Source organism: Nuphar pumila, chromosome 15, assembly GCF_984573655.1.
Source record: "Nuphar pumila chromosome 15, dmNupPumi1.hap1.1, whole genome shotgun sequence".
NCBI classification, from domain to species: Eukaryota; Viridiplantae; Streptophyta; class Magnoliopsida; order Nymphaeales; family Nymphaeaceae; genus Nuphar; species Nuphar pumila.
In genome coordinates, this window is record NC_143263.1 from 47625828 (window position 1) to 47914185 (window position 288358).

At 39.1% G+C, this 288358-nt stretch overlaps 4 protein-coding genes across 5 annotated transcripts; 2 read left to right on the forward strand and 2 right to left on the reverse strand.

The window, feature by feature from the left end:
- The first annotated feature begins 12129 nt into the window (after nt 1–12129).
- On the forward strand, nt 12130–14295 carry LOC149815357 (low temperature-induced protein lt101.2-like). Its single transcript, XM_089989015.1, has 3 exons — nt 12130–13376; nt 13519–13628; nt 13779–14295. The coding sequence occupies exons 2-3, from the start codon at nt 13530–13532 to the stop codon at nt 13908–13910; spliced, it is 231 nt and encodes a 76-aa protein (XP_089845141.1). The 5' UTR covers nt 12130–13376; nt 13519–13529; the 3' UTR covers nt 13911–14295.
- Nucleotides 12153–12641, forward strand: LOC149815358 (uncharacterized). Its single transcript, XM_089990531.1, has one exon. The coding sequence runs from the start codon at nt 12153–12155 to the stop codon at nt 12639–12641; it is 489 nt and encodes a 162-aa protein (XP_089846657.1).
- A 3213-nt stretch (nt 14296–17508) lies between the features above and the next one.
- On the reverse strand, nt 17509–199354 carry ISA1 (isoamylase 1). 2 transcript variants are annotated; one of them, XM_089989407.1, is made up of 19 exons: nt 199138–199354; nt 197632–198077; nt 197269–197451; nt 196972–197064; nt 188972–189124; nt 163838–163929; nt 114721–114862; nt 114518–114625; nt 114219–114304; nt 105384–105455; nt 105182–105308; nt 66829–66915; nt 65762–65854; nt 62795–62953; nt 19850–19933; nt 18669–18749; nt 18482–18564; nt 18263–18380; nt 17509–18025 (listed from the first exon to the last, which is right to left on the reverse strand). In XM_089989407.1, exons 2-19 carry the CDS (start codon nt 198052–198054, stop codon nt 17762–17764), a joined length of 2448 nt encoding a protein of 815 aa, XP_089845533.1. In that variant the 5' UTR covers nt 198055–198077; nt 199138–199354; the 3' UTR covers nt 17509–17761. The 2 variants fall into 2 exon arrangements, with proteins under 2 accessions (XP_089845533.1, XP_089845532.1); XM_089989406.1 differs by lacking the exon at nt 199138–199354 and adding an exon at nt 198940–199062.
- A 26124-nt stretch (nt 199355–225478) lies between these two features.
- Nucleotides 225479–226033, reverse strand: LOC149815360 (uncharacterized). The gene has a single exon (XM_089990532.1). The coding sequence runs from the start codon at nt 226031–226033 to the stop codon at nt 225479–225481; it is 555 nt and encodes a 184-aa protein (XP_089846658.1).
- Nucleotides 226034–288358: the final 62325 nt, after the last annotated feature.

Genomic DNA, 288358 nt, shown 5'->3' on the forward strand with positions numbered 1-288358 from the left:
AACTAGTAAAAAAGGTTCGACATGCTGAACTTGAACAATAAGTAAACGATTCTGCTCAACTGTATAAGCTCGTTAGGCAGTAAAAATATATATTTTAGATATATGTTACATGTATTTTTGCAATCTTATTTCTTGCAACGCTAAAACAATGTATTTTTCCTTATAAAGAAGCTAACTAGAACTCAGCTAGTTTAACTTGGGTTGATTATGAGCTCAAACTTGGCTTGGTTGGCTGAGCCATTTACAGACCCTAATCGTGGGAAAGGAACCCTTAGGACAATACTGTAATATATTTAAGTTTTTTTATGTTTCTTGCACGATTCTTCAAATGCGATCTACATGGTTTTTTTTTTAAGGGTTATGCAGACCCCCACCAGTTAAATAACCCTGCCGTTGGGTTTTGAACTTGCAACGTCCAACTTGGCAAAACAAGGTGACAAGTTAAGCTCCCGTTGGTAAATGTCATCTATATGTTTGGTTAAGTAGAAATCATTTCTTAGATCATGTTATTTTTATGTGTAAGTAAGCATGAATACAAAAAATCAACAGCCTACAATATACCAAATTTTTAGCCCTCGTAAAATCGCATTTGTATGTTAAAAAAATAGGATCCAAAAGTAAATTCCTAATATTTTAACTATCCTAAACATGGGTTTAAATTTGGTAAAAAAAAAAACACCCACTGGGTTCCTTACCCACGAGGGTACCGAATACAGAATTACACGTGAAATAACCAAACTGGGTGGTTTTGGATGCTTTATGATCTTTAAAATGGGTTCGGGAACTATGCACTCCTCGACTGAACATTTGCAAATTTGGGTCTCACAATATCCAAACCAGATCTGAACTGCTGCTATGAGAGGGGTCAGACTTCAGTGGTTTTGGACTGGATCCGAGAATATGAACCGTTTACAGGGTATAGCTCTTTCGTGCACTTTAGGGCACATTTGTGTGTCAAGGAAAATGGGTATTTTCCGTGGAAATGCATCGACAGGCGTGCATTTTCGTGGGGCCCACCGTGACAACACAAACAGCAGAAACCACCATTTCTGAGGAAAACCCTCGGCGGGTGTGCCAAAATACACGCTATAGGTGGGTTTTCCGCAGAAACGGTTCCCATGGGGTGGTCTAATTCTATTTTCGTGATAGGCGTTTCCACAGAAAGGGGTGCCGCAGCAAACCCCCTTCTATAACATGCAAACGCCCCCTTACTCTCTGTGGTGGGGGCACAACCGAGGAATTTTTCTGGGATGGACCAAGACCAACATAATTGGATCGAATTCAAAAGCACCCATCTACCACTTCTGAATCACTACCTACAAACAGATCAAATATAGTTGGATATCCTATCTGAATCATAATTCAGATCATTAAAGCAATATTCTAATGTGCTTTTAAATCAGATTTGGATTTGTTTACTTGGATTATTTTTGGGTTTGGATCGGTTTTGATAGATTTTTTAGGTCAAAACTAATTTGGATTCAGATCTAAATCCTATCTAATTGCATTCTTTTTTACATGTAAAAAGCTTATCTTAATCTTTTTTACCGGATTCAGTTTTATCGTAAGTATTTTGGATTCGAGTTCAACCTTACCTGATCAAATCTGGATTTGGATGTGAAACTATTGTTTCTACTTTGAATTTGGATTTGGATCTGAAATGATACAGCTCGTATCAATTTCTCAAATGAGTGTTTGAATGAACTTCCTTTATCCAGAAATGCAATTTTTCTTGTTTCTTTTGTATCAAGCTGGGGGCTTGAGACCCCCCTCCTTTGTTTTATAAAGTAACAGCATCGTTAAGGGCAACCACTTATCCAGATATATGAATAAACTGGGATAATACATTTGGAATATCCCAAATCATTCCATCTGATTGAGTGGGTTGCTCACAAACAGAAGTTGAGGTTAGCCAAGTTTGTCAAAAAGCCGCACCTGTTTAGTCTGCCATGCTTAGTGTCGCTTTCCTAACAGCATAAAACTCTGTGGGCACCCCCTCCCTCTCAACCTTCATGGAGCTTCCAGTTGTGCCTTTGGGGAACCCACATGGGAGATAAGTATAAAATACCTAAGTAGGGTTGCAAATGGGTTGGATCCAGAAAGAGGAATTTGCAAAATTTGACAGTCCAGAATCCAAATTGGATCCACATCTCAATGTATATTTTTTGAGATCCGAAACCCACCCATTTACATCGAGTCAGATCGGGTGCAATATGATTGCGCAAAATTTATGCATTAAGCACCTGATCACCCTCCCTCAGGCCTTGGGCCCCACAACTCACAGGCCTGTCCCCAAGATGAAGGGTGATCAGGAGCTTAATGCACAAATATTTGTGCAATCATGTTGGGCCTGATCTTTTCAGGTTTGCATCCCTGTACAGACGGGCGCCAGGCAACTCTCTCAGTAGTGACTTGACAAAAAGAGCACCTTATAGAATGATCAGAGAAGATCAAGTGATTACTACCGTCAACTTTGCTGTTAAAAGTGATGCAGAATTATGATTTTATCTTCAATATTATATTTTTAAAAAAAATGCTCCTAAAAAAGAGGGAAAGAGTTTTTAAAAGGTTAACCAGTAAATTAACTCTCTCAACTCATCTTGGATACGTGATAACCTAGGTTAAAATGAATGTGTTTTTTTTTTTATTAACAATGCAAAAATTCAGGTGTTTTTTTTTTTTTAATTTTCAAAACATAGGTGCATTTTTTATTAATGCCCCAACTTTAGGCACCTTTTTGAAAATTTCCTTTTTTTTTTCTCTCTCTCTCTCCTATCTTGACTTCATGCGCGCTCCTATTGTCACTTCTTTCTTGCATTTTTTTTTTTGGATTTATAACCCCAAAAAACAAACTCCGCCTGTGTATAACTGTTTAGTTATACACTGTCGGTCCCAAGCCCGGATAAAGGAGGAGGGTTGCGGTAGGCCTGTGACAGCCAGCATAAAAACTTTGTCATATCTTATGAAAATGAACCAATATGAGAATTTCGTTGGGGCGTTCCCTACTGAGCGACGCGCTGTACTCTCTAGGCCCGGAGGCAGTGATAAATGGGCAAGGGTTGCTAGGTCGTCGCCCAGAAGCGACGCGTCACACCGGCGCCCGGGTGTGGTGTCAAATAGGCAAGGGTTCCCTCACTTTGTTGGACGGGTGGGGGTAAAGAAGTTAGTCCAAGACCATAAAATTAGGTTAGCCACTTGGAACATAGGGTCTTTAACTGGTAAGTTGGTAGAGTTAGTAGATGTTATGTGTAGGAGAAAGATTGATATTTTATGTCTTCAAGAGACCAAATGGGTAGGTGAGAAAGCTAAAGTGATAGAACCTTGGGGATATAAGATTTGGTATACAGGAATAAATAGAAAAAGGAATGGAGTAGGGATTGTTATGAGTCGTCAGTTTATAGATAATGTAGTTGAGGTCCGTAGGAAGGGTGATAGAATTTTACTTATTAAATTAGTATTAGGTACGGATATTATTAATATTATTAGTGTTTATGCACCTCAAGTAGGTTTAGATGATTCCATTAAGCATCAATTTTGGGAAGATTTAGATGGAGTAGTACAAGGGATATCTTATGGAGAAAAGCTTTTCATCGGCGGTGACCTTAATGGACATGTAGGCATTAGTAGGGATGGATTTGAGAGTATCCATGGAGGCTATGGTATAGGAGAAAGAAATGAAAGTGGAGAAAGGATTTTAGATTTTTGTTTGTCCTATGATATGATCTTAGCAAACACTTGGTTTAGGAAGAGGGAGTCTCACTTAGTAACATTTAAAAGTGGGGTTAATACGAGTCAGATAGATTTTTTCCTACTTAGAAAGAGAGATAGGGGTTGTTGCATCGATTGTAAGGTTATACCGGGAGAAAGTGTAGCTACACAACATAGAGTCTTAATTTTAGATCTTAGAATTAGACAATGCCGCAAAAGAGATAGACATAGGATAGATCCTAGAATTAAGTGGTGGGCACTGAAAGGAGCTAAACAAGGAATATTTGTAGAGCAGGTAGTTAAAGAAGTTGATTGGTGTCTCGAGGAGGATTCAGAATCAATGTGGAATAAGATAGCGGGTGGCATGAGGAAAGTGGCTAAGGAGGTATTGGGTGAGTCTAAAGGCGGTGCACCACTAGGTAAGGATACATCATGGTGGAACGAGGATGTCAAATTAGCTATTAAGGTTAAAAGAGAGTGTTATAGAAATCTAAGTAAGAGTCGTGATAATGAGAATTTGGAGAAGTATATGATAGCAAAGAAGGAAGCTAAAAAAGTTGTTCGAAACGCGAGGGCTAAGGTATATAAGGAGGTTTATGACAAGTTGGATACCAAAGAAGGCGAGAAGGATATTTATTGGCTTGCAAAGATGAGAGATAGGAAATCGAAGGATTTGGGTATGGTTAGATGTATCAAAGATGAAACACAAAGGGTTTTAGTCAAAGATGAGGAGATTAAGGAGAGATGGAAAGATTATTTTGATAAGCTTTTTAATGATAGTCATGCTCAAGATCTTGGAGACTTCTCCATTCCTTTTCATGAGATAAATCGTGACTTCATGCGCAAGATTCAAAAGAAAGAAATTGCAGAAGCTTTGAAGAAAATGAAATCAAGAAGGGCAGTTGGCCCAGATGGTATACCTATCGAGGCTTGGAAATGCTTGGGAGAGAAAGGTTTAGAATGGTTGACAAATCTTTTTAACTTGATTTGGCGAACTAATAAGATGCCTAATGAGTGGAGGAAGAGTACTTTGGTGCCTTTATATAAGAATAAGGGTGATATACAAGATTGCACAAACTATCGTGGTATAAAACTCATGAGTCATACTATGAAACTTTGGGAGAGGGTGATTGAGTCTAGGTTGAGGAAGGTTGTCATGATATCGGAGAATCAGTTTGGTTTTATGCCTGGAAGATCAACTATGGAAGCTATACATCTTCTTAGACAACTTATTGAAAGATATAGAGAGAGGAACAAAGATTTGCATATGGTTTTTATTGATTTAGAGAAGGCTTACGATAGAGTACCTAGGGACGTTCTCTGGTGGACAATGATGAAGAAAGGTGTTTCTCTCAAGTACATTAGTATAATTAAAGATATGTATGAAGGAGTAGTAACCAATGTCCGCACTTGTGGAGGGGTGACAACCAATTTTCCGATAACGGTTGGGTTACATCAAGGATCTGCTTTAAGCCCTTTCCTATTTGCGATAGTGATGGATGAGCTTACGAGATCAATTCAAGAAAATGTACCGTGGTGTATGTTGTTTGCTGATGATATTGTTTTGATTGATGAGTCTAGAGCTGGGGTTAATGCTAAGTTAGAATTATGGAGACAGACATTGGAAGCTAGAGGTTTTAAGTTGAGTAAGAGTAAGACTGAATATATGGAATGTCGGTTTAGTAAGCAACGAAGTAGTGATGGGAGTGTAGTGAAGCTTGGTGAGCAAGAAATACCGGTGAATGATTATTTCAAATATTTGGGATCCATCATTCAAAAGTATGGAGAAATTGATGGAGATGTAAATCATAGGATAAAGGTTGGGTGGATGAAATGGAAAAGTGCAACTGGAGTGCTGTGCGATCGTAGAATGCCATTGCGGTTGAAGGGAAAGTTTTATAGGACGACTATTAGACCCGCTTTACTATATGGTACGAAATGTTGGGCTGCCAAGAGACATCATATTCAAAAAATGAGTGTAGCTGAGATGCGGATGCTTAGATGGATGTGCGGAAATACAATAAAAGATAAGATTCGGAACGAGGAGATACGTAAGAAGGTAGGTGTTGCACCCATTGAAAATAAGATGCGAGAGAATCGTTTACGGTGGTTTGGACATATTCAGCGAAGGCCTAATGATGCTCCAGTTAGAAGGTTGGAGAAATGGGAAAATATATTAGTTAAAAGAGGTCGGGGTAGGCCTAAGAAGACTTGGATGGAGATGATAGGAAAGGATATGAATGCTTTGAACCTCACCGAGGACATGGCATTGGATAGAAATGATTGGAGGAAAAGGATTCATGTGGAAGACCCAAAATGAATTTCTTTTTTGGTTCATATCGCTGACCCCAATTGTTTTGGGATGAAGGCGTAGTTGTTGTTGTTGTTTGTTGTAACCCCAAAAAACAGCACCTGACATCAAGACCTGATCACATAGTTGTGGTCTTTACTTCTGTTTCTCTATGGCAATTTCTTTTCTCTTTTGATGTCATCATATAATGCCTTATTTTTTCAAGCTTTAGGTTTTTCTTTATCTTGCACGTTGCATATTTTTTATTGACATAATTCTAAAATATGCCTTAGGGCCACAACCAATTGAGCCTCTCTTCTTGGTGTGCAAGGGAGGGGCATACTCTATATCCTTTGCTTTTGTGTTTCTTATTGAAATTCATAATATTATTATTCACTTTTTGCAGATTATGACGGGTGAAAAACATTGTTGGTTTTTAGAAGATGAAGAGGTCAGAGATATACAGTAATGGGATGAATGCAACAAACAAGTAATTGGGTTTAGAAAGGCATGCTATAAATAATTTTTTAAACAGCAGAAGAGGCAATTTTATCTTTGGAGACGATTGGAACAACAAGAAAAAGTTACAACTGCACATGAAAATTTTCTTTTATTTATTTTTATATACTTATGTTAATGATGATAGTGCTACTTGTAATCCTGTGAGAAACACTCTTTTGTGCTTTTAATTGTTCATGTAAGATATGTGATTGAGCTGAACTTTTTTGGGGGGTTGTTTTGATTATAAATCAATTGATAAAGTATATAGATTTTACTAATGTATTCCCTTTTTTGTTTTAATTTTTGAAAGGAAACTTAAGAGTCTTGATGTAGACACCAAGTCACCTAATGACTTATAGTCGCTCCATGTCACCAATCTGGTCACAATGCTGCAAGGTTGGGTCAATTTTTTTGGGCGGTTCATTGTTCTATTGCTAGTTAAGCTGCAAAAATGGCTACTCCTCACTTTTACAAAAAACCATGATTTTCGCATCTATAGTACTAAAATCAGAACTATACAACAACAACAACAACAACAACTACGCCTTCATCCCAAAACAATTGGGGTCAGCGATATGAACCAAAAGAGAAAATCATTTTGGGTCTTCCACATGAATCCTTTTCCTCCAATTATTTCTATCCAATGCCATGTCCTCGGTGAGGTTCAAAGTATTCATATCCTTTCCTATCATCTCCATCCAAGTCTTCCTAGGCCTACCCCGACCTCTTTTAACTAATATATTTTTCCATTTCTCCAACCTTTTAACTGGAGCATCATTAGGCCTTCGCCGAATATGTCTAAACCACCGTAAACGATTCTCTCGCATCTTATTTTCAATGGGTGCAACACCTACCTTCTTACGTATCTCCTCGTTCTGAATCTTATCTTTTATTGTATTTTCACACATCCATCTAAGCATCCGCATCTCAGCTACACTCATTTTTTGAATATGATGTCTCTTGGCAGCCCAACATTCCGTACCATATAGTAAAGCGGGTCTAATAATTGTCCTATAAAACTTTTCCTTCAACCGCAATGGCATTCTACGATCGCACAACACTCCAGTTGCACTTTTCCATTTCATCCACCCAACCTTTATCCTATGATTTACATCTCCATCAATTTCTCCATACTTTTGAATGATGGATCCCAAATATTTGAAATAATCATTCACCGATATTTCTTGCTCACCAAACTTAACTACACTCCCATCACTACTTCGTTGCTTTCTAAATCGACATTTCATATATTCAGTTTTACTCTTACTCAACTTAAAACCTCTAGCTTCCAATGTCTGTCTCCATAATTCTAACTTAGCATTAACCCCAGCTCTAGACTCATCAATCAAAACAATATCATCAGCAAACAACATACACCACGGTACATTTTCTAGAATTGATCTCGTAAGCTCATCCATCACTATCGCAAATAGGAAAGGGCTTAAGGCAGATCCTTGATGTAACCCAACCGTTATCGGAAAATTGGTTGTCACCCCTCCACAAGTGCGGACATTGGTTACTACTCCTTCATACATATCTTTAATTATACTAATGTACTTGAGAGAAACACCTTTCTTCATCATTGTCCACCAGAGAACGTCCCTAGGTACTCTATCGTATGTCTTCTCTAAATCAATAAAAACCATATGCAAATCTTTGTTCCTCTCTTTATATCTTTCAATAAGTTGTCTAAGAAGATGTATAGCTTCCATAGTTGATCTGCGAAAATCTCTCAAGTGCAAATTTGGTCAAGTGTTTCAGATTGGTGGTTACGAAAGTCTACTTTTGATGCGAAAATCATGAAAAGTTTACAGAATTCATGGACTTTCACATGCAGTCAATGCTGATCAGTTTATGATTGAACTGTCCAAGTCTACCCTAATTTGGTACACCTACCCTAATTTGGTACACCTGAGTCTTCTTTGTGCAGGACCCATTGTTCCTAAAAAAAGATTTACAGGAGATTTTGCCATGAAATAAGCTTTGTTCATTACAGACTAGACATGAATTCAAGCTCAGCTAGGCTCGCCGCAAAAATGACCTGAGCTTGAACATATTCTGTTTAGTTCGTCCAACTCGTTTACCAGTCATTTTCTTATGATCAAGGTACTGACGGATAACCTTAAAGACATTTTATTATAAAGTGATTTGGCATCCTCAGCGTCCACAATGTTCAGAAGAACCTCATGGTCTTGAAACAATGGACGGTGAAGATGTCAAATCACTTTCTTAAAGTGATTTGACAAATCACCTGATCTGCTCTCAATAATTGCCTTGTCTCACATAACATGTCTATGGGTTCCGGTATATATAGCAAATTATTAATTGATACTTTTGTTTCCCTTACCTTAATTTATAGAGGTGATCTAGGGCTCAAATATTTGTAATCCGTGAATAGTTGGAAACTATGTCACAAATATCAAATGATACGAATTAAGAATGTGGTTTTTACAAGAAGCACAAGCAGACAAATACTTACATGAATATTTAATAGCAAAATATATTTTTATGTTCTAATAATATAATACAGAAATTATTTAGAAAATGTAAATTATGTTAAAATCATGCCTTACGTTGTGTCGTGTCTCCTAAACTTGTGACCCCAAAATGGTTAATGAAGGTTGAGTCACTGGCATAGTGACAAATATCACGAGATTTATGAAAATCTCGTGATAATATCATGAGAAATTGCCTAGAAGTTTAAAACAGGAATTTCTTGCGAGATTTTTAAAGTATCACAAGATTTATGAAAAAAAAAACATAAATACCATGATTTAAACGTGATATTTTTCAATTTCTCGCAAGTTTTTGAAAAACGAGATTTTGCTGAAAAAAACGTTTGTCCCTATGGTCACTGGTTAAATTTTCTTAACCCTTTGGCAATTATCATGGAATTTTTATGTTTTGTCAATTAATCATTCAAACCAGAACTCATTCTCATTGGAAGCTCATAAACTCATTGGCTGAAAAGAAAAACATAGAGATCAATAAAACATTGATGTCACATACAAACACGTTAAGCTCCAAAATAAACGCATGAAAAAGAGTACCTTGTTATAAACGGATCGGGTCTGGATTGGATATTCAACCAGCTAAAGTACCATTTATTTGGATTCTGTAAGGTCTTCCGTATTGGATTGGCTACATGGATGGATCTCGCATGGGGTTTTAATACTGCATTTGGAAGATCCAATTCGGATACATCCAAAATTTCATTAAGAAAAATAGCTAATCGGACCTGGATTTGGTAAAGGCCATCAAAGTAGCCAGATGGCACCTGAAAAACTGACACTTTATTTGTCTTTCTTTCCTTGCACTTTTCTTTTTCTGTTAGTTTCCGAACTCACCTCTAATTTTCTACACATGACATCAAGGATTATCCGAGGGCTGGGTCTTACCTGACCCGACCCAATGCTGACCCAATAACATCAGGGTCTGGACCTGCTTAGTAAGTCCAAATTAGATATTCAGGTTGGACATGTAAGGCCGGCTAATAGATGTTCTTGCCTGATTTGGAAGCTTTTATCCAGACATGAATCTAACATGAGGCACAAGTAAAATTCAACAAATCTACTTGTAAAAATATTAGCAAATCAGAGGTTTTACCGGTATGGTTATTATCAACTGGACCCGGACTGATCTGGTGGTACATAAGCCATGTCCAAATTATAAGCTGAGCTCTGGCCAAATACAGTAGTACCTCAACGTTGGACCTGGAATTGGATCTATTGGGTCCAACCACATTCCTATTTTCACAGCCCTAAATGCACACAAAGGGGAAATGCTAACTGTTAGGTGTAAGAAGGGAGGGAAGAGAGAATTCAAATATGAAACATAGGCTGTTTTTCTTTTTTTGAAAAAGGTTGCACTTGATGACGTGGAATAGTCCCATATTGATGGTGTTTGAGTTTGTTATGGGCTTTATAACCCACATGTAAACTCTTACACTTGTTGCTGAGAACACGAGGTTTTACTGGTATGGTTATTATCAACTCTTACACATGTAAACTCTTACACTTGGTCTTGTTTTGTAACCATTCGTGGGTCATAAAAGCGTGATTAGGGCTGGGATTACTCAGATGCTAGACGCACAGAATTCTGAAGAAAGGCTCTGCGGATTTTTCTTTCTCTGTTGTTGTTTCTCTCTCTCCTGAGTTTTCATTGAAGGGATTTTTCTGTAACTTCGGTTCATAGAGGTTGTCTTCGAAGGACGATTCATCGAAGTGCACCGATTCTGATCGTCAAGGTTATTATATCCTGGGAGAAGGACATCGGACCCTGTTTGCATTGTATGTGGGGGTGAATCTTCTCTAAGGGAAGTATTTTCGTACGCCTTATCCTTTTGCATAATTTTAACATGCTTTTGTTGTTTATATTATGTTTTATGCAAATGTTTGTTCATTTGAATATGTTTGGATTTTAGTATATGGTGAAACCCGACATGTTTGCTCCATGTTATTGTTTCGTCTGTTAATCATGATGTCAATACTGTTATATTTTTTGATTTATATCATGATGATAATTATGAAACTGCGTGATCCGAAAAACGATCCAACACTATCACCTTGGAATGATGTGTATTGATAAAACAATATCTCGTTATTAGGTCTTTGAATATTGTTGCAAGAAACATGGATATCCAAGAAATGTGTGAGATTGAGGAACATGAAAGGGGGATGGAGGCGGGGATGAAGATTAAAATCAAAATCCATGCGAGGATGGACTTACGCTTTCCCCCAACCTGCCTTATCCCCAATCCCTATTAGTAAAATAACTAAAATACCTTTAGCGATGGAAGTGGACCGGAGAGAAACGTGCCCCCCCCCCCCACCTAGTCCTCTTTAAACCGGGGATAGAGGAAATAAAATGGGGATGAAGGTTAAAATCAAAACCCGTGTGAGGGATGAAGGGTAGAATTTTGAGATTGTACCCTCACCTCTGCCCTGGTTCACTGCCATCTATAAAGATAACCATCTCATTTGCCAAAACCCTAACGAGGCATTTGTTTAGTGCCCCTTTTTTGGGGGCTAAACTAATCATCTGTTAAATGCAATTTTTTTTTCTTATCAACATGAGTTCACAACTTCCTTATGAGAGCCCACAAGGGCTCTTTCACTGATCCGATCGGGGCAACTTGGGAATGTCACCAAAGACACCACGAGTTCGAACGGGTATCATCTCTTGCCGCATGGTCAAATCTAAGCGTACTTTTTGGTGGGCAAGGTTTTTTACCAACTGGAGGCTAACAAATGTGTGGTCTGTGATGGAAGTTTTTTTTCCTTAGATTATAAAAAAAAACAAAAACGTCTCATCACGAGAAAGCACTTTCCCTCTTTCATATTTCTTTCAAAGAAAAGTGGCTCCTTGTCATTCCACCACTCCTAGTTTGAGAAAAGAGGGCATGAATTTTAAAATAAAAATCACGGGGCTATGCCTTTGGAAAAAAAGAAAAATTATTGGCAGTGTTTTTGAAGACTTGTTTTACAAACTAAAATACGGCAAGTTATCATTATCCCAAAGTTTTTAACGCGGCGGTCTGGTGTGCAGTGCCTATAAAACCCCTTATTTTTTATCCACTGATGTCAGTGTAGACTGGATTTCATCATTACCCTTTTTCATAACCCCAGAGGCTTTAGGGTTTATCAGAAACCCAATGGAGACGGTGGGTTTTTCTTCCTCTTCCTCTGCAACCCCAGCATCACCGCCACCACCATCATCCACATCTCTCCCTTCTCCTCCTATCCCTCCCTCACCCCCTCTGCAGAAGGAGAAGGATGCCCAGAAGAGGAAACCACCAACCCCACAAGAACTCGTGGCCATGTATGAGGCAGAGGGTCTGGACACCAAAGAAGCCTCTTTGAAGGTAATTCAAGATCTTCAGATCATTCTGTACAGAGTTACAGGGTCGGGAAGGAACAAGAGGGACAAATTCATGGTGGAGACGGCGAGGAAGCTCGATAGCGTCAACACCCGCCTCGTCATTCTGGAGATGAAGGTCCACTCGAAGCCCGGGTTCCCGGAGACGCTGGCGATCGGGGTCGCTGCCGGAGGCGTGCTGCGGGGAATCACCAGTGCCGCTCCTCATGTCGTCACAGCGTTTTCTCAGATGTGGTCCAGTGTTAGAAACTCTACCAGAACCTGATTTTTCTCTATTTTTCCTCGCCCCCCACCCGACCTCTCTTTCAAGAATTTTGTTATCTTTTTATGGGCAGTTGTTATTTATGAGAATTATGAGCTATGCCATATATAAAATTCGCATCTATGTGTTTTCCATTTTGTTTAGTTGGTGTTAGGTTTTTGTGGTTATTGACAAAAAAAAAATTGTTGGTGTTACTTTACTTTGTTTTATGGCGAGGTGGATGGGAATTTTGGGGTATTATGTTGTGGTTTGTAGCTTATAGCTCAATCTATGGAGGGGTCTTAAACTTGGTGTACTTGCTTAATTGAACCCATGCTGTAAAAAACAAGCTGTTGGTGAAGGTATGGAAATGGTTATGTTCTTCATCTTATCTTTGGCATTTAATTCTATTCTGTGGGGGTTTGCTTTATTCACTTATAGAGCATGATATTGCCCACTCACTATTGTTTGTCCACTTTCTGTAATGCGGGTGCATATGTGACACAGGGATTAGGCCAACTGGGTGCCGCACGCCTCGACGCGATTCGGGTGCGGGTGCGACACCGGTGCGGTCAAGCCGACCCTGGGTGTGGTCAACGCAACCAGGGACCCTAAAAAAAAATCGATGAAAAGGGCTGAGAAAAAAAAACGATGAAAAGAGCTGAGCGGAGAATTAGGGCAAATTGACCCCTACGCCTCCGACGCTCCTTCTACCCGACCTCTCTTCTCCTCCTGCGACCGCATCCGTAAGTCTGCAAGGTATGCTTCTCTCTCAATCTCTCTCAATTTTTCCTTAAATCTCTCTCTGGGTTCTGTGCAAGTCGGCAATCCGGCAGCTTGTCGGGCCGGGCTGGCCTTTAAATAAGTGACTCTTCCTCCCCTCTGGGTTTCCTTGGTTCAGAAGGACAAAGGATGGTTCCAGAAAGAAGGCTGAGGGCTCTCACTTTCCTCGAGGTCCTGATCGCCTTCTTGATCCCGCCGTTGGCTGTCTTCATCAGGCATGGATGCAGGGTAACACCCCACAAATTTTTTTCCTGAAAATTTCGGAATTTTCCCCCCAATTTTTTGAGTGTCTTCTTCGGAATATTTTTGCCATTTTTTCTTAAGAATCTGTCCCATTAATTCCTATCTTTTTCTATCGGTGAATATTTGTGAATGCAGGTGGAATTCTGGATCTGTTTGCTGTTGACGATATTGGGTTACATTCCTGGGATGGTTTACGCGATCTATGCGATCGTGGTCATTGATCGCGATCGATATCGAAATGATTATTATCAGCCTATGGTGGCTTAGTCACGTTTGCATTTGTATATGTTTTTATTCAATTAATTGTGGAGTCTATGTTTTGAACTTTTGATGGGGCACATTGATAGTGTGTTTGAACTTTTGGTGTTTTTGTCATTTTGATGGTTTGATTAGAACCCTCTTCTCTTTGCTTTTGGGGTTTGTTCTGTCATTGTTAGTGAGTGAATAAATTTATCGTTATATGTGTTAGAGCATGTATGTATGTCTAGCTGCGTGTGTTTTTGTGTAAATGTGTTCATTTCCAATTTAATAGGTATGATTATGTAGATGGTCTTTTGTTAAGGGTAGGAGGGGATAGTGCTGATGTGAAGACAAAAGAACAGAATTGTAGATTGTTAATTTGATTTATTGCATGCATGATGAATTGATGATACGATAATTGTTTTTTATTTCATTAGTGTTACTGTTAACTGTTAAAAATTATATATATATATATATATATACACCCTCCCGTGCCCCGCGCCCAACTTTTTTAAAGTGCCTTATCGCCACACCCGGATCCGCACCTATGTGACATAGCTGAAAAGTTGGGTTTTCAGGCATTTTATACCTGACAAGTCACTAAGCAAAAGGGCACTCCATTGCTGTTGCTGTTGGTCTTTTTACAAAAACTTGACAATGTGGAACGAGATTTATTATGTAATCAATGTTTCTTTTGTGGTAAGATATGTCTCTGTATGGCTATTCTGTGTTGGTGAAATCAAAGGCATATTTCACTTAAGGATCGAAATGCTTCTTGTGACATACGTTCTGCAGGAAAGTAAAGTCTAAGTGTAGGCTATAACTCAAGGAAGCACGCTCATCATGGAGAGGATTTCCCATGTTTCTTATGAAATTCCATGTTTGTAATCAGAAATTTGGTTCCTCTTGGGTTTAATCAAGCTAACATTCAGCATTTGTTTTAAGGTTGTTTGAGTGAATGTAATGTTAAAGCTAGCTGGTGTTAAGCAAATACAGAATCCATCCGATGTTAAAACCTCCTGGATTAAATTCAATGGATTTATGTACCGGTGGATGGAACAGTGAAGGATTACTTGCTTGGATTTTGCTTATATGTAGGTAAAAAAAAATCCTTTTTAATTGCCCCTTTTCTCAACCTCTGCTTGATGTTTTTTTTCCTTGGAAGAATACTTGATACAACTTGATTCACGGTAATCAGATGCTGTGTGATCAAATGTTTATGTGTCTGTGATTAGTGCAAATCAATCTCTGAATAAGTTCCTTTTGTCTGTCCAACTTCTGCTCATTCTTCAATTCCAGTTATTTATAAGAAAATTTCCAGCTGTCTTGGTCTTATAAGAGAGAAACTGGGATTTTTTTTGATAGGCGAGAGACTGGGATTAATGCAAGGAAGGTATGAAGAATTAAAAGGGCTGTTTACTGAAGTGAAGCTAAAGTGTTCGAACCCGATGTTCAGAAGTAGGGTCTTGAATCATTACTTGATGTCGCTCATGCATTTGGTTCTCAAGTATTCTATATTTCAGTCCCCTGATCTGGGATTCATCCATCTCTAGCCAGCAGTGTGACCTCAGACATGTCCATGAAGAGTTCTTTTGGTTACAAGCAAACCACCAAATGCTGCTGGATATCTGGACTCAAGACTTGTTATAGGTCACTTGGATTGGTTCATTGAGTTTCCTGGTATTGTTTGAGAAAGTTGAAACCAAATCCCAGAGGAACCAGGGGTTTTCAAAACTGAAGTACAAGATTGTATTCTAATAGTGGAGGAGAATGTGGAAGGTGTTGGAGTCTTTCAATAGGGAAAGTGATTTTTTTCGTTTGCAAGAGTTTGGGTATCTGCTCATTAAGAGGCTGATGTTCTTTTGTCCCATAGTTGATTGTTGATGAGGGTGTTCAGATGGAAGATGGACTTTGCTAAAATCCTAGTGGTCATTCCATAATTTTATTTAAGACGACTAGATTTGTTTGGCTGAGAGCTTCCATCTAGTGCCCAACTGGATGAAGCTGTTATGCCATTTCTGAATTTTACCCGCAGATATGTTGTGGCTCTGCTTCTTTGTGTCCGTTCGATTAGATTCAGACCTATTCAGGCTTTATTTTTTTGGGAAACCAATTCGATTCAGAAACCGATTCTGACAACATTGCTTCTTGTCACGTCTACATTTCTGGTTTCCATGTTTTCTTTCACTATTCAAGAAAGGCAACGATGCTTATCTATCGTTTGCCTCTCTGAAATTATGTTCACCAAGTACATTAGAGTCTGGTTTTGGATAATCAGTTCCTTGATTTTATTTGCGGATTAAAATTTACATTTTGTAGCGCACCTCAGGTTGCCCAGTCGTTAGTACTGCACTTGGTAAGATGGTGGGACGTCATCTTGCCCAAGGTAAATCCCTTGGGATCATACTAGTGGCTTGCTTAGTGGGTATCCTTTGCAGGCAGGAGCATTTACCCAGGTTTCAATCGAGCAACCCTGTTTCTAGGTAGGTTTGTCATCATCCAAAAAAATAGTGAGCCTTTGTATAATCAGATTAGGATACTAGTAAACATGAAAAGTTTGGAATTTTACTTATTTGGTTGATTAGGCATAATCTTCTGCATATACAAGATTAAGATTGAAACATGACTCCTTTAAACTGACAATTTTCCGTCCATATTCTGATGACAATTTTTGAAGCATTGCTTAAAAGAAGGATATTTGTTGCCATGGGTTTATCTTGAAATGTGTACTTCAGAGGTCTTTTGTTTTGTTCAAACGTGGAAATCGAGATTTTACGTGCAATATTTTCTGCGTTTAATAAGGTTCCAAAGCAAGAGATGGAGTACGTGCAGCCTCCATGCTCCTGAGTTAATTTCTCATGTGCTTCTGTTGCCTTGTGAGTCCCTCCTCACCCTTGCTAAAACTTGCTCATGATAGGGACTAGGGACATCCTAGACAGGTTGAATTCCTGTTAGCGCTCAAGGTGCCCTGCAGAGTAGATCCAGTGATCGAGCCAGCGTACTTAGTAAAGTACCGCTGGTTCAACAAAACGCAGAAAATCACTACTTTACTGGTGGTTTTCTGTGTTTCATGGCGACTTTCTGTGATTTCGAGTTTTACACAAAAAATCGCCATGCACATAGCAATTTTTTGTGTTTTGTCGGCTTGCTCAGCCATTGGCAAAATCTTGGACCCCCTTTTTGATGATGAGAAAATCACCCAAGATTGAGCGATGACTTTGTCTGGAAAGCTGCTTGGAAAGTACAATAAAGCTCTAGGCCCCTATGGCTTAAGAGAAAACCGAGTGGTTACTCTGTAAACTTTATCTTCTTGGGCATCTCAGAGGTACGGGCCAGGAAAAATAACTGATTTTACCAATCTGAGTTTGATTTAAATCACGTAGATGACTTTGCCTGTGTAAGACATCCCATCAACTTTTATCCTTGAAGGAGCAACCAATTGAGCCCCACAAGGCCTCCGGTCATCTGATTGGAGCAACTTGTAAATGAACGTCACAAGTTCAAAACCCTCAGGTGGCATCCCTTGCTGCAAGGTCCAAGCTGAGTGTACTCCCCAGTGGGCAGGGGGACCTCGGGTGGGGGTGGATCCCTTGGATTATCCAAAAAAAATTGTCCAAAGCCAATATTGAAACTGAAATAACTCGCATTGAAATACCATTTCCTCGATCGGTCGTTCCTCAAACCAACAACGATTGAGCCTTTACAAACACAAATATTTGAAACTGCATTTTCTTTTTCTTATTTTTCCCTCTTATTTTCTCTGTTTTTTGTGAAGTATGAAATATGACAACGTTGCTTTTGAATACATAATTTATTTACGCTCATTGAATGCAGACTTGCAACTACATGGTAAAGAATGATGACGACCTTTGGTGGAATCAACCATTACTATCAGGCACCAACAAGAGGATGATGGAAGAGTAACTGAGCATTGGATAGATATTACCATCAATGAAGTGAGAATATTGTTGGATGGCAACTGCTCTATCTGGTAGATCTTCTGTGAGGAAATCATACGGTGCAGGCTTGCTGGTGTCAACGAGTGGCTGCCACCGGTAGCCTGGCCGGTCAGGGAGCGAAATGATGACTGGTAGATGGCTTGTGTTGAAGGCAATATATATCTCTCCTTTTTCTTTATCAATCTGTTCAACAAAGAATTAGCATCGATATTCCCAGCCAATGTAATTTGCTAGATTTAAGCCACTCTTTTTGTTTCAAAGCAGTAAATAGGCCGAAGAGCCATGAAATGGTTTTCAGAGCTCCAGATTGAACAAAACCAAACATATATATTTTTTTGTCTTTCAACCAAATAATTTTCAGTTTTTTCCAACGACATATTGATGAAAACTAACGAGACAATAGAAGTCTAGTCGACTTACTAATGAAAATGCCACCAATCGACTTGATTCAGACCAGTCAGGATTCCCAGGTGAGTGACCATGCCACTGAAGGCGCTCCGCTGTAGGAAAATCATCTAGTCCAAGGGATTCACATTCCCTTACATGCAAAATCAGGTCCCTTAGAATAATTAGAAATGATATTTAATTACTAAAAGATAAAATAATCAAAGTTTTCTTTTTCAATATTCGGTTGCATACCGGCGGAACTTTGTCATAAGGCAACAGAATCTGAAGAAATCAGCTGAATCAGTCTCCTTCTTATCCCATCGGAAATAGTTGATCTGTAGAATGATGAGCTTCATTATAATGTTTCTGAATAATGAACAGGAAGATGTGGATTCCCTTTGCCAAAAAGAAACAGAGCTAGCTCAGAGTAGAAGCTTACGAAATTGTCATGGCAGTATGTATTATTGTTCCCGCCTTTTGTGTGTCCATACTCGTCACCCATATATATCATTGGAACTCCCTAATCAAGATAACGTACAAACTTACCGACAGAACCAGATATAAAATTAAAGATTGTTAGAACACATCTACCACCTTGCAGATGGAAGTTCTAAAAGTCTAGTTCACAATCATTACTTCATTACCAATATACCAATTTAAGTAGGGCCAAACCTTCCTAATATTCGAATGTATTTTTACAAAAAGGACCTCATGACCAAAAAATAACTTGGACAGTATAACAGTATTGACGAGAATTTGTCCTGAGACCTACGTTGTAAGGTTGATGAGAAGCCACGTTACTTCAGTCACTTGAGGTCTTACAACCAAGCACGTTCAAGTTAGGAATAGGAGTACGGTGTACACGTGAGCCAGGGAGAGGCCAAATGCAGGTTGTTAATGGTTGTCTTGCTAACTAAGCGAATGAACTTGAGTTTGTCCATTCAATCTCTAGCTCATGCCAAGTCAACCCTGAACCTTTCGTTAGCACACTGAAGGTACATAAACTTTGTGGTTTTGGCCTCCCTCATGCCAAACCAGTACAAATACCACCACAGGAACACCATCTTTTATGTTACCTTAAAACAGTAAAAGTAAACTTTATACATCTTATTTTCTTTGATGAGCTAGTGTGTATAGGTATTACAAATGTTCTCATTGCATATTATTAATGTATTTTAACATTCAATGGGCTCTTAATGGCTTACTGGGCTTTTATCGAGCCTGCTGTCAGGTTTGAGCTCAGGTTGTTTATTAAATAACAAGATCAAACTGAAACATTTTTGAGCTGATGCTTGTTATAAACCCATTCTAGTTTGTCCCTATCATTATACAGATAACTCAGATGTCAAGATACATTTAAATGTCACAATTTCATTTCTTTAATTTTTAAGCAAATTGTATAGAAATGTAGATATAAGCAGAAAAGTGCATTTGTCAAATTGTATAGAAATGTAGATATAAACAGAAAAGTGCATTTGTAACAGTGAGACTAAGCAGATGCCTTGATTTTTTTTTTTCTGAACTTGTATTTTATCAAATAACAGATTGGAAAATTTAAGCACTTTGCTTCCAACCAGTGTAAGAATGAAAAAGGCAACATTATGAGAAAGCAGTTCTTACTTGTGAAACCATGAGACAAAGGAAGAAGTTCCTCATTTGCCGCTTCCTCAATTTCTTCACATTCTGGCCTACAAATTCTCCTTCCTACAAAGTTAGACCAAAAGACTTAGTGGCTGCATAAACTATAACAAACAAAACAACAATGCCGCAACAAGGGAGCTTTCACAGAATGGTCTCAAAGCATTCCACACTTGTGGATGCAAACGGATCGGATCCAGATCAGCTAAATACATAGGAAAGTCAGGTTTGAATCAGGATGGAACAGCTAAAATTCATAACAGTTCCATATTGGATCCGGTCAGTTTGCATCCCTGTCCACACACGCACATAGAGAGAAAGAGACGAAAATAGGTTGAAGAAACACTCAACCAGGAATGAGGAAAAATTCATTTTGGCTGTGTTTAGGCTGGGTAACTAGACTAGTACATACAAACCACCTCATTGAAAACAAGGCAATGAATATGACAACAAACCTTATTGGAAACAAGGCAATGAGTATGATAACAAAAGAAAAATTATTTGTCGAACCGAGACATTTAAGTCTGTATCCTAAGCTAAGAAAGGAAGACAAAAAAGTGGCTAGGATTGAGGCACCAGAAGAGACTAAGGACAACTCACAAGATTCATCCATTGAAATTGCTAAGTCATTGTCATAATTGGTAGAAGCTTTTTAACCTCTTCTTAAAAGAGCAACTTCTACAACGGGAGTGGCGGTCTTATCCTTCTCTAACCCCAATAAGTTTTCTTGACTTCTTGATTTCGGTGCATCATTTCATATGACCCTAAAGATTGATACCTTATCTGAATATCATACCAACTCAAATGCAGCTGATGATTTCACCGGCGATGGTACATCTCTTGAAATTAAAGGAATAAAAAATTTTGAAAAAGATTTTCAAAACTCAAAAAAGATTTAAATTCCAAAAATTAAATATATTCTCAAATTGAATTTAAATCTCTTATTTGTTTCTCAAATAACTCCTTCTCATTAAATGGTTGTTGGGTGTAGGATCGTCACTCAAAGAATCTGATTGGGGAAGGCCATAGAGAAGGCCTCTACTACATAAACATTTTTGAGATACCCAAGAATATATTTTTTTATAATGTTCAAAAATTAGATTTAGACTTATGACATAGAAGATTAGGACATCCCCATGTATCTAAAGTTTCATATTTTCTAAATTTGAAAATTTTTTATAACAATGATAAATTTACTTGTGATGATTATATTCTTGGTAAAATAAAAAAATTACCATTTTATGAAAGAACTTGTCTCTACTAGACCACTTGAGTTAGTTCATTTGGATGTTTGGAGCCCGACATCAATTATGTCAAAAGGTGAATATGCATATTATGTAGTTTTTGTGGATGACTTCACTAGATATACTTGAATCTACTTCCTTAAACATAAATATGAAGTTTTCTTGCATGTGTTTCAATAAAAGAGGAGAATGCTTGAAACTCTCAAGCATGAACTTTACAAAAGGGGAACACCCCTATTTATACAAGCAAAAAGAACCACATGGGGGGGCTCCCAAAGGAGTCATTGGGGAGCTCCCAACGACTCTATTGGGAGGCCCCCAATGTGATATGACACTTGAATAAAAAAAATAAATCAAAAGAGACAAATCAAGTTGGAGGCTATGTCACATGGGTGCGGGTGCGGGTGCGACACGGGTGCGGCACAATTTTAAAATTTTTGGACACGGGGACTCGGCAAAAAAAAAATATATATATATATATATAATTTTATTTTATTTTATTTTTAAAATGCCACAGGTGTCTGTGCACAGTCACAGACTGTGACTGTGCACAGGCACAACACTGTGCACTATGCACAGGCACAGCACTGTGCACAGTCACAGACTGTGCACAGTGCACACTGCAAAGACTGTGCACTGTGCACAGTCACAGACTGTGCACAGTCTGTGACTGTGCACACTGCAAAGACTGCACAGTCACAGTGCCTTTTTTATATATATTTTTTTAAATAAAAAATATAAAAAATTAGTTTTTTAGGGACATTTTTGGACTCGGTCAAAGTTGACCGAGTCCAAAATGTGGACGGACTCGGCCTGGACTCGTTGACCGAGTCCGACTCGGCGTTGACCGAGTCCGGGCCGAGTCCGAAGCCGCACCCGAGTCCGCACCCGTGTCGGGGCGTGTCGACTCGGGTGCGGCACCTCCTTAGCCGAGTCCGTGTGACATAGGTTGGAGGTCTCCTATTTCTTTCAGATCTTCTTTGATTAAGATTGGGAACAGACTCACTATATTGATCAATAGCACTTCGGAAAGTATGTCGATTTCTATGAGAATAGGTTATTGGGTCACTTGAAATTCTGCCTTCTTAGATATTGGGTGAGTTAAGTTCATCAATATCTACTATATTTTTTCCATCATGATTTGATGATACTTCATCATCACTATCCCTATCATCATTACTAGACAATAAGTCAAATAAGAAAGAATAATCAGTATTTTCCTGGGAAAAAACATTTCTTTCAAATCCGCTCTCATTTTCTAAGAAAGTCACATTTCTTGAGACATATAACTTATTATTTCTAGAGTCATAACATCGAAACCCTTTTTGAGTTTCAGAATATCAAAGAAAGGCGCAGAGAATAGCCTTAGGAGAGACTTTGTCATTCTTATCAGTAAGTATAAAACACTTACACCCAAAGACTCGTAACCTATTATAACCAGGTTCCATCTTATGTAAAACTTCAAAAGGAGAGATCTTTCCCAATTTCCTAGAAGGTAAGCGATTTATGAGATATACTGAAGCAAGGGCTTCTTCGGCCCAAAATTTTTTAGGAATATTTTGGGATATAAAAAGGGTTCTAGTGGTCTCAATGATGTGTCTATGTTTCCTTTTGGCCAACCCATTTTGTTGAGGGGTCTTGAGACAAGACCTTTGGTGAACAATACCACTATCCTCAAGATAATTTTTGAATTCATTGGAGAAATATTCTCCTCCAGAATCACTTCTAAATATCTTTATGTTGTTGAATTGATTCATGATCATTACATGAAAGGATTTGAAGCACGAAAAAACTTCATGCTTATACTTGAGAAAATGAATCCATGAATATCTAGAAAAGTTATCCATAAAGATTACATAGTAAGAAAAACCTCCTTTTGAAACAACTGGTGCAGGTCTCCAAACATCTGAATGAACAATTTTGAAAGGTTTAGCAGAGAACATAGTTCTTTGCTCAAAAGGTAAACTTCGCATTTTCCCAAGAATATAATCATTACAAGAAAAAGAACTTTTACAAAGATCTTTTGCAAAATGTAAATAAGACAACTTGGTGATGTTAGGATGACCAAGTCTTTTGTGCCACACATTTATATCTTTGTGTCGGGCAACATTACAAAAAGTTTTTGGAATTTGAAGAGAGTCCATATAGTATAAGTTTCCCTTTCTAAATCCTTCCCCAATCAATTTTCCAGACCGACGATCCTGTATTGAACATTTATCAAAAAAATTTAGAATAAAAAAATCTTGAGTTTCAAAATTTCCTATGCCTTTAATTTCAAGAGAGGTTCCATCCGCAGTGGAAACAAAAAATGGAGAAATATTTTTTGAATAATCGGAAAGAGAATATATGTTTGAGGACTTATGAAAAGATGCACCAGAGTCTAAAAGCCAAGAAACTTTACCTGGAGGGGAAGAGGTAGATACAGCGACATCGGAGGTAGCTCCCTTGAGGAGAGGTTGAAGAGCTTCCACTATTTGATTTAGTGAAAGAGATCTACTTGAAGATGTTTCCTCCTTTTGCGGTATACTGGTGGTGGCCATGGCTAGAAGTCCTTTCCATTTAAGGCATATAGGTTTGATATGCCCCGGTTCTTTACAAAAATGGCAAAAAAATTTGCTTTAGTCCTTCTTTCCTCCTTGCCCACTATTTCCTCCTTGATTTTGTGATTTGAAATGAGGAGGACGATAGGCTTTTACATTGTTTCAGGGTCTTGATATGGCATTGACCCCATCATTTTCTTCATGATTAGAAGGAACGACAAGTACATTTGATCATTGTTTACTTATACCCATACAGGTCTCTTCACCACATAATTTGGTGAAAACATCATCAAGAGAGGGGGGAGTAAAAGAGGATAAAAGAGACGATATTATTTGCTCAAATTTGGGCGTTAGCCTATTCAAAAAGTTGAAGAATCAGTCTTCTTCAAGTTGCTTGTGACAGAGTTCAATTGCTTCCCCACTCCATTTTGGTTCGAGAATAGCAAACTCATCCCAAATAGAAGAAATGTCGGCGAAATATTCTCTAATAGTCATATCGCCTTATTGAAGAGTAAGGGCCTTCTTTTGAATATAGTATTTGTGGAAAAGATCCCTTGATGTATACATTTTTTCAAGATAATGCCATGCTTCCGAAGCTTTTTTGAACTTAATAATATTGGCATTAATCTTGGTTTCAACCGATGAAAAAATCCAAGAAAGAATCTTAAAATTCTTCATTTCCCATTCGTCATGTTTCTTGGAATAATCCTCAAGTGCTTTTGTTCTTTCATCTCCTTCAAGAATCTTGATTTCTCCGTCTTTAACAATAGTAATTTTCGGTTCGGGTTCCGGGATTGTGCCTTGCACATAACCCCATAAACCCTTCCCTTTTATGTGAGCCTCCATGTTCCCGGCCCAAACATGATAGTTGGAGCCATTTAGTTTAAAGCCAAGAGCAAAGGAGGACTCTTTTTTCGCCCATTAGAGAGTAAAGATAGATGAAGAAATACGTACCAAAAGGATATCTTTAAGTCTTACTTATACAAGATTCTTCTAAAATATTTGAGAAACAAGATCCACCACTTCAATCATCAAAACACTGAAGGCACGCTTTTTGAGGCACTCAAAAAACGAAGAATCTCACGATCCTCTATCACCAACCAAGCTCTGATACCATATGAAAATGTTTACGAAGAGACAATACGTAGACAAGCACAAATACTTTACAAAAGATGTGCACGAAAGCACTCATACAACACTTGAACAACTACGCACAAATGCGTAAAAATAGCAAACATGCACTAAGGCATGTGTTTCAATAAAAGAGGAAAATGCTTGAGACTCTCAAGCATGAACTTTACAAAGGGGGAACACCCCTATTTATACAAGCAAAATGAACCACATGGGGAGGCTCCCAAAGGAGTCGTTAGGGAGCCCCCAACGGTCACATTTATGACCGTTGGGGGCCCCCAACGACTCTATTGGGAGGCCCCCAATGTGATATGACACTTGAATAAAAAAAAAGGAAAAAATAAAAGAAATAGAAAATAAAAATGAAGAAGAAATTACAAGCATTATTCCAAGTGGAATATGCATAAAAGATAAAATTACAGAAATACCCTTTTGGGTATTATGGACAAATAAATAAATAAATATATATATATATATATATATATATATATATATATATATATATATATATATATACTTACAATGTTGTTTTGCAATTACATTTTAACAATTACACATCAAAGATCATGCCCACACACATCACAACAAAATGGCCCAGCTGAAAGGAAACACAGGCACATTGTAGAAACTATGAGAACATTACGTATTGCTAGTCATGTGCCTAAATTTTTTTGGAGTAAAGCAGCTTTAACTGCAGTGCATCTTATTAAATGAATGCCATCATTATTACAAAATATCTTTCCTGTTGAAAAACTTTTTAAACAAACTCCCAATAACTCTAGATTGGGATTTTTTTTTTTGCAAATGTTTTGTTTTAACTAACAAAAATTATAAATTTTCGCTTAGGGCCATTATTATGTATTTTTTGGATATGTTGATAACCAAAAAGGTTATAGATGTTATGATCCTAAAAATAATGAGAAGTTATATGTTTCAAGAAATATAGCATTTTTAGAAAAGAAAAACTTATTTGATAGTGAAAAATATAAGTAACTAAGTACTCTTTTTTGCTTGACTTTGTTTCAAAGCATGATATTAATGATTGTGATTGCGAGTTTGATATTGATAATGATAATGTTGTTGTAAATGATAAAGAGCAATCTCATACTGACAAAAACTACTTGCAGTATTCTAGACGTAGTGTTCCTAGACCTTCATGTGCACCTGACAAATATTTTGATATTGAAACACAACATGAAGTGCAATCAAGAAAAACATCTAGAACCTCTAAGCAACCAGAAATTTTTGTATCATATGACTCTTTTTCACCAAATACAAGGCATGTATCACACTAATTTATTCCTTTATAGAACCTTCCACCTATACCAAGCCAAAGTCATCTCCGAGTGGGAAGAAGCCAAGAGGGTAGAGTTAGATGCCTTAGAAAAAGATCATACTTGGACACTCTAAGAAAATAAGAAACCTATATGTTGTAGGTGGGTGTACAAGGTGAAAACCAAGAGTGTTGAGATTCTAGAAAGGTATAAAGTTGTATTAGTTGCTAAGGGTTATTCTCAAGAATATGGCATTGATTATGAGAAAACATTTGCTCACGTCGTTAGGATGACCACTATTAAGAATTTAAGACCATGGTTGCCAGTTGAGGAAGCGGGAGCGGGAAGCGATACGGGAAGCGGGAGCGGGAAGTGAGGCACTTTCAAAATTTTAGGAAGCGGGGAAGCGTGGGACCACTTAGGACCAATTCGGGAAGCGTCTCGGAAGCGACCTAGGAAGCGTCTCAGAAGCGAGGGGGAATAAAAAAAAATACAAAAAGTTTTGAAAAAACAGGGGAAGCGAGGGGGAAGCGTGATGGGAAGCGCGCTTCCCATTAAAGGGAAGCGCGTCCCCCATTAAAGGGAAACACGTCCCCCATTAAAGGGAAGCGCGCTTCCCAAAAAAGGGGGACGCTTCCCCCCATGCTTCGGAAGCGCGACGTTTCACGCTTCCCCTTTTAGCCAGGCGCTTCCGGTAACCCTGATTAAGACACTAGTAGTTATAGCTTCTATTAAAAATTGGCTCATATACTAGATGGATGTCAAGAACACATTCCTTAATGAAAGTTTAGTTGAAAAAGTTTGCATGGAGGCACCTCCTGGTATGACCATTCCTAAGGAAAAACTCTTTGTTTAAATAAAGAACTTTATGGACTAAAACAAGCACCGAAAGCAAGGTATGATAGATTTAGTAAAATTATGTTTGATATTGGTTTTAGATGTTGTTTGACTAACACAACTTTATTTGTTAAGAAAACTAATGCAAGTATTGTTGTCCTCTTATATGTGGATAACATGATCATCACCGAAGGAGATAGATAAGAAATTTCAAATATTAAAAATTTGCTTAAAAATAATTTTAAAATGATTTATTTGGGCTTCTTAAGATACTTTTCAGGGATTGAAGTTGCCTATTCCCCTAGAGGATATTTATTGTCTCAGTCTAAATTTGCTTTTAATATTGTTTTTAGGTCTAAAATCACAGATGATAAGAGAGTAGATACTCCGGAGGTTGTAAATGTCAAGATGCGAATAGACGATGGAAAACTTCTTGATGATCTGACTCCCTATAGACAACTTGTGAGAGCACTCTCTAAACTTTTTATTACTAGACCTGATATAGCACACGTTGTACATACAGCTAGTCAATTCCAACACGCTCTCACTTCCGTTCACATAAGAGTCGTCTTATGAATTATTAGATATATTAAAACTTTCATCACTAGAGGCCTCTTCTTGTCTTCTTCGTCAACATTAGATTTACTTGCTTATACTGATGCTGACTAGGGAGATGATCCCAACAACTGACACTCAACTATGAGTTTTGTGTATTTTTAGGTGACTCCTTGATTTCGTAGAGATATAAGAAGCAACAAAAGATTTTTTTGTCACCTACAAAAGTTGAATACCGAGTCATTGTCACGAACTGAAGCATATGCCTTGATGTGCCACTTATAGGCAAGAGAACACTTACAAAATATGACCTCTTATGGGTCAACACATGAAAATACAAGAATGAGCCACTAGGTGTTGAGAACATATATAAAATTAATGGATATTATTGGAGAATATTCCCTTAAAGAAGTGTTATAAATGAGAGGGGGCAGACCCCATTATATACAAGAGGGAGCTCATAAAGAGCCGTTGGGACCTACCCAACAGTTACAAATCTAGTCGTTGGGTAGGGTCCAACGACTCTTGGTTAATTCCCAAAAAGCCCATGAAGGTTGAGAATTATTACATTAAAAAGAATAAAATAAAAACAAAAAAATGAAAATAAAAAACACTTAATTATGTTATACATGAGAAAAAACCAAAATACCCCTAAACTACGAATATACAAAAATGCATATGTAAACATACATATACATATATGTTTACATTTAACAGCCATGACTACTACCACAATGGAAGTAGTCTAGCTAAGATGATAGATAGCAAATATGAGCATTCAAATTGCAGGAGCTTCAAAAATATGTTGTAACAATAAAAGTGTGATTTACATTGCCAACAATCATACGTTTCATGAGCACACTAAACATATAAAGATGGATTGTCACTATGTATGGAAGGAGTACCTATAAGGCGACATTGATCTGTCGTATGTTACATCAGAGTACTAATTAGCAGACTTCTTCACCAAGCCTCTCCATGCTCTTAGATTTCACTTCTTTTTAGGCAAACTTTTGGTTATTATACTATAAGTTTGAGGAAGAGTGATAAAATGTACATATATAATGTATATATTATATATGAGTAATGCTACAGTTGTAACGCCCCAAAATTTCAAACTTGCGAACCTTTCAAAAAACACGCAAGAGACTAGAAAAAATCTCTTTCCTCCAAAGTTTGTTTATAAAATCAGTGGAAGACTATTCTTTTGTTAAATTCAAAAAGGCAAGCTGACAACTTTGGGCACGTTAGCTAAAAGAACCAAAACTCACAATATTCGGATATCCAAAGGAAAATCCGTTACAAACCCAAAACGTCCAGGACGCGAGCTAAGAGCAGGAAGAAGAAGTCTTGAAGTCATCTTGTCATCGCGTCATCGCTCGTGGTGTACCTAATCATCACCTGTACCCATAGAATGGGTTAGTTTCGCGAAAAACTAGGTGCACAAGAGAAACTACAGGAAACTGAATTAAGTACATTTAATTCAGTATACTAAGCAATTTAAAGCAGATATGCAGTTAAGTAGGTAAGTAGTGCAAGCGAGTAAGCAATGCAAACGGGTAAGTAGTGCAAACGAGTAAACAGTGCAAACGGGTAAGTAGTGCAAACGAGTAAGCAGTGCAAACGGGTAAGTAGTGCAAGCGAGTAAGCAGTGCAACTGTCAAAACGTAGTAAGACAATTCATTTGATCGTAAGCTATGAACTACTACGCAACAAGCTTGTTCTCGTTCCTAGAACGAGATCTCTATATCTAATCATTATCAGGTCATCGTTTGCCGCTCTCACTACTTTTAACAAACACTTTGTCCTGAACCACCTTAAACTATTCCCATCTTTCAAGGCCTTACGCGGCCAACTGTCACCGGTTATGACTCACTAAGGGGTCATACTTTCTCAGAAAAAGTCACCCTTCCATAGAAGGTCCAAAACATGATCATGATCTAAAATCGCTAAAGATCTGATTCTCACATCAGGGTTCAACATGTAATCATGCTAAAGCAGAAAGCCAAAACTATAGATTCATACGTGGCTATTTCAAACAATCTCAGAAGATTATCACAGCTCACCATAACATTTTATGGTAATCAAAATCACGAGATCAACGTCGGATTGCTAGGACTGGGAAAAACTACGACCTCACCAGGAAAATACTGCCTTAGAGGGTATACCTGGTCTTGGACGACACACTTCCTCACAGGAGCTCACCGTCTTTGCAGCTACCCGTTTGTGGATAGTGTACCTCCTCACAGAGATTCTACCGCTCTAGCCAGATTACCAGGTCTTGGAAATGTATAACCTCACAAGGAATTCTGCCCTAGATGGTATACCTGGTCTTGGACCCTACACTTCCTGTTCACCGTCTTTGCGGCTACCCGTTCTTGGACAGTGTACTACCTCCTCACAGAGATTCTACCACTCTAACCGGTTACCTGATCATGATCATACATACTCCACAGAGAAACCTTTGGGAACCTGATCCTCAACAGATGCCATATGCAATGAAAATCATTGTGATACACGCATCAACACAAATGACCGCTCTTAGGGTCGATAACCACTATTACATTCAACAAGATCAACACTGGATCACCTGGTCTGAGAAATGTATAACCTCACAAGGAATTCTGCCCTAGATGGTAATACATGGTCTTGGACCATGCACTTCCTCACAGGAATTCACCGTCTTTGCGGCTACCCATTCGTGGACAATGTACATCCTCACAGAGATTCTACCGCTCTAGTCGGGTCACCTGGTATTGATCATACACGCCCTCGCAGATAATCCTTTGGAGATCAGGTCCTCAATAGACACCCTACTCAGTGATACCATGCATCAATACAATCGACTGCTCCAAACCATCGACCGCTCTTGGGGTCAGTAGCCACCAATATGGGCACAAGCATGTATATCAGCAATATGCATCGTATCACTTCACATGGTAAAATAAAACACAAGATCACCCATTCTTCCAATAAGGTTTCATGAACCATGAACATATTATCGCATACTCTCAACATTTCTTATCACGTGGCACATCAATCACATCACACAAAAGCATATAATATTACGCATCAAATTATTGCCACAAGGAACATTGCAATCCTCAAATAGGACCTCAAAGCGTGCGTAAACGACACATGAGAACACGCAGATATTGTAATAACCGAAAGAAAATGAACATTTAGGCCTAGGACCCGATATCCAGATCCGTAAGTAATCGATAAAATGGGTGTTAAAGTATGCGTATAATAATAATTTTAGATTTAATAAATAATTAATATTATTTATAAGATAAAAAGAAAAAAATTTCAAGTACTGGATCGGACCCGCAGTGGGACCCACAAGGATCCAACTGTGGATCCGCTGGTTCAGGGCGACCCGGATCCATGCGTATGCTGGATTCGGTGTCGCGGGTTGCAGGGCTTGGACCCGGATCGTGTACATAACTTACAATGAAAATAGAAACAAGAATCGTGCCCTAGGCACGATTCTTGCAGCGTGATTTAGAGGAGAAAGGGGAGGGGTTACGCAGAGCGTAACCGACCCCTTCCGACCTTTCTGGAGGAAGAGAAGGGGGTCGGACCTCGAATAAAAGGGGGAGATCACCCCTTCCATTCGATGTTTTGATTTCCTTTCGTTTGTCTCTCTCTCTCTCTCTCTCTCTCTCTCTCTCTCTCTCAGTGTGCGCACGCCGGAGGGCAGAATGCCATCGTCAGACAGCGTGGGCTACCGGCTGCCATTAAAGGCCACGACGAGCAGCCCTGTCACGAGGAGCGTCAACCGTGGCTCTGTACTCGCGTCTCCAGCCTCCGATCGTCAAAAAAATTGCCGGATAAGGTACGACTCTTCTTGGATTTGAGTGAGGGATCGAACATGGGTTCGATCTCGTGTGTGGGGTTTGAGGTGAGCATCCACAGAACCCTGTCGATGGATGTATTCCCTGTTTTCAAGGGACAAAAGGGGGTTTCAGGTGGTAGTAGCATCTGATTTGGGGAAAGCCTTGGGTCTAACCCTAACACGAAAAATCCTCAAATCAGGCCTATTATAGGGGATGGTCCCAGCTGTGAAGGTCCCCAGTTTCTTGCATGGATACCCCAGATTTGGGGGTTTCCTAGCTGGGAACCGATAAACACAGGTAGGATGAGAAGATGTATTCGAATCTGGAGATTTTTAAAAAAAAATTTATAACCCTATTAGTAGAAGATTGTAGCATATACCATGAGTCTTTCCTCTGTTTTCTCTACCAAATGTTCTATTCTTGGATATAACATGGTAACGATAATTTAAAATCATGAATCCAGTTGATTTTGCGTGTGGATTTAGGTCTTGATACTGTACTTGAATCTGAGTACTTGTAATCTTGAAAATCGAGTACATAAAGATTGTTTGGGGACTTGTAGTTGCTGTTGATAATGGGGTAATTAGGCCTAAGAAATTTACTGCAAAATCTTGACTTGCTATTTCCATAATGGAGCATTGTATTCTGGACTGAATGTTGGATTTCCAGAATTTGAAGTCATATTTTCGGTTTGCATTTGGTTATTGTGATATCAAAGGGATGTCTATGCCTGTAATTTGAAAGGGGAGACAAAGGGATTGTGCGATGATCTGCATATAGGCATAGATGTGTTTAATGATGCAACACCATACGATGTTTTGAATTAGACTTAAAGTCAGTATTGTTCTAACTGACTATGTATATATATATATATATATATATATATATATATATATATATATACCGCTGAATGATGTTAATCTGATTTCCTATTTTCATAAATGGATATACACAATCCTAAACTGTTAAAGCATGAATAGTGTGATACACTTCTGCTAGGTACATGAATTATTAAGGTCCGATAGGATCTTGCATGTGTTACCTAATGTTTTGCTTTAGGATGTCTATTGGCATAAGTTGGTGCTTGAGTGTGGTTTAAGCTCAAAATTGTAAGATGCAACGTGGGATCATTGAAACATAACCTGAAATGTTCAGTTGTGTATAATAGTGTTCATTTTACACTGTTTAGGGAGGATGGACACATAAAAATGAAATTTTATACGTAATGTGTCTTGCTTTATTGTCTCTAGTTGAACATTATACTCCTGTCTAGAGTTCCATGTGTTATTTAAAAGCTTGTGTATTGGATTGCATGGAAACACTTGCACATGGATGGCACATGCACATGGTTGTGATAACTCATGCACATTGTTAAGTGGGTTTGAATGGATGTGCATTTGGAGGCATTGATGACCTCATTGCATAAATTGCAAGTTGAGAGAATTTTTACAGATGATGCAGCGATGGTCTAAATGAACCATCATCGGCCTAGAGAGTCGTGGGATGGTTTTCGTCTCACATATAATTTAACTGCATCACTTAAACCACATAAGTTGGTATGTCACACTACTACATTGTTCTAGTTGTCCTCACGGGCTGGAGTTCCGTAAGGGTTCCCGTAAGGGAGGACGTGGGTTTTCACTTTACTTTTGCATATGGTGTTACAAACTTAAAGAATTGAGGTAAATTAAAAACATAATAAAGAACAGTGTAACATATGTGTTGAAGATTAAGAGGTTTTAAGTTTAAGTTTTCCTAGACTAGAGGTTATTTGTTATTTTTATTTAATGAGGGACTTATATGTAATTTCTTCTTTTTGGCCTCTCTCTATTTAACATAGAGATTAGCCCTAATATCATTAACGAGTTCTCTTATTGTGCAGCCGTCTCTCTCTCTTCCTCTCTCTCTCTCTCTCCCTCTCTCTCTACCTAGGTTTCGTCGCATCACTTCTACCTTCTACATGGTATCAGAGACATTGATCTCGGGAGCGTGATCGATTAATCTACACCAACGCAAAAAAAAATTTGGGAATCAGGTGTGCAGGTTCTTTTTTCTTTTCTCTCTTGTGTAAGATCTGATAACAGATCTGGAGTCTGACCAAGGTCATGACCCAGATCTGTCATCAGATCTAAGGGACACGGTGCGTGTCTTTGGTCTGGTAGCCATAACCCTTGAGCCCAGCCCTTGAGTTTTTGAATATATTTTCTGCTGTGATTTCCTGCTGTTTGGGAGTTGCGGCAATCGCATTTCCTGTGTTGTTGCTTGTGATCGAGATGTGACTGGTTTGTTTAACCGTGCCCTGAAGAACTGAAAGTCTTGTTGGCTGTCGCCTTTATATGTCTGGGAGCAGCAGCTGTCGTGAATTTTTTTTTTGCGTCTGCATATTATTGTTGATCGTGAATCAGGGTGCCGAGTTCTTCTCAAAATCTTAGTTGGTTGTTTTATTTCAGAATATGAATTTCAGCAGTCGTGATTCCCTGCTGTGTCGAGATTTTTTTCATGCGTGCTGTGAAAGAAGCATGTTAGTATCTGTTGTTCATTACTGTCGTAAAAACAACAAGCGTGATTCCCTGTTGTGCTAAAAAAAAATTATCATTCATGTTTGTGGGCTGCTGTTTATTATTGTCGTGGAAATAGCAGGCTTGATTCCTTGCTGTGCTGGAAAAATATTCTTGTTATGGGTTGCTGTTCATTACTGTCGTGGGGTTTTTTATATTGTGTACAACTGCTGGTTGACGTATCGGCTGATGTGTGATTGTAACACACGCTATTCCCTGTGTTGCTTGAAGCCTGTCCAGATTTTATCTCTGCTGAAATAGAATTATATCTTCAGTATGGCTGAAACTTCGAAATGGGATTCCAAAAATAAACATATTAGGGAGTATAAGGCATTTGCCAATCCCTTTTCGTACGACTCTTCTGTAAGGTTGAATGAAACTAACTATGCCATGTGGTCCAGAACTCTTATGATGTCGGTATCTGGACATCGTAGAAAACATATCTTGTTGGAAGACGAACCCACTGAAAAAGTGGGAAAATATGTTACTTGGGATGAAGATAATGACATAGTTATGTCATGGATCATGAATAGTGTTGAACCCCCTATTGCAGATGGTTTAATTTACTATAATACAGCCAAACAAATGTGGGACAATCTTCGAGATATGTACTCACAAGAGACTAATGTGAGTCGTATCCTGCAAGTTGAACATGAGATATATAATTTACAGCAGGGAGATCAGACCTTGGCCCAGTACTATGCCTCTGTCAAAGCTGCGTTTGAAAGACTCAATGCTCACAGACCTCTCTGTTGTTCGAAACAAAAGGATCATCAAGAACAAACTGTGGTTGCTCGGTTTCTTACAGGTCTATCTTCAGAATTCTCTGTTGCAAAAGTCCAAATGTTGACTGGTTCAGATGTACCTACTCTTGCTGATGCATATAATCGTCTGAGTAGACTTGTGATCTCTCTTCCATAATCTCAGCCTGTGACTCAATTATCTGCTCTAGTTGTCTCATCTGGTTATGGGCGTGGAAATATTCAGAATATTAGAGGACGAGGTCGTGGACGAGGTATGGGAGGCAGAGGAAAGCTTCAATGTACATTCTGTGGAAAATCTGGACATTTAGAAGATCGTTGCAGGGATAAGCATGGTAGGCCAACCTCTTCTTCATCCAAGCCATATGCTCCTAAAGCAAATGTTACTACACTAGAGGCAACAAATGTACATGATAATATCTCTGCAAGTGACAGTATCACCCTCAGTCGAGCTGAATATGATGAGTTGATAGCTCTTCGCCCTTTGAGTTCCGCCCCTCCTGTAGCCGGTGTTGCCTACTCAACAGGGAATCATCTTCATCCGAATGACAGTAAGTGGATTATTGACTTTGGTGCATCCAGACACTTGTGTGGAAATTCACTTGTTTTTTCAGATCTAAAGGATATTACTGTTCATCGAGGAGTCTCATTAGGCGATGGGAGTTCCTCACCGGTGGTTGGTCAGGGAAACATTTCTATATCCTCCTCCTTACAGTTGAAAAATGTTCTTCATGCTCCCAACTTTCCTCAAAGTTTACTCTCTATTAGTTGCCTTACAAAAGAATTGAACTGTAGAGTGATATTTGATCCGATGGGTTGTCATTTTCAGGATTTGCTGACGGGGAAGAAGATTGGTGGAGGCTATGAAGAAAATGGAGTCTACTACCTACATCATCCAGTGGGTATTGTTCATGCTGCAGTGGAACACTCATCCAGTCCTGTTCAGTGGCATCGACGTCTTGGTCATCCTTCATTGTCAAAGCTTCGTTCTGTCTTTTCTCAAATTCCTTCCACTACATCATTTCAGTGTGAAGCCTGTCAGTTGGGCAAGCATCATCGAAGTTCGTTCCCTTCGAGTCAGAGTCAGTCTAGTCATAAAGTTTTTAAACTTCTTCATGCAGATGTATGGGGTCCTAGTAAGATTCCTACTAGGACTCAGTGTCGATATTATCTTGTTATTATTGATGAGTTCTCTATGTTGTCATGGGTGTTTTTAATAAAAGAACGATCTGAAGTTCCAAGTATTATCAAATCCTTAATTCTTGAAATAAAAACTCAGTTTGAATCTATTGTCAAGATTGTTCGCACTGATAATGCTCTTGAGTTTAAATCAAAAGTTCTGTTACAATTTTACCAAGATCATGGCATTCAACCCCAAACTTCCTGTGCCTATTCATCTCAACAAAATGGGGTGGCTGAGCGAAAACATCGGCACCTGCTTGATGTTGCCCGGACCATTATGATTCAATCCAATGTTCCTGCATTATATTGGGGTGATGCGATTACCACTGCTTGTTATCTGATCAACCACATGCCTTCATCTTCTGTGGGTGATCAAATACCACTACATATCCTAAAACCTAATATTCCACTCTTCTCTTTCTCACAAAAAATATTTGGATGTGTTTGTTTTGTACACAAACTTAGTCTTGACCGTGATAAATTATTTGCTCAAGCTAAAAAATGCATATTTATAGGTTATCCAAAAAATCAAAAGGGATACCGATGTTATGGTCCTATTTCTCGCCGAGAGTATGTCAGTGCGGATGTATCTTTCTTAGAATCCATTCTATATTTCTCTAGTACCGGTTCCCCGCTGCAGGTTGGTCCAGTTGACTCTTTTCCCTTACCTATACCTCATTTTCCTTTGGAATTTGTGCCCTTGGTACCGAACCAAACTTCATCCTCTTCACGATTTAATAATCCTCCATTGGTATATGTACGTAGAGCTCCAACTCTGCCCGAGCCTCCATCCTCTTCTTCTCCTGAGGTAAGTACTACTGACAATAGTGATCTTCATGATGATGATAACAGGCCTATCGCTCTACGGAAGGGGACACGACAATGTACCTTATATCCCATATCTCATTTTGTCTTCGATGTCAGAATTGGAAATCAGATGAAAACTTTTATTTCAGCCTTATCTGCTGAAACGATTCCTCTGAACTATCAACAGGCAGAGATAGATAATCGCTGGAAGCTGGCTATGCAAGAAGAAATGGATGCTTTAGTGTCTCAGCATACATGGGATTTAGTTGATTCCCTAGTAGATGCTGACATAGTTGGATTCAAATGGGTATATACAATTAAGTACAAATCAGATGGTTCTATTGAAAGGTACAAGGTCAGATTAGTAGCAAAATGATATACTCAGACATATGGTATTGATTTCTTTGAAACCTTTTCTCCTGTTGCACGGATGGGCACCATTCGTCTTGTTCTCTCAGTAGTTGTACATCATAGTTGGAGCTTATGTCAATTAGATGTGAAAAATGCGTTTCTATATAGGGATTTATCCGAGACAGTGTACATGCAACAACCTCGAGGTTTTGAGGTTGAGGGGGAGTGTCAGAAGGTGTGTAGATTGAGAAAGGCGATTTATGGCTTGAAACAAAGTCCGCGTGCATGGTTTCAAAAGTTGTTTGAAGTGATGTCACACTTTGGCTTCAAAAGCTGTTTGAAGTGATGTCACACTTTGGCTTCAACAGGTCAGCGGCAGATCATACACTATTTATCGAGAAAACTAATTCAGGCATAGTTGTTATGGTGGTATATGTGGATGACATCATTCTTACAGGAGACGATGTGAAAGATATTGAAGCCACAAAGGCTCATCTTCAAAAACACTTTGTTACAAAAGACCTTGGTTCACTTAGATATTTTCTGGGTATAGAAGTTGCCAAGAGCCATGAAGGGATGGTTTTGTCTCAACGGAAGTATGTTCTTGACTTATTAAAGGAAACGAGAATGTTGGGAGCTAAACTAGCAAATATTCCCATGGACCATAAAGTTCAGTTATTTGAAGAAGGGTCAAAACCGGTCGATAGCAAAAGCTATCGCTCACTAGTAGGGAAGCTACTGTATTTAACTGTAACCAGGCCGGATATTGCTTTAGCAGTAAGCAAAGTTAGCCAGTTTATGGACAAACCAATTGAGGTACACTGGAATGCAGCTATAATGATTCTCAGGTATTTAAAATCTTCTCCTGGAAAAGGGTTATTGTTCAGGAAAAGTGGAAATCTGGATATAGTGGCCTATTCTGATGCTGACTATGCAGGATCTATAGTGGATAGAAAATCTACCACAGGATTCTGTGTGTTTCTGGGAGACAATCTGATTTCATGGAGAAGTAAGAAGCAAAATGTGGTTTCTAGATCGAGTGTAGAATCAGAATATAGGGCTATGGCCCAAACAGCTGCTGAATTGATGTGGGTTCATACTGTTCTTCATGATCTTCAGGTGAAGGTTTCCTCTCCTATGACCATGATGTGTGATAACAAGGCTGCCACATATATAGCGAACAATCCTGTCTTTCATGAGAGAACAAAGTACATTGAGGTTGATTGTCACTATATAAGAGATATGGTTCAAGCTGGTCATATCTCTACCAAATATCTAAAGTCGGAGGACCAAGTTGCAGATATGTTTACAAAGCCTTTTGCTAGACCAAATTTCTCAAATTGTTGTGACAAACTGAGCATGATTGATATCTATGCTCCAGCTTGAGGGGGAGTGTTGAAGATTAAGAGGTTTTAAGTTTAAGTTTTCCTAGACTAGAGGTTATTTGTTATTTTTGTTTAATGAGGGACTTATATGTAATTTCTTCTTTTTGGCCTCTCTCTATTTAACATAGAGATTAGCCCTAATATCATTAACGAGTTCTCTTATTGTGCAGTCGTCTCTCTCTCTCTCTCTCCCTCTCTCTCTACCTAGGTTTCGGCGCATCACTTTTACCTTCTACAATATGTTCTCAGATATTCCATCTGGAGAATGGAGATCTTAGAGATACGATCGTGGGGAGACTCTGAGGATACAAAAACTTTGCGTGCTGTAATTTTATCCCCTGAACCCGATATTGAGGTTCCTTCTCATGGCCACGGTTTTAAGGAGAGTCCGCCACTTTACCTGGGGGTGATGTGTTCGTCACAACTGTGATTATTTTTTGTACCAAGGAAGTGACACTTGTGAGCGTGGGGTGTCCCTTGTGTCCCCAACATTAGATGTGGAGGTCTAATGTTCCAAAGCTGATTCGGTCGAGGGTTAAGTTGGAACCCAGTAATAAAATACAAATTGTGTGCTAAGCTACCCTGAGAACCTACTTGACCTCGGGGATTGTACCCGTTTGGTGTATCCGCGGGCAATGGTAATTAAGAAGAGGAACTTAAAGTTGCAAGAATTTAATAGGGCATGCATATGAAAAAATGGAACTTAAATGAAAAATAACAAAAGTAATCATGCATTGCACATAATCATGCATTTTCCTGTTATGCACTAGATCATGCATAATTGAATTGTTCTCTAAATCATGATATAATGGTGGGTGTATGTTATTTACTTCCTAAAAAGCATGTTGAAAGATCTTGTTACTTAGTTCTTGTATATGCTCATGCGTTACTGTTTCTTCCTGCTTAGCATATGTAACTGGTTGCATGTATGGTTATTTAAATTTTGCAAATTGTTATATCTGCACTCACTCAAATTATTACATGAAATCTTATCCATGTTCTTTGTCTCACCTGGTTTTTTTAGAAGTAGTTGTGCTCAGAATTTCGGTTCTGACACCCTACTTTGTTGGTTTTTCACAGGAAAATAGTGAACAATGAGGTTTGACTGACTACTGGGAATGGATGAGAGTCATACTTGGGCTTGACAGCTTCAGCAAGGGACAGAGTGGTTCTTTCTTTTGTTTCAATTCTTCTTGCTTTTTCAGTTGAATAAAACATTGTTTCTGAAATTTACTCTTATTCATAAATAAAGAAATTGTTTTGGTTCGCATGGATGATGGTTGTAATTTCATTTGTGGTGTTTGGGATATCCAGTTGGAATTGGAACTGTGAGGACCCCGGGTCTCTGAAAAGTTTTCCGCAACTCTTAAAAAAAACAATATTCCGCATTTTCAAAGGGTATGAATTGGGGTCGTTACAGATATGGCAATCCAACTGATTCTATAGGCGAAGAGTAACTAACTCTATCCGATAGCCAAACAAAACAACTGAATAAGACAAGCACTCGTAACAATGCTCGCAAAACATACAACTACCATCAAATGGCTCAGTCCATCAGCAAGTAATTAAATTAATCGTAAGGCACAAGCTATTGCATTGCAAGCAATTCATAAGCTACACATGAAAAGCAATCATACGGTAGTAGTTATATCACAATATGTAAGCAGCTTACAAGACAAGCGATTACATCAGTCCTAGTTGCCACCAGTTCGTAGATTACGAGTTGTATGCAATCACATCAATCATAAGAAACGCAAGTCAATAAGTACTACATTACAACAAGCACCAAGCAATTCGACCAAGGGGTAAAGCAAGTCACATGCTAATATGTAGCAACTGGCATAATGCTATTATTATAAGCACTTAACTAGTATGAGAAGCTAGTTATTACTCAGTAAAGAACTGCGTAAGCAGTTTAACCAAATAGAGTAACACTTTGACAGGCGTGCATAGTTCAACGAGTAGCATACTAAACTATCGAGCAAGCGAGCAATCAACCAGTGTGAACAAACTTTATGTTTCGATATTACTGACCTGCGGGTACGCGCAGGCAAAGTGTAGAAACAACTGAGACTAGTTCGGGCGTCTGTTATTCTATATATTTTCAATAACCCGAATAGCTAGTTAAGTCCGCTCCTAAAGGGACAGCTTTAGCCGAGAGAGGTAAGCAGTGCCACGGAATGCATCCAACTTCTGCAGAAGTGTTGAGCTAACTATTGTAGCCCCTTTCCCCTAACTCCAATGACTGTGGAGGCCGGATCATTGACCGTGGGGTGGTTGTTAACAACCTGTCCATTGGAGTTTTGTACCGCTCTGTCTTTTCCCTTGACAGACAACAAGAAAAGAATGGGTGCGTTAGGGGTTGCTTAACTAACGACCCATTCTATGTTGTGGTCTTTAAACCACTCGAGCATCTTGCCTGTGAAGGTGAATGTGAGGTCATTTTATGTGATTACAGCATTGTGCATTTAGCACTGTTCGAGGTCGCACGACCGTCTCATCCGATCATCGCAGTACTAGCGTGTAGTGCATGACTACAAGTACTCTAGGATGAAAGGGGTATAGCTCCTCAATAAGAGCTTCATCAGAAGTGTTTCACAAAGATGTAATGCTTCTCAAACTATACTTTGACATTCTTTATCTTTTGAAACAGCCAGCAGCTTGTGCCAACATTTGGCATGCGATTTTCTAGAATCTCATCCGTTATCGGGGTATCTACATGACTCGATAACGACCTCGATAGACGGGATACAGGTTTCTCAACAGAACCCCCGCTAAGAAGTTCACTCAAACCCCAATTCGGGATCACCCGAGATATGCCGAATAGACGAACAAAACCAGTCAATCACATCCCTCCAAATGCTTTGATTTGGGCAGTCTTTGATGCTTTTGCGCAACTCCCTAAATCTCAAGTCTACTATGCAGGAACTACGTACACAAAGAGCCAGGGTCCTTGTAAGGTATCCCTCTCCTTAGACGAGGATGTATCGCTAGCTCCCGACTGAACTCTTATCGCAAGAGGGAGAGTGGTAGATGTCTTGCATCCTCCAGGAGGATGCCTCAAAAGCGTATGCAATGAGCGAAAACCCGAGCGTCATCTGCAATAGCAAGACAGTAACAACATATATGCAAAAGCAAGAGCCTGGGCGCAAAGCACGACTGCAACGTAAAGACTGCAAGCAGGAGTGCAACGTAAACCCTTTACGCAATGCGCGACAAAGTAAAGACTGTAAGTAGGAGTGCAACGCAAAACCTTTGCGCAATGCGCGACGACAAAGTAAAGACTGACAGAAAGTAAAGGACAAGGATCGCGAATCCGCGTCCTTGAGTCAAATGCATACTCCTATAAATATATATATTTAATGGTCATTTTTAGTTTAATTGAACTTAATTCAATTATCCAAGTCTTTCGTGCAATCTTCCCCTACTTTGAGGGGTTGCGGTCCTCGTATGCCAGCGGTGTAGGTAAGCACGAGCTCAAGCCAAGAAGGGCGAGCAGGATCCACCGTTCAACCTGTGATGCTAAAAAGGTTAGCATGCCAAAATATAAATGAGAAGTGGGTCCGGTAAGACCTGCAGCAGTACTGGACCCCGATACGAGGCTAGACAGGGAGCTCAACTCCCCGCAGAATACAGAAGAGCAACAGAGGCAGCAAGGCTTCCTGCCTGCAGGCTGCAGAGGCAAGAACTCTGCACTCTGCTGACCAGGGTGCCAGAGGCAGGGAGGCCTGCTCCCAGACGCCAGAGATGCAGAGGCACTGCACCCTGCCTGCAAGGGTGTAGGAGGCAAGGGCCTCACCCTTGCTGACAAAAAGCCACAGAGGCAGGGGGCTCATGCTCCCTGCCTGCTAGGACAGAAAAGGCAGGGAAGGGAGCAGAGGCTCCTTGCCGAACCTGCCTCAACTGGAAACAGGACAAGGGGCGCAACCCCCTGCTGGAAACGAGACAAGTAGGGGCTCTGCCCCTGCCGGCCACAAGATCAAGGCAGGGGGGCGAAGGCCCTTGCCTGAAAACAAAGGAGATGCAGGGGGCTTCTCCCCCTGCCCAGAATCAAGAAGGCAGGGGGGCTTCGCCCCCTGCTAGGAAACCAAAGAAGGTAGAAGGCTTCGCCCCTGTCGGGGAGCATAAGAAGGCAGGGGGGCTTGCTCCCCGGTAGGGGCGAAGCCCCCTGCCGAAAAACGAAATGACGGCAGGAGGGCCTCGGCCCCTGCCGGGAAACTTAAGAAGGTAGAAGAGTCGAAGCCCCCTGCCGAAGACAAAACAAAGGCAGGGGGCCTCGCCCCCTGCCGGAAAACACAAGGCAGGGGGGCGAAGCCCCCTGCCAGGAACAAGATGGGGGCAGGGGGGCAAAGCCCTCTGCCGGAAAACCACAGGAGGCAGGGGGCAAAACCCTTTGCCGAAAACAGCAAAAGGCAGGGGGCAAAACCCTTTGCCGAAAACAGCAAAAGGCAGGGGGCTTTGTCCCCTGCCGAAAGAACAACGAAGAGGCAGGGGGGCGGAGCCCCCTGCCGGAAAGGTGGGCCGACACAGGGAGCGGCTCTCTGCCAGCAAAACAAGAGGGAAAGGGGGAGCGGAGCCCCCTCTCGACAAGGCGAACAACAGGGGGGCAGAGACCCCTGCCGACAAAAGGAAAGGAAAAGGAGAAGGGGAAACGAAGAAGAAGAGGAGCGTACCTGAAGATCATCGACGGCGGCAGCGTCGTCGTCGGAGGGAGGTCGCATGTGGCGGCGGGTTGACAGGGGTCTCTAGTGAGAGAGAGGGTGCAGAGACGAGTAGGGCGAGAGAGCGAGAGGCGGTGAGGGGAAAGTGAGAGGGGGAGCATCGAGGGAGAGGTGCAGAGAGAGACGGTCAGCGGGAGAGTCGAGGGAGCGTGAGGGTGAGAGAGAAGAGACGCGAGAGCAAAGAGGGGGAAGGGAGGTTTCGAGAACCTCCCCCCCCCCTTGCCTCGCTGTCTTTAAGAGACAACGAGGGAGGCGGTGCCTCAGTTGGGTCCGGATCCGGCCCGAATCCAAAGTCATTAATTTTTTTTTATTTTGAGTTTTACAACGATGCTCTGGGAATACCTACTCCCACGTACTAGAAATCATAGTTGTAGGTTGAATATTCTCAATTAAACCTTACGGATGTACTCAACATAGTTTATTTGATAGGAATCATCCTTTGGATCATGTTTTTTGGACATAAAAATAGGATTTTTCAAGTCATAAAATTTTGATACGTTATGAGCCATTGATTTTTAAAGGTCTTAAAAAACATACATGTATGCTATAATCACATGATCCAAAACTTGTTTTCTACTAAATAATGCTTATAGATCATATCTATAGGGTCTGATCAACAAAAAAAGTTAAAGAAATTTGACAATCTAAAGTTTCTATTACATGAGAGTGGTAATCCGGGATCACCCTTACCATTACCAATTATATATATATATATATATATATATATATATATATATATATATATATATATATATATGTGTGTGTGTGTGTGTGTGTGTTTATATATACATATCTCAATATGTATATATATGTATACATATGTATTTTTGTATATATATTTTTTCTCTTTTTTCTTTTCTTATTTTTCTTTTTCTTTATTTTTTCCTTTTTGTCTTGGTCAACCAAGGGTTCACTAGCCATTGGAGCTAGTCCAACGGCTAGATTTTTAGCTTTTAGACTAGCTCCAACAGCTATAATGGGCTCTCCTTTGAGCCCATTTTGCCCTTGTTCTTGTGTATATAAAGGGGATGAATCCCCTCATTTTTGTAATGCTTTTCAAGCATATTTATAAAATATTATTTTTATATTTAAGAGTCTTCTTTGTGTGTGCCCATTGTGGATTTTGTGAGTGTGCTCTTTGTGGCCCACTTTTGTGCATTTGGAGTTTGTATTGGTGGACATTTGTGTTTTGAAGACTAGTTTCATTACAATATATAGGGTTACAAAGTAGTAAGATGCTAGTCCAACGGGTATCCAACAGCTAGAAATTAAAAAATAAAAAAGGATAAAAAAAGTTTTACAAGACTTTCCCTAATGAGCAGACCCTATTACAAATATGAAATGACTAAAATGCCCCTAAGAGGCATAACCTATTACATGTATAACGTGAATATTATATATATACACACACAAAAGGTGTACTATATGTACATTAACAGAGTTAAAATCTATCCAAAAGAATGTTGTTTGACTTCCACAAAAGGAGATGACAGTATATGAAGCCATCACCTCTTATTTGCAACGAAAGGAAGAAACAATTATGGTTGCATGTGTGGGTGGTGTTAAAATATGATGTATATTTTATATATACATATCTATATATATAGATTACGACACATATACATATATAATATATATATGTCTATGTGTCGTAATCTATATATATATAAATATATATATATATATATATATATATATATATATATATATATATATATATATATATATTTTTGTAAAACCCGATAGGGGTATTTCTGTCATTTCACCTGTACACGCATATCATTGATATGCTTTTTCTTTTCTTTCTTTTTCCTTTATTCTTTTTTGCTTTTTCAGTTTTTCTTTTTAATCATTTGAGAAGGGTCCACATAGAGTCGTTGGACCCCTCCAACGGTCATAAATGTGACCGTTGGAGGGGCTCCAACGACTCTATGGGAGCCCCTCCTTGGGTCCCTTGCTGTGTATAAATAAGGGGCACAGCCCCATGTATTTTCCAAGCTTCTTATGAAGCATTCTATGAAGTGAGATATATTTTTTTCCTCTTTTTGTGCTTAACCACTTTTGTGGTTTATTTTGCCCCTTTGTGGCCTCTTGTGTATGTGCGTGCTTCCGTGCTTTCGCTTGGAGACTTTGCCCTCTTTCATTTGGCACTTCATTACATGGTATCAGAGCCTTGGTTAAGAAGGCTTCATCGGATCCTCCCTTGACAAGTAATACCTCTCCTCTCTCTTGTCTTTATTAATTTGTTTTCTAAATGGCCAACAAAGATGCAAAAATCGATCTCTCATTCAAATTGGATGGGACCAATTACCGCATGTGGGCCGCCGCTATGGAGAATAATCTCAAAGGTAAAAAGCTTTGGGGTTACGTATGTGGAACCATTCCGGAACCACAATTAAAGTTAACTAAATTTGAAGGAAGTGAGGAAAAAGCTTTGAATGAAGAAAAGGAAAAAACTATTCTTGATTATTCTTCTAAAATGGAAGATTGGGAAAGTGAACATGCTAAAATCTTGGCATGGTTCATGAACAATGTCGAATTGAAGATTTGTGCAAACCTTGCAAAATTCAAAAAGGCTAATGAAGCGTGTGTTTTTATGAAAGGCATGTACACTCAAAGAGACCTTGCTAGGCATTTTTTTCTACAAGAGAAGGTAAGAGCTACCAAGCAAGGTGATATGAGTATTAGGGACTACTATAGTGCCTTATCCTCTTTGTGGGATGAACTTGTCCTTCTCGAACCACAATGGGAAGGAAGTGCTATTGCTATGAGACAAGAGCAAATGGAAAAAGAGAGGTTCTTTCAATTTATTCATGGGCTTCGTCCCGAGGCCTCTACCCCTCTAAGCGATATTTTGGCCGATTTATGTCAAGAAGAAACCCGTTTGGCCTTGAAAAGAGACGTTGATGAAGTGCATGCCGTGTCTAGACCCGACAACAATGTTAGATCATATAAACCACCACATTTTTGGAAGAATAATGGTGGTGGAGGAAGAAAAATCATTTGTCATAATTGTAATGAACCAGGTCATATTCGTCCCGATTGTCCTAGATTCAAAAAGAAGGTGGCTTCCGTAGGGGAAACTCCTCCAATCATCAATGAAGATTCAAAGAAGGATGGTGATATAAAAGAGTCCAACACTCATCTAACCGAAACTCTTCAACAATTTATAAAGATGAACGCCTCTACATCATCCTCTTCACCTTCCACTTCCGGTGCCGCCATCTCCTCTTTTCCAGGTATGACTTCTTGGATTCTTGACTCGGGTGCCTCTTTCCATATGACTCCAAATGCATCACTTTTATCAAAACCAAGTCTCAATAAATTTAAATCTTATGTATCCACCGCCGATGGAACATCTTTAAATGTTGAAGGCATTGGAAACCTTGAAAAAACTTATGACCAAAACAAAGAATTTTTTGTTCCCAAGATCCGAATTATTCCAAAACTTAATCTAAATATTTTTTTTCTGTCTCTTAAATTACCGATTTTGAATGTAATGTCTCTTTTTCACCAACCCATTGCTATGTGCAGGATCTCCGGTCCGGGAAGCGGATTGGGCAAGGCCATAGAAGAGGGGACCTTTACTATATGGATTTTTTGTCTTTGCGATCCAAATCATTTTGTAATCATGTTCAATCCAAAGATATTGAGACTTGGCATAAGAGACTTGGACATCCTAGTATCTCCAAGTTGTACCTTTTTCCGTTTTTGGAAAATTTTTGTAATACAAATACATTTACATGCAATGATTGTATTCTTGGGAAAATTCACTCTCTTCCATACTCTCATAGCAATTTTGTGTCAAAAAGACCTTTTGAACTTGTGCATTCGGATGTATGGGGACCGGCACCCGTTATGTCCAAAGGGGGCTTCTCTTACTATGTTTCTTTTATTGATGATTTTACTAGATACACATGGGTTTACATTATCAAGAATAAATCTGATGTCTTCATTAATTTTAAAGAGTTTCACGCTCTTGTTCAAAATCAATTCCAACATAATATAGCCACTTTTAGATCCGACTCAGGAGGAGAGTACATGTCTAAAGATTTTCAAAATTATTTTAAATCAAATAGAATTTTGCACCAACGCTCTTGTCCTAAAACTCCGCAACAAAATGGTCTTGCTGAAAGAAAACATAGACATTTAATCGAAACCACAAGAACTCTTCTTGTGTCTAAAAATGTTCTTAAAAACTTTTGAGCCGAAGCTCTTCTTACCGCAACATATCTTGTGAATCGTATGCCCTCTTCTTCTTTAAAAAATGTTTCGCCCTTTGAAAAACTATTTAAAATTACTCCTGATTTTAATAGACTAAGAATCTTTGGATGCAAATGTTTTGTACTTAGTCTAGGACAAGATAAGTTGTCACCCAAAGCTATTGAATGTGTGTTCATTGGCTATGGTGAGAATAAAAAAGGCTATAGATGCTATGATATTCGAAACAATAAATTATATGTGTCGAGAAATGTAAACTTTATTGAAGATCAAAATGGTTTCGATATCCACACATCTAAAGAAGACATCGATTATTCTTTTCTATTTGACTTAGCTCCTAGGATTGAGTCCCCTGAGGCTATTACTTGTGATAATAGTTGTGATGGAATTTTACATTATAATGATATACCACAACATGATAATACTTCCCAAAATGAAAACCTTAATGATATAAATGTATATACCCGGCGGATAGGAAATGAACATCAACCTGCTATTGACAGATACTCTCAAGACTTCTCTTTAGAAGAATCTATTGATAACAATCCACCTAGAAGATCTTCTCGTACTAGTAGGCCACCACAAAAATTTGTGTCTTATGAATCTTTTTCACCGAATTATAGAGCCTGTCTCATGTTAATACATTCGTATCATGAACCTACCTTATTCAAGGAAGCTAAAGATCACCCACATTGGATTGAAGTTATGAAAATCGAATTAGAAGCTCTCAACAAGGCCCAAACCTGGAGCATTATTCCTCAACCTTTAGGAAAAAAGGCTATTGGGTATAGATGGGTATATAAAGTCAAAACCAAATGTGATGGGTCTCTTGAAAGATACAAAGCTCGTTTGGTGGCAAAAGGCTACGCCCAAGAATATGGGATTGATTATGAAGAAACCTTTGCCCCTGTAGCCAGAATGACTAGTGTAAGAACCCTAATTGCTTTAGCATCCATTAAACAATGGCCGATATATCAACTTGATGTTACATGCGTTTTTAAATGGAACTCTGTGTGAAAAAGTTCTTATGGACCCTCCGCCGGGTCTTGAAATTGGGAAAGGTAATATTCTAAAATTAAACAAAGCTCTTTATGGTTTGAAACAAGCACCAAAAGCTTGGTATGATCTTTTTAGCAAAGTAGTTCTTGATAATGGTTTATCCTCATGTTACACAGATACTGCTTTATTTGTTAAATCTTCTAATGAATACATAACAATTTTGTTATTATATGTTGATGACATGATTATCACAGGTAATGATAAGAAAGGTATTGATCTTATTAAAAATATTCTTAAGAAAAATTTTGATATGTCTGATCTGGGTTTTCTAAGGTATTTCTTAGGAATTGAAGTTGCATACTCCCCCAAGGGGTATATCCTATCTCAGATGAAGCTTGCCTCTGACATTATTGCTAAGTCTGGGTTGACAGATGACAAAAGGGTGGAGACTCCAGAAGTGATCAATGCCAAGATGAGAGCCAATGATGGCACTCCTTTGACAGACCCCACGCCTTATCGTCAATTTATTGGATCCTTAACATATTTATCTATCACCAGGCCTGACATTTCCCATGCAGTTCATAGTGCAAGCCAATTTCAGACTGCTCCTACCACTACTCACATGGCAGCAGTAATGAGGATTATCAGATACTTGAAAAATTCCATAACTAAGGGAGTATTCTTATCCTCTTCTTCACCTCTTACTTTACTTGCGTATACTGACTCTGATTGGGGGGGTAACCCCGATGATCGTATTTCTACCACAGGTTATTGTGTATTTCTTGGGGAGTCACTTATCTCCTGGAGGTGTAAGAAGCAGCGAAAAGTTTCTCTCTCGTCTACTGAAGCAGAATATCGTGCGATGGCCACTACCACAACTGAGATTATATGGTTAAGAAGCTTACTTAAAGATATGGGTATCTCATTCTCAATTCCTTCAAAGCTGTGTTGTGACAACAAGAGCTCCATCTATATTACTAGCAATCACACTTTTCATGAACGAACGAAGCATATTGAGATGGACTGTCATTATGTTCGAGATGAGTTCCTACGTGGCACCATTCAACTCCCATATGTTCCTACCGAATATCAGTTGGCGGACTTCTTCACCAAAGCCTTGCCCTCGCCTCGCTTTTACTTCCTCCTTAGCAAACTCTCGGTGATCTCACCATGTGTTTGTTAAAACATATGTAATAATACATCTATATATATATATATATAAATATAGATGTATATTCACCATAATACCCGATAGGGGTATTATGGTCTTTTCACAAGTACCCAATAGGGGTACTTGTTTTATTTCTTTTATTTCACTGTTTTTTATTTTTTGTTTTTTATTTTTTAAATGTATTTTTGGATACCGAAAAGGGGCCCCACAATGGAGTCGTTGGGGCCCCCAACGACTCTATTGGGAGCCCCTTTGGTCTCCTTTTCTTATAAATAGGGGGAACCCCCCTTGTATGTTGTATTGCTCTTGAGAGCTCCTCTTCAATAATAGTGATATTATTTTCATGTGTGTAGCCTTTTTATAAGGCCCTTCATATATCCCTTAGTGGATTTCCTCTCTTGTGCTTGTTGCACTTGTCCGTGTGGGACATAGTGAATGCTTTAGCATTCTTGGATTCTTCCGCATATTTCATTACATGGTATCAGAGCCAATCGATCTTCTAAGGTAAAATCGTGTATCTCTCTACTTCCTTTTTTCTCTCATACCTCCATTTTGTAGCAATGGAAGTCAAGATCGATCTATCATTCAAGCTCAATGGGAAAAATTACATGATGTGGGCATCCGCAATGGAGAATAATCTCAAAGGCAAGAAGCTTTGGGGTTATGTAATGGGAACCGTTCCGGAACCCCAACTTAAGCTCACAAAGATGAAAGAAGGTCAAGCGAAAGCACTTGAAGGCGATGCTCGTCTCAAGGTTATTGAAGATTATCATCACCAAATAGAAGATTGGGAGAGCAACCATGCAAAAATCCTAGCATGGTTTATGAATAATGTTGAACTTAAGGTATGTGCAAATATTGCAAAATTCCGCCGGGCAAATGAAGCTTGGTTTTTTATGAAGGGTATGTTTACCCAAAAGGATCTTGCAAGAGCTTATTTTTTGCAAGAAAAAGTGAGAACCACAAAACAATGTGACATGAGCATACAAGACTATTATAGTGCTCTAAATCCTTTGTGGGATGAATTGGCTCTATTAGAGCCTAAATGGGTGTCTATGGAGGATGTGGTACTAAGACAAAAACAAATGGAACAAGATAGATTGTTTCAATTTTTATTTGGGCTTCGTCCCGAATTTGAACAAGTTAGATCCTCACTTCTCCATAGATCTACGTTTCCTCCCTTAGAAGAGGTTATTGCCGAGATTACTCAAGAAGAGACTAGGCATAATATGGGTAAAAGCATTGATGAAGTTCTTGCCGTATAGAAACCCGGCAATCATGTCAAAACATACAAACCACCTAATTTTGGTAAGCAAGGGAGTGGTGGAAGAAAAATGATTATATGTCATCATTGTTATGAGCCGGGGCATATTAAACCCGTTTGCCCAAAGCTAAATGGAGCATTCAAGCAAAAGGTGGCTTCCGTTGAAGAATCATCCACCAAAGAAAATGAAGGCAAGAACGGGGATCTCAAAGATACTCTTGGACAAATTTCCTTGGCTCTCCAACAAATTCTAAAGCCTACTTCTTCCACCTCCGGTGCCGCCATTGCCTCATCATCACCTCCCGGTACGTACTCTTGGATTTTAGATTTCGGAGCCTCTTTTCACATGACTCCTCATGAAAATGCATTAACCAATGTGCACACCAATTCAAAAATATCTTGTGTCTCTACGGCCGATGGAACTTTTCTCAAAATAAATGGTGTTGGAACTCTTGATTCTAAAAATGTTCAAAATTTCCTTGTTCCAAAAGTTAGAATAGTTCCAAAATTAAATCTTAACCTCTTTTCCGTTTCTCAAATAGCCGACCATGGATGTGAAATATTTTTCTCATCCCAAGGGTGCTTTGTGTAGGATCTCCGGTCCGGGAAGCGGATTGGGCAAGGCCATAGGAAAGGAGACCTTTATTTTATGGATAACTTAATGCTTCCAAATACCTCATTTTGTACTTATGTCCAAGACAAAAATATTGAAACTTGGCATAAAAGGCTTGGACATCAAGTTACTCTAAAATGTATCTTTTTCCTTTTGGACACAAGTTTTGTAAAGAAAAAGATATCAATTGCAAAGATTGCATTTTTGGAAAAATGAAGTCTACTTCTTTTCCTATTAGAACCTTTGTGACAACAAGACCTTTTGAATTGGTGCATTCCGATGTTTGGGGACCATCTCCGGTTCTATCCAAAGGTGGTTATTCGTATTATGTTACTTTTATTGATGATTATACTAGATATGTATGGATTTATTTTCTTAACTTTAAATCGGAAGTTTTTAACTTCTTTAAAGAATTTCATGCAAAAGTTCAAAAACAATTTCAAAGTCAAATATCCATTCTTAGATCCGATTCGGGTGGAGAGTACTTATCAAATGATTTTCAATCATATCTAAAACAACATGGCATTTGTCATCAAAAATCTTGTCCAAGAACTCCTCAACAAAACGGTCTAGCGGAAAGAAAAAATAGACATATTTTGGAAACCACTAGATCCTTACTCATTTCTAAAAATATTCCTAAAAGTTTTTGGGCCGAAGCCGTGTTAACCTCCACCTATTTAATCAATAGGATGCCATCTTCAAAATTAAACAATATCTCGCCTTATGAAAAGCTTTTTAATATGACACCCGACTACAATCGTCTTCGTATCTTTGGGTGTAAATGTTTTGTTCTTTTACATAAAAGAGATAAATTGTCACCTAAAGCAATAGAATGTGTATTTTTAGGATATGGTGAAAATCAAAAGGGCTATAGATGCTTTGACCATAAAAACAATAAATTATTTGTCTCCAAAGATGTGACCTTTTTAGAAGATGAAAATGGATTTAAAATATTGGAAAAACCAAATGAAATTGATTATATGTTTATCAATGATCTTTTAGAAGATTCAAATGATGACTCTTTGAGTCATCCGGAAGTTTTAGAAAATACTCATGATAGTGATGTATCACCAACTAATGGTGACAATCTCCAAGTATACACTCGGCGTGAGGAAGCCCAACCTACTAGTGCTTTAGAAAAATTCTTGCGGCTTAATGAACCCCTAGAAGAAACCTCTCTTAGGCGTTCTTCTAGAGAATCAATTCCACCTAATAGGTTTGTCTCATATGAAACTCTCTCACCTAACTATAGAGCTTGTCTAATAGCCTTGCATTCTTACTATGAACCTTCCCATTATAATCAAGCAAAAAATATACCTCATTGGGTTGAAGCAATGAAAGTTGAACTAGATGCTTTAAATAAGGCTAAAACTTGGGAAATAGTTCACCTTCCTCCAAATAAGAAAGCTATAGGGTGTCGATGGGTCTACAAAGTCAAAACAAAAAGCGATGGTTCCCTAGAACGTTATAAAGCTAGATTAGTTGCTAAGGGATACTCACAAGAGTATGACATCGATTATGATGAGACTTTTGCTCCTGTGGCTCGCATGACAAGCGTTAGAACCTTAATAGCGGTAGCATCATCTAAGAAATGACCTATATTCCAATTAGATGTTAAAAACGCCTTTCTTAATGGTCAATTGAATGAAGAAGTATATATGGACCCTCCGCCGGGAATTAGCGTTAACCAAGGTCAAACTCTTCGGTTATTAAAAGCTTTATATGGTCTTAAACAAGCCCCTAAGGCTTGGTATGATAGATTTAGTGCTATCATGTTACAATTGGGATTTCGCTCATGTTATACTGACACTGCTCTTTTTGTTAAACGTGCAGGTAATAGTATCATCATCCTTCTGCTTTATGTTGATGATATGATCATCACTGGCAATGATGAAAGTGGTATTCTTAATGTTAAAAATATGTTAAAACATAATTTTGATATGTCTGATATGGGTTTTCTCAGGTACTTTCTTGGCATAGAAGTAGCATACTCTCCTCGAGGGTATATATTGTCACAGATAAAGCTTGCTGCAGACATATGTTCCAAATCTGGGATTTCAGATGACAAAAAGGTGGAGACTCCCGAGGTTATCAATGCTAAACTACGACTGGAGGATGGAGTTCTGCTGGATGATCCTACGCCCTACAGGCAACTCATAGGCTCCCTCACCTATCTGACTATCACCAGGCCGGATATTGCTCATGCTGTGCACTCTGCAAGCCAATTTCAGCATGCTCCTACATCTGTGCATATGAATGCTGTGCTCCGGATCATTCGATACATAAAAAATACTTTGACTAAAGGGCTATTCCTATCCTCACTCTCTTCTTTAGACTTACTGGCTTATACTGATGCTGACTGGGGAGGAAACCCAAATGATCGAATCTCAACTACTGGCTTTTGTGTTTTCCTAGGAGATTCGCTAATTGCTTGGAGGTGCAAGAAACAGCAGAAAGTCTCATTGTCTTCTACTGAAGCAGAATACAGGGCTATGGCAACTACTACAATGGAGCTTGTGTGGCTTCGAAGTCTTCTTCAAGATATGGGAGTCGAAATTACCGGTGCTTCGAAGCTTTCTTGTGACAACAAAAGTGCCATCTATATTGCCAGCAACCACACCTTTCATGAGAGGACTAAACATATTGAAATGGACTGTCATTATGTGCGTGATGAATATCTTCGTGGGACAGTTACACTGCCATATGTCACTTCAGAATATCAACTTGCAGATTTCTTTACCAAAGCCCTGTCTGCTCCTCGCTTCTTGTTCCTTCTTGGCAAACTTTCGGTCATTCCCCCGTAAAGTTTGAGGGGGGTGTTAAAACATATGTAATAATACATCTATATATATAAATATAGATGTATATTCACCATAATACCCGATAGGGGTATTATGGTCTTTTCACAAGTACCCAATAGGGGTACTTGTTTTATTTCTTTTATTTCACTGTTTTTTATTTTTTGTTTTTTATTTTTTAAATGTATTTTTGGATACCGAAAAGGGGCCCCACAATGGAGTCATTGGGGCCCCCAACGGTCACAATTGTGACCGTTGGGGGCTCCCAACGACTCTATTGGGAGCCCCTTTGGTCTCCTTTTCTTATAAATAGGGGGAACCCCTCTTGTATGTTGTATTGCTCTTGAGAGCTCCTCTTCAATAATAGTGATATTATTTTCTTGTGTGTAGCCTTTTTATAAGGCCCTTCATATATCCCTTAGTGGATTTCCTCTCTTGTGCTTGTTGCACTTGTTCGTGTGGGACATAGTGAATGCTTTAGCATTCTTGGATTCTTCCGCATATTTCATTACAGTGTTTGAGGGGGGGTGTTAAAATATGATGTATATTTTATATATACATATCTATATATATAGATTCCGACACATATACATATATATAATATATATATGTTTATGTGTCGTAATCTATATATATATTTATTTTTAACTCCGCCTGTGTATAACTGTTTAGTTATACACTGCCGGTCCCAAGCCCGGATAAAGGAGGAGGGTTGCGGTAGGCCTGTGACAGCCAGCATAAAAACTTTGTCATATCCTATGAAAATGAACCAATATGAGAATTTCGTTGGGGCGTTCCCTACTGAGCGACGCGCTGTACTCTCTAGGCCCGGAGGCAGTGATAAATGGGCAAGGGTTGCTAGGTCGTCGCCCAGAAGCGACGCGTCACACCGGCGCCCGGGTGTGGTGTCAAATAGGCAAGGGTTCCCTCACTTTGTTGGACGGGTGGGGGTAAAGAAGTTAGTCCAAGACCATAAAATTAGGTTAGCCACTTGGAACATAGGGTCTTTAACTGGTAAGTTGGTAGAGTTAGTAGATGTTATGTGTAGGAGAAAGATTAATATTTTATGTCTTCAAGAGACCAAATGGGTAGGTGAGAAAGCTAAAGTGATAGAACCTTGGGAATATAAGATTTGGTATACAGGAATAAATAGGAATAGGAATGGAGTAGGGATTGTTATGAGTCGTCAGTTTATAGATAATGTAGTTGAGGTTCGTAGGAAGGGTGATAGAATTTTACTTATTAAATTAGTATTAGGTACGGATATTATTAATATTATTAGTGTTTATGCACCTCAAGTAGGTTTAGATGATTCCATTAAGCATCAATTTTGGGAAGATTTAGATGGAGTAGTACAAGGGATATCTTATGGAGAAAAGCTTTTCATCGGCGGTGACCTTAATGGACATGTAGGCATTAGTAGGGATGGATTTGAGAGTATACATGGAGGCTATGGTATAGGAGAAAGAAATGAAAGTGGAGAAAGGATTTTAGATTTTTGTTTGTCCTATGATATGATCTTAGCAAACACTTGGTTTAGGAAGAGGGAGTCTCACCTAGTAACATTTAAAAGTGGGGTTAATACGAGTCAGATAGATTTTTTCCTACTTAGAAAGAGAGATAGGGGTTGTTGCATCGATTGTAAGGTTATACCGGGAGAAAGTGTAGCTACACAACATAGAGTCTTAATTTTAGATCTTAGAATTAGACAATGCCTCAAAAGGGATAGACATAAGATAGATCCTAGAATTAAGTGGTGGGCACTGAAAGGAGCTAAACAAGGAATGTTTGTAGAACAAGTAGTTAAGGAAGTTGATTGGTGTCTCGAGGAGGATTCAGAATCAATGTGGAATAAGATAGCGGGTGGCATGAGAAAAGTGGCTAAGGAGGTATTGGGTGAGTCTAAAGGCGGTGCACCACTAGGTAAGGATACATCATGGTGGAACGAGGATGTCAAAGTAGCTATTAAGGTTAAAAGAGAGTGTTATAGAAATCTAAGTAAGAGTCGTGATAATGAGAATTTGGAGAAGTATATGATAGCAAAGAAGGAAGCTAAAAAAGTTGTTCGAAACGCGAGGGCTAAGGTATATAAGGAGGTTTATGACAAGTTGGATACCAAAGAAGGCGAGAAGGATATTTATAGGCTTGCAAAGATGAGAGATAGGAAATCGAAGAATTTGGGTATGGTTACATGTATCAAAGATGAAACACAAAGGGTTTTAGTCAAAGATGAGGAGATTAAGGAGAGATGGAAAGATTATTTTGATAAGCTATTTAATGATAGTCATGCTCAAGATCTTGGAGACATCTCCATTCCTTTTCATGAGATAAATCGTGACTTCATGCGCAAGATTCAAAAGAAAGAAATTGCAGAGGCTTTGAAGAAAATGAAATCAAGAAGGGCAGTTGGCCCAGATGGTATACCTATCGAGGCTTGGAAATGCTTGGGAGAGAAAGGTTTAGAATGGTTGACAAATCTTTTTAACTTGATTTGGCGAACAAATAAGATGCCTAATGAGTGGAGGAAGAGTACTTTGGTGCCTTTATATAAGAATAAGGGTGATATACAAGATTGCACAAACTATCGTGGTATAAAACTCATGAGTCATACTATGAAACTTTGGGAGAGGGTGATTGAGTCTAGGTTGAGGAAGGTTGTCATGATATCGAAGAATCAGTTTGGTTTTATGCCTGGAAGATCAACTATGGAAGCTATACATCTTCTTCGACAACTTATTGAAAGATATAGAGAGAGGAACAAAGATTTGCATATGGTTTTTATTGATTTAGAAAAGGCATACGATAGAGTACCTAGGGACGTTCTTTGGTGGACAATGATGAAGAAAGGTGTTTCTCTCAAGTACATTAGTATAATTAAAGATATGTATGAAGGAGTAGTAACTAATGTCCGCACTTGTGGAGGGGTGACAACCAATTTTCCGATAACGGTTGGGTTACATCAAGGATCCGCTTTAAGCCCTTTCCTATTTGCGATAGTGATGGATGAGCTTACGAGATCAATTCAAGAAAATGTACCGTGGTGTATGTTGTTTGCTGATGATATTGTTTTGATTGATGAGTCTAGAGCTGGGGTTAATGCTAAGTTAGAATTATGGAGACAGACATTGGAAGCTAGAGGTTTTAAGTTGAGTAAGAGTAAGACGGAATATATGGAATGTCAGTTTAGTAAGCAACGAAGTAGTGATGGGAGTGTAGTGAAGCTCGGTGAGCAAGAAATACCGGTGAATGATTATTTCAAATATTTGGGATCCATCATTCAAAAGTATGGAGAAATTGATGGGGATGTAAATCATAGGATAAAGGTTAGGTGGATGAAATGGAAAAGTGCAACTGGAGTGCTGTGCGATCGTAGAATGCCATTGCGGTTGAAGGGAAAGTTTTATAGGACGACTATTAGACCCGCTTTACTATATGGTTCGGAATGTTGGGCTGCCAAGAGACATCATATTCAAAAAATGAGTGTAGCTGAGATGCAGATGCTTAGATGGATGTGTGGAAATACAATAAAAGATAAGATTCGGAACGAGGAGATACGTAAGAAGGTAGGTGTTGCACCCATTGAAAATAAGATGCGAGAGAATCGTTTACGGTGGTTTGGACATATTCGGCGAAGGCCTAATGATGCTCCAGTTAGAAGGTTGGAGAAATGGGAAAATATATTTGTAAGACCCGCAATTTTTCAGAAAATATCTGAATAAAATTCATGAGGCATTTACCGGTAAAAATAGCATTTCTTCTCAGAATGCAAAACGAATCAATTCCTGCGAGCCAGTTATACTTAGGATATTCGTCGAAGCGCGAATATATGCTCAAACACTCGGGAAGCCATAACTTCCTAACTAAACGAAATCAATAGATTCGTACGAGCCAACTTTCTTAGTTACGTCAATACGAAGAAAATGGCGTACTCAGAATTTTTCGGAAAAAATCGCCGGAAACCCGAAATTCTTGCGGGACCCACGGAAATATTGGTGGGACCCACAGAAATATTCCTTAGAAAATATCTGGTGGGACCCACAAAAATATCCCATGGAATATCCAAGTGGGCCCCACACCAAGGAACCTCTTGGAATTAAAAAGAAGCCAAGGGGGTAGTTTAGGCATGGAAAAACCCAAGAGGAGGTGGGCTTGGGCTATAAATAGCCCTCCCCACTCTCTCTCTTCTCATAAAAATCGACCCCCCCTCTCTCTCTTGCCTTCTCTCTCTCTCCTAAACCTCCCCTACCTAGCCTAGCCCACCTGAGCCCACCTGACCTGGTCTGAGCCTGCCTGACCTGGTCCTAACCCACCTGACCTGGGTCCGAACCCACTTGACCTGGTCCAAACCCAGTTGACTTGACTTGAACCTAGTTGGGTTTAAAGTCAAAGTCAAAGTCCCTTTTGGTCCAGATTCCGGTTTGGATTTCTGAACCCAGACTTAGCCTACTTGAGCTGAGTTCGAACCTGCTGAACCCAGTTGACTTGGATTGAACCCTGTTTGGTTCAAACCACTTAGGTTGAGTAGCTTGACCTACTCTACCTCTTTCTCAACTAAGTCAGCTTCATCTGACTTAGTCTGACCTCTCGAAGGAAGGCTCGAAGCCAAAGAAGCAACCCGGAACCGTTTCTTCCACGATTTGAAGTAAGTTCGCTTCGTTGATCCATCTCTCTCAAGTATTTGATTGTTTGTATATAGAATATACTTTCTGAAGTAGTATCTTGCTTTAGTTCTTGGTTGAGCCCTCTAGGACGCTTCGGTGTTCACGCGCTCGCCTCGTAACTATCGTCGGATATATATGTTCGAATGCGCAGTATATGCGTTCTTCAAAAATAGTATCTCACCCTAGTTCTTGGTTGAGCCCTCTAGGACACTTCGGTGTTCACTCGCTCGCCTCGTAACTATCGTTGGATACAGATCTAGGTGTATATCTGCTGATTCTGCCGACGCGTCTTATATCGCACAGGCTATGTAATTTACCTTTGCCGTCGCGTCGTATGATGCCAAGGCTCCCTGTTTTCTGCACTTCCGATTACTGCACTTCCGATTATGCATTTACTTACGCCGTCGCGTCGAACGATGCCAAGGCTCCTGCTTTCTGCAATGTCTTTACTTACGCCGTTGCGTCGAACGATGCCAAGGCTTCTGCTTTGTTATATATGTAGAATATTTCGTTCAGTTACACACCCTGAACAATAGTATATGCATTTCTTTACGCCGCCGCTGTATAAAGCACAGGCTTCTGCTTATACTACATATATAGCGCATAAATGAGCGTTCAAATGGAGATCAAACTCCAAATCGCCCATGCGATTCCTTGACCGCTCCTCGTTCAAGATTCTGCTTGACGAATGAAGCCCCTATTGGAAAGGCTTCGGTTTTTGGCAAAATGCTCTTTACGTAATGACTAAGTCAATTTCGTATGGCCTGGCTATGGCCAAGGGTTCCTGCAACCTTGGTGGATGCAAAGTACGCACAACGGTGCGCATCCATTTCCCGAATTAAGCGTGGCGATTTCCTACCAAAGAGGGGAGATGCCGCTGAAATGGATAAAAGAAACGCACGCTTTCTTCGTAAAAGAGAGGAAGTGCTGCTGAAATTTCTGAAGAAGCTATGAATAGCTCAGAAAGAACGTAGCAGGATACTCTGACATATAACAGAGTGCTACCCAGTTCATGGTTTGCCCTCTACAACGTAGAAGGGTTCGTCACACCACTGCCGGTAGAGCAGGGGAGGTGCTGACGAAATGGTTGGCAGAAGAGCTGCCGGAACCAATGGAACGGCATAATGATGTCCGTTGATGGAACGATGCCAGATCGGCTCGTATCCTTGTGCCTGCAAGGGCACCTTGCTCGTAAGGGCCGCTGAGCCGGAGTAGAGGTTGCGCCTTGGCTAGGTTTGGACTCGTTGCGTGAAAATACGCCGAGTAGCCGATCTATTTAGATCGAGTCATATGCATGCTCATTGAGAACGGTTACACAACCAGACTCGTAAGGGCCGAAGAGCCAGAGTGTGTTGTTTCCACCCAAAGAGGTGTGATGCTCGTGGTGGCCGAAGTGCCAAAGAGCGGTGTTCTGCATGCATATGAATAAGACTTAAGGTCGCACATACCCCGCGGTTGAAGATCGTGTTAGGGGTACCCCCTCAGTAATGACTGTGTTGGGGAAGACTGAATGGGGTCGGGTACATACTCCCGTAGTGCTGAAAGCACGGGCTGCCTAAATGGCATGCAGATTCTGTCCAAGTAATTGTAAGACTGGCAGACCCCTTCAGGAATTATGCTCACTGTGGAATGACAGTGATGGTACAGCCTTGAGTGACATGTATTTTACTTTGGACCTGATAGAGTCCACGATGGCCTCAGTCACTCATGGGTTTTGGGGTCGTGGTTATCCTTAAGATCTAAGGATTGAACCCAACTACTGCAAGTAGAGGATGCATCCGAATATGGGCCTAGTAGGATTCTCCCAGTTGAAACACACTGCCCTACTATGGATAGGGTCAACAGGCCTCTGGGGTATCTAAAATACATAGAATAATCAACCCCCAGAACGTCGCGTTGATGCCCGGACAATAGCTCTACCTGCGTACCAAAGGCGGGAGCGGTTAATTATCAAACAATGCATTAGTTCTAGGTACAGCGATGCTTTGAATGTATGAGTGGATGACGTGTTGAGTCAGTCCTGCATAACCTTTGTGAAGGTGTCATGTTCGGTATACTACTGGACCGACTGGGCAAAGACCCGTGTTGTATCCGCACGACTAAGCGAAGCTCAAAGAGTTGTCCTTAGATGCGTGGGATACGGATGTGCCAAGTATGAAGACTTGAGCTAGACATCACTTTGAGACCCGGAAGAGGTCATGGCTAAGTCGTGGAGACTTATGCGGCTATTCAAATCACAGCCCTGAAAAGGCTTGCTCTAAGTCATGAAGACTCGAGCGGATGTTCAACTCATAGCCCTGAGGAGGCTCCTGCGATATACGCTAAGTCTTGGAGGCTTGAGCGTCGTTATTGCGCATTGCGACCCTGAGTGGTCATTATCGTACTTGAGTTGAATGGTTACATGATTGCATGCTTACCAGACCATCAGTGGTTCTGACCCCGTTTTATGGGGATTTCAGGTGTTGGACCTGCGTGGCGATATGCGGAGCAAGACGGCATCGAGTTCCAGGGTTTCTCTTGACAGAGTTGTACTGCTTCCTTTTTATTGAACCTACACTGCTTTCCTAAGCAGTAGTGTTGTAATAAACATATGTTTTCGATAAAATGGAACACTTTGGTGGTCAATGAGTTGCTTGCCCGCATACCTGCAACGTGCTCGGAGTTTTCTAAAACTGACGACTCATTATCGTCTGATTCCACTGCTAAAAGCTTTTGTAAGTTCCGCTGCAAAGAAAAAAAAAAAAAAAAGAAATTCATGAAAATTTTAACTTAGCTTTGTTTTGGAAATCCGGGGCGTTACAATATTAGTTAAAAGAGGTCGGGGTAGGCCTAGGAAGACTTGGATGGAGATGATAGGAAAAGATATGAATGCTTTGAACCTCACCGAGGACATGGCATTGGATAGAAATGATTGGAGGAAAAGGATTCATGTGGAAGACCCCAAATGAATTTCTTTTTTGGTTCATATCGCTGACCCCAATGGTTTTGGGATGAAGGCGTAGTTGTTGTTGTTGTTGTTGTATATATATTTATTTTTGTAAAACCCGATAGGGGTATTTCTGTCATTTCACCTGTACACGCATATCATTGATATGCTTTTTCTTTTCTTTCTTTTTTCTTTCTTTTTCCTTTATTCTTTTTTCTTTTTTGCTTTTTCAGTTTTTCTTTTTAATCATTTGAGAGGGGTCCACATAGAGTCGTTGGACCCCTCCAACGGTCATAAATATGACCGTTGGAGGGGCTCCAACGACTCTATGGGAGCCCCTCCTTGGGTCCCTTGCTGTGTATAAATAAGGGGCACAGCCCCATGTATTTTCCAAGCTTCTTATGAAGCATTCTATGAAGTGAGATATATTTTTTTCCTCTTTTTGTGCTTAACCACTTTTGTGGTTTATTTTGCCCCTTTGTGGCCTCTTGTGTATGTGCGTGCTTCCGTGCTTTCGCTTGGAGACTTTGCCCTCTTTCATTTGGCACTTCATTACAGGTGGGTGGGTGTAAAACTTCATAGAATATATACATATGCATATGATATGCTCACCTTGAGGGATGGAAACCGTAGGTACAGGCTACAGAAGGCAATAGACCAGCGCAATCAGGTCTCTCATTTCGGGTACAGTTTCTCCATGTAATAAATTGAAAAAATGCATATGATAACCTTAACAAGCCCTTAATGACTATGCTCAGGCTCAAGCACAGCTTGTTTAAGCAAATGAACCCAAATTGAAATTGGACTCCAATTATTTATTAAACAAACAAGCTCAATACAAGATTAAGTTTTCTGTGAGAAGCTAAGCATATTGCCTTAATAGCCACCGGTAAAGCCAGGTAGCACTAAAGAATGCCATTAACATGAGAATTGTCAACGTATAAATTAACAAAAAGGAAGACCCATATGGTTTAAATGCTTCAGCATTAGAATATCAAAAAGAGGAATAACTCTTATATGACACTATTATGGGCACAGGATGAGAACGTACAGCAGCAGTTGAAGTAAATTTAGAAAAATATGGTGTACCTCCCCGCAGTTCCAGCTATTATTGTGATCCTCACCATCATTGTTGTTTTCTCCATTGGCCAGGTTATGCTTATTATTATAAGATACAAGATCAACCAAAGTAAAGCCATCATGTGCACAGATAAAATTGATGCTGTTCCATGGCTTCCTTCCACCCTCCTGAATAAAACAAAAGTTACAAGGAATGCAAAACCTTGATTGAAGAATCTTCATTAAATAACAATGTATTTTACAAATATCTATTAGCAAATTATGATCCCAATACACATGTTATTTAGACTAGGTGAACTCAACGAGCAGGAGGGCTGTTTCACAAGAAATGGCCACATCAAACCCAGCCCATCAAAGGTTATGGGCCCAAATATCAGCCCATGGCCTGTTTGAGGCCCATGAGCCAGTAGGCCAAATTGAGTGGGCATGGGACCATAAATTTTTCAATGTAATTTCAATGGTGTGCAATGGGTTGGCTTGGCCCAACCTGGCTTGAACCGTAAATCAGAGAAACCAGAAACTATGGCGTAGACAAATCCAGTTTACCAGAGGGCTGAGCAAGGCCTAAACCCAGTCCTATTTAGGTTTAAGTTAAAAAATCCATCCTTAGCCTAGCCCAAGCCAAGTGTGTCTGTGACTTGGCTCAACCTATTGCCTGCCCCTAATTTAGAAGGAACAGCCCATGTTATAGAAACAAAGAAGAAACTGCATTTTGTGCTTCAATCTTGGATGAGTTACTTATTAAATGTATTTACTTTTGTGGCAACAGAAGCAATTGTTAATTTTCCTGTCCATGAAATTAAGCAAAATGCAATAGCTATTTTTCCAATCTTAGACTAGTTGCACCATTAACTACATACACTTATAGTTACAAAACACAATAGCTATTTTTCCAATCTTAGACTAGTTGCACCATTAACTACATACACTTATAGTTACAAAACACAATAGCTATTTTTCCTATCAAAGAAATTAAACAAAATCCCTATGCTACTTTCACTACCAAATGAGTTTTGACAGACTTTCTGTAAGGATTTTAGAACCCAAGTTGAACTGCTCAAGGCCTAACCTAATGGAAATCATACAGCTAGTCCTTTCTTTCCTTTTCCATTGCACTCTAGTGATTAATCTTTTCTTTTCCCTTAAAAACTTTCTGGGGAAGCAAATGTATCATGGTATGTACCAACTTGCAAAACACAAAGATCATTTTTTGTATCAATATGGAATAGATGGGAGAGGATCTGGATGTCTAAAATTCATGGATGCAAAATATAGAACAGTTTCCAGGTTTAGAGAAACTTCTTGACAGTCATATAAAACTCTTAAGTGAATTACCTCTACTGAGTATTGGGTGTTTTATTATTTTCCAGGGGTATTTTGGTCATCTAAAAGTTTTTTTTCTTTTTAATTATAGACACGAAGAACTCTCCTTAGATAAGAACTAATAAAATCAGCTCACTGGCATGTAAATAAGATGAACCAAAAATAATATCAATTATTTTGACCATCACTAGGTTTAGACTTGATTTCTGAAAATTTGATCTAATATAGACTGATTTAAAAATAAAAACACCAGGGAATGCACTCAGCTTTGTCCTTGCGGCAAGGAATGCACGCATGTAGGTTTCAAACTTGTGGCATCCCTTCAGCTTGGTGACATTCATGAGTAGCACCTACCCGATGAGCACAGCCCTCACAGGATTCCAAACTTTTGTTATAGTTGGTAAAAATACTGTTGTTAAACATCAAGGTATACTCCCAAAAGATTCATTGAAATAGCAAGGGATTTGCTCTCACAGCTAAAAGAATCCCAATTACTTTTGCTTTTTAAAATTAAAATGATATCAAACTTCTAATTCAACAAACACCCCTTCAGAAATGACATGTTGAACAATTTGCATACAAAACCTCCAATCCAAGATTTTGTAGTGTAAAATCATTTTAGCTGATAACCTTCCCTCAAATCCTTTATCTGAAAGCATTCAGCGCTGTGGCACTAAAGAACTCCTTTGATGTCAGGCTGTCAGCAATTGCCCAAATTTTAAAGCTCATTATTACATAAAGCAATCAGCTCAATGCTTTGATATTGACAATGTTGACACTAAAAACCTATGTTGTGGATGTTTTGAAAGGTTGAATCCCTAGCCTTCCATTAAAGATAAGAAGAAAAAGAATAATACGTAAATAGTTTCAATTCACGAGAGGAAAAGTGATATCCATTTCATGTATCTATATGTTCAGTTATTCACCAAAGGTGCACATGCTTTGGATAAAGAGGCCAGTCTTACACAACAATTGTTAGTCAAACCATATGGAACAGTGAACACATTCAATGAAGCAAGACGGCACTTCTATTATCAGGGGTACTTCTCAATTGCATCTACCTGTTTCATTTGCAGTGTGTTCTGTAGGTCCATAATTTCATAATTGCTATATAATGATGATTTCTGATATTCATGGCCTGATAATAACCTATCTGTACGTTAAATACCTTGTATTTTTGAAGTTCATTTAGACCCTATACCAATCTCATGTGGTCAACAAATACATGTAACCATGAGGACAACTTTCAACCTTTAGTAATTAGGTCATGATTCAAGAAACATGTTTAAACTTTGTCTTCATGCACTTCATATATCTCACTGTTGAACTGCTTATACATGCTTGTTGCGTGCAGTAGATATTGCTTGTAAATTTCTTTCTTATCCTTAGCATTCAAACACATCTTTAGTCTATGTATTCACTTTTTACGTCCTCCTTTTGTCTCTTAACATTTCTTATCTCTTAGAATGTTCACTTTTTCTGGTCATTTGTTTTTATTCCTTCCTCATAAGGCAACTGTTGACAGAATATATGACAGTTCGACAAAAGCTCATAAATGTGTTACCCATCAACCAAGAAATAAAGTTCATGTAGAAATTTCAAATGTCCCAACAATTTCTGTGCAGAAATGACACCTGAAAAGAGCATAATTACCTGGTATAAGTTTGGACTTCCACAAAGACATTGAGCAAAAGCACCTGAGAATCCATCTGTTCCCTTAATGAATTGCCGAACTATATCACGGAACTGAAAATTGATCAGGTAAGGAAGCATCTTAAAGTTAGATTAACGGTCATGCTAATTTTTCATGAAGAAATGGTCGTACTTAGATGTATTAGGTACACTACCATATATTACAGAATAGGTGCATAGTAGTAAGATGACAAGAATAAACTCAATAAAGGCATGGACTTCAACCCATGATTTGCTCAATTCCATGTCAAATTCAAGTGGTCTCATAGAATTGACTCGGCTGATGCTGTTAACTTGAAAGACTGTATTGGAATTTCAAGAGTGCCAAGAGTCCTTGTTACATGAAAATGGCTAATAACATATGTGATGCAGATTTTCTTTTTCAAAGAGTTCTCTATAGCTTATATGTAGATCCTGTGGGACCAAAAATGGAGATTGGAATGATAAAGCACGTTCATAAATAGGTCAACCCAGATGATGAAGACTGCATCCGACTTGGATTGCCAAGATTTCACTGTTGGACACAGCTAGAGTTGATCAAGACTTGGAAGACTAAGACCATGTAAATGAGTTCTGAGAACAGTTTTTCAACACTAACAGAAGGTTTGCTTTGACCAGATAAACTTCATATCTATATCCAGGATAAAGCCTTGATGCAGTGGTGCTAGCTATGATTTCCGTTATTAGGACACACGAAAAGGAAGAAATATGACATGTTCTGCACAAACAGCACACGTGTGCAAGCCAACAACTGCTACAACCAGATGCTAAAGCCATTTTCATGTCAAAGTTGATCAAGTATCAATTTCTTACTCAAGATAACAATTTATTTGATCCACTTATTCAGCATAAGCCTAAAGGGTTTTCAGTACCAACTCTGGGAAAAAAAATTCAAGGTTCCAAAAAATTCCTGGCACTTGAAGGCTAAGAGTAAACTGTTCCAAAGGCCCTTTGAGATAGCTTAACCAGTTATACATGTTCTTTGGAATTTTTTTTCAAAAAAAAGTAATCATAAGCTTGAGACTCACCTGCCCATTCCACTCTGACCAAATACCCCAGTGAGGAAAGCAACCAACCTGGTACAGGCCCCCTGAATCCCAAGCTTCAGCCATAAGCTGTTGAACATGAGAGAATACTTTAGTGTCAAGCACTCTGCAGAACCAACATCTGCCATGGGCCCATGGCCATGGTTGACCCAAACTGAAAGTCCACCAGGGCCTTCATCTGAATGCTAGATTAGTGAGACAGGTATAGGCCTAGGTCTGGCAACCCTAGCCATATCTCTGATAAATGTTGCATTGTCTTCCAGGAGGCATGTCAAATGCTACAAGGGCATGTGAATAGTGAATAGTGAATAGTGCATAGTGGAAAAGGAACACCAAAGAGACTGTTTTACTAAAAATCTAAGTGTCAAAATATGTGAGTTGCATTTTTCTCATTGTAGATATGTTCAAAACAGAAAAGAAAAACTTTTCTTTTCCAAGGCACAAGGGGTATGCTTATAAAACAAAAACACTTGAATTTTAAAAGGATCATCCGATATGGTGCACCTGGTTCTAGGTAAGAAAAGAGTACCGAAAATATTACATTTTGAAGCAACAGAAAAATTTACTCTTGAAAATTATTTTTGCCATCTGCTAAAATGTATGAACAAATAGGGTCTTATAATTGCTGCATGAAAAGGCATCTTGGGATCCTTTTGCCTATAGAAAGCTGCCACTTTGTTACCTAAAAGCAACAACTATTTTAATTCATACCATGTTGGAAGCCTGGTAAGATATCAAGTCGAGTATGGGTGAATAAAAAGCACAGGCACAGCTCGTGAAAACCATGCACTGAGCTCTTTCACTAATAAACAAGCCAAGTATGTCCTCCTTTTAGAAAAGAGGTGATGGGTGAAAACCTATGTCACATGGGTGTGGGTGCGGGTGCGGCGATGCGACACTTTAAAAAAACTTGGGTGCGGGGGTGCAGGAGGGTATATATATATATATATATATTATATATATATATATATATATATATAATTTTTAAGTTTTAATATATATATATATTGTTTATACGATATGTTTATATATGTTAATATACTGATATTTTCTGAAATATTCATGAGAATGAGATTGGGAGAGAGAGAGAGAGGTACACAGTAAGGGGAAAGAGATTGAGTTGAGAGAGAGAGAGAGGTAGGCAAAAACAGAGGAAAAATGGCAGTAACAAAGAAAAAAGGAGAAACTGGAAAGAGATTGAGAGTGTAACGCCCCAAATTTCAAACTTGCGAACCCTTTTCAGAAAAACAGGCAAGAGACTAGAAATATCGCTTTCCTTCAGAGTTTGTTTATGAAATCAGCGGAAGAATTTTCTTTGATAAATCATAAGGCAAGCTGACAACTTTGGGCACGTTAGCTAAAAGAACCAAAACTCACAAGATTCGGATATCCTAAGGGAAATCCGATACAAACCTAAGCGTCCAGGACGCGAGCTAAGAGCAGGAAGAAGAAGTCTTGAAGCCATCTTGCAATCGCGCCATCGCCCGTAGTGTACCTAAAAATCACATGTACCCATAGAATGGGTTAGTTTCGCGAAAAAACTAGTAGGTGCACAAGAGAGACTACAAGGAACTGAATTAAGTACATTTAATTCAGTAGGCTACACAGTTTAAAGCAGATATGCAGTTAAACAGGTAAGCAATGCAAGCAGGTAAATAGTGCAAGCGCGTAAGCAGTGCAAATGCGTAAGCAGTTCAAAGCAAGTAAGCAGTGCAAATGCGTAAGCAGTTCAAAGCAAGTAAGCAGTGCAACTGACAAACGCAGCATACGATCCATTTGATCGTAAGTTGTGAACTACTACGCAACAAGCTTGTCCTCGTTCCTAAAACGAGGTCTCTGCATCTAATCACCATCAGGACATCGTTTGTCACTCACTACTTCTAACCAACGCTTTGTCCTGAACGACCTTAATTTATCCTCATCTCTCAAAGTCTTACACGGCTAACCGTCACCGGTTATGACGCACTAAGGCGTCGTACTTTCTCAGAAAAAGTTCACCCTTCCGTAGAAGGTCTAAAACATGATCACTAACTCAAATCGCTAATGATCTGATTCTCACACCTGAGTCAAGCATGTAATCATGCTAAAACAGAAAGCCGAAACTATGAATTCATAGTTGGCTATCATAGACAATCTCAAAAGATCGTCACAAATCACCATAACTTTTTATGGTAAGCGAAAACACAAGATCCACGTCGGATCGTTCGGTCCGAGAGATATACGACCGGACAAGGAATTACCGCCCTAGAGGGTATACCTGATCTTGGACCCTACACTTCCTCACAGGAGTTCACCGTCTTTGCGGCTACCCGTTCGTGGACAGTGTACATCCTCACAGAGAATCTCTCTGTCTAGCCGGGTCACCCGATCTGGGAAAAGTATAATCTCACAGCGAAACTTTTGGGAAACCGGTCCCCAACATATGCCATATCCAATGAAATCATTGCGATACACGCATCAACACAAATGACCCCTCTCGGGGTCGATAGCCACTAATACGAACAACAAGATCAACGCCTGGATCACTTGGTTTGGGACATGTATAACCTCACAAGGAATTTCGCCCTAGATGGTATACCTGGTCTTGGACCGTACACTTCCTCATAGGAGTTCACCGTCTTTGCGGCTACCCGTTCGTGGACAGTGTACATCCTCACAGAGAATCTACCACTCTAGTCGGGTACCTGGTCTTGATCATACACGCCCTCGCAGATAATCCTTTGGAGATCAAGTGCTCGACAAACACCCTACTCGGTGATACACGCATTTATACAATCGACTGCTCCGAACAGTTTACTACTCTCGATGTCAGTAGCCACAATATGGGCACAAGCATGTATATCAGCAATATGCATCGTATCACTCCACACAGAAGCATATAATCTTACGCATCGTATGATTGCCACAAGGAATATTGCAATCCTCAAATAGGCCCTCAAAGCATGTGTAAACGACACATGAGAACGCGCAGATATGGCAATTCAGTTGATTCTATGGGCGAAGGGTAACTAACTCTACCCGTCAACCAAACAAAACAACTGAATAAGACAAGCACTCATAACAATGCTCGTAAAACATATAATTACCATAAAATGGCTCAGTCCATCGACAAGTAATTAAATTAATTGTAAGGCATAAACCATTACATCACAAGCCATTCATAAGCAATCATACGGCAACAATTATATCACACTATGTAAGCAGCTTATAAGACAAGCGGCCACATCAATCCTAATTGCCACCAGTTCGTAGATTACGAGCTGTATGCAATCACATCAATCATAAGAGATGCAAGCCAACAAGTGCTACGCTACAATAAGCACCAAACAGTTCGACCAAGGGATAAAGCAAGTCACATGCTATTATTATAAGCATTTAACTAGCATGAGAAACTCCTTATTACTCCGCAAAGAACTGCGTAAGCAGTTTAACCAACTAGAGTAACGCCTTGACAGGCGTGCACAGTTCAACGAGTAGCATACTGAACTATCGAGCAAGCAAGCGAATTAGTAGTGCAAGCGAAGCAGTAGTGCAAGTGAATCAGTAGTGCAAGCGAATCAGTAGTGCAAGTGAATCTCACGACCCAAAGAGAGAGAGGCTGGGGGGGAGTCCCCCTACCGACGACAGGGGCGCAACCCCCTGTCGGCCGATCTCTCCCGGAGAAGAAGAAGAGGAGGCGGGAGAAAATAGGGGAGACGAAGAAGAAAAAGAAGCGTACCTGGGGAGTCGCCGGCGGCGACAGCGGCGGCAGCGGAGGGGGGTCGCAAGTGGCGGCAGCAGACGAGCGAGGGAGAGTCGGGAGGCGGTGAGGGAGAGAGACAGCGAGGGGGGGGGGTCGTATTTGAAACCCCCTCCCTTATTTTCTAAAGAAGGCACGAGGGAGGCGGTGCCTCAATTGGGTCCGGGTCGGGTCCGGGTCCTGATCCGACCCGAATCCTAACTTAATAATTTTTTTTCACGGGTTATTACATCCTACCCCCCCTTAAAAGAATTTCGTCCGCGAAATTACCTTGACCTACATTATTAAAAATACAAGTCAGGGTAATTTTCCCCAATGTTTGACCATTCGTAAGCTGAATCTTTGTTCGAGTTCCTTGCCATCCTTGGAATAAATAAGGAATACCCAAGATCAAAATCTTAGGAAGCTCGAAAAGAAGCCAAAAACATCTGTACTACTCATGCGTGACATGAGTAGTTCACAAAAAACTCAACAGTGCTGGTACATAAGCATAGCATGTCAAGCCATTTAGTTTAACAATGCTAAAAACATCTATACAATGAGAAAAATTGTATACTTACAGCGCGATGCAGATGCTCAATGGTCAAGAATCCTTACTTCCCTTAGCTCTGATACCAAGTTGTAACGCCCCAAATTTCAAACTTGCGAACCCTTTTCAGAAAAACAGGCAAGAGACTAGAAATATCTCTTTCCTTCAAAGTTTGTTTATGAAATCAGCGAAAGAATTTTCTTTGATAAATCATAAGGCAAGCTGACAACTTTGGGCACGTTAGCTAAAAGAACCAAAACTCACAAGATTCGGATATCCTAAGGGAAATCCGATACAAACCTAAGCGTCCAGGACGCGAGCTAAGAGCAGGAAGAAGAAGTCTTGAAGCCATCTTGCAATCGCGCCATCGCCCGTAGTATACCTAAAAATCACTTGTACCCATAGAATGGGTTAGTTTCGCGAAAAAACTAGTAGATGCACAAGAGAGACTACAAGGAACTGAATTAAGTACATTTAATTAAGTAGGCTACGCAGTTTAAAGCAGATATGCAGTTAAACAGGTAAGCAATGCAAGCAGGTAAATAGTGCAAGCGCGTAAGCAGTGCAAATGCGTAAGCAGTTCAAAGCAAGTAAGCAGTGCAAATGCGTAAGCAGTTCAAAGCAAGTAAGCACTGCAACTGACAAACGCAGCATACGATCCATTTGATCGTAAGTTGTGAACTACTACGCAACAAGCTTGTCCTCGTTCCTAAAACGAGGTCTCTGCATCTAATCACCATCAGGACATCGTTTGTCACTCACTACTTTTAACCAACGCTTTGTCCTGAACGACCTTAATTTATCCTCATCTCTCAAAGTCTTACGCGGCTAACCGTCACCGGTTATGACGCACTAAGGCGTCGTACTTTCTCAGAAAAAGCTCACCCTTCCGTAGAAGGTCTAAAACATGATCATTAACTCAAATCGCTAATGATCTGATTCTCACACCTGAGTCAAGCATGTAATCATGCTAAAACAGAACAGAAAGCCGAAACTATGAATTCATAGTTGGCTATCACAGACAATCTCAAAAGATCGTCACAACTCACCATAACTTTTTATGGTAAGCGAAAACACAAGATCCATGTCGGATCGTTCGGTCCGAGAGATATACGACCGGACAAGGAATTACCGCCCTAGAGGGTATACCTGATCTTGGACCCTACACTTCCTCACAGGAGTTCACCGTCTTTGCGGCTACCCGTTCGTGGACAGTGTACATCCTCATAGAGAATCTCTCTGTCTAGCCGGGTCACCCGATCTGGGAAAAGTATAACCTCACAGCGAAACCTTTGGGAAACCGGTCCTCAACAGATGCCATATCCAATGAAAATCATTGCGATACACGCATCAACACAAACGACCCCTCTCGGGGTCGATAGCCACTAATACGAACAACAAGATCAACGCCCGGATCACTTGGTCTGGGACATGTATAACCTCATAAGGAATTTCGCCCTAGATGGTATACCTAGTCTTGGACCATACACTTCCTCATAGGAGTTCACCGTCTTTGCGGCTACCCGTTCGTGGACAGTGTACATCCTCACAGAGAATCTACCACTCTAGTCGGGTACCTGGTCTTGATCATACACGCCCTCGCAGATAATCCTTTGGAGATCAGGTGCTCGACAAACACCCTACTCGGTGATACACGCATCTATACAATCGACTGATCCGAACAGTTTACTACTCTCAATGTCAGTAGCCACAATATGGGCACAAGCATGTATATTAGCAATATGCATCTTATCACTCCACGCAGAAGCATATAATCTTACGCATCGTATGATTGCCACAAGGAATATTGCAATCCTCAAATAGGCCCTCAAAGCATGTGTAAACGACACATGAGAACGCGCAGATATGGCAATTCAGTTGATTCTATGGGCGAAGGGTAACTAACTCTACCCATCAACCAAACAAAACATCTCAATAAGACAAGCACTCATAACAATGCTCGTAAAACATATAATTACCATAAAATGGCTCAGTCCATCGACAAGTAATTAAATTAATTGTAAGGCATAAACCATTACATCACAAGCCATTCATAAGCAATCATACGGCAACAATTATATCACACTATGTAAGCAGCTTATAAGACAAGCGACCACATCAATCCTAGTTGCCACCAGTTCGTAGATTACGAGCTGTATGCAATCACATCAATCATAAGAGATGCAAGCCAACAAGTGCTACGCTACAATAAGCACCAAACAGTTCGACCAAGGGATAAAGCAAGTCACATGCTAATATGTAGCAACTGGTATAATGCTATTATTATAAGCATTTAACTAGCATGAGAAACTCCTTATTACTCCGCAAAGAACTGTGTAAGCAGTTTAACCAACTAGAGTAATGCCTTGACAAGCGTGCACAGTTCAACGAGTAGCATACTGAACTATCGAGCAAGCATGCGAATTAGTAGTACAAGCGAAGCAGTAGTGCAAGTGAATCAGTAGTGCAAGCGAATCAGTAGTGTAAGTGAATCTCACGACCCGTGACCAGTGTGAACAGACCTTATGTTTTGATAATTACTGGCCTGCGGGTACGTGCAGACAAAACATAGAAACAACTGAGACTAGTCGGGCGTCTGTTATTCTATGTATTTTCGATAACCCGAATAGCTAGTTGAGTCCGCTCCAAAGGGGATGACATTAGCCGAGAGAGGATTCCCCAGAGGCTGAAAAGCAGTGCCACGGATGCATCCAACTTCTGCAGAAGTGTTGAGCTAACTTGTGTAGCCCCTATCCCCTAACTCCAATGACTGGGGAGGCCGGATCTTTGCCCGTGGGGTGGTTTGTTAACAACCTGTCCATTGGAGTTTTTGTACCGATCTGTCCTGTCCTTTAACAGACAACCAGAAGCGAACGAGTGCGTTAGGGGTTGCTTAACTAACGACCCATTCCATGATGTGGTATTTAAACCACTCGAGCATCTTGCCTGTGAAGGCGAATGTGAGGCCATTTATGTGATTACAACATTTTGCATTTAGCGTTGTTCGAGGTCGCACGACCGTCTCATCCGATCATCGCAGTACTAGACGTGTCATGCACGACTACAAGTACTCTAGAATGAAGGGGGTATAGCTCCTTAATAGAAGCCCCAACAAGAGTGTTTCACAAAGATGTAAAGTTTATCAACTTTAGTCTATCTTTTGAAACAGCAGTACCTTGTGCCAACATTATACATGTGATTATCTCGAATCACATCCGCTATCGGGGTATCTACATGTCTTGCATGACTCGATACCGGCCTCGATAGACGGGATACGGGTTTCTCAACAGAACACCCGCTAAGAAGTTCGCTCGAACCCCCAATTCGGGATCACCCGAGATATGCCAAAAAGGCGAGCAGAACCAGCCAGTCACATCCTTCCAAATGCTTCGATTTGGAGCAGTCTTTGATGCTTTTGCGCAACTCCCTGAAATCTCAAGTCGACTCTGCAGGACTGCACACACGAAAAACCAAGATCCTTGCGAGGTATCCCTCTCCTTAAACGGAGGTGTATCGCCAGCTCCCAACTGAACTCTTGTCGCAAGAGTGAGTGATAGATATCTCTTGCATCCTACACGAGGATGCCTTTAAGGCATACGCAAAGAGCAAGAACCTGCACGTCATCTGCAAAAGCAAGGCAATACCAACACCTATGCAAAAGCAAGAGCCTAGGCCCAACGGCGAAGTAAAGGCGGTAAGCAGAAGTACAACGCAAACCCTCGCACAACGCGCGACGGCAAGTAAAAACTGTAAGCAGGAGTGCAACGCAGAACCTTTGCACGATGCGCAACGGCAAAGTAAAGGAACTGTAAACAGGAGTGCAACACAAAACCTGTGCGCGATGCGCAACGGCAAAGTAAAGGACAAGGATCGTGAAACTGCATCCTTGAGTTAAATGTGTACTCGTATAAATATATATGATATATATATATGCATATATATTTATTTAATTGTCCTTTTTAGTTAATTGAACTCAATTAAATTGTCCAAGTCTTATGTGCAATCTTCCCCTACCTTTGAGAGTTGCAAGCTTGCTGTCGTCCGTGGATGTACGCGATTGGCGGCTCGGGTCGCGGAGCGCGAGCGGGATCCGTCGTACGAGCTGCAAAAGTAACGATCTTAGCAAGCTAATACCAAAATAGAAAGTCAGAGGCACTATCGCCGCCCTGACGTAAGGGAAACAGAGGCAGGGGCATCGTGCGCATGCGCACCTGCTATAAGCGCAAGAAGCAGAAGCAGGGGCTGCGAGCCCCTGCTGACTTGCTGTCAGCGGACTCCGAGGAGGCAGGGGGTTGCACCCCTGCCCTCATAAAGCGAGGGCAAGCAGGGTTGCGCCCCTGCCTGACAAAGTAGAAGAGAGGCAAGGGCAGAGCCCCTGCCTGTCAGCAACGAAGGGGAGGCAGGGGGCTTCGCCCCTGCCAGACGACATACAAAGAGGGAGGCAGGGGGCCTTGCCCCTGCCTACCGAAGAACAACAGAGGCAGGGGCGATGCCCCTGCCTAAAGAGAGAAGAGGCACAGGGAGGGGGGTCGACCCCTCCCCTGAACGATGAGGGCACAGGGAGGGGGATTGACCCCTCCCCTGACCAAAAGAGGAAGCAGGGAGGGTTCGACCCTCCCCTGCTGTCAAAGGGAGCAGGGAGGGGTCGACCCTCCCCTACAGAACAAAGGGAGCAGGGAGGGGTCGACCCTCCCCTGCTGTCAAAAAGGAGCAGAGAGGGGTCGACCCTCCCCTGTTGAACAAAGGGAGCAGGGAGGGGTCGACCCTCCCCTGCTGTCAAAGGGAGCAGGGAGGGGTCGACCCTCCCCTGCTGTCAAAAAGGAGCAGGGAGGGGTTGACCCTCTCCTGCTGAACAGAGGGAACAGAGAGGAGGGGGCGAGCCCCTCCTCTGCCGGAAGAACCACAAAGAGGCAGGGGCTCCGCCCCTACCGAAAAATCCACAAAAAGGCAGTGGGAAAAAGGCCCTGCTGAAAAGATGGGCCGACACAGGGAGCTCCGCTCCCTGCCGGCGAAACAAGAGGGACAGGGGGAGCGGAGCCCCCTGTCGTCACGGCAAGTGACAGGGGGCTGAGCCCCCTGCTGAACCAACAAGTGACAGGGGGCAGAGCCCCCTGCCGGCGAATGGCGACGACAGGGAGCTCTGCCCCCCTGTCAGTCGACCCAAAGAGAGAGAGGCTGGGGGGGGAGTCCCCCTGCCGACGACAGGGGCGCAGCCCCCTGTCGGCCGATCTCTCCCGGAGAAGAAGAAGAGGAGGCAGGAGAAAATAGGGGAGACAAAGAAGAAAAAGAAGTGTACCTGGGGAGTCGCCGGCGGCGGCAGCGGCGGCGTCGGAGGGGGGTCGCAAGTGGCGGCAGCAGATGAGCGAGGGAGAGTCGGGAGGCGGTGAGGGAGAGAGACAGCGAGGGGGGGGGGTTCGTATTTGAAACCCCCTGCCTTATTTTCTAAAGAAGGCACGAGGGAGGCGGTGCCTCAATTGGGTCCGGGTCCGGGTCCGGGTCCGGATCCGGGTCCGGATCCGACCCGAATCCTAACTTAATAATTTTTTTTTCACGGGTTATTACAGAGAGAGAGAGGTAGCCGAGAAGAGAGATTGAGAGACGAGGGGAGAGAGATTGAAGGAGAGAATGCGTACCTGGGTTGGAGATGGAGAGGAGGCGTCACCGAACGGTGGTAGCTCGTAGTCGTCGCCAGCGTCGGGGTCGGCAGACGGGTCACAACGTCGAGGTCGGGAGGAGAGGGCAATTTTTTTTTACCCTAATCCTCCTCTCAGCCCATTTCATCGAGCTCTTTTTTTTAAGTCCAAAATTTGGACATTTATGACCTTGGGTGCATTCAACGCACCCAGGTCGGGTTGACCGCACCGGGTGCCGGACCCACCCGCGCACCCGCGTCGCATCGACGCGGGTGCAGCACCTGGTTGGCCGAATCCCTGTGACATAGGTGAAAACCCATCTTCTTCCTCTATTATCAGTTTAAAGAAAAAAAGAGTTCAACCCAAAACCAAGCTTAGTTGACCAATCCCAAGTTTTGATTAAGCTAGAATCACCCAAGCTTGAACATGACCATTCAGGTTAAGCACGAGCTTGAGCTAGCTTGAGCTTGGTACATCATGCATTAAGCCAAGCAAGAACAACTCAGGATCAGACTTGCTTGGCTGGTATAGCAGTCAAAGAGTTGAGCACGAGACTGTTAGAAGTCGATATGTTGTAACACAGGGGTATTTGTGTCATAACTGTTAAATGTAACATTAAGTTTAGGTGAGGGGTACTTTTGTACTTCATCATATATTCTTATATAAAAGAAAGGACATCCCAAAGGATGAGGGCACGATCCTATTCTCCCATCTTTCTTTCTCTTTTCTCTCTTATTTCCCTTTCTCTATTGCAAAGAGTGCAGGGCATGGATATCAAGGCAATTTCTGTCATGGCATCAAAGCAGGACAGGGGTAAGTCCTCTCAAATCTAAGACTGTTATCCTCTTCTTTCAATCTGCCCTTTTCTTCTATCTATCTTCTTTTCTTTTCTTTTCTTTTCTTATTTTTCTTTCACTTTTTTTTCCTTTCCAATCGTTTCTTTCAATCTATCTTTTCCCTATTCTCTGCTGTTTCAGTTTCTTTTGTTAAAAGCATATAGATCTGATTTGCATGACATCCTTGGGTCGTGATCTGACCTGCGTGACATCCTTGGGTCGTCTCTCTTAAAAAAAGTAGCAATAATAAAAAAAGAAGAAATGAAAATATTCAGCCTGGTTACAGATCATATCAGCATATATGTATTGATCTGATTTCTGTTTAAAAAAAAAATTAAACCCATTTAGTGGGTATTTGTGTATGAACCCTTTTTGTGGTTCTTTTGAGTGTTCATTTGGGTATTTTTAGTGGAACTCTTTGAGTATCCATTGTTGGTGATTTAGTGATCTTTGGAGTTTGTATTCTTATATGGTATCAGAGCTCGGTGATCGAGCTGAAATTGTGTTCGAAACAGAACCTTTTATTTATGTTTATTTATTTATTTTTTATTAGTTTCTTTATTTATTTACTTTTTGTTAGTTTCTTTACTTTTATATGTTATATTTATTAGAAGCAGCAGAAGAAGAAGATATATTTTTTATTAGTTTCTTTCTTTATTTATTTACTTTTTATTAGTTTCTTTATTTATTTACTTTTTATTAGTTTATTTACTTTTATATGTTATATTTATTAGTAGTAGAAGAAGAAGAAGAAGGACATACTTTTTATTAGTTTCTTTATTTATTTATTTACTTTTTATTAGTTTCTTTACTTTTATATGTTATATTTTTTAGTTTCTTTACTTTTATATGTTATATTTATTAGTTTCTTTATTTATTTACTTTTTATATGTTAATCTCATATGTTTTAACTTCTATTAATCAGTTTTTGTTTCATAGTTACTTTTATATGTTATATTTATTAGTTTCTTTATTTATTTACTTTTCATAGGTTAATCTCATATTTTTTAGCACTTATTTGAGCTTTTCTATTGCTTTATAGGACATTATATTTTTCAATTAAATAATTAGTTTTCTAGTTTTGTAATCAGTTTTTTAGTTACTTTTATATGTTAATCTCATATTTTTTAGTACTTATTTGAGATTTTCTATTTCTTATTGGTTGTTACTTCATCAATAAAGCATTTTTATTTATTTGTATTTTTAGATATTTTTTTATCATTTTTTAAAAGTTTTCAAAAAAAAATTTTGAGGCGTATGCTTTACGCCTCGCCTCAGTTTTTGGTGGAGCGCCTCGCTACGCCTCCACGCTTTTCACAACATTGGTAACATGAGCTTCAATTATAAAGCATCTTATATGGGGAAAAGGGTTTTAGGGATTAGTAGATTGGACCAATCCGGAACCTAAACTAATCCTTACCAAAGTAGCAGGTGAGAAAGAGGTACCTCTTACGGAATGAAGAATGAGACATGTCAAGATTATGTTTTGGCTCATTAGTAGCGTCGACATCAAGAAATGTTCAAGTCTTGCAAAATTTAAACATGCAAACAATGCATGAGATTATCTTAAGAGAATGTACTCTCTTAAAGATAACTTACAAGATAATGTACGAAATATGGTTTAAGGGGACAAAAGCATTAGAGAATACTATAATAGTTTGTCCAAATTATGGGAAGAGTTGGCTCTTCTTGAACCAAAGTTGCATTGTCCAGAAGACATAGAACTCCATCAAAATCAAATAGATACAGAGCATTTTTTTCAATTTATTAATAGATTGAGATCGAAGTTTGAATCCACCAAATCCGCTCTTCTTCATCGAGCGAAAGTCTCTTTGATAGAAGATACGATAGAAGAATTAAGTATGGAGAAAAATAGGCTTAAAAAGAGAATCTCAAAGTGTGATGATGGCTCAGTTTTAGCCATATCTAGACTGAGAAACTATATTCGTACCTACAAACCCTCACACTATGGAAAGCCAAATGATGAGAAGGCAATGAGTATCAAAGAAAGAAAGTTATTTGCTACTATTGTCATGAATCGGGAGATGTAAAAACATATTGTCTTAAATTGAAGAAATCCTAGGAGAAGAAGGTTGCCTCTCTTGGACCTCCACAGGAATCAAGTGAACCATCCATTGAAAATATGTCCTTAACACAGTTAGTGGAGGCTCTTCAATCTCTACTCAAAGGAGCATCTTCATCCACTGGAGATGCGGACTCTTTCTTCGGCGTCTCTGATCTCAATAAATTTATTTAGCTTCTTGACTCAGGTGCCTCTTTTCATATAACACCAAATAGTGATATGTTATTCGAATGTCAAAATTCAAATGGGTCAAATGTTTTCACCGCCAATGAAATATCTCTTGAGTAAAAGAAATAAGAAATTTTGAAAACATCTCTCAAAACTCAAAAAAAAATTGTATTCCACAAATTAGATATATTCCTAGGAAGGCCTAATGATGCAAGTTAGAAGGATGGAGAAATGGGAAAATATATTAGTTAAAAGAGGTCGGGGTAGGCCTAGGAAGACATAGATGGAGATGATAGGAAAGGATATGAATGCTTTGAACCTCACCGGGGACATGGCATTGGATAAAAATGATTGAAGGAGAAGGATTCATGTGGAAGACCCAGAATAATTTTCTTTTTTGGTTCATATCGCCGACCCCAATTGTTTTGGGATGAAGGCGTAGTTGTTGTTGTTGTTGTGAAATTAGATATATTCCTAAACTTAACTTAAATATTTTATTTGTTTCTTAATTATCAGACCATAGATATGTTACAACAACGAAGCCGTATATGACATTTCCAGAACTAGATTTTGATGATGAACAAGTGAATCAACTGCATTTCAGCTAAGGCAATGAAGAAAGATGACAAGAATTGAAAAATTCAATAAAGAATCTTTGAAGACAAATGTGCAAATGTAAATTTCATTAAATGTTTTAGATTCTTATAAGAGCCTTACTTAGAGTGCATATTTCAATTGCATTTTATCTAAAAAGTCTTTAGAAAAACTTTTCTAAAAGAACTCATCATGAAAATCGTTTTAGAAAACTCTTTACTTAATTTTTCATGTTTATTAGTCGACCAATAGACTCACTAGTGGACCAACTTTTTTGCGCCAATTTTTCAAAGCAAAAACATCAACTTTCTGATTAGTCGACTAATCGACTCTTAGTCGACCAGACATAATGTTTGATTTCTGAAAAATTTAACAAGAGTCGACTGAAGGTTTTCTTAGTCGACCGGACAGAATGTTTGTTTTCAGAAAAAATTTAGCAGGAGTTGACTTAAAGGTTTTTCAGTCTATTAATGATTTCATCAATCGACTAACTTTTCTTTAGTCGACTAAGTTTCAAACTCCAGATTTTAAAACGGTTCTGTTAAACACAGTAGTCAACTGACGATAACTGTCAGTCTGCTAATATTTGATTTCAGTCGACTAACTATTATTCCAGTCGACTAATATAGTCATTTTTTTATAACTTTTAGAATGTGTCTTTTCATTTTTCAAACGAATTGATCGTTCAAAAGTGACTGTTTTGACACCCTTTCATACCCTCAACGTATGAAATCTTTCAACTATAAATAAAAGTGAATTCTACACTAAAAAACATCGAATTACATTAAATTATAAAGATCGAATTCTTTGCTTTTCACTCTTATTCATTTAAGTATTCGTTTTCTCACTCACTTGATATTTTCACTCCAGTTTTTCACTCAAATTCTTTTGAGAGATAGTGAATTCGTGAGTTGAGTATTTCAATAACCTCAGAAGCCAATTGCATTTCATCTGCATTTATAAGAAAGGCTCGTAGGTCGATTGTAAGTTTGCTTGCTTATATTTTTTGTAAAAGGAAAGGACTCCTTGGTTTAAAGGAGTTGTTTGCTTTCAGTAGGGTTGTTACTGAAAGTGGGACCAAATTTGGTTTGTATGTTCTTGTGGTGACACAAAGTTGATAGTGAAAATCTCAAGCGGGTTTTGCTTGGGGATTGAATGTAGGTCAGGAAGACCGAACTAGGATAAAATCTTGTGTGATTGCTGTGTGAATTTCAAAATTCTACAAAATTCCAAAGACGTTATTTAAAAGCACTATTCACCCCCCCTCTAGTGCTCGTTGCCTCGATCCTACAACACTTTCATTTGGTCCAAAGACGTTATTTAAAAGCACTATTCACCCCCCTCTAGTGCTTGTTGCCTCGATCATACAACACTTTTATTTGGTATCAGAGCAAGGTTTGTTATATCGTGATTTTACCATCTCTAGCATGACAACAACATCGTCTTCTCAGCACAAAGAAGAATGCTCCTCAGTTCGTCCTCCTCTCTTTGACGGAACGAATTATGGCTATTGAAAAGTAAGAATGACAATATTCTTACAAGCTATGGATCTCGAGATTTGGAGAATTGTTTAAAAAAAGTACCAAGCACCATCAACTGATTTCAGCCTATGGACCAATAAAGCAAAGAAGACTGCTTCACTCAACGCCAAAGCTACGAATGCGTTATATTGTGTCGTTGACAAGGTAGAGTTCAATCACATCTCTCAATGTTTTATAGCAAATGAAATTTGGCATACTCTGCTCGTTACTCATGAAGGTACGTCAAAGGTAAAAGAATCTAAGATTGCTTCTTTAGTTTGTAAATTTGAATTGTTTAAAATGAAACAAAATGAGTCTATATCGGACATGGTAACAAGAATGACCGATATTACTAACACTCTAAAATTCCTTGGAAAAGAATATTCGCAAGTGGATTTAGTTAAAAAAATCCTAAGGTGTTTAACTCCTGAATGAGAAAGAAAAATCACAACAATAGAGAAAGCAAATGATTTAAACACCCTTTTTCTTGAAGATTTGGTTGGCAACTTAATGACATATGAAGTCCAACTTCATGATAGACAAGAAGAAGAACCCAAGAAGAAATCTCTTGCTTTCAAGGCCACTTCTGGCTCTGAAGATTCAGAAGAAGATGAAGATATTGCCCTCGTCACTAAGCAATTCAAAAGATTCATCAAAAAGGAAAGATTTCAAAGGAAGGTAAAAAAAAGTGATTCTTCCAATCCTAATGAAGTCAAGTGCTTTCATTGTAAAAAAGCAGGACACATCAAGAAGGATTGTCCTCTTCTCAAAATCAAGACTAAAGACCTATTCAAGAAGAAAAAGGTGTTTCAAGCAAGTTGGGATGAAAGTGATTCCACCCCTGCCGAAGAATCAAATGAAGAAGTCGCCAACATGTGCTTTGTAGCACAAGAAAACTCGGTACACAAAATAAGGAGCAAATGGATCTTGGACAGCGGTTGTTCCAAACATTACTCTAGAAGGCCGGAGTTATTTTTCACCCTCCAAAGTAAGGATGGAGGAACCGTCACCTTTGGTGACAATAACAAGGAAAAATTAATCGGCATTGGTAACATTGGTAATCCAAAATTTTCCTTGATAGAAAATGTTCTTTTAGTAGATGGTTTAATGCATAATTTATTATCCATTAGTCAATTATGTGATAAAGGTTTTCCCGTTTCTTTGGAACATGATTTATGCTTAATTTTTTATTTTCGTTCTAAAAAGATCATTTTTAAAGGTAAAAGAAGGAATAATGTATATGAACTTTATCTAGATGAGTTACCCACTTTTAATGAAAAATGTCTTATCGCTTCAAATGAAATTCAATGGTTATGACACGAGACTTGAACGTGTTAACTTCAAATTAATTTTTAAATTATCCAAGAATGATCTTGTTAGAGCCCTACCTAGAATACCATATAAGAAGGATCTCTTATGTGATGCTTGCCAAATGGGTAAACAAATCAAGAGTTCTTTCAAAGCAAAAGATATAATTTCAACAAAGCGTCCTCTTGAACTTTTACAATTAGATCTATTTGGATCATCTAAAATTCAAAGTTTGAATGGTAGTAAATATGCTTTTGTTATAGTAGATGATTATTCTCGTTTTACTTGGGTGATTTTTCTAAAAAGCAAAAATGATGTTTTTTCTGAATTTTCTAAACTTTATAAAAGAATTACAAATGAAAAATCTACATCTATTATTACCATTCGTAGTGATCATGGTGGTGAATTTGAAAATGAATCTTTTCTAAAGTTTTTTTATTTACATGGTATATCTCACAACTTTGTTTTTCCTAGAGCGGCTCCACAAAACAGAGTTGTTGAAAGAAAGAATAGAACTTTGCAAGAATGTGCTAGAACCATGCTTCAAGATAAAAATTTACCAAAATACTTTTGGGCTGAAGCAATAAATAAACATGTTATGTTTTAAACTGTGTTCTTATTCGACCATTCTTACATAAAACATGTTTTGAATTGTATTATGATCGTATACCAAAGATCTCATATTTCAAATTTTTTTATAGTAAATGCTTCTTGTTAAATACCAAAGATAATCTTGATAAGTTTGATTCAAAATCAGACGAAGCAATATTTCTTGGATATTTTTCCAAAAGTAAAGCTTATCGTGTTTTTAATAAAAGAACATCTTGCATTGAAGAATCTTTACATGTTGCATTTGATGAGAATAATGAGTAGAGTATACCTCTAAGCGAAGAAGAAGAAGTCATACTTCAAGGAGAACCTTTGATAGAGAGCACTTCTCAAGAAAATATTCCTCTTCCACCGGTTTGGAAAGAAGTTCTCAATCATCCACATGAGCATATTATTGGAGAAATAAAGAGTGGTGTCCAAACTAGAAGGCAATTGGAAAAATATATTGCAAATATTGCTTTCATATAAAAAATAGAACCAAAGAATATCAATGAGGCTTGTGATGATGAATTTTGGCTTTTGGCCATGTCTGAAGAACTTAACCAATTTACTAGGAATGATATATGGGATCTAGTTGAAAAACCAAAGGATCATCCGGTAATTGGAACAAGATGGGTCTTCCGAAATAAGCTGGACGAAAATGGCGAAGTCATTCGAAATAAGGCAAGGCTATAGATTTTGATGAAACATATGCACCAATGGCTCGATTAGAGTCAATTCGAATGATGCTTGCTTTTGCTAGCTACATGAATTTTAAGTTATATCAAATTGATGTTAAGAGTGCATTCTTAAATGGATACATCAATGAAGAAGTTTATATAGAGCAACCTCTAGGCTTTGAAAATAAGAAATATCCAAAAAATATCTACAAATTAAAAAGAGCTTTGTACGGACTCAAACAAGCACCAAGAGCATGGTATGAAAGACTATAAAATTTTCTAGAACAATCTGGTTTTTTCATTGGTCGGGTAGACTCGACTTTATTTATTAAAAATCTTAATTCAGATATTCTTATTGTGCAAATTTATGTTGATGACATAATATTTGGTTCTACTAATGATTCTCTTTGTAAAGAATTTGTTAAAGCTATGCAGGAAGAGTTTGAAATGAGCTTGATGGGCGAATTGAACTAATTCCTTGGACTTCAAATAAAGCAAACAGAAGAAGGAATCTTCATCAACCAAGCCAAGTATACAAAAGAACTTCTTAAAAGATTTGCATGAACTCATCGAAATCAAGAAGAAATCCTATGAGCACAACTACCTCTCTTGACAAAGATGAAAATGGTAAAACTGTAGATACTAAGCTTTACAGAGGTATGATTGGATCTCTATTATACTTAACTGCTAGTCGACCTGATATAATGTTTAGTGTTTGTATGTGTGCTAGATTTCAAGCTAATTCGAAGAAATCTCACTTAATTGCAGTAAAACAAATTCTTCAATACTTAAAAGATACTTCTGACTTTGGATTGTTTTACCCAAAATCATCTTTCTTCGATTTAGTTTCATATAGTGATGCAGATTTTGCTGGAAGCAAATATGATCACAAGAGTACTAGTGGAACTTGTCACTTCTTAGGACATTCCTTAGTCTCTTGGTTTAGTAAAAAGCAAAATTCAGTGTCGCTCTCGACAACTGAAGCAAAATATATAGCAACTAGTTTAGCGTGTTCACAAGTTCTATGGATAAAACAAACCTTAAAAGATTTTGGTTTGAATTACTCCACAACAACTATTTATTGTGATAACACTAGTGTTATAAATCTTTCGAAAAATCATGTTCAACACTCAAGAACTAAGCATATTGAAGTGAGACATCATTTCTTACGAGATCATGTATTAAAAGGAGATATTTCTTTGAATTTTATACCCACAAATGCACAACATGCCGATATCTTTACTAAACCACTCAAAAATGAAGATTTTATGAGAATTAGGAGAGAGCTAGGCATTTGCTCATTATTAGATTTATAAATTTATTTTAGAACGTTTTGTTTTTGAAAAAACTCAAAATCGAACTTTTTAGTCGACCGATGAAAATCGATTAGTCGACTGATGGTTGTTTTTAAATTTTTAAAAGGAAGGGACCCGATGAAATGAAATGGGGATCTTCGAAACACGAGCTTTGATTAACAAGAGCAAGTGTCAAGAATGACACTAAAGCATAACCCTTAAAAAGGGTATAACTGGAAACAAAATAAAAATAAAAAATGTATTCTTTATTGATATGAAAAACCAATTGCTTAAGAAGCATTGGAGTAAAATACAAGAGGGGCTGCACCCCTTTATATACACAGCTGAAAGAGGACTCAATAGAGCTGTTGGGCACAGTCCAACAGCTCTATTTAGAGCTGTTGGAATGTGTCAGTCCAACAGCTCTATTAAGAGCTGTTGGACTGTGTCAGTCCAACAGCTCTATTGCTAGTCAAGTCTGGACAGGACTTGACTAGCAACAGTCATTCTAGTTCAAACTGAACTAGATGACATAAAAACAAAAAATAAAAATAAAGGAAAAAAATACAGAAAAGAAAGAAATTAAAAATGTATTTATATATATATAATAATATAATATTATTATATATACATATATGTACAGTTTTACATTTTAACACTCCCCCTCAAACTTACGGTACAATGAGCGAAAGTTTGTCTAAGAGAAAGTGAAATCGGGGAGCAGCGAGAGGCTTTGTAAAGAAGTCTGCTAACTGATATTCTGAAGTGACATATGGCAAATCAATTATCCCGTGTAGATAATCCTCTCTGACGTAGTGACAATCCATTTCGATGTGTTTGGTGCGTTCGTGGAATGTTCTGTTACTGGCAATGTAGATCGCACTTTTGTTGTCACAACACATTTGTGAAGCCTTTGTTGCTTCAACTCCCATGTCAGCAAGCAGTCGTCGGAGCCAAACTACTTCCATGGTCGTGGTTGCCATGGCTCTGTATTCAGCTTCGGTGGATGAGAGAGATACCTTCTGCTGCTTTTTACACCTCCACGAGATTAATGATTCTCCTAAAAAGACACAAAAGCCAGTGGTTGAGTGTCTGTTATTGGGATCACCTCCCCAATCAGCATCAGTATATGCAATTAAATCAAGAGAAGAGGAGGAAGATAAGAAAAGTCCTCGTGAAAGAGAGGACTTGATGTATCTGATAATACGCATGACTGCTCCCATATGAACAGAAGTAGGAGCATGTTGAAATTGACTTGCTGTATGAACAGCATGTGCTATATCTGGTCTGGTAATGGATAGATAGGAAAGTGCCCCGACAAGCTGTCTGTAAGGAGTAGGGTCTGCAAGAAGTTCTCCATCATCAATCTTCATTTTAACATTAACAACTTCTGGAGTGTCAACTTTCTTATCATCAGTAATACCAGACCTGAAAACAATATCAAAAGCAAATTTAGTCTGAGATAATAAATATCCTCTAGGAGAATAAGCAACTTCAATGCCTAAAAAATATCTCAACAAGCCCAAATCAGTCATTTCAAAATGAGATTTAAGAAGTGTTTTGATTGTTGCAACTCCCTGTTTATCGCTTCCGGTGATGATCATATCATCCACATAGAGAAGAAGCACAATGATCCCTGCATCAGAATTCTTAATAAACAAAGCAGTGTCAGTTAAACAGAATTGAAAACCAATATCAATCATAACACGACTAAACCTATCATACCAAGCTTTTGGTGCTTGTTTAAGTCCATAAAGAGCTTTTTCTAAGCGAAGGACTTTACCCTTAGGAATACTTAGACCAGGAGGGGGTTCCATATATACTTCTTCAACTAGCTTTCCATTTAAAAAAGCATTTTTGACATCCATTTGAAAAATAGACCATTTTTTTATAGAAGCTAAGGCAATTAAGGTTCGGACAGTAGTCATACGAGCCACCGGAGCAAAGGTTTCTTCATAATCAATCCCATATTCTTGGGCATAACCTTTGGCTACTAAACGGGCTTTATATCTTTCAAGAGTACCATCACTCTTGGTTTTAATTTTATAAACCCATCGACATCCTATAGTTTTCTTCCCTGAGGAAGATCTTGAATATTCCATGTAGAAGCCTTTTCAAGTGCATCTAATTCAGCTTTCATGGCTTCTATCCATTTGATATCATTTTTTGCTTGAAAATATGTGGATGGTTCTTCATATGAGTGAATTAATGCAATAACTGCCCTATATGTGGGTGAGAAAGACTCGTATGATACAAACTTTTCTGGAGGCCTCGAGATTCGGGATGATTGTCTAGTTGGAATGTTAGAATATTTCTCAAGTGCACATGGAGTATTAGACTCTTGTCGCCTGGAATATTGAATACTAGTATCTCTATGAACTTCTTCATTTTCAACATTAAGATCAATAATTCTGTGATCATCATCAAAGTTACAATCAAGGTCATATTCATCAGATGTTGATGTTAGATCTAGCAAAAAGGAGTACTCAGTGACGTCTTTTAATTTTCTAAAATCAAAGAAGCTCTCCTTTTCAAGAAAGGAAACATTTCTAGACACATATAGTTTATTATTTTTGAAGTCAAAACATCTATAACCTTTCTGGTTTTCAGCATATCCTAAAAAGGCACAGGGAATCGCACGAGGGGAAAGTTTATCATTTTTGTCAGTAAATATGAAACATTTGCACCCAAATATTCTTAATCTAGAGTAGTCTGGAGAAATGTTCATAAGTTTTTCAATGGGAGTGATATTTTGTAACGAAGAAGATGGCATCCTATTAATGAGATAGGTGGCAGTTAAGGCAGCTTCTGCCCAAAAGTCTTTAGGGACTTGATTTGCTATTAATAAAGTTCTAGTGGTTTCTATAATATGGCGATGTTTTCGTTCTGCCAGTCCATTTTGTTGAGGTGTATAAGGACAAGATCTTTGATGTGTGATGCCATGCAATTTAAGATAATTTTGAAAATCTGTGGATAAAAACTCTCCCCCTGAATCTGTGCGAAAAATAGTAATATCATTTTGAAACTTGTTTTTAACCATATTATGAAAAGTTTGAAAGTATGAAAATACTTCAGACTTATGTTTGAGAAAGTACATCCACGTATGTCGGGAGAAATCATCGACAAAAATAACATAGTAAACAAATCCTCCTTTAGAAATTACTGGTGCAGGACCCCAAACATCCGAGTGTATTAATTCAAGTGGTCTTGAAGAGAAAAAGGTTCTGTTCTGAAATGGTAATCTTTTCATTTTGCCGAGAATACAATCTTTACAATCAAATGATTCAGAGTTACAAAATTTCCCTAGATTTGGAAAATGTTGGATTTTGGCTATATGTGGGTGACCAAGTCTCTTATGCCACAGTTCCAACTCTATTTTTTGAATATTATAACAAAAAGCTTTCTTCGGCATTTCCAAAAAATCCATGTAATAGAGCCCTCCTTCTCTATGGCCTTCCCCAATCAGCTTGCCTGACTGGCGATCCTGTACCCAACAACCATGAGAAGAAAAAGAAATATTACACCCATAATCAGAAATTTGAGATACAGATAAAAGATTTAAATTTAATTTGGGAACATGTCTAATTTCTGGAATAAAAAAAATTTTTGTTTTATAATTTTTTTCAAAATTTCCTATTCCTTCTATTTCAAGAGAAGTCCCATCAGCAGTAAAGACCTTTGACACACTTGTTTTATTTTTAACACATTTGGATAGACTTTGATTATTTGGGGTCATATGAAAAGATGCACCAGAATCAAGAAGCCAAGAAATTTTACCTAAATCAGAAAAAGATGAGGCTGCTGCGCCGGTTGAAGCTTCAGATGAGGAAGAGGCACCTTTGATGAGAGGCTGAAGAATCTCCATTAGTTGGGCCAGGGAAACTGGTGCATCCTGATCTTTAGGCTCCGATCCAGCAATTGCAGCTCTTTTTTCTCTCAGTTCCTTAAGTTTGGGACATTGTGGCCTGTAGTGTCCCGGTTCATGATAGTGATGACAAATAACTTTCTTCTTATCATAGTCACCATTTTGTCGGTTAAAGTGAGGAGGCCTATATGATCGAACATGATTCCCTGGTCTAGACACGGCTAAAACGGAATCATCTTCAATTTTTAAAGAACCTTTCCGGAGACGATTTTCTTCCATTGTTAACTCTTCAATAGTTTCAACAATAGAAAGAATTTTTCCCCGGTGAAGTAGGGCCGATTTAGTGGTTTCAAATTCCGGCCTTAATCCAGTGATAAACTGGTAAAAATGTTCAGCATCGAGTTGTTTCTGACGAAGCTCGATGTCTTCGGCACAATGCCACTTTGGTTCTAAAAGGGAAAGTTCTTCCCAAAGTTCGGACAACCCATTGTAATATTCACGAATAGTTTTGTCTCCTTGTGTCATCATTCGAACTTTTTCTTGGAGGTTGCACACGTGTGCAATATCTTTAAGGGAATACATATTCTTAAGGTATTCCCATGCCTTATCGGCATGATCAAATTTGGCAAGACTTGAGCATTTTTTAATGTCAACGCTATTGATAAGCCATGACATTATCTTCGCATGAGATATTCTCCATTCTTTCCATTTCTTCTCGTATGAGGCAATAGCCTTGATTTTCTCTTCTTCCGATAGAGGGACCTCTTTATCTCCCTCCTTTTTAGTAAGAGATAGCTTAGGTTCCGAATCGGAACCATCCACAATCCCCCATAAGCCTTTTCCCCATATATGGTGCTTCATGATTGAAGCCCATGTTACATAGTTCGTATCGCTTAGTTTCATAGGCATGATGGTGACTTTATCATTGTCATCCATCGATTACAAGGAGAGAAAGAATAGGGATAGAAGAGAAACAAGAAGAAAAATGAGAAAGAAAGAAAAAAAAAACAATACAACAAGATGTGAAATCTTCTCCAATAAAGTGATAAAACACTTCTCTTCAAGTGGCGAACACTTTTGCAAACGGGCACGGAAACCGAGGCAGCTTTTCCTCAAGATTTAGTACTTCCGCGGCTCTGATACCATGAAATGAAATGGGGATCTTCGAAACACGAGCTTTGATTAACAAGAGCAAGTGTCAAGAATGACACTAAAGCATAACCCTTAAAAAGGGTATAACTGGAAACAAAATAAAAATAAAAAATGTATTCTTTATTGATATGAAAAACCAATTGCTTAAGAAGCATTGGAGTAAAATACAAGAGGGGCTGCACCCCTTTATATACACAGCTGAAAGAGGACTCAATAGAGCTGTTGGGCACAGTCCAACAGCTCTATTAAGAGCTGTTGGACTGTGTCAGTCCAACAGCTCTATTGCTAGTCAAGTCTGGACAGGACTTGACTAGCAACAGTCATTCTAGTTCAAACTGAACTAGATGACATAAAAACAAAAAATAAAAATAAAGGAAAAAAATACAGAAAAGAAAGAAATTAAAAATGTATTTATATATATATGATAATATAATATTATTATATATACATATATGTACAGTTTTACATTTTAACACCCGATACCCCTTGGTTTTGTTTAAAAGGAAAGTCGTTATTCTTAAAAAAAAAAATGCCCGTGTGTTTGCCCCTCTTTAGAAGCCGAACATACTCCCTCTTCTCTGCAATTCCTGTCCCTCTTCTACAAACCTTAGGAGACTCAAATCTCTTGTCGGTCGCACTCCTCTTCCTCACTGGAACTTTCTTGACCGTGACAAAGTGCTTCCACAGCAGCTCACGATTGCGACGCCTCAGTATACCTCTGCAACACCGGTTATCCTCCACGACGTCGGACGACATCATCTTCTCACCGAACGTCATTCTTGAAGCGTTGGAGAGCCGACATCCACAGCGTCTCCGCCTGTTCCTCTCTGTGACCTCGTCGATCAACCACTCCCTGCGGCATTGCTTCTCCTCGACGGGTTCACTCTTTTTATCTTTGATTCTTGACGACCATGCCTCGTCAGAAAGCCGCCTCCGCACAAGGTTCTCCTTCATCTACACCTACAGGCAAAGGACACCATGGATTTTCTCTTAGCCTACTTAGAAATCCCCTTCTATATGATACATTCGGATCTATTTCTGCCCTTCCCATCTTACCCGATAGAAGTGTTCTTTTTCACGTTTATTCACGATATGATCTTGAGGCATTGTTTACAGGGATTTCACATCTCCATGATGTATCTTCCGATTGTGATTATTATCCATTCTTAATTCATTTGTTTTACACAAATTTGCAAAGCAATCACGATACCGGTTTTATTTCCTCTTTTGTTAGAGACATTGAAATAGAGTTTGATTCCAAACTCCTTGTACAAATCCTCGATGTTCCATCTTCGGGAACTTCATTCAATTCTATTGAACTTAATGATGAAAATATTTTTGAACAAATTCTTCTTCCCGGTACACCTCATTGTCCTCCTTTCAAAAATACCAATCTTCAACCTCGCGCTCGCATTGCCGGATGAATTCTTGCCCATAATGTCCTCCCTAAAACCAGATCCTTTGATTATTTTTCAACAGATCTTTCTACTGCTCTTTATGTCTTATTTGGAAATATTTCTGCGAATTGGGCAAACGTATATTTTACTACGTTGTAGAAACAAAAACCCTTTCTTCCGTATGGATGTCTTCTTACCCGCTTTTTCAAATATTTTAAAGTGCCTTTGACTAATGAAAAATTTGTTTCGCAAAAGGAAATCTTTGATGAAACTGTTTTTAAACACATGAAACTCATGAAAAAGTTGTATCATATACCCGACCCGGGTCCATATAGGTTCTAGTGTACATTGTATTCTGGGTCTAGATATTATACCAGACCCGGATCCATTCTGTATACCAAAACATATAAATGTCTTTAGGTCACGATTTCATTGATTGAAATAGCGACAGCCGCAGCCCCTCTTCTTCTATTCTTCTCTCTTTCTCTCAATACAGGTTCTACTGAGGATTCTAACATGGTATCAGAGCAAAATTGTAAAACACACCTCCATAGTTGTAACGCCCCAAATAATTAACTCAAAAATTTTGGATCAAAGTGAATTTAAAATACCATATATCATACCCTAAAGGATTTCTACGTTAACATGGGTAAATTATAAAGTTTAGCTTACTATCATCCGTCTGGTATAATACACAAAATAATAATGATAATAATGTAATATTAATAAGAGCAAAATGCATTGTAAACTTAGAGTTTGGTTATATGGGCCATAGAGATTATTGATGGCCGGGTTACCTTATTTCTTGCTCATTTTGAATATGCTATTAGTAGCCTCAACTTGATAGCAATGTACTTGAGATTAATGAAACAATAACCTTGATGTGTGTGGAACAAAATCATTTTCACCTACACCTACTCGCATTCATTATGGCAAATAAATAAGTAATGTAAGCAAATGAGGATGCGTGATATTTTAGCTACGTATGAGGTACAGGTAAATGTATTGTGTATGAAATTTTGATTTCAATAATTTTCATAGAATGAACTGGGCACCCTAATTAATGATTAGGTGCAATATGTTGTATATTAATTTTGACATATAACTTGTATCATATGAAGTTGATTGTTGAAAATTTGCATGTTGTTATTACATGTATGCGTGCATAAGGGATCAGCTTGTATATGAGAAAACTCTGATATAAGAACTATAATGTTAGTTCAATTGCTTTTACTTTGGAAATCTATCAAGCATGATCGAGTCTCACAGACTCTTGCCCATCGAACACATGAGATTATGTATCTGGCACTTGTGAATGTCATGACCATAGCTCTAATTAAAAAATGCAGATAAATTAATGCATGAGATTTGATAAATTCTATTGATATGGTGGGTCATGAATTATAAAACATTCGAAATTAAGTTCGCAGTTTCGTAAAACCCTTATAATCCATACGAGCACTTATGAAATGTTAAAGTTGGGATATGCCATGTGGTAGCATAACCCGTGGGGTACGATACGTATACCCTAGCACAAAAACAAAAGCTAAGATAATGCATATACAAGTACTTGGTTCGGGTTTGAACCGAAACGATGAAGAGCTGTATTAGTGCCTATTGCACACTAAGTTAAGAAATGTGCATACACTGAGATCACCCCGAGTGTGGGTTGGGATTTTGGAAATCCCTGGAGGTGCACTAACTCATACACAAAAACAAACAAAAATGAAAGTTATGCACATATAAAATAAATGTGGGATTCTGGGTATACTTGAAAGACGATATATGTTACTGGTTTCCCGGGATACTGGGTGTACTTGAAAACGGTATATGTTACTGGTTTCTTAGGGCTCTGGGTACACCTGAAAGACGGTGTATGTTACTGGACCCATGGTCTACCTTGGAGAGGGTAGATAGTACAAGCTCCGTGGGACAGTTTTGTTTTGTGAGAGCGAGGCGTCTCACCCGGTCTCCAGTCCAGTCCCCAGTCCTCGGAGTTAGGGAGTCAGGACTACCAATGTGTCCTAGGTGGTAGATCCAAGTCTTCTGCAAAAGTTACAGGGTGCATCCTAATTCTAGTTCTAGCCACTAGGGAGTACTCTCTCGGTCGCGAACCGTCCTCTTTGGATATCCGTATGGCTAGTCAGGTTATTAAATAATAGACTCCCGTGTGGTCTCGGTCCGCTACGATGTCGAATGCCTGTGTGTACCCACAGGGTAATTAACAAGAGAAAACATAAAATTAGTGCATTTCTAAAAAATCTTCAAGTAGTTGCATAATGCTTGATGTTGCAATTGTTAGAGTATGCTGTGATTCATGTGGTGCTTAACTCAGAATAGTTTTCCTTTACAAAAAAAATGTGATAGTCTGAATGTGAGTCATAAAATATGATCTGTTGTACATTGATGTCTATACTTTATACAAACTTTACATGAAATGATTTAATTAAGTGAATTATATATCCACATTGGTTCAAAAGTTTGTTACCGCTTATATACAGGTGTAACACATATACTTGTACACATAACACTGAGCGCATTCATATGGATTGTAATACCCGTAGAAAAAAAATGGGCAGTTTTATGCATTATGGGCATAGGATCCATTATTGGGATCCATATAATAATTGTGGGGGAGTTGGGTTTGGACCCACGTTGGAGCCAAATGGACCCAGCCAGTGGATCCGACAGTTCAATGCCGACCCGAATCCACTTGGATCCCTTAATATAGGCTGACCCGGATCCATATTTTTAAACATATGGATCCAGATCGCTCGGATCCAGCGTCGTGGGTCGCGGGACCCGGACCCGATACCTTTTTATTTTAAAAGGGGCTCGATTACAAGAATCATGCCTAGGGCACGATTCTTACAGAGCGTCAAGAAGGCAAGGGGAGGGGGTTACAGAGGAGAGAGAAGGTGGGGTTCGGTTCGACAAAGGGAGAAGGAGGGTGAGGTCTCGCCCTCTCACTTCTCATCCCTCTCTCTCTCTCATCGTTGCCTGTAATTGGCATGCAGTGCTCAGAACACCCCAACAAGGAAGCCTCCCTGCGTGCGACAGAGCCTCCACGCCGGTTCTCTCTGGTACACTCTTCGACCTCTCCTACTCGGCGTGCGATGGTGCTGACAACGTCGGACATCCATCGACACCGGCTCCCTCACAGTGGAGCAATCGATGCCAGCGACCTCCCAACCGCAGCAACCACCCCCTCCAGTCGCCGGAAAAGGTAGGATCCTGTACCTTTTTCTGTAGGTCTTGAATGAAGTCGGTGTGCGATTAGGGTCTGTCAAAGAAAAGGAACTGAGGGTTCGATTGAGTCTTGGCTGCCGGAAAACCAGTCGGCGAATTAAGGGGTTTCGGTAACTGCAACATCCAACGAATAAGAACCACCGAAGTATTTCTTGATCGGTGGGTCTTGGGTCGGCAGGTTGTGTTGGATATCCAAGAAACCCTCGGATCGATCCTCTAATTTGGGGATTTTTGGTATTGAACAAAGAAACCCCATATTTGAGGGGGGGGAGGAGAAAAGGGTTCAATGGCTATTTGTTTTATTCATCCCTACTCTATCTCATGCTTCTATAAATGCAAGATTAGTGATCGGGAACTTCATATTATTTTCGTAAAGATGGCCGGTAAACAAGATGAACGAACCAAACAAGGGTCGTTCGAGCTCAGATTGTTTACAACCACATGGGGATCGCCAATATGCTCAATTTTGGAATCACATTTTGAAGTTTCACCCATACTGAATATTTAATTCTATTTCAACCAAACAAATCAAATTTACCCACTTGAATAGCAGGTTTTATAAACACAGCAGCCACAACAGATATACAATCTTGACAAGCTTCAAGCAGCACATACGATAGCGTATGTGACGATCACGCTTCAGCCAGAACCGACAACCAGCATCTATGCTCAACACAGAATTCCTCGACAATAATAAAAAATTTCATATAAGCATGATATTTTCCAACACATCAGATATTTTCCAACACAGCAAAGAAACAATCTTGTTGTTTCCACGACAAAACTTATGAGAAAAAAAATTTCAAGACATGTCTGATACCAAAACTAATATGCGTCTTTCACAGCAATGAAAAACATCACGACATCATGAAAAAATACCCAACAGGAATCACGGTATCACGAGATGCTGAAATCACGACCGCAGTTGCTGAACCCATATTGGCTTATGCTGGAAATCACGATAGCTCAAAACAGGATGCTCAGAGAAAAATCACGACAGGGACACGATAAACAAATCACAGCAGCAACACATCTCTATCCCAAATAGCGTAAACAAATCTCAGCCGCAGCACATCTCGATCACAAATAGTCACACGGAACGACATCTGTTATCAACTGCCACACCCAGAAATCACGGCAGATGGAACTCAAGAGAAAGGGGGTACGGCTGCCGAACACACACTCCCACGATGCTCCTTAGATCTGATAACAGATCTGGACCAGATCTGTCATCAGATCTCACGTAAAAAAAAACAGTTAATACACACCTGGTTCCAATAAAATTTTGTTGGTGTAGATCGATTGCAGAGGAGATCACGATCTATCACGTTCCTGAGATCGTTGGCTTTGATACCATGTTCAAGAATAGCAGAGATGCACCGAACCCTAGGAGGAGAGAGAAAGAGTAAGGGAGAGAGAGAGAGGAGAGAAAGGGAGAGAGAGGGACGGCTGCTAGAAAAAGAACTCGTTAACTTTTCTTAGGGTTTCTCTCTATTGTTAAATAGAAAGAGGTAAAAAGGTAAAATTACATCTACGCCCAATATAAAAATAGAATTTCAAAAAACCTCTAACATAAAAGGACTTAACTTAAAAACCACCTATATTCAACAGTCTTTTAATTCAAGGACGCGGTTTCGCGATCATTGTCCTTTGCTTTCGCATTTCCTGTTTCTGTTTGCCGTCGCGCTTTGCGCCTAAGCTTTTGCTTTCGTATTTACTACTTACTGTCTTTTAATTCAAGGACGCGGTTTCGCGATCCTTGTCCTTTTCTTTCGTATTTCTTGTTTCTGTTTGCCGTCGCGCTTCGCGCCCAGGCTCTTGCTTTTCGTATTTTTGTCTTTCATTTTTGCTTTGCCACCGACTCTGCGTATTCGGGAGGGATACCTTTTCCACGATTTTTACCTGATATGTTTTGGGAAAACCCTTGATCTGGGATAAGATCAAGTTGTTAGGTGATGGGTTCTTTTGCGAAGCCCATTTACCAAATACCAGTGTCGAGACGTGCATAGCACCCAGACATTGCGTCATCGGATGCGAGATTCGAGAAAATCACATGCCATATGTAGGCAAGTTGTTGATCCTTTTGAAAGATTTAGAATGTTAAGATAACTTTTTAAAAAACATTATATCTTTGCGAAACACACTCCTGAGGCTCCTATCGAGGACCTATATCCCTTTCCTCGTAGTGTACTCTTGAACATGTGAGACATGCTAGTACTATGACGATTAGATAAGATGGTCATATGACCCCGATTAGTGCTTTGTGCACATTGTTGAAAACACATATAAAAAAATGGATGGGATCGCCTTCATAGGCAAGTGTAATGAAGTATGCGGAAGAATCCAAGAATGCCAATGCATTCACTATGTCCAACATGGACAAACGAAACAAGCATAAGAGAGGAAATCCACCAAGGGATATACGAAGGGCCTTATAACAAGGCTACACACATAAAAAGAATATCCCTTTTATTGGAGAGGAGCTCTCTAAAAGCAATACAAGATACAAGGGGGTTCCCCCTATTTATAAGCAAAGGGAGACCAAAGGGGGCTCCCAATAGAGTAGTTGGGAGCCCCCAACTGTCACAATTGTGACCGTTGGGGGCCCCAATGACTCCATTGTGGGGCCCCTTTGGTATCCCAATAAACATTTTAGAAAATAAAAAATAAAAAACAGAAAAATAAAAGAAATAAAACAAGTACCCCTATTGGGTACTTGTGAAAAGACCATAATACCCCTATCGGGTATTATGGTGAATACATCTATATTTATATATATATATATAGATGTATTATTACATATGTCTTAACACCCCCCCTCAAACTTTACGGGGAGATGACCGAAAGTTTGCCAAGAAGGAACAAGAAGCGAGGAGCAGGAAGTGCTTTGGTAAAGAAATCTGTAAGTTGATATTCCGAAGTGACATATGGCAGTGTAACTGTCCCACGAAGATATTCATCACGTACATAGTGACAGTCCATTTCAATATGTTTAGTCCTCTCATGAAAGGTGTGGTTGCTGGCAATATAGATTGCACTTTTGTTGTCGCAACAAAGCTTCGAAGCACCGGTAATTTTGACTCTCATATCTTGAAGAAGACTTCGAAGCCACACAAGCTCCATTGTAGTAGTTGTCATAGCCCTGTATTCTGCTTCAGTAGAAGACAATGAGACTTTCTGTTGTTTCTTGCATCTTCAAACAATTAGCGAATCTCCTAAGAAAACACAAAAGCCATTAGTTGAGACTCGATCATTTGAGTTTCCTCCCCAGTCAGCATCAGTATAAGCGAGTAAATCTAAGGAAGAGAGTGAGGATAGGAATAGCCCTTTAGTCAAAGTATTTTTGATGTATCGAATAATCCGAAGCACAACACTCATATGCACAGATGTAGGGGCATGCTGAAATTGGCTTGCAGAGTGCACAACATGAGCAATATCAGGCCAGGTGATAGTCAGATAGGTGAGGGAGCCAATGAGTTGCCTGTAGGGCGTAGGATCATCCAGCAGAACTCCATCCTCCAGTCGTAGTTTAGCATTGATAACCTCGGGAGTCTCCACCTTTTTGTCATCTGAAATCCCAAATTTGGAACATATGTCTACAGCAAGCTTCATCTGTGACAAAATATACCCTCGAGGAGAGTATGTTACTTCTATACCAAGAAAGTACCTAAGAAAACCCAAATCAGACATATCAAAATTATGTTTTAACATATTTTTAACATTAAGAATACCACTTTCATCATTGCTAGTGATGATCATATCATCAACATAAAGCAGAAGGATGATGATACTATTACCTGCATGTTTAACAAAAAGAGCAGTGTCAGTATAACATGAACGAAATCCCAATTGTAACATGATAGCACTAAATCTATCATACCAAACCTTAGGGGCTTGTTTAAGGCCATATAAAGCTTTTAATAATCGAAGAGTTTGACCTTGGTTAACACTAATTCCCGGCGGAGGGTCCATATATACTTCTTCATTCAACTGACCATTAAGAAAGACATTTTTAACATCTAATTGAAATATAGGCCATTTCTTAGATGATGCTACATTAATTAGAGTTCTAACGCTTGTCATGCGAGCCACGGGGGCAAAAGTCTGCTCATAATCGATGTCATATTCTTGTGAATATCCCTTAGCAACTAATCTAGCTTTATAACGTTTTAGGGAATCATCACTTTTTGTTTTGACTTTGTAGACCCACCGACATCCTATAGCTTTTTTATTTGGAGGAAGTTGAACTATTTCCCAAGTTTTAGACTTATTTAAAGCATCTAGTTCAACTTTCATTGCTTCAACCCAATGAGGAATATTTTTTGCTTGATTATAATGGGAAGGTTCATAGTAAGAATGCAAGGCTATTAGACAAGCTCTATAGTTTGGTGAGAGAGTTTCATATGAGACAAACCTATTAGGTGGAATTGATTCTCTAGAAGATCGCCTAAGGGAGGTTTCTTCTAGGGGTTCATTAAGCCGCAAGAATTTTTCTAAAGCACTAATAGGTTGTGCTTCCTCACGCTGAGTGTATACTTGGAGATTGTCACCATTAGTTGGTGATACATCATTATCATGAGAATCATTATTATGAGTATTTTCTAAAAATTCTGGATGACTCAAAGAGTCATCATTTGAATCTTCTAAAAGATCATTGATAAACATATAATCAATTTCATTTGGTTTTTCCAATATTTCAAATCCATTTTCATCTTCTAAAAAGGTCACATCTTTGGAGACAAATAACTTATTGTTTTTATAGTCAAAGCATCTATAGCCCTTTTGATTTTCACCATATCCTAAAAATACGCATTTTATTGCTTTAGGTGACAATTTATCTCTTTTATGTAAAAGAACAAAGCATTTACACCCAAAAATACGAAGACGATTGTAATCGGGTGTCATATTAAAAAGCTTTTCATAAGGAGAGATATTGTTCAATTTTGAAGATGACATTCTATTGATTAAATAGGTGGAGGTTAACACGGCTTCGGCCCAAAAACTTTTAGGAATATTTTTAGAAATGAGTAATGATCTAGTGGTTTCTAAAATATGTCTATGTTTTCTTTCCGCTAGGCCGTTTTGTTGAGGAGTTCTTGGACAAGATTTTTTATGACAAATGTCATGTTGTTTTAAATATGATTGAAACTCATTTGATAAGTATTCTCCACCCGAATCGGATCTAAGAATGGATATGTGACTTTGAAATTGATTTTGAACTTTTGCATGAAATTCTTTGAAGAAGTTAAAAACTTCTGATTTAAGGTTAAGAAAATAAATCCATACATATCTAGTATAATCATCAATAAAGGTAACATAATATGAATAACCACCTTTGGATAGAACCAGAGATGGTCCCCATACATCGAAATGCACCAATTCAAAAGGTCTTGTCGTCACAAAGGTTCTAACAGAAAAAGGAATAGACTTCATTTTTCCAAAAATGCAATCTTTGCAATTGATATCTTTTTCTTTACAAAACTTGTTTCCAAAAGAAAAAAGATACATTTTAGAGTAACTTGGGTATCCAAGCCTTTTATGCCAAGTTTCAATATTTTTGTCTTGGACATAAGTACAAAATGAGGTATTTGGAAGCATTAAGTTATCCATAAAATAAAGATCTCCCTTCCTATGGCCTTCCCCAATCCGCTTCCCGGACCGAAGATCCTGCACAAAGCACCCTTGGGATGAGAAAGATATTTCACATCCATGGTCGGCAATTTGGGAAACGGAAAAGAGGTTAAGATTTAATTTAGGAACTATTCTAACTTTTGGAACAAGAAAATTTTGAACATTTTTAGAATCGAGAGTTCCAATATCATTTATTTTGAGAAAAGTTCCATCGGTCGTAGAGACACAAGATATTTTTGAATTGGTGTGCACGTTGGTTAATGCATTTTCATGAGAAGTCATGTAAAAAGAAGCTCCGGAATCTAAAATCCAAGAGTACGTACCGGGAGGTGATGATGAGGCAATGGCGGCACCGGAGGTGGAAGAAGTAGCCTTTAGAATTTGTTGGAAAGCCAAGGAAATTTGACCAAGAGTATCTTTGAGATCCCCGTTCTTGCCTTCATCTTCTTAGGTGAAGGATTCCTCAACGGAAGCCACCTTTGGCATGAATGCCCCATTTAGCTTTGGGCAAACGGGTTTAATATGTCCCGGCTCATAACAATGATGACATATAATCATTTTTCTTCCACCACTCCCTTGCTTACCGAAATGAGGTGGCTTGTATGTTTTAACATGATTGTCGGGTTTAGATACAGCAAGAACTTCATCTATGCTTTTACCCATGCTATGCCTAATCTCTTCTTGAGTAATTTCGGCAATAGCCACTTCTAAAGGAGGAAACGTAGATCTATGGAGAAGTGAGGATCTAACTTGTTCAAATTCGGGACAAAGCCCAAATAAAAATTGAAACAATCTATCTTGTTCCATTTGTTTTTGTCTTAGTTCCACATCCTCCGTAGCCACCCATTTAGGCTCTAAAAGAGCCAATTCATCCCACAAAAGATTTAGAGCACTATAATAGTCTTGTATGCTCATGTCGCCTTGTTTTGTGGTTCTCACTTTTTATTGTAAAAAATAAGCTCTTGCAAGATCCTTTTGGGTATACATACCTTTCATAAAAAACCAAACTTCATTTGCCCGACGGAATTTTGCAATATTTGCACATACCTTAAGTTCGACATTATTCATAAACCATGCTAGGATTTTTGCATGGTTGCTCTCCCAATCTTCCATTTAGTGATGATAATCTTCAATGGCCTTGAGACGAGCATCACCTTCAAGTGCTTTCTCTTGATCTTCTTCCATCTTTGTGAGCTTAAGTTGGGGTTCCGGAACGGTTTCCATTACATAACCCCAAAGCTTCTTGCCTTTGAGATTATTCTCCATTGCGGATGCCCACATCATGTAATTCTTCCCATTGAGCTTGAAGGATAGATCGATCTTGACTTCCATTGCTACAAAATGAAGATGTGAAAAAGAAAGGAAGTTGAGAGAGACACAATTTTACCTTAGAAGATCATATGGCTCTGATACCATGTAATGAAGTATGCAGAAGAATCCAAGAATGCCAATGCATTCACTATGTCCAACACGGACAAACGAAACAAGCATAAGAGAGAAAATCCACCAAGGGATATACGAAGGGCCTTATAACAAGGCTACACACATAAAAAGAATATCCCTTTTATTGGAGAGGAGCTCTCTAAAAGCAATACAAGATACAAGGGGGTTCCCCCTATTTATAAGCAAAGGGAGACCAAAGGGGGCTCCCAATAGAGTCGTTGGGAGCCCCAACGATCACAATTGTGACCGTTGGGGGCCCCAACGACTCCATTGTGGGGCCCCTTTGGTATCCTAATAAACATTTTAGAAAATAAAAAAACAAAAAATAAAAAACAGAAAAATAAAAGAAATAAAACAAGTACCCCTATTGGGTACTTGTGAAAAGACCATAATACCCCTATCGGGTATTATGGTGAATACATCTATATTTATATATATATAGATGTATTATTACATATGTCTTAACAGCAAGATGCTCGTTTTGGTCTAATGGACCAGAGCATGAAGAATGAGGTAACGGCTAAGAAACTCCGTCGCGCTCAATTCAACCTGGCTTCGTCAAGAGAGAGGACGAAGGGTACCAACTCCGATAGACAAACCATTTATTGCTTTTTACGGGCAAAAGACCTGTCTTCCCCAGTCATCGGAGGTTAGGGGGGATTGGGGCTACAATAGTTAGCCTAACACTTTTGCAGAAGTTGGATGCATCCCTATCAGGCCTTGGGGACTTACTCTCTCGACCATCGGTCGTCTCCATAGGAATAGGATTCAGTCAGCCAACCGAAGTATCTTAAAATACTTAACATAATGAACGCTCGGCTTGGTCTCGGCTGTTTCGACTCACGTGTCATGTATGTACCCGCATGGCCGGTTAACAAGTAATAACTAAATTGAGCATGCTCACCTTTCAGTTCGTTGTACTTAGCTTGTTTCTCCAGTTTATCTGCTTAGCTTGCTCGTTACTACCTGCTGCATAAATTATTTATGCCTAATTTAGTTCTTTATGTTTTTTGTGCTTACCTACTAGTTTTTCGCAAAACTAACTCATTTCATGGGTACAGGTGACGAATAGGTGCATCACAGGCGATGGCGCGACTGCGAGATGACTTTAGGATCCACTGTTTCTGCTCGTAGTTCTTCTCCTGGACATTTTTTGTTTTTGATACGGTTTCCTTGAAGAAATTCAAATTTTGTACAAACCTGACATTCTCTTTAAATAGAAGAAATGGTTTCCTAAGTATTATTGCAGATCGTCCATGGTAAATCTTTGTTCTCTCGCTAACGTGCTCAAAGTTGTCAAACTTGTCTTTCTTTTTTCTTTTAAAAAAATCGTTTCCGCTGATTTTAAAAAAATAAACTCAGTAAAGAAAAGGAATTTTTCAACTATTTCAAGAAAATTATAAAGTTCAAAATTTTTGGGCGTTACAGAAACTACTAAAAAGAAAGGGACGGTTGGAAGAAAACAAACACTAAATGACAAAAAGGAAACAGTAAAAGGAGTCGACTGAATGCAAGCAATAACAACGAAAACTAAAGAAAAAAAAAACAGAAAACTCCAGGCTGCTGCAATCAACACTGACAGATCATTAAAGAAATGAAAAGGCTGACAAGTAATAAAGAAAACAGAAAAGGAAGACAAAGGTTGTTGCCGACTGTGCGTTAAAGAAAAACTCAGCAAAAGCATAAAGGAAAAGACTGCTGAAAAAGAAAAGCTACAGTAAAGCAAAAAGAAAAGAGAGGTTGCGTTAATTCCAATGTGTTTTGTCCCACTGCACGCAACCCTAGAGAGCTTTTTAAAGGCTTTGGCTGGATCCGGGTATCGAGTCCGGACCCGGACCCGAAACAACGTCTGCGTGTTATTGAGTCTGTGACGCCTGGGATGTTCTGGGCCTCCCCTGCATCACAACCCATGTACAGTTTGAGGGGGAGTTTTAGAAGTTGATATGTTGTAACAGAGGGGTATTTGTGTCATAACTGTTTAATGTAACATTAAGTTTAGGTGAGGGGTATTTTTTCTACTTCAGCATATATTCTTATATAAAAGAAAGGACGTCCCAAAGGATGAGGGCACGATCCTATTCTCCCATCTTTCTAACTTTCTCTTTTCTCTCTTATTTCCTTTTCCCTGTTGCAAAGACTGCAGGGCATGGATCTCAAGGCAATTTATTTCTGTCAAAGACTAGTTGGGCCTATCGTTGTCAGCATACATTTCTACATTATGGAGCTAATTTGGGTGTTGATCCATTCAAAACATTTAGGTTTCTCAAGGATTTGTACTATATTACTACTCTCCTAGATCTAGTATGGCACTGGCTATATCTTGTAATCATGCCCTTATCGTCTTATGTATGAAGGGATTGCTTTCCCGCATGGTAGTAGCCCTTCCATCTCCATGGATGCCCTTGTTATCAAGATGATCTACATATGCTGCATGTTAGTTACTACTACTTTCAGTTCAATTTTCTCATTTCATGCTATTACCAACCTTAATTGTGGTTTAGCTTCATGTTTTGGTTTCATCATCAGGCACACTAGCCAAGATTGAATTCATCCCATTTCACCCTATGTATGCTCATTAACAAACAAAGCTTGTGAAAAAAGGGAAAAGAATGATCAAGTAAATACCTTGACCCCACGAAGGACTGGATCATTGCTAATCATATCAATTAATGGAGGATTGCTTAGAGCAGTGCCAGTTGTCACATAATCAACTTCAGAGAAGATTCCATACACATTAACTGCATCCCATAGACTTCAAAAAGCCCCAAAGACAACTTTAGCAGCAACAAAATGAGATAGCAAAGCACTTAAAGAAGATAAAATAAACCTGGAAGCCCTGGTCATGATAGAAGCAAGATCAAACCGGAACCCGTCAACATGCATCTCCAAAACCCAGTACCTGTTAGACAAGAAGAACAACCAATCAATCCAAGTGAGAAATCCTTCTAACAAAAATTTTGAGATCAACAAATAGAAAGTATGGAGCTGTAAAAAATTAAAATACAACAAATAAGGTAGTTAATGTAGAACAAAGAAGAGGATACTTTTATATGCCTAAATTTGCATTTGCATCATATTTTCATAATTTGCCAATTAGAGTTAAAAACTTGTGGAATAGTCCAAATAACAAAGAATCATTGACAAAGGAGGAATATGTATCACAAATCTAAAGATTATTTAACCGCATAAGATTGTAAAATGACATCAATAATCTTACTAGTTAAAAAGTGACACTAGAAAATTATACATTCTACATTTTGGATAAAGATATGCAACTAATATGTCCACTTTATGTTCATCAAATAAGAATTTGAACCAGAAGCGGATAACAAACATTCAAAGTAATGAATTCTGTTCATGCGGCATGAGAAGAAACACAAATGCATGCAAGTATGCATAACAATCATCAATTAGAATTATTTAAACAAGCCTGCAAGGTTGCAATCAAGTTATGTACAAAAGTGAGCGTACGATAAAAGCGAGCAGCTTTACTGCATTAAATTTTTGTTAAGTCTGATGCTTCCTCATTATATTATGATGCAGAGACTATTTTTCAATTAGCCTTTTACAAAAAAAAAACAAAGAAAACTCTTTGGACCTTCTTCCCAACAATTCCAGAAAGCTAATTGAAATAAGTAAAATGGAATGAGAAGTGCCTGGATCACACTCTGTAGCTATCAATTATTTAGTGCCATGAATGGCAACACAACAGGACTGACCCATGATGTGAGAACAACCTAATGCCAAATCACAGGACACAGCCCAGGGAGAGCATACAAGTAGGATTTTGACATTATCTAGGTGGAACAAACTCATATGGTCACATGGCCCAAGTTGCAGTCAAAAAAGCTATTTGTAATATCGCGTATTTTCACACATAGCCATTTTAAGAGTTTTCAAAAATTTGGCTAAGTATAGAAGAAAAATCCATAGATTCTCGATTTTAAGCCAATGCTTTGGAGTCTGGGCTTGGCCCAGGTCTCATTGTCAAGGCTTAAACGAGCCAATCGAAACGTGAGAAAAAGATTTATTTTTGACCTTTAAATTCAAGCGAAATTCGGGTTATTTTCGAGTGAATTTCGAAAGCAAAATTTGAGTTATATATCGTTGAATGCGTCTCAAAATTCTGAGCGTAACGATATTTTATTTTCCTTGATTCGGACTACGGTTGGCCCGAAAATCACATTTTTTTCAAAAAGTGAGTAGTTTGTAGGTTCGGATCCGAATTTGGATCGGACTGGATCTGATGAATTTGATCCAAATTAATATGGATTTGGACTATATCTAAGACCCATATTAATCTGAATTTGATTCAGCCCAAGACCCATTTGGATTTTTTGAGATAGATTTGGATCTTTGGATCTGAATCCTTTCACCTTTAAATTCATTAGATAGCTTTAAATCGGAGTTATTTAGCGTTAAGAAGTCTTCTATGTTATTAAAATAACCTTTAAAATTTTCTAAATACTTATTACTTAATTAGCAATAATTAATTAATTTCAATTTCGAAATTTGATTTAAGTCTAGGTCTAGGACACTTAAGTAGAGTCCTTAAATCCATATAGAATCACTTAAGAAGTATCATAGTTCAATAAAATAACTTTTGGAAGCTTCTAAGTATTAATTAATTAATTAATTAATTTTATTTAATTCCAAAATTTTAAGTTGGCTTTGGTTTAGGACTCTTAAAAGAGCCCTTAAACACTTATGGAAGCAACTGAGAAGGTTTTGGAAAGTCTATTAAAATGGAACTTTGAAAAGTTAACAAAATAAAAGAGTTTCAAAATTTTGGAAAGTGAGAGAGTTCCAATTAGATATTAGCTCCAGCCCTCTCTAGAAGGGCTGGATGGATAAGAGGGGGTGTCACCCCCTTTTTTCTCTATAAATAGCCTCAAAAAAAGATAGAGAAAGAGAAGAAAAGAGGGAAGAAAGAGGAAGAAGAGGAGAAGGAGATCGTTCTTCTCCAATCATCTGACGTGTCCACCATCGATTTCTAGTTCTCTTTCAATCTACGGTCAAGGTATGGGTCTTTCTTTTGTGTCGGATGAGAAAAAGAGCCTAAATAAGCTTTAGGCAATGTTTTTATAGGGAACCATCAATTCTATCTTGATTTTTCATGGTTTAATCCATGGGAATCAATGTATGAAGGCTTAGATCATGTGGTATTTGTTTTCCTACGATTTTCTGGATGTTTTTATGTTTTCCCCAATATATATATATATATAAGCATGTATACATATGCATATATACGTTTTTGCCTTGAATGGTCACTTTGAACAAGTCTGGACAGTTGTGTTCCATGCTTTTAGCGGGCAGATCTGGCCAAAGTGATGATGGGCAAATCTGGCCAAATTTGAGCGCCTGTCCGTTCTGGATAGATTTGTCCCCTGGACAGGTGTGTATATATGGACAGGTGGACACAGGGCTGTGCTTCTTAAAACTGAACCAGATCTATGGAAATAAAATTGTGCATAATCAGTTAAAATAAGAAAATTGGATTTTTGGGTGATTTTTGGTCTGGGACAGGACGGACAACTGTCCAGTCTCAGCCTGGCCAGTCGGTTGGGACAGGGCAGTCTGCTGTCCAGTCCCAGGCCACTGTCCAGATTTGGGCTGGACCGCTGTTGATGTGAAAAATATTATAATACTCACATACGCACATTATATATATATATATATATATATATATATATATATATATTGGCACCAGCCGATTCAGTCGGCTGGACTGAATCTGAAACAGTCCAGTCCCAGCTGACTGGTCGGCTAGGGCTGCACACTGTCATAACGAAAGGAAAAAAAAATGTTACCTATACTGCACCTATATCATGTTCAACTTGTGAACCTACATCCTGTCTGCGTTGTTTGCATGCATGCATGTGCTTGAGCACATATGCTGCATTTATATTTTAATTTTTCCTCACCAAATTTCCCAGAAGCAGCGTGGATTATGCCATATCCACCAAGCATGGCAAGGGAAAGACAACTATCCTAAACTGGCATTAATGATATTTTTATGACATCACGATGTAACACTAATTTGAATTGAACCTTGATGTAAAGGGCGGTTAATAGGATATTTCCTTGCAAAATAATGCAGATTGCTCTAGGACAGAACTGTTCTGTTGGTAAATTGAAAGCAAATGTCACCACTGAAATGAAAGTTTTTTTGGAACGTAAATCATGCTCTGGCATGCTCCCAATAAAATGGGAGTTGGTTCTATAAGTTATCTACCTACAGCCAGCAATGAAAACTTTCTTATATAAAATATGGGAGCATTATGTGCAACTGCAGGTTGTTGTGGATTATTAGACAAGGGGAAGCCAAATATAATGAACCATGATTATGTGAAAAAGTCAAGATAGTATGAAAAGACCTAGAGCAATCAGTATATGAGCTCCTGAATTCTTTTTATGAGAACATCATCTCCATTGTTTATAGCTTTCCAAGAATGTCATTTAAATGACTCATTTCCATATTCACACATATGCGTGGGCCATATCTCAACCAAAGAAACTCTTTCATCTTAAGAACTCCGTCGGCTGGGCAGGCCTAGTAACCGCGGGCCTAACCAGTCAGTTGGGCAAGTGCTACTGCCAGGCCCAGTTTCCATTTAGTTCTTCAAAAAAAAAATGGGGGACTATTTATATATATATATACATGATAAAAGCCCAGATTTACTCATGTCACCTATGCTGATTTTAACATGTTAAATTGTAAAACCCGGAAATTTTAGTTACAAAATATTTTAAATTATGCAAATTGGGCCTAGATCCAAATTGCAGATCCAGGACCCATAAAGGGGTTTTCCGCATACATTTACCTCATAAATTTGATATGTACGTACAAGTACAATAATTTTTAATTAATTAAATAATTCGGAGAATAATCATTCAATAGGGGTGCGTAGATGGGTATGGGATCCATATACCGGATCCATATACATATATATATATATATATATATTTTATATATATATATTTATATATATATGTATAATCATAAATAAATAATATTAATATTGGTAATAAAATAGAAATATACATATATATATATATGTATATATATTAAGCGAATTCGAGGATCCACAGTTGGATCCAACTTGCGGATCCATTTTGATGGGGGTTAAAATTTTATGTATAATGTGAAATTCAAATTAAATAAAAATTTATTTTTTTTAAAAAAAACTTATCCGAGGATCCACAGTTGGATCCATTCGGATCCAACTTGTGGATCCATATAGATTGGGGCCGGGTTATGGGTCTCGGGTTCGGACCCGAGCCGCGCCCCATGTTACAGCCCTTTTTAAAGAAAAGGGCAACCCGATAAGGGTTGCCCGATATGTTTAAAACAAAAAAAAAGAAAGGGGGGGGGGGGTCTTGGCCGATAAAAGGAAGTGGAGAGAGAGCCCTCTCCACTCGTCTCTCTCTCTCCACTCAGTCTCCCATCTCTCTCCCTTGTCTCTCTCCCATCTCTCTCTCTCTCTCGGTCTGTGTGCGTGCGTCGGAGGCAGAGAGGTCGCCGGCGAACTTCGGCCACCAACAATCACGGCAGCAGTGAAAAGCGTCAGCCACGACTGTCTCTGATCGCCGGAAAAGTCGCCGAGAAACAGGTACGGTGCTTCTAACGAATTCGGGGTGAGGGATCGAACAGGGTTCGATTCCATGTGGGGGTTTGAGGGTAGGATTTGGGGTTTATGTCAACCCTAAACCTAAAACCCCAAATCTATGATTTTGGGGGTTTCGGATTTTTCCTGATGAGGAGTTCGAACACGTGTGTGTGCGTGGGGGGGGGGGGGTTACCGTGAGTAGCAAAACAAAAGTTTTGTTTTTGGGGGTTTTTATCTTTGATATTTCGACTGAATGGTCGCTGGAAATCCACCGTGAGGGGAGGATTTGGGGTTTAGGTGCTTGGGGAGCCCCAAACCGTGAACCTTTGGTAGTAAGGTGGTTGTGCTTTTACATAAATATCGATTTCAAGTATGCCTTGTGTTGTTCGAAATTCCTTTTTGGGGGATTTTCGATTATAATGTAAGATCTGTTGGGATTTCTATGTAACTTTTATTTTCAGCATGATGTTATGCAAAAATCTATATCTCTTGGAAAATTCTGTATCCAAAGGTTTCTCTGTTAGGCTATTGAAAAAGAGAAGAAGGGGAATCCTGGCCATGCCCCAGGCTGGTGCAAGACAATATGAACAACATGTTCCTTGTTGCTTGGTGTATGATTCACATTTTTGTTTTCATTCTTTAACACCAAGGGGCTTTAATATGTATATACCGAATATAGGTTTAATATGAAAAACATTGAATCTGCACATTTGAACTTTGTACTATCTGTTTATCCAATTACTCAATGGGTTGTAAACTCTTAATGCAAAGGTATGACCATCTGTGACCTAATCATGAATAGTGTTAGGTTCAAAAATTGAGTAATCATTTGAAGTATAATTGCTAAGATAAATATCGGTTAGTGTTAATTGCCTACACTATTATGTTATGAACAATTTGTGTTAATTGAATAGTCTTTAATGTTAACAACATGCCTCTATACAGTTGGTGTCAATTGAATACCATGGTGTATGCTGACCAATTAATAGAATTGTATACCCTAGGACATTCTGATTATTATACCCCATTTTCTAGCATACCCTGTTATCCTCTGTAGTTGAACTGTATTGCAATAGTATGGCCTGCTTTCGCCATACTGATTTTTATTGCACCATTATGAGTTTCTTTCACAGCTCCGATTTTCTTGAAACAATAGGAATTGACTTCACTTGATTAAATTAACATTGACTATTGGATTTTGTATTAGGTTACACCAGATTGTTTACTTTTCCCTACTTATGAATATTTGATATAGCTTCTCTTGAATGTCTTGTACCATTAATATGATTGCAAAGTTTGGTTGGTGGGGGTGCATACATGATGTAAATGCATGCAGCCCTGACATATAAATTTCTAGATCCGGTTTATGTGCTTGTGTGTGGATGATAACTCATGCTATGAATGGAAGATTTCATGTATCTACATGATGAGACATGTTTAATTACCATGCATAATTATTCTCATATACTTATCAAACTATGGATGAATGCATGTATGTTAAGTGATTACATGAAAGCACTTACACATGAATGGTCACACATGCCTATGATTGTGGAAGCTTGAATGAAGGTGCATTTGTAATTATGTTGGTATTATTGCATACATTGCAAGTTATGATTTTTGCATACGATGCATCGATGGCCTAAATGGACCATCAACGGCCTGGAGAGCCGTGGGTTTGGTTTTCTTTTACTTATGTTTTTAAGTGCATCACTTGAACCACATAAGATGGTTCGGCACATTTACTACATTGTTCCAGTGGTTTATACGGGCTGGAGTCCCGAATGGGTCCCTGCAAGGGAGGATGCGGGTTTTCACTTTACTTTTGCATATGGTGTTGCAAACTTAAAGAATTAACTTTAATAAAAATATAATGAATAAGAACAGTGTAATATACATTCTGGGATATCTCATCTGGAGTATGAGAATCTTGGATATCCGGTCTGGGGAAGACTGTGAGGATACAAAAACTCTGTGTGCGTGAATTTGGTCTCCTGAACCCGATATTGAGGTTCTTTTTCCTGGCCACGGTTTTAGGGAGAGTCCGTCACTTTACCCGGGAGTGGTGTGTTTTGACATAGCTGTTGTTTATGGTACCAAGAAAGTGGCACTTGTGGGCGTGGGGTGTCCCTTGTGTCCCCGACATTAGATGTGGAGGTCTAATGTTCCGATGGATGGTGTTGTTTCCTAATATCGGTCGAGGGCTAAGTTGGAACCCAGTAATAAAATACAAATTGTGTGTTAAGCTACCCTGGGAACCTACTTGACCTCGGGGTTTGTACCCGTTTGGTGTATCCGCGGGCCACGGTAATTAAAAAGAGGAACTTAAGGATGTGTGCATCTAATAGGGCATGCATATGGAAAGATGAAACTTAAATGAAAGATAATAGAAGAAATCATGCATTGCACATAATCATGCATTTTTCTGTTATGCATTAGATCATGCATGTTTGAATCAGTATCTATATTATGACATGAGTTGGTGGTAGCATAGGATTTACTTATTGAAATCATGTTGCAAGATTTGGAAATTTAGTTCCTGATATATGTGTACTGTTTTACTGTTTTTGACTAGTGAGCATATGCAATTATTGATAGTTATGGATATTTGAATGTTGCAAATTTTATATCTACACTCACTCAAATCACTACATGAAATCTTATCCATGTTCTTTCTCTCACCTGATTTCTTTAGAAGTAGCTGTGCTCAGAATTTCGGTTCTGACACCCTACTTTGTTGGTTTTTCACAGGAAATGGTGAACAGTGAAGTTGAACATGCATCTGGGGATGAATGAGTTATACTTGGGCTTGTCAGCTTCAGTAGAGGACATAGTAGCTCTTTCTTTTGTCTTTTAGTTCTTTTTACTTTCTGCAATTGATTACTTTATTTTTGAGTTGTGTATGAGACTCTTATTGGGTCATTAATAAAAAGAGTTTTAGTTGGTTCTTATGGATGGTGATTGCAAATTTCGTTTGTGGTGGTTGGGTTATCCAATGGAAAGTGGAACTGTGAGGACCCCAGATCTCTGGGAAGGTTTCCGCAACTCTCTTTTAAAAATAAAACAAAATAAAAATATTACGCATTTTTAAAGGGTATGGATTGGGGTCGTTACATAAATATTCAGATTTTTACTTGTTACATGTTTAGATTTTTGACATGACAAATACGCAGATTTATGCACGTTGAATATGCAACTTTATGCATGTTGAAAATTCAGATTTATGTGTCACTCATGTCCAAATTATGTATGTTTATATGTAAATGGACTGTCATGTATACTTTCATGTGACTAATATGCATGTCATGTAAAGTGTACGCATGCATCTATGTAACAATGAGATAGAAAATATTATGTATGCTGCTATGAATGGACTGACCATGTAAGTGTTTTTATTGTTATCACATGAACTATTTTCCGTGCTAATAAGTATGTTAAAAAAAATCGCATTTTTTTCAAGGGTATGAATTGGGGTCGTTACACAATCAAGAGGGCTTGGGCCTCAGGCAAAGTCCTAAAGGATCCAGGCAGGTCATCCAAGCTACTTGGTAAGATGTTCTACTAATCAACATCCAATCACATGTAATTGTACGTTGTTCTAGTATCTTCTTAGCACCTTTCAAGCATGAAGAAATCTGCTAGCATAACAGCGTAAACTACATCCTTTAGATAGCCTTGCTCCTTCACCATGATGCATTGAAGGTGGCAATCTTCTCAAAAGAAAGTTGTTTTGGACAAGGACCAAAGCTGCAGCTAAGATTTTTGTATGTCTGTTATCTGCTAACAGAACTGATATAATTGAGTTACATGGAGAAGATGAGGGCTTATATAACTAGTACGTACAAATTATATATGAAGGAATTGGCTCAGCAGTGCATATTGTTTGAACATTTGCCTTCTTCCAAATATTTTTAGCATGATCACAGAATGTGGATATCAATCTACTGAAGTAGAAGGCAATTTTGAGGTAGTCAATTGAAGGTGTTTACTGTGAAAATGAAACCAAGAGTCACATCACTAGGTAGATAAAAGTAAGACCATAAAAGATATACCTCAGGCAATCCACTATAAATTGGCGCACTACAGGATGGTTGCAATTGAAGGTGTTCCCACAACCAGAATAGTTATAAAATTCACCCTGTATGAAGACTCAATACAAAGTAAGATTCAGCTTGCAGAACTAACAGGATACAAATTAATATAAATGATATGTTATTCTTAAAATATTAGTGTAGATAAGATATGAACCAAATGACTAACACCCATTTCATCCTATAAACATGAAGCATGGTATGCGAACAACGACCTTATCATTAGTACAATGGAAGGATATTAATATCATGGATCTTACCTTTGGTGCAAGCATGTAATAGACATTATTGTCAACACCCCTAAATGATAAAATGGGTCCATTCTCGTTTCCTTCAGCTGTGTGATTGAAAACGACATCCATAAGCACCTGAAGAAGTCAACACACGCAAGAAACAGCTCTATCTCAAAATTGAATAATGAGGCCCCAGAAAGGAGACAATTTCTAAAAAATTCTGCGTTCACCTCAATGCCTCGTTTATGAGCCTCTCTAATAAGCAACTTGAATTCGTTAATTGCATCACGACCACAGTTGTTTATGCCCGAGGAAGAGTATCTTATCATAGGTGAGAAAAAGTTGACAGTTGAGTATCCCCAAAAATTGACCCTGAAGCAAGAATTTAGATTAAAATTTTCAGTGTTAGATAATGGCATCAGCCATGAACCTAATTGTAAGTAGATCAACATAGGCTTCAGTCAACCAAGTAATTGACAGAGAAAATGAGGGAGAATAGTTTAAGACCATCAAATTTTCATATTTAAGAGATCTAAAGAGATTGACCTATATGTGTTAAATTATGTACATTAATCATATTATGTAATATATATATTTTATATATATATGGTAATACATATACATATATTAATATATATGTATATGTATCTACTCAAATATATATATATAAAATATATATTTCTATTTATTTTGTCATAAGGGTAGTTTAGTCTTTTCCCTATTTTTGCGCACATTCACTTTTCGGATGTGACTGTAATTATGTTTCTTTTATTTTTATTTTTCTTTTTGTTCTTTTTATTTCTTTTTTGGATTTGTACCTAAAAGGTACCTTGGGAGGCCCACCAACATAGTCGTTGGGCCCTCTCCAACGGTCACATTTGTGACCGTTGGAGGGGCTCCAACGACTATGGGTGGAGCCCCTCCAAGGCCCCCTTTAGTGATGTTATAAATAGGGGTTCTCCCCTTTGTATTTCTTCATGGCTTTGAGTCAAAGCCCAAGTTCTCAATAAATTGATTCCATTATTTTATGCCTTTGTGCATTTGTGAGTTATTTGTGGGTTGTGCTTTTTGTGCACAAGTGTTCTAAAGTGTTCTTATTGTGCTTTCGTGGTGGGTTCAATATCAAGAATATTAAGGTCTTGATATTAGTATCTTGTTGGAGATACTTTCACATGGTATCAGAGCCTCGTTGGAAGAAAGAAGATCGTGTATCTCGCCTCTTGTGAAGCACCTCGAAAATCGTGCCCTCAAGCTAGTGAAGTTTTTGAGTAAAGCATTTGCTCCGGGCAATATTTTAGAAGCAACTTTTGTCAAGAAAAGGTTGAAAATCCGTTAAGGTACGCTTTATTTTTCATCTTCTCTTCTCCATAATGGGTGAAAAAGACTCCCACTTCTCCCTTGGTTTTAAACTTAGTGGTTCAAACTACCATGTTTGGGCCGGCAACATGGAAGCCCACATCAAAGGGAAAGGTCTTTGGGGTTATGTTCAAGGATCCATATCGGAACCCGAACCCAAGCTTTCTATTATAGAGAAAGGGGAAATCAAAATTCTTGAAGGAGAAGATAGACAAAAGGCCTTAGAAGAATATTCCAAAAGGCATGATGAGTGGGAAATGAAGAACTTCAAAATTTTGTCTTGGATTTTTTCGTCCGTTGAAACCAAGATCAATGCCAACATCATCAAATTTAAAAGGGCCTCCGAAGCTTGGTTATACCTTGAAAAAATGTATACGTCAAGGGACTTGTCTCACAAATACTACCTCCAAAAGAAAGCCTTGACTCTTCAACAAAATGATTTATCTATTCGGGAATATTTTGCCGAATTATCATCTATTTGGGACGAGCTTGCCATGCTCGAACCAAAATGGAGTGGAGAAGCTATTGAGTTAAGGCACAAACAACTTGAGGAAGATCGTTTCTTCAACTTCTTAAATGGTCTTAGACCCGAATTTGAGCAAATTCGGTCCTCCCTTCTATCGGCTTTTACCTCCCCATCTATTGAAGATGTCATCACCAAGCTAAGTGGTGAGGAAACACGTATGGGGATTAGTAAAAATAACCCAAGCATTCTTGCTACACCTTCTCAAAATGACTATGAAGTGGTCAATGCCGTGTCAAGACCCGGTAATAATTTGAAGACCTACAAACCGCCCCATTTCAAAAATCAAGGGCAAAATGATCGATATGGCAAGAGAGATTATAGCAAATTAACTTGCCATTTTTGTAAAGAACCGGGACATATCAAACCAAATTGTCCTAAATGAAAGAAATTCCTCGCCGCGGCTTTAGCATCCCAATCGGAGGAACAGCCTTCAACATCGAATGAACCTCTTTCGCTTCATCAAATTATGGATGCTCTTCAACCTCTTCTCAAAGGAGGCACTTCTGGAGCCGCCATGTCATCTTCTTCCTCTCTTGGTAAGACATCTTGGCTACTTGATTCTGGTGCTTCGTTTCATATGACTCCAAGTCATTGTTTTCTCTCTAATTATTCTGAAAATCGCCTTCCAACTTTTGTCTCAACCGCGGATGGAACCCCTCTTGAAATTAAAGGAATGGGTAATTTTGAAAAACAAGATTTTTTTATCCCAAAAATTCGTTTTATTCCAAAACTAAACTTAAATTTACTTTCCGTTTCTCAACTCTCGGACTATGGTTGCCATATAAAGTTCTCTTCTAATAAATGTTGGATACAGGATCGCCAGTCCGGGAAATTGATTGGGGAAGGCTCTAGGAGAGGAGACCTCTACTATGTTGATTTTCTTAAAATTCCCAAGAATCAATTTTGTAATGTTGCTCAAAACAAAGATATTCATGTATGGCATAAGAGATTGGGTCATCCCAACATTGTTAAAATCTCTTATTTGCCTTTTGTTAAGAATCTTTGTAATGAAAATTTTGTTTGTAATGAATGTATTCTTGGAAAAATGAGAAGTCTTCCTTTTCCTCAAAGATCCATGTTTACAACAAAACCTTTTGAAATCGTTCACTCCGATGTATGGGGTCCAGCTCCGGTGATATCCAAGGGAGGTTTTTCGTACTATGTTATCTTTGTGGATGATTTCACTAGGTTTAGTTGGATATATTTTCTCAAACATAAATATGAAGTTTTTTCAACTTTCAAAACATTTCATATGATGGTTTTAAATCAATTCAATGGAAATTTGAAAATTTTTAGAACCGATTCAGGTGGCGAATACCTGACAATGAATTTAAAAGCTATCTTAAAAACTATGGAATTCTTCATCAAAAATCTTGTCCCAAAACCCCCCAACAAAATGGGTTGGCTGAACGGAAACATAGGCATATTATTGAAACCACACGAACCTTGCTCATTTCTCAAAATATACCGAAAAAACTCTGGGCGGAGGCTGCTCTTACCTCTGTCTATCTCATAAATAGACTTCCATCTAAAAACTTGAACAAGATTTCCCCGTTTGAAAAATTATACGAAAAAGAACCTGATTATAGCAGGTTAAGGGTTTTTGGATGTAAATGTTTTGTCCTTACTGATAAAAATGACAAACTCTCCCCTAAGGCCATTCCTTGTGCCTTTCTTGGTTACTCTGAAACTCATAAAGGTTTTCGCTGTTATGATGTTAAGAGTGATAAACTTTATGTTTCCAGAAATGTAAGCTTCTTGGAAAATGTTAGTGGTTTCGAAAAACTTGAAACTAATGATGAAAATATAGATTATTCTTTTATGTTTGATTTGTTAACTGAAGATGATGATACTAGCGATGATGAAACAAATCTAAATGTTGAATCTCATACTGATCAATCCATTAATGAAGAACCACATAGAGATCCTATAACCTACTCTCATAGAGATAGGAGTACTTTTAGAAGTGCTCTCGAAAGATATGATAGTGAGTCTACCCCTTCAAGTGAAGGAAATCTTCGTAGGACCGAAAGATCAAGAAAACCCCCTTCTAGGTTCATCTCATATGAGTCTTTTTCACCAAAATATAGAGTCTGTCTAAGCGCCATTCACTCATACATAGAACCTAGGGATTTTGAGGAAGCACGTAAATACCCAGAATGGATAGTTGCTATGAACAATGAACTTGAAGCCCTAAAGAAAGCAAGAACCTGGGAGTTTCAAGACCTTCCTAAAGATAAGAAAGCAATAGGGTGTAGATGGGTGTTTAAAGTCAAAACTAAGTGTGATGGGTCTCTTGAGAGATATAAGGCCCGCTTAGTTGCAAAAGGGTATGGTCAAAAATATGGGATTGATTATGAGGAGACTTTTGCCCCCGTTGCTCGGATGGTCACCGTCCGATGTCTTATAACTGTTGCTTCAATAAACAAATGGAACATCTATCAGATGGATGTTAAGAATGTGTTTTTAAACGGAGATCTAAACGAAGAAGTATATATGGATGTTCCTCCTGGAATGGAGTATCCTAAAGGGAAAGTGCTTCGTCTTCGGAAAGCACTGTATGGTTTAAAACAAGCTCCCAAAGCTTGGTATGATAGGTTTAACTCTGTAATGTTAGATAATGGTTTTTCATCATGCTTTACTGATACTGTTTTGTTTGTTAGAAAGTCTAATGCAGGGATTGTTATTCTGTTGCTATATGTGGATGACATGCTTATTACTGGGAGTGATTCTAAAGGGATTAAAAGCATAAAGTCCATATTAAAGGATAAGTTTGAAATGTCTGATTTGGGTTTCTTAACTTATTTTCTGGGTATTGAGGTTGCATACTCTCATAGAGGGTACTTTTTGTCTCAAACTAAGCTTGCATCTGAGATTATTGACAGGTCAGGTATTACAGATGATAAAGTTTGTGAAACTCCTGCTATAGTAGGAGCAAAAATGAAGATTGATGATGGTGTTCCTCTATCCGATCCTACTCCCTATAGGCAACTAGTAGGCTCGTTGATGTATCTAAGTATCACCAGACCCGATATCTCACATGCGGTGCATACGGCAAGCCAATTTCAGCATGCACCAACTTCTGTTCACATGGGTGCTATCTTGCGTGTCGTGAGATACCTAAAGCACACTATTAATAAGGGAGTTTTTTTGTCTTCCTGTTCTGAGTTAAAATTAATTGCTTATACTGACTCTGATTGGGGAGGTGACCCAAATAACCGTCACTCCACCACTGGTTTTTGTGTTTTCTTAGGAGACTCATTGATCTCATGGAGATGCAAGAAGCAGCAAAAGGTATCTCTATCATCAACTGAAGCTGAATATCATGCCATGGCAACTACTACCATGGAAATTGTTTGGATTCATCAGTTGCTGGAAGATATGGGAATCAAAATTGAAGGGCCTACCAAGCTTTGCTGTGACAACAAAAGTGCGATTTATATTGCTAAAAATCACACTTTTCATGAACGGACTAAACATATCGAGATGGACTGTCACTATGTTCGGGAGGCGTATCTCCAAGGAATCATTGACCTTCCATATGTCACGTCCGAGTATCAGTTGGCAGACTTCTTCACTAAAGCCTTGTGTGCTCCGCGCTTCAACTTCCTTCTTAGCAAACTCTCGGTCATCCTGCCCTAAGTTTGAGGGGGGGTGTTAAATTATGTACATTAATCATATTATGTAATATATATATTTTATATATATATGGTAATACATATACATATATTAATATATATGTATATGTATCTACTCAAATATATATATATAAAATATATATTTCTATTTATTTTGTCATAAGGGTAGTTTAGTCTTTTCCCTATTTTTGCGCACATTCACTTTTCGGATGTGACTGTAATTATGTTTCTTTTATTTTTATTTTTATTTTTGTTCTTTTTATTTCTTTTTTGGATTTGTACCTAAAAGGTACCTTGGGGGGCCCACCAACATAGTCGTTGGGCCCTCTCCAACGGTCACATTTGTGACCGTTGGAGGGGCTCCAACGACTATGGGTGGAGCCCCTCCAAGGCCCCCTTTAGTGATGTTATAAATAGGGGTTCTCCCCTTTGTATTTCTTCATGGCTTTGAGTCAAAGCCCAAGTTCTCAATAAATTGATTCCATTATTTTATGCCTTTGTGCATTTGTGAGTTATTTGTGGGTTGTGCTTTTTGTGCACAAGTGTTCTAAAGTGTTCTTATTGTGCTTTCGTGGTGGGTTCAATATCAAGAATATTAAGGTCTTGATATTAGTATCTTGTTGGAGATACTTTGACAATATGATGGTGTGTTTCATAAGAAAGCACTACCTCGAAAAAGGATTTGAGACAATACTACATCATGTAGATGGCATGATAAAATAGCCATTACTGCATCTCCTATACACCAGTCAGGATCATGTGCACCACATTCGCCTGATACAATTTTCAAACCCCTAGATCACATAACTAGAGGGACACCCTCAACTCAGACTTCAGTTCATTGAGATCAAGGGTCTTCATTGGAGTGACAGAAGAAGGAATTTCTCAATCTGCATCTTCACTAAGTATAATTTTTTTCCTATTTTTCTGTACAGAACCACTTCTACCAAAACCCAGTTTAGGTATACAAGAATTTCTCTCTGTCTATGATGTAAGCATTCAAACTTTGAACTTCAGATAGCTGTTAACTCAAAATAAATATCTATATTTTCACAACACAAAAATGTGCCCCTACATCACCAAAGACACTGAACCCAGCACCTTTTTGGGGTGAATTTTTGGAGAAAACATACACATACATGTATTAATTATGAAGATACATATGTGTATAGGAAAGTAAGTAGGTAGGTATGCAGGAAGACACACCCAAGAGTAAGACATTTGAAATTTAATATACAAAAAAGGGGGCCAAAAATATCTGAACATTGAACCACAAAGAGAGAGGATCAAATGCATGAGACTACAAGTAATTTTAGTCTCATAAGGTCAGGCTCAACCTGACACTGGATACGAACTTTGGAGTGTGGCCCAGTTCTAGATCCAGATTCAACTTGGATCTCATATTGGAGTTCTGGATCTGATAAAGAAATAGACCCTATAATACTGGGTCCGGCAAAACGGGTAAAATCTATTGATTCTCTCAAGTGAAAAAAGACATGTCCAGGTTAGACCAGATGCCGACTTGAAGCCAACCATATATTATTAACCAAATCTGACTAGGATACAAATAGACCCAAGTACATCCGTTCCATGTCTGACCCAGACACAGATTTATACCATCCAGATCTGACAATATAGACCTTATCTGGTTCCGGCCTGTGTTGGAACTCCAGCCCATTTGCATCCCTACACAACAAAGACATGAACATTTAATAAACTGAAAGCTGGTGTACACAAAAGTATTAGAATTAGTGTGCTGTTGCAAAGTGATGGACGAAGATAGGATTAGCTGATAAGAATGCCTAGGTAAGATAGATTGAAAGACGCTTGTTAGCCACTTCCTAATGTGATTTAGATATATTCCTTTAATTCATTTTCCTGTAGACTCATATATAATCATGTGTTTGCTATGTATCCTAGTAGCTCTAGATCTTCATACTTAACCCAAAGACCTTTGTATTATATAACTACAAGAATTGTAAGAACTCAAAAAAAAAATGTTTGGATCCGGGCCGGATCCGACCCGGGCAAATCAGTCGGCTGCGTGATTTTAAAAGCACGCAGCGACTGAGGGAGGAGGTTCTCGAAACCTCCTTCCCCCTCTCGTCTCTCGGTCTCTCTCTCCCCCGACCGACTCGCTCGTCTACTGCCGCCACCTACAACCCCCCCCCCCCTCCGACGCCGACGTTGCTGCCGCCGGCGACCTTCAGCTACGCTCTCCCTTTTCTTCTCTTCTTCGTTTCCCCCCCTTTGCGCTCTCGTCTCTTCCTCGATTCCCTCTCGTTCTCCCTCATTTTTTTGTTGCGCAGGGAGAGGTTTCGAGCCGCCTCCCTGCTGCCCTAAATCACAAGGGAGGGGCAAAGCCCCCTCCCTGCGACTCATTTCAGCGAGGGAGGGGCCGAGCCCCTCCCTGCGTTGTGTTTGGTAAGGGAGGGGCCGAGCTCCCCTCGCTGTGCCACTATTAGGAAGGGAGGGGTCGAGCCCCCCTCCCTACTCCTTACTCCCCGTGGGGTCACGGGAGGGGTCAAACCCCCTCCCTGTGCCCACTCTTAGCAGGGGAGGGACCGAGCCCCTCCCTGCTCCCTATATCGGTAGAGGAGGGGCTCCCCCCCCCTCCTCTCTGTTCCCTCTGTCACGGCAGGGGAGGGGCCGAGCCCCTCCTCCCTGCCTCCTGTTACGGCAGAGGAGGGGCTGAGCCCCCTCCTTGCCTCCTGTTACGGCAAGGGAGGGGTCGAGTCCCTCCTCCCTGCTCCCTGCATCCCCTTATGGCAGGGGAGGGGCTAAGCCCCCTCCCTGCTTCGTGTTATGACAGGGGAGGGGCAGAGCCCCCTCCCTGCTCCTTGTTGCGGCAGGGGAGGGGGCCGAGCCCTCTCTGTGCCTCTTTTCTCATTAGGCAGGGTGCCTTCGTTGTTTTTCGGCAGACCGGGGCAAGCCCCCTCGCCTCGCTTTTCCCTGGCATCAGGCGGGCCTCCGTTCGTTGTTGAAAGGCAAGGTGCGGCCTCCTGCTTCCCCCTTAGTGGCTTGCAGGGAAGGGCCTCGCTTCCTTGCTCTCTTGGCTGGCAGGGCGAAGCCTCCCTCGTTGTCTTCTTCAGGCAAGGGTGCGACCCTCTGCCTCCCCGTTGTTTGCTGACAGTATGTCGGCAGGGGCTCGTGGCCCTGCCCCTGCTTCTTGCGCTTATAGCAGGTGCGCACGTGCACGATGCCCATGCCTCTGCTTCCTTTACGTCAGGACGGCGACAGTGCCCCTGACCTTCTATTTTTGGTGGTAGCTTGCTAAGATCGTTACTTTTGCAGCTCGTGCGATGGATCCTGCTCGCGCTCCGCGACCCAAGCCGCCAATCGCGTACATCCGCGGACGACAGCAAGCTTACAACTCTCAAAGGTAGGGGAAGATTGCACAGAAGACTTGGACAATTGAATTGAGTTCAATTAACTAAAAGGGACAATTAAATAAATATATATGCATATATATCATATATATTTATACGATTACACATTTAACTCAAGGACGTGGTTTCGCGATCCTTGTCCCTTACTTGCCGTCGTGCATCACGCAAAGGTTCTGTGTTGCACTCCTGCTTACAGTTCCTTTACTTTGCCGTCGTGCATCACGCAAAGGTTCTGTGTTGCACTCCTGCTTACGGTCCCGGGGCATGCCTTATAAAACCTGTAAAAGAGAATCGTGCCTAGGTCACGATTCTTTCTATTAAGGAAAGGGGTAGGGGGGTTACGCAGGGCGTAACCGATCTCCCCCCATCTCGGCATGGAGGGGGGGGGGGGGTCTTGGCCGATAAAAGGGAGTGGAGAGGGGGCCCTCTTCACTCGTCTCTCTCTCTCTCGTCCCTCGTCTCTCTCTCTCTGTCTGCGTGCGCCAGAGGATAAGAGATCGCCGGAAAAAAAAAAAACAGCGGCCACCGATTGATCCAAATCCATCGTCGCTGGCGAACCTCCGGCAACCCACAACCACCGCAGCTCCAGCGAGCACCCTTCTCCACGGCAGAGAAGAAGAGCGACACCCGCAGCCCCGTACTCACATCTGCAGCTTCCGATCGCCGGAAAGATCGCCGGAAAATTCTTCAAGAGGTACGGGTCTTCTTGGAATCGAGGTGAGGGATCAAACATGGGTTCGATTCCATGTGGGGGTTTGAGGGTAGGATTTGGGGTTTATGTCAACCCTAAACCTAAAACCCCAAGTCTATGATTTGGGGGTTTCGGGTCTTTCCAGATGAGGGGTGTTTTCCTTTGTTTTTAGTTGGGGGTCTAAATTTTTGTCGGTTAAGGGTTTTAGATTTGGGGATTCTCAGTGTTCTGATAGAAGGGGAAGTACGATGTATGTTGATCCTTGTTTGGGGATCTCGGTTGGGGTAAAAATCCCAAACCTAGAATCAGGTAAGTCATTACTGCAAATTGTCACCATGCTACTCGGCTCCTAGAGCTGATTTTTTTTTTTATGTATCGTAACTCGGGTGCAAATATTAACTGTTAGTCCATTCCTGATTTTATATTTTTCCTAAAAATCCATGAAGCTAATGTGAAACAGTGCAGCTAATGATAGATGCATATATATACATCGATCGACTGACACGATGATGGCCTCTTGTTGGGTTATCAAGTAAAATCGTTTTTGGTTTTTAGAAAATTAAAAATAAGTAAGAAATCTGTAATGTATAGTTACAAGTGTAGCTTCTTGTAATGTCTGAATGTTTTAAGTCCTGCTTGTTATAACTTGTTATAAGAATACATAGTGTAAATGAAATTGCATATCAGAACTATGTATTGTATGTTTTCCTGAAATTTATTTCCAGATTATAGCATGATGAATACTGTGGATTAGCGCACCTCTGTACACGAAGATTTCTTGAATGAGAATGCATTCTAGCTGCATAATTCTAATGCTAAATACATATTGGGCTAACGTTCAAATGTATATTAAGCTGCATTTTTTTTCTGAAGTTTAAAGACATATTAAACTACATATTTCCAGATAGTCAAATGTCTATTAGAATGCATATTTCTTAAAATGTTTGAATGCCTGTTATTTTCTGTGAAACAAAGCATGCTGTGTGATATCCGAGCTGCATTGAAGATTCATGTAGTTGTTTTCGGCATAGGGTACCTAGCCATGTTATTTTGACGGTCTGTGCATTTTAGTAAAGTCGGGGAAATATGGCATACATAATTTAAACTATGTTAGCAAAATGGTGCCTGTTTTGAGAACACTTTACTTCATATGGAATCCGCCGTTGAGGAATGTGTACAGAAGCCTGTATATGCTTAAGATTGTCACATTGAGTTCAAATGAATGACAATGCACTTAGTGACATATAGATATGTGCCTTTCTATGAGGCAGTCACTGGGGAAATCTTGTCTGGTGGGCAATATTGATTGAATACCCGATGCGGGTACTTGGATGGTAAATTCTAGGTTTTTGGCACAGGTTACATACATAAGTTAATTCAAAGTTAACAAATTTACGTTGATAGCTCTATCCGTTATTATATACTTAAAGTTGAGTTTGAATATTTAATGGCACGTGTTAGCATGATTTATATAGTTTGTAACCTGTGAGATATTTGATTTCTGGTAATATGTTATTACAAAGTTTGGTTGGCACAAGTGCATACATGATACGAATGTGTGCAACCCTGAAATTTAAATTTCTAGATTTGGGTTATGTTCATGTGTGTGGATGATAACACATGTTATGGAAGGTTTCATGTAGCTACATTTATGGGACATGTTGAATTATCGTGCATGTATGATTTGATTTCAAGTGCCTGTGGATATATGGGATCGAGGTGTATTGGCATGTAGAATCATGCATAATTATTCTCATGTACGTATGAAATTTTGGATGAATGCGAGTGCGTTAAGTGAATACCTGAAAGCACTTGCACATGAATGTTGAACACATGTATTTGGCAATTGGGCCTAGTGTTAGGAATAAAACACTATTTTTTGTTTTGTTATGGGATGCATTGATGACCTAAATGGACATCATCGGCCCGGAGAGCCGTGGGTTTGGTTTTCTTTCACCTATGTATTTAACTGCATCACTTAAACCACATAAGATGGTTTGGCACATTACTACACTGTTCTAGTTGATTATACGAGCTGGAGTTCCGTAAGGGTCCCCGTAAGGGAGGGTGCGGGTTTTCACTTTATTTTTGCATATGATGTTGCAAACTTAAAGAATAAACTTTAATAAAAATATAATGAATAAGAACAGTGTAATATACATTCTGGGATATCTCATCTATAGTATAAGAATCTTAGATATCCGGTCTTGGGGAGACTGTGAGGATACAAAAACTCCGTGTGCTATAATTTGGTCCCCTGAACCTGATATTGAGGTTCTTTCTCCTGGCCACGATTTTAGGGAGAGTCCGTCACTTTACCCGGGAGTGGTGTGTTCGACACAGCTGTTGTTATGGTACCAAGGAAGTGACACTTGTGGGCGTGGGGTGTCCCTTGTGTCCCCGACATTAGATGTAGAGGTCTAATGTTCCGAAGGTGATTCGGTCGAGGGCTAAGTTGGAACCCAGTAATAAAATACAAATTGTGTGTTAAGCTACCTTGGGAACCTACTTGACCTCGGAGTTTGTACCCGTTTGGTGTATCCGCGGGCAACGGTAATTAAAAAGAGTAACTTAAAGATGTGTGCATTTAATAGGGCATACATATGGAAAGATGGAACTTAAATGAAAGATAACAAAAAGGAATCATGCATTGCACATAATCATGCATTTTCCTGTCATGCATTAGATCATGCATGTTTGAATCATTATCTATATCATGACATGAGTTGGTGGTAGCATATGATTTACTTATTGAAATCATGCTGCAAGATTTGGAAATTTAGTTCTTGATATATGGTACTGATTTACTGTTCTTGATTGGTGAGGATATGTAATTGTTGGTAGGTATGGTTTTTTTGAATGCTGTAAATTTTATATCTGCACTCACTCAAATCACTGCATGAAATCTTATCCATGTTCTTTATCTCACCTGGTTTCTTTAGAAGTAGCTGTGCTTAGAATTTCGGTTCTGACACCCTACTTTGTTGGTTTTTCACAGGAAATGGTGAACAGTGAAGTTGGACATGCATTTGGGGATGGATGATAGTCATACTTGAGCTTGACCGCTCTAGCAGGAGACAGAGTGGCTCTTTCTTAAATTCGTCTTGCTTCTTTCCAGTTGTCGCTTTATTTTCAGTTGAATAAAACCTTGTCTTTAAAATTTCTTCTTACCCATAAATAAAGGAATTGGTTTGGTTCTTATGGATGATGATTGCAACTTCGTTTGTGGTGGTTGGGCTATCTAATGGAAAGTGGAACTGTGAGGACCCCAGATCTCTGGGAAGGTTTCCGCAACTCTTAGAAAAAAAAATATTCCGCATTTTTAAAGAGTATGGATTGGGGTCGTTACAACAAGAGTTCAGTCAGAAGCTGGCGATACACCTTCGTCTAAGGAGAGGGATACCTCATAAGGATCCTGGCTCTTCGTGTGCGCAATCCTGCAGAGTCGACTTGAGATTTTAGGGAGCTGTGCAAAAGCATCAAAGACTGCTCCAAATCGAAGCATTTGGAAGGATGTGACTGGCTGGTTCTGCTCGCCTTTTTGGCATATCTCGGGTGATCCCGAATTGGGGGTTCGAGCGAACTTCTTAACGGGCACTCTGTTGAGAAACTCGTATCCCATCTATCGAGGATGGTATCGAGTCATGCGAGACATGTAGATACCCCGATAGCGGATGTGATTCGAGATAATCACATGCATAATGTTGGCACAAGGTACTGTTGTTTCAAAAGATAAAGTAAAGTTGATAAACTTTACATCTTTGTGAAACACTCCTGTTGAGGCTTCTATTGAGGAGCTATACCCCCCTTCATCCTAGAGTACTTGTAGTCGTGCAGGCCACGTCTAGTACTGCGATGATCGGATGAGACGGTCGTGCGACCTCGAACAACGCTAAATGCAAATTGTTGTAATCACATAAATGGCCTCACATTCGCCTTCACAGGAAAGATGCTCGAGTGGTTTAAATACCACAGCATAGAATGGGTCATTAGTTAAGCAACCCCTAATGTACCTATTCGCTTCTTTGTGTCTGTCAAGGGAGAGGACAGAGCGGTACAAACTCCAATGGACAGGTTGTTAACAACCACCCTACGGGCAACGATCCGGCCTCCCCAGTCATTGGAGTTAGGGGAAAGGGGCTACATTAGTTAGCTCAACACTTCTGCAGAAGTTGGATGCGTCCGTGGCACAGCCTCCTTTGGGGAATCCTCTCTCGGCTAAAGTCGTCCCTTTAGAGCGAACTCAACTAGCTATTCGGGTTATTGAAAATACATAGAACAACAAACGCCTGAACTAGTCTCAGTTGGTTCTACGTTTTGCCTGCGCGTACCCGCAGGTTCGTAATTATCGAAACATAAAGTTTGTTCACACTGGTCGTTGAGTCGTGAGATTGGCTTGCACTACTGCTTCGCCTGCACTACTAATTCGCTTGCTTGCTCGATAGTTCAGTATACTACTCGTTGAGTTGTGCACGTTTGTCGAGGTGTTACTCTAGTTGGTTAAACTGCTTACGCAGTTCTTTGCGGAGTAATAAGGAGCTTCTCATACTATTTAAATGCTTATAATAATAGTATTATGCCAGTTGCTACATATTAGCATGTGACTTGCTTTATCCCTTGGTCGAACTGTTTGGTGCTTATTGTAGCGTAGCACTTGTTGGCTTGCATCTCTTATAATTGATGTGGTTGCATACAGCTCGTAATCTACGAACTGGTGGCAACTAGGATTGATGTGGCCGTTTGTCTTATAAGCTACTTACATATTGTGATATAACTGTTGTTGTACGATTGCTTATGAATGGCTTGTGATGCAATGGTTTATGCCTTACGATTAATTTAATTACTTGTTGATGGACTGAGCCATTTTATGGTAATTATATGTTTTACGAGCATTGTTATGAGTGTTTGTCTTATTCAGTTGTTTTGTTTGACTGACGGGTAGAGTTAGTTACCCTTCACCCATAGAATCAACTGGATTGCCATATCTGTGTGTTCTCATGTGTCGTTTACACATGCTTTGAGGTCCTATTTGAGGATTGCAATATTCTTTATGGCAATAACACGATGCGTAGGATTATATGATTCTATGTGAAGTGATATGATGCATATTGCTGATATGCATGCTTGTGCCCATATTGTGGCTACCGACCCCGAGGCGGTCAATGGTTCAGAGCAGTCGATTATTGATGCATGTATCACTGAGTGGGGTGTCTGTCGAGCACCTGATCTCTAAAGGATTATTTACGAGGGCGTGTATGATCAAGACCAAGTACCCGGCTAGAGTGGTAGATTCTCTGTGAGGATGTACACTGTTCACGAACGGGTAACCGCAAAGACGATGAACTCCTGTGAGGAAGTGTATGGTCCAAGACCAGGTATACCATCTAGGGCAGAATTCCTTGTGAGGTTATACATTTCCCAGACCAGGTAATTCGGCGTTGATCTTGTTGTTTGTATTAGTGGCTATCGACCTTGAGAACGGTCATTTATGTTGATGCGTGTATCGCCATGATTTTCATTGGATATGGCATTTATTGGGGACCCGCTTCCCAAAGGTTTCGTTGTGGGGGTATGTATGATCAAGATCAGGTGACCCGGCTAGAGTGGGAGATCTCTTTGAGGATGTACACTGTCCACGAACGGGTAGCCGCAAAGACGGTGAACTCCTGTGAGGAAGTGTAGGGTCCAAGATCAGGTATACCCTCTAGGGCGGTAATTCCTTGTCCGGTGGTATATCTCTCGGACCGAACGATCCGACGTGGATCTTGTGTTTATGCTTACCATAAAAAGTTATGGTGAGCTGTGACGATCTTCTGAGATTGTTTGTGATAGTCAACTATGAATTCATAGTTTCGGCTTTCTGTTTTAGCATGATTTCATGCATGACTCAGGTGTGAGAATCAGATCGTTAGTGATTTGAGATAGTGATCATGTTTTGGACCTTCTACGAAAGGGTGAGCTTTTCTGAGAGAGTAGGACGCCGTAGTGAGTCATAACCGGTGACAGTTAGCCGCGTAAGACTTTGAGAGATGAGAATAGATTAAGGTTGTTCAGGACAACGCGTTTGTTAGAAGTAGTGAGCGACAAACGATGTCCTGATGGTGATTAGATGCAGAGACCTCGTTCTAGGAACGAGAACAAGCTTGTTGCGTAGTAGTTCACAGCTTACGACCAAATGGATCGTATGCTGCGTTGGTCAGTTGCACTGCTTACTTGCTTTGAACTGCTTACTGTTTGCACTACTTACGCGTTTGCACTATTCACCTGCTTGCATTGCTTACCTGTTTAACTGCATATCTGCTTTAAACTGCGTAACCTACTGAATTAAATATACTTAATTCAGTTTCTTGTAGTCTCTCTTGTGCACCTACTAGTTTTTCGCGAAACTAACTCATTCTATGGGTACAGGTGATGATTAGGTACTCTACGGGCGATGGCGCGCTTGCAAGATGGCTTCAAGACTTCTTTTTTCTGCTCTTAGCTCGCGTGTAACGACCCCAATCCAGACCTTTTAAAAATGCGGAATATTTTTTTTTTTTTAAGAGTTGCGGAAACCTTCCCAGAGATCTGGGGTCCTCACAGTTCCACTTTCCATTGGATAGCCCAACCACCACAAACGAAGTTGCAATTATCATCCATATCAACCAACTAAAACTCTTTTATTAATGAGTAAGAAAATTTCAAAGACAAGGTTTTATTAAACTGAAAATAAAGCGACAACTGGAAAGAAGCAAGAAGGATTTAAGAAAGAGCCACTCTGCCCTCTGTTGAAGCCGTCAGGCTCAAGTATGACTCTCATCCATCCCCAGATGCATGTTCAACTTCATTGTTCACCATATCCTGTGAAAAACCAACAAAGTAGGGTGTCAGAACCGAAATTCTGAGCACAACTACTTCTAAAGAAACCAGGTGAGAGAAAGAACATGGATAAGATTTCCTGCAATGATTTGAGTGAGTGCAAATATAAAATTTGCAACATTCAAATATTCATAACTACCAATAATTGCATATACTTACCAGTCAAGAACAGTAAAGCAGTGTCATATATCAATAACTAAATAATCAAAACTTTCAGCATGATTTCACAAAGTAATTCATATGCTACCATCAAATGATGTCATGATATCAAGAATGATTCAAACATGCATGATCTAATGCATAACAGAAAAATGCATGATTATGTGCAATGCATGATTTCTTCTGTTATCTTTCATTTAAGTTTCATCTTTCTGTATGCATGCCCTACTAAATGCACACATCTTTAAGTTCCTCTTTTTAATTACCGTGGCCCGCGGATACACCAAACGGGTACAAACCCCGAGGTCAAGTTGGTTCTCAGGGTAGCTTAACACACAATTTGTATTTTATTATTGGGTTCCAACTTAGCCCTCGACCGATATCAGGAAACAGCATCATCCATCGGAACATTAGACCTTCACATCTAATGTCGGGGACACAAGGGACACCCCACGCCCACAAGTGTCACTTCCTTGGTACCATAACAACAGCTATGTCAAACACATCACTCCCGAGTAAAGTGGCGGACTCTCCCTAAAACCGTGACCAGGAGAAAGAACCTCCATATCGGGTTCAGGGGACCAAATTTCAGCACACGGAGTTTTTGTATCCTCACAGTCTCCCCAAGACCGGATATCCAAGATTCCCATACTCCAGATGAGATATCCTAAAATGTATATTACATTGTTCTTATTCTTTTTATTAAAGTTAATTCTTTAAGTTTGCAACACCATATGCAAAAGTAAAGTGAAAACCCCGCATCCTCCCTTGCAGGGACTCATTCGGGACTCCAGCCCGTATAAACCACTAGAACAGTATACTAATGTGTCAAACCATCTTATGTGGTTTAAGTGATGCAGTTAAAACTTATGTGAAAGAAAACCAAACTCACGGCTCTCCAGGCCGATGATGTCCATTTAGGCCATCAATGCACTACATAATAAAACCAAATTAGTCTTTCATTCATAACACTAGGCCAAAGTGCCAAAAGCATGTGCACTTATGAAATCATAAACCCAAACATATGCATGTCATAATTCATTCATATGCATTTTCAATATGTGTGTTACCTACATCACATATAGGCATTAACCGAATCCATGTCTTCCTTTGAGTGTGTGAGTGTTCATGTACCATCTCACATAATAAATCAAGCATTCATGCCCAAGAAGAATTATCAATAACCAAATCATGCTCACATTCCAGATTTCACAACTAGTATGATGAAAAACAAAACAACATTTACATGATTACTGGGCAAAAGTGTAAGCTTTGCCATATGCTAGGGAAGTTAGTCGGGCTTACCAATCCCAGACCCGCCAACCTCCTAGCTAGAAGTTTAGTCAATTCAGTCCAGCGAGTAATACTCTCAATGTCACTTTATATTGAACCTCATATTAGAAAGCATATAACCCCATCGGCTATTCATATGATAACCAAATGAATATACCTTAGTCAAATCATAAGTGAAAGGAAAATAAGCCCACACAGATGCAGTTTCATGATAGGATTATCAATTTCAGTTCAACATGAAACAACCCTCACATATGCAGTTTTAAATAACAATCGAATTCCTTCTTACATCGAAATGATTCTTTTATATGAAATTTACACTTACACATTTTGAAATTTACACTTACAGCTAACATTTTATAAATCTAGCAATGACAATAATAACCAAGACATTATTTATATATATACATACATAGTCAGTTGGAACAAATACTGACTTTAATTCTAATCCAAAACATTGCATAGTCCCTTTTTCTTTGTTTACTATAGGCCAGCAAAAGCAAGTCATTCTTCAATTGTATGCATCCTTTAGGAAGTGAAGTGCATCATGTGATATGGATCCTTTATAACTAATTATGAAAGCAAAACAGGGCATTGTTCTGCATATAAACTAAACACCTAAAATACCACAAACAGTAATGTCTGGGAAACTCTTGATCTGCTAACCAGCAACTCATCTCTCATAACTCTAGTAAGACCATATCTGCCTAAGATAAAAATTCCAATGCCTGAGACAGACCATTAACAACTTAAGAGCAAACTTTGAGTCATAACCTAAAAAATGCTCAATTTCCAAAGACAGAGATAATAGGATATGCTAGTATAAGGGGGTATGGTAATCACAAGGTCAGAGACTCACAGGGTATACAATTCTACTAAGTGATCAGCATACACCAAGGTATTCAATTCACTCAACTGAATCCAAAACAGAAAACACAGATTAGACTGAAAACGATAATCACAGCAAATTGCTTTTGTATTCTTATCCTCACGCGTCCCCTATTTCTTGTCTCACAAAACATGCATATCCAATAGAGACTTATAACCAGAAATTTATGTCTCATTACTACACTACACATCAATAACAATACTAAATTCTCAATGAGATTTTGAAACCATACAAAGATTCTCAAACGAGATTAGATAAGCAATAAAACATATACAGATTTGCTTAAAGATTAAAACCAGATGTGGAATTTGCTCATGCAGTTCATCAAGAAACAGGGTAAAATTCAATATATTAATGCTAACAAAAACTGCAGACTCCATTTCCATTTGTTTCAATAGAGACTCGGTTTTAAGGCTTATCAAATTCAAATCAATGAAATGGGTTCATGAATAAGCACAGGATCAGTTTTGTATATACAATTTTTCAAACACCTATCCAAAAACATCGATTCTCATGGAATCAACACTGCATGTGAATCATCTCAAATCAATCGATGACTATCATAAACCAACAACTCATGAAACTATTACAAATTTATTTCCTAAATAAAATCCAAGATTTCTGTAGCAAATAACGTTGAAACTGGGCATCACGCTGAAACAAAATTTTAATTGAACCAAGATACAGATTCTTTCATATGGTTTAGCACCCAAAATAAACAGATTTCGTTTACCTCTTTCCCCTCCGTATTTAGGTTATCGAGTCCCAAAACAGGAATCCCCCAAACTTGGGGTTATCCATTTCAAGAAATCGGAAACCCCACAACTGGGGCTAATCCGATACCACAGTCGAACCCCAAATCGATCTGGGCTAGGGATTTTGCAAGGTAGGGTTAGGTAGGAAAATCCCCAAATCGATTTGGGTTGGATTTGTTTCGGTTTAGGGTTAGGTACCGTAAATCCCCAAATCCTCCCCTCAATCCACTCATGGAATCGAACCCATGTTTGATTCCTCACCCCGATTCCAAGAAGGAGCACCGTACCTGTTTCTGCTGGATTTCCCGGCGATCAAAGGCGACAATCGCGAAAGCAGGGCCGCGGCTGACGCTCCTCATTGCTGCCGTGGTTGTTGGTGGCCGAAGTTCACCGGCGACCTCCCTGCCTCCGGCGCACACACACAGACCGAGAGAGAGAGAGAGAGATGGGAGAGAGACGAGTGAAGAGGGCCCCCTCTCCACTCCCTTTTATCGGGCAAGACCCCTCCCCCCTCCATGCCGAGATGGGGGGAGATCGGTTACGCCCTGCGTAACCACCCCCCCCTGCCCCTTTCCTTAATAGAAAGAATCATGCACTAGGCACGATTCTCTTTTACAGGTTTTTAAAAGGAATGCCCCGGGTCTGGGTCCGAACCCGTGACCCGCGATACCAAATCCAGTTTACAACTGGATTCGGGTTGCCAAAAGCTAGCGGATCCTCAGTTGGATCCTTGTGGGTCCAACTGTGGGTCCGACAGTTGTTTATTTAATTTTTTTTTCTTATAATTAATATTAATTATTTATTTAATTTGAATTCAACATTATACATATAATTTAACCCCCATTTGTGGTTTATTTACGGATTCGGGTAATGGATCCGAACTCTACGACTCAGGATCCAAATCCCAATTTGGATCCGGGCTGGATAAAGAGTGGATCCGCCTCCACTATTTACTGCATTCTTTATTTTATTATGATTATATATATATATATATATATATATATTAAAATATCTATACGGGTATATGGATCTGAAATGTGGATCCCAAACCCATCTACGCACCCCTTTTAAATAATTATTCCCCGAATTATTTAATTAATTAAAAATTATTGTACTTATACGTACATATCAAAATTACGAGGTAAATTTATTCGGAAAACCCCTTTATGGGTCCTGGATCTGCAATTTGGATCTAGGCCCAATTTGCATATTTTAAAATATTTTGTAACAAAAATTTTCGGGTTTTACATCCCTACCCCCTTAAAAGAATTTCGTCCACGAAATTAGAATGTACTAAATGTGAGTAGTACCAAAATCAATTATCACCCGTAAATCTCACAAATTTAGACCCTCTATGATCCTACCCCCTTGGGGTTGATCACGAACAATAGTCATTCACGCAATCACACCAAGACTTATTAAACTATAATTAGAAACATTTACACGGAATTCACATACTTTAAGTAAAAGTATTAAATAATCACACCAGTGAAGAAGACTGCTCTGTAGGACGAGTCACACTTGTCGACGCTTCAGGACAGGGCTCATATACGAAAATAAAAATTTAATACTCAAAAGATGATAAAATTGCAAGTCTTTGTGGTGGGCTCTGATACCAAACCTGTAACGACCCCAATCCAGACCCTTTAAAAATGCGGAATATTTTTTTTTTTAAGAGTTGCGGAAACCTTCCCAGAGATCTGGGGTCCTCACAGTTCCACTTTCCATTGGATAGCCCAACCACCACAAACGAAGTTGCAATCATCATCCATATCAACCAACTAAAACTCTTTTATTAATGAGTAAGAAAATTTCAAAGAGAAGGTTTTATTCAACTGAAAATAAAGCGACAATTGGAAAGAAGCAAGAAAGATTTAAGAAAGAGCCACTCTGCCCTCTGTTGAAGCCATCAGGCTCAAGTATGACTCTCATCCATCCCCAAATGCATGGCCAACTTCATTGTTCACCATATCCTGTGAAAAACCAACAAAGTAGGGTGTCAGAACCGAAATTCTGAGCACAGCTACTTCTAAAGAAACCAGGTGAGAGAAAGAACATGGATAAGATTTCCTGCAATGATTTGAGTGAGTGCAAATATAAAATTTGCAACATTCAAATATTCATAACTACCAATAATTGCATATATTTACCAGTCAAGAACAGTAAAGCAGTGTCATATATCAATAACTAAATAATCAAACCTTTCAGCATGAGTATAAGTATATATATACATATATGTATATATATATATACTTATATATATACGGATGTATATATATATAAGTATATGTATATATATATACATATTTTAACACGCCCCCACAAACTTTACGGAGAGAAGACCGAAAGTTTGCTAAGAAGGAACATAAATCGTGGAGTTGGAAGCGCCTTGGTGAAGAAGTCAGTCAGTTGATACTCTGAAGTGACATATGGCAATGTGATGGTCCCTTTGAGATATTCGTCTCGAACATAATGGCAATCCATTTCAATATGCTTAGTCCGCTCATGAAAGGTGTGATTGCTTGCAATGTATATCGCACTCTTGTTATCACAACAGAGCTTGGTGGGAGTGGAAATGAGAACGCCCATGTCACCAAGAAGACTTCAGAGCCATACAATTTCCATAGTTGTCATCGCCATAGCCCGATATTCAGCTTCAGTGGATGATAAGGAGACCTTCTGTTGCTTCTTGCATCTCCACGAGATGAGAGATTCACCTAAAAAAATACAAAGACCCGTAATTGAGATACGATCATTGGGATTGCCTCCCCAGTCAGCATCAGTAAAAGCAGTTAATTCAAGAGATAAGGAAGAGGATAAGAAGAGTCCCTTTGAGATGGTGTTTTTGATATATCGCACAATTCTCATTACAGCCGCCATATGAACCGTGGTAGGTGCGTGCTGGAACTGGCTTGCTGCATGAACCGCATGAGCTATGTCAAGACGGGTGATGGATAGATAAGTGAGGGATCCAATTAATTGACGGTAGGGAGTTGGATCTTCAAGAAGAACACCATCTTCAAGTCTAAGTTTCGCATTGATAACTTCGGGAGTCTCAACTTTCTTTTCATCAGTTATGCCTGATTTGGTACAAATTTCTGCAGCTAAATTCATTTGAGATAAGATGTATCCTCGTGCGGAATAAGCCACTTCAATTCCTAAAAAATATCTCAAATAACCAAGATCAGACATATCAAAAGTATCTTTTAGCATAGACTTAACATCATTTACTCCATTTTTGTCATTCCCAGTGATGATCATATCATCAACATACAGTAGAAGCATAATAATGGAGTCACCTGTCATTTTAACAAAAAGAGCAGTGTCAGTGTAGCAAGAAGAAAAACCTAAATTGATTAATACATTACTAAACTTGTCATACCAAGCTTTAGGAGCTTGCTTAAGTCCATATAAAGCCTTTTTTAATTTTAAAACTTTTCCATTTAAATTCATACCTGGAGGTGGTTCCATATAAACTTTTTTATTTAAATTACCATTCAAGAAGGCATTTTTAACATCAAGTTGAAAGACTGGCCATTTTTTAACAGAAGCTATAGCAATAAGGGCTCGAACACTAGTCATTCGAGCAACTGGGGCAAAAGTTTCATCATAGTCTACCCCATACTCTTGGGCATATCCTTTGGCTACCAACCTAGCCTTATATCTTTCTAATGAACCATCACTCTTAGTTTTTACTTTAAACACCCATCTTGTAACGCCCCAAAAATCCAGGACTTATAACTTTTTAGAAAAGTTTAGAAAGCTTTGAAATCATACAATAATCAGAGTTTAAATAATACTTCAGCGGAAAATGATATTTTTAAAACCACAAGTCAATGGATCTTGAGCACATTACAGCGTAAACTTTCCTTTTGTCAAATCCCGCACAACCATTGAAATCAAATGGTTTAGAAACAGAGTTTCAATAATTGAGAATTCATTTGTTGAAACCACGAAGAAGCTTACTAAAACAGTTTTATTAACTCACGGTTTAATAAAAGAGAAATTTTGAAACACACTTTATACCAAATTTACCAACATGTCCTCAGGAGCGAAACGTCAGGGAAAGAGCCCTATCTTGATCTCATCACGTCATCGTGCCATCACAGACTGTATTACCTATCCAAAACTTGCCCATAAAATGGTTCAGTTTCACTAAAAACTGGTAGGTGCACAGACAGGACAATATAGAACATAATTAAGCAGAATAATTTAATATGTCAAGTAGACAGACAATTAAATAGCAATTTGCTTTCAGCAGAGTCATAGAGCAAACTATCATGAGCATAATGCTAAATTTATTACTAGCATTTTACTGGCACAAGTAAGCTAACTATTACAAGCAAAGCACTGCACAAGAAAGTTAACTAGCAAAATACAATGCTTCATCAACCACACACACAATTCCATAAGTATTGAACCTGTTGTATCCTATAACTTTCATACGTGCATAACTGAACCCTTTGTGTGATCGGATTTAAGTTATGTTTCAATATTAACTGGCCAAGCGGGTACGCACAAAGCACGACTCTAGAAACAGCCTAGACTGATCCGGGGGTTTGTTATGCTATGTATTTTATGATAACCCAGATAGCTGACTGAGTCCGCACCTAAGGGGACGGTCGGTGACCAAGAGAGAAATCCCCAAAGCAGCATAAACAATGGATGCATCCCAAACATGGAGAGCTACCACCTAGGATAATTATGGTAGTCTCATTCCCCTAACTCCGATGACTGGGGAAGCCGAGTCTTTTGCTCGTAACTACCATTAATGGCCTGTCCATCGAAGTTTTGTACCTTCCTGTTCTCTCTCCTGACAGGAGTCAGCGATTCGAATGAGTACATCAGGGGTAGTTAACTGAAGACTCATTCTACATACTTTGGTCTTTCGACCCACTCGAGTATCTTGCCGGTGAAGGCGAAAACATCACTTATTTAGGTGATCACAACATTTTGTTATTTGCACCCATCGAGGTTGCCACAACCTACTCATCCAATCATCGCAACGTAAGAAGACATACTTGTCAAAAAGTATGGTCGTACATGTCATAAGCACGACTACGATGAAAGGGATATGGTTCCACAAAAGAAACCCCAACAGATATTATCTGCAAAAGAATTAATACAACACAGCCTGGCAAGATAAGTTTTGAATTCACTTCAACAACATTTTTCATATTTCATGATGCAAGGTCATCTCGAATCTCTCGTCCGATCAACAAAGTACTTAACATGTAGTGCATGTCTAAAAGTACGCTATACTGAACCAGGGAGGTATGTGAGCTTCTCAAAAGGAACACCCAACTTCATAACGATCCAAAGAATAAAGGAGTGCTCATTTAATGCCACATTAAGTCATTTACGCAAGGCACAACACTATCAAACTCGCATCCAAAATTTATCTTAGTATCGACATGTGACACTAGATTGATAAATAAAGAATGGGTCTTTCAACAGAACCCCACTCATTCATATGCTCATGCCCCTGATCGAGGTTATTCAAAATGAGCCGCAACTTGAATCAAGGTTATAAAACATTTCTCCCAAGTGTGTGGACTTGGGAGGGGCCAAATGTGACTTCGCAATCCTGCAAGACTTAATCATACTTTGCAAAAGTTGTGCATTTTGAAGAGCCCTGGGTTTGCAGAAGGAAATCCTCTTTAAAAGAACTATAGTGCACAAGTGCAACTTCTAGTGTTTTGAAAACAGGTGATAACAGGATAGGCACAAGACTACATTTATGTAAGTACATATTTACCATGAGTGTGAGCATATGCAGGTTATAACATGTCAACAAACAACTCTCGACTTGCGATGCCGCACATCGAGGGAAAAGCACATAAGTAATACATGAGGTACCAAAACCATACATTGACCACTTAGACAGGCAAACACATAAGGTCATAAGTAATACACGAGACACAAAGTCGTACCTCACTCAAAGGAAACGTGCAGGCAAAAATGGGTGCAAGCAAACAAGGGCATATGTATTTCAAGAAATACGAAACCACACCTCAAATTCATAAACAACTACGCAAAATAATAATCGAATAATGAAATTGTACATCCACCCATAGAAAGGTACAGGCAAGTATACATGCAAGCAATTTAGGGCATAAGTATTGCAAAAAGTGCGAAACCACCTTCAACACATAAGCAAATACATAAATTAATACTCGAAGAGTAAAACCGTACCTCGACTCATAAACATGGAGACAAGAATAATAAGTCACGCAACAGCAGTATAAATCTAAGTACAACTAGCATAGACATTTTAATTATTTCAACTTAATTAGATCTTATTGCCCCTTGTGCGACTTTACCCTACCTTGGGATGTCGTGCAGCTGCGTACGCCTACGCGTGAGGATAATACGAGGGTTGAGCAGCGGAGCACGATCGGGACCTGTTGCGTAAATATGCAAGAGTGTTAAATATTCAATTATGTTAATATAATTAATGGTGCAACGGGGCAAGGGTAGAATTAGGCAATGGTGGCACCGACGACAACGGGGCGACCGGGAATGAGCCACTGTAAAAAAACAGCGAGGCGGCAGGGGGTCAGCCCCTACCGACAGCAATGAGGCGGCAGGGGGCCTACCCCTGCCGACAGCAGCGAAGCGGCAGGGGTTGAGCCCCTGCCGACAGCTGTGAGGCGGCAGGGGCTGAGCCCCTGCCGACCGCAACAAAACAGAGGGGCTGAGCCCCTGCCGACAGCCACGAAACGGCAGGGGGGCCAACCCCTGCCGACAACACGAGACGACAAGGGACCAGCCCCTGCCGGCAGCATCGATGCGGCAGGGGAGGCAGCCCCTGTCGACAGCCACGAGACGGCAGGGCTAGCCCCTGCTGACAGCAACAAGGAGGCAGGGCCCAGCCCCTGCCGACAGAGAGAGGGAGAGAGCTCGGGACGGGGGGTGATAGGGGGACAAGCCCCCTGCGTGCAGAGAATCAAGGGGCAGTAGGGGGGGGTTATCCCCTGCCCTCCCAGAAGCCAAGAGGCGGCAGGGGGGTGAGTCCCTGCCAGCCCAACAAAACAAAGGGCGACAGGGGCATTGCCCCTGCCAGCCGAGATAGGAAGGCGGCAGGGGCACTACCCCTGCGCGCCAAAACCCCAGAGGCAGCAGGGCGAGCCCCTGCCTGCCGGGAAACATGAAGCGGTAGGGGCATTGCCCCTGCCTACAGGTGATCTAGGGGTGGCAGGGGGACTGACCCCTGCCAGAAAAAGAGAGACCGGGGCGGGGGTGACAGGGAGGGCAACCGACCTCCCGTCGGTTTCCCTATCACCCATAGGGGTGAGGGGGTGTCGCAGGGGCGATTGGTCCCCTGCCGGCACTCCGGCGCACCCCCAGAGGGAAGAGGGGACGACAGGGGGCCCATAGGCCACTCGGGCCCCCGATGGGCACAGGGAAGGTGGGAGGCCGCGGCAGGGGCTGTGAGCCGCCTGTCGGCCTCCCGGCGAGGTGACGGAGAGGGGGGAGGAGACTGAGATAGAGGGCGTACCTGGAAGGGGAGGAGGCGAGGTGGCTGACGACTCTGGAGGCGTCGATCGAGGGCGGCGCTGGGGACGAAAGGTTGTGTGCCCTCCCCCGCCCCCTGCAGGGCTTTTAAAAGCCTCAGGGGGGTGATGAATGGGGAAACCCCGATGGGTTTCCCCTAATCTCCCCGAAATCGAAGGTGGAAGGGGGGCGGTGCTCGGGGTGAGTCGGGTTATTAAAACCCTAATGAAGAGGGGCCCGGGTCAGGTCCGGACCCGAACCGGCCCGGGTCCAATTTTTTTTTTTTGCGGGTTTTACACATCTACATCCAATGGGTTTCTTGCCATTGGGAGGATCAATGATTTCCCAAGTTTGCGCCTTTTTAAGGGCATTGAGTTCAAGCTCCATAGCTTCATTCCAATGAGCATATTGTTTAGCATCATTGTAATGAGATGGTTCATGAAAGGAGTGAAGAGCAAGTAGACATGCTCGATAATTAGGAGAAAAAGAGTCATAAGAAACAAATCTATTTGGTATCTTGGGAATGCGATTTGATCTTCTTTGAGAGGTTTCTTCTATTGACTCATTTTGAGAAAATCTTTCAAGGGCACAAGGAGGATTTCTTTCATTCCTTCTAGAGTAGACTTGTATTTGTCTTGAAACATTTTCTTCTAAGTTTTGATCATTATTTGGATGTTCAACAAGATCTTCATTAAGAGATTCACTAGGATCAACATGATCATCTATGATGTTTTCTTGAGGTAACAAGTCAAATAAAAAGGAATAGTCAATATTTTCATTTGGTTGATGCGAAAAACCATTTTCTTCCTCGAGGAATGTGACATCTTTTGAGATATAAAGTTTATTCTTAAGTATGTCAAAACATCGATATCCTTTTTGTTTTTCACCATATCCCAAAAAAATACATTCAATAGCCCTAGGAGAGAGTTTATCATTTTTTCGAGTTAAAACAAAGCATTTACATCCAAAAATTCTTAATCTTTTATAATCGGGAGACATATTGTAAAGTTTTTCAAATGGAGAAATATTTTTCAAAGAGGATGAAGGGATTCTATTGATGAGATATATTGAGGTTAGAACCGCTTCGGCCCAAAAGGATTTTGGGACATTTTTTGAAATCAATAACGTTCTTGTAGTTTCTATTATGTGCCTATGCTTTCTTTCCGCAAGACCATTTTGTTGCGGAGTGTTGGGACAAGAACGTTGATGACAAATTCTATTTTCTTTTAAGTAACTTTGAAAATCATTAGACATATATTCACCTCCCGAATCAGACCTAAGAATAGATAAATTTCCCAAAAAATGATTTTTAACCATTGCATGAAATTCTTTAAAGAAGGAGAAGACTTCGGATTTGCGACTTAGAAAGTATATCCACGTAAATCTAGTGAAGTCATCAATAAAGACCACATAATACGAAAAACCTCCTTTAGACAAAATTGGGGAGGGTCCCCACACATCGGAATGAACAAGTTCAAATGACCGAGTGGTAAAGTAACTTCTTTGAGGAAACGAAGTAGCTTTAGATTTCCCAAAAATGCAATCTTTACAAGTCATGTGATTGTCTTTACAAGTATTGTTCAAAAAACGAAAAAGAGACATTTTTACAAAATTTGGATGACCAAGTCTCTCATGCCAAATTCCAATACTTTTGTCTTTAACAAGATTGCAAGATGACTTAGATGGAAGCGTCAAAAAGTCCATAAAATAGAGATCACCCCTTCTATGGCCTTGCCCAATCAGCTTCCCTGACTGGAGATCCTGCACGGTGCAATCTTTAGGTGAGAAAGAGACTTGGCATCCATGGTCGGTGATTTGGGAAATGGAAAAGAGATTTAAATTAATTTTTGGAATGAATCTTACTTTATGAACGAAAAATTTTTGAGAATTTTTGAAGTCAAGTGTTCCAATACTTTCAATTTTCAATGACGTTCCATCGGCCGTTGAAACATAGGAGGACATGGGTTCGGAAAAAACATTTGAAAGAGAGTTCTTATGAGATGTCATATGAAAAGAAGCACGAGAGTCTAGTTGTAAGAACCACAAATTTTACACTAAAACTTAAGAATTTTGTGGATTTGGGCTGGGATCCGTTATTGGATCCAAAAGAAAAATGTGCATATTTGAGTATTTTAGTAATACTATATAAATAAATAAGTATTAATAATTTTTTTTTTAAACCCTGGTTGGACTCAAGTGGATCCAACTCCTGGATCCACTGCTATCCACGCGACCCGGATCCAAACCGCAATCGGATCCGACATCGCGGGTCGTGGTTCGGACTCGGACCCGACCCACACCCTGTTAAATGAAAAGAGGGGTTAAAAAGGGCAACCCGATATGGGTTGCCCGATAAAAAGATTTTTGAAAGGGGGAAACCTTCTCCCTTGAGACATCGGGTGTTAGGGTTCAGCCGAACCCTAACACATAAGGAGATGGGGAGGTGGGGGAGCACACGCAGCCGCCGGGAAGGTAGGTTTTCCTTCCTTTTCGGGTGGCCTCCCTCTTACAAAGAGGGACCCCCGAACCCCTTTCTCCTTTCTCTCGCTATCCCCTTCTTTCTTTCTCTCTCTCACCCTTTTCTACCTTTCTAAAACTCGAAGCCCCCTCCAATCCCAAGCCGCAGCTCGAGGCCTTGCAGTGAGGAGCCAACCTCGCCGGTAGTGGTGCTGTCCAGGCCGACCGAACCCTCTCGTGGATGCCGCAACACCCTCGCCGAATAATGGTAGGAGATCGGTACTTTTATTGTTTGGTGTTGAGTGCATCCAGGTATGTGGGTCAGTTAAGAAAGAAATCTTATTATCGCATGAAGTGGGGGTTGCATTTGGGGTTTTTCCAATGACTGCGGAAATTTACTTCAGATTTGGGGGTTTTGCAATATTAGCATGGAATAAACTCGGATTAGGAGTTTTCTAGCTCAATCTTATGTTAAAGAAGGTCCGATTGTTTTTGGATGTATAAAGGATCATAATCGGGGGGTACGATCTGTTTATATTGGTCATTAGAGTCCATTTCCATCCATGTTTCATGTGCTGATTTTGATAAAAATAACAAATTTTAGAGAATCGGCTATGTTTATGACAGTTGTTAAAGTATACAATTTGAGTCTTAAGGTCTCCAACAACCATCTTATCACTGATCATAAAAACGAACTTCCTGTTGGATGTTGACTTGCCGGAAGGAACACCCATTTTTGTTTGAATTAGTGTAATTGTTATTACTTGCTTAACTGTAGTAGCAACTTAGGGTCAACAAGTAACATATTGAATATAGTATGCTGTGGTAATGCGAAAATTGAAACTTTGAGGATGGCTACTTCCATGAAATTATGATTTTCGTCCATTTATGCAATGACTATATTCTGCCCAGTTGTACAGGGAAACACATAGTAGAAGGTTTCTTTAAGTCTGGTTGTTGAAATAAGGTTTCATTGTAACCTGCTCAAGATTCATATTTTTTATGATATCTCTAGACTGAATAGTTATTCACAGAATTATAGACTTGCACATTCAAGCTAAGAAATGAGCAACCGTATGCATAATAATTTAAACTGATAATTAGTGATATATGAAACTGTGTAGTAACTTGGAAACCTACATTGATATTTAGTACATATTAAGTTGCACAGTATACAGTAATCTTAATTGAGGTTTAGTTGCATATTAAACTGCATAGTACTAGTAAATTTATATGGATGTTTAGTTATAGAATAAGCTGCATAGTAACTGGGAAATTGAATGTGAGGATTAGTTGCATAATAAGCTGCATGAAAATTTTTGGTTCACTGCATAGTAGCTTGTCAAATTTCATATTCCTTAAAATATTCAAATGTTATTATGTGTGCACCATCTAGAAGGTTCGAATGGCCATTTAGAGGCCTATTTGTCAATATTCCCATGTATGTGAAACTGTGTATTTTTCTGAGGTACTATGTTCAGACCCTACATAATTTCTGAAATTATTAGATAAAAAAAAAGGAAAAGGATTCATGTGGAAGACCCAAAATGAATTTCTTTTTGGTTCATATCGCTGACCCCAATTGTTTTGGGATGAAGGCGTAGTTGTTGTTTGTTTGTTTGTATTAGATAAAAAAAAAAAAAAAACTGCATATCGTGGGGGGGGGGGGGTTGAAATGAGGGTGTATTGGGAGAAGTGTATATAGTAGTGTCACTGAATCTCAAGGCACCAGCTGTGCTTTTGTTTGTTGGTCGAGCTTTCAAATACATGCCATTTTTTTTTTAGACATGGAGGGGTGGCGACCATTTACTATTAAAGGATAAAACAATAATAATAATTATGTTTCGACAACCGAATCTATGGGTCGGTTTGTGGTGGACATACGAATGTCCAGCCAGTGTATCGAGGGTCTTGCATAGGCCATCGAAGTTATGATGTAAGTCCACATGACAATGAAAAATAAAATATTTTTTGCTTGTCTGAGTTAAAGACACCGGAGCAATTTGGGTGGGTTATGCTATCAATAGGACAAAGGATTGGGACTGTTCTATAACCTTGGTGTATTGACTAAGGTTGGGATTTCTACTGCTGTGGTAGTAGAAGGAAGTTGGGTAAATGCCCTGTACTTCGGGAAATAAATTAAATGAAGAGATTAACCCACTCAGTTTTGGGCTTACCTTGGAGAGGGTAGGTGGTACAAAGCTCCGGGGACATGTTTACTGTTTCGAGCTGAAGTGACTCGTTGGTCCCCAGTCCTCGGAGTTAGGGGACCCAGACTACCAATATGTCCTAGGTGGTAGCTCTTTACTCTTCTGCAGAAGTTAGAGATGCATCCTGTTTTGGTTTTGGCCTTTGGGAGTTTCTCTCGGTCACTGATCGCTCCCTTGGGATTTCAGTCACAGTTAGAATGTTCGGGTTAATAAAACAACTTTGAATAATATACCCCCGAACGTTCTTTTCTGTGATGGTTGCCTCGGCCCGTGTGTACCCACGGGATAAGACAAGATAAACATAAATTAGTACATGTTAGGTATCACCGTGAGTGGAGTTATTAGTGAGACCGGTTTATATTCTTCCAGCATGTTCTAAATTTGTGATTAAATGACGCCCGGAAATTAGTAGACATGAGATAATCAAATCCGTATTGGGACTGCTATACGAACGATTGCATGACGGTCATTGTGATGCATAAAATGTTTAATTGTTTAAATACTTGTTTAATTATTATGTTGCATAACCTGTTCTAATGTCTTGTTTAATTGTTTAAATTGCATGAGATGTTTAAATTGCTTAATTATAACTGTTGTATAATCTGCATGCCTGTCTAGATATATGTCGGTTACTGCTGATGCATACTCTACTTTGTACGATTCTTAATAAGCTGAAAGATTCACACATCACATACTAGATTCATGACATACATGCATTAAGAGTACAGTTTTTCCTACTTAGACGTGGTAGTCTAATTCATATAATTTTTATCATTTTCAGGCACAGAGTAGTCCATGAGCGAAGCAGAATGAGGCGCTGACCATGACTGGATTTATTTGTTCCCTGGCGGTCATAATTGTTTTTTTTTATTGATTGAAATTTTTGTGATAAACTCTGTTTGGATTCTATTATTATTGAAATAAAAATAAATGGTGTGGTTTGCTTTTTACCTTCCTGTATCGTCCTGAAATACTTAACCCTGGAATCATTTGTTGTTTCCGCTAAGAGAAAAAAAAAATCCTCAAAAATTTGGGTTTAAATTTCGGGGCGTAACAGTTATGGTATCAGAGCCTGGGAACAATAAATCAAAGTTCACGGTCATGCCACATCCTGAGATCGCTCTGTGAGTATATTTTTATCATTCTTACTTTATTAGGCATGATAATTGCATTGTTTTCTATATAAGTATAAATATATACATGTGATGATTTTAGGGACACTACAATTCAAAGATAGTGAAACTTTGTGTATTGAAATGATTATTAGATGTATCGTCGATCCCAAGCTAGTTCGAGCACGGCGAACGAATGGCAGGACCAAAGGGGTTTCGTGATGGAAACTCTTGGTAATCTGGCTCAAACCATGGACACCCAAATGCGCCATCAGGCGGAGTTAGCCGCAGCCATAAGTGAAAGACATAATACGAACACAATCACCTATGAGAAGTTCTTGAAATTGAACCCGCCTACCTTCTCAGGCAAGGCTGATCCTGAATTAGCTGAGAATTGGATTGCAGAGACAGAACGAGCTTTTCGGGTTCTGTCTGTTCCTGAAGATAAGCAAACGGACTTCGGCACTTACCGCTTGACGGAAGATGCACAGAAATGGTGGGACACAACCCGAACCATTCACTTTGCCGGAGAGGATACTATTCCATGGGAAGAATTCAAGCGGACATTTCTAGAGACATATTTCCCCCAGTACGCTCGTGATCAGAAGCATCAGGAGTTCTTGGAGCTTACACAAGGAAATATGAATTTGGTGGAATACACTACCAAATTTCGGACCTTGGAGCGTTATTGCCCAAATTTGTTCGCGAATGATAAAGCCAGAGCAACTAGGTATGTCCGCGGACTCAAGGACGGATTGCGACCACGAGTGATGATAAATATGTCATTCACCCTCGCACAAGCCATTGAAGTGGCTACTATGCTGAATGAAGAATGGGAGAGATCAAGGAAGAGTCAAAAAGACACACCGGGGAAACGGAGAGCCGGTCCGCCGCAGCATCATAGTGGCAAGAAGTACCAGCCACCTTACAAGAAGCAAAAGTACAATGGTGGAAATCTTCCTTCGCAACAACAAGGACAAAATCGGGTGTGCCAGAAGTGCAACCGGTCCCACTACGGACAACCTTGCCCTAGAGACACAGGAGCATGTCTCTACTGTGGAAAGATGGGTCACTATGCCCGTCAGTGCCACAAGAAGATGGCGGATATGCAGAAACGTAATGCCGGGGGAGGACAGCAACATCAACCATCTCAGCCGCAGCAAACACCGCAGCAAAATGCACAGAAGAGGGTGCCGGGACGAGTATATGCCACCACTGCGGAAGAATTGGAGAAAGGAAATCTGGTACAAGTTACTGTATTTGTCAATGGTTGTGCTGCACTTGTTCTATTTGACTGTGGTGCTACACATTCGTTCATATCCGTAGAATTTGCAAAATTACTTGGTGCACATACTGAATCTCTGAAACATGAATTATATGTGTACAATCCGATAGGATATAATTCGATATGTGTAAACTACATCCCTGATGTCATAATTGTACTTGAAGGGCAGAACTTACCTGCTGACCTAATCTTGCTCGATATGACTGAATATGATGTCATTTTGGGGATGGATTGGTTATATGAACATTATGCCAACGTTCTCTGTCGCCAAGGGAAAGTGGTTTTGTCCCGACTAGGATTGCCAAAGGTTGAGTTTCGGCTCTCGAGACCTACAGTAAAGGGCCGAATTGTATCAGTACTAAAAGCCCAGAAGTATATGCGACAGGGGTGCCGAGCCTTCCTAGTAAATGTATTCTCCTGTGAGTCGAAGGTCACACCTTTAGAAGAACTTGAAGTGGTTCGTGAATTTCCGGAAGTGTTTCCGGATGAGTTGCCTGGACTACCTCCACAGCGTGAGGTGGATTTTCATATCGAGTTGGTGCCTGGGACGACACCAATCTCGAAAGCACCTTACCGTATGGCTCCAGTAGAGTTGGAGGAGCTGAAGAAACAACTCCAAGAGTTGATGGAACAAGGTTTCATTAGACCAACCGTGTCACCATGGGGAGCACCAGTTCTGTTTGTAAAGAAGAAAGATGGTTCTATGAGGTTGTGTATAGACTATCGGATGTTGAATCAAGCAACAGTCAAAAATAAGTATCCCCTACCTCGCATTGAAGACTTGTTCGACCAATTGCAAAAGGCTAAGGTGTTTTCAAAAATCGATCTTAGATCTGGATATCACCAACTTCGGATCAAGGACGATGATATTCCCAAGACAGCCTTTAGAACAAGGTACGGTCACTACGAGTTCGTAGTTATGCCATTCGGGCTGACAAATGCTCCCGCCGCATTCATGGATTTGATGAATCGGGTATTCAGAGCGTACTTGGATACTTTTGTGATTGTTTTTATTGATGACATACTTATATACTCTGAAAGTATAGAGCAACATCGAGAACAATTGAGGATTGTATTGAGGACTCTCAAGGAACACCGATTGTTCGCCAAATTCTCCAAGTGCGAATTCTGGCTCGAGAAGGTCATGTTCTTGGGTCATGTTATATCGCGAGATGGAGTCGCTGTGGACCCGGCTAAGGTTGAAGCTGTATTAAATTGGGGTCAACCAAAGAATATCAGTGATATCAGGAGTTTTCTAGGATTAGCAGGTTATTATAGAAGATTCATTCAGGACTTTTCACGGATTGCTATGCCCATGACCAAGCTCCTGAGGAAAGGAATCAAATTCGAATGGACGGATAAGTGTGAGGAGAGTTTCCAAATCTTAAAGAAGAAGCTTACCACCGCACCAGTGTTGGCTTTACCTTCAGGTCATGGTGGTTTTGTGGTCTACTCAGACGCATCAGGTACTGGGTTAGGATGTGTTTTAATGCAGAATGGTAAGGTGATAGCGTACGCCTCTCGCCAATTTAAGATTCATGAGCGAAACTATCCAACTCATGATCTCGAATTGGCAGCTGTAGTGTTCGCTTTGAAAATATGGCGACATTACCTGTATGGGGAACAATTCGAGGTATTTACTGATCACAAAAGTCTCAAGTACCTGTTTTCCCAGAAAGAATTGAACATGCGGCAACGACGATGGATGGAGTTTATAAAGGATTACGACTTTACCATTTCTTATCACCCAGGAAAGGCAAATGTGGTAGCTGACTCTCTCAGCCGAAAAGCTGGTTGCAGTTTGTCTAGTCTTTTGACAAAAGGGTGGAATTTGGTGGAGGAATTCGTTGATTGGAAACCGTTCGCAGAGGTCGTGGGAAGTATCAAATTATCTAATTTGTCTGCTCACCCGGAGATCCTTACAAAGATTATTGAAGGTCAGAAAGAGGATCCCCAGTATGAGAAACTGAAGTTGCTAGCCCAACAAGAAAATTCACACTTCTCAATCAAAGAAGATGGCAGTATCTGGATGAAAAAGCGACTTTGGGTCCCTAGTGACCCCAAGTTGAAAGAAGAACTATTGGGAGAAGCACATAGGTCCAAGTACACCATACACCCGGGGGGCACAAAAATGTTTAAAGATTTACAACGAGGGTATTGGTGGAATGGAATGAAGTGTGAGGTCGCAAGTTATGTCTCGAAGTGTTTGACTTGTCAGCAAGTCAAGGTAGAACATCAGAAACCTGGTGGAATGATGCAGCAAATGGAGATTCCACAGTGGAAATGGGAAGAAATCACCATGGACTTCGTGGTGGGTTTGCCCAAAACACGGAAACAACATGACGCTATATGGGTAATAGTGGATCGACTGACCAAATCGGCCCACTTTCTACCCATACGAATAAGTCAATCCCTCGAGAGCCTAGCAGACTTATACATCAGAGAGGTTGTTCGACTGCATGGAGTACCAGTTTCTATTATATCAGATCGAGATCCTCGATTTACTTCGCGATTTTGGGGTCAGTTGCAACAGGCCTTGGGTACGAAACTGAAGCTGAGTACAGCTTTTCATCCCCAGACTGACGGACAATCAGAGAGAACTATCCAGACACTAGAAGATATGTTGCGAGCATGTATGCTGGATTGGAAAGGTGAGTGGGACAAGCATGTTATTTTAGCCGAATATGCTTACAACAATAGTTACCATGCGAGTATTGGCATGGCTCCCTTCGAAGCTCTGTACGGGAGACCATGTAGATCACCTGTGTATTGGGATGAAATTGGAGAACGGTCGGTAGAATCACCAATCGTGTTACAACATTACACCCAATAGATAAAGATGATAAGAGATAGACTGCTCACAGCCCAGAGTCGACAAAAGAGTTATGCAGACCAAAGGCGCAGGGAACTCACTTTTGATATGGGGGATAGGGTCTTTGTGAAAGTATCACCCACCAAGAGTGTGTTTCGTTTTGGTAAGAAAGGAAAATTGAGTCCCAGATATGTCGGACCTTTTGAGATTTTGGAACGGGTTGGAGAAACAGCCTATCGTATAGCCCTACCTCCTCAGTATGCTCAGATACATAACGTATTCCATGTATCTATGTTAAGAAAATATCTTCAAGATCCGTCGCATGTCATCCAATATGAGGACGTAGATATAAGGGAAGACCTAACAATGGAAGAAAAACTAGTGGAGATACTGGAACGATGTGAGCGAGTCTTGAGATCAAAGACCATTCCTCTCGTTAAGGTGAGATGGCAACACCATGGCATCGATGAAAGCACGTGGGAACCGGAGGCTAATATGCGAGAAAAATACCCCGAGCTGTTCGAGTAACCCTGACAGGTAAATTTCGAGGACAAAATTTTTTTTAGGAGGAAAGGATGTAAGAACCACAAATTTTACACTAAAACTTAAGAATTTTGTGGATTTGGGCTGGGATCCGTTATTGGATCCAAAAGAAAAATGTGCATATTTGAGTATTTTAGTAATACTATATAAATAAATAAGTATTAATAAATTTTTTTTTAAACCCTGGTTGGACTCAAGTGGATCCAACTCCTGGATCCACTGCTATCCACGCGACCCGGATCCAAACCGCAATCGGATCCGACATCGCGGGTCGTGGTTCGGACTCGGACCCGACCCACACCCTGTTAAATGAAAAGAGGGGTTAAAAAGGGCAACCCGATATGGGTTGCCCGATAAAAAGATTTTTGAAAGGGGGAAACCTTCTCCCTTGAGACATCGGGTGTTAGGGTTCAGCCGAACCCTAACACATAAGGAGATGGGGAGGTGGGGGAGCACACGCAGCCGCCGGGAAGGTAGGTTTTCCTTCCTTTTCGGGTGGCCTCCCTCTTACAAAGAGGGACCCCCGAACCCCTTTCTCCTTTCTCTCGCTATCCCCTTCTTTCTTTCTCTCTCTCACCCTTTTCTACCTTTCTAAAACTCGAAGCCCCCTCCAATCCCAAGCCGCAGCTCGAGGCCTTGCAGTGAGGAGCCAACCTCGCCGGTAGTGGTGCTGTCCAGGCCGACCGAACCCTCTCGTGGATGCCGCAACACCCTCGCCGAATAATGGTAGGAGATCGGTACTTTTATTGTTTGGTGTTGAGTGCATCCGGGTATGTGGGTCAGTTAAGAAAGAAATCTTATTATCGCATGAAGTGGGGGTTGCATTTGGGGTTTTTCCAATGACTGCGGAAATTTACTTCAGATTTGGGGGTTTTGCAATATTAGCATGGAATAAACTCGGATTAGGAGTTTTCTAGCTCAATCTTATGTTAAAGAAGGTCCGATTGTTTTTGGATGTATAAAGGATCATAATCGGGGGGTACGATCTGTTTATATTGGTCATTAGAGTCCATTTCCATCCATGTTTCATGTGCTGATTTTGATAAAAATAACAAATTTTAGAGAATCGGCTATGTTTATGACAGTTGTTAAAGTATACAATTTGAGTCTTAAGGTCTCCAACAACCATCTTATCACTGATCATAAAACGAACTTCCTGTTGGATGTTGACTTGCCGGAAGGAACACCCATTTTTGTTTGAATTAGTGTAATTGTTATTACTTGCTTAACTGTAGTAGCAACTTAGGGTCAACAAGTAACATATTGAATATAGTATGCTGTGGTAATGCGAAAATTGAAACTTTGAGGATGGCTACTTCCATGAAATTATGATTTTCGTCCATTTATGCAATGACTATATTCTGCCCAGTTGTACAGGGAAACACATAGTAGAAGGTTTCTTTAAGTCTGGTTGTTGAAATAAGGTTTCATTGTAACCTGCTCAAGATTCATATTTTTTATGATATCTCTAGACTGAATAGTTATTCACAGAATTATAGACTTGCACATTCAAGCTAAGAAATGAGCAACCGTATGCATAATAATTTAAACTGATAATTAGTGATATATGAAACTGTGTAGTAACTTGGAAACCTACATTGATATTTAGTACATATTAAGTTGCACAGTATACAGTAATCTTAATTGAGGTTTAGTTGCATATTAAACTGCATAGTACTAGTAAATTTATATGGATGTTTAGTTATAGAATAAGTTGCATAGTAACTGGGAAATTGAATGTGAGGATTAGTTGCATAATAAGCTGCATGAAAATTTTTGGTTCACTGCATAGTAGCTTGGGAAGATAAATTGATATTTAGTTGTTGCATAAATTATGTTGGTCAAATTTCATATTCCTTAAAATATTCAAATGTTATTATGTGTGCACCATCTAGAAGGTTCGAATGGCCATTTAGAGGCCTATTTGTCAATATTCCCATGTATGTGAAACTGTGTATTTTTCTGAGGTACTATGTTCAGACCCTACATAATTTCTGAAATTATTAGATAAAAAAAAAAAAAAACTGCATATCGTGGGGGGGGGCGGGGTGTTGAAATGAGGGTGTATTGGGAGAAGTGTATATAGTAGTGTCACTGAATCTCAAGGCACCAGCTGTGCTTTTGTTTGTTGGTCGAGCTTTCAAATACATGCCATTTTTTTTTTAGACATGGAGGGGTGGCGACCATTTACTATTAAAGGATAAAACAATAATAATAATTATGTTTCGACAACCGAATCTATGGGTCGGTTTGTGGTGGACATACGAATGTCCAGCCAGTGTATCGAGGGTCTTGCATAGGCCATCGAAGTTATGATGTAAGTCCACATGACAATGAAAAATAAAATATTTTTTGCTTGTCTGAGTTAAAGACACCGGAGCAATTTGGGTGGGTTATGCTATCAATAGGACAAAGGATTGGGACTGTTCTATAACCTTGGTGTATTGACTAAGGTTGGGATTTCTACTGCTGTGGTAGTAGAAGGAAGTTGGGTAAATGCCCTGTACTTCGGGAAATAAATTAAATGAAGAGATTAACCCACTCAGTTTTGGGCTTACCTTGAAGAGGGTAGGTGGTACAAAGCTCCGGGGACATGTTTACTGTTTCGAGCTGAAGTGACTCGTTGGTCCCCAGTCCTCGGAGTTAGGGGACCCAGACTACCAATATGTCCTAGGTGGTAGCTCTTTACTCTTCTGCAGAAGTTAGAGATGCATCCTGTTTTGGTTTTGGCCTTTGGGAGTTTCTCTCGGTCACTGATCGCTCCCTTGGGATTTCAGTCACAGTTAGAATGTTCGGGTTAATAAAACAACTTTGAATAATATACCCCCGAACGTTCTTTTCTGTGATGGTTGCCTCGGCCCGTGTGTACCCACGGGATAAGACAAGATAAACATAAATTAGTACATGTTAGGTATCACCGTGAGTGGAGTTATTAGTGAGACCGGTTTATATTCTTCCAGCATGCTCTAAATTTGTGATTAAATGACGCCCGGAAATGAGTAGACATGAGATAATCAAATCCGTATTGGGACTGCTATACGAACGATTGCATGACGGTCATTGTGATGCATAAAATGTTTAATTGTTTAAATACTTGTTTAATTATTATGTTGCATAACCTGTTCTAATGTCTTGTTTAATTGTTGAAATTGCATGAGATGTTTAAATTGCTTAATTATAACTGTTGTATAATCTGCATGCCTGTCTAGATATATGTCGGTTACTGCTGATGCATACTCTACTTTGTACGATTCTTAATAAGCTGAAAGATTCACACATCACATACTAGATTCATGACATACATGCATTAAGAGTACAGTTTTTCCTACTTAGACGTGGTAGTCTAATTCATATAATTTTTATCATTTTCAGGCACAGAGTAGTCCATGAGCGAAGCAGAATGAGGCGCTGACCATGACTGGATTTATTTGTTCCCTGGCGGTCCTAATTGTTTTTTTTTATTGATTGAAATTTTTGTGATAAACTCTGTTTGGATTCTATTATTATTGAAATAAAAATAAATGGTGTGGTTTGCTTTTTACCTTCCTGTATCGTCCTGAAATACTTAACCCTGGAATCATTTGTTGTTTCCGCTAAGAGAAAAAAAAAATCCTCAAAAATTTGGGTTTAAATTTCGGGGCGTTACACTAGTATCCACATACCTGGAGGTGATGAAGAGTAGGCAATGGCAGCTCCGGATGTTGAAGGAAAAGACTTGAGAAGGTGTTGGAGAACTTCGGAGATATGATTAAGAGTTTCTTTGATATCTCCTTCTTTGGTACTTTCTTCCTTCTTTGGAGAACTTTCTCCAACCACGGCAACCTTTCCTTTAAGCTTTGGACAAACCGGTCTAATGTGCCCCGGTTCATTACAATAGTGGCATATAATTCCCTTTCTAGGCCCATTGCTATTTTTGTTAAAGTGGGGAGGTCTATATGCTTTAACATTTGATCTGGGCCTATTAACGGCCAAAACTTCATCACTCCTAATGCTTAAGCCAAGTCGAGTTTCTTCTTGACATATCTCGGCAAGGGTATCTTCAATAGGTAGGGCTTTGCTTCTATGGAGAAGAGATGCCCTCACTTGTTCAAATTCCGGGCGAAGTCCATGAAGGAATTGAAAAAAGTGCTCCTTTTCTACTTGTTCCCTTCTTAGTTCAATATCTTGAGGAGCAACCCATTTAGGCACAAGAAGGGCAAACTTATCCCAAAGAGGGGTTAGAGAGCTAAAATAGTCCCGGACACTCATATCCATTTGTTTGGTGGAACGAATTTTTTCTTGACAAAAAAAATGCCGAGCAAGATCCTTTTGGGTATACATACCCTTAAGGAAAAACCAAGCCTCATTGGCCCTTCTAAATTTGGCAATATTAGCACAATTTTTAAGGTCTACATTGTTCATAAACCATGCCAAAATTTTGGCATGGTTACTTTTCCAATCCTCAATTTTGGATTGATGTTCATTAATGGCTTTGATGCGCTCATCGCCATCTAACGCTTTTTCAACTTCATTTTCAATTTTGGTAAGAACAAGAGAGGGTTCGGGAGTAGTTCCCATAACAAAGCCCCAAAGTTTCTTACCTCTAAGATGATTTTCCATAGCGGAGGCCCACATGAGATAGTTGGACCCATTTAGCTTGAAAGAAAGCTCCACTTTAGAGTCCCGTTCCATCGGCACCAAATATACTTCCTTTCTTCAAAAACTTTGAGAGGCACGCGTTCCAAGAAGACAAAGGAAAAGCCCAATCACCAACCGAGCTCTGATACCATGTAATAAAAAGAGGCGGAAGCACCAATAGAGCAAAAGTCACTCTTTAAGAGTGACTACTAGAGCCAAGAGCACAAACACCAAATGTGCACACACAAAACTCTCAAATATAGAAAATGACTTAAAGTCATAAGTTGGAATTATTGAAGAAAGGAAGAGAAGGGTGTAAAAACCCATGCTTACAAGAGGGGAATACCTCCTCTATTTATAGAGGAGGGAGGCTCTAAAAAGAAACCACAAGGGGGTTCCCTTGTAGTCGTTGGGAGCCCCAACGGTCAGAAATCTGACCGTTGGAGCCCCAACGACTACAAGTGTGGGGCCCCTTGTGATCATTACAAAAGGAAAAAAAATAAAAGAAAAAAGGTAAAAGAAAAAAAGGAAAAAGTAAAAAATAAAAAAATAAAAAAGTATATTGGTGGTTTTACAATAATACCCATATCGAGTATTTCACTAAAGAAGAAATAGTATATATACATATATGTATATATATAAGTATATATATATATATACATATTTTAACAAGCGACCCCTAGTAGAACGTTTCTCTGGACAGATATACACTAGACGGAGCAAAAATACAGAGCCGAGGAATGTGGAGGAAAGCATCGCCAATGATTCGGCTCAAAGGCCGTCACGCATTAAGCATCCTATTCAACGATGGGTGAGTTATGAGACCTTCTCCCTTGATTTCCAGTTGTTTATGTCTCAGCTCACAAAACAGAATGAAACCACTTGTTTTAATCAAGCTCTTCAATCTCGTCATTGGACTGAAGCTATGAATGAAGAAATGGAAGCTCTTCATGAATGCCAGACTTGGGAAATAGTCCCTCGGCCAGAAGGAAAGAATGTAGTTGGCTCAAAATGGGTTTATAAAATAAAATATAAGCCTGAAGGAAGTATTGATAGATATAAGGCGCGACTTGTTGCTCGAGGATTCACAACAATACGGTGAAGACTACGACGAAACTTTTAGTCCCGTAGTCAAAATGGGTACTATTCGTATTATCATATCCCTAGCAGTCGATCAAGGTTGGAGCCTTAGCCAGATGGATGTTAAAATTGCATTTTTGCATGGAACTTTAAAGGAATATGTATATATGGACCAACCACCTGGTTATGCCGAGAAGGATCCTATTGCCTGGGTGTGCAAACTAAGGAAATCTCTGTATGGGTTGAAACAGGCGTCCTGTTCCTGGTTTGAAAGTTTCTCTATGCAGATTCAGAGTTATGGTTTTAGAAGATGCTCTCTGGATCACTCTCTCTTTATTTACCAAAAGGCGGACATTGTTATACTTCTTATATATGTTGATGACATTGTGATCACTGGGAGTTCAGATAGTCATGTGTAAGACGTGAAACAGTTTTTAATGAAAACTTTCAAGATGAAAGATTTAGGGGAGTTGCGGTACTTTCTTGGTGTGGAAGTTGACAGACAACAAGATACATTGACACTCATGTAACAAAAATACACTCTTGATCTTCTGGAAAGAGCCGGGATGACGAATTTGCAAACCAGTCAGCACTCCTAGTGTATTACATCAAAGGCTGAGCTCTGAAGATGATCATCTTTGTGTCAACCCTACAACGTATAGAAGTCTCGTGGGGATGTTACAGTACTTGACCTTTACCAGACCTGATATAGTTTATGTTGTCAATCAGGTATCCCAGTTTATGCATGCTCCAACGGAGGGTCATATGGAAGCTGTGAAGCGCATTCTACGCTATTTAAAATGAACAATAATCTGCATAGAGGACATGCACTCATCACTTATACAGACGCAGATTGGGCAGGGGATCCAGATGAGAGACGATCTGTCTCTGGATACTGTGTTTATATTGGGTACAATTTAGTGTCCTGGAGCAACAGAAAACAAAAGGCAATGGCACGATCGAGTACAGAGGCTGAATACAGATCAATGGTTGCAGGCACGGCAGAGGTTACATGGATTAGACACTTATTGAGTGATCTTGGGGAGACAATTATTCGATCATTTCTTTTATATGACAATCAAAGCGCAATAAACATTCATGTAATCCTATCCAGCATAGCAGAACGAAGCACATTGAGATTGATCAACATTTCATACGGCAGAAAGTCGAGATGAAGGAGATAGAACTACGTCATGTTCGAACAGAAGATCAAGTGGCAGACCTATTTACCAAGGGATTAACAGGACGTCAATTTTGGCTATTGAAGAGCAAGTTGTACATGCTCCAAAATCACGTACAACTTGAGGGAGGGTGTTAGAATACAACATTGCATATGCGTATGGATCTAGATCCAGATCCATACACATATTATATGTACACATGTTAAATAGGATTTCATTAATGGCATTATTGTAATATGTATATGTTTTTAATTTATAATGCTTAGGGTTTTGGAGGTCGAGCATTACAGTGCCGCCCCAGCCTTTTGTCAATTGCTCTCTCTCTTTCTCTCTCTCTCTCTCCCTCTTATCTCCTGTGAACAAATCTGATACTATTATGATTCTCAGATATCTAAAATCTTCTCCTGGAAAGGGGTTATTGTTCAGGAAAGGTGGAACTCTGGAGATAGTGGCCTATTCTGATGCTGACTATGCAGGATCTGTAGTGGATAGAAAATCTACCACAGGATTTTGTGTGTTTCTGGGAGACAACTTGATTTCTTGGAGAAGTAAGAAACAAAATGTGGTTTCTAGGTCGGGTGCAGAATCAGAATATCGGGCTATGGCCCAAACAGTTGCAGAATTGATGTAGGTTCGTACTGTTCTTCATGATCTTCAGGTGAAGGTTTTCTCTCCCATGACCATGATGTGCGATAACAAAGCTGCAACATATATAGCGAACAATCATGTATTTCATGAGAGAACAAAGCAGATTGAGGTTGATTGCCACTATGTAAGGGATATGGTTCAAGCTGGTCATATCACTACTAAATATCTAAAGTCGGAAGACCAAGTTGCAGATATGTTTACAAAACCTCTTGCTAGACCAAATTTCTCAAAATGTTGTGACAAGTTGAGAATGATTGATATCTATGCTCCAGCTTGAGGGGGAGTGTTGAGAATAGGTGGTTTTAAGTGAAGTTTTTTCATATTAGATGCTTTTTGAAATTATGTTTTCATAATGGGCTTAGTTGTAATTATTCTTTTAAGCCTCTCTCTATTTAACATAGAGAGAGGCCCTAATAATAAGTTAACGAGTTTTCTCTCCCTGTGCATCCGTCTCTCTCTCTCTCTCTCTCTCTCTCTCTCTCTCTCTCTCTCTCTCTCTCTCTCTCTCTCTCTCTCTCTCTCTCTCTCTCTCTCTCTCTCTCTCTCTCTCTATACCTAGGGTTCGGTGCATCTTTCTACAGTATACATGCCAAAAGGAAATCAATGGTTGATTCAACAATATATATATATATATATATATATATATATATAAAATGTATGTGTGTGTATATAGGCTGAAAAAAAGAAAGAGAAAATTGACCCACGTATATGTATATATATACATAATTAACGTTATGTATATATATATATGTATGTATATTTCAGTTCAGAATTTTTCCTTTTTCCCACTAAAATCTCACATAAACTGGATTTAGATTGTTTCTCCCTGTTCAAATTAAAAGAGGAACCCATACCTTCGATTGAAGATAGAAAAAGAGCAGAAAAAATCGTCGATTGTCCGAAACGGAATGAGATCCTTCTCCTTCTCCTTCTCCTTCTCCTTCTTTCCTTCCCTTTTTCCTTTCTTCTCTCTCTCTCTCTCTCTCTCTCTCTCTTGAAAACGAAATCTAGAAAGAGGGGCGAGTTAGACCCTTTTATATTTTTTTTTAGAGAGAGAGGGCGATGTCCTTTTTGAAGTCCTTCTATAAAAGATAGAGTTCTATAGAAGATAGAGTTCTATAGAACTCTATCTCTCTCTAACTACTATTTATTCTCTTATTTTATTTTATTTCTTTTACTATTTTACTTTAACCACATTTGGGCTCTTCTAGAGGGTGACACCCCCCTCTAGAATCCCTATATAATAGGTAGAGTTCCATGAATGTAGAACTCTGCCATATCCAAAATAAAATTTTGAAATTAATTAATTTTTAATATTTATTTATTATTTATTAAATAATAAATTTTTAAAAAGTTTCAAAGGATATCTCATTCCCTTGGGAGTCTTTTTAACTTGGAAATTCACTTAATTAAACTTTTATATTGAATTTGAAACTTTAATTAGTTGGACTTGGATTTTGGATCTGGATCTAAGATCCAAATCCATATCCAATGTCCATATGGATCTCAACTTGGACCAGATCCTAATTAATATGGGTCTTGGACTGGGTCCAAATCCATATCAACTTGAAACATACGGATCGGATCGAATTCAATCCGATCCAATCCAGAACTGGTCATATTGAGGCGGGTCATTTTTTAAAAAATGTGATTTTCAGGCCAACCGTAGCCCGAATTCAAAAAAATAAAATATCAATATTTTCAGAATTTTGAGACGCATCTAATGATATATTATCTAAATTTCGCCTCTGAATTTCTCCTGAATTTATAACTTGAATTTCGCTCGATTTTAAAGGTCAAAAATAAAAAGTTTTACTAAATCTTAATTGGCTCGTTTAGGTCTTGTCAGTGGATCTTGGGCTACGCCCAGACTCAGCTGACGCCACCTAAAATTGAGGATTTATCAACTTTACCAAAACACAGCTAAATTTTTCTGAAATCTCCTAGTTTAACATGGTAGAAAAACACACGATATTACAATATTAGATGAAGGATTTATGTTATTGTTTGAAAAAATGACAATTATCACAGCCACCAGCCACAACACATCTCCAGGATCCAAAAGAATATTTGCATCTAAAGTCTGCAATTGGCATATTTGTTCTTTAATCACATTATTTGTGTTGTTAACCTTTTGTGTAATGCTTAATCACTTGTAAATGATCTCTGATTTTGATGGTGCTTTAATATCTTTAAACCCATCAGAGACAACATGGAGCAAATATTACATGTTGAATTTTGTGAATATGCTTGAGTGCAATTTTGTCTCAATGGTTCTCCATGATATTTCAGCCCTCCAAGCACCTCCATTTCTGCATGTTTAGAACAAATTATTTGACCATCATTGAACTGATAAAATTCTGATTGAAATTTTTTATAATAGTTGACTTTTCTTATAATAACTGCCTTGAGGTTCTGCCAACTAATAATTGAGCATGCTTTGACATCAGTTATTGCCATCTAAATCAATATGCATGTGCATGACTGTGCATTCATGTTTGGGAATTATTAACATAAGTTGTCTTAAGGTGACCTCATCTTACAATTCTTACAAATTTCCCATACACTTCAAAGTAGCTCGATCCATTCTTGAACATGTAAGACATTTGTCTTTCCAGAGTACACAGTGGTTATTGGGAAATCAAATGTCATTTCAAAATCACAAACAGCTTCTCACATTCTCTACATGCCTATTTAGGTCTCCATGGATTAAATGCCTTCACTCCTAGGTGCACCAGATGTACTACCTCATGCATTTAGCCCTAAAACTTCTCCTCATCTACCTGCTTCACTTAATCCTACTTGAGGTGAATAGGCACTAATGGTACTAAAAACCTCTTATAGAATAATCTAAAGATTAATAATCACATTACTGCTAATCTGAATGGACTTATTTAGCCTTCTAGTATGCATTATAATGGCTAATGTTAGCTCTTCCTCTCATCGAGGACTAAAACATAGTTGACGCTGGCTATAGTGTGTATTATCTGCCAAAAGACTTCATTCCACCTCAAGCTTCTGAAACAACTTTGCCAAGGATTCTTTAGCTTCCCTTCTCTATGGTGCATGAAAGCATATCAATGCTTACTCCAATCTTATGGTGCACTTGAGCTTTGCAGCATAGTGAAATAAATGACCAATTCACTTGTAAACAGATCTCAAGAAAAGATAGCATGGTACCAATGTCCCTTGAGACATGCCACTAATTCTTATACTACTAGGGGCATCCATAGCAAATCATGTAGTAAAGATGCCAGGTGAAATTTGATTGATGGGTATCGGCATCCTTCATAAATTACTCTAAGGAAAGCCTAAATTGAGCATGCATCTTCAACAATTTACCTGTAGAAAGCCTTTCAAATTTTGACATGCCATCCAGGTTGGTCACTGTCACAATTATTCACTGTCAGCTATGTTTAACATCCGTCAGGTAAAACATAAATATAGGATCATGTAGATTAGTTAGAGAAAAATTTGCCACTTGCAAAAATAAGAAGCAAATTGTTGCATTGGAAGCCTATCACATTATGGTGACTGGTCCTAAGGAAGGGCTAAACGTATTTCAATAAGGTCATACATAAGCCCTACTAATACTACAATAGCCCCAAACTTGCTGACAAATCCATGTTCTAGAAAAACTATACATTGAAACGCTAATTATCTTATGGTCAATTTAGATCTTCAACATTTGGATATCAAAATTGAGGTGTCTATACAAAAGAGTTGTGCATAAGACCTGTAAGGAAAGAATTCATTGAGTAAAACTAGCATAATGGAAATGAACGACCATTTCCAGCTTGAATGGAGCATTAGCACATGTTGTAGAACTTTCAAACTTTCCATTACCATCCAAATTGCACCCCTCATCGTGCAAAAAGCTACCACTGTAATTCCATGAAACAGGTGATGTCTTCATTTGAACATATTTGTTTTCATTTATTCATAATCTAACTCAATACAGCAAGAATCACTGAGTCCAGTCTCAAAGGAGGCATCTTTTCTGTATGTTTGTGACAGTTTCACATTAAGTGGCATGTATTTTCTCTGTTATTTATAGAATACCTTTATGTGTTTGTCTGTTTCAACAGCTAGATTTAGACAGCCGTATTTTATGACCTATCTTCTAAACGTTGAAGAAACACATGAAAATGAACAGATGGACAAGCTGTCCTTTTGCATTCGCTCCCCATGATTTCACACCCCAGCATCGATAGGGACTTCAGCAGTTAGCAGATTGATAGTGCAAATGCAAAAAATAGACAGCAGTAGGAACGGACTATCAAACAAAAAAAGAAGCATATAAGCTCATAAATGACATGAAAATTTGCAGATTCACTAGTAACTGACTCACTTGTGATCGCCTAAGACAGGATTATAGCCGAAATACTCCAGCTCATTGAATTCATGACATGGCATAAGCTCTATACAATTAATACCAAGTTCCTGTTTGCAGAAGAAGAAAAGTACAGCTAATTATTGTTTGATCCATAAAAGCAAGACATATAACATCTGACTGTTTTCTGTGTGAACTACATTTGTAACATCTGTCAATTCTTTTCGCAAGACCTTAGAAGTGATAAATCTATATATGACCTAGCAATAATATACATATGCTGCCAATTCCACTCTCCAGTAGCCCATGATTTTTCAACTTGTGAAAGAATTTCTTTAGTACAACTACTGTTCATACTAACAACTAATAACCCAAAAATACTGAACAATCTCATTACGTCATTTCAATGGCAGTCAAATCATAAGATATATAATCTGAACTTTCTGAACAGCAGCAAGAAGAGAAATGAATTATAGAATGTAAACATCAGCTTTAATAAACAGAGATGAGACATTAAAAGATTAGCTACTATGGCATAGCACAGAAGCATATGGTGGAAGCTGTGTCCAGTTCCACTAACTCATGTCTGGCAAATATCTAGCCATCTGTAGGGGCATGATATCACCCCAAAAAAAAGCAAAAGGAGCAGTACGGATGTATCTGTAAGAATACAAGCTCATTCAAAGATGTTCACTAAATCACCAACAATGGACACTCAAAGAGTTCCAATAAAAATACCGAAATGAACACTCAAAAGAACCACAAAAAGGGTTCACACACAAATACCCACTAAATGGGTTTAAGACCAAGAGAAAAATAATACGTTTATTGATTATAATCCACAATAGAATCATACATTGAGTAGAGGCAATGCCCTATATTTATACATAAAGAAAAGGGACATATAGAAAGTCGTTGGGCTCCCAACGGCTCTCTTTGTATTGACTAGTCAATACTTTGACTAGTTCAATACAAACCAAACAACAACAACAACAACTACGCCTTCATCCCAAAACAATTGGGGTCAGCGATATGAACCAAAAAAGAAATTCATTTTGGGTCTTCCACAAGAATCCTTTTCCTCCAATCATTTCTATCCAATGTCATGTCCTCGGTGAGGTTCAAAGCATTCATATCCTTTCCTATCATCTCCATCCAAGTCTTCCTAGGCCTACCCCGACCTCTTTTAACTAATATATTTTCCCATTTCTCCAACCTTCTAACTATAGCATCATTAGGCCTTCGCCGAATATGTCCAAACCACCGTAAACGATTCTCTCGCATCTTATTTTCAATGGTGCAACACCTACCTTCTTACGTATCTCCTCGTTCCGAATCTTATCTTTTATTGTATTACCACACATCCATCTAAGCATCCGCATCTCAGCTACACTCATTTTTTGAATATGATGTCTCTTGGCAGCCCAACATTCCGTACCATATAGTAAAGCGGGTCTAATAGTCGTCCTATAAAACTTTCCCTTCAACCGCAATGGCATTCTACGATCGCACAACACTCCAGTTGCACTTTTCCATTTCATCCACCCAACCTTTATCCTATGATTTACATCTCCATCAATTTCTCCATACTTTTGAATGATGGATCCCAAATATTTGAAATAATCATTCACCAGTATTTCTTGCTCACCAAGCTTCACTACACTCCCATCACTACTTCGTTGCTTACTAAACCGACATTCCATATATTCAGTCTTACTCTTACTCAACTTAAAACCTCTAGCTTCCAATGTCTGTCTCCATAATTCTAACTTAGCATTAACCCCAGCTCTAGACTCATCAATCAAAACAATATCATCAGCAAACAACATACACCATGGTACATTTTCTTGAATTGATCTCGTAAGCTCATCCATCACTATCGCAAATAGGAAAGGGCTTAAAGCAGATCCTTGATGTAACCCAACCGTTATTGGAAAATTGGTTGTCACCCCTCCACAAGTGCGGACATTGGTTACTACTCCTTCATACATATCTTTAATTATACTAATATACTTTAGGGAAACACCTTTCTTCATCATTGTCCACCAGAGAATGTCCCTACGTACTCTATCGTATGCCTTCTCTAAATCAATAAAAACCATATGCAAATCTTTGTTCCTCTCTCTATATCTTTCAATAAGTTGTCTAAGAAGATGTATAGCTTCCATAGTTGATCTTCCAGGCATAAAACCAAATTGATTCTCCGATATCATGACAACCTTCCTCAACCTAGACTCAATCACCCTCTCCCAAAGTTTCATAGTATGACTCATGAGTTTTATACCACGATAATTTGTGCAATCTTGTATATCACCCTTATTCTTATATAAAGGCACCAAAGTACTCTTCCTCCACTCATTAGGCATCTTATTTGTTCGTCAAATCAAGTTAAAAAGATTTGTCAACCATTCTAAACCTTTCTCTCCCAAGCATTTCCAAGCCTCGATAGGTATACCATCTGGGCCAACTGCCCTTCTTGATTTCATTTTCTTCAAAGCCTCTGCAATTTCTTTCTTTTGAATCTTGCGCATGAAGTCACGATTTATCTCATGAAAAGGAATGGAGAAGTCTCCAAGATCTTGAGCATGACTATCATTAAATAGCTTATCAAAATAATCTTTCCATCTCTCCTTAATCTCCTCATCTTTGACTAAAACCCTTTGTGTTTCATCTTTGATACATCTAACCATTCCCAAATCCCTCGATTTCCTATCTCTCATCTTTGCAAGCCTATAAATATCCTTCTCGCCTTCTTTGGTATCCAACTTGTCATAAACCTCCTTATATACCTTAGCTCTCGCGTTTCGAACTACTTTTTTAGCTTCCTTCTTTGCTATCATATACTTCTCCAAATTCTCATTATCACGACTCTTACTTAGATTTCTATAACACTCTCTTTTAACCTTAATAGCTAATTTGACATCCTCGTTCCACCATGATGTATCCTTACCTAGTGGTGCACCGCCTTTAGACTCACCCAATACCTCCTTAGCCACTTTTCTTATGCCACCCGCTATCTTATTCCACATTGATTCTGAATCCTCCTCGAGACACCAATCAACTTCCTTAACTACCTGCTCTACAAACATTCCTTGTTTAGCTCCTTTCAGTGCCCACCACTTAATTCTAGGATCTATCCTATGTCTATCCATTTTGCGGCATTGTCTAATTCTAAGATCTAAAATTAAGACTCTATGTTGTGTAGCTACACTTTCTCCCGGTATAACCTTACAATCGATGCAACAACCCCTATCTCTCTTTCTAAGTAGGAAAAAATCTAACTGACTCGTATAAACCCCACTTTTAAATGTTACTAGGTGAGACTCCCTCTTCCTAAACCAAATGTTTGCTAAGATCATATCATAGGACAAACAAAAATCTAAAATCCTTTCTCCACTTTCATTTCTTTCTCCTATACCATAGCCTCCATGGATACTCTCAAATCCATCTCTACTAATGCCTACATGTCCATTAAGGTCACCGCCGATGAAAAGCTTTTCTCCATAAGATATCCCTTGTACTACTCCATCTAAATCTTCCCAAAATTGATGCTTAATGGAATCATCTAAACCTACTTGAGGTGCATAAACACTAATAATATTAATAATATCCGTACCTAATACTAATTTAATAAGTAAAATTCTATCACCCTTCCTACGAACCTCAACTACATGATCTATAAACTGACGACTCATAACAATCCCTACTCCATTCCTATTCCTATTTATTCCTGTATATCAAATCTTATATCCCCAAGGTTCTATCACTTTTGCTTTCTCACCTACCCATTTGGTCTCTTGTAGACATAAAACATCAATCTTTCTCCTACACATAACATCTACTAACTCTACCAACTTACCAGTTAAAGACCCTATGTTCCAAGTGGCTAACCTAATTTTATGGTCTTGGACTAACTTCTTTACCCCCACCCGTCCAACAAAGTGAGGGAACCCTTGCCTATTTGACACCACACCCGGGCGCCGGTGTGACGCGTCGCTTCTGGGCGACGACCTAGCAACCCTTGCCCATTTATCACTGCCTCCGGGCCTAGAGAGTACAGTGTGTCGCTCAGTAGGGAACGCCCCAACCAAATTCTCATATTGGTTCATTTTCATAGGGTATGACTAAGTTTTTATGCTGGCTGTCACAGGCCTACCGCAACCCTCCTCCTTTATCCGGGCTTGGGACCGACAGTGTATAACTAAACAGTTCAATACAAACCAAAAACAAACTAAAAAAGCAAAAAAATAAGAAAACCGAGTTACTAAGTTTTTATATTTACATTTACATTTTTAACACTCCCTCTCAAACTTACGGTTGGATAACCGAAAGTTTGTCCAAGAGAAAGTGAAATCTAGGAGTTGCAAGAGGTTTGGTGAAAAAAATCTACCAATTGCTATTCTGAAGTAACATAGGGAAGATCAATACTGTCGTGTAGGAATTTCTCTCGTACATAATGACAATCCATCTCAATGTATTTGGTTCGTTCGTAAAAGATTCGGTTGCTAGCAATATAAATAAAACTTTTGTTGTCACAGTATAATCGTGATGCTCCTTTACTCTGAATACCCATGTCATCCAACAATCTCCTTAACCAAACCACTTTCATAGTGATTGTAACCACGACTCTGTATTCTGCTTCAGTTGATGAGAGAGAGACTTTCTGATGCTTCTTGCACCTCAAAGAAATCAATGATTCACCTAAAAATACACAAAAAACAGTAGTTGAGTGTCGGTTATTTGGATTTCCTCCCCAGTCAGCATCAGTATAAGCAATTAAATCTAAGGAAGAGGCAGACGAGAAAAGTCCTCGAAAAACAGAAGTTTTAATATATCTAATAATGCGCAAAACAACTACCATATGAACAGTGGTAGGAACATGTTGAAATTGGCTTGTTGTGTGAACTGTATGCACAATGTCAGGTCTCGTAATTGAGATATATGACAGTCTCCCGAGAAGTTGTATGTAAGGTGTTAGATTTTCAAGTAGTTTTCCATAATCAATCTTCATTTTGACATTGACAACATCGGGAGTGTCGACCTTCTTCTCATCTGAGATACCAGACCTCTCAACAATATCTAAAACAAACTTAGATTGAGTCAGCAGATAACCTCTACAAGAATAAACAACTTCTATACTAAGAAAATTTTTTAAAAAATTCAAATCAGTCATTTTAAAATGTGTTTTGAGAAGCCTTTTAATGTTTTCAACTCCCTGTTTATCACTTCCAGTGATAATCATATCGTCCACGTAGAGGAGAAGGATAATAATACCTGCATCAGAAATCTTAACAAATAAGTTGTATCAGTCAGATAAGATTGAAAACCAAATTCAAGCATAACTTGACTAAACTTGTCATACCAAGCCTTTGGTGCTTGTTTAAGACCATAAATAGCCTTATCTAAAAGAAGAGTTTTTCCATTAGGAATAACTATGTCAGGTGGCGGTTTCATATAAACTTTTTCAGTCAAGCTTCCATTGAGAAATGCATTTTTAACATCCATTTGATATATAGGCTATTTCTTTAAAGAGGCAAGAGTTACTAAGGTCCTAAATGTGGTCATTCTAGCAACTATGGGAATATCCCTTGGCAGTTAATCTGGCTTTGTACCTTTCAAGAGTTTCGTCACTCTTGGTTTTAACTTTATACACTCATCCACAACCTATAGGCTTCTTTCCTGGTGGAATGTCTTGAATAATCCAAGCACTCGCCTTTTCTAAGGCATTCAATTTCACTCTCATAGCTTCTACCTACTCAGGATGTTCTTTTGCTTCAGTATAGTTGGAAAGTTCTATGTAGGAATATATTAAAGAAATGTAGGCTTGATACTTAGGTGGAAAAGACTCATGGGACACAAAATTTTCAGGGATTTTTTATACTCTAGATTACCTTACCTTCTTGTTTGTATCTCTTCATGTTTTTTATTACTGGTATATTTTTCGAGAGCACATGGATATTCTAAATTATCACACCTAGAATATTGAATACAATCTTGATTTTTATGGGATGATTATTCACTTATCACATCATTTTTAACTTCTTGGTCTTCATAAATATCACACTTACCAATCTTTGGAATTAAATCCAATAAAAAAGAATACTCAATTATTTCCTTAGTTTTCTCAGTTTCAAAAAAACTTTCCTTTTCCAAAAAAGATACATTCCTTGACACATATATCCTTTTAGTTTTAAAGTCAAAACATTTGTAACATTTTTTATTATTTGCATATCCTAGAAAAAAACACAAGGAATAGCACGAGGAGAGAGTTTGTTATTTTTGTCAGTAAAAACGAAACACTTGCATCCAAAAGCCCTTAACCTAGAGTAATCTGGGATTTGTTTAAAAGGTTTTTCAATAGGACGTGTTTTTTAAGGAAGATGGTGGCATTTTGTTAATAAGATAAACTTCACTTAAAATGGCTTTAGCCCAAAAACTTTAGGTACTTGATTTGTAATAAGAAAAGTCCTTGTTGTTTCTATAGTATGCTTATGCTTTATTTTAACTAAATCATTTTGTTGAGGGGCACAAGAACATGATTTTTTATTTGTGATACCGTATAAGTTTAGGTAATCTTTAAATTCTTTTGATAAAAACTCTCCCCCTGAATCAGTGTGAAAGATGAAAATATCATTCTTAAATTGATTCTTGACTAGATTATGAAATATCTGAAAGTGTGAAAAAACTTCAGACTTATGTTTAAGAAAATAAATCAAAGTGTATCTCGTAAAATCATCTACAAAAACTACATAATACATAAAACCACCATTTGATATAACAGGTGCAGGTCCCCACACATCCAAATGTATTAACTCAAGTGGTCGAGAAGAAACAAAGGTTTTTTCTTGAAATGGTAATCATTTCATTTTACCAAGAATACAATTTTCACATGTAAACATTTTAAAATTACAAAAAAATTCCATCTTTGAAAAAAATGGATCTTGGATATACTAGGATGGCCAAATCTCTTATGTCATAGATCCAAATCCACTTTTTAAACATTACAACAAAATGTATTCTTGGGTATTTTCAAAAAATCTATGTAGTATAAGCCTCATTCTCTATGGCATTCCCCAATCAACTTCCCTGACTGGCGATCCTGCACTCGACAACCACGAGAGAAGAAACAAACATTAAATCTATTGTCAGATAATTGAGAAACAGATAAAATATTTAAGTTAAGTTTAGGAATATATCTAGTTTGTGGAATACAAAATCTTTTTGAGTTTTGAAAGATGTTTTCAAAATTTCTTATTTCTTTTATCTCAAGAGATGTTTCATCGACGGTGAAAACATTTGACCCACTTGAATTATGACATTCGGATAACATATCACTATTTGATGTCTTATGAAAAGAGGCACCTGAGTCAAGAAGCCAAAGAAATTTATCGGGATCGGCGACGCCGAAGAAAGAGACTGCAGCTCCTGTGGATGAAGATGCTCCTTTGAGTAGAGAATGAAGAGCCTCCACTAATTGTGTTAGGTACATATTTCCAATGGATGGTTCACTTGATTCATGTGGAGGTCCAACAGAGGCAACCTTCTTCTCATAGGGTTTCTTCAATTTAAGACAGTATGTTTTTACATCCCAATTCATGACAATAGTAGCAAATAACTTTCTTTCTTTCATACTCATTGCCTTGTTTCTCATCATTTGACTTTCTATAGTGTGGGGGTTTGTAGGTACGAACATAGTTTTTCAATCTAGATATAGATAAAACCGAGCCATCATCACACTTTGAGATTCACTTTTTAATCCTATTTTCCTCTATACTTAATTCTTCTATCGTATCTTCTATCAAAAGGATTTTCGCTTGATGAAGAAGAGCGGATTTGGTGGATTCAAACTTTGATCTCAATTCATTAATAAATTGAAAAAAATGTTATGTATCTATTTGATTTTGATGGAGTTCTATATCTTTTGGAAAATGTCACTTTGGTTCAAGAAAAGTCAACTCTTCCCATAATTTGGACAAACTATTATAGTATTCTCTAATGCTTTTGTCCCCTTAAACCATATTTCGTACATTATCTTATAAGTTGCACACATGTGCAATATCTTTAAGAGAGTACATTCTCTTAAGATAATCTCATGCATTGTTTGCATATTCAAATTTTGCAAGACTTGAACATTTCTTAATGTCGACGCTACTAATAAGCCAAGATATAATATTGGCATGTCCCATTCTCCATTCCTTCCACTTTTTCTCATAAGTGGTCATTGCCTTATTTTTCTCAACCTCCGTCAAAGTTAATTTCTTTATTACCTTCTACTTTGGTAAGGATTAGTTTAGGTTCCGGATTGGTCTCATCCACTAATCCCCATATAAGATGCTTCATAATTTAAGCTCATGTTACATAGTTGGAGTCGTTGAGCTTAATGGGTTTTATGGTGACATTTGTAAGAAGAGGAAGCTTACAAATGAAACTTCATAAGGAAGCTCACAAAAGATCTTTCGTAATGAACACAATGGTTCACACAACACACTCACACCAACTAAAATATTCAAAAGAGTGCACACACAAAAGGGAGAAAAATATATCTCATTAAAGTGGGATAAAGCCCACACCAAAAGTGCTTTTACAATGTGGAAATAGCCCCATATTTATAGAGTGAAAAGAGAGAGCTAGAAGGGAGTCATTGGGCTCCTAACGGCTCTAATTAGAGCCGTTGGGAGCCCAAGGACTCCTTTAGTACATGTTGCTTTTTGACTTGGTCAAAAAGTAATATGTCTAAAAAGGTCCTAATTCTAAAAGTAAAAACCTAATTCCAACTAATGTCTAACTAAACTAAAAAAGCTAACTAAAACTAAAGATATTACATATTTTAACAACATTATCATTGTCAACCATTTTTACAAGGTTGAGAACAAAAAAGAGAAGAATACAAAAGGAGAAGAAAAAAGAATAAAGAGTAACGGTGGAAGTCACGATTACTTTACCACCATGCAAATGCCACCAATCACGAACACTTCGAATAGAAAATATAAGAGAGCTCCAACACTTTCAAATTTGGAGTGGCATGCTTCCCAATGTTCCGAACGCAATTTCAGCTCGATCACCGAGCTCTGATACCATGTAAGAATACGAGCTCCTTCAAAGATGTTCACTAAATCACCAACAATGGACACTCAAAGCGTTCCACTAAAAATACCGAAATGAACACTCAAAAGAACCACAAAAAAGGTTCACACACAAATACCCACTAAATGAGTTTAAGACCAAGAGAAAATTAATAAGTTTATTGATTGTAATCCATACTATAATCATACATTGAGTGGGGGCATTGCCCCATAGACATATAGAGAGTCGTTGGGCTCCCAAAGACTCTATTTAGAGCCGTTGAGAGTCACTAGTCAATACTTTGAGTAGTTCAATACAAACCAAAAACAAACTAAAAAAACTAAAAAATAAGAAAACCTAGTTACTAAGTTTATATATTTACATTTTTAACAGTATCATGTAGTTCTTAATTTATAGCATTTTGTTAGGGCATGCTACCTTAGTTGCCAAAGGCGCGCCTAAGCGGCCTAGGCGACCTAGGTGCAGCCCCACCGCCTGGGCGACCAGGTCTGGGTAGTGGGGCCCTATATTATCGCCTAAGCTGTCACCGCCTAGGCTTTTTTTTTTTTGAAGTTTTTTTTAAAGACATATCATGTGTTTTCTTCTTCGAGAAGGAGAAGAAGAAGACAATATACATGTTTCTTGTTATGTTTTTTATGTTTTTTTTTTGGGTACCTCCTAGGGCGCCTAGGCCCCGCCTAGGCCTTTTTAGGGGCTCAACGCCTAGGCTCCGCCTAGCGCCTATGACAACTAAGCATGCTACAGACGGGTAGCAAAAGTAAAACTCAATCTAATTTACAGAATTGTGTTAGGGCATACTACAATCACATCGACTTGGTGGACATTTTATATGTTTGTCAACATTCATCACCAGACAACTCAAAGCAATGCATATTTTCTCACCTATGCAATATAGTATTTTAAATGTTACTACAAGAGACCAAATGGGTAGGTGAGAAAGCAAAAGTGATAGAACCTTGGGGATATACGATTTGGTATACAGGAATAAATAGGAATTGGAATGGAGTAGGGATTGTTATGAGTCGTGAGTTTATAGATAATATAGTTGAGGTCCGTAGGAAGGGTGATAGGATTTTACTTATTAAATTAGTATTAGGTACGGATATTATTAATATTATTAGTTTTTATGCACCTCAAGTAGGTTTAGATGATTCCATTAAGCGTCAATTTTAGGAAGATTTAGATGGAATAGTACAAAGGATATCTTATGGAGAAAAACTTTTCATCGGCGGTGACCTTAATGGACATGTAGGCATTAGTAGAGATGGATTTGAGAGTATCCATGGAGGCTATGGTACAGAAGAAAGAAACGAAAGTGGAGAAAGGATTTTAGATTTTGGTTTGTCCTATGATATGATCTTAGCAAACACTTTGTTTAGGAAGAGGAAGTCTCACCTAGTAACATTTAAAAGTGGGGTTAATACGAGTCAGATAGATTTTTTCCTACTTAGAAAGAGAGATAGGGGTTGTTGCATCGATTGTATGGTTATACCGGGAGAAAGTGTAGCTACCAACATAGAGTCTTAATTTTAGATCTTAGAATTAGACAATATCGCAAAAGGGATAGACATAGGATAGATCCTAGAATTAAGTAGTGGGCACTGAAAGGAGCTAAACAAGGAATGTTTATATAGTAGGGTAGTTAAGAAAGTTGATTGGTATCTCGAGGAGGATTCAGAATCAATGTGGAATAAGATAGCAGGTGGCATGAGAAATGTGGCTAAGGAGGTATTGGGTGAGTCTAAAGGCGGTGCACCGCTAGGTAAGGATACATCATGGTGGAACGAGGATGTCAAATTAGCTATTAGAAATCTAAGAGTCGTGATAATGAGAATTTGGAGAAGTATATGATAGCAAAGAAGGAAGCTAAAAAAGTAGTTCGAAACGCGAGGGATAAAGTATATAAGGAGGTTTAAGACAAGTTGGATACCAAAGAGGGCGAGAAGGATATTTATAGGCTTGCAAAGATGAGAGATAGGAAATCGAGGGATTTGGGAATGGTTAGATGTATCAAAGATGAAACACAAAGGGTTTTAGTCAAAGATGAGGAGATTAAGGAGAGATGGAAAGATTATTTTGATAAGCTATTTAATGATAGTCATGCTCAAGATCTTGGAGACTTCTCCATTCCTTTTCATGAGATAAATCGTGACTTCATGTGCAAGATTCAAAAGAAAGAAATTGCAGAGGCTTTGAAGAAAATGAAATCAAGAAGGGCAGTTGGCCCAGATGGTATACCTATCGAGGCTTGGAAATGCTTGGGAGAGAAAGGTTTAGAATGGTTGACAAATCTTTTTAACTTGATTTGACGAACAAATAAGATGCCTAATGAGTGGAGGAAGAGTACTTTGGTGCCTTTATATAAGAATAAGGGTGATATACAAGATTGCACAAATTATCGTGGTATAAAACTCATGAGTCATACTATGAAACTTTGGGAGAGGGTGATTGAGTCTAGGTTGAGGAAGGTTGTCATGATATCGGAGAATCAATTTGGTTTTATGCCTGGAAGATCAACTATGGAAGCTATACATCTTCTTAGACAACTTATTGAAAGATATAGAGAGAGGAACAAAGATTTGCATATGGTTTTTATTGGTTTAGAGAAGGCATACGATAGAGTACGTAGGGACATTCTCTGGTGGACAATGATGAAGAAAGGTGTTTCCCTAAAGTACATTAGTATAATTAAAGATATGTATGAAGGAGTAGTAACCAATGTCCGCACTTGTGGAGGGGTGACAACCAATTTTCCAATAACGGTTGGGTTACATCAAGGATCTGCTTTAAGCCCTTTCCTATTTGCGATAGTGATGGATGAGCTTACGAGATCAATTCAAGAAAATGTACCATGGTGTATGTTGTTTGCTGATGATATTGTTTTGATTGATGAGTCTAGAGCTGGGGTTAATGCTAAGTTAGAATTATGGAGACAGACATTGGAAGCTAGAGGTTTTAAGTTGAGTAAGAGTAAGACTGAATATATGGAATGTCGGTTTAGTAAGCAACGAAGTAGTGATGGGAGTGTAGTGAAGCTTGGTGAGCAAGAAATACTGGTGAATGATTATTTCAAATATTTGGGATCCATCATTCAAAAGTATGGAGAAATTGATGGAGATGTAAATCATAGGATAAAGGTTGGGTGGATAAAATGGAAAAGTGCAACTGGAGTATTGTGCAATCGTAGAATGCCATTGCGGTTGAAGGAAAAGTTTTATAGGACGACTATTAGGCCCGCTTTACTATATGGTACGGAATGTTGGACTGCCAAGAGACATCATATTTAAAAAATGAATGTAGCTGAGATGCGTATGCTTAGATGGATGTGTGGAAATACAATAAAAGATAAGATTCAGAACGAAGAGATACGTAAGAAGGTAGGCGTTGCACCCATTGAAAATAAGATGAGAGAGAATCGTTTACGGTGGTTTGGACATATTCGGCGAAGGCCTAATGATGCTCCAGTTGGAAGGATGGAGAAATGGGAAAATATATTAGTTAAAAAAGGTCGGGGTAGGCCTAGGAAGACATGGATGGAGATGATAGGAACAGATATGAATGCTTTGAACCTCACCAAGGACATGGCATTGGATAGAAATGATTGGAGGAGAAGGATTCATGTGGAAGACCCAGAATGATTTTCTTTTTTGGTTCATATCGCCGACCCCAATTGTTTTGGGATGAAGGTGTAGTTGTTGTTGTTGTATACCGTTAGATTTCATAAAACAGAGTTTATCCTGCGTGAAGGGTGAAGAACAAAGAGAGAGAGAAGGAGCTGCAGAGAAAACTTGTTTCCTCAATACAGGAATTGGCTGCTACTAATGTTGTCATTATATATGTTACTAATACAAATTTAGGGTACTAAAATACCCTTTTACAAAGAGAAAATACATGTGTGCCATTAATGAAAGAATACATGATCACGGGTCTGGACCCAGACCCGTGATCCAAACACGTCTTTTCACCCTCCCTCAAGTTGTGCATGGTTTTGAACCATGAACAACTTGCCTTTTAACATCCAAAACCTGTCTTTAGTCAAACCTTTTGTGAATATATCAGCCACTTGATCGGTGGTTCGTACAAATTCAGGCTCAATCTCCTTCTCTTCTACCTTTTGTCTCATAAAATGTTGGTCTATTTCGATGTGTTTGGCACGACTGTGATAAATAAGATTGAAGGACATATTTATGGCACTTTGATTATCACATAAAAGAAGGGATCGAGAGATTGATTCTCCCACTTCTGTCAGTAAGTGCCTAATCCATGTAGCTTCAGCAGTAGCAGAGACCATTGACCTATATTCGGCTTCTGTACTAGATCTAGAAACAGCATTTTGTTTCTTACTGCTCCAGGATACCAAATTCATCCCAACAAATACACAATGGCCTGATAGTGATACAGATCTGCGTTCGTCTGGATCTCCCGCCCAATCTGCATCAGTATAGACAGTAATTTCATGTGCATTTTATCCATTTGTCCTTTTTCTATACAAAAGACCATCCCCAACAGTTCCTTTCAAGTACCGAAGTATCCTCTTAACCGCCTCCATATGCCCTTCATGCGGCTCATGCATAAACTGAGATACTTGATTTATTGAGTAAACAATATCAGGTCGAGTGAAAGTGAGATATTGCAACATGCCGATTATGCTACGATATCTTGTAGGATCCTTATACAAATTTTCATCTTGAGGGTTGAGTTTCTGATGAAGAACACTAGGAGTTCCCAAAGGTTTGCAATCCTTCATACCTGCTTTGTTGAGAACATCAATAGTGTACTTATGTTCGGTGAGAGTCATTCCTTCAGAAGTACTATCAACTTCAACCCCAAGGAAGTATCACATTTACCAAGATCCTTCATTTTGAATGTTTGATTCAAGAGATGCTTAACCTCCTCAATATGAACTTTGAAGTTCCTTGTGATGATAATATCTTCTACGTATATCAATAGGAGGGTAATTGTGTCTTGGTTCTTGAATATAAACAAAGAATGGTCAAGGAGAGAGCGCCTGAAACCATATTTTTGTATTTTCAGAGAGAAACTATCAAACCAAGAATGAGAAGCCTGCTTCAACCCATATATTTCCCTTATTTTGTAGGATTGCCTTCTGCATATCCAGTGGGTTGTTCCATGTATACTTCCTCCTTCAAATTTTCATGTAGAAAAGCGTTTTTGACATCAAGTTGACTGATTGTCCACTATGTTCAATAGCTAAAGATAATATGATTCTAATTGTTCCCATTTTCACAATTGGACTAAAAGTCTCATCATAATCATGTCCCTGCTCTTGTGTAAATCCTTTGGTGACAAGTCTCGTCTTGTACCTTTCTATAGTGCCATCTGATTTGTACTTTATTTTGTACACCCATTTTGACCCAACTACATTTCTGTCAAGTGGTCTGGGAACAACATCCCAGGTACCACACTCATGTAGAGCCTCCATCTCTTCATTCATTGCTTCAATCCATCTTTTAGAATTTGCTGCTTGGGAAAATGTTGTGGGCTCATCTTCCTTGCCCAAAGCAGTTAGAAACAGTTGAAAGTCTAGCGAAAAATTCTCATAGCTGACCCATCTTTCGATCGGGTGACGAGAGCGGGTGGATCTTCTAACATCTAAAGTAGAAGTAGATGTAGAGGGTGTATCTATTTCCTGATTAAAAATAGTGGGCGCCTCGCTTCCTCATCAGGTATAGACAAAACCTCTATACCTTTCTGTATTCAAAGGTGGCTCTGTGTTCACCTGTGCAATCAACCTATCAGCAGGCATAGTTTCCTTATCCTTCTGATCATAATCTGAAGAACAGATATTGTTAGTACTGGAGAAAAGTTCAGAGTTCAACCAAGGATAATAGACCTCGACTTTGGAATTTGATTCAGAATAATTGATGTGACGATGATCAAAGTTCAATTCGTCGAAGATAACATTTCTTGATATTTTGATGCGCTTGCTCATGGGATCATAGCACATGTATCCTTTATAGTTATCTTCATAACCCACAAACCTGTACTTCAAGGCCTTGTCCTGAAACTTATGTCTCATTGAACTGTCAATATGAACATAACATACACAATTAAACACGTGCAAATCATGATAGTTAGGATGAACTTCAAATAGAGAAAAGTAAGAAGACTTGTTTTCCAAAATATCCATGGGCAATCGATTTATCACATGGACTGCTGAATGAAAGGCTTCTGTCCATAGAGTAATCGGAAGATTACTATCATGCATCATGCTCATTGCACTCTCAACAATATGGTGAGGCTTCCTTTCGGCAATTCCATTCTGCTGAGGCGTATGAGGGCAAGATACCCTTCTCCTTATTCCATTACTTTAAAGAAAATTAATAGTCACTTGAAGAGAATTCACCTCCCCAATCACATTGGAAGCAAAGAATATTTTTAGAAAACTGATTCTTGATAAAGGAGTGAAAATTTTGGAACTTGAAGGTCTCAAACTTGTATTTCATAAAGAAAATCCAAGTATAACGAGAATAATTGTCAACAAATATAAGATAATATCTAGTTCTAGACACAGAGGCAACTGGGGCTGGCCCCCAAACATCAGAACATATAATCTCAAAAGGTCTTGAAGCTCTTTTATTGATAGAATGAAAAGGTAAAACATGACTCTTGCACAAGAAACAACTAGAACATTTGTTGTCATTGACATTCATTCCTAAACTAGACTTGGGAATGAGATTATTTGAAACAAGCTTCTGAATGAAACTACTACTGCAGTGACCTAAACGACCATGCCAAAGATTTGGCTTATTGGACTCAGAGACACTAAAAACACATGAAGGAATCTCTAAAGATGACGATGAAGAGAGCTTCAAGTTGGAATCAACAGGACGAACATGAGTTGTGAAAATATCTCAAAAAAGAGATAAAGTGTGCGATAAGCACAACACCACCAATGTGCACAAATGCACAAAAACACTTAGAACAAATGTACACGAAGGTACAATAAAGAAACTCAAATGCACAAAGGCATACAAAATATAAAGAATTTTATTGAGAAGAATGGAGAACAAAAGCTCCAAGTAAGTTTTACAAAGGGGGAACTCCCCTATTTATAAGAGGAAAAGGAGCCTTGGAGGGGCTCCACTAGCTGTTGGAGCCCCTCTAATGGTTAGAATTCTAACCGTTGGAGAGGCTCAACAGCTAGTGTTGAGCCCCCTCCAAGTTGACTTTGAGTCAACAAAAAATAAAGACATAAAAATGAAAAGAAAAAAGAAGAAAAGTAAAAATACAAAAAATGTTACAACATATTCATAATTATGAATATGCGCAAAAGGAAGGGAAATGACTAAAATACCCTTGCGGATTTTACAAGAAAAAAAAGAAACATATATATATATATATATATATATATATATATATATATATATATATATATATATATATATGTAAATATTTACATAAAAGAGATACATTTTAACACTCTCCCTCAAACTTAGGGCACAATGACCGAAAGTTTGCTGAGGAGAAAGTTGAATCTTGGAGAACAAAGCGCCTTGGTGAAGAAATCTGCCAACTGATATTCTGAAGTCACATAAGGAAGATCGATGACTTTTTGTAGATATGCCTCTCTGACATAATGGCAGTCCATCTCAATATGTTTTGTCCGCTCATGAAACGTGTGATTCTTAGCAATATAGATTGCACTCTTATTATCACAACACAGCTTTGTGGGTTCTTGAATTGGAATTCCCATGTCTTGCAGCAACTGATGAATCCAGACAATCTCCATAGTTGTAGAAGTCATGACTCGATATTCTGCTTCGGTGGACGATAGAGACACCTGTTGTTTCTTGCATCTCCATGAGATCAGGGATTCACCTAAAAAAATGCAAAAGCCTGTAGTGGAGTGACGATTATTTGGGTCACCTCCCCAATCAGAGTCAGTATATGCAATTAAATTTAACTCAGAAGATGAGGAAAGAAAAACTCCCTTGTTTAAAGTTCCCTTTATGTATCTAACAACTTGAAGAACGGCACTCATATGAACGGATGTAGGAGCATGCTGAAATTGGCTTGCAGTATGCACGGCATGAGAGATGTTCGGCCTTGTGATGCTAAGATACATTAGAGATCCCACAAGTTGCCGATAGGGGTAGGATCCTCCAAAGGTTTCTCATCATCGATCTTCATTTTTTATCCCACAATTTCAGGGGTCTCACAGATTTTATCATCAGTAATACCTGATCTGTCAAGAATCTCACAAGCAAGTTTAGTTTGAGACAAAAAATAGCCTCTATGAGAGTAGGCTACCTCGATACCAAGAAAGTAAGTCAGATACCCCAAGTCTGACATTTCAAACCTTTCTTTTAAAGTGGTTTTAATGTTTTTGATGCCCTTTATGTCACTACCTGTTATCAACATATCATCAACATACAACAGTAAAATCACAATTCCTGCATCAGACTTTTTGACGAACAGAGCAGTGTCAGTGTAGCATGAGGTAAAACCATTTTGAACCATCACATCATTAAATCGATCATACCAAGCCTTAGGGGCTTGTTTTAAACCATAAAGCGCTTTTTGCAAACAAAGGACTTTCCCCTTTGGTATGTTCATACCAGGAGGAGCATCCATGTAGACTTCTTCATTAAGGTCCCTATTTAGAAAGGCATTTTTAACATCTATTTGGTAAATATTTCATTTTTTAATAGATGCAATGGTGATCAAACACCTTACAGTAATCATTCGTGCAACAGGAGCAAAGGTTTCTTCGTAATCGATGTCGTATTCTTGACTATATCCTTTTGCGACAAGACGGGCTTTATATCTTTCGAGAGTGCCATCACTCTTTGTTTTGACTTTAAAAACCCATCTACATCCTATTGTTTTTTTTCCTTCTGGAAGACATTGAAAAACCCACGTTTTGGCTTTGTTGAGGGCTCTAAGTTCGTTGTCCATGGCATCCCTCCACTCTATCATTTCTTTAGCTTCTTTAAAATTTCTAGGTTCTTGATATGAGTGAATGGCACTAAGACATGCCCTATGCTTTGAAGAAAAAGACTCATAGGATATAAATCTAGAAGGATTTTTCCTAAATCTTTCAGTTCTTCGAGAGTGGTTGGAAGATTCACTAAGATCACTATATTTCTCTATTGCACTTCTAAAAGTGCTTTTATCTCTATGTGTATAGATAATTGGTTCATTTATCATTTCTTCTTCATCATGAATAGTTTGAGGAATACTTTCACTTATATCCTCATTCTCATTTAATTCATCATCGCTAAAAAAATCTTCATTTCTAGATAATAGTTCAAACAAAAAAGAGTAATCGGCATCATATTCATGAGTTTTGTGTTCTTCAAAACCACTTATGTTTTCTAAAAAGGTTACATTTCTTGAAACATATAGTTTATCATTTTTAATATCATAACACCTAAAACCTTTTTGGGTTTTCGAATATCCCAAAAACGCACAAGGAATAGCTTTGGGAGATAATTTATCATTCTTATCGGTGAGAACAAAACATTTACAACCAAAAATTCTTAACCTATTGTAATCGAGTTCTTTCTTATACAAGATTTCATATGGAGATATTTGATTCAAGTTTTTGGATGGAAGTCGGTTGATGAGATAAACCGATGCAAGAGCCGCTTCGGCTCAAAATCTTTTTGGATTTTTTTTAGAAATTAGCAAAGTTTTTGTAGTTTCAATTATGTGTCTATGTTTTCGTTCGGCCAACCCATTTTGTTGAGGAGTTTTGGGACAAGACCTTTGATGAGCAATCCCATTATTTTCAATATAACTTTTGAAATCATTTGAGAGATATTCTCCCCCGTAATCGGTTCTAAGAATTTGTAATTTACTATTGAATTGATTTTGTATTAACATGTGAAAAACCTTAAAAGTAGAGAAAACCTCATGTTTATGTTTGAGGAAGTATATCCAACTATACCTTGAGAAATCATCCACATAAATAACATAATACGAAAAACCTCCCTTAGACACAACGGGTGCCGGTTCCCAAACATCCAAATGCATAATTTTGAAAGGCTTAGTTGAAAACATAGTTCTTTATCCAAAAGGTAAGCTTCTCATTTTACCAAGAATACAATCATTACAATTGAAATTGTCTTTATATAAAGTTTTAGCAAAATGTAAATAAGAAAGCTTGACAATATTTGGATGCCCAAGGCGTTTATGCCAAACATTTATATCTTTATGTTGGGCAACATTACAAAAAGAGGTTTTTGGAATTTGAAGAAATTCCATGAGATAAAGATCTCCCTTCCTAGAGCCTTCCCCAATCAACTTCCCGGACCGGCAATCCTGTATCCAACATTTATTTGATGAGAATTTGATATCACACCCATGATTCGATAGTTGAGAGACGGAAAGCAAATTTAAATTTAGTTTTGGTATAAATCTAACTTTAGGAATAGAAAAACCTTGTTTTTCAAAATCACCAATTCCTTTTATTTCAAGAGAAGCCCCATCCGCGGTGGAGACAAAAAAGGGTGACAAATTTTTTGAGTATTTAGAAAGTGCAAAAACATTTGGAGTCATATGAAAGGATGCACCCGAGTCTAAGAGCCAAAGAGTCTTACCGGGAGGAGAGAAGGTGGTCATGGCGGCTCCGAAAACGGATCCCTTGAAGAGTGGTTGAAGAGCTTCCATGATTTGATTGAGAGACAAAGTAGCATGGTTGGAAGTTGATTGACCTTCCTCCTTGGTTGATTGGAAAGTAGTAGACATAGTCACCATCTTCTTCCATTTAGGGCATACCGGTTTAATGTGACCCGGTTCTTTGCAAAAATGGCATATGATCTTACTATAATCTCTTCTTCCATAATGCCCACCATTTTCTCTTCCTCCTTGATTTTTGTTAAAATGAGGGGGTTTATAGGTTTTAACATTATTCCCCAGTCTTGAGACAGCATAAGCACCCTCATCCTCATCTTTAGAGGGAACGGCCAACACACTTAGATTGGTTTTATTCATTCCCAATCTAGTTTCTTCTCCACTTAATTTGGTAAGCACATCTTCCAATGGAGGGGAAGAGAAAGAAGATAAGAGAGAGGATCTAGTTTGTTCAAACTCGGGTCTAAGCCCATTTAAAAGTTAAAGAAATGATCATCTTCTAATTGTTTGGCCCTCAATTCAATAGCCTCACCACTCCATTTATGTTCTTGGAGGGCAAGCTCATCCCAAATAGTGGATAACTCGGCGAAATACTCTCTAACGGACATTTCTCCTTGTTAAAGGGTTAAAGCCTTCTTTTGGAGATAGTATTTATGGGACAAATCTCTTGAAATATACATTCTTTCAAGATATTCCCATACTTGATATGCCTTTTTGAACTTTAGAATGTTGGCATTAATTTTGGTCTCAACCGAAGAGAAGAACCATGAGAGTATTTTGTAATTTTTCATTTCTCACTCTTCATGCTTCTTATTGTAATCTTCAAAAGCCTTTTCTCTTTCTTCTCCCTCAAGAACCTTGATCTCCCCTCTCTCAAGGATAGAAATTTTAGGTTCGGGTTCGGGAATAGTTCCTTGAACATATCCCCAAAGACCCTTTCCTTTTATATGGGCCTCCATATTCCCGGCCCATACATGATAATTCGTTCCATTTAATTTGAAGCCAAGAGAGAAGTGTGAATCCTTTTCGCCCATTAGAGAGGATACAAAGAGAAATAAATGCGTACCACAATGCGAAATAAGTCCCTTCTTGATGTAGGAAGCTTCTAAAATATAGAATGAAGAACCGAGTCTTCACTCCAACCACCACAACTTAATGGCACGCTTTACGAAGTACTCCAACGAAGAGAGAGAAAAAGCACAATCTTCTTTTCCTTTAAGCCTAGCTCTGATACCATGTGAAAATATCTCAAAAAAGAGATAAAGTGTGCAATAAGTACAACACCACCAATGTGCACAAATGCACAAAAACACTTAGAACAAATGTACACGAAGGTACAATAAAGAAACTCAAATGCACAAAGGCATACAAAATATAAAGAATTTTATTGAGAAGAATGGAGAACAAAAGCTCCAAGAAGTAAGTTTTACAAAGGGGGAACTCCCCTATTTATAAGAGGAAAAGGAGCCTTGGAGGGGCTCCACTAGCTGTTGGAGCCCCTCCAACGGTTAGAATTCTAACCGTTGGAGAGGCTCAACAGCTAGTGTTGAGCCCCCTCCATGTTGACTTTGATTCAACAAAAAATAAAGACATAAAAACGAAAAGAAAAAAGAAGAAAAGTAAAAATACAAAAAATGTTACAACATATTCATAATTATGAATATGCGCAAAAGGAAGGGAAATGACTAAAATACCCTTGCGGGTTTTACAAGAAAAAAAGGAAACATATATATATATAAGGATAGATACATATACATATATACATTATGTATATGTATCTCTCGTTATATATATGTAAATATTTACATAAGAGAGATACATTTTAACATGAGTAACATCAAGATACCCTTCTTCTTATTCCATTACTTTGAAGAAAATTAATAAAGTCACTTGAAGAGAATTCACCTCCCCCATCACATTGGAAGCAAAGAATATTTTCAGAAAATTGATTCTTGAGAATCTTGACAAAGGAGTGAAAATTTTGAAACAACTTGAAGGTCTCAGACTTGTGTTTCATAAAGAAAATCCAAGTATAACGAGAATAACTGTCAACAAATATAAGATAATATCTAGTTCCAGACACAGAGGCAACTGGGGCTGGCCCCCAAACATCAGAACATATAATCTCAAAAGGTCTTGAAGCTCTTTTATTGATAGAATGAAAAAGCAAAACATGACTCTTGCACAAGAAACAACTAGAACATTTGTTGTCATTGACATTCATTCCTAAACTAGACTTGAGAATGAGATTATTTGAAACAAGCTTCTGAATGAAACTACTACTGCAGTGACCTAAACGACCATACCAAAGATTTGGCTTATTGAACTCAGAGACACTAAAAACACATGAAGGAATTTCTGAAGATGACGATGAGGAGAGCTTCAAGTTGGAATCAACAGGATGAACACAAGTAGCAGGATCTTCTTGAAAAACATATATATTGCCTTGTCGTTTCCCTTTAGCGAACGTCTCCCTCGTGCAGAGATCCTTGACAAGGACAGAAGAGGGAGTAAATTCAACTGAAGCATTGATATCATCGACAAGCATGGAAATGGAGACAATGTTTTTCTTGATGTTAGGAGCATAAAGAACCTTTGAAAGACTAAGAGAGGACATTGACATAGGTATGACAGAATTACCAATATGAGAGATAGAGTGGTGGGATCCATCCCCGGTGTCTATACTATTTTTACCAATGTAAGGAACAAGGCTTAAGAGCTTACCAGCATCACCAGTAATATGAGTCGCTGCTCTAGAGTACATATACTAAGTACCCTGCTCATTCTGTTTCAGATTTAATCCTGCTAAGGCTGACAATAGCAACTCTTTTACTTCTCCACTGACCTTTGAGCTATCAGTTCCTCTTTTTGCTTCAGTCTGTGTTGATTTTCCTTTATTCAAGGGATTAAACCAACAGTTAGCTTTGATGTGACCCTTTTTATTACACAGAAAACAAGTAGGAATTGGCCTCTGTTGCTGTGAGTTGAGAGCTATGTTGGGTGTAGGTAATATTCCACGACCTCATTGTCCTCCTCTTCCCTTAACATCATAACTTCCTCGTCCTCGCCCATAAGCTACCCCTGTGGCAAGAACATCTTTCATGCCTGTATGCATGTATGGTTCTTCAGAGAACCCTTTTAAGGTCATCTCATATTAGAGTAATTTTGCACGCAGGTCTTCAAATATGGGCAGATCAAGTAAACACAATAAAGAAGTAACAATCATATAATATTCAGACCCCAGTCCACTCAGAGTCTGTTGTACCATATCCTTATCACTCACTGCAAACCCAACAACTGCTAGTTGATCTGTGATGGTCTTTAATCTGTTCAAGTATTCCATGATAGTCATGGACTCTTTTCTTAACATCTGAAATTCTCTTTTAAGAAACATAATCCTGGCCTGAGAAACTTGTGAATATGTCTGAACTAATCTATCCCAAAGTTGCATGGCCGTACAGTCATCTGGAATTGCCACAAGCACCTCTTGTGACAACATAGAAGTAATATAAGCCACCAGCGCCTGGTCTCTTTTCATCCAAGTTACGAATTCTGAATTTCTAACATATACTGTGGTAGATGCTCATTTACTGTCCTCTTCTTCACCTGATATAAACTCTGGAGGAATTGGAACAGATCCATCTAAAAGGAATGATCTACCCCTTCCAAGTCAAGAAATTGGAATTGTTTAATTTTTCAGACACGAGTTGATTAAGAAAGCTTGATGAAAGACCAGAGGAAGAAGAAAATGAATCCATGTTTCACAATAAGAATAATATGTCCAGCACACAGCCCGATAATAACTAAAGAATGAGGATACCGAAAGGCAACTGTCAACTTCAAAAGAATTCCTGCAATCCACTTCTTTTTTTCTTTTCTTTTTTATAGCAGTTATGCAGGTGAACTTGCTGTTTCCTTCCTTTCTCCTTTTTTTTTTGCAGAGAGAATATCAAGCTATGTGAAGATTTGAAAGAAAGAGTCAAGAAGACAGCTGATTGCGCAAGTGAGGCTAGATCTGATTCTGATCAGATCTAAGGAAATCTGATCAAGAAAGGAAACTGATTACGTGATCAGGCCTAATTCTGATCAACAAGAGAATATAGAACAAGGTTGAGAGGACGGCATGAAGTGTATTAATAACAGAGAAATGTGATCAGATCTGATTCTAATCAGATCTGATTCTAATCAGATCTAATCAAGAAGATATTGTAGAAGAAATAATTAGGGTTTAAGAGTCAAGACGGAATTGGCTGGAGTCGATTTCTATTCAGAGAAACGTGATCCGATCTGATTCTGATCAGGTCTAATCAAGAAAACGATGCAGAAAGTTTTGGAGTTAAGAGGGAGACCGAAAAGAGAACTCGGGTTCTCGTGCTCAGATCTGAGTATTCAGAAAAACGTGATCAGATCTGGTCGATAAGATAACGCAAAAGGTTTTGGGATTAAGAGAGAGACAGAAAAGAGAGCCCGGGTTCTTGTGCTCAGATCTGATTTTGATCAGGTCTGATGAAGATTAAGAATCAAAAAAATAAAATGTTGGAATTCGATTTTCTGACTTGGAAGAAGAAGAATCTTTCTAGACATACCTTTTTTTTTTTTGAAGCAGTCCCGAATCCAGCTCTAGCATGGCTTTGATACCATGTTAGATTTCATAAAAACAGAGTTTATCCTGCGTGAAGGGTGAAGAACAAAGAGAGAGAGAAGGAGCTGCAGAGAAAACCTGATTCCTCAATACAGGAATCGGCTGCTACTAATGTTGTCATTATATATGTTACTAATACAAATTTAGGGTACTAAAATTCCCTTTTACAAAGAGAAGAAAATACATGTGTGTCATTAATGAAATAATACATGATCACGGGTCTGGACCCGGATCCATGATCCAAACACGTCTTTTCACATACCATAGTCACAGATATAGGTGATATTTTGAAAATACAGCAATAGTGTAGCCGTAAATTCATAAAGCGGTATTAAAGTCAAAATCTCATGATATGATCGCCATATTATCATGATAATGTCACGATATTATCGGTTACTTTTACTTTTTTTTTACTTCTTTTCGATATCTTAAATATTTTTTCCTTATATTTACTTATCTCTTTTATTATATGTGTTTATTGTCCAAAGTTCCAAACATGTTACTTACTTATTTATGCTATTTTTATATTTTTATATTTTTATATTTTTATATTTTTATATTTTTATATTTTTATATTTTTTAATTTTTAAGCATCAAGATTTTCCGATATTTTCTTGAGATTTATCAACTAAACCTATATTATCGTGAGATTGTATTGCTGAGATATAGCCAATGCCAATATTTGTGACTTTGTTACATACCAATACTTTTATGTTTTTTCCTAGGCAACATAAACAGCACTTCAAAGTTCAAATGATTAAAGTACTCATCAAACCATGAGTGCCATAAGCAAAATAGTACTTGAAAACTAAATGGCAGCATACCTTTAAGTGGTCTAGTTTTTCAACAACACCACGATAAGTCCCAGGAAATTTAGTCTTACTTGAGTCATGCCTTGTGAACCCACGGACGTGCATTTCATATATAATAAGGTCTCTCTGGGGATATTGCAGTGGTAGGTCACCCTCCCAGTCAAACTACATGGAAAACAATATGATGAAAAAGAACGAACAGATTAAAATGCTTTCATGCACATACAAAAACCAAAAGTCAAATTTAAGCAATTACTGTATCATAAAAGTACAATTCTTGTGTATGTAACAGGGTACCACAGTCAAAATATAACAGGAGCACAAGTTTTAAAACATAAGAAAAGCACCACCAAAGAGATGAAAAATTAACACATGAGAAATAAGCCACTACTATACCACAAAAGTGAGCACAGTTATGCCCAGTATAGTATTAAAAATATGATCGCCGAGTCAGACACCCTAATTACAGAACTAATAAACTAGATACATTATCATGTCCAAAGTACAAAATTTTCCTCAAGCACAATCTCAAAACAAATTGAACTCCTACCTTCAGGAAAAAAAATACAGAAACTACTCTTTATGTGCCAGTGCTTTAACAAAAACCAGAACAGGTAAAATAATTTAATATAGAGTTTCTTTAAGAAGAAAACATATGTAATCATGCACCTTACAACCCTATGAAGAGCCCTTTCACATCAAATACCTTTCTGAAGAAAGACTTCAAGTCCTCAGTAACCAGTGTTAGTCATGCTACATGTATTAATTCAAGTTCTTTTTCTCTTTTTCTCCTTTTTATTTCAATGAACCTTCCACACCATTAACTAGAAAACTTATGACAATATAAGGGTATATAGGTAGACAAACATGACAATTGCAGCATTTCCATTTACAGAAGCGATTTTATTAATATACAAAGAGTATGTGGAGACAACTGTGACAAGGAACGATCAAAGCGATCAAGTTTGAAAGAAGCAAGATATTCTTCAAAGAACAAGGGCCTAGCCAAAACCAAATTTAGATTCCATCCATGAATGATAAATTACTTCTAATGACGAGTGACAACCTCAATTTCCTTAACCCAATGCTTCATTAAGTATGCATCTTTTATGCATTTAGTAGTGGCATTTTGACACCAAAATTGAGAAGGAATATATCAAGGTTCTCAGTGAATCAAAGGTAGTGTTATGTTGAAAATAACACCTTGTCATTCTCTAGAAGGTAGACCGGACCTACATTATAACCAAAATCTATTAGCAACGATCATCGCATTACATTCACATGTTTTTGCTCTGAAAAAATACCCAGTAAAACTAAATCAGCTAATGAATGTATGCATATGTTGAAAATAACATTTTTGCATTCTCTAGAAGGTATACTGGACCCACATTATAACCAAAATTTATTAGCAACGATCATCACATTATGTTCATATGTTTTTGCTCTGAAAAAATACTCAGTAAAACTAAAAGATCCCATTTTCATTCTGTTAAAAATTTAAAAGATACCAGAAAGAGTTTCTTTAAGCAAACCTGAAGTGTATAAAATTTTTAACATGGATAAGCATAAATTATTTATCAAGGACAAATTCACTACACAGTTTAACATGGATAGGCATCTTTCATGCACTCAATGGTGACATTTTGACATCAAGATTGAGAAGGAATATATCAAGGTACTCAGTCAATCCAATGTATATGTTTATGTCGAAAATAACATTTTTGCATTCTCTAGAAGGTATACTGGACCTACATTATAGCCAAACATCTATTAGCAACAATCAGCATATTACATGCATTTGTTGTTGTTGCTCTGGAAAGATACTAAGTAAAACTAAAAGAGCCCATTTTAATTATGTTAAAAATTAAAAAAGATACTAGAAAGAGTTTCTTTAAGTCAACCTGAAGTATATAAAAATTAACATGGATAGGCATATATCATTTATTAAGGATGAATTATTTATAAGATAATTACTCCCCAAAAGAAAATCAGCAAAGACTCTGTCTGATTTGGGTAGCTTGCACTCTTAATGAAATTAAACTCAGAAAAGAGTATGGCACTGGTGTATCACTATGATCCAAAACACATATCTCATCAACAACAACAACAACTACGCCTTCATCCCAAAACAATTGGGGTCGGCGATATGAACCAAAAAAGAAAATCATTCTGGGTCTTCCACATGTTTAGTTATACACTGCCGGTCCCAAGCCCGGATAAAGGAGGAGGGTTGCGGTAGGCCAGTGACAGCCAGCATAAAAACTTAGTCATACCCTATGAATATGAACCAAAACACATATCTCATCATTGTGTTTTAATCCAAGCAGAAAAATCAAGCATATTTCTGACAATAACACATAACAATAGGCTTCATGTGTTTAAAAAAATGAGCATAACACATCTCCTGAACAAAATAAGGTGTTTTAAACTAATGATATTTTGTGTTCCCTTGCGACTTACAGCGTACAGTTGCGCTTAGAGTCTGTTTTGCTTTTGTTGAGTCTGATGTAAGCTGCCCGGTTCAGGTGAATCAATACCCCGAAGGGGCAGCCCGTATACTTGAGCTGTAATAGCCTGCGGGCAAAATTGTGAATGAAGTAAATGCGTTGAGCTTTCTTTTGTTCACCCTCGTTGTGATGGCTTCTTGTGATTGCAACTTCTCTCCCTCTATTCTCTCTTGCTCTCTTGCACTCTGATTATAAGCTTCCGCGACCGGCAAGCGAGCTGACGAGTAGGCTTGCGGCGGTGAGGAAGGACGGTCGCGTCGCGCTGGCCCATTGAAGGAAATAGGCCCGTGACAAGTGGTACCAGAGCCCGTTCTCGTGCTGGGGAAGGGACTCCGGAGTCGGTGTCGACAGACACGCCGACAGGCTGCGATTTGTGAGCAAGACATCGTGACGCCTTATCAACACTTGCGCAACACCAAAGGCAAGGCAATTGCTGAAGCTGAGGAGATGGGTTCACCTCGAGGCCAAGAAGAGTTGGTTGCAACTGTTAACAAGCTGGTGAAAGATGTGACTTCGCATGATGAAGCGATTTCACGCGCATGTGAATCATTCAATAGATTGAATGATGTGGTGGCGAGCCTGCAAGAGCAGGTGAACTTACTAATGGGGCAGGTCACTTCATTGACGACTACAGTGACCGATCTTGAGTTGAAGAACTGTACGTTGCAGCGGACGGTGACCCTAAATGGCGGAAATGGTGAGAGACCATCAAGGATTGATGTACCTAGACTCGCAAAATTCAATGGTTCTCGCGACAGCAAGGCCATTGAGAACTTCTTGTTCCAAGTAGAAGACTACTTGGATATTCAGAATGTGACCCTCGAAGATCTGAGGATCAAGGATGTAGCGGGCTTACTTGATGGGGATGTTATCGCTTGGTGGAGGCGGAAGCGCAATGACATGAAGAGGGGTCAATGTGTGATAGACACCTTTGATGACTTCAAAGTAGAGTTGCACAACTACTTCATGCCAAGAAATGCGCAGAGACAGGCTTACCGGATGGTTCGTGAGCTCAAACACACTGGTTCGTTGCAAGACTATGTCAAAACGTTCCAGAAGTTTATGTTGGAGATACCTAACATGCCAGAAGACGACATGCTCAACTGGTTCATTGTGGGACTTCAACCATGGGCACAGTCTGAAGTGGAAAGGAGCAACCCTCGTATTTTGGAAGATGCATATGTGGCGGCAGAGCGCTTAGTTGACACTCAGCGCAAGCCTTTCACCCCATCAACCAAAGTTGGGAAGAAGCCTGACCACGGAGGCAAGAAGGATGAGCAGCGCAATGATAAAGGTGAGGCGTCGACACGCCATCAATCCGAAAAGAAACAGAACTTCACAAAGCATAACAACAGCAACAAGGGTGCGGTTGTGACATGTTGGTTCTGCAGCGATAGACATATCGCTAGGCAGTGCCCAAAGCGCCTTGTAAAGGACGACGGGCAAACCAATGCTGCACGAGAAGAATGCAGTGACACTGAGACCATGCAACCAAGGATGGGGGCCATGCGATCGATTAACGCAGCTAGAAGTTGCGCAGCTAAGAACATGCAGGTCAGTAAGGAACTTATGTACGTAGAAGTCATTATGAATGGAAAGTCTACTTCAGCAATGGTAGACTCGGGGGCCACACACAACTTTGTCTCGCGGGAAGAGGCACAGCGGTTGGGCTTGAAAACTGGGCCAAAGCAGAGGACTATCAAAACAGTAAACTCTAAGGTCAAGCCCATCCTTGGGGAAGCAAGAGATGTGGCTACTCAAGTAGGGAGTTGGGTCGGCAAAGTCAACTTCTCTGTGGTGCCCCTGGACGATTTCAAGGTGATTCTGGGTATGGAGTTTCTGCGAAGCCAGAATGTTATGATGCTGCCAAAGTTTAACACGTTGACGTTCATGGGGTCAAACCTGTCACACACTGTGTAGTGCCTTACACAGAAAGGCAAGTCTTCCATGTTATCGGCAATGCAACTGAAGAAGGGTGTCAAGCATGGGGAACAGACATTCTTAGTTACAGTGCGTGCGGATGAAAGGAAGGTAGAAGCAGCAGTGCCGCCGACCCTAGCCCCACTATTGGAGGAGTTTCGGGGGGTGATGCCCCCGGAATTGCCAAAGCGTCTTCCGCCAAGACGCGAGGTCGACCACAAGATTGAGTTGACCCCGGGAGCGAAGCCTCCTGCAATGGTTCCATACCGTATGGGGCCAACCGAGCTGAAGGAGTTGCGCAGGCAGCTAGACGAGATGTTGGACGCAGGCATTGTTCGTCCATCAAAAGCCCCATTTGGTGCCCCGGTCCTTTTCCAGATGAAACATGATGGCTCTAAACGGTTATGTGTGGATTACCGTGCCTTGAACAAGGTCACGGTGAAGAACAAGTACCCATTGCCATTGATTGCGGACTTGTTCGATCAGCTAGGCAGTGCCCGTATCTTTTCCAAGCTAGATCTGCGATCGGGTTACTGGCAGGTGAGGATTGCCGAAGGTGATGAGCCGAAAACAACTTGCGTCACCCGCCATGGTGCTTACGAATTTCTAGTAATGCCATTCGGGTTGACAAATGCTCCAACCACGTTCACGACTTTAATGAACCAGATCTTCTACCCTTACTTAGACAAGTTTGTGGTAGTCTACCTGGATGATATCGTGATCTACAACAGCAACATGGAGGAACATGTCGAGCACTTGCGAACACTGTTTCAGGTGCTGAAGGAGAATGACCTCTGTGTCAAACGAGAGAAGTGTCTCTTTGGGCAGGAGGAGATCAGCTTCCTTGGCCACGTTGTGGGGCGTGGTGTGCTGCGTATGGATGGGCAGAAGATAAGGGTCATCCAGAAATGGATTCCGCCAAGCAAAGTGACAGAATTGCGGCCATTCCTCGGCTTGGCAAACTATTATCGGCGTTTCATCGAAGGTTATTCCCTCATTGTTGCGCCCCTTATAGATTTGTTAAAGAAGAATCGGGTATGGCTCTGGACAGGAGCGTGCCAAGATGCCTTCGATGGCTTGAAGAAAGCCTTAGTGAGGGAGTCAGTGCTGCGACTGCCTGATCATTCGAGGCCCTTTGAAGTCCACACTGATGCCTCAGACTTTGTCATTGGCGGAGTTATTATGCAAGATGGTCATCTGATCGCATATGAGAGTCGCAAGCTGAAGGATGCAGAGAGGCGCTACACAGTGCACGAACGTGAGATGACCGCCATTGTGTATTGCTTCAGGACCTGGCAGCACTACCTTTTGGGTGTCGAGTTCGTCGTCAAGACGGACAATGTGGCCACGAGCTATTTTCAGACACAAAAGAAGTTGACGCCTAAACAAGCTCGATGGCAGATGTTTTTGGCTGAGTTCAACTTTGCCTTGGAGTACAAGGTTGGAAAGACCAATATTGTGGCGGATGCTCTGAGCCGTAAGGCTGAACTGGCAGCTGCGCGCGCGGAGTCTTCTGAAGTGCATTTGGAGGGTGCATTGTTGAGCCGCATCCGCGAGGGTACGCAACAGGATCCGGTCGCACAACACCTTGTTTCTCTGGCGCTGGCAGGAAAGACTCGGCGATTTTGGCTATAGGATGGTCTCCTCGTAACAAAAGGGGGACGCATCTTTGTACCATGCTGGGGAAGTCTTCACCGAGAGCTACTCAAGGAGTGCCATGATACACTATGGGCCGGCCATCCTGGTCAGGAGCGGACCTTAGCACTCCTTGAGCGCGGCTACTATTGGCCGCAGATGAGAGACGACGTTGAGGGGTATGTGCGAACATGCCTCATCTGCCAGCAAGATAAGGGGACAAACCAGAAGGCTGCCGGTCTCCTTGAGCCTCTACCACTTCCAGAACGTCCTTGGGATAGCATCTCCATGGACTTTATTGTTAGTCTGCCGAAGGTAGAGGGCCTCAGTTCTATTTTGGTTATGGTGGATCGTTTCTCAAAGTATGTCACCTTCATCCCAGCTTCCAAGGAGTGCCCTGCAGAGAAGACTGCAGAGTTGTTCGTAAAGCATGTGGTGAAGCACTGGGGCATACCAAAGAGCATTGTGAGTGATCGCGATGCTCGCTTCACGGGCAAGTTCTGGCGTGAAGTATTTCGGCTACTTGGCTCTGAGTTGCTGTTTTCAACAAGCTTCCATCTGCAGACAGATGGGCAGACAGAGCGTATCAACGGGATATTGGAGCAGTACCTTAGGCACTTTGTTAGTGCCAATCAGAAAAATTGGGTGAAGCTCCTTGATGTGGCACAGTTTTGTTATAATCTGCAGAAGAGCGAGTCTTCAGGCCACAGTCCGTTCAAGATAGCCACGGAGCAGCAGCCACTGACCCCGCACACTCTTGCCACACAAGAAAAGGGAAGGCCATCATTCGCCTATCAGTTTGTTCGCGACTGGCACGAGCAAAATGAGTTGGCGAAGACATTCTTACACAAAGCGGCAAATAGAATGAAGAAGTGGGCGGATAAACACCGTCGGCCCGCAGGGTTCCAAGTTGGGGACCAAGTGTTGGTGAAGTTATATCCTGGTCGCACAGGCATCTTCCGTGGGCGGCACCGCGGACTACTCAAAAAGTATGAGGGACCCTTCACCATCACAAAGAAGGTGGGCAAGTTGGCATACAAGCTGGAGTTGCCCCCAGACTTCAAGGTGCACCCGGTGTTCCACGTGTGCAACCTCAAGCAGTTTCATCCAGATGATGGAGACCCGGAACGCAGTGTGCCACAACGCGCTCCCATCATGCAGAGGGCCCCGGCAGCACAATGGGCCGAGAAGCACCTCAGTCAGATCCTTCGCCACAAGGTCAACTACTTTGGACAAGCGAAGAAATACTTGGTGCAGTGGGAGGAAACAGCGGAACCAACGTGGGAGCCTGCATTTCGAATGAACAGCCGCTACCCGGTTAAAGTCAGGGCTTACCACGAAACAAATGGCGCCGAGGACAGCGCATGAGTTGAAGGGGGGAGCATGTTCCCTTGCGACTTACAGTGTACAATTGCGCTTAGAGTCTGTTTTGCTTTTGTTGAGTCTGATGTAAGTTGCCCGGTTCAGGTGAATCAATACCCCGAAGGGGCAGCCCGTATACTGGAACTGTAATAGCCTGTGGGCAAAATTGTGAATGAAGTAAATGCGTTGAGCTTTCTTTTGTTCACCCTCGTTGTGATTGCAACTTATCTCCCTCTATTCTCTCTTTCACTCTGATTACAAGTTTCCGCGACCGGCAAGCGAGCTGACGAGTAGGCTTGCGGCGGTGAGGAAGGACCGTCGTGCCGCGCTGGCCCATTGAAGGAAATAAGCCCGTGACATTTTGAGTCTTCAAATAAAATGGCACCATTTATATTAAAATGATTTTCTTGCAATAAAAACAGGTCTTTTAACTGAGTTTATCTTCGTTTGTGGAGCATTTGTGCCAATGTCAAGGAAAGAAAGAGCATTCCAACTTCTAGCATAAAAAAGGGATACCTCCAGTTCTCCATTTTCTATTAATAGTGCTAGATTGTAATTTATATATGCCTTACAGAAGGTTACTAATACCTCATCCTCTGAAGAAAACACTGTACCAGCCATCTGAGGCCAACAATTGCCATCAGGCCCCAGAACACCATATTCCCCTCTGCTCACAACAGCCTGATCACATAAAACAAATGTAAAAAACAGAGGCTAATTAATATACATAAAAAGCATCCTACAACATTCTATTTTTGCTACTTAGAACCAGAATCCGCATAAAGATTGAAACAAGCAAGAGCAAAATGAGAAGCTTTATCTTCAGGATCGACTACAAAAACAGTTGTGAATATCATCACCGACACAAATATTAATTGGAGTAACCTTTGCATAGGGGTCCAACAATATGCAAGAAGAATCATAGTAGTGCCCCTCTTCAGGACAGAATTTCCCATCAACCCTATATCCATAGAGCATATCTTTGAAATTTCCTGATACAAATACATGCCATACATCACCAGTCTTGTTGACCACTGGATCAAGGATGATCTGCTCAGTTGTTTTGTTCTGCAAAGTTATGTCAGCAAATTCTTAAAACACCAAGAAATAAACCAACAAAAAAAATTACATGGAAAAGTCACAGACCATTAGAGAAAATATTGAGGCTTTTGTGAGGGGCTAGATGATCATTGATGCAGTATACATATGCTTTAAAATAAAAAAACTAGCCTAAAAGTCAGCATGTACCTCCTTCAAGTCGGACATACTGATCAAGCACAGTCTGACAGAAGTGGCACTGCCAGAAACAATTGCAAAATTTACACCTCCATTTGTAGCAGTGGCACCAAACGGAAACGGACTTCCAGCAAGCACTTCAAAAGCTTTCAATTTCGGTCGCTCAATTTCTATGGTTGTGGAATCCCCACCTCCCTCCCCTTCTGTTCCTCCGCCATCAGATGCACTTGCTACAGAAACTTTTGCATTCCCAGAAATCTCCCTTGCTGCCCTAGGGGGTAACGGTTTCCTCCTTTGTTTTCCATTGATCACCCACTGACGAGCAATGGTAGGCTTGAAAAAAGGGCTTCTCCATCTTTCTTCCGAAACATTGCAAAACGAGAAATTGACCATGCATGACAATTTTTGCGCTAACTCCATGCTATAGTAACTCATAAATTATGATTCTCCATGAGCACCTTAGTGGAGAAAAAAGGGTTAAAAAGAGTCAAAGGTGATGGTAACACTCAGATACAAGACCAAAGCTCAAAAAATCAGCTGGCAGCTATCCAAATCAAGCATTCTATAAAGTTTCAGAGCCCCCGTCTCAAGATGACTTTCAATTCAACCTTAAGATTCATCCAAATCCTACCACGTTTCATATTCTAATAAACTTGAAACGAGTCATATAACTAGCAGACGTTATAATCATAAAGCAACAATGACAGGGTAGAAAACCCCAAAATAAAATGAACCACACACCAACATAATCAGAACATCTAAGAGAAGCACAAAAACCAAAAACCCAAATAGCTTCACCACAGAAGCAGAATAAAAATTTCAAGAAAAAAAATGAAGCAGAAGACTAAAGAACAACTCAATAACTTGGAGAAAAGGTTCTGTTCCATAATATCAAATATACACATCAACTTACAAGAGTGTGTGTTGGAGTGTGTGTGTGTGTGTGAGCCATGATTTCTCACTATAGAGCGCTCTAAAACCTATGCCGTACGGGAACTAACCTGCAGTTACAGATAATTTAACAACTTGGGAATTGGTACGGTTAGTGGAACTCGAGATAAATGGCAAGCAAGTAATTCTCGTTGATAGTGCTAAAGAGACACACGAATCCTAAAAATGTGTTTGTGCATGTGTACGTATGTGTGTGTGTAAATCAAGCAGAAAAAAACAATCACAGAACTCAAGTTCACGATGTCACAGTAAAACTACAGAAAATTCAACAACAATACAACTGCAAATATCCTGGAAAGAAAAAAAGAAAGAAAAACCGTAGAACTCAAGTTCACGAGGTCACAGTAACTCAAGCTATAGAAAACTCACCAACACCAAACATGAAACAATTCATCCGACAAAACTCGAAATAAGTCTCATCAACTGAAAAGGACGACCAAAAGACTCGAAAATCCACGGAAAACTCCTTCATTTACGACACATTTTCCGCATTACGAGACAAAAAGCAACAAAATCCCACTGAATTCAAACTCACTCCCGAGATGGCCCGATCGTCCAAGAACACACCTCAATTGTAACGGAAAGATCAGAGGAATCGATCGCCAGATAACCGATCCCGATCCACGACGAACGAATCAGAGAGACCAGAGAGTCTGTCGTAAGGGTTCCAGGAAGAAGATGCAGAGTTGGAATCAATGAGAATTCAAGGAGAAAAGGAGGGGAGATTGACGTAAAGTTAGGGCTTAGTCTCCACCTCGAAGAAGAAGGGGTTCAGGCTCTATCTGAAATTCCCGCTTCACAAGTGGACGATTTGAACCCCCTTAGCTCGCGTTCTGTCGTATTCATAGGGATTTGTCTTTTTTGTTTTGTTTTTTCTAGTCTTGAGAAGATTGGGAAAGGCCGTCTATATTTACAATAAGCTCCAAGCTTTTTAATTATTACATTCAACCGCATCCCTCCACCAAATTATGCTATCGGCAATAGTTACGGGAGCAGATCAGGTGATCTGTTGGCATCCTCACCGTCTACAATATGCACAAAGACCATGAAGTCCTTGTGAGATGAATCATTGGACGGTGAAGATGTGACAGATCACCTGATCGGATCTTAATTGCTACTAACAATGACTCAGATGTCACTTTTAGCACCATTCCGTGTTTTGCCCGATGTCAAAAAATGACCAATTCATTCATTACTCAAATTATTGAGCACATTTTAGTGGTTTTGATTAGGGTGTCACGGACTCGATAAGAGCTAGATGAACCTTACCTGGTAAAATAATATTTTTTATCATTTTTACATGGAAAAATTGCCTCAAAACTTGGGTCAGGTATAAAATTTCACAAACTATACTCAGATCCATGTATTAATAGAACCTTCAGGTTTGGACCCAAATCTTAATAGAGTCTTATTATTTATCACCATACTCCGACCCTTTAGGGTTTGGTCCGGGTAAACCCGACCCTTTGACACCTTTAGTTTCTTTTTCTTTAAAGGCAAAGTGGGGTTAGGCAGACCCCACCAATTATTATTCAAAGTAGTTTTTATTAGCCAAACAATGATCAATTTATAAGACATTTTGAGTGCCTCCGTCTCATGTCCAAGGGATTGATAACTAATGATCTCTAAATTCTCTAATTCTAGAACCGCCCCTCTATCCAACTTTTTTTTGTGATCATCAAGAACTAAGTCACTTAATGGGTTTACCTTTCTGAAATGTAAATCCTAGGCGAGGCACCCGCATACTCGGTGAGAGTTGAACCTGTGATGAAGGGATCAGCACCTTCTTTTCAAACTTGCTGCCACTTGGGTGATCGAAACCAGCGTCTAGTTTTCAAGTCTCTTATCCTCACTCTTTTTCTCTCTTTAAACTAAGCATGTTTAGATCCTCAAAAAACTGGGAATAAAGCTCAAATCAAACAAGAACCAAAATCCAAGCTTTCAATCACCCCTAGGAATGGGGGTAGACCGGGGCGGGGGACAAGGTCTCCACTCTCGCCCCATCTCAAAATCCTGCCCTTCATCTCTGCCTCCATCTTTGCACAAGTTTTGATTTTAACCTTCATCCCCAGTCCAAGCAGGATGAGGCGGGGCGGGGTCTCTTTCCCCTCGGTCCACTAACATCTCTAAAGAAGAATTGAGGATGAGTAGAGGCAAGGCAGGGATCAGGATGAGGGCAGGGGAAAGCATAAGTTCATCCCCACCTCCATCCCTGCACGGGTTTTGATTTTAACCTTCATCCCCGCCTTAATCCTCGTTTCATGTCCTCCATCCTTGGTTCAAATGGGTAGAAGCAGGGAGGGGCTCCATCTCCCCGCTCCAATGCCATCCCTAAATCACCCCATTAGTGATAAGAGAATGAAGCAAGTTTTTTTATAAATAGATTGAAAATTAAACTTGTTGAACGAACAAACTATGTACATATTTAATGATTCCGTAATGATTTTGCTTTGGTTAGCTGAAACGACCACTCCATTCTACACATGGCAGAAATGAGTGTTAAACTAAAGCAGGGTATTTTTTATGCAGCGACGCTGCATGTGAAGGCCACTGACAACCACCCATCTCAACATTTATCGAGATGGAGACTATGATTGGTGGCTGTGTGAGCTATGCATGATGCAGCGCCACTGCATATTATGTGAACGCTAAAGTTTAACCATTTTAAAGTTCAACATGCTGCCACAAGGATATGGCGACCCAATACGACATGGGTCTTACCAATGTCTTAAAAAAAAGCCTAGGAAACGAATCCGATCGAACTGTTTGTGAATCGACAACTTTTTAACATCAGACGACAAGTGTCATTAGAAAATAAATAAAATAAATATTAAATAATTTTTGTAACCCCTTAAAAATATAAAAAAAATGAATTGAAATTATAGGTGAATCGGCCCTTTTTAATGGGCTAAGGGCCGATTTTGATAACACTGGGTTTTACAAAATTAAGACACAAAGGCACACGTGTGTATGTGTACATATAGCTTTAAATAAGAAATATATAATTAATGGTTAATAGTAATTAAAACTTAAGAAGCACCATAATGTAATTTGTATAATATAAGCAGCACAAGAAAAAATGTACATACAAAAATATAGAATCTAGGGTTAGAAAGAACTCACAAAAGAGAGAGAGAGAGAGAGAGAGCAAAGACATGTATTGGGAATCTGAAAGGTAGAGGTCATTACGAGAAGAGAGAAAGAGAGGTGGGTGGGAGACCTTGAATGAGGCCAGTTAAAAAAATTACTTTTAAAAGATATAGATAATAAAAGATAAGCTTTGAGATTAAAAAAAGTTTTGGACATTGTGTTAGGAAAACTGCAAGCAAGAAACAACCAAAGGAAACAATGAACAAGAACGATCAAACAAAACACACGAAGAACACACAGATTTACGTTGAAAAACCTTTCCTTAAATCTGAAAAAGAGTAAAAAACCACGACCGTTGAGAGAGAAATCTTATTGCTCTTTTTCGACTATTACAAAAGAGAAAGAAAAGAGAAAATTTATACAAGGCAAGGGCGACAACCCTAACCCTAAGCCTAACCAAATCGGGTCTGATCCATAAGAAACTGGGTTTCAAACATAAGCCCAAGAAAAAATTCTTCTAGGGGGGGGGGGGGGGGGCGTTGCCCCCCTATAACCCTCCGCCAGGGGCAGCCTTCCCTGGACCCCCGTCTGCTGACCGTGCAGCAGGACCCGCGCGGGAGGGGAACCCCCAGACCCCCTTTCTGAAAGAGCAAAAACTATGAATCAGGCTCCACAACTCATCATGTTGGTCACATTTGATCTCCTTTTGAATGAGTCGAACTTTCTTTTTTAGATATTAAAAGTTGTGGGGTTAGGCACCAGTTTATTAGCAAAATAGAAATATAAACAAATTTACAAAGAGGGTACCTAATCCGGATGCAAATGTGACCAATGCCTCTCATCCCGCACATAGGCTAAGAAGTAGGAATGGCAGTGAACCGGGGCGGCGGACAAGGTCTCCACCCCACCCCCGTTTCAAAATTCTGCCCTCCATTCTTGCCTCCATCCCCGTACAAGTTTTGATTTTAACCTCCATCCCCGCCTCCATTCCCATTTCATGTCCTCCATTCCCGGTCCAAATGGGATGAGGCAGAGCGGAGCTCCGTTTCTCCTCGGTCCATTATCATCCCTAAAGAAGGATTGGGGATGGGTAGTGGGGGCAAGTTGGGGATCGAGATGGGGATGGGGCGAGGTGGGAGAAAACGTAAGTCCATCCCCGTTTCATGTCCTCCATCCTTGGTCCAAACGGGGTGAGACAGGAGGGCCCTGTTTCTGCGGTCCACTGCCATACCTACTAAGATGGAAAAAGTTTTAGCAAAAGTGTTGAATTCTTTTGGAACAGAGGAAACCACACTTCTTTCAAAACTAAGAAGATGATAGCCAACCAAGAGATCTAACTTGGTATGAGGAGATCTTCTTCATTCGAGATGCCTATCGATTTGAGCTACTTCATGGGCCCCCAAAGCGCCACTCCTTGAAAGAGAATGTGGGGCCATCTACTCTGACACAATGGGCTGACCATTTTCCTATGGAAAGTCTTTGGTCCGCATCTTGTGGGAAAACAATCAGTTTCCCATGGAAAAGAGGCATTTTCTGTAAAACAAACAAGCCTTATGTGTTTATTTCATTCTTGTGGGTGGTCTAGTATTACCATCTACTCAACTTACCAGCCCTATCTGGCATAGTCCTCCAGCATCCATAAAGAATCAAAATTTATGAAATTTTCATCTTGAAAGTCTCTACACATCCCATGCATCTTAATACAAACACATATTTGCACACAAAGAACCAGGCACACAATGATCCAAGTAGAGGCAACCCAAACTCAAATAGTGATTGCTCTAAGTTTCAGAGTTGGCAAACTTGTCTTTTTTTTACAAGGGCAAAACACTACTCAAATAGAAATATGAACATTGACTTTGTGCATCATATGGATTGGTAAGAGTCATACATTGGATTTTGCTCATCTAAGAAGAAATGTATGGTTCGTGCATGCCACTAAGAGGAACTACATGTTTGGCTATCATCATCTCCTTCATCCCTTGATAACACAACCATAGACATAAATTATAAACAACAATGTAAGTATAATAATAATTAAAAACTTCCTCCTGCTTTTGGAAACGCATGAAATAGTAAATGGTTTTTTGTTATCGTTGGATCTTGGTACAAATCTAGTGTGGTCATTGGGTCTCACACATGAAACTCATAAGTCAAAGATGGATCCATGTATTGGATCTGAAACATGAATCTAGGTATTAGATCTATATTAGTGGGCAAGTAATCCAATGACCTACTTACGTAGTAGGTCATTGAGTTATGAACGACTAAGATAGTGGTGGGCCCCACAACATATTGGATTCTCAAGATTTTTGGGAATCTAATGGGATGGTTATGGCTAGGTAACGACTACCGGGAGAGGATAAGTAACCCAGCTCCTGCAGACCGATGAGCTCTCGATAATTGTATCGAGGAACTCCTCCATGAATAGGCCATTAATCACATTCACAACCCAATTTTCTTCTCCTCTACCACTTAGAGCTCATCCTTCACTGCTCCCACCTTGGCCTGAAATCCAACAGTTATGTGCGAAATGATTTAAAACAAAGGCTTCTTAAAACCAAGCACTTGTCTGATACATTCATCCCATTCTCTATACTAAAGACCATATAAAACTTTTCACGAGCTATACAGGCAAAAAAACATACATATTAAACCAAGTTCTTGTGCTATAGTGTGAATAGATGGCATACTAGTGTCAATCAAAGGGATTTTTTTCAAAAAAACAAGAGTCCATTTAGATAACACCTTAGAAAAACATGGTCATATACCTCTTAACAAAAGAAAAAACACACTCAAAAGCCAAATTCTTTATTTATGACTTTGATATCATAAAATAGAAAAGACAAGCATGAAAAGTGAGAAACCACAAATACAAGTAATAGCATGATAAATTGGAAATGGAAAGTAACTTGGGTGTACCAATGTTGAGAGGAATGTCAATATGGGCATTTCAAATGGTTGGCCCTCTTTAGTCATTTGATAGATGAAGCATTTTAGCTTTAAGGTCATCAATTTGTGGCTAGTAACTTTTGTAGTGATCATTGGTTTATCATTCTGTTTTAGTTGCTCTTTCAATTTTTTGAGTTGGATGAAATTGATTCTTACTTGGGTGGTAGATTTCATAGGTGTCGAGATCTAATTTTGCTCAATTACCATAATTAAGCAACTGCTAATTTAAACGCATGAAGATGTTAACCACCCTATCACCATCACAATCACCACCCTATCACCATCACCACATCAGAAAAAAGTAAATGAACAAAGTGGAGGAATGGAAAATATGAAGAAAATAGTTGAACTAGGAAATTCAAAAAATTTATGACATAAACATACTTGCAAAGAGCTATAGTACATGGTTCATACATGCTAGTAAGAGCAAAGTGTACTAATGCCTATAAGAAGTTGCAGAACAAAGAACCCACATTAGATGGAAACTTCACATTTATAATTAAAGATAGAAATCCAGAATAAAATTTGAGTTGCAGTGAGGTCCAAAAGTTAAAGAAGTGGAAGAGATGAAGCTTTAATGAAAGATTTGGCCAATGAGAAGAAATGACAGAGATGTCCAAAGTGCAAGTTCTTTGTCGACAATCTCTGGCAGAGATGCCCAAGGTGCAATTCAACAAGATGCACAAATGAAAACAAGGAAGAAGGATGGGAAGAATAAGATATCAGCACTCCTTTAGGTCAATGAAAAAATAATCATAGAAATGTTTGATTTTACATCATTGTCCCACAAATCACCAAGTTGCTCCAACGCATTTCATATATATATATATATATGTGTGTGTGTGTGTGTGTGTGTGTTCAATTCTCATATATATGAATAATGGGCTTGTTTTGTAGTGTGTTTTCATTCTGCCCCATTAGGCCCCTTAGTTTTTGGTAATTTTCCTCACATCTAACACCATAGATGTCTTCTATAGGTTTTGTTTAGTGGGATCTGGCTTTTGGTTCACTGGAATCTGACTTGTGTACAGTTTTTTTCGGTGATCCAAAATCAATGGCTATGAAGGAAACAATTTTTTTGAGCTCATAAAAATATATTTTTCATCAAAAAACATGATCCAAGAGTTGATTACCATTAAATCGAGCATTCTAAACACATCTAACAACTCAGATCTATCATAAAACACTTTCGAGCATGTATTTTGGAACAAAAATTAGCAGTGTATCATATGCCACAGCCTGGTAGGCCAATGACTTATCTTCCACATTTACTAACATAACTAAGACTTATTCTCAAAATCAAGCCATAATGTAGGGAAAGATTTGCCACCAAGACTAGAAAATGAGGCCCACAAGGACACAATAACCTTGTGAATAGTTTCAATTTTTCAAATTGCAAGGCGAAGCAGGAGCCTCCTTGGGGTTCGATGAGGACGCCTACAAAGTTTTATGCCATTGAGATGGATAAGACCATTGCACTCAGACCTTTGATCCCCAGTGCGGCTTCTCTGAGTAATAAATCAAGAAAAAATAAATAACCAGAGGGCTAGATCATTTTTTTTTAAAGGCAAGTAGGGGTTAGGCATACCCCACCAGTTATTATTCAGCGTACCATGGGGTTTTGAACCTGCAATGCCCACCACAAGGAGACGTGCACTGATTGCTCCTACCAGCTAGACAGATCCTCGTTGGTCAGGCTAAATCCTAATCGAGTAGGCAAAGCCGCAAACATCCCAACCCAAAATCACAAATGTTGGATTATAAATCCACCAAAAACTAAAGCAGGACCGAATACATATTCTCGCTAAATCATTGAAATCAAAGCTGAATAGAACTAAAAGCGAAAGCAATACCTGAATCCATAGCGCTCTGGTTGATCGTTGATGGGTATGATCTTTTAGAACCTGTATATTTGGCTATTTTTCTTTTTCTAAACCAAATGAAAGGGCCATTATATAAGGTTTGGGGACTGATAATGCATTAATTACTCACAAATATAATATATTTTTATTACATAAATGCATCATTTATAGGTTTAAAACCCACACATAGATGCATTTAGATGTCATTGAGCTACGGTTCAAATTTTGTTTGAATCAGACCTAAAACGAGAGAGATATCGCATTGACAGTGTAGCGGGTCGGACCTCGGGGCAAACAGAGACATTTTGGATTCAAATAGCTCATCTGGGCCGTGGATCGGAGCCAAAACACCAAAATCCAACCCACTCAAACTCTAAACTCGATTTTTGAAAATATTTGCTAAATACCCCCCCCCCCCCCGCCCCCTAAAAAAAAAATAGGCACCTAGTCAATACTTTGTTTTTAATCCTTGTTTTGGAAATACCCAAAACAAGGGATTTTTGCATAAAAGACATAGAGAAACTCTAAGAGGGAATCTCTTGCCTTGGGAAGTGCACCTCCAACCTAAATCTGAGACCACCATCTTCCCTCTCAGCCACCCCTATGCCCCACCTCTCCTTCTTCCTTGGTTACGCATGGAACTCCAAGCATTTCCATGGAGTCGCCATTTCTAACCCCTTCCATTTCCCTTCGCTCATATCTTCCTTTCTTCTCACCGTGTTGGGGGTAATGTTGTTTGCCTCATGTTTGCAGGTACAACAACTGTAGGATAAGCCAACCATGGATGAGATGTCGTCTTCCCCTCCACGGTTAGCCGGTTCTACCACCCCAGCTCTCTACCCCACTTGAGCTAGGCTCATTCTTCACGCCACCACTCGGAGCAATCCCCACCTGTGTGCTACAACAATTTGCAGCAAAGAGAACACCCCTACAGCACCATCGAAGGCTGGGTGCGCATGACTTGAGCAAGATTCTGCTCCCCGTCTACCCCTCCATTCGTCGGACGTCCGGATTTAGGTGTGTCTTCCTCCCTTCTTTTCTTCTAGTGTAAAAACCCCCTATGCATGTATTTATTTTTTTGTTGTATGTGTGTTTCCTGTCGTTACAGCCTTAGCATAACTGTTTTGTGCTTAAACCAGTAGGGTAGATCGTGTCTATGTTGTATTGTTTTCTGGTCTTTTTATTTATGCAACAAATTGAGTATCGATTTCCAATCTATGCCTAAACCGGCTAGCTTGAGTCTAGCCGGTTGATGTGTTTTGCTTTTAGAATGTTAGCTTAGTTACATTGTATACATAGTTTATGTTTTAAATATGTAGATAGTAAGTTTAATTTTGTAGCTGTAACTGCGTAGCCCCTTTCTTGTGGATTGAGTTTCAGTTTGAGGTATGTTTGATGGTCCACATGATTTAGGTGTTTTTCATTAAATAAACGTACTATCGATCTTCTAATTTTATGTATACTTAGTATAATTGGTTATTTTCTATTAGCAGTAGCCTAGTGTAGTTGTTTGCTAATGTGTGAATTATGCCAGCATTCAATTATGTTAAATATGAAAAATTAGGTTTACATATTAGTTGAATTCATATGTTAGCCTTGATTAGGGTTATCTCTATGATTGCTTGAAGTTGATGCATTGTAGTAGATTGGTGAACTATATACTCTGTTTTTTGCAGTATCACTATAATAGTTGTATTACTAGTTAGTGAATTTATTTATCACTAGGTTAGGTTTAATTTGTGTATTAAAGTTTATGGATTAACTCAGTTGTGTGTTAGCTGTAATTAGAATTAATTCTGTCCTAGTGGATATTAGCCTTGTGTAGTTAGTTAGTTTAGTTAATTTTCTGTCAAATGCATGATTTCCATAGGTGTTCAAGTGCTTAATAGTGAGATTATACTATGCTGATCAGTTCAGATAAGTCAGATTATGTTTACTAATTAGTTTAGTTAGTATGTTAGTTCTAATTAGTCTTATGTCTATGTTGATCAATGCTAGTAATTTGTAGTAGATTCATAATTGTTAGGAATTTGTATTTAGCCTTGTTTCTTACTGTTAACGAATAGAATACAAGGTATTAACTAGTCTAACTCAGCTAGATTAACTAGTTCTAATGCTTGTTATCGTTTTTAGGAGTTAGTGGGTCCAAACACTACAAATCGACTAGACTCACTCTAGTCGATTAGGGTGTTCTTCTAGGCTTTCAAGTTTTCTTGTAAATTAGTATTTTCTCTAGGTTATTAGTTCAATTAGATTTAGAAGGAGCATATACACATATTAGTTTGATGAGTAGCATTTTAGAATTTATTTTCACATATTTTTGCCCTCCGCATGATTGGATTTTATAGATAGGCCTGTTTCGTATATCTATCTGATTTTGTGATGCTTATATCCGAAGCTCCAGAAGTGGTTTTTGGAATCCGTAAGTTTCACTGAATTTTTTATTCTGTCAGGGATCCAAAAGAACCAAAATCATTCCATTCAAACTCCGTTTGAGCTGTCTATGGTTCATTTTCCGATTGTCTATCAGAAATTGGGGTTTTGCATAGCGCAGGGGCAAAATAGCCATTTGTGATTTTGCGTAATTTTTCTAATTCTAGATTTTATCTTTTTATTAGCTTTCTAACATTAGTCCAGAGTTAATTGTAGTGTTAGGATAATTAGTTTAGGAAATTAGCTCTGATAATTTCTCATTTTACGTAAAATTAGGTTAGTGATTAATTTTAGAATTAATTTAGAAATAGGTATTTTGATTTCTTTAAATAGTTTTACTAACTTCGTTTATGTGTTATGCAGGTGATATTAAGTTGTAGTAAGAGCATCTCATCTTAGTGATAGATTGTCGCATCAAGTGATCTGACAAAAATGCCCTTGTGTTCGCAGGCTTAAGTCACTGCATGCCTCGTTTCTGTTCTTGTTCAATTTTGAATTCATTGTAATATTTTCTGTAATTGAACGAGTTCAATATCAATAAAATGCAAAGTTTAGATTTAATCTGAGTGTGTCTCGTTCCCTATGAATTCGACTTGTACATGTCATATTCGTGGGAAGTCGGTTTTATTACTTGATTGGTGATTTTCCAAAACGCTTTCAACGATAAAATAATATTTTAAAATAACACTTACAAAAATCTGATCAAGTTTTTTGCGCCATTGTCGGGAAACGACGATTATACTCTTTTACTTTGAATAGTGCAATTTTTTGATATTTGTTTAGTTAGTCATATTTTGATTGTTTTAGATAGTAAGACTGGTAACTGAATATAGGATTAACATAGTAAGTGCATATAGGATTCATATTCTGCCTATTTAGGATTCACAAATCTTCATTCTGTTGAAGCGATTAGACAGGTGAGTTCTAGAGAACATAGTGTGAATTTCTACTTTTGTACTTAAGCATACTTAGAATAGATTTACTTCTGTTATTTTCATTTTGTTCAAGCATACATAGCATAGTTGATTGTAGATAGTCTAATTTTGCTTTCATTCTTAGCTTTCTGCTTTTATACTTACGTAGTTAGGAAATTAGATAGTTTAGGTTAGGTTGCACACATCTGAACTTAGTTCTAGTGTATGCAAGGGCGCAGGAATTTGGGTGTCCCGCTTCAACCATTCGTTCAGGATCCAGAGAGAATTATACGTTCTTCTCGAAACTGATCCGAAATGGGGAATCTAGAACCCAAAGCTCTGATGCGCCCTCTCAGGGAGTACTTCCTACCTACGGAGTACACCCAGGCGTCATGCATTCGCAAACTAGCTATTGAGGCGCCACATTACGAGATTAAGGCCAGTGTGATTCAGATGCTTCCATCTTTTTACGACCTTAGTCACGAATATCCCTACCAACATTTAGACAAGTTCCTCGAAATATGTTCTATGGTCAAAATCCAAAATTTCGTGGATGATACACTGAAGTAGATTCTCTTTCCTTTTTTATTAAAGAATAAAGCCAAATATTGGCTAAAATTCTTAGACACTATTGTTATAGGGTCGTGGGATCAGTTACAACATGAGTTCCTAAAAAAGTACTTCCCTATAGGTCGAACCAACCAATTTCGGTGAGCCATCACCAGTTTCTCAAAACTAGATGGCGAGCAATTCCATGAGACTTGGGAAAGGATGAAGGGTCTCCTCAAAAAATGTCCCCATCACCTGGTGCCTAGATGGCAACTGGTGTAGAGTTTCTACGACGGATTGTCTGACCGAAATCGTCAGATGATCAATGCTTCATGTGGGGGACATTCATGCTTAAAAGTGAGGATGGGGCATGAAACTTGTTTGATACTCTTACCGAGAATTCTTTGTATCATGCCTGTACCTCTCGTTCCGATAAAGTCACACCCAGTGGATCAAAGCGGGGTGGTGTTCTCAAGGTGGGTCCCACAACTGAGCTGCAAAGCAAAGTTGTAATGCTTTCTCGAAAGTTGGATCAGCTCCTCTCGACCCCATCCGGTGTGTGCGTTGTGTGCCAGTCCGACACACATTGTTACTGAGTGCCCTTTGACAACTCAGTACCCTGAATTTGTACAAGAGCAAGTTCAAGCAGCTTAGGATTACGCTAGACTCCGGAACAACCCATATTCTTCTACATACAACCCGGGGTGGCATAATCACCCTAACTTTTCATGGAAGAACCCACAGTCTTCCACCCAGACTCAGCCCACTCGGCCACCTCAATTCACTCAAACATTTCAGAGGTTGAACTATCCTCAATCCACTCTTTATCCTCCCCAACCTTCACGAGAGTCTGCCCCGCAGACTTCTTTCAAGGAGAGACTGCTCCAAGCATTAGATGAGGTGAAAACCTCAAGCCAGAATGCCTTTAAGCAGTGTAGTCAGATATTGAGTTCCCATACACAGTCGATCACAAAATTAGAATCGCAAATGGGACAATTAGCGGAAGCGCTAAACAGGAGACCTGAGGGAAGCCTGTCGGGTCAGACTGTGATGAACCCTAAAGGAAAAGAATAGGGTCTGAGCGCGGAAAGATGTATCATATGTATATACTAGAAGTAGAAGTTTTAGTTTAGCATTTATTTTTGTTTTTATTTCGTTATTTGATTTTATATGAGCTTACATTTGCTTTGATTCATGCAGGCTTATCTAACATTCACTGTGTGAGTATAGGTTATTGACTTTAGGACATGACTTTTAGAGTAGACAATCGATTAGGTCAGCTGAAAACTGAGCATCGACGTATGCTTAGTGGTGGAGCATGATCAAGTCAAGAATCAACTCAAGAGGCCCTGCATATCAGGTTGTATTTATATGTTCTCCTGTCTTGAATTTCAAGTTCTTTAGTGTGCATCTACATTGCATTACATCTCTGCATGCCATTAGGGACAATGTCATTCAAGCATGGGGGGTGGTTCAGTAGATACACACTATTTTGTCTTGTTTATCATGTTTCAGTAGCTAAAACTCATAAATTACACATTTCAGAATTTTTTTTTAGCATATATGAATGTTTTTGACATAATCTGACTTGTTAGAAATTTTTAGAAGCCCCACAAGGAAATTTTTTTCTGAACAAAGCCAAAAAGAGTGAGTATTTATGTGAAGTTCAAAGAAAAGACTATATTCGAATGTGAAAAGATAATTTTGAATCATAAAGTATAAGTAAGCACAGTCTGAAATAAACTACTAAGTAAATGAAAAACATTAAGAAAAAGCTCAAGCTCAAAAGAAAAGAGTTTGCGTTAGGTTGTTTGGATAATTTTACAATCCCGCATTTGAATTTCATTCGAAAAGGAAAGTGAGAACTTCTGAGATCAGACACAAGTTGAAGTGTCTGAACCTCATGTTGAAGGGGTAAATGAAGAAAGTCACTTTTGTGCCTAGTTAACGACCTCGACATACAGATAGTGGTATAAGAAGGCATTAACATTACACATAGCACACAAGCAGACCACACGCAAGCTATCAAATAAAAAGAAAAGAAAAGAATCTGAAAGAATTGAAAAAAGTAGAAAAATTGAAAATCCAATGAAAATGAGAGCTTAATGTAAAGAAAAAGTCATTACTTATAGAAGTAGAATAAAAGATTGTGCATAAAAAGATACAAATGATGAAAAATGAACAATAGCATTATAATACACAGATTTCTAAGAAACAATCATAGATAAATGCTATTTTTAGAAGAGTGAAAGGAAAACTTTTATCGTGGAGGCATAGAATCTCTAATCGTGTTCGGAGAATGAAACCTACATGAAATGTTTGCTAAAATTGATTTTAGAAATTGCCTAGCATTTTAGAAGAAAATTTTGAATTTCTGCATGATTCCTGATGTTTATGGGTAGCATCTTTGCAAACCCTCACGAGACCTTGCTCGTCCACTAAGGTAACCCAGGGGTTCAAAAAGGGATTGTTGCATGTGCTAAATGCAACCATGATTCCTACGAAAGTGAGTTAGTTGTTTAATAAAATTTATATTTTATTTGGGTAATCCATATCTTCATCGCAAGGGTAGGGTATATTGTTAGGGACTAACAATTATTCTAGCATGGGGGTATTTGATGATGCATTAATTACTTATAAATATAATATATTTTTATTACATGAATGCATCATTTATAGGTTTAGAACCCACACTTAGATGCATTTAGATATCATTGAGCTACAATTCGAATTTTTTTTTAATCAGACTTAAAATGAGAGAGATATCGCATTTAAAGTGTAGCGGGTCGGACCTCTCGGCAAACTGGGACATTTTGGATCAAAATGACCCATTTCGGCCGTGGATCGGGGCCAAAATGCCACAATCTAACCCACTCAAATCCCAAACTTGATTTTTGAAACTATTTGCTAAATACCCCCTCAAAATAGGCACCTAGTCATTACTTTATTTTTAATCCTTGTTTTGAAAATACCAAAAACAAAGGATTTTTGCATAAAACGCATAGAGAAACCCTAAGAGGGTGTCTCTTGCCTTGGGAAGTGTGCCTCCAGCCTGAATCTCAAACCACCATCTTCCCTCTCAGTCGCTTCTACGCCCCACCTCTCCTTCTTCCTTGGTTACGCATGGAACTCCAAGCATTTCCATGGTGTCTCCCTTTCTAACCCCTTCCATTTCACTTTGCTCATATCTTTCTTTCTTCTCACCGTGCTAAGGATAATGTTGTTTACTTCATGTTTGCAAGTACAACAGTTGTAGGATGCGGCAACCATGGATGGGGTGTCGTCTGCTTCTTCACGGTTAGCCGGTTCTACCACCCCGACTCTCTACCCCACTCGAGCTAGGCTCGTTCTTCACGCCACCTCTTGGAGCAATCCCCACCTGCGTGGTACAACAATTTGCAGCAAAGAAAACACCCCTACAGCACCACCGAAGGTTGGGTGTGCATGACCTGAGCAAGATTCCGCTCCCCGTCTACCCCTCTATTCGTCGGACGTCCGGATTTAGGTGTGTCTTCCTCCCTTCTTTTCTTCTAGTGTAAAAACCCCCTATGCATGTATTTATTTTTTTGTTGTATGTGTGTTTCCTGTCGTTACAGCCTTAGCATAACTGTTTTGTGCTTAAACCAGTAGGGTAGATCGTGTCTATGTTGTATTGTTTTCTGGTCTTTTTATTTATGCAACAAATTGAGTATCGATTTCCAATCTATGCCTAAACCGGCTAGCTTGAGTCTAGCCGGTTGATGTGTTTTGCTTTTAGAATGTTAGCTTAGTTACATTGTATACATAGTTTATGTTTTAAATATGTAGATAGTAAGTTTAATTTTGTAGCTGTAACTGCGTAGCCCCTTTCTTGTGGATTGAGTTTCAGTTTGAGGTATGTTTGATGGTCCACATGATTTAGGTGTTTTTCATTAAATAAACGTACTATCGATCTTCTAATTTTATGTATACTTAGTATAATTGGTTATTTTCTATTAGCAGTAGCCTAGTGTAGTTGTTTGCTAATGTGTGAATTATGCCAGCATTCAATTATGTTAAATATGAAAAATTAGGTTTACATATTAGTTGAATTCATATGTTAGCCTTGATTAGGGTTATCTCTATGATTGCTTGAAGTTGATGCATTGTAGTAGATTGGTGAACTATATACTCTGTTTTTTGCAGTATCACTATAATAGTTGTATTACTAGTTAGTGAATTTATTTATCACTAGGTTAGGTTTAATTTGTGTATTAAGGTTTATGGATTAACTCAGTTGTGTGTTAGCTGTAATTAGAATTAATTCTGTCCTAGTGGATATTAGCCTTGTGTAGCTAGTTAGTTTAGTTAATTTTCTGTTAAATGCATGATTTTCATAGGTGTTCAAGTGCTTAATAGTGAGATTATACTATGCTGATCAGTTCAGATAAGTCAGATTATGTTTACTAATTAGTTTAGTTAGTATGTTAGTTCTAATTAGTCTTATGTCTATGTTGATCAATGCTAGTAATTTGTAGTAGATTCATAATTGTTAGGAATTTGTATTTAGCCTTGTTTTTTACTGTTAACGAATAGAATACAAGGTATTAATTAGTCTAACTCAGCTAGATTAACTAGTTCTAATGCTTGTTATCGTTTTTAGGAGTTAGTGGGTCCAAACACTACAAATCGACTAGACTCACTCTAGTCGATTAGGGTGTTCTTCTAGGCTTTCAAGTTTCCTAGTAAATTAGTATTTTCTTTAGGTTATTAGTTCAATTAGATTTAGAAAAAGTATATACACATATTAGTTTGATGAGTAGTATTTTAGAATTTATTTTTGTGTATTTTTGCCCTCTGCATGATTGGATTTTTTAGATAGGCCCATTTTGTATATCTTTCTAATTTTGTGACGCTTATATCTGGAGCTCCCGAAGTGGTATTTAAAATCCATAAGTTTCACTGAATTTTTTATTCTGTTAGAAATCCAATAGAACCAAAATCATTCCATTCGGACTTCGTTTGAGCTGCCTATGATTCATTTTCTGATCGCCTATCAGAAATTAGGGTTTCGTGTAATGCAGGGGCAAAATAGTCATTTGCGATTTTGTGTAGTTTTTCTAATTCTAATTTTTAGCATTTTATTAGGTTTCTAACATTAGTCCAGAGTTAATTGTAGCATTAGGATAATTAGTTTAGGAAATTAGCTCTGATAATTTCTCATTTTACGTAGAATTAGGTTAGTGATTAATTTTGGAATTAATTTAGAAATAGGTATTTTGATTTCTTTAAATAGTTTTACTAACTTCGTTTCTGTGTTGTGCAGGTGATATTAAGTTGCAGTAAGAGCATCTCATCTCAGTGATAGATTATCGCATCAAGTGATCTGACAAAAATACCCTTGTATTCGCAGGCTTAAGTGACTGCACACCTCATTTATGTTCTTGTTCAATTTTGAATTCATTGTAATATTTTCTGTAATTGAACGAGTTCAATATCAATAAAATGCAAAGTTTAGTTTTAATATGAGTGTATCTCGTTCCGTGTGGATTCGACCCGTACTTGCCATATTCATGGGAAGTCAATTTCATTACTTGATTGGTGATTTTCCAAAATGCTTTCAACGATAAAATAATATTTTAAAATAACACTTACAAAAATCCGATCAGGGACTATAACCTAACGTGTTTAGAAGTTTGTCTTCAACTCAGCCCATTACAAAGTTGTAGACATGGCAAGTCTCTCCACAAAGTATACCATACCATATGAGATATCACAAGGCCCCTCTGGATTAGATCACATGAACCAGACCTGGACCTAGGATAACCTTACAATGTGTGGTTCAATGTATGCAGGCCCACACAATTTTCTAACAATTTTCCACTTGGACCATATACGTAACCTTATAATCACACATTGTAACCTTATACGCTCAAGAGTATTGTCGTATCAATTAATATATCTACCAATCAGGTCCTTTGATTATGGCAACATAGAACCAAAGTGATCTTCATTGCAAATAACGTAATTAGACCCATCAATGGTCACGTATATAGATACAACCAAATGACATGGATCAAGTATGGATGTGAAGCATAGAAATTACATGCAATGTGATCAAACATGTCTATTTCTAACTAGTCCTTTCTGAAAACTTTTGTGGGATCACAACATAACGAGTACAGAATAAAACTGAAACTTTAACTTTATAACAAAGTGGTAGGAGCAACTTTATTATATCATAGAATGTTCAAATACAAACTCCCACTAAACCAGCATATTATAAAATGATAAAACACCCATGCGAGCAGTATCTCGTGAAAGACCTTGGGTGGCAAACCTTTAGTAAGCGGAACCACAATCATGGACTTTGTGCCAATATGTTCTTTTGATACCTATCTACACTCTTTCTTTAACAACAAAGAACTTAATGTCAATATGCTTTGACTTTGATGAGCTCTTGTTGTTATTGAAATACAACATTGTTGAATTATTGTCACAAAATAACCTTAGCGATATTTCAATATTATCCAAAATTTGCAACTCTGTGACAAAATTATGTAGCCAAATCCCATTATTGTATGCCGCATAACAAGCCACAAATTCTGCTGCCATGGTAGAAGAAGCAACGAGTGTCTTCTTGGCACTCTTCCAAGAAATAGCTCCTCCGACTAACAGAAAAACATAGCCTGACGTGGATCTGCTACTGTCTTGGCATCCAACAAAGTCAGAATCAGAATACCTAATAATCTCCAACTGATCTAACTTCCTGTATGTGAGCATGTAACATTTTGTTCTCTACAAACACTGCATAACCTGTTTGGCTGCTTTCTAATGATTCATACCTGGGTTTTTAAGATATCTGCCTAACATCCCAACAATGTACGCTAAATCCATATGCGTATATACATGAGCATACATAAAACTCCCACAACAGATGCATAGGGAATCCGTTTCATAACCTTAATTTCAGACTGATGTTTGGGGCACTGAGCGAGACTAAACTTGTCTTCTGTAGCAATGAGAGTATCCTCTGGTTTGCAATCCTTCATGCCATAGCTTTACAAAATCATTTCGATATAACTCTTTTATGATAATCCAAGAATACCTTGAGAACGGTCTTGATGTATCTGGATTCTTAATATAAAAGAGGGACTCCAAGATCTTTCATTTCAAATTTCTTTGTCAGAAATCTCTTGGTTTTGTGCAGTATGCCTATATAATTACTGGCAAGCAATATGTTATACACATACAAAACCATAAAAATAAATTTACTCCCACTGAACTTATGGTATATGCATTCATCAACCACATTCATCTCAAAACCAAATGAGAGGACAACTTGATGAAACTTATGATACCACTGACGGGAAGCTTGCTTAAGTCTATAGATGGATTTATTTAGTTTGCAAACCATCTTCTTAGCATCGTCGGAGACAAAATATTCTGGTTGGACCATGTATATTGTCTCATCGATGTTCTCATTAAGGAATGTTGTTTTAACATCCATCTGATGTAGCTCTAAGTCATAATGAGCCACAAGTGCTATCATAATCCTGAAAGAGTCTTTCGTAGAAACCGGAGAGAAAGTTTCTGTATAGTCAATGTCTTCCCTTTGAGTAAACCCTTTTGCAATAAGATGGACCTTATATCTTTCCACATTACCCTCTGAATCCATTTTGGTGTTAAATATCCATTTACATTCAATGAGTTTCACACCTTCAAGTAATGGGACAAGATCCCATACATCATTGTCACCTATAGATTTAATCTCCTCATGCATTGCTTCAATCCACTTTTGAGAGTTAGAACTTTATGTGGCTTGAAGGAGGTTGATTGGATCATCTTTCATTAGGCTAGTATCACCCTCATGTTCTTGTAGAAAAACAATATAATCATATGAAATTGTCCTTCTCTCTTTAGTGAATTTTCTTAGTGGCACTGCTTCTTGAGGTGTCTCTTGAGGTTGTTGAGTTTGAACTCTAGAAGTAAAGTCTTGATTTTGGATAGGGAGATCTAAAGCATTACCTTGATCCGAATTTGTGGAAACAATGTCAGAAATGAAAATTTGATCATTATGATCAACAACTATAGGAAGAGAAAGTGACTATTCTTCAAAAGCAATATCTTTTACTTTATCACTCCCCCCAAACTTGGCACCCTCAAAGAAACAAATGTTTCTCGTTTCAAAAAAGGACTTATTCGTAGGGTCATAAAACTTATAGTCCCTGGACCTTTCAGAATATCCGACAAAATAGCAGCTAACCGTTCTAAAATCTAGTTTTTTTTTCATATGGCTTGTATGACCTAGCCTCCGTTGGACATCCCCAAATATGAAAATATTTCAAACTAGGCTTTCAACCTATCCATAATTCATATGGAGTCTTGGTTACTACTTTAGAGGGTACCTTATTCAAAACATAGGCTGCAATCTTTAATGCTTCTCTCCAGAGGGATTCTGGTAAAGTAGAATGAGAAATCAACTTCTTACCATATCCTTAGGAGTCATGTTTGGTATTTCAACAACATCATTCATGTTAGGGGTGCCTGACATGATATACTGAGGGACAATCTCACATTCCTCTAGGAATTTAGCAAAAGGCTCTGAACGTTGTTCACCTGATCCATCATATCTGCCATAGTACTCACCACCACGGTTAGATCTAATGGTACAATAAATGTTTCTTTTAAATCTAAATAATTTTCAGTCATTAATAACAATCTAAATGTCCCTATTGCCTCGACTTCAACTGTTTTGCCATCACTCATATAGATGAATCTTTCAGCATCAATTGGCGATCGATAACTTAGGCAACCCTGCATAGACACACTTATGTGAGTGGTAGCACCAGAATTCATCCACCAAGTATGTTCGGGCACAAAAGTTAAATTAACTTCAGAACAAACCAAAGTAAGGAGTGTATCTTTCTTCTCACGCCAAGCATGATACTTAGTATAATCCTTTTTCATGTGACCCTCCCATTTGCAAAAGAAACAACTAGACTTTGTGTCCTGATATCTTTTTTGTTTTTTCTACGATTGAGGGTCAACTTCAGCTTCCTTAGTTATTTTCTTTTTCTTAAACCTGTCTTAGGAGGTTACTGCCAGATGAACACTCTCAATCTTTTCTTATTTCATCATATCCTCTTCTTGCACACATTGTGAAATGAGCTCATTAAGAGTCCAATTTTCCTTATGGCAGTTATAACTGGCCTTAAACTGGTTATACTATGTAGTAAGGGATATCAAAACCAAGTGTACGAGTAAATCCTCAGACAACTCTATCCTTAGTGCCTTGAGTTTTGAAGCAAGATGAGATATCTTCATGATGTACTACCGAATGTTTCTTTTGCCCTTATACCTTATTGAGACAAGACTCGAAAGAAGAGTATTTGTCTCAGCCTTTTCATTTTTCGTAAAACATTTTTTAATTTCTTTAAGGAAACGTTTGACATTTGCCTCTTCGGACATGGTGCCTCTGAAGGATTCAGGAATTGTACATTTCATGATCATGAGATTCATGCGATTAGATCGATCTCACCGCTCGGAGTTTCTTTTATACTCAGTAAAACTCCTACCCGTAAGAGCAGGTGGTTGGTCTTCTCGTAGTGCAAAATCCATATCCATACATCCAAGCACAATCATAATATTTTCTTTTCAGTTCTTAAATTTGAAACTGCTCAAAACATGAATGAAATTAATGTTTGCAGATATCATAGAAGTAGATGTATAAACTGAATAAACAACAAGCAAACTCATGATTAACATTCATATTCACATGCAACAACTTAAAATAACATATTCAAGCAATGATGAACCCTATTACAAGATACGCAACACAACATTGACACTTAGTCTTTGGATAGAAGTGTCAACTTGTAAGTAGTACTCTCAATAGAGTAATCAAAACATGGAGAGTCAGTCCTGTCAAACAACGAGCCTTTCTTTTGACCGACTCGTCATTCACATGGAAAACCGAATGATTGTCCCATATTTATTACTGAAAGTATACATTTGGGTTCGACCAAATAGTAATCTTCCTTTGAGTCGATCACTATTCATATGAACCGCAAACATATAAACATCATAATATTTCAAAATGAACTAACCTATACAGTAGAGATTACTTTGGCAACATGTTGATTCAATTAATTCAATCTAAAATATTAAACCCAGAATAAAAAAACTAATACCAACTTTCGAACATGTAAAGTATACATATGAACATAAAGAAAATGCAATAATGTACATGCACCGAAAATAACCAAAATTCGGCCCACAACAAAATGACCCATAATGTGCACGCCTCATGGCTTAAAATATCTCCCTTTTCTTTTAAGCATAATGCACGGGTCCGGCCAAGCGGGTCTGGCCAGGACTCACCTGCGGGTCCCGTAGTGGGTCAAACTCAGATCAGTTCAGACCTAACCCACTACAATCGAGTGTTGGTCCAATCGGTCTGATCCGAATCAAATCAGGTCCAACAATCTGTACCTGGATTCATGCATGTGTGGTGGATCACGTCTGGATCAGGCCCGATCCACACAAAACGAGTACCCGGTTCGGTCCCTAATTCAGCTCCAAACCGGTTTGCTAAAAGGGCCGAACCGACCTGCAAAATGACTGAATCAGTCTGCTGAAGGGGGCGAACCGGCCTGCTAAATTACCAAATTGGTCTGCTGAAGGGGCCGAAGATCGAATCAGTTTGCTGAAGGGGCCGAACTGGCCTGCACAAAACAATGAAACTGGTCCCGACAATCAATTCATCGCCTAAAGACTGAGTCCGATCGATGAATCTCGTTGACAGATGGCTAAGTAGAAAATTGAAAAGTCGATCTGACACCGCCCCAAAGGTCGAATTTGGTTTGTCGCTACTGAGGAGGCCAAAAAAGTGGTTTGGCGTCACCCAAAAGGCCGTATTTGGCCTGGCGCCACTAAGGAGGCCGAAAAACTGGTCTGGTGCTGCCCAAAAGGTCAGATTCAGCCTAGTGCTACTCACAAGGTCGGACTGAGTCCAACACCTCCTGTGAAGCTTGAATACCTCCCAACGCCTCCTGACGACAGAATGTGGCTCGACACCACCCGTCAAAGACGCACGCAACCACAACCCCAATTGGAGCCCAGACTGAGCATGGGTCGAAGGTGAATGCCGAGAGGCTCCCCTATCGCCTGATGGTGTCTTGGCTAACCAGATGCCTAGACCGTCAATGTTGAGCACCGTTTGGCGTCCAAGAAGGATGATCGGGTCTTGACTGATGGCCATCCGGTAAAAAAACAACATGAAGGGCCAATACGACCCTTCCCCTTCATTATGGTAGCCATCGGGTGCAGACCGGGCAACACCGACTTCGAACCACATGGTGACGGTGGCTGGAGTGAACCAGATCCCCTCTGCACCGTCGCCAGACGTAGCTGACCCAAAAAAAACATTGGCGGTGGTTGGGGTGAACCAGATGCCCCAGGTCACTGTCCGTCCGATCATCGTTAACAGAGAAGGGCCCAATGTTCCTTCCCACCGAGCGGACAGGAAAAGAGAAAGGGCCCAACGACCCTTCCTATCCGACGGTCTGAATAGGGGCAAGCTCCTTCACCGCACAACGGCGGTCCGACCAACAAAAGAAGGAGGGGCCGATCATCCCTCCTCTGCCTACATCCTAAAACCCAACATGATAGTTCATCGCAAAAAAAAAAGTGAAATATTCAATAAGATCGTATCTTTCAACGATTCAATGGCAACATGCACTCTAATACCAATTGTTGGATTATGAATCCACCGAAAACTAAAGCAAGATCGAATACATGTTCTCGCTAAATCATTGAAATCAAAACAGAATAAAACTAAAAGTGAAAGCGATACCTGAATCCATAGCGCTCTGGGTCACTTATAATGTGTGGTTCCTACACGTTTTTCTAACAACAAATTCATGACACGAAGGAAAACCCTTACCGAGAATTGGGCCACTTAATGGGCTCACCTCTATACGTGGTAATTAATTCATACTTAATATTGAAATAATCCATTTGGATATGAATCAATCCAAATAATGGTGCATAATTTTTTAGCTCAAAACATGGCATGTTTTGAAATGTACATCAAAACACATATTGATGGAGTTTACAAGCAAGATCTGACCGTTGGATTTAGTTTGGGACCCACGTCAAATTCTTGCTCAATGCTAACAGGGGTTCTAAGGGCGCAATTGATTGCCCTCGAAGTCCCTGGTTCTTCTGTAGGGATGTAAATGGTTTGGAATTGGGTTGGATATGGCCTATACCATATCCGATCAATTGGATGTTGGCTAACCAGATCTGAATTCAGATTCGGATACGAATGGTGAAAACTTCATACCAAATCCATTTTTTTGACATGTAATCGGATGGGATAACCATCAAATCTGGATTCGGTAGCAAATCCGCCATCTGATTGTAATTTGATATGGTAATGGTTTACTTAAATCTGAGATATAAGACAAAATCCAATCCATTGTCATCCCTAATTTTTTGGCTTGAGGACGGATCTTGCATGAGGCCCGAACAAGATTTGACCCTTAAGCAAACAACGGACAGGTCCGAAGATCCGAAATCCATGATTCTGCTGGCAGAGACCTGGGCTCACAGATCTCGGTGATCGCCGATCAAACACTCCCTAACAATCAGCCCTAGATCTGAGAAGCCCGTCAGAAAACACATATTTCTGACTCAACACCTCCCCAATTTGATAAAAATCAAGGATCCTGGTGGCTTCCTGCGGGCCCACACGAACAAACCCAGGTAGGGATGTCAATGAATCGGATTTTATCCGACATTGGACCCAAATCGATTCTGTTTAACTGCAGTTGTAAGCCGATTATAATCTGATGCAGATATGGTTTTAATTTTTTGCAACTTAATCCAATAATTATCCGAAATTCACTGATATCTGAATCCATTTTCGTGTAAAAAAAAAGCAGATCTGGTATGAGCTTCTCACCATCCGTATTCTAATCCGTTTATCCAAGGTGCAATTAGTCGACTATGGTATTGGCCACATCCTAACTGAATCGGAACCATATACATCCCTAAACCGAGGTCCAGGTGAGCAGTTTCCGGGTCGGATTCGGGAAAATCAAACAGAACAGAACCCGAGAGTTGGGCAGGAGAGTCCACAAGATCCATCCAGAACCATCTGGACTGGAGTTTTGGACAGCTTCGGTATTTTAATCAAAGGCATGAGCTTTCATGTCTTTTCCTCAACCGGATCCTCCGTCCGAATAAAATAAAAGAGGAAGGTCTTTGGACCGTACTCTCCCTCCTCTAGTCCTCTTTTGGTCTAAATATTTTAATATTCGACCAACTGTCAAACGCCACTGTTTGTGTCTCTCCAATTTGTAACGACAGAGCACGTTCAAAAAATTTGAAACTGTGCCTTGACATTCGTCTCTCACTGTGCTTGGCATTTGACCAACGCTAAATGACTTACCCACCCTTTATGAAATGGCAAAATTGCCCCTCATCTTTTTACAATTCGATTTTCTGAACGTTTTTTTTTTCTTCCTGTTAGTATTGCCTTCTATGTGTTTTTTTTTTCTTTTTTCATGTGCTTGAATAATCTCTTTTACAAACTATTCTCCCTTCCTACAATTGTTTAACCGTCGGTTTTTTACTTTTGCTTCCCCATTGCTTGTCCTGTTCATTTTAGTTTTATAGTAATTATTATTTTTTTAATAGGCAAGCTGGGTTAGGGAGACTCCTACCAGTTATACAATGATACCATTGGAATTCGAACTTGCAACGTCGCAATACAGGGTGATGTTCTTTAGCTGCTCCTACAGACAAGCGGTGCTTAGTTTGAGAATATTGAATAAGTGAAGTGATGATCAAACGAATTGGTTCTATGTTGTTCTTTGTTGAATCATCGTGATTCTAGTAGGGAAGGAAGTAAAGAAAATTCTTATTTTTTCACCAGCACCTCCTTTGAGTACGCGGGTACTAAGAGTCTTCTCACTACCAATCAGCCAGCAAACATCATCTGGCTGGGTCTTACCGGTATCAACATTAGTTAAAAACAACCAAAAGAAAACAACAACTAACTATGGTTCTTGGCCCAAACAACGTCCTCCTAAGCGTCGAGCAACAGGGAACACCTAGACGACGGCCCGTCCAGGGCTGCAGTAAGTAGATCTAGAGGTCGTTCCTTTCAAGCTTAGTCCCATACAGAAAAAGTAGCCGAAGCTGTGTCTACAAACGATGTACAAACCAATCGCTAGACATTGTGCTAAGAGTAATTGGTCATATAGGTTTATCAAAAAGACACATGAAAGTGCCCACCAAATTCACCACGTCCACTCACTCTCTCTCCCTCGGAAAGAAAGGCTAGGACAGCAAGTTGGGACACTCTTTTGACAAAGGAAATGGGATTATCCTCATTAAGCATTTTCTGATTCATATAGGCTTATTTACGCCACAAAGAAACAAACCAAGTGATCCATTCGGGTGATCCTTCCCTCTTATTAACCTCCAAAAAAATAAGAAAGTTACCTGCAAAAAGTTTGTCCTAAAAAAGAGAGCCTTCTAACCACCATGGAACGGTCATTTATCTTAGTTACTAATGATAAAAAGCTTTTTATCCTAATTGGAGAGTGAATCATCCTACAATCTGTTCCCAATATCCAACTTCTAAAACGGGCCAAACCTAAGACACCTGCATAAGAAGCATAAATCTATAAAACAACTAAAACAAAAGAAAAAGGGTCATATTATAGAATAAATGGATGGGAAAAAAAAAACTGTGAATCCTCATTCTTACACCATCTTGGAGAAAAAGAAAAGAAGAAAACCGTCAACTTCCCAGTTTGGCATATGTGCAAAACGATGAAACACAACCAAACAACAGAAACAAAATCAGAATCACAAACACCATCAAAACAGAGACAGAATCTTCAGTATTAGCTATTCATTATAGGTGGAAGATAAAAAGATAATCAGAAGAAAACTACATCTCATTGAATCCTCAAAATACTGGATTCATGGATGGTACATTGCTCTCTGCATCCCACAAAGATACCAAAAAACGAAAGAGAACAAGAGGAAAAAGATAACCCACTATAGTTTTCTTCTCTTCTCTGTTTCTTGAAACAAAATGCCAAAAAAAGGGATGAGAGAAAGGAAGCGTCAAGCCCTAGTCTTCTGAAGCAAGGGGGTGTGGAAGCCCTTGTCACGAGGGGAAGAGGGTTGGTTGCAGGGGCCGCCATCGGCGAGCAACTGGAGGGCGTCCTCGAGGGGGAGGCCGGCAAAGGCCTTCTCCTTCTTTTGGAGGGCGCGGAGGAGGCCCCTGAAGAAGCCGACGTCGCAGGGCAGGACGAGGGCGCCGCTGCTCTGGTACCCGAACTCCTCCTCCGACTGCTTCAGCAGCGCCGCGAACACCGGCAGATTCAGGTAGCGCGTGGGAATGACGAAGCGGCGCCTCTCCGCCCCGACGTACACGGCCAGGCATCCGGCCGGAATCCGGCGAGGGATGCGCTTGTCTTGCTGTTGGTGGCCGCCTTCGTAGTTGTCGTCTTCTTCGTCAGAGGAGGAGCGGCGCCTGAACTTGGGGGAAATGGTGCATGAGGGGGTGGGGGTGGGGGTTGGGGCGGTGAGAGTGATGCTCCGCCACTTCTTCAGCATCTGCTTTAGCAGGACGATCTGCCGGATCCTGTCGGTTTTCTTTCCCGATGGACTCGACATTGGTGGATACGAGGTTGCAAAACCAGAGAGAGAGAGAGAGAGGAGGTTGTTCCGGGGACGTTCTTTTGCGGTTATGCAGGGGTTTAGCTGTAAGAGAGAGAGAGAGAGAGAGAGAGAGTCGGTCTACAACAGTGTAGACGGAACTTGGCTCTAAAAGAGCTTTTGAGAGAGAGTTGGTCTACAGTGTAGACGGGACTTGGCTTTAAGAGAGCTTTTGAGAGAGAGAGAGAGAGAGAGAGATGGCTTTAATTAATAGAGTTTTTGAGAGAGAGAGAGATGGCTTTAATTAATAGAGTTTTTGAGAGAGAGGGAGGGTACTGTGATGGAACTGTATAAAGGATACATCAGATATGTTAACCCTTGGGCAAGAGTCGCAAGCAGATGTCCTTATTGGAAATAAGGAAAACATTGTGAAAAAGTAAGTGAGCAGACACAAAAGTTCTTCAATATAGGGGGGAATTTGTTGGTAGGACGTTGCTTGATATTTACGCTTCATGGTTTATAGTTAGTTGCAACTTAAACTCTTAAAAAGGGTTAAGTGAATCGGTGTTAAGAACCATGGTCGTAGTTTTGCCTAGCCCACTAGGGCAAGTCATTGCCTTACCAGGCAAGATGACAGATTATCAGAAACTTATTCTTAGGACTGCCCTATCACCACTACTAACTTCTCACACTTTAATGCATTTGATACCTCAAGGGAAGTCTTAAGTACTGGTGTCTGGCATTTACTATGTGATTGTTTACTTGTTTCCTTTTAAGCTCCTCTTATTAAATGCAATTTGGTGGGAATTGATGTCACTGCTTGAGTCACTAGAATATGAGAACTGGGCATTTTCAAATCCTTTTTTTGCAAATCCAACCATGTGGGTGTGCTCGGCATGGTGAATTTGCTAGGAATTAAGGATCACATATTCTTCATAAAAAAAATATATATGATTTTTGATGCTTGAATATTTATGAAGATTATGAGCCATTGATTTTAAATCCTTAAAAAAAATTAGTTTATGCATCAAAATCGGTTCTTATAAAACCAAGCACTTAGATCACATCGCTTTCATCTTCCATATGGATTTTTCAGTGTAATTTTAAACGAACTGAACAAACAGAACAGGTGCTCCACTTCTTTTTGTGGTGAGTGTACCCGAGCTTGAGTTCGTGCTCGTGACAACCTCGAGCTAAACAAACCGAATTTGAGTTGCCTCATTTGAAAAAAAAAAAAATTTATGTTGTTTCAATTTTAGAATTAATAGAATTTGAACTATAAACCTATTTAGCCGCACTCAATATTACTTATTTACATAAAAAGCATTATTTTAAAGCTTGAAGCAATAAAATTTTTAACAGTAGACCTATTGCTTGCAAGCCAAACACTTTGACTGTTAATTTTACATTGTATTATATGATACAAAATATATCGGGTATATTTTTTACTGCTCCATGAGCTTGTATGAGCCAACCCAAGCTGAACACCTGTTGTTTGTATTTTACCTTATCAGACTTATTTTATTTAAAACAAGTATTGAGTGGGGTTTGGCATACTGGGATGGGGCCTAGACTGTTAGATGGGTAGTCTAGGTTCAAATCCTATGTGTGTCACCCCTACACAAGCCAAAGCTTGGCGACTCTTTGGGGTTGAAGGTAAGCCCTCAGAGTTTTATGCCAACATGGACAGAAGACCATAGCGCAGCAGGCTGAGCCAGCGTGCGCTAGGTCTCTGCGCCAGTGGCTGTTTTTTCCAGTGAAACTCAAAAAAAAAAAATATAGCATGATTGAATAAGTCTACTCTTTGCAACTACCGTTCATCGATAGCTAGGTACCCATATTGGTCAATCTACCATGGATGAAATTTTTCTTAATTTCCAGAATAAGCAGGAATAGAAAGGAAAAATGCACTGACTTGAATGAGTCAACAAAAGCATTTGTCAGTGGATGACACAAGTATCCTTACATGTCCTTAATTTTTAACAACTATATTCCTTTTTTGATTTTGCTGAACTACGTATGAATCTGACCGAACTACCCCCAAAGAAAAGGGGTGAACCGGACAGGTTCCACAAAATTTTCTGCCCCCACCTTGTTTGGACTGGAGATGGAGGACATGAAACCGGGATAGAGGCTGGGATGGAGGGAGAGATGGACTTAAGCTTTCCCCCGCTCCGCCCCATCCCCATCCCCGCCTTGCTCGGTCTTGTTCCCAATCCTTCTTTAGAGATGGTATTGGATCGAAGAGAACCAGGGCCCTGCCCGGCTTGACCCGTTTAGATTAGAGATGGAGGACATGAAAAAAGGAGGGGGGGTAGATAGAAATTAAAATCAAAACCCATGCCGGGATGGAGGGAAGGATTTTGAGACAGGGCAAGGGTGGACACCTTGTCCCTCACCTCAGTCTATTGCCAGTGGACAGGGGGAAAGCGGGGCCCCGCCCCGCCTCGCCCCGTTTGGACCGGGGATGAAGGGTATGAAACAAGGATGGAGGGGGGGGGGGGGGGACGAAGGTTAAAATCCATCCCCGTTCGGGGATGGACTTACACTTTTCCCCACCCCGCCCCGTCCCTGCCTAGCCTAGCCCCGCCCATCCCCATCCCCAGTCCTTCTAAAAGATGGCAATAGACTAGGGGAAACGGGCCCCGCCTCGCCTCATCCCCGTTTGAACTAGGGATGGAGGACATAAAACAGGATGATGGCATCCCCGTGCGAGGATGTAGGCGGGGATGAAGGTTCTAATATTGAGAGGGGGCGGGGGTGGAGACCTTGTCCCCCACCCCCACCCCGGTCCATTGCCATCCCTACCAACAGGGGCCAAAACCTGGGTTGACCAAAAACCTTTTGGTCACAAAAAACCAAAAAAAGAAAAAAGAAAAAAAAATCAGGCCATTTTCGAGCCAACCACTGGTCTGAAAATGGCCTGGCTTTTGTCCACCACCAAAAATGGTCGGACTCAAGTACAGGTGGTGGACAACGTTGGGGAAAGGGGTAGGAACACCCTCCTCTAATAAACTCGGTTTGCAACTGAGTTCGGATCCTGTGCAATATGACTGAACAAATATTTGTGCATTAAGCACTTGATTGCCCTCCATCAAACCTTGGGCTCCACAACTGACAGGCCCTGTCCCAAAGATGGAAGGTGATCAGCTGCTTAATGCACAAATATTTGTGCAATCATATTGCACCTGATCATTTCACTTTGCAACCTGGAGGGTGTAGGTTTTAAAAACATGGCTAAGTAACACCATGTTTTTGGAGAGGGTGGTGTATGTTCGCCCCCAATGATTCACTGAATCCCACGTTTGTGTTCGGGGCTTTGAATGAGCACCACGTATACAAGCACATGGGGCTCGTATTCCCGTGTATGTTGGCATAACTTTGCATCAGACTCTGGTGTTGTTGCAAAGACTTAAGTACCCTTTCTTGCTATTCTTCTCATAAAGTGATGGTTTGAGAAAATGATAAAAATACCCTTCATTCAAAAAAGAAAAAACAAATAGTTCAAAAAAAGGACAAACATGTCCTCCATCCAGAAAGTCGAGGATGATGTTGACTCTTCAAAGTCTTCTTCTTTCTCCGTTCAAAAAAAGGACAAACATGTCCTCCATCCAGAAAGTCGAGGATGATGTTGACTCTTCAAAGTCTTCTTCTTCTTTCTCCGTAAAACAGTGTAAAACCCTTTCTCTCTCTCTAGAGAAGAAATCAAGAGAGGCAAAGAGTTCTCCCTGGAGAAGGCCATGAACATCAACCCTCTCACTCTCTCTCCCTTCTCTCTCTACTTCTGTGCACATTCAACAGACGATCCTACATTGCTCCATCAAACACCGACTGACCTTCACACTGACTGTAGCATCGTTCAACTTGAAGAGTTTATATGTATAGGAGAATACAAAGATGTCTCTCAGATTCATTGGAACCTGTTATTTCTTTTTCAATGTGCAGTTGACTCTTATAATTTTCAGTTGCTTTTTAGATTGTACTTTCAATTCTAGTGTATTTTAAATCCATTGATTTGTATGTAATCGGAACTCATTTCGATCTGAATTTTTTACTGCAACTTCATGCATATGTCTTCATGCTCTCCACCAAAAATCAAATCATCCTGAGTTTGTTTGCCTACTTTAAAAATCGAGGTTCAGAACCTGTTATTTTGCACCGTCAGGATTTTAGCAGAATCAGGACCAACTTGCGGGAGTGATTTCTCCCTAACCAGAGATGATCTTTCTGATCCGTAAAAAAGGCTGTTTTTTAAATTGAAGCTAGTTTGTCCATACCAAATTTCAACGATTTCTTTGGTGTTTTCATACCAGTTTTGGGTTAAAAACCACAACCCTGTCACCCTGTGTCATTTTAACGGCTCAGATTTTGATCCATTTTGTCAGAATTTTATTTCCCTAATGAGAGATCATTTTTCAATTTCGTAAAATGGGTTATCTTTGCTTATGTGTCTAGTTCATCTCTGTAAAATTTCAGAATTTTTCATGATCAATTGCTATTTTATTTTGATTTAATACCAGAACCCTGTATCCAAATTTTGTAAATGTTCTGATTTTGGCCCCCATATCATGACTGTTGTAACCCTCCTTCAACAAATCGCTATTTGATTGACAATATTCTTCAGCAAATTATTGTTACAATTTTTTTGGGTCTCTAATGTGTCCCTACTATGATTTATAGTGTTTTCAGGTCTCCAACGCCCCCTACAATGATTTATAGTGTTGTCCGGTCTTTTAACAACGATTTGTAGTATTTTCGGGTCTTCAACAACCTCTACAACGATTTATAGTGTTGTCCGATCTTTTAACTACAATTTGTAGTATTTATGCTTAGATTAGAATGAATGAGCATGTAGTTTAATTTTTCATTTTTCATAATCAATATGTTGCATTTTTATTTTCATTTTCAATAACACTATGGTGAAACACGAATGGCACAAACACCATTCTAATAAAAGGTGATTAAATCCTAAGTTGATGATACCAAATTTTGGGTCAAAAACCACATCCGTGTTACCACAACAGGGTGACAAGTTGGTCTTCCGCAAATCGCTATAGCGATTTATAATGTTTTTGAATTGCACTATAGCGATTTGTAGTGTTATTCAGTAAGCAAATTGTTGTAAATCGCTACCCGAATTAGGACAAACTTGTTAAAATTTATAACTGTTTATACATATTTGATATTTTAAATTTGTTAAAATTCAGGACTGGTTACAGATTAATCTTATTTAACCATGATTAAACAAAATATTTTCGGTTTTTTATATATTTGAAATATCAAATAAATATATAAATTTATAAAAATTTTCAGATATAAACTAGATAAATAAAGCAAAAAAAATGCTTTTTACAGATTTGAAAAATGATCTTCCGTTGGGGAGATATGACTCTTGCAAAATGAACTAAAAACATGAGTAACTCAAACGATATAGAGTGTGATAGGGTCTTGGTTTTCGACCAAAAATAGGTATGAAATGACCATAAAAATTGCTGAAAATTGACAAGAATAAACTAGACTCAATAAAAAAGACACCGCGTTTTACGGATTTGAAATCCAATCTCCGGTTAGGGAGATACGCCCCCGACAAGTGGGTCTTGATTCAAATAGCGATTTACGCGTGACGGCTATAGCGATTTGTAGTGTTAATCGCTATAGCCATCACACGTCTGTGTTCGGGTGGTCGAATGAGCGCCACATATTCATGCACATGGGGCTCGTTTGCCCGTGTATGTTGACATACCTTTGCATCAGACTCTGGTGCTGTTGCAAAGACTTAATCACCCTTGCTTTTCTTGCCCTGAAATGACGGTTCGATTAAATGACAAAAATATCCTTCATTCAAAAGATGTGAAACGATCGTTCGAGTAAAGGAAAAAAAAGGACAAAAAAGTCCTCCATCCAGAAAGTTTGACGTTCCCTATTCATTAAACTCCTGCGCGATCTGCTGTAACAGTAGCTCCCATTATCAACCCAAACTTCGCCTTCGTCTCCAATCGAGTTTTTCGCCTTGTTTTTTATCTTGTTTTACAACACATTGTCGCCTTCTCGTGCCTGCCTTGTGTTACAAAACATTCTTGTGTCTTCGCTTCATTTTTGCTGTCGTTAGTCATCATGGAAGAAAGCAATCATGCACAAACATTCCAACAAGTGCCATTAAGGCAGCGTGAGTATCCTTTCATCTCATCATGCTATCGATGAAGAAGGCATGTCGTCTGGTGTGCCATTAAGGCATTGTTTGGTTATTGCAGGTAGATCATGTTCTTACAATGGTTGGAAACTTATCGATAATTGTAAGACGTTGGGACTTGTTGACAAGAATGCTTATTTACAAATGCTAGGAAGGTCCTCTACCCCATCAGGTATCCTACATTAACTCATTATATGCATTGTATCGATTTGTTTGCTATTATGCTCAATTTCTTTCTTATCGATTTGTAATTTATTGTGCGATATATTTATCGACCTTTTAGATAGTATGATTTTGATTGTCGAGTTGTAAGTTATTATGCTGAACTGTCGTATCAATTTTCAATATCTTACAAATCGATATGTATAGCGATTTGTAAGATATTATATGTTATGTAATATGTATTTCTAAGATATTTGTACACAGACTTTGAAAACGTGTGCTTGCAGAAACACATCGTTACTTGCATGTGGGGGGTAGGGGGGGGGGGCGATTTTTGCAGGCATGTCGCTGCTCTTTCAGCGACTTCGATTGGACTCGCTTTTGAGCCTAGTGGATGTAATGAGAGCGTTATCGTCAACACACATGTACGACGTGTGTATTATAATTGGCATGGTAAGCGACAACTCGATGCTCAGTATAAGCAAACATCAAACCGCACTTGCTTTGATACTGTCATTCATTAAATTGTTGCCTTGACTTGCTTAACCTTATCGGTATCCGTTGTTATATGCATCCTGATTAAATCCTAGTAAACGTATACGCTTGCTAACTCCACTATCTTCTTTTCTTTTTCGTTGCTTGTAGGCATTATGGAAGAAAGCAATGATTCACAAACATTCCCACCAGTGCCATGAAGGCAGCGTGAGTAGCTTTTCATCTCATTATGCTATCGATGAAGAAGGCATGTCGTCTGGTGTGCCATTAAGGCATTATTTGGTTATTGTAGGTAGATCATGTTCTTACGATGGTTGGAAACTTATCGATATTTGTAAGACGCTGGGACCTGTTGACAAGAATGCTTGTTTACAAATGCTAGGAAGGGCCTCTACCCCATCAGGTATCCTACATTAACTCATTATATGCATTGTATCGAAAAACCCCTGTTTTAGTAACATACTTTCATTTTTGTGAGATACATTTTTGTTAGTTAATATCATTTTTTTTGCTATTTTGATGCAAACACAGATTAATATATTGCTTAAAACATTGTTGAGCTTATCATCAGGTTGTAATAAGATGATGTAGCTCAATCAATCGAAAGATCTGGAGAATTGAATATCTATACTATTGACGCAACCGAAGAATTGAACATCTGCACTAATGATGCACATGAAAAGAAGGGTGCAGTCATTAGACCCACTCTTGACTTCAATGTTCCAGTAGAAGAAATGCAATTCAATAATGAGGTAGACTACCACGACAGTAAACATAATAAAAGTGTAGGCACCGGGAATGTACATGGAAGTACACTTGACTTGAATGTGACAGTAGAAGAAATGCAAGTCAATAATGAGGCAGATTTTAATGTCAATACACACAATAAAAGTGTCAAAACTGGGAATGTACATAGAATTACACTTGACTCTGTTCCTGTAGAGGGAATGCAGTTTAATAATGAGGAAGCTGCATATAAATTTTACAATGATTATGCCTTAAAAGTTGGCTTCAGTGTGAGAAGGTTTTTCTGGTCAAAAAATGCACAGGGTGTCGTGGTTAGAAAGACATATGTTTGTTCCAAGCAAGGTTGAAAGAAATCAATGGGAAATTCAACAAGGAGCATGCCAGAATCAAGATGTGGATGTCAAGCGAGAATGGTTTTGAGAAGACATTCGAATGTGAAATTTGTTGTGCGTACTTTAATCAGTGATCATAATCATGAGTTATCTGCATCATGTATGACTCCTATGCTAAGGTCACATCGTAAAGTAACTGTAGCGCATGCTGCAATGACTGAAATAGCCGATAGCGTCGGCATTGCACCAAGGAAGACATACAATTTGTTTACCCGCATGGATGGTGGTCGCGAAAATGTGTCATTCACACCTTTGAATCTAAGAAACCACTTGAGAAGGAAGAGGACAGAAAACATAAAGAACGAAGAAATATGTTTTTTGGTTCATTACTTACAGAATAAATCAAGCAATGAACATGGTTTCTTTAGTGCAATGCAAGTGAACGAAGATGGATATGTTGTTAATATGTTTTGGGCAGATTCAAAGTCAAGAGTGGATTATAAATGCTTCAATGATGTGCTTGTGTTTGATACTATAGTAAACATTAATACTGCACAGTGGTCATTTGCGCAGTTTGTCGGAGTGAACCATCACGCACAGAGTTGTATATTAGGCGGGACATTTTTGTATGACCAGACCAAGGAAAGCTTTGAGTGGTTGTTCAGAATATTCACACAGGCAATGAATGAGAAGCATCCTGAAACTGTACTTACAGATGGTGATTACGCAATTGCGGCTGCAGTGCTTCATGTGTGGCCAGATGCACATAATCGCCTATGTTTGTGGCATATCTTTCAAAATGCAGCAAGGAACATAGAACACATATTTAATCAGAATACAGGGTTTGACAAAAAGTTTACAAGGTGTGTACTTCATAGCGTAGACGAGGTCACCTTTAAGTCAGATTGTGAGCAAATGATTAAGACATACGACCGTATTGATTGTTTGTGGTTACAAAATTTATATGCAGAAAAAAAGAAGTGGGCATTGACATATGGAAGATAATACTTTTGTGTTGGTATGATAAGCACACAAAGAGCTGAATCTATGCATGCCACGCTGAAGAAGACCCTGTATTCATGTTTAACAATGTTTCGTTTCATGGAACAATATGATTTATTTGTAGACAGTCTAAGACAGAGTGAGCTTGAACAAGACGTGAAATGCTTCAATACACGACCTCTAACTCTTGGCATGAAAATATTGATGTAACCTGCAACACTGTATACACTGACTATATTTGAATGGATCAAGAAATAGGTGTTACATGTCATGAATTGCAAAATAGAAGGACTCGTGCAAACCGAGAATATGCACAAATACCATATTTTATGGCAGGGAGAAAACCATCACGAAAGGCAAGAAGCACATGTCACGTACAATGTTGACAACAGAAGAGTTGAATATTCGTGTAAAATGTATGAATTCAAAGGTATTCTATGTTGTCATGCATTAAAGGCACTCAATCAAGAGAAGATACAAGAAATACCTGAGTCTTACGTAATGCGAAGATGGAAGAGACGCGCAAAGATTAAAATGCTCGTTACGGACAATGCAAGTAAATCTGGTGTTGACCAGAAGTGCCACATAGCCTCTCGTTACCAACAACTGTGTAGGTCATTCATGCATGTTGCTGATTTGACATCGAGAAGTGAAGAATGCTATGTATATGTGAAAAAAGTTGCAATGGAATTACTTGAAAACGTGGAGTCAATTCACATTAAGTCCGTTGCAACGAATGAATACCAGCCGAAGATAATGGGATCGAACAACGTGGGTGAAAATAATGTTTCGCTTGACACTCCCGAGAAGTTGCGCCGAAGCGTAAACATTATCTTCAACAAGTCAGTAGTGAACGTTGTTGATTATGATGGACATATTCATGAAGCGGAGGGTATCAAAAGAAAACCTGCCTCTGATCGCAGTCGTCGGAGGTCAAAGGGTGCACTAGAATTGGTTGGCAAGAAAAGGACTAAGAAACAACCAAACTGTCATAAAAAACAACAAAGCTCTTCGAATGAACAGGTATATAAGACATTATATTGCTTCCCATTACGTGAAGCTTGTCAATATCTAACTCGTGTAATGTTCAACATGCAGCAATACCCTACAGAAGTACCAGCAAACGTTGAAACCTCCATTCCTCTCGACCAGATTTTCGGCAAGGATCTCTTCAGTTTTACAAGTCTATTGGTATGTAATCAATGTGGTGAGGAGGTATGCATTTCTTGTGAAACTTAATGCAGTGTCTTATATTTTCTCTATCATGACAGGCTCTGATGCATTCGACAGATGGGTATGGGACGCAGGAATCTCGTGTGGGCTATTAGTGTAGTTGTTATGCCTCTTTGCATGACCTGATTTCAATATTGTCGGATTTGTTATGAGTTTATAGTGATTTGTCATCGACGACTTGCGGTCCGTGCTTGTGTTTTTGCTTAAATCGATAAATAGTGATTTGTGGCTTCTGCTGGAAGTCGATTCATGACATCACTGGATGGCGATTTGTGGTTATCGTTGAATATCGATCTGTGTCATCGCAGCATAGTGATGTGTGGGTATTATTCAAATGTCAATCTAAGCGGGCTGAGAAAGGTTGTTCAAGTAAGTTTTTATGGGGCATTGATCAAGGTTGCGATTCATTTTATGATCTGAGTTTGCTATCACCACGCAAATGAAATCTTACTTAGATCATGAAATGAAACGCAACCATGATCAATGCCCCCAAAAAGCTTACTTGAACAACCCTTCGCATCCCGCTTAGAGTGACAGTCGAACGATACCCCCAAATCATTATGCTGCGGTGCCAAATATCGCTATTCGACGATAACCAAAAAATCGCCATTATGTCATTAACCAGCAAAAGCCAGAAATCGCTATTTATCGATTAAAGCAAAAATACAAGCACGAACCGCAAGTCATCGATGACAAATCTCTATAAACTTGTAACAAATCCGACGATGTTGAAATCGGGTCATGCAAAGAGGCATGACAACTAAACTAATAGCCCACACGAGATTCCTGTCCATCTGACAGCACAATCGCTTTCCCGCGATAACCACAACTGGCTATGCAGCGATTACGAAGTCTACTTACGCAGCTCCAAGCGATTGCGAGAAATCGAACCTTACATTTCAACGACGCCATTCCTGGACGAAGAAAGATCAACCATGGAACAAAGAAGTAATTCCGGTCAATTTACCAACGTCAGTTGGTAAAGCTATGATTGTAATTAAAAGGCGTCGATTCAACTTCTTCTGCAACAATTCTTTTGTGTTCCCAACACCTCCAATTGTTATCTTGTGAAAACTTTTAGCCATATGTTGTAAATAAAAGGCTAATCAATGTGTCGTTTCTCTTCCTCACTTCATTTCTTAATTGGTAAGTAAACCTCTTCGTTTGTTACAGGGTGAGCTTTGTTCGCTTTAACAATGGAAGTGCAAGTGTGAGTGGTACTCCACAATTACTCACAATCGCTTTGGAGTTCTTAACGTGGGATCGTTCAGATCCCTCTGGTTTTTATCAACAAACGTTCATTATCGCTTTATACTAGTATCGTTTAACACCGCAATTTGGTGTTGACTAACACTGCTATGTGCTACCGCGATGTAGGCCATGAACAATAATTTAACGAGTTCTGACGTCATAAATGACATCAGTGAATAGCGATCAGAGAAGATTGATGCGACGAAATCACTACTAATGATCATAAGTAAACTGTAAGTAAATTGCAATCCCGCAATAGGATGTCGGCCAACCAAAATCGGTATGATATTGTTGTCTGTCAGAAATCGCTTAATTGCGAGGATTTCAATTCATGAGGTCAACAACGCAAACGAAAATGACTTGTCCATTTGTAAACATTGTAAGTCAACAAGGATTTGCGGTGTTAAATGATACTAGTATACAACGACAATGAACGTTGTTAAAAAACCGAAAACGGCTATGATATTTGGCATGAATATATCGTTGTATCCATATTTGTAATCAATTGAGTAATCGTCAAAGATTATTCATACCTGGAAAACGGGTTTGTTCGGGTCGGGTCAATCTCCCATTCAACCATTGTTATAATATGAAGTCGAAACAACGGTTTTTTAATTATTTAAAACCCAATCATTTAAGTTGTGGGTTGTCTTCGATAAAGGGAGGTAGACAAAACGCCAGTTTTTAATTATTTAAAATAAAATCATTTAATTAGCGGTTTTTTTCTTTCGAAAAAGGGCGGCATGGGAAAAGATATATTTTCTATTATTTAAAACGCAATCATTTCATTTGTGGGCGTTTATCGAGCAAGAGAGGCATGTGAAATGATGTATTATTAATTATTTAAAATGCAATCATCTAGTTTGCGGGCGGTTTTCGAAAAAGGGCGGCATGTTAAGAGACGTTTCATTTATATTTGACTGACGACGTCGATTCTGTATCTGCGTTGCAAAGGTGACATCGATATCTTCGTCCAGGCATGACGCCAAAGAAGAAGACTATGAGAGAAATATGACCAGGCATGGCGCCGAAGAAGAGGACTATGAGAGAAATACGACCAGGCATGGCACCGAAGAAGAGAACGATGGGAGCAGTACGACCAGACATGGCGCCAAAGGAGAGGACGATTGGAGCAATACGACCAGTCATGGCGCCAAAGAAGAGCACAATGAGAGCAATAAGACCAGCCACGTCGCAAATGAAGAAGACAACCACTCCCACAATACCAACTTTAGCATTTAAGACGTATATTTCTGCCTTTTTATGTCGTATTTCGTCTTTTGTTGTTTACTGTAGAAAATAATTTCAATGTGGAATTCTGAATACTACGCTCATGGTGCACTTAGTGCAACATCCACAGATAAGGTTTGGCGGCAACTCCCTAAGGAGGTCCTAGATTACATCGAGGAGATGCAAGATGAATTTGCAGACGGGAACACTATCAGTAATTTTGTACTTACGCAACCAGTATCATTTACTAGGTCTTCGGTTTGTATGTTCTCAAGTTTATAAATTTTTGCAACCAGACAATGTGTGATTTTGTCAATTATATTCAAAGCAACGCAACAAGCAATGCAGTACGCATCATCACCCCTTATTTCATGGTATGTCTGGCCTGCCATTGTTTTAATTGCTTTTATGACTTACTCACTTTTCTTGGTGGTTAAACCTTACTATTACGTACAACAGATGTACGTCTGGGGAAAACCATACACCAGTGGATTCGCAGATGCACTACCTTGTTGGAACAACGGTGAAGAGTTCGTAGACTTTGCGAATTTTGATAAGGTAAGTGAACAAACCTCTTCTCCAAGTTTTAGTCGTTACATCCCCATCAGGACCTGTCTATGGAATTATAAATTATTTTATCGATTCGCAGATTTTACTTCCTACGCTGTGGCAAAATCCAGAACATTAGGTCTTATACGAGATGAATTTTGTGGGAAAACAACTATGGTGCTACAACTCATTGAACTGCCACAGTGGTGTAGAACATGGCGCTATGCATTTGGTAAGCTTCTGCCTATAGGTGAAGCGTAGCTATTTGTGGTGGACCGGACTGTACTATTTTTTCCCTTTATCACAGGCGGGATTCCTGAAGGACTATTTGGGTGTCGACATCGCCGAGTGGATGTTGCTCTGTGCTGACGATGCTCCTGTACAAACTAATGGGTTCGATTGTGGCATATTCGTAATGAAGCACATTGAAGCAATATACAAAGGAGAATAAGTTGTTTTCATCGCTGTATGAACTTTGCATCCGCTGTTATTGGGGATTCCTGTCATATATTGGTTTCACATTACATATTTTTGTTATATATTGGTTTCACATTACATATTTTTGTTGCAGGAAGATATACCAGATTTACGCGAGGAAATATGCGAAAATTTGATTGAGTTCAAAAAGAACGGGAGACAAAATCTGTAATGTGAAACCTATCGATTGCTCTCTCTGTACAACCTAACGAACTCCGCCATCACCGTTCTCGCCCAACTACGGCTGTGCAGTCGCAACATGGTGAGGAGCGGTCGGCGGAGGTGGAGTTGGCTGATGTGGAGTTGCCGGCGGTGCAGTCGCGGGCACTTAATTTGCGGTCGTCAGCGGTGGCAAGGGACGCTGTCGCCGCGCCGAGGGTGACCATCAGAAGCTTCACCGCGTTCTTTTCCTCTCGCGAGGAGGAGGTTTCAGAGGAGCGATCGTTTCGGTGAAGGGGGTTCATCTAACCCGGTTCCGTTGACGGGGGTTCATCTTCCGGTAGGCAAATTTTGTAGGACTACAAATATTGTAAATCTGTCTCCGTTGAAATATAATTTGAACATTACAACACACTCTTGTAAATCGTTGTACTGCTACATCTAAGAAAACTAAATCGTATAGAGACATAGTTTTGTGTTGTATGCGCTTAACCAATTCTGGTAATGCTGGTTTTCGGTAATTTCAAATACTGTACAACGAAAGATATTTTGTTGTTGTTCCGAAATCGTTGTATAGCTCGCTTTTAGTGAACGAAAAGTACGGAAATGAATTACCGCGATTCCTAGTAACAAAGGCACGTAATGTTCGCTCTGAACAAAGTTATGGTTTTATATAAGACCAAAAAATATTTCTACAATAAAACCCACCCGCTACGTGCTACCGTGATTTGAACTACCAGGTCCCATCGCATTGATTAGTTTTGAGAATAGCTGTCTGACATGCCATTGTTCAAATTCATTAATGCGGAGGGTATTTTATGTGAGATTTGCTCTTTGTTTATTAAAAATGTCGTATTAGTTTGAAAACTAATGGAGGGTGATAGGACGTTTCATTAATATTTGAATGACACATCGCACAGGTTAAGAATGTGTTCCATTTTGCTTCGCGAATAAAGAACCGACAAACCGATAATTTCTGCAAAAGCGACTTGTTCTTGAATTGAGTGTATAGGCGCTTTGATGTGGTTGTTGTATCCATGTAGACTTTTTTCATATGTATGCAATATCATAATTAAAGTAAATAGTCGTTCGAAATTACAAAAATTTACAAATTCTTACACAACATTTCATGGTAGTAGTAGTGAAGCTGACGTTAGACCACCATTTCTGAACAGCAAACCCGTCTTATCGCTGTGTACTATTTGTAATTACGAAAAAGACATTTTTGGCTCTTGTTCACCGCATTCATCTCGAGTCTCTTCTGCGATTTTCATTTTGTGCGTGTCAGCAATAAGGCGATGTTTACACATCAAACATTTCATAACGATGTTGACTATTAACATTTCCAACATTACAAGGCTTCGTTCATTGCACACATCACTATCTAATTCTGCGACTGTCAATCTTGCATGTTGGGCACCGCTGGTCGCTGCCTTTTACATCCTCGTGGTGGCTCTGCTAGTTTCGCCTCCGCAATTAGGAAGGACGTCAATATTTGACAAAGTTCTTCACGGAATCTAAGTATATCAACCTGCAAAAACAAGTTGTAATGTGGAACCAATAGACATGCATTTAATCACTAATAACATAGGACAAGAAATGACATACAACGTCGAAACAGGGTTCTGCACCATTGTATATCGCTTCAATGTACTTCATAACAAATACGCCGCAATCAACGTCATTATCTTGTAATGGAGCATGGTATGTCGTGCGATAGATCCACTCGCTAACATCGACTCCCAAAATGGCTTTGACGAAACCGATCTGAGAATAATGTGACCCAATGTAAATTCATGACCCTAGTACAGGACACAATACTCATATAGATGAAATCTTACGAGAAATGAAATGTCTAGCAGTAAACCACTGTCAACTTTCAAAGAATTGTAACACCAAAGTTGTTTTTCGTGTAAATCCATCACGTATAAGACCCAATGCTTTTCTGATTTCCAGAGTATAGGAATCAATATCTGCAAATGGATCGAAAAAATGTTGTTAGCACTGTCATGCTGTAACCTTGCATTCTAGGTTTGTTTGCTTACCTTTTCACTTGACAAAAGGTCTCTGCAATGATTACCATTAACTCAATAAGGTAGGCCATCTTTAAATCCACTGGAGTATGGAAAACAACGTAAGATCGTCTGCATACCAAAACATTGCTAACAGCAACGTTAACATACGAATCAATCGGACTTAATTAATAACCAAAAGCAACGTAAAATACAACCGATATACCATGAAATACGGGCTGACGATGCTTATAGTCTGGCTTGATGCGTTGCTTTTAATATAACTGACGAAATCGGATATAGTCTGTTTGAAGCAAATATGGTGTTGTTAACGCACGTATACATGGCTTACGTATATAGACAACTCCTACTAGTTTCATACGAACAAAATTACTGATCATGTTGCATTCTGAGAATTCATTGTGCATTCGTTTGATGTCCTCCACGAGTGATTGACTAAGTTTTCACCCAACTTCGTCGGTGGATGTTCTACTGAAATAAATAAGGACATTGCAATGAACGATATGAAAATTACATTACATAGTACACAACACAAATCACAAATAACGGCTTGAAAGAGACAGATTTTGTTGAAAATGGAGACGATGTGAAGACAATATACACATGATTCGCCATTGTTGGTCAGGGGGGGGGGGGAGTCCAGGTTTATGAAGGAACCGTCGGTTTGATTGTTGTTGGTTCACGAAGTAGAAGATAATCACACCGTCGAGTACTTGTGCGACTATTTATGACCCAAAAGATCTACTGCTCAACCAACATGATCAATGAATAATGTACGACAAATCCAAAATTTATGGCAATCGGTTGGAATTGCGTAATTCGACTACATATTCATTGCATAGCGAGTTGTGGTTATCGCGGAAAGCGATTTGTGTTATAATACTCGGCCTTTGTAAACGGTGTTAGTCAACACCGAATTGCGGTGTTAAACGATACTAGTATAAAGCTATAATGAACGTTTGTTGATAAAAACCAGAGGGATCTGAACGATCCCACGTTAAGAACTCCAAAGCGATTGTGAGAAATTGTGGAGTACCACTCACACTTGCACTTCCACTGTTAAAGCGAACAATTGGAAGTGTTGGGAACACGGAAGAATTGCTGCAGAAGAAGTTGAATTGCCGCCTTTTATTTACAATCATAGCTTTACCAACTGACGTTGGTAAATTGACCGGAATTCCTTCTTTGTTCCATGGTTGATCTTTCTTCGTCCAAGAATGGCGCCGTTGAAATGTAAGGTTCGATTTCTCGCAATCGCTTGGAGCTGCGTAAGTAGACTTCGTAATCGTTGCATAGCCAGTTATGGATATCATGGAAAATCGATTGTGCTGTCAGCTGGACAGGAATCTCGTGTAGGCTATTAGTTTAGTTGTCATGCCTCTTTGCATGACCCGATTTTAACATCGTCGGATTTGTTACGAGTTTATAGAGATTTGTCATCGACGACTTGTGGTCCGAGCTTGTATTTTTGCTTTAATCGATAAATAGCAATTTCTGGCTTCTGCTGGAAGTCGATTCATGACATCACTTAATGGCGATTTTTTGGTTATCGTCAAATAGCGATATTTGGCATCACAGCATAATGATTTGGGGGTATTGTTCGACTGTCACTCTAAGCGGGATGCGAAGGGTTGTTCAAGTAAGTTTTTTTTGGGCATTGATCAAGGTTGCGTTTTATTTTATGATCTAAGTAAGATTTTATTTGCGTGGCGATAACTTACGTCTTTTCCCATGCTGCCCTTTTTAAAAAAAAATCTCGCTAATTAAATGATTTCGTTTTAAATAATTAAAAACCGTCGTTTCGTCTACCGCCCTTTATCGAAGACAACCCGCAACTTAAATGATTGGGGTTTAAAAAATTTAAAAATCATCGTTTCGACTTCATATTATAACAATGGTTGAATAGGAGATTGACCCGACCTAAACAAACCCGTTTTCCAGGTATGAATAATCTTTGACGATTACTCAATTAATTATCAAACATGTATACAACGATATATTCATGCCAAATATCGTAGCCGTTGTCAGTTTTTTAACAACGTTCATTGTCGCTTTATACTAGTATCATTTAACACCGCAAATCCTTATTGACTTACAATGTTTACAAAGGGACAAGTCATTGCCATTTGCGTTGTTGACCTCATGAATTGAAATCCTCGCAAATGAGTGATTTCTGACAGAGAATAATATCGTACCGATTTTGGTTGGCCGACATCCTATTGCGCGATTACAATTTACTTACAGTTTACTTATGATCATCAATAGCAATTTCGTCGCATCAATCTTCTCTGATCGCTATTCACTGATGTCATTTACGACGTCAGAACTCGTTAAATTATTGTTCATGGCCTACATCGCAAATTCTTATTGCGATGTATTTTCGAACAAAAGACAAATACAGCGATTGCTGGGCAGAAATGCTCTATCATAACGATGGCGACCTTATTCAATTCAATGTCACGCATTCTGAACAACAGACATCTATTTTCGATTAAAATTTATTTATTTACGAGATCCACAGATGAAACATGTTTGTTACATGTAATAATAAAGAATTAAATAATAAGAGAATGTCAAGTTACGACAATTAATTATACAATTACAACAAATAGCTATCGTGATAAAAAAGAATGCCAAGAGTTTATTACAAGGCACTTGACGAATCAGATGAAATATCATACACTTGTCTCTCTGTTTTTATTGGTGGACCCTCTATCCTGGGTGGCCTCTGGGTTGCGTGCATCTTACTAAAAAAGTTGGTCATCATCTCCACAACTGAGTTCAATTGTATCCCCATATTGCTAACTTCTGTCCTTAATTTCTTATTCTCCCTCTCCATAAGATCGAACCTTGCGGCATAGACAATGTGCTCTTTTGTAGCAATTGTTCGCTCCACATCGAGCTTTGTTGCTGAGGGAATCGTTGTTGTAACAGAAGAGAGGCGACGTTTTGGTTGTAGAGGCTGGGCTGCAACATGAGAGGGGGCAGTTGGGATGCATGGGTTCCCAATTTTATCTATCGACAAATTTCGGTGCATTGGTTCCCAATAGCGTTCGAAATACAAGGGATCAAATTGTCGTCAGTTATAATCATACGATACGGCAGAGACACCACCCGAGTTCCAAATGAATAATTCATCCCTGTAGAGTTTGCGCCAATTCACATTCCTGCACCCACCACTATTCAACTTCCTTCTAAGTTCCAAAGGCATATTTGGGATGGACTGCCCTAAGCCAGATTGTAGGAGAACTCGACTACCATGCTGCAACTCAGCTCCATAATTGCAAAACAACCACAAATCGCGGTTAAACAATCTAGCAGCCTCTGCAACAACGTCTTGGTCATCGGCCTCCCCATCTCCATAAGATCTCCACAAAACCTGTACATTGCTAATTCTTTTTAATAACGAGTGACAAATATATTACAATTTACTTAAGCATGATATGGCGACAACAATATGTACTACGGAAAACATTCTTGCAACGATGATTATTTAAGAATGCTAAACATTACAACGATTTATAATACTCAATGATAAGTAAACAATTTTAGAACGTTTACCTCATTCAGTTGCAGCCCATCTAAAATGGATTTAGCATTATGCACTGTGACGTTTATTCTAGCCCACCTACTGATCTTTGGAAAACCACAACTCGCAGGGGCAGCACATGGACGCAATGGGATAATATGTTCCCACGCTCAAGCCTAACAAAAACAATATTATTAGTAACACTACAAGCTTCAATGAAATTAGTCTACAATTACTAACTATGTAATCAACAAATACCTGAACAAATGGCCAAAATCCCCCAACTGTTTTCGTACCATTACTCGCACGGTAGAGTTGACTGTACAAGTGTGCGAGCATAGCGGCACCCCAGGCATAGTTCTTGACTTTGTCTAAGTCTGTCAGGTACTGCAACCACATGAAACTTATTCTCGAACCAGAACAATCGGAAAATAATGTAAGAGCAAAAAAATAAAGAAGGAAGTCGCGCAACTCTTGGTCAGCTGTTTCAGATGCACAAGTAGCGGAGCGACCTTCCCATTTATTACGGATAAATGACACTTTTATTGATATGGACTTCATTCCACTAGAAATACATTGACTCCATTCGTCCATCAACATTCCCAAAAGGGTTATGTATTCTTCCCTTGCGTTATAGTTTGAATGTCGTAATAGGACAACACTGCCATCGCACTTAAGGACAGTGATTCTCGCCACATCTTATAGAGTCATGGTCATCTTAAAAGAATCAAACTGGAATGTGTTAGTCTTATCATTTCACTTATTTACCAGGTGGGTCATGGTATACCAGTAAGTTTCAAAATATTGCTGGTCCAAAAGGGCACCGAAGTGCATATTTCGTAATCGGTCCTTCTGATATGCACTCAGCTGACCATACAATGACAGAAATACAGGCCATTGACACCGACCTCCGAGATTTTCACCTAGTGCTCTACTTCTTCTGTGACCTCCCTGTAACAAAAAATAACATATTATTCATACCAATTGTCAATTAGTTCCATTTGTACTTATAAATACTATTCTACTAACCGCTATAAATAATATTGGTTGCACACAGACTATCGCAGTAATCGCTATAAATATTAATACCTAACACAATAATCGTTGTACCAAAATCGCTAAACATATTATTAAATCTTCAAAGACAGGCCGAATTTATTTACCTTGGTCACTCTTTTCTCCTGTTCTCCCTCCAACCTAGGCCTTTCTGGTGGGTCCACTGCCTCCAACTGCCTTTTCTTTTCATTCACTACCAGCTCCACCATCGCCTTCCTTTCTCTATCCTTTTTCTCATCCTTCTTCTCCTTCATTATTCTCTCCTTCCTTTTCTCGAGCTCCTTCTCCTTCCTTTCTCTCTCCTTCTTTTCCTCGTCCTCCTTTTCCTTCCTTATTCTCTCATTCCTTTTCTCATGCTCCCTCTCCTTCCTTTCCCCGTCCTCCATCTCCTTCCTTTCTCTCTGCTTTCGCTCCTCCTCCCTCTCCTTCCTTTCTCTCTGCTTTCTCTCATCCTCCTTCTCCTTCATTTCTCTCTCCTTTCTCGCCTCCTCCTTCTCCTTCATTTCTCTCTCTTTCCTTTCATCGTCCTCCTTCTCCTTCCTTTCTCTCTCCTTCTGCGCCTCCTCCTTCCTTTCTCTCTCCTTTTTCTCATCCTTCTCCTTCCGTCGCCTTTTTTTCTTTTCCTTTTCTTCCTCCTCCAAATATTGTTTCCTTATTTCCAGCACTTCCTCCTCCTGCTTCTTCCTTTCTCTTTCCTTTTCTTCCTCCTCCTCCTTCTCCTTCCGCCGCCTTTCTTCGTCCTCCTCCTTCTTCTTCCGCCGCCTTTCTTCCTCCTGCCGCCTTTCTTCCACCTGCTTCTTCCTTTTACTTTCCTTTTCTTCCTCCTCCTTCTCCTTCCGCTGCCTTTCTTCCTCCTCCTCCTTCTCTTTCCGCCGTCTTTCTTCCGACTGTCGCCTTTCTTTCGCCTGCCGCCTTACTTCCACCTGCTTCTTCCTTTCTCTTTCCTTCTGTTCCTCCTCCTCCTTCTCCTTCTGTCGCCTTTCTTCCTCTTCCAAGTCTTGTTTCCTTCTTTCCTGCACTTCCTCCTCCTGTTTATTCATTTCTCTTTCCTTTTGTTCCTCCTCCTCCTTCTCCTTCTGTTGCGTTTCCTTTTTCTCCTCATCCTCCTTCTCCTTCTGTTGCACTTCCTCCTTATTCATTTGCCTTTGCCTCTCCTCCGCCTCCTTCAGTAGCTTTGCATTGTTTCACATAGCTTTATTGTCCAAGATCCAGTTATCCATTACCAACCTTGACTAAATCTGTACCTTGTTAAAATACCTTTCCCAATCCTCCGCACTCTTTTTTTCCCTTTCCCTCTGCTCTGCCATCTTCCTCCGCCTTCTCTTTTCATTCTCCTCTGTATTTCTTTGCTTTGCCTTCTCTTCGTCATTATTCTTCTGCATCTTTCGTTCTTCAGCATTCTTCCTTTGGTCCGCAACCTCGATATCTGATGGATAATCCTCCGCATAATACAATTCCAACGCTTTTTCCCTGTCTTTATTGTTCTCAATCTTAAGTATATTTTGGTATCTTTCAAAAACCTTGGATAGATGGGACTGGCGGATCACTTCTCTAATACACAAACCATAGAACAACGGGGCATCTCTTCTCTGATGAGGCGCAGACATTGCTAACCTGCACAACAAATTAAACGATCATCATGATTACAAATCGTCGCAACATTTGGGTTCATAAGTACACATCTTTGTAAGATTTCTCAAACTTACAAGTCGTTGTATAAGAAGAAACCTACAGATTGAATAACGAAACCTTACACGAAACTCACCGAAATGATAGGATTTTGGATATTCCAACTATAGAGTAAGCAACAATAACAACTAATACGCAACAGAAGGTGACAACAATGATGTGACTGCGCATAAGACGGAAACAGATGCTCTGGAACAAAGGAAAAGATGCTCTGTTGTACACAGATGAAAGCAAAGAATGCTCCGGTAGAGTTTTCTGCTTTGGGCGAGAATGGATTGTTTTGAACTATTTAAATCCTACAACATACAGCTTGCTGCATACGCAAACTTTGCGGAACGTTTTGGCGTGATAACAATGAAGGGCATTTTTGTCCTTTTCACAAACCGGCGATTCAGTTTTCTAGATAGAGGGCATTTATGTCCGTTCAAGAAAGAGGAAGACAATGGCGGTAAGGGGTACTTAAGTCTTTGCGATGGCACCACATTATGATGCAATATGATGCAGACACACATGGGGATACATGCCGGTCTGCATCTTATACGTGGCGCTCTTTGGGAACACCCGAACATGAGATGGAGTACCGGCCCTGTTCGGGGGGGGGGGGACATATAACCTGCTTCGATGTTTTTGGCATCCAAAAACTTGTTTTTTAAATTTTAGCCAGAAACACAACGGGGCTTTTCGGGCTCCACTCATTTACATCCATACATTGTTCAGGCTTGGATTGTATATGGCTCACCTAAATAAATAATTTATTTTTATTAAAGAGTGCATAGTGAGAATTGAACCCTCGACCTGAAGAATGCATTTATATCTAGCCAATGATTTGAGCTATCATGCTTATTTTAACATGTAAAATACATAAATTACAAGCTATCCAGATGAGCCCATACTAGCCAAGATGAAACTAACACCCCTTGTTCATGTTCAATTCGACTATCTATAATGAACCAGCTTGAATTCGGCTCGCTATCCGAACAAACCAAACGTGAACAAGCTTGAGACGAGCTAAAGTGAGCCAAGCCAAGAGCTGCTCAGTTCATTTCTTGGCCCTAATCACAAAAAAAAATTTCATGACTTATGTTCAGCCTTGATTCACCATCTCATTCTTGAGTTATATATTAGTCCCAACCTCGACCTGTTATTTATTTTGTAAATAAGCTAGTTTGAGTTTGGCTCAACAGGTTTAAAATAATATAAACTCTATTATTTTCAACTGTGAGAAAAAAATTTTCTTCCCAAATGAGAGCTCAGGCCTCGCTCATTTAGCTCAAGGTTTTCATGAGCCCATGCATGGCTCAGCTCCCACACAATAAATGAACTGAGCTTGAACACCCTCTATTCGGTCGGATGGCTAGTTTGTCAGCCCTAGTCATAACAAACAAATCTTTCTTGCACCAAATCCTTAGGCAAGTTTGGAAGCAAGAAAAATTCTCACAGAAAAATAAAATCTTGCCTATGATATGTTTTGATTGTTTTTTTTTTGACTTGTTCATGTGTCTTGAGAAAAACACAAATGAAAAATGTGAGAAGAAAGGGAATTGGGGGGGGGGGGTGTTAATCAATCTACGCTCGGCGGGAAGGTCACCATGGCGGGAATGAGGGCTTGAACATCTGGGTGGCCCAGGTTCTTGTAGATAAAGAAGTTCTCAGCACAGACAGGGACACCACCGAGTTTGTTACCACCATCGGGGATGGTGACGAGCAGGTTGACACCATTGTCCATGGGCTCGAACCACTTGCGGGAGACGTGGTTGAGGCCAAGGTTGAACTCATAGAAGGTGAGGTGCTTATGGGCGTCAATGGCGGCCTGGCCAGAGGGATCCTTATCGAAGCCACAATCGACACTTGCTAGGGAGTACATGAGCTTCTGCTTCTCGCAAGTGCTGATCATGACAGTGCGAGCGACCCTTGGTGTCGGCAGCGAAGAACTGGCCAGGGGCGATGCAGCGACAATGACCCTAATAAAAAAAATCTTTTGATAGAAAAAATTCTTCCACCTCCTCCTGCCTTATGTGGAGAAAATTTTCCTATAAGAAATCATTTTTTTTTTAAAGTTTCGCTAGTTTGAAACTACGTTTTTCTTTCCTACTTTCACTTTTCCTACTATTTTCTTACTTACAAGCGTGAAAGGAAATGCAACAAATGGTTGCCTTCTTTTTTTTCTTTAATAAATTTTGTTGAGCAACTACCATAAAGGGTCCCTGTCAAGATTAATCATGATAATGCTAAGCCATGCTATATCAATTGCAAATTATAGAGCACAGTGTTGTGAGAGGCGTACACCTCAGTATGTGAAGAGTACGCCTCAGAGGCGAGGTGCACGCTCAAGGTACTGAGGCACACCCTCAATACCTGAAGCGTAAGGTTAGTTCAGAGTGTGGCTTAATGAAGGCTTTTTTTGTAGTTGGCTCACGTGCGACGTTGTGCAATCAAAGGCTTATTTGATCATTATGCTCCTGAGAAATAGAAAAATGTCGTTGACATCCATCTCCTGCTTGTGAGTACAGGTGAGAGGGTGGTGCAGTGTTAAAAAGGAGAGGTTTGTGGTTTGAGAACCTGTCGACCGCCCATCTTAGAGTTGGTAAGATGGATGGCTAGGGTGCACTGGCTCATGCATTGTGGGGGTGCTGGGGGTTGGCTATCCTAGAGCTTGGAGGGAGGTGGGTTCTTGGTGTGCTCTGATGGGTCGAGCCTAGTTTCTGCTCAACTCAGCCTGTTTGCTTGTAAATTTAGCCTAACCTCTCGATTCTGACGTCACCTCCCTGTTCGGCCACGATCAGTTAATGGCGGATGCAGAGATCGATGATGAATCTAATGATGGCAAGATTCGATATGGACTAGAGTTCGGTCTTGATGCAAACGGATCCAGTTAGATAAACGGTTCGGCTTCATAAGCTCAAAATTTAGAACATTACTTTAATATTTAATATGATTTTAATGCTTTTTAATAGTGTTTCACTAAAAATGTAAGTTTATCTATCAAATATCAAAAATAAGTTTTATTAATTAAAAATGAAAAATCAGTGTTCTCTTCGGGATTACCTTGCCTTTCTTTAAACATCTTTATTTTATTTTCTTATAATTTTGTACTAAAATAACTAAAAGCAAATTAATGGTTCTTATTCAAAAATTTTATTATTTTATTAATATTATATATTTTATTATTTTGATCATGAACCTTAAGCTTCAACGCCTCGCTTCATAATATGCTCAACGCCTGGCTTGGCCTCATAGCATTTAACAACCTTGGTAGAGCATACTCTTTGTACTTCGTGTTTTGGACTGAACTATATTGTACATCTCCTGATAATAACCCTCAATGTTATTTTATTTTTTTTCTTTATATGTCTAGAATAGTTTTAGCCTCTTAGGCAATAAAGGGTCTTGATACTGACTACACTACAACCAGCCTTTTGTGAGGTATCAGGCATTTATTCGTCTCGCCCTAGGTTGCGAATCTTGCTGACCCTCTGTACCTTGTAATAAATCTGGTCTTTGCTTTTTTAAGGGACATGGCCTTTTAATTAGGCCAAGTTGGTTCATGTGAATTTCATAAAAAATAAAGCCTTCACCTTCAACCCTTCTAGGGTCATGTCCCCCTTCTGTCCAATTAACAAGGCAACTTTGCCATTTTGAAAACCATTATCTTGATGCCAATGTGTGCAAAGACTGGCCAACTACCTTAAACCCAATTTAGACCATCTCCCCCAAATTCAACTTAATCAGGACCCCCTTTGTTGTAACTGAGTTGCGCATTTGAGAGATTTATTTTTAAAATTTTCTCATTTTATCTTGAAAATCACCTAGATTTTCTTGATGTTATATATATATATAAAAAAAAACTTGAAAGATAACCATGCAGTTCGCCAAGTCTTGCACTGGCATTGGACTGTCACAACTGACAAGCTAGAGGGGATAGCTTAAGCAGCAGCATTCTCTGGTCATCCTCTCACACTTTTAAGTGTAGTTACTGACTGCTCATAAGTTTGGTGCTAGATCAGCAAGATGAATGAGTTTTTCAGTTCTTTTATTTTATTTATAAATTCTGACTGAAGCATTCGATTCCGACGCATGGGTAGGTTTTTATAAGGTTCTAATTAAAATCAATGGTTCAAAATCTTTGTAAATTTTTTAGGCTCCAAATATCATTTTTTTCATTAAAAACACAATTCAGGTGTGGATTGCCATGCCCAACACATTTATGGGTTCGGCAGAAAAACCCATTTATCCCATATCAATTTCGCACTTACCCGTTTCTCTCTCTCTCTCTCTCTCTCTCTTTATATATATATATATATATATATATATATATATATATATATATATTTGATGACGAGAAACCCTCATGGATAGCTGGATCACTTAATGGGCCCACACCGCTGCAAGGTAAGAGTATAAGTGAAATGCCAAGTAAGTCTCATACCTTTCTTATCTTTAAAATGCTTTCCGATCATTCGTGACATAACTTAAATACTAAAAAATGTTATTCCAAGCCCACCACTTTGCTTGTTTTTAACGTTAATTGAATTTTTTTTATGACTAAGAACCTTTGCCGAAGCAAGGAAAACCATGGGTGGAGCCTGTTGACCACTATGCGATCCACCTTATATTGATCCGAACACCAGAGTTGAAACATCTGGTCAATTTAGTCACAATGAAAACCCCAAAAAGAATGCATTCACGTCATTTTTAAATTGAAGGGATGTAATTGGTATTAAAAAAATGTATGCCCCTACTACATAGGAATGTCAATAGGTCAGATGTAATCCGATATTTGAACCGAATCTGACTTATTGGATTCGGTAGCCAAATCCAGATCTGATTAAAAATTGGATATGGATTCAGTATTATATTTTCATTGAAATCCGAATCCAAATCCGATCAAGTGTAAATATCAGGTTTCGGAGTAGTCTGATCTGGATTCAGTTTTATCTTTTTTCCATTCAACCAAATCTGATTAGGTCGGATCCCATTAAGTCGGATTGGGTAATGCCTATATCCGACCTGTTGACATCCCTAAAACCCCTTTTCATTCAAACGGCAAAAGCAGATGGCACAAGCTTTAAGAAAACTGCTGCACTAAGATGGCACAAGTTTAATAATGAAAAGATCACAGTGCCTCTGTAAATATCTGAAAATTCAGTGCCTGTTTGTCATATTTTTTTACGAGAGGACCTTTTCAGTAATTTTCTGGAAAAAATTTGAAAAAGCTGACAAGGACACAACTTCGTATCTCCAATGTACTTTGAGAAGCCAAACTCGGGATAAGGAATTAAGGATAAGGTGACCCGGCTTTCCACCCTAGTTAAGGAGGGTGGTCCATCTTAAAGCTGGATGTGGACCTGCTCCTAGTTCCACTTCTTGTGCTTGGAATGTGGACCTACTTGGCTTTGTTCAGTTGGGTTTAGTGGATCTGTTTTGGATCCAGTTAAGTATTGGTTGGCATTCCTTTGGGGTCCCTAATAACTGAATTCAATGATGATGAGACTTAATTGGAGTTTTTCCTTAAAAAAAAAAAGAAAGAAAGAAAAGGAGACAGAAAGATGTATTTCGGTCTTATAAGATGTATTATTAAACCCAACTTTAATTCATGATCAAAGAAATTTGACTAATTCAAGTAAAAACTTTGATGTGAATTTGCAAACTCACAAACTTTTGCATGAATTAGACCCAAAAGTTTGAAGGGTATTTGACAATTTTCCTTTATTTAACATAACTAAGGAAAGAAGAAGTTATAAGTGAGAACTTATGAAGTTTTGAAAATTTTCCCTTTTGTCAAACTGCTTTTTGTTTTTTAAGACATCCTTGCTTAAGAATAGCTTAATCCAAATCCAGTTTGTTAAAATTCATTATTCATCTAGCCCCAAATCCGTGTCTGCATTATATCTGACCCGAAACTTGATCAGTTTACCTTTAAGATGCGAACCCACTATGCCCTGTGGAATCCACGATTGTGGTTATCCCCGGTCAAAGTCGTCTCGCGTGCCGCTGCAGTGATACATCCTCTGTAACAAATATCGCGAGATTTATAAAAGTTTGCGATAATATCATGAGAAATGGCCTGAAAGTATAAAATGGCAATTTCTTGCAAGATTTTTAAACCGTGACAAATATTGAGATATTTACCGTTTTAGCAGATATTTATTATGAGTTTTTTTTACTTTTCAATGCGTTTTATTTATATTTTTTTATAAAAATTAAAATTTTCATATTTTTTATTGCCGAGATTTTGCCCAAAAAAGCAAGATTTATGAAAAATTTTAAAATCTCTCAAGTTTTTGATTCCCGAGATTTTGCCGTTTTTGACTTGTCACTAATGCCTTGCGCTGGACGTAACGGATGGTCAGGATACAGCTCCTGTACGGCCGGGCAGCCGCAAATGGAGTACTACGGTCAGCGTCCTACCCGGCCGCTGAACCCCAATCCCAATGGACGGACGTACGTCCCTCCCCATGAGAGATGGTTGACGGTTGGAATTAAAAGTACTATAATGACCTCATGATAATGAAAACCTTACGAAGTATTTCAAAATGGACCATGTGGGCCATGCTACTAACGGATCGGGTGCAGATGGAACATGGATCCGATAAGACCTTTGGACCCTTTGTTAAGATCCATACCCGTTTCTTCCTGAAAACTTTTGTAATTGTCATTTATTTGCTGGGGTAAAAACAGGGAGGGCCTCAAAAGTTTAAATTCCTTGACAAATCCCAGCCATTGATCGGTTAGGGTTTTGGAGAAATGTTAAAATATCAGTGTACGAGGTGATGTGCCTTTCGAAATAAGCAAATGCTCTCACTGAGAACTGGGTCACTTAATGGGCCTTGCCTCCTGCTAGGTAAACACCGGGTGGGGTCACAGATATCCAAGCCCTTATTGAGCCCACCAGTTAAAGGTACCCTCACACTCGGTGGGGATGAAACCGAGGACGAAGGGGTCATCACCTTCTCTCCAATACACTACCAGGCGGGAGAGAGAGAGAGAGAGCAGCTGCATTTTTCATATGGAAAAAACTTGCATTTTTTTTGAATTTTTTTCATGTGAAAAAATTCTCTCCTTTGGAACAATTGAAAAAACCAGTAACATTTTCTTTTTTTTTCAGACCACATTGTTCCCATCTTTGTTGCACTTCTAAAATGTGCCATGAAAATTAAACATATATAGATTATTTTTAGAAGATTTGGTTTCAAATGGGAACCAAGGTTCAAGACCACCTAAAACATAGCACATGCAGTTTGGACCACGAACCTAATCCAAAGTGTGAATCCTGATCAGAAAAGAAACCAGATTCGGATATTTATCAAGAACCAGGTTTGAACCTTGATCCGGAAGTAGGGATGGGGGCGGGGACCTTGGACTAGACCTGACTGTAGTCTATGGAGGGTCCAGATCGGAGTTGGACTGGGTTTTACAGGTTGCCAGGTTTATGTAAGGATGAATAGTCTCTGCAATTAAAACCTTCCTAACCAAGCTTGGGGAATATATCTTTAGTATAGGCGCTTATAAATAAGGGTGGCCATTGGGCCTGGTGCCGGACTCCGGCTGTCTGGTACCCAGCCCTAATTGGGTCGAGCTAGGGCTTTATTTGAAGCTCAGGTCCGAATAAAGTCAGTCTGTGCCCCATGTAATTTACACAGGGCACAACAGCCCCCTTCTAAGTCCAGTCTGAGCACAACCCAAGCTTGAGTATAACCGAGTCAGGCTGGCCCAATGGCCACCACTAGTTATAAACAAAGTAATTAGTCAAGCCAAACAGAGTCTCATGCTTTCACAAAAAAAGGATATTTCCTCTAGATAAAAGAAACCTAAATAGAGAAAAAAAGAGGAAATGACTAATATATACATACTGCCTCATTGTTTTCATGATTCTGCCCGTCCTCCTTCACAATCAGGTTAGACTGGGAATGTATGATGTAACGTCTCGAATTTCCAAAACAAAGCTAAGTTAAAATTTTCAAGATTTTTTTTTTCAGCGGAACTTACAAAAGTTTTTAGCAGCAGAATGTTTTAGAAAAACTTTGGGCACATTACAGGTATGTAGCCAAGCAACTCATTGACCATCAAAGTGTTTCATTTTATCGAAAATCACATGTTTATTACAACACTGCTTGAAAATGCAATATAGGTTCAATAAAAAGAGGCAGTACAACTCTGTTTAGAAAAACTCTGAAACTCGATGTCGCCTTACTTCGCATATCGCAACACAGGTCCAACACCTGAAATCCCCATAAAACGAGGTCAAAACCACTGATGGTCTGGTAAGCAAGCAATCATATATCCATTCAACTCAAGTAAATGCGTTGACCACTTATGGTTAAAGTTCATAATAATGACGCTAAAGTCTCTATGACTTAGCGTATATCGCAAGAGCCTCCTCAGGGCTATTAGTTGAACACATTGCTCAAGTCTTCATGACTTAGCGTAAGCCTCTTCAAGGCTGTGATTTGAATCTCTCGCTCAAGTCTCCATGACTTAACATTGACCTTTTCTAGGTCTCAAAGGGATGTCGAGCTTAAGTCTTCATACTTGGCACATCCGTATCTCACAAACCTAAGGGCAAGCTTCTCGGACTTTGCTTAGTCGTGCAGATACAATATGGATCTTTGCCCAATAGGTCCAGTAGTATACCGTCCATGACACCTTTCATAAGGTTATGCAGGACTTGACACAACAATGTCCATCCACTCATACATTCAATACATCGCTGAACCTAGAGCTAATGCATTGTTTTGATATTAACATTTTACCCCTGGTACACAGGAGAACTCTTTGTTCAGGCATCAACGCGACGTTCTGGGGGTTGATTATTCTATGTATTTTAGATACTCAAGAGGCCTGATGACCCCATCCATGTTAGGGCGGTATTCTCGTACCAGGAGAACCCTAACAGGCCAATTCGAATGCATCCTGCTACTGCAGTAGTTGGGTTCAATCCTTAGATCTTAAGGATAATCATGACCTCAAACCCCTTGAGTGACTGAGGTCCCATTGAACTCTGTGAGGTTCAGTATCAAATATATGTCACTCAGACTGTATCATCACTGTCTTCCACAATGAGCAAGTCCTGAAGGGGTCTGTCGGTCTAACCGTTACTTGTCGGATATGATCTTGTCATTCAGACAAGCCAGTGCTTCCTGCATTGAGGATATATGTACCCGACCCCATTCAGTAATCCTTCCTAACATGACCATCAGTCATGGGATTCATGAGACATTTAAGTCTTATTCATATGCATGCTTAACTGAGCTCTCGACTCTTCAGCCATCACGAGCATCTCACATCTTCAGGTGGACAACATACTCTGGCAGCACGACCCTTACGAGTCTAGTTGTATAACAATATCCATAAGCATGCATATGAATCGATCTCTTTTGGATCGACGTGTTTTATTGCAATGAGCAGTTGACCTAGTCAAGGCGCAGCAACCACTCTGGCTCAGCAGCACTTACAAGTGAAGTGCTTTTACATGCAAACAATGGAAATGGGTCATTCTGGCAGTGTTTCAACGACAGGGCATCTTCGTGCCAATCAATTGGTTCCGGCATCTCTTCTGCCAACTATTCTGACAACACTTCCTCTGCTTTGACGACAAAAGTGAGTCTAACCTTTCTACGTTGTAGAAAGTACTGAGGGCATATGGGCAGCACCTTCTATGTATGATGAAGTAACATGCTTTGCTCTTTCAGAGCTTGGTTGAGCTTCTTCAGAAATTTTTGCAACACTCCTTCTCTTTAGCTGAGGAAGCGCGCATTTTCTTTAAGCTCAGTGAGCATCTTTTCAGAATTTCCAGCAGCACTTTCCCTTTTTGACTAAAAAATCGCTATGCTTTAACTCAAGAATGGATGTGCATTGTTATGTGTACTTTGCATTCATCAAAGTTGATTGAAACCTTGGGCCATAGCCAGGCCATACACAAATGACTTAGTCTTTACGAAAAAACAGTTTTAAGCAAAACTGAAGCCTTTTCAATAAGGGCTTCATTCGTCAAGCACAATCTTAATCCATGAGCGGTAGTGGAATCACATTGGCGATTTGGAGTTGATTTTCATCTGAACGCTCACTTACGTGCCATATATTTAGTATAAGCAGAAGCATGTGCTTTATATGAAGGTGGCGTAAATGAATACATATACTTATTGTTCAGGGTGTGTAAACGAATGAAATATTCTACATATATATTTGCAGAAAGTAGTGAAGCATTGGAATCGTTCGACGTGATGGCAAGACAAAATGCACAATTTAAAGGCATAATCAGAAATTGCAGAAAGCAGGGAGTCTTTTCATCATACGACGTGACAACGAATGGTAAATTACATTTAAGCATGAGCCTTGGTGATATAAGACGCGATGACAATCTGAAGACAATATATGCAAGAATCATCATCTAACGATAGTTACAAGGTGAGTACATGAACACCGAAGTGTCCTACAAAGCTCAACCAAGAACTAGGGTGAGATACTATTTTTAAGAACATATATACTACACATTCAAACATATATATTCTACGATAGCCATAAGGCGAGCGCGTCAACACCGAAGTGTCCTAGAGGGCTCAACCAAGAACTAGGGTGAGATACTACTTCAAAATGTATATGCTATATACAAACAAGCAAATACTTGAGAGAGATGAATCAACAAAGTGAACTTACTTTAAATTACGAAAGAAACGGCTCTGCAACACTCCAACTGCTTCGAATGGGGTTTGAACCTTCCTTCGAGAGGTGAGACTAGGTCAGATGAGGTTGACCTAGTTGAGAAAGAGGAAGAGCAGGTCAAGCTGCTCAACCCAAGTGGTTTGAACTAAATTGGGTTCGGTCCAAGTCAACTGGGTTCAACAGGTTCGAACTTAGCCCAAGCTGACTGGGTCTGGGTTTAGAAAATCAAACCAAGGTTTGGGACAAAAAAGAACTTTGAATTTGACTTCAAACCCAACTAGGTTCAAGTCAAGTCAACTGAGTTTGGATCATGTCAGGTGTGCTAGGACCAGGTCAGGCAGGCTCAGACCAGATCAGGCAGGCTCAAACCCATCAGGCAGGCTAGGCTAGGCTAGGTAGGGGAGGTTTAGGAGAGAGAGAGAAGGCAAAAGGAGGGTTGATGATTTTTTCTAAAAGGGGGCAAGGCTATTTATAGCCAAGCTTGCTTAACCCCTAAGCAAGCCCTTCTTCTTTTGGATTTTTCTAGAAAAACCTAGAAAAGTCCAGAGGCTTCATTCCCCTTCTTGCCTTTTCTTTCTAAAGAATTCCAAGAGGTTTCTTTTGGTGTGGGGCCCACATGAAAATTCCTTGAGATATTTTGTGGGTCCCACCAGATATTTTCTGAGGAATATTTTGTGGGTCCCACCAACATTTTTGTGGGTCTCACAAAAATTTTGGGTTTTCGATAATTTTTTTCAAAAAATTCTGAGTACACCATTCTCTTCGTATTGACGTAACTAAGAAAGTTGGCTCATACAAATCTTTTGATTTTATACAGGGAGAAAGTTATGACTCCTTGACAGTTTGAGCATATATTCGCGAAGATACGAATACCCTAAGTATATCTGGCTTGCAAGAATCAGTTCGATTCGCATTTTGAGTATAAATGTTATTTTCATTTGAAAATGCCTTGTGAATTTTATTCAGAAGTCTGAAAAATTGTGGGTCTTACATCATTACCCCCTTAAAAGAATTTCGTCCGCAGAATTCTAATAAGAGTACTAAGTGAGTAGCTCAGGATACTTATACCGCATATTGGATTCAGACTCTTAAGTGCAATCATCAATCCCATGATGTTGTCACTTCACCTTCACAAGTGGAATGACCTTCATTCTGAGCACTTATTCTCGACGGTCCATGATTTCTACTGGTCTTTTTTTCATTATCATATCTCCTTTGATGTCGATGTCTTCATGTTGGATGATGTGGAAATGATCATGAACGTATTTTCTAAGCATTGACACATGGAATACGTCGTGTATCTGTGCATACTGCGGTGACAATGCTACTCGGTGGACAGTCTGTCCGATCCGGTTCAAAACCTCAAAGAGACTAACGAATCTGGAGCTGAGCTTCCCCTACTTTCCGAAACGAACACACTCTTGGTTGGAGAGATCTTGACTAAAACCTTGTCTCCAACCGAAAAAGTGAGCTCCCTACACTGTTGATCTGCGTAGCTCTTCTGTCAGCTCTGAGCAGTCATTAGCTTCTTTCTGATCATGTGGACTTGCTCAGTGTAGTGCTGCAACACAATGAGCGAGTCTAAGGTTCGTTCACCCACTTCACCCCAATGGATTGATGATCGACAGGGTCATTCGTACAAGGCTTTATACGATGCCATCCCAATGCTAGCGTGATGACTATTATTATAAGCTAATTCAACCAACGCTAATTGGGAGTCTCAATCACCTTTTCATTCCAACATACAGGCTCTTAGCATATCTTCAAGAGTCTGTATGATTCGCTCAGATTGCCCATCAGTCTGAGGATGGAATGGTGTGCTGAACTTGAGTTTCATCCTCAGGGCTCTCTGCAGCTGCTCCCAAAAGTGAGAGGTGAACTTCAGGTCACGATCAGATATGATCGATATCAACACTCTATGGAGTCTGATGATTTTCAGAATGTAGATTTCTGCCAATTTTTCGATTGAATAACGAGTGTTGATTGATAGAAGGTGAGCAAACTTGGTGAGTCTGTCCACAATCACACATATTGAGTCATGTTGTCTCTTGGTTTGAGGTAATCCTACGATGAAATCCATCATTATACCCTTCCATTTGCATTCTGAAATCTTGATCCGTTGCATTTACCGCCAGGTTGTTGGTGTTCAATCTTAACTTGATGGCAGGTCAAACACTTCGAGACAAATGTAGCCACGTCTCTTTCCATACCCCTCCACCAGTACTTCCTTTTTAAGTCTCAAAACATTTTGGTGCGTGCAAGATGGATAGTGTACCGACTATTATGCGCTTCCTAGAGTATTTCTTCCCTCAGCTCGGAGTTATTTGGAACCTAAATCTGTTCTTTCATCCATACTCCTCCATCTTCTTTCAAATGAAAGAAAGTATTATCTTTGTTAACTCGAGCTTTTAATTCCAAGTACTGAGGGTCCTTGAATTGTTTAGCTACAATTCGATCAAAGATCTCGATATGGATTGTCAAACATGACAATCAGATTCTGCCTGAATCAGCCAAAAATGACTTTCAGTTGACGAAATCCTCCATCAACTTCCATTGTCTTGTGAGGTTGGCGAGAGTGCCAACAGTCTTGCAATGAAGGGCATCTACTACGACATTCGCCTTTCTAGGGTGATAGAAAAGTGCAAATTCATAGTCTTTGAGGAATTTCAGCCATCACTGTTGTCACATATTCAATTCTTTTTGAGAAAAGAGGTATTTCAAACTTTTATAGTCTGACATGACTTCAAATTTCTCTCCATACAGGTAGTGTCATCAGATTTTGAGTGCAAACACCACCGCGATAAGCTACAGATCATGAGTTGGATAGTTTTTCTCATGGATCCTTAATTATCATGACGCATAAGCGATCACTTTACCATGTTGCATCAATACGCAACCCAGACCCATTTCCGAGGCATCGATATAGGCCACGAAGCCTCATTGACCAGAAGTTAAGGTAAGGACATGGAAAGTTGTAAGCTTTTGTTTGAGGATCTCAAAGCATTCCTTACACTGGTCATCCCATTTGAACTTGACTCTTTTTTTTAAAAGTTTGGTCATAGGTACGACGATTCGGGAGAAGTCCTGTATAAACTTTCGGTAGTATTCGACAAGTTCAAGGAAGCTACGAACCTCAGTGATATTTTCTGGCTATTTTCATTCTATCACAACTTTCACCTTCGCAGGATCCACTGCGATTTCATCTTTTGAGATTATATGGCCCAGAAGCATCACTTTGTTTAGCCAGAATTCACATTTTGGAAACTTGGCATAGAGTTGACTATCTTGAAGGGTTTTCAAGACGATTCTCAAGTGCTCCTTATGTTGTTCCTCGTTCTTAAAATAAATGAGAATATCATTGATGAAGATGATAACAAATGTGTCCAAGTATGGCCTGAATACCCGATTCATCAGGTCCATGAAGGCAGTTGATGCATTCATGAGTCCGAACGACATTACTACGAAGTCATAATGGCCATACCTCGTTCTGACGGCAGTCTTAGGTATATCCGCCTCTTTAACCCTGAGTTAATGATACCCAGATCAGAGGTCGATCTTGGAGAATACCCTTGCTGTTTTGAGCTGATCGAATAAATCCTCAATCCGAGGCAACAGGTACTTGTTCTTAACGATTGTCTGGTTAAACATCCGATAATCGATGCATAACCGAAGGGTTCCATCCTTCTTCTTTATAAATATCATCGTGGCTCCCCATGGTGACACACTCAGACAGATAAACCCTTGCTCCATCAGTTCTTTCAACTGACATTTCAACTCACTGAGCTCAGTTGGCGCCATCTAATAGGGGGCCTTTGATATCGGTGCTATTCCAAGTAAGGATTGAATTTCAAATTCAACCTCACGAAGTGGTGGAAGTCCTGACAATTCTTCAGAAAACATATCGGGAAACTCCTGCACCACTTCCAAACACTGAAGGGACTGAACATTTGATCTTTCCACTAAGAGACTCAGTAGGAAGGCCACACAACCCTTCCTAAGGTATTTTTGCACCTTAAGAGCTGATATGAGTCATTTCTGTGAGACAAGTTTGGACAACCGGTATTCCACCTTAGGCAATCTCGATCGAGATAGAATCACCTTGCCCTCGCGGCACAAAATCCTAGCATTGTTCTGGGCCAACTATTCCCAAAATGACATCGTACTGTACCATATCGATTAGGATGGCATCAATAGGCAAGTGTTGCTCTGCTATTTATATATCCAGGTTCTTCATACACTGGATACATTTGGTGCGTGAACCCAACAGATTGTATACCTCAATCATTTTATCAATCGGTTGCACTGAAGCATGGAGTTGCTCGGTGAAGTCATCAGAGATAAAGGTATGAGCAACACCACAATCAAACAAGACGTAAGTAGCATGTCCATTCACAGGTACAGTGCCTTCAATCATGTAACCATTTTCGACTTGTTCAGTCATTACAGCATATACACAACCTGCTGTAGACCTTTGTTCTACTCTAGGTGGCAGTCATTGGAATTGAGAGCTTTGTGGTGCTTGTCGAGAGGGTCTGACAGATCCAGGATTCCTTCTTTGTTTATATGCAACCTTCTTGGTGCAATCCCTTATAAAGTGGCCAACTTTGCCACAATAGAGGCTACCACCAGTGTCATGAGGACACAGTCTCCCAGGATGATTCATACGGTACCTCGGGTAGTTAGAGTTGGAATGTCGATTTTTTGGAGCTGTATTTTGCCTTGACGGCTGCCTCATGATCAACTGAGTGGAGTTCTTGTTTTGAAACTCTCTCTTGCGAAAGGGTGGTCGTGATCCTTGCCCACTCGAGAACATTCTTTTACGATTCCCACTATCTGCTATAGGCCTCTTTGCTACGATCACCTTGGATCGATCTCAGTCAACTTGAATTTTTGAAGTTGCCGCCACAACAGCTTGAAAAGTCTGGGGCATGTTGGTTATTACTCGATACCACAACCCTTTCCGTAGACGATTGATGTATTTATCAACCCTTTCTTGATCTGTTTCGAACAACCAGAATCAATATCGTTCAAGATTTTAAAATTTGGTGGTATAGTCGATGAGACTTACACCACCCTGCTCCAATTCCAGAAGCTCCATCTTTTTCTTATTTCTTGAGTGCAATGAAAAGTAGTTATCCATGAAAGTTCTTCGAAAGTTCTCCCAAGGAATGACTTCAAGTTGTGAGAACTGGATGATCTTGGTGATATCCCACCACTTTTGTGCTTTATCCTTCAGCCTATAAGTACAAAAGTTAGTCATTTTCTCCTCTTGTACTCTCAATATCAAGAATGCACACTCTGTTTCCTCGATCCAGCTTTCTGCAAGCTCTGGATTGACTCTACCGGCGAAAACTTGTGGATCAAACTTAAGAAACTTCTCATAAGTTATTCCTTCAGGGTTCTCATTTCGAGTGACTGGTTCCGGCCTCATTTCACGGATGACTGTTACTAGGATGTTGAGTGTCTCTAGCAGGAATCCTTGTGTATGAGACTCCTCGCTCGACATGGTTCTCCTCGTCGTTGGAGCCAATATCGATTAGGATGACATTAGTAGCCAAGTATTGCCCTGCTATTTCTATATCCAGGTTCCTCACACACTGGATACTTTTGGTGCGTGAACTCAACAGATTGTATACCTCGATCATTTTATCAATCGGTTGCATCGAAGCATGGAGTTGCTCGGTGAAGTCATTCGAGATAAATGTATGAGCAACACCACAATCAAACAAGACGTAAGCAACATGTCCTTTCACAGGTACGGTGCCTTCAATAAGGTAACCATTTTTGACTTGTTCAGTCGTTACAGCATATACACAACTTGCTGTAGGCCTTTGTTCTACTCTAGGTGACGGTCATTGGAAGTGAGGGCGTTGTGGTGCTTGTTGAGAGGGTCCTACAGATCCAGGATTCCTTCTTTGTTCATCTGCAACCTTCTTGGCGCAATCCCTTATAAAGTGACTAACTTTGCCATAATAGAGGCAAACACCAGTGTCATGAGGACAGAATCTCCCAGGGTGGTTCATACGGTACCTCGGGCAGTTAGAGCTGGACTGTTAATTTTTTGCAGCTGTATTTTTCCTTGGCGGAGGCCTCACGACCAACTGAGTGGAGTTCTTGTTCCAGAACTCTCTCTTGCGAAAGGCTGGTCGTGATCCTCGCCCACTCGAGAACATTCTCTTGCGGTTCCCACTATCTACTACAGGCCTCTTTGCTACGATCACCTTGGATCGGTCCCAGTCAACTTGAATTTTTGAAGTTATTGCCACAACAGCTTGAAAAGTCTGGGGCATGCTGGTTATTACTCAAGACTGCAACCCTTTTCGTAGACCATTGATGTATTTGTCAACCCTTTCTTGATCTGTTTCGAACAACCGAAAGCAATATTGTTCAAGATTTTGAAATTTGGTGGTATAGTCGATGAGACTTACACTACCCTACTCTAATTCTAGAAACTCATCTTTTTCTTATTTATTGAGTGCAATGGAAAGTAGTTATCTATGAAAGTTCTCTGAAAGTCCTCCCAAGAAATGACTTCAAGTTGTGAGAACTGGATGATCTTGGTGATATCCCACAACTTTCGTGCATTATCCTTCAGCCAATAAGTACCAAAGTTAGTCTTTTTCTCCTCTTGTACTCCCAATATCAGGAATACACACTTTGTTTCCTCGATTAAGCTTTCTGCAAGCTCTAGATTGGCTCTACCTGCGAAAACTGGTGGATCAAACTTGAGAAACTTCTCATAAGTTATTCCTCCAAGGTTCTCATTTCGAGAAGTGACTGGTTCCGACCTTATTTCACGGATGGCTGTTACCAGGTTGTTGAGTGTCTCTAGCAGGAATCCTTGTGTATGCGACTCCTCACTCGACATGGTTCTCCTCATCGTAGGAGCTATTTATCTATTCACACACAAGCACATGTTTTAGTTTCTCGATATATATAAAGGAGTAAAACTTTATTTTACTTATATACAGTCTATTACACAAGCATCACCATTATACGCAAACGTTACACCACTTCGGAGGACATAGGCGGTGAGGAACTATATACACGAGTCTATTGACTCCAAAATACAACCAGTTTCTAAGAACTGGATTTCTTTTTCGATGAAAACAACCCAAAATATTGTCGACTGCCACATCACCTTGGCTTAGGCATAGTTGAAGTTGGCTCGGATGACACTTCCGCACTCTCGAGCGAATCCTATGGATTGATCAGTGATGCCGGTCCACTTTCCCATACAGTGGCATCATGACTCGGGGAGTCCGAGATCATAATGAAACAATAAGGGTTGTATCATTCTTCTTGGCCATCCAGGATCGACGTTTGTGATACTGCTCTATTCCCCCACACAATAGTACTATGACTCGGAGAATCTGAAATCATAATGAGATTATAGAAGGAGTTGTTGCATCCCTCATCCCTGTTGAGAAACTATGTTTTGATGATACATGATAAATATGATATGCTTTCATGATGCATATATATGATACATGATAAATACATGATATGCTTTCATGAGATATGATAAATATGATATGCTTTCATATGTGAAACTGAATATGTTATATTATGACTGGATATGATGTGCTATGTATTTAACGAGTATTTGATGCAAGGTTATTTCACTTAAGAAGAGTGAAGACAACTTGATCAAGTGCAACTATTTAATGCAATCATACTACTTTGAAGAAAAAGCTTGATGGGCCATACACTCATAAAGATTATCCAAGAAGATCGGCTTCCTCAAGATGAAGACTTTTTTCTTCTTTAGAGTCATATGTAACAGAACCTTCAGAAGCATGCATATTTCATATTAGACTATATGCTTTGAAATCATACAAGCCATTTATTTACAAAAAGTTAAGCTTTCATAAAATGATACGTTATGTATATTGTAGCATTTCAAAACCACCTTTTTGAAACAAATCATTGTACTTCCTACAAGCATTTATGAAAAAGACATTTTGACAAGATATAATAACTCATGATTTCAAAAGCATTAATTGTACTTTCTTACAAGCATTTATGAAAAAGACATTTTGACATGATATAATAGCTCATGATTTCAAAAGCATTAATTGTACCTTCTAACATGCATTTATGAAAAAGACAACTTGAAAAGATATAAAAGCTAATGATTTCAAATATGAAAGAAAAAGACAAAATGAATTAATTCATAATACACATTTACGTAAGAAATTTTGGTTCATAATACATAAGCATTTATGAAGAAAAGACAAAATGTGAAAAGATGTATTGGTTCATAATACATAAGCATTTATGTAAGAAAAGACAAAATGTGAAAAGATGTATTGGTTCATAATACATAAGCATTTATGTAAGAAAAGACAAAATGCATTAGTTCATAATACACAAACATTTACGTAAGAAATTTTGGTTCATAATACATAAACATTTATGTAAGAAAAGATAAATTATGAAAAGATAATACACAAGCACTTATTTGAGAAATGACTATTTGTAATATAAGTATTACTCAAGCATTTAGTGTACTTCACAACCATTCATTTTAGAATTGACGATTTGAGAAAATAAATATTATTTTATTAAAATAAGAAATGATCATTTATTTCTTTAAGCATTAAATGCCACCTCAAAAGCATTTGAGAAATGTCTATTTATTTATAAATAAAACCCACACTCAAGAATGTCGACTTACTCATAAACATTAAATACAAATATAATATATGTTGAAAAGACTTTAGTTACTTTTTTACAAACCCATAGAATGTCGACTTACTCATAAACATAAAATATAAATATAATATGTTTTGAAAAGACTCTAGTTACCTTTTTACAAAACCATAGAATGTCGACTTACTTGAAGTCATCATTCTCCTTGTACAAACATTAAATACCTCCTGTAAGAAATCCTTGTTAATATCCTTCTCAAAGAATGTCGACTTTCTTGTAGTCCTAATTCTCTCTAGAGACTTTGAAAACCACAACATAAAGAAAACACTTAACATGACTATGTACAAATAAATATCTCAAAGCACTCATTGTACTTACACTCATTTAAAGTAAAGAAGTACTTATGTACCTCAAATCATTAATTAGAATAAAGACAAAACTACACTTCAACGTTCAAAAATACTACAGAACATTTATTATGAGAAAAGACCTAATACAAAGAATAACTCATTCTAAATACACCAACGAATGGTGTACTCCAAAAATGCTTCGTATGGAAAGAAGACTTTTTGAAAAAGCAATATAGTACACTTATCTTTTCACACTAAGTTGTTTTTGAAATGACCTGACTTCTCATATCCCAAAAGGACAATCATTTCAAAAAGACAACGACTAGTTTTCTAAAGACTATATATACAAACAGAACAATGTGAAAACACAAGCAAGCTTTCAACGAGAAAAATTCCTGCTTGACACTCTGAGAAAAGAGCTTAGAAAAAGAAAGAGAAAAAGAAAGAGAAAAAGTCAAGAAAAGCTCTCAGAAAAATACAAGAGTGTGTAAGAAAAGAAAAAGATCATTCTGAGAATCTTCATACGTGCATTCATACTCTGCATATCATTCTGAAGGTTCTATAGGAAAGTGTTGTAACTTTCTGATCTCTGTTGTATCCCTTCTCTGTTGAGAGAAGTAGACCTCTGTGAAAGAGGGTGTTTCCCTTCTCTGTTGAGAGAAGTAGACCTCTTGGGAAGAGGGTGTTTCCCTTCTCTGTTGAGAGAAGTAGACCTCTGTGAAAGAGGGTGTTTCCCTTCTCTATTGAGAGAAGTAGACCTCTTGGGAAGAGGGTGTTTCCCTTCTCTGTTGAGAGAAGTAGACCTCTGAGGAAGAGGGTGTTGTACTATTTATCCGGTGACTCAAATGTTATAGTGGAAGGCTCAAGTGTTTTACTTGGGGACTGGATGTAGGTCAGTAACTCGGCTGAACCAGTATAAATCCTGTGTTTATTGTGTTGTGCCTTATTGCCTTATTTTTTATTTTATCGATCTGCATCGTATTTCACTATTCACCCCCCCTCTAGTGGAATTTCATTTGGTATCAGAGCAGGTTCTGCTGGTTTCGACATAACAAGTCTTCCGGCACAAAAATGGCATCAACTTCTTATGCTCGTGATATTGAAGGTCAACACTCATCTCGCCCTCCTTTTTTTAATGGCACTAACTATGGCTACTGGAAATGTAGAATGACCATATTTTTTAAGTCTGTAGATTTTGCTGTATGGAAAATTGTAGAATGTCCATATTCTTCTCCTACATCAGACTACTCTTCATGGACTGATGAAGAAAGAAAAATGGCAAACTTAAATGCAAAAGCAATGAATGCTCTATATTGTGCCATAGACCAAAATGAATTTAACAGAATATCCATTTGTGATTTTGCTCATGATATTTGGCATTCTCTGGAAGTTATTCATGAGGGAACAAACAGAGTAAAAGAAGCTAAGATCTCATCATTGGTTCAAAAATACGAACTTTTCAAGATGATCAAAGATGAAACCATTACTGAAATGTTCACTAGATTCACCAATATCACCAATGATCTTAAATCTCTGGGAGAAACTCATTCCCAGACTGATAAAGTAAAAAAGATCTTGAGATCTCTCACAACTGATTGGGATAAAAAGACTACAGCTATAGAAGAAGCCCAAGATCTTTCCAAGCTTACTCTGGATGACTTAATAGGCAATCTTATGGCCTATGAAGTTCATATAAAGGAAAGAAGGAAAGAAGAACAACCTACAGAGAAAAATCTTGCCTTCCCAACTCTCTCAGAGGATGATGATTCAGAAAAAGATTCTGAAATGGCTCTTCTTACCCGAAGTTTCCAACGCTTCATGAGAAAGGACAAGTTTTCCAAAATACTCAAAGAAAAGCAGGATTCTAAAGAAGACACCATGTGCTATCAATGCAATAAGCCAGGTCACGTAAAACGTGACTGTCCTCTACTAATGAGAAGATCTAAAGTCGAGGAACCAAAGAAAAGGTTCTTCAAGAAGAAGACTCTCCATGCTCAATGGGATGATTCAGAACCATCCACCAGTGAAGAGTCAAGTGATGATGAAGCCGAAACTGCAAACATGTGCTTCATGGTAAATGAAAGCTCTGTAAGTGAAATTTCTGACTTTTCCTTTGAAGAACTTCTAGATGCTTTTCAAGAACTATTTGAAGAATCTAAAAAAATGAGTCTCAAAAATAAAGTTTTAAAATCTGAAAATTTAGAGCTTTCCCAGAAAAATGAAAAACTCAGTATTGAAAATTCTGAGTTGAAAAAGAAAAATTTTATGCTTACTTCTGAAATCTCTTCTACTAGTTCCATGACTAAAAATCTTCAAGTAGAAATTTCAGAATTAAAAAGTAAAACTGGAAACCTTATGAAAACGGTTTTCAAATTTACCAAGGGAAAAGAGAACTTGGATAAACTCCTATCCTCTCAAAAATTCTCTTTTTACAAGAATGGTATTGGTTACTCTCATTTCAGCAAACCTTCTTGTATGAATCAAAAGACCACTTTTGTCAAATGTTCTTTTGAACCTAAAAAGGAGTATTATAATCTTAATTTTAATTCCTTGTACTCCTCTAAGATTATTGATAAACCCAAATCAAAATGGATATGGGTTCCAAAATCTAACAAAAAGGGACCCGATCGGGTACCAAAAAGAGTTTCTACTTGATCTATTGCAGGTATTGAAAAAGAAGAACAGATGGATATTAGATAGTGGATGTTCAAAACATATGATAGGACATCCAGATCTTTTTGCTGTTCTTCATCAAAAAGAAGGAGGAACCGTCACCTTTGGAGATAACAACAAAGGTTTGATAATTGGTACTGACAATATTGGTAATATCGATAAACCTCTTATCAAAGACGTTCTCCTTGTTAAAGGTTTAAAACATAATCTCTTAAGCATCAGTCAAATGTGTGACATAGGATATAATGTATGTTTTAAACATGATGCATGCCTCATAGTGGACACAAACGAAAATATTGTTTTAAAAGGTATAAAGAAAAATAATGTATATGAATAATATTGTTGAACATTGTCTCATAAGCAAATAATGACTCTCAAAATTTATGGCATATGAGAATGAGTCATGTTAACTTTAAATATATCTCTAAAATGGCTAAAAATAACTTGGTTCGTGGGTTACCTAAAATACCATTTAAAAGAGACTATTTTTTTTGTGATGCTTGTCTTAATCATAATAAATATGCTTTTGTCATTATTGATGATTACTCAAGATTCACTTGGGTAATATTTTTGAAAAACAAAAGTAATACGTTTTGTGAAATTTTATGAAAAAATTACAATATGAAAAATCCTCTTCAATTGTTAAAATTCGTAGTGACCATGGAGGAGAATTTGATAATGACCTTTTTTTTTTTGTAACTTGCATGGTATTTCACATAACTTTGCCTTTCCTAGAGTTGCACCTCAAAATGGTGTAGTAGAAAGAAAGAATAGAATCCCTCAAGAATCTGCCAGAACTATGCTTCAACATAACAATCTTGCTAAATATTTTTGGGCTGAAGCTGTTAATACTGCATGCTATATTTCAATAAGAGTACTAATACTATTGAAGAATCTATGCATGTCAGTTTTAATGAGTCTATTGGTCAATCTGTTCATAATAAGACTAATGATGATGATCTTGAAAGTACAGATTTTCTTTTAGATAACTCAGCTGAATCTAATAAAGATGATCATCAAAGAACATTTGCTCCTGTTGCTAGACTTGAATCTATAAGAATGTTTTTAGCATATGCAAGCTATATGGATTTTAAACTATATCAAATGAATGTTAAAAGTACTTTTCTAAATGGTTTTATAAATGAACAAGTTTATATAAAAACAACCTCCAGGTTTTAAAAATGAACAATTTCCTGATCATGTTTTCAAACTATATTCACGTATACTCTAAACACTCATAAAAACACATTCATCATGACACATTCTTTATGTCTTTCAACTTGTCATCTTTCAAGTACACATCAATAATAACTCCTCCTATTTCCTTTTCACTCATATCCATAAGAAAAAATAATATTAAGTAAAGCTATCATGACTCTGTTCACATCACTCATCTCATAACACCTTTTATCACTTTTGTCTTCTTGTGAAAACCTCTCTTACGATAAGCTATCCGAGATTCAACATGATATTGTGTTCCTCACTTATGTTATTTTTTCAAGTGATATATCCCTTTTCATGACTTCCTTTCCTCCTATCAAGACACTTCACTAAACTTTATGTTAAATAAATCAAGTGTTTATCCTTCTTATTTTCTTCACCACCTTTTTCAAAATCAAGCTGTCATATTTCACGTAAAATCTTACTACATCATCTGTTATATCATATCCTCAGTACAATCTATTATCGTCCTTTCATCCTTCACACCTTTTATGAAAAATTATTCAAAAAACTTGTCTTTCATTTTTTTTTTATTCTCATAAGTACTATTAATACCACTTTTTTTCTCTCTCTATCTCATACGAAGTGAGACTCCATATGTGATCTTTGACCTCTTACAATTTATCTTTGTCAAAAACTATGTCCTTCAAGCAAAACATCAATTCCTATCAATCATAACTTTACTTTATGTCATACATCCAGTGTTTGTTGTACATTATGACCACTCTTATCTCTCTACAAATTCATATCACCCTTCTTTATGTCTACTTTTACTCCTTCCACGTATATCCATAAAAACACTTCTTATATAAGCAATTATTACTCTTCACTCATGAATATCTTTTTGTCTCATCATCTCTCTTACCACTATTCAAAGTCAAAGTGTGTCCTTCTCATATTTACGTATACTCACAAAAATTACAAATATGAAAACACATTAATCATGACACATTTTTTTTAAGTCATTCTTTTCTTTCAAAAATGTCATATCTTTCAAAGTACACATCACATGATCACCCTATGACCTATTTCCATAAAAACTATTTCTATATTAAATAAGCAATCATGACATTTATTTATCTCTTTCATCTCATATCACTCATTAATTATTTTTGTCCCTATCCATGTCTTATTTGAAAATCCATGTCTGTCATCACTCTCTTCATACGCCCAACTTAAAATTGAGCTTGACTTTATCTCTATTCATCTCTCTCACATGAATTGAGCTCACTTCCTTCTTTACTCTGTCTCAAAACAATGGATCACCCCATGTATTATTTGAAATCCATTTCTTGACTTGTTGTCTTCAACTTACTTCAACCTGGTCTATAATATTAACTCTTCGACTCTGATCCCTCCTTTTTGTCAATGACAAAGGGGGAGAGAAAACTTACCTCTCCTATGTAGGAGAAAAACGTTTAACACTTTATCTCATACACATGAAGCATACACAAACTTTTTTATGTTAATTTTGGTATTTTTTTTATGATTACTATTTCTATGCATTTTTTATTTCTGATATCATATTTAAATCATCATAATATATATGGCTTAGTGACAGGGGGAGCATATATTGTCATCATAAAAAAGGGGGAGAATGTTGAGAAACTATGTTTTGATGATACATGATAAATATGATATGCTTTCATGATGCATATATATGATACATGATAAATACATGATATGCTTTCATGAGATATGATAAATATGATATGCTTTCATATGTGAAACTGAATATGTTATATTATGACTGGATATGATGTGCTATGTATTTAACGAGTATTTGATGCAAGGTTATTTCACTTAAGAAGAGTGAAGACAACTTGATCAAGTGCAACTATTTAATGCAATCATACTACTTTGAAGAAAAAGCTTGATGGGCCATACACTCATAAAGATTATCCAAGAAGATCGGCTTCCTCAAGATGAAGACTTTTTTCTTCTTTAGAGTCATATGTAACAGAACCTTCAGAAGCATGCATATTTCATATTAGACTATATGCTTTGAAATCATACAAGCCATTTATTTACAAAAAGTTAAGCTTTCATAAAATGATACGTTATGTATATTGTAGCATTTCAAAACCACCTTTTTGAAACAAATCATTGTACTTCCTACAAGCATTTATGAAAAAGACATTTTGACAAGATATAATAACTCATGATTTCAAAAGCATTAATTGTACTTTCTTACAAGCATTTATGAAAAAGACATTTTGACATGATATAATAGCTCATGATTTCAAAAGCATTAATTGTACCTTCTAACATGCATTTATGAAAAAGACAACTTGAAAAGATATAAAAGCTAATGATTTCAAATATGAAAGAAAAAGACAAAATGAATTAATTCATAATACACATTTACGTAAGAAATTTTGGTTCATAATACATAAGCATTTATGAAGAAAAGACAAAATGTGAAAAGATGTATTGGTTCATAATACATAAGCATTTATGTAAGAAAAGACAAAATGTGAAAAGATGTATTGGTTCATAATACATAAGCATTTATGTAAGAAAAGACAAAATGCATTAGTTCATAATACACAAACATTTACGTAAGAAATTTTGGTTCATAATACATAAACATTTATGTAAGAAAAGATAAATTATGAAAAGATAATACACAAGCATTTATTTGAGAAATGACTATTTGTAATATAAGTATTACTCAAGCATTTAGTGTACTTCACAACCATTCATTTTAGAATTGACGATTTGAGAAAATAAATATTATTTTATTAAAATAAGAAATGATCATTTATTTCTTTAAGCATTAAATGCCACCTCAAAAGCATTTGAGAAATGTCTATTTATTTATAAATAAAACCCACACTCAAGAATGTCGACTTACTCATAAACATTAAATACAAATATAATATATGTTGAAAAGACTTTAATTACTTTTTTACAAACCCATAGAATGTCGACTTACTCATAAACATAAAATATAAATATAATATGTTTTGAAAAGACTCTAGTTACCTTTTTACAAAACCATAGAATGTCGACTTACTTGAAGTCATCATTCTCCTTGTACAAGCATTAAATACCTCCTGTAAGAAATTCTTGTTAATATCCTTCTCAAAGAATGTCGACTTTCTTGTAGTCCTCATTCTCTCTGGAGACTTTGAAAACCACAACATAAAGAAAACACTTAACATGACTATGTACAAATAAATATCTCAAAGCACTCATTGTACTTACACTCATTTAAAGTAAAGAAGTACTTATGTACCTCAAATCATTAATTAGAATAAAGACAAAACTACACTTCAATGTTCAAAAATACTACAGAACATTTATTATGAGAAAAGACCTAATACAAAGAATAACTCATTCTAAATACACCAACGAATGGTGTACTCCAAAAATGCTTCGTATGGAAAGAAGACTTTTTGAAAAAGCAATATAGTACACTTATCTTTTCACACTAAGTTGTTTTTGAAATGACCTGACTTCTCATATCCCAAAAGGACAATCATTTCAAAAAGACAACGACTAGTTTTCTAAAGACTACATATACAAACAGAACAATGTGAAAACACAAGCAAGCTTTCAACGAGAAAAATTCCTGCTTGACACTCTGAGAAAAGAGCTTAGAAAAAGAAAGAGAAAAAGAAAGAGAAAAAGTCAAGAAAAGCTCTCAGAAAAATACAAGAGTGTGTAAGAAAAGAAAAAGATCATTCTGAGAATCTTCATACGTGCATTCATACTCTGCATATCATTCTGAAGGTTCTATAGGAAAGTGTTGTAACTTTCTGATCTCTGTTGTATCCCTTCTCTGTTGAGAGAAGTAGACCTCTGTGAAAGAGGGTGTTTCCCTTCTCTGTTGAGAGAAGTAGACCTCTTGGGAAGAGGGTGTTTCCCTTCTCTGTTGAGAGAAGTAGACCTCTGTGAAAGAGGGTGTTTCCCTTCTCTGTTGAGAGAAGTAGACCTCTTGGGAAGAGGGTGTTTCCCTTCTCTGTTGAGAGAAGTAGACCTCTGAGGAAGAGGGTGTTGTACTATTTATCCGGTGACTCGGATGTTATAGTGGAAGGCTCAAGTGTTTTACTTGGGGACTGGATGTAGGTCAGTAACTCGGCTGAACCAGTATAAATCCTGTGTTTATTGTGTTGTGCCTTATTGCCTTATTTTTTATTTTATCGATCTGCATCGTATTTCACTATTCACCCCCCCTCTAGTGGAATTTCAATCCCTGCTGTGCAAGCTAGGCGTATGTGACGCCTGTTGATAGCTTTGCAAGTGATTGAATTCCGAAAGAAAGTTCAAGTCAAAGTCCACCAGATGTAGCAATTCATCTGAAGTCGATGGGGTATGGTTACTCCCAACACTTGTGTGATGTGATCCACTAATGTGCGAGGTCTCATCCTTGAGACCAAGCGACCCTCGCTGACCGATATCAGCGATATACCTCCTTTGGCATTCGTTGGCGGAATGCTTATCTTCGCCACAAAATTGACAGTCTTTGACTTTCAACAGTCATACCCACTTATCGTGCATGATCTCGCAATGATAGCAATATTCGCGCAAGTCGTGAGTTGCCATCTATACAAAGATGCACCCAATATCAAAAAAAGTATAAAATTTATACTTATAGTGCGATACTGCAAACAAGACGAATTTTGAATCAGGTTTCTCAGACACAAACTCTGATACCAATTCTATAATGCCACAGTTTTCCAAAACAAAGCTAAGTTAAAATTTTTATGAATTTCTTTTTTTTTTCTTTGCAGCGAAACTTACAAAAGCTTTTAGCAGTGAAATCAGATGATAATGAGTCGTCAGTTTTAGAAAACTTTGGGCACATTACAAATATGTGGCCAAGCAACTCATTGATCACCAAAGTGTTTCATTTTATTGAAAACAACATGTTTATTACAATATCACTGTTTGAAAGGCTATATAGGTTCAATAAAAGGAAGCAGTACAACTCTGTATAGAGAAACCCTGAAACTCGATGCCGCCTTGCTCCACATATCGCAATGCAGGTTCAACACCTGAAATCCCCATAAAACAGAGTCAGAACCATTGATGGTCTGGTAAGCAGGCAATCATATATTCATTCAACTCAAGTAAATGCGTTGACCACTTATACTTACAGTTCGCAATAACGACGCTAAAGTCTCCATGGCTTAGCGTATATCGCAAGAGCCTCCTCAGGGCTATGAGTTGAATACCTCGCTCAAGTCTTCATAACTTAGCGCAAGTCTTTTCAAGGCTGTGATTTGAATCTATCACTCAAGTCTCTATGACTTAACATTGACCTTTTCTGGGTCTCAAAGGGATGTCGAACTCAAGTCTTAATACTTGGCACATCCGTATCTCACAAATCTAAGGGCAAGCTTATCAGGCTTCGCTTAGTCGTGCAGATACAATATGGGTCTTTGCCCAATCGGTCCAGTAGTATACCGTCCATGACACCTTTCATAAGGTTATGCAGGACTTGACACAACAACGTTCATCCACTCATACATTCAATACATCGCTGAACCTAAAGCTAATGAATTGTTTTGACATTAACATTTTACCCCCTATTACACAAGAGAACTCTTTGTTCAGGCATCAACGTGATATTCTGGGGGTTGATTATTCTATGTATTTTAGATACTCAAGAGACCTGATGACCCCATCCATGTTAGGGCAGTATTCTCGTACCGAGAGAACCCTAACAGGCCAATTCGGATGCATCCTGCTACTGCAGTAGTTGGGTTCAATCCTTAGATCTTAAGGATAACCACGACCTCAAACCCCTTCAGTGACTGAGGTCCCATTGAACTCTGTCAGGTTCAGTATCAAATATATGTCACTGAGATTGTACCATCACCGTCTTCCACAATGAGCAAGTCCTGAAGGGGTCTGTCGGTCTAACCGTTACTTGTCAGATATGATCTTGTCATTCACACAAGCCAGTGCTTCCTGCATTGAGGATATATGTACTCGACCTCATTCAGTAATCCTTCCTAACATGGCCATCAGTCATGGGGTTCATGAGACATTTAAGTATTATTCATATGCATACTTAACTGAGCTCTCGGCTCTTCGGCCATCACGAGCATCTCACTTCTTCAGGTGGACAACGTACTCTGGCACGACGGCCCTTACGAGTCTAGTTGTATAAAAATATTCATGAGCATGCATATGACTCGATCTCTTTTGGATCGGCGTGTTTCATCGCAATGAGCAGTTGACCTAGTCAAGGCGCAACAACCACTCTGGCTCAGCAACACTTATGAGTGAAGTGCTTTTACAGGCAAACAATGAAAACATGTCATTCTGGCAGCGTTCCAACAGCAGGGCATCTTCGTGCCAATCAATTGGTTCCGGCAGCTTTTCTGCCAATTGTTCCGACAAGACTTCCTCTGCTTTGACGGCAGGAGTGAGTCTAACCTTTCTACATTGTAGAAACTACTGAGGGCATATGGGAAACACCTCCTCTATATGATGGAGTAACATGCTTTGCTCTTTCAGGGCTTGGTTGAGCTTCTTCAGAAATTTCTGCAGCACTCCCTCTCTTTAATTGAGGAAGTGTGTGTTTCCTTTAAGCTCGGTGATTTTCTTTTTAGAATTTCCAGCAGCATTTTTCCTCTTTGACTGAGAAATTGCTACGCTTTAACTTGAGAATGGATGCGAACCGTTGTGCGTATTTTGCATCCATCAATGTTGATTGAAACCTTGGGCAATAGCCAGGCCATACGCGTCTTTACGAAAAAGCAGTTTTGCGCAAAAGCAAAGCCTTTCCCATAGGAGCTTCATTCATCAAGCACAATCTTGATCGAGGAGCAGTAGTGAAATCGCATTGGTGATTTAAAGTTGATCTCCATTTGAACGCTCACTTACACGCATATATTTAGTATAAGCAGAAGCCTGTGCTTTATATGGCGGCGGCGTAAAGGAATGCATATACTTATTGTTCGGGGTGTGTAACCGAACAAAATATTTTACATATTCATTTATAAAAAGTAGAAAAGCGTTGGCATCGTTCGACGTGACGACAAGATAAAATACGTAATTTAAAGACATAATCGGAATTTGCAGAAAGCAGAGAGCCTTGACATCATACAACACGACGATGAATGGTAAATTATATTTAAGCAGGAGCCTTGGCGATATAAGACGCAATGACAATTTCAAGACAATATATACGAGAATTGACATCCAAGGATAGTTACAAGGCGAGCGCGTGAACACCGAAGTGTCCTAGAGGGTTCAACCAAGAATTTGGGTGAGATACTATTTTTAAGAACGCATATACTACGCATTCAAACATACATATCCTACGATAGTCACAAGGCGAGTGCGTGAACACCGAAGTGTCGTAGATGGCTCAATCAAAGACTAGGATGAGATACTACTTCAGAAAGTATATGCTATATACAAAGAAGAAAATACTTGAGAGAGATGAATCAACAAAGCGAACTTACTTCAAATTGCGGAAGAAACGGCTCTGAAATGCTCCAACTGCTTCGAACGGGGTTCAAACCTTCCTTCGAGAGGTCAGACTTGGTCGGATATGGTCGACTTAGTTGAGAAAGAGGAAGAGCTGGTCAAGCTGCTCAACCCAAGTGGTTTGAACCAAACTGGGTTTGGTCCAAGTCAACTGGGTTCAGCAGGTTCAGACTTAGCCCAAGCTGATTGTGTCTCGGTTCAGAAAATCAAACCAAGGTTTGAGACCAAAAAAGACTTTGACTTCAAACCCAACTAGGTTCAAGTCAAGTCAAGTGGGTTTGGACCAGGTCAGGTGAGCTAGGACCAAGTCAGGCAGGGTAGGACCAGATTAGGCAGGCTCAGACCAAGTCAGACAGACTCAGACCGACTCAGGCAGGCTAGGCTAGGTAGGAGAGGTTTAGGAGATAGAGGCAAAAGGCAAAAGGGGGGTTGGCGATTTTTTCTAAAGGGGGGCAAGGTTATTTATAGCCAAGCTTGCTTAGCCCCTAAGCAAGCCCTTCTTCTTTTGGCTTCTTCTGGATTTTTCTAGAAAAACCTAGAAAAGTTCATAGGTTTTTTTTCCTTCTTGCCCTTTCTTTATGAAGAATTTTAAGAGGTTCCTTTTGGTGTGAGACCCACATAAAAATTTTATGGGATATTTTGTCGGTCCCACCAGATATTTTCTGAGAAATATTTTCGTGGGTCCACCAACATTTCTCTGGGTCTCCCAAAAATTTTGGGTTTTCGGTAATTTTTTTTTTGAAAAATTCTTAGTATGCCATTCTCTTCGTATTGACGTAACTAAGAAAGTTTGTTCATACAAATCTCTTGATTTTATCTAAGGAGAAAGTTATGACTCCCTAACGGTTTGAGCATATATTCTCGAAGATACGAATACCCTAAGTATATCTGGCTTGCAGGAATCAGTTCGATTCGCATTTTGAGTATAAATGTTATTTTCACCTGAAAATGCCTCATGAATTTTATTCAGAAGTTGTCTGAAAAATTGCAGGTCTTACATATGATCCTTGATTCCAGAAGATTACACTCGACAGCTTATGAATGTCACCAATTTGATTGGATGTCACAAGTTCGAAACCCAGGGTGACACCTTATCACAAGGTCAAAGTTGGGTTTACTCTTGGTGCGGGCAGGGAGGCCTCAAGGGTTTTGCCAACCGGAGGCCAACCAATGTACAGTTAATGATAGGAGGTTTTCCCATGGTTTATAAAAAAAAAACAAAAAGGTTAAAATGGTATGTGAAGTTTGATTACCACAAATTGGTTACTTCTGACCATTTCTCTCCAATTTGTCAACTCATTCTAATGATGCAAACAGATTGGTTGCAGATCAAATCATGCCAAATCCATATCTAAGACCAAAATGCAAAAAATAGATTAAAATCTGAGTTTCAATTGGAATTAAACCTGAGGATGTAGGGTTTGATCCAAAATTCTAAGTTTATGCAGCAAATTGTTGGATCTGTAGAACACGATTAAAACTGAGCCATTTTACTTGTAAAAATGCAATCAGGTTGGATTTTAATTCAAATCCATTTTAAATCCAATCCTGATATAGTGTTCCAAATCTGAAGATGATCAAATTTAGATCTGATTGATGAATCTTTTTTTTTAAGATCTGAATATGAAAACATGTCATATTTGAATCGGACATCTTATTATACCTGATCCATTTGCACCTCTGGCTTATGCGTGCACCACAATAAAATCACAATCAGAAAATCAATGCAACGATGTTAGATGGCTGATGATTTATATTAAGTTTAAAAAGAAGAATAAATCAGTGAAGTTAAGAACTCTCACCTAGAACCGGGTCGCTTAATAGGCCCGCACCGCTGTTTTGTATCAATCAAAACATAACACGTGTTAAAATCATTAAAATAGCCAATTCAAGTTAGTATCTATCAATTTTCTGCTGATACTAGGGATGGCAGTGGGGCGGGGCGGGGGACAAGGTCTCCACCCCCGCCCCGCCTCAAGATTTTATCCTCCACCCCCACCTCCATCCCCAGCGGGGATGGATTTTATCCTCCACCCCCGCCTTCATCCCTATTTCATGTCCTCCATCCCCGGTTCAAACGGGGATAAGGCAGGGCGGGGAGGGATTATTGCGGGGAAAAGTGGTCGGGGCGGGGTTTGGGTGGGGATCGTTACGGGGATGGGGCGGGGCGAGGAAAAGTGCACATCCATCCCCGCCTTCATCCCCGGACGGGGATGGATTTTAACCTTCGTCCCCGCCTCCACCCCCCGTTTCATACCCTTCATCCCTTGTCCAAACGGGGTGAGGCGGGCCCTGCTTTCCCCCGGTCCACTGCCATCCCTAGCTGATACAATAGATATGGGCCGAAGACAGGTTGATACTGACAACATTGAACCCACCAGTTAAAGGCACCCGTACACCCGTAGGAGTAGATCAGGTAGGTATTGTGCCTTTTCTTTTTTTTTACTTCTGCAACAAAATTAACTTACATTTCATCTAAACAATAACATTTTCTAATTAAAAATAATATAAATAAAAACAACTTAAAATAGCATGAACAAAAATTGAATATATATATACATATAGGGTAACTGAAATATGTAAAACTAGCAAAATATGTAAACGCACCGAGATTTTTATAGTTTTTTTCTAAAAGTTCAACGTACGGGGATGCGATCTAGATGGTTAGTTTTTATAGAAACACTCTTATATCATCGTGGCTAAGAATTTTTGTAAATATTCAAGCATACAAAGAATGTATCTTGGGGGTTAGATTTGTAAAAATTTTTATGAAAATCTCAGTTCATACTAATTTACATATTTTACTGGTTTTACATATTCCAGCTTCTCTCTTTTTATATATATAGCTTTGGATAAAGGAATTTGAAAGAGTCAGGAACAAGTGCAATCACATTGCACAACTGCAACGTGCCCCTAGACCTGATCACCCTCCATCGTCTGTCAGTACGGATGTCATAGTGGGCCCAACAGCAGATGGATGGTGATCAGGTTCAGCGGCACATTGAGATTGTGCAATGTGATTGCACCTGATCCCAATGCAGAAGGGTTGTCTCGGTTAACTTTCGGATGGAAGCATTGTTTTCAGTATAGTTTAGAATCGGCCTATTCACATGGTATCGGCTCAAAATCTCAAAAGCGATTTGCAATGAGACAATTCGACCCTCAGCTGATTCTTAATATTTAAAAAATTGTAATAATTTGTATAATATTTTAATAACATTTTCCAAATTTAATGATTTTTTTAGTATTTAAAAAGGTAAAAATAGCAGATTCAGCTAGATTAGCCTCATAATCCGATTCTCTGAATCTTTTTGAAAATCAATTCAGGTCCGATACCGATACTGATAACATTGGATAGAAGTACGGCATATTTTATAATGACAAAAATTCAGAACTAAGAGACAACGGTATTGAAATTTTCGTAAAAAATGGAACTTTTCGTTGTGTTTTTTCTTTTTGGACAAAATCTAATATAGATAAATTTCAAATTAAGAACAATTGTATGAAAAAAAGGGAGAAAAAAGTATACAACTTGGTTTATTATCTGGAAGTAGCCAATCAAAACAAAACTAAAACGATAATATCGTGACAGTTTGGCCACTTAAAAATAATTCGATTAGATGTTCTTGAAATGTTAGGTTATTTTGGAAAAAAAATATGCAGAAACGAAATTTTCTTATCCCTACCAAACGTTTTTCTTCTAAACTACAGGACCTGGTTAGGCTATTAACAAAAGTTAAGGGCAACATCCGTCCTTTTAAGCAACCAAGGTCTGTGATTTGTCAAAGCTGAAATAGATAGGGGCTTATTCGTCAAACTTTTGATCGTTTTAGTTTCCGTTAGAACGGAGGAATTCTAGATTTCTAGGAGGGCGAACCGGGTGGGCCCCGCGGCCCCCGTTCCCTCCATGTATAACTAACGGAACGTCCAATTTCCAGGCGGACATCTCTCTCTCTTGATTCCTGAAATCACGGCTTCGTCATTCCCGCAATCTCCGAACTCGTTCTTTGGGTTTGACTCTCTCTGTTGATCGTTTTTTTTTTTACTTTTTTTGTGTTATTTAAAATATCTATTTATTTGAGTCGATCGGGATTCGAGATCGAGAGGGCAAAATCTCGGAGGAGGAGAAGGGAACGTGATTCGATTTTCCTTTTTTTTGTTTCCTTTTGGTACTCCTAGAGAAAAAAAATGGTATTGTGAAGGAGCCTAAGAAGAGAAGGGTCTGATTCGGACCTCCTGGAAAGATGGCCGGCCTTGAAGGAAGCAACAACCAACGGCCGAGATTTTGCCTCATGATCGCCGGAGATTCGAGGGAGCTATAATCCCTAGCACAGCTCGCTGTCTGCGCGTGGTCGCGCGGGAGGGGGGAGATGAGCGATCTACGGCAGGTCGCTCTTGTCTGTCGCGGCTGAGAAGATCTCTGCCCTCCGTCCTCTCTCTGTCGATCAGAAGAGGAAATTGTGGATGAGAAAAGGCTCGGATCGATCGTGACCGGGAAATCTCTCGAGGAAATTATCGGGATCGGAGAAGCGATGGACGCCGTCGGATCGGATGCCAACCGGATCAAGCAGATCGTGCGGCTGAGGAGCGTCCTCCGCTCCTGGCAGGCGCTCTCCCGCCTCCCGCCCGGCCGCGATGACCCGGCTGTTGTGCCGAGGGGCTACCTGGCGGTGTACGCCGGGCGGGAGCTCCGGCGGTTCGTGATCCCCACGTCGTTTCTTCGGGAGGCGGAGATCCTGGCGCTGCTGGCGCGGGCGGAGGAGGAGTTCGGGTACAAGCACGAGGGTGGCCTGACGCTCCCCTGCGAAGCGGAAGAGTTCGAGGATCTGGTGGCGCTCATCGCCAGGAGAGAGAGAGAGCGGAGCTCGGCCGGATTCGGGGGCCTCCAAGGCGGTCTCGGTAGGTGCTCCTCCCTCGTCCGCCTCCTCATCGCCGCCCCTTCCTCCCAACGGCGCAAGGCCTCCCCTTGCTGTTAGTGAGCGCGAGCGCGAGCGCGAGTATGCATGTGTGTGGCAGTGGAAAGAATACCATGAAACGTTTTCGCACTGCCGACAGTTCGATGCCTGCTGTAGAATGGCATTTGACGTAAAGAAGAAAGTATATTTGCAAAACAAAAATATTTATCTTGTCATATTAAAAGGCTTTATTTTTTTCTTTATTTTTTATGTTATTTGGAAAGAGCATTCACTGACTCAGTTCGGCTGGTGCGCCATGGGTCCCGGTACGGAACTCTAATCTGTGATGACCCTACTTGGCCGGGATTGGACTGTGTATGTAGTGGTTCTCTGTGAGCTTGGTTTGCAAGGGACCATTTGGTCAAGTGATTCTGGTCTTCCTGATTTGGAGCTGAACGTGGTTCATGCACCTTTGGCCAACCGGAAGATGTTAGCTGGTTTATGGCATTAAGACCATAGTTACCGGAAGCCCCACTACAGGAGAAAAGTATGCTTTTGAAGCAGGAAGTGCCATGCTTTCCCAAAGAAAGGGGAAGCATGAGTTGAGAAGAGTACTTTTCATTTGTGGGAAACATGCTTCCTACTTGCTTCTCAAATCTCTTTTCTCTTGCTTTTTCTTTATTTTTTACTTGCTTTTCTTTGGTTTCTCTATCATTTTTTCTTGTTTTTTGTATTTCTCATATGAATATTTGTAACGACCCAACTCAAGCTCGGGTTCGTTAACGTTAGTTCTTAAAGAAAAATTACCAAAATAAATTCAAAATCATTTAAATTTTTTTTACTTACCATCCAAATATAAATAATCCAATTACATAAACATAATAATAGCAGCTGAGTCAAAAGTTCATTACTAGTTCCTTCTCTTGTCAGCAGTTTCAGAATCTACAGTTGCAATCAAGAGAAGGGTTGAGTCTACAACCCAGTAAATTTTTATTTACAGATAGACATGACCGTTACAACTATGGTGAACTCTTAGTCTTAGTTTAGTTTGCTAATTATGCACACATATTGTTTATCAATTTTATTCTATTTTTTGTATTTCTACCTTCTGCTCTCATATTCCTTAGAGGAACATTGTCTGATGTCTGTGGAGACACAAGACCACTATTGCTTGCAGTAACCCTTATCGCAAAACCCTCATTTGCCCACCTTGCTTGAGAAAGACCTGCTCGACTCCTGCTTACTTGGGAGCCCCTCGATTGGTATGATATCCCTTGATGAGTCCTCATACTGCAATGAATAGATTGTATTATAAAGCAACAAAATTTATTATTTAAATAAAAACATCTTTATAACTTTTTCACAGGTTCTTCTATAATACAATTCGTGACTTATTGCGAACCACTAGGCTACAACAAGCCTTTATTACATGACCAACAAGTCACTAGACCAACATCATAAAATTCACTATGGTGTAGAGATACTTGGGGTGTATGTGGGCGCCTCTTCGTCTTCGGAGTCTGAAGAAATCCTAATAGATGCTGGTGCTGTCGTATTGATAAAAGCACATAGGTATGCATGCTTATTGATATGTCCTCTACCTCTCCTAGATAAGGACATACCTCGAAGAGGTTGCAAAAATCCTCTTGCTTGTTCTTCTTCTGGGATGACAGTGCTCCTATATATCTTGTTGCACTACTGCCCTCCTAACATCCTTGTGACAAGATGCTCTATTCTGCTCCTGACTTTGTCTCTCACTACTGGTAGATATAGCGTTGCTTGGCCCTGCCCTGTACTGGTCATAGCGAATCCTACCGCAACCCGCACAACACGCTACTACTCTCCTATTTTCATGGGTTGCCATTGATCATTTCCTAACATGCTTATAGGGAGGACATCTCCTTGATCCTCGCAATCCCCCAATGGGTGGTTGGGGTGGTGCTACCCCTTTCTCTTTGAATATTTACCCTTGGTCGTTGATTATGACAACAACTGGAGTTTGGGGAGGAATGTGAGGTGTCATACTTCCAATTGCTCTGGATACTTATATTATAGATGTCACAAAAAATGAGAAGACAACGATCATTTGGTCTGTCTGTATGACTTCGATATGTCTTCACCTCCTTGCACCCCTATCACTCCTGTCATTCCTGTTGCTATTACTATTGTTAGCATCCATTCCTCCTAACATGAAATACTCACTAAGTTTAGGATCTAATCAACTACGTGGACTTTCCTATGACTCATTGCCACTTTTTCATTTGAAAGGTTCAAACTATCCTTCTTATAGAACCTTATAATCTTGATAATCCTTAATCCATCAATTTTTTTTTTCATAATTTTTTTTTTAAATCTAACTTTTTTCTCAAAAATCTAGCTCTAATACCAATTATAACGATCCAAACTGGGGCTTTTCGAGTCCATGTTTATGGACGTTAGTTTTCAGAGAGAAATTATTAAAATAACCTTAACATCATGCTATTTTTTTTTTACCTTAAAAGGTCCATATATCCATCAACAATAATTATTACCATCCAAACACAAATAATCCAATTACATAAACAAAAGTCCACTACTAGTTTCTTCTGTTGGTAGCAGTTTCATAACTTACAGTTATAACCAAGAGAGAGGGTGAGTCTATAACACAATAAGTTTTTATTTATAAATAGACACGACCATTACAACTGTAGTGAGCTCTAAGATCATAATCTTAGTTTAGTTTGCTAATTATGCATACATGTTGTTTATGAATTTTACTCTCTTTTTATGTATTTCTATCATCATACTCAAACTCGTACTCTACTCTAAGCAGTTATTTCAGACATAGCCTCTTTGGACATAACAACCTATGTAAACAACTCAGAGTCTATGACGTTGGCAAGACATATGAATCACTCACAACAATATAGTCCAAACCGACACAGACTATGAACACAAGTGTTGCAGCTGCTCTCCGATTGCAAGCTGATAGCTACAAAGAGTTCTTCAGTAGCTAGCCGAAGAGCTAAGGTGGCTATACCTTTCCCTTAAGGGGTTGAGAAGTTATACCTGCTCCCAAAGTTTTGTGGTTCATGCTACATCCTATATGTGTCTAGTGTGCAATGTTTTAACCTTTAAGGGTCACCTAGGAATATTTGAAAAATTTTCAAGGTACACGCGAGGTACACACCTTCAACAATGCTCTAGACCATGTCTCCTAGTAGAGTTTTTTATTATGCTTTGTGCAGTTATCCTATGCACATTATTTTTTCAATATTCATTTCTTAAAGTTAGTGTGTTATACTATCATCAATGTATATCCACTAACTACTTTTTGACAAGTATTCACATATCATAAATTTAAGGATAACATCACATCACAGACTTATTAATTCATGACACTTATAATGCCCCCTCCCAAGGCATAAGCGTGACATTCTCAGGACAGATCCTATCCCGAAATTTTAAAACTCTACACTCATTTATCAAAATTATATGTCAATCTTTTCATGCAACAATATCATGATTTTTCTCTATACAAGATGCATTCATAATTAAATTATGCCATGAATCAAGAAACATGCAACATGTATCATCACATTTAAGCATCACACTGAACATCAAAGTTATAGATTCCTAAGCATGCTAAACAATATTTTATTCAAAATAAATAAAACTAACACACTTAAAATACATGCAATCGCATTGAAAGATGCCTAACCCGACCGATTCAGTCTAGATCGAGTTGGTCTAACCCAAATCGTGAGCCTAACTTGGTCTGAACCGAGTCACTCCGTAGAAAATAGACCTGACTCGGTTTGCCCTAAATATAGGTCAGGCTAGATCTATTCAAACTGAGCTGGTCTATCAAGAAAACAAACCTGACCCGGTCTCAAATTTAACCTGACTCGGTCTGCCAACATAAATCAGATCTAACTCGGTCTATTCAAACTGAGTTGATCTGTTACTAATACACAGACTTGACTCGGTCTGTCACATGTGTCTTTTTTTTTTCATCACTACCAGTAGCAAAGGGAAACCCTCTCTGTTATACCCCCTTTATAAACGGCAGGGACAAGGTTCTCCTTATCCTTGTGTCTCTGCAACATGCCCGCTGCCTCGCGGTTGCCGGCTTCTTGTTCTTTGAAAAAAAAAACAAAAGAGAGAAGGAACAAGACTTATCGGTGGCTGGGTGGCTACACTTCCTCCTCTGTCCGAGTCTCTCTCTCTCTCAAGCTGCTGAACCGAATGGGGAGAGAGAAGGAGCACCCATGGCTTTTATAGCCATGGGTGAGGGGTATCCATTACCCCCCTCTCCCACTTTT

Excerpts from the sequence above, each read along its gene's own strand:
- LOC149815358 (XM_089990531.1), top strand. The coding sequence starts at position 12,153 with ATGGAGACGGTGGGTTTTTCTTCCTCTTCCTCTGCAACCCCAGCATCA.
- LOC149815357 (XM_089989015.1), top strand. The coding sequence starts at position 13,530 with ATGGTTCCAGAAAGAAGGCTGAGGGCTCTCACTTTCCTCGAGGTCCTG. Across the intron at positions 13,629-13,778 it reads TCATCAGGCATGGATGCAGG|GTGGAATTCTGGATCTGTTT; the intron begins GTAACACCCCAC and ends TTGTGAATGCAG.
- ISA1 (XM_089989407.1), bottom strand. The coding sequence starts at position 198,054 with ATGAGTTACTATAGCATGGAGTTAGCGCAAAAATTGTCATGCATGGTC. Across the intron at positions 114,863-163,837 it reads CCTGTCTTAGGCGATCACAA|GGTCAATTTTTGGGGATACT; the intron begins GTGAGTCAGTTA and ends TTCTTGCTTCAG. Across the intron at positions 18,381-18,481 it reads CTTATGACAAAGTTCCGCCG|GGAATGTGAATCCCTTGGAC; the intron begins GTATGCAACCGA and ends TTTGCATGTAAG.
- LOC149815360 (XM_089990532.1), bottom strand. The coding sequence starts at position 226,033 with ATGTCGAGTCCATCGGGAAAGAAAACCGACAGGATCCGGCAGATCGTC.